Source organism: Oncorhynchus keta, chromosome 22, assembly GCF_023373465.1.
Source record: "Oncorhynchus keta strain PuntledgeMale-10-30-2019 chromosome 22, Oket_V2, whole genome shotgun sequence".
NCBI lineage: Eukaryota > Metazoa > Chordata > Actinopteri > Salmoniformes > Salmonidae > Oncorhynchus > Oncorhynchus keta.
This window is the reverse complement of record NC_068442.1, coordinates 11,275,516-11,488,922: the sequence shown is the minus strand read 5'-3', so window position 1 is coordinate 11,488,922 and position 213,407 is coordinate 11,275,516. Positions and strand designations below refer to the sequence as shown.

Genomic DNA, 213,407 nt, shown 5'->3' with positions numbered 1-213,407 from the left:
TATTACATTAAGTTTCAAACCATACAGTATGTAGAGCAGCAGTAGTAACAACCTGACATAGAGGAAGTGAGAAAAAATACTAGGAAATGAATCATACAGTAGCCGAGAAAGAGTACACAATGGTTGTTTAATTTCACAGTCACACTGGTATTGATTACAGTATGAATGGCTATGGCCCTATGAGTGGTTGGACTGTACCAGAGTAAGTGCCCTCTGCAAGACCCCCCCTTGGCCTTGTAAATTTGCCCATTTCTAAGTTAAGATTTCTCAAAAGTTGCTAGAAGTGAGGAATTTAAACCTTTTGTTTTTCGAGGGCATGCCCCTATAGCAAAATGTGCCCCCTCCCAAGGTCAGTCGCTCCTATGCCCCTGATGGAGTCCCCGGAATCTTAACTGAGGTTTAGAAACCCAAATCAGTTTAAAAAAAGGGACAGAAAGACAGCAATATACTGTATTGGGTTGTCTTGTTAATATTTCTTACTGCGCTTAAAACAGTGTAACATCTGTTTCAATAGGAAATAAAACAACTGTCTTGGACTGATATAGGACGTTTGTGCTTCGCTGAGTCTTTTTTCTTCTCAATTATGATAATGATAACCTTATGTCATCCTTCTCATAACAGTTTGCATGTCTTTGAAAAATGTCACCGTATCATTATGGCTGTTTATTAGGCTACAATCAGTAGCACAACCCTGCCCGTCTTCATTGTACAGTAGATTGTATGCAAAACACCTTCCAGGTTCTGTGCTCTATTTTTTAAATACCCGCCCGAAGCTACAATATCTTCATATTGCAATATTGATCCCTTTTAAGTTAAATTATTCTGGTTCCCTTTCTAAAGGGTATGGGGGAGAGATGTTTCCTCCAATGAGAGCAACAGTGAAACAGGGCGGGGTTTGAAACAATCTACTCCAACTCCAAGGTGATTGTACAGAGAGAGATAAGAGATAAGCTGACCGGATGATGATGTTGACCCAGAAAGGCAGAGCAGAGCGCACGCATCGCTCAATAACTTTATTGTGGCACATATCCGGGAAAATAAACCTGTCACGTGATTTTTCAATACGTTTTTTTCTTTCATTTAGCGGTGAATGATAAATAGGATTTAGGAATTCTTTGACATTGAATGGAATTTTTCTGTAATATGTTGACTGTCAGTTGCACATTTGATGTTACCGATAGAGCTGCTCGCTCTGTGAATCTTTTCGATGTTGGAAAGGTCATCGGAGGATAAGGGTATGGACGACTTCAGACGGGTCGCGTTCCGGAGGAAGTCCCGAACTTTTGACAAGTCGGACATGGAGCCCAAGAAATGGAGCCCAGTGATTTCTGGTGAGTGACTACCGAACCGGTGGCAGTGCGAAGGTGGTGTAAAGGCTGTGTCACGCAAGGGGACAAAAACTCAGATCCTTAGGTTTGGGTGCAGACAGTGTGGATTGTAATATTTTGTGTAACATGTAATAATGTGTATATAACACTATAATATTGTCCTGATACTGTGGTGAGGTCTCCTATAATGGCTTTTCCATGGTGATCACTTTTTACTGTTGTGCATGTGCACATAGCAACTAAAATAGATTGTGTCGCCTGGCTTCACAGTCCAGACTGCTGTAACAATCATATCTTGTTAGTTGTATTTGGGGACAGATCGAAATTTACTGGGGGGTTGTCATTCTTTTTGCTTTTTTTTCTCGCGGGGAGGTTTTTTTTTTGAGGGGCATAGGGGAGGGTACTGCGTTTTTCCCTGCTAGTTTTCCCTATAAACAATGGCTTTAATTACTTTTGATATTACCCTAATAAAGTTTAGAAACGTTTTTAAAGGTTTGGTATGGTGTGGCTATTAGTAAGCTTTAGCTGCTGCTGGCCTATGATATGAAGGCAGTGTGCACCGGTGCGCCAACTGACTCCTACAGTTGAACTTGAAGTGAGGAAAACTGTTTCAGGTCTACCAGAGTTACTCCTATAATCTAACAATATAACGCTTATCGTTCTACAAGGTATTTGGACAGAACATGTACGACATCTTCTGTACGTCTCTATCTGTTTAGTAGGACGCAGTAGCCATCTGACATAAAGAGATGAACGTCAGTGTCATGCCACCTGCATATCTCTATCTCTCTGGAGTCTAAGTTTCTCTTCCTTTGCAAACCACTGTTCCCCGGTCGCCGATGACATGGATGTTGATTAAGGCAGCCCCTCCCCACCTCTCTGATTCAGAGGGGCTGGGTTGAATGCGGAAGGCACATTTCAGTTGAAGGCATTCAGTTGTCGATGTGACGTCTTATCAAGGTGGGTGGAATCAGGCGCAGAGAGCAGATAGCGATATAAAGTTTATTCACCGGTGAACAAAATATACACGGTCAACCCAAATACACACAGGGTGAAATTATCCAACACAGGATAACAGACTAACCGGAGAATAAGAAACACAATAACACCGATAGACGAAATGAATGACAAAATAAACAATCCCGCACAAAACAACGGCGGGACAACCTACATTATATACAGACACTAATTAACTAAACAACACACAGGTGAAACCAATCAGACAAAACCAACAGATACACGAAAAGGGATCGATAGTGGCTAGTAGGACGGTGACGACGACCGCCGAGCACCGCCCGAACGGGCAGGAGAGCCAACCTCGGCGGAAGTCGTGACAGTACCCCCCCCTGACGCGCGGCTCCCGCAGCGCGCCGCCACCGTCCTCGAGGACGACCCGGGGGACGAGGTGCTGGGCGATCCGGGTGGAGGCGGTGGAATTCTATCAGGAGAGAAGGGTCCAAAATGTCCCTCACCGGAACCCAGCATCTCTCCTCCGGGCCGTACCCCTCCCAGTCCACGAGGTACTGTAGGCCCCCCACCCGGCGTCTCGAATCCAGAATGCCTCGGACTGTATATGCCGGGGGCCCATCGATGTCCAGAGGGGGCGGCGGGACCTCAGACACCTCACCTTCTTGCAGGGGACCAGCCACCACCGGCCTGTGGAGAGACACATGAAACGAGGGGTTAATACGGTAATACCTAGGAAGTTGTAACCTATAACACACCTCGTTTATTCTCCTCAGGACTTTGAACGGCCCCACACACTGCGGCCCCAGCTTCCGACAGGGCAGGAGGAGAGACAGGTTTTGGGTCGAGAGCCAGACCCTGTCCCCCGGTGCAAACACGGGGGTCTCACTGCGGTGCTGGTCAGCGCTCCTCTTCTGCCATTCTCCCGCTAACCGTAATGAGTCCTGAACGGCTTTCCAGGTGTCCTTGGAGCGCTGTACCTATTCCTCCACCGCAGGAGCCTCGGTCTGACTCTGATGCCAGGACCGGCTGGTAACCTAACACACACTCAAAAGGAGACAAGTTAGTAGAGGAGTGGCGTAAGGAGTTCTGGGCTAGTTCGGCCCATGGAACATACCTTGCCCACTCACCAGGCCGGTCCCGACAATAGGACCGCAGAAACCTGCCCACATCCTGGTTAACGCGCTCCACCTGCCCATTACTCTCAGGGTGAAAACCTGAGGTTAAGCTAACCGAGACCCCCAGTCTCTCCATAAACGCCCTCCACACTCTGGACGTGAATTGGGGACCCCGATCAGAGACGATGTCCTCAGGCACCCCATAGTGCCGGAAGACATGGGTAAACAAAGCCTCAGCAGTCTGCAGGGACGTAGGAAGACCGGGCAACGGAATGAGACGACTGGACTTAGAAAACCGATCCACAACGACCAGGATCGTAGTACTTCCCTGGGACGGGGGAAGGTCGGTAAGAAAATCCACCGATAAATGTGTCCACGGCCGTTGTGGAACGGGGAGGGGTTGTAATTTCCCTCTAGGTAGGTACCGAGGAGCCTTGCTCTGAGCACACACTGAGCAGGAGGAGACATAAAATCTCACGTCTTTAGCCAGTGTGGGCCACCAGTATCTCCCTCTCAGACTCTGCACTGTCCTCTTAATACCAGGATGACCCGAGGAGGGAAGAGTATGAGCCCACCTAATCAGCTTGTCCCGGACCACCCTCGGCACGTACTTGGTCCCTACTGGACAGTTAGGAGGAGCCGGCTCTGACCGTGAGGCCCTCTCTATCTCAGCATCCACCTCCCATACCACCGGTGCCACGAGACATGATGGTGGAATGATGGGAGTTGGCTCTACTGACCGTTCCTTGGTATCATAGAGGCGAGACAGTGCGTCAGCTTTGGTGTTTTGGGAGCCTGGCCGATATGTGAGGGTAAACTGGAACCTAGTAAAAAACATGGCCCATCTAGCCTGACGTGGATTTAGTCTCTTAGCTGCCCGGATGTACTCGAGATTACGATGGTCAGTCCAGATGAGAAAAGGGTATTTAGCCCCCTCAAGCCAATGTCTCCTCACCTTCAGAGCCTTGACTACAGCTAACAACTCCCGGTCCCCCACATCATAGTTTCGCTCCGCTGGGCTGAGCTTGCTCGAAAAGAAAGCACACGGGCGGAGTTTGGATGGCACGCCCGAGCGTTGGGACAGCACGGCTCCAACCCCAGCCTCGGACGCATCCACCTCCACTATGAACGCTAAAGAGGGGTCCGGATGCGCCAACACGGGCGCATTGGTGAACAGCTCCTTCAGACGACTGAAAGCTCTGCCCGCCTCTGCCCTTCAGCAGTGAGGTGATGGGAGCAGCCACCTGACCAAAACCCCGGATAAACCTCCGGTAGTAATTGGCAAACCCTAAAAACCGCTGCACTTCTTTCACCGTGGTCGGAGTCGGCCAATTACGCACGGCTGTAACGCGATCATCCTCCATCACCACCCCGGAGGTGGAAATACGATACCCCAGGAAGGAAACGGACTGTTTGAAAAACTCACATTTCTCCGCCTTGCAATACAGGTCATGCTCCAGTAGTCGCCCAAGTACCTTACGCACCAGAGACACATGCTCCGCGCGTGTGGCAGAATAGATCACGATGTCATCAATGTACACTACCACTCCCTGCCCGAGCAGGTCTCGGAGAATCTCATCTACGAAGGATTGGAAAACGGCTGGAGCATTCTTCAACCCGTATGGCATGATGCAGTACTCATAATGACCAGAAATAGTACTAAATGCGGTTTTCCACTCATCTCCTCCCCGGATACGTACCAGATTATACGCGCTCCTCAGGTCCAGTTTTGTGAAGAATCGCACCCCGTGAAATGATTCCATTGCCGTAGCGATGAGAGGTAGTGGGTAACTAAACCTCACTGTGATGGAATTTAGACCTCTATAATCAATACACGGACGCAGACCTCCATCCTTCTTCTTCACAAAAAAGAAGCTTGAGGAGATGGGTGATATGGAGGGCTGAATGTACCCCTGTCCCAGCGATTCGGAAACATATGTTTCCATCGCAACTGTCTCCTCCTGGGACAATGGATACACGTGACTCCTAGGAAGTGCAGCGTTTTCCAGAAGGTTTATCACGCAGTCCTCTCGACGATGAGGTGGTAATTGGGTCGCCTTCCCTTTACTGAAGGTGATAGCCAAATCGGCATATTCAGAGGGAATGCGCACGGTGGAAACTTGGTCTGGACTCTCCACCGTAGTCACACCAACGGCAACTCCTATACACCTACCTGAACACTCCTCTGACCACCCCTTAAGAGCCCCCTGTTGCCAGAAAATCACCGGGTTGTGTTGAGCTAACCAGGGAACCCCCAACACCACTGGAAACGCAGGTGAATCTATAAGGAACAGGCTAATCTGCTCCTTATGATCACCCTGTGTTACCATGTCCAGCGGCACCGTAGCCTCCCTAATTACTCCTGACCCTAATGGTCGGCTATCTAAGGAGTGCACGGGGAAAGGTCGATCTAACGACACCAGGGGAATCCCTAGCCTTAACGCAAGCCCACGATCCATAAACTTCCCAGCTGCGCCTGAATCGACTAGCGCCTTATGCTGTAGAGAGGGGGAAAACCCAGGGAAAGAAATCAATACAAACACATGACCGTCAGGAAGCTCTGAATGAGTTTGGTGCTTACTCACCTGGGGTGATCGAGCAGTGTTCCGCCTGTCCTCCCGACTCCTAGACGAGTTCCTCCAGCACCGGTCGGACGTGTGCCCTCGTCGACCACAACTGGTGCAGGAGGACACTCCTCCTCCGGTCCCCCTCGAAGCCGTACCTCCTAATTCCATAGGGATAGGAACAGGGGGGCTGGGGATTGGAAACGACAGGACCTGATCCGAACACCCGCGAGCGGGTGTCGGATAGCCAGATTGATAAGTCCATCCAGTGTGAATGTGGTGTCCCGACATGCCAGCTCCCTGCGGACGTCCTCCCTGAGACTACATCTAAAATGATCAATCAAGGCCCTGTCGTTCCATCCTGCTCCTGCTGCCAAAGTCCTAGTCACAGCCGTTCACCCGCCGCCCGACCCTCGGGTGGATGGTCAAAAACAGCTCGGAATCGGCGGGTGAACTCTGGGTAATTATCCTTAGCCGAGTCCGGACCATTCCACACTGCGTTGGCCCACTCGAGGGCTCGCCCAGTCAAGCAGGAGACGAGGGCGCATACGCTCTCCTCTCCAGAGGGAGCAGGACGCACGGTAGCCAGTATAGTTCCAGCTGAAGGAGGAAACCCTGGCACCCAGCCGCCGATCCGTCAAACTCCCATGGGAGTGTCAGCCGAAGAGCCCCAGAGCCAGATGTGGTCGCAGAAACAGGAGGTGCTGGAGAAGGGGTTGCTAGAGATGAGGTGGGGAGGCCACTGCTCTCCCATCGATCCATTCTCTCCATCATTTGGTCCATATCAGAACCAATCCGGTGAAGCACGCTGGTGTGATGGAGGACCCTCTCTTCCATCGATGGGAGAGGAGACGCTGCTGCTCCTGCTGATTCCATGGTGGTGCGGGATTCTGTCACGTCTAATCAAGGTGGGTGGAATCAGGCGCAGAGAGCAGATAGCGATATAAAGTTTATTCACCGGTGAACAAAATATACGCGGTCAACCCAAATACACACAGGGTGAAATTATCCAACACAGGATAACAGACTAACTGGAGAATAAGAAACACAATAACACCGACAGACGAAATTAATGACAAAATAAACAATCCCGCACAAAACAAGGGTGGGACAACCTACATTATATACAGACACTAATTAACTAAACAACACACAGGTGAAACCAATCAGACAAAACCAACAGATACACGAAAAGGGATCGGTAGTGGCTAGTAGGACGGTGACGACGACCACCGAGCACCGCCCGAACGGGCAGGAGAGCCAACCTCGGCGGAAGTCGTGACAGTAGATCTAACTAGGTATCCTTTTTTGCCCTATTGCTTTTGGAGTTGAAAACACAAACCATGATATTGAAGTGCCCGAAGTTGGTATGCTTTGTGTATTGGTTGTGTGGTGCATTGGCACAGAAACCTGTTGGTGGAAAATTCATTGCATGTGTTTTATGTAATTATAAATATGGCATCAAAATGTTGAAAATCTTAATTCCTCCCAGCTGATCATTGTCTGCAGCCAGCTCTGATCGTAGTGTAATGAAACAGGCAGGGAGAGTGAGCTCGTCTGTGGTGGTCGGCGAAGACTCAACATTCTGGCCCGTAGCCCTGAGTGGTGTTGACTGTGCCACAAAAGCATGCTGAAGTGGCAAAGTCGATATCCATGTTTATAAGCACAGGGTCGCTACAGTTATCTGTGGTCGTAAACATTATTTTTAGTTAATTCTATGAGGGGAGAGGTTGTTACATTTATTTTACTGTAGAAAGGGAGGGACATGTGAAAATAGTTTGGGGGGTTCACATCATTTTGTTATGACATCTTGAGTTGGACCAGCCCCGCCCCCTGCCCCCCAGTACATTTTGATCTGTCCCTTACTGCTTCACATACCTTTTTTTGTCATTGGGTGAACATGATCTATTGAGCCATTGTGAAAGTATGTAATGGCCAACACACCTGTGGTATGTGTTTACATAGTGAAGATTGCATTGCACTAGACTGCCGAACAGTCAGGTAGGAAGTGGAAGGTTGCAGACAAGCCCTAACCTGTTGTGTAATTACCTCAATGCCTCAAGGGACATAATATTTTTCTACTTCAATACAGAACAAAATGCCCACTTTTCACTTGATATGTCAATTCATAGCACATATACAAAAGTTGGTTGCCTATCTAATACCCTGTCCCCTCTTCCACTTCTTTCTTCTTGATCTCTCCCCCTCCGCTTCCTTTTCAACTGTTGACTAATGTTCCTTCTTTCTGTTGCTGGGAGTCCTGGTCAGGGCAGGTAGAGCTGGGGTCTTACAGCTGTGACTGAGGGGTTCTGGGCTTTGCCTTGAACTGAGGGAATAGAAAGGAATCCCCCAGTGACTGACTGTGAGGAACCATGTTGTAAACACACAATACAGTGTTGTGCCTGGGCATGCTACAGGGAGAGAGAGGTGGAACACTGACATGGCCCAGTCTTATCTCTTCCAACCTGGGGAGATTAACTGTGGTTTTGCAAACGACATGGAGCACAGCAAATATTTTATTAAAAGCAGAGGCAAGTATAACCTTCCTACCTGCGGATTAAGGAAAACGTTGCCTTTGGGCAATGTCACCTCCAGGATAGAGAAGTGAGGTGACCGTTTAAGATAGTGTCTGTACTAACAGAAATAGCCAAATCAGAAAAGTATTTAGTCAGCCACCAATTGTGCAAGTATTTTTAAGTGGGAGATGAAAATTACAGGCCTCTCTCATCTTTTTAAGTGGGAGAACTTGCACAATTGGTGGCTGACTAAATACTTTTTTGCCCCACTGTATATATATATATACAATATATATATACAAAAGTATGTGGACACCCCTTCAAATTAGTTGATTTGGCTATTTCAGCCACACCTGTTGCTGACAGGTGTATAAAATTGAACACACAGACATGCAATATCCATAGACTATACATAGGTTGCAACACCCACTACTGAGTTCCAAACTGCCTCAGGAAGGAACGTCAGCACAATAACTGTTCGTTGGGAGCTTCATGAAATGGGTTTCCATGGACGAGCAGCCGCACACAAGCCTAAGATCACCATGCACAATGTCAAGCGTTGGCTGGAGTGGTATAAAGTTAGCCGCCATTGGACTCCGGAGCAGTGGAAACGTGTTCTCTGGAGGGATGAATCACGCTTCACAATCTGGCAGTCCGACGGATGAATCTGGGTTTGGCGGATGCCAGGAGAACACTACCTGCCCGAATGCATAGTGCCAATTGTAAAGTTTGGTGGAGGAATAATGGTCTGGGGCTGTTTTTCATGGTTTGGGCTCCTTAGTTCCAGTGAAGGGAAATCTTAACGCTACAGCATACAATGACATTTTAGACGATTCTGTGCTTCTAACTTTGTGGCAACAGTTTGGGGAAGGCCCTTTCCTGTTTCAGCATGACAATGCCCCCATGCACAAAGCGAGGTCCATACAGAAGTGGATTCTCGAGATCGGTGTGGAAGAACTTGACTGGCCTGCACAGAGCCCTGACCTCAACCCCATCGTACACCTTTGGGATGAATTAAAACGCCGACTGCGAGCCAAGCCTAATCGCCCAACATCAGCTCACTAATGCTCTTGTGGCTGAATGGAATGGAAGTCCCCGTAGCAATGTTCCAACATCTAGTGGAATGCTTTCCCAGATGAGTGGAGGCTGTTGTAGCAGCAAAGGAGGGACCAACTCCATATTAATTACCATGACTTTGGAATGAGATGTTCGACGAGCAGGTGTCCACATACCTTTGGACATGTATTGTAACCTTATTACTGATAAGACTGACTTATTACACTATTTTATCCCTGTAAAATCTGTCATGCAATTTTTCTAGATATAAACCTGAGCTTGAGCTGAACCACAGTTGTTTGTCTAAGAGGAGAGCATTTGAATTGACTATACTTCATAATTACACATTCTTAACTAGATATTCCTTCCACTTGACATGATACATTGTTGCTCAGCGATTGAGCATTTTGATTATTGCCTGAATATCTGGCTGCAGATGCGTAGGTTGAGCTTCTCATACTGAGCAAGATAATATTTTTGGAGCAGTGGAGCCTCTTTAACTGTAGCTAAGGCCCACTGTTTCCCTTTTCAGTCGTGAATTTGCTGGGTGCTTGTTAGCTCCACAAGAGACCACGACTCACTAGGGCGGAATGGAAGGATTATTTTTGCTGCATTTGAATTATTTTGTCCTCCTTGTAGAAGAAGGTTCTGGAACGTCATTAAATGTTATCGTCAGACTGTATAGACCAGTGTTTCCCAAAACTCTCCTCGAGTACCCCCAGACAGTCCACTTGTTTGATGTGTTCCATCACTAACACAGCTGATTCCAGGGGTGAAAGTAAGCCGGTGTGGTCCGGTACAGCGCCCCGGGAAAATAAAATAGTGGGGGTACACCGTACCATTCAACTGTGAGCCAATCACAATAATTAACACTAATTGCAGAGAAAACTATAGACAGTTACACCATTATTTATCATTAGCGCATGTCAGAGGCATGAAAATGAGCCAACTGACTTGAAAACGGGCAGTGTACTTTACACTCAGAATTGCGGTGTGGTTCGAAAACTGTACACACAGTTTTTGCCAAGGCGGAGATAAGTGGCCAAGACCGAGACATGCCTTTACTGCAGTGAACCTATTCATTCAAGCTACTTCAAGAGTGTTGGGCCTAATGACAGCTGCCCAGCTGGAGAGAATTTATTTAGCACAGAATTTATTTGGCAAACGTAACTGGGAAACGAGTACCGGTAAGCTTCACAACGAAAAATAATCTAAAAGGCAAAATGATGAATGCGATCTGCTTTATCTATTACCTAGTGCGAAAGTTGACTGCAGGTATTTATTTAAACAGTACAAATATATATATATTTTTTTAACGGTGTTGACGGTATTGGAAAATCATACCGAGGGTACTTCGAAATACCGCTGGATACAGTATATACGGTATACCGACCAACCCTAGTCTGCACCATATGATGCTGTAGCCCTCTGTGGTTGAAATCACCTTTAACCACTCTGATAGGTGTATTTCCTTAACATGGTCTCTGTAAACACACTCTTACACTCCTCCGCATTCGGTCCAAAGTCTGCTTTTGTTGGTATGTCCATCAAAGATATCCCCAGCCTTCACACTATAATATGTAAGTTTAACTCACATGTAAGTTCAACTCTTGTGTGTTGGCATTTGAGGCATTTTTGTTCTGAGGGAAAACATCTTCAACCACACCAAGTAGGCCGGGTCTGAAAGTTTTGCCTGGTGGCCTGGTGTTAGTATGAGCCTTCCTCTGAGGCCATAACAAAGGATCTGTTTATGTTCTCTCTGCCCTGGGAAGGAGCGGGGCACCCTGGGATAGCATAGCGGAGCTGGATGAATCAGTGGCTCTGTGTTGTGTTGTTATTGTGGTGGTTGTACTGAGCTGAGTCCTCTGTCTCTCTCACTGACTAACTGGCTTTAATTCACTCTCAACCCCTTGTGTTGTGCAACTCACGCAGTTCATTATAACTATTGAGAGCTTTATTAGTCTGTTCAATTTGCATGTAATAAACATGGGTTATTACCACCTCGTGAATTGTAAGCCATGAATTACAGTGACAGCATTCCTGCAGCTGCATCTCTCTCATAATGGACTAATGTATGAATGGTGTTGTGTCAGAATGAGGAACCCATCTTTAAGTTTCCCACAGAGGCCCTACTGAACAGGCTACATAATAGGCCCCTCTTCTGTACACGATTCACTGACATCATTTTTGGGTGCAGAAAGACCCCCATCGCCATGATTTATATAGTTATTACATAACAAGATATTATCATATGCTTTCAATGTTGTATTAAATTGTGGTTTAATAATTTTGTATTATTATTATTTTTAGGGTTTAGATCAGCTTTAATATTGCAGATAGATTGTAGCTTCAATCAATGTAATTGTCTGCATAATTTCAAATCCCCTTAAAATAATTTTTGTAAATATATACAGTACCAGTCAAAAGTTTGGACACACCTACTCATTCAAGGGTTTTTCTTAATTTTAACAATGTTTTACATTGTAGAATAATACTGAAGACATCAACATTATGAAATAACACATATGAAATCATGTAGTAACCAAAAAAGTGTTAAATAAATCTAAATATAGTTTATATTTGAGATTATTCAAAGTAGCAACCCTTTGCTTTGATGACAGCTTTGCACACTCTTGGCATTCTCTCAACCAGCTTTAATTATTTCATATTTAATCATTTATGCCCCCCCAAATTCATATCTAACTTCTTATGGCTTGGGGGCAGTATTTTGACGTCTGGATGACAAGCGTTCCCATAGTAAACTGCCTGTTACTGAGGCCCAGAAGCTAGATTATCCATATAATTGGTAGATTTCGATAGAAAACACTCTAACGTTTCTACAGCTGTTACAATAATGTCTGTGAGTATAACAGAACTGATATGGCAGGTGAAAACCTGAGGAAAATCCATCCAGGAAGTGAGATTTTTTTGATGTGGGTAGTTTTCAATTGACTGCCTCTAGAGTATCTAATGGGTTAGGACCCAGATTGCAGTTCCTATGGCTTCCACTAGATGTCAACAGTCTTTAGACAGTGTTTCAGGCTTGTTTTCTGAAAAATTAGGAAGAATGAAAACTTTCTGTCAGTGGACTATAGAATCATGCAGTGCTGGTTTGCGCGCATGACCGAGTGCGCGCCCTTCGTTGTTTTTCCTTTCTATTGAATATGCTATTGTCCGGTTGAAATATTATCGATTATTTAGACAATTGACAACCTGAGGATTAACTATGAACATCGTTTGACATGTTTCAATTAACTTTACTGATACTATTAGGATGTATTCGTCTGCATGTTTTGACCATCTTTGAGCCAGTGGATTAGTGAACGAAACGCGCCAACAAAATAGAGTTTTTGGAGGGGCTTTATCGAACAAAACAAACATTTATTATGTAGCTGGCTGGGACTCTTGTGACTGCAACCATATGAAGATCTTCAAAGGTAAGTGATTAATTTTGTCGCTATTTCTGACTTTTGTAATTTCTTGGTATGGTATACTTTCGCCATAGAGCCTTTTTGAAATCTGACAAAGCGGCTGGATTAACAAGAAGTTCATCTTTAAGACGATGTATAACACTTGTATTTTTCATGAATGTTTATTATGACTATTTCTGTATTTTGAATTTTGAATCTCCAAAATGTAAATATTCCAGGCATTCATATTACTATAAACTTCAGTCATACTTTATCAAAGGCCTTTTCAAAGTTAGCTACGAATACCAGGCCTGGTTTCCCAGATTTTTCATATGGATCTTTGTATTTACCACTTGGATCCTGTATCTGAAATGATGAAATCAGACCTTCTTGTTGAGTGTCTGATAATCTACCATTTATATAGGAGTGGTTAAAACATGCTAATAACGGTCTTCTGAATTATATCAAAAAAGGTTTGCTATACCTCCACTGGTATGTCATCCAGCTCCGGAAATCTTCCCGAACATAAAGGCTTTAATCGCATCAATAAGTTCCTCCTCTGTAATTTGGCCTTCACATAAGCCTTTCTGTACTTCTGTTTATTTTACATTATTGATAGAAAAAAAATCCACACAACTAACTTCGGTAAGTGGAGATGGAGGAGACTGAAACGAAAATATATGCTTAAAGTACTTTACTTCCTCTTTCAAAATATTGTTTGGTTGAATCATGGTTGACTTTCATAAATACTTTTTGGTTTCTATGTTGAATTTATGAAATAATATATTACACTTGATCTTTCTTGAATAAGTTCCTCCATTTCTTTTAGTTTTTCCTCTAACTTATTCTGAGCCTCAATGGTACAGTTTTTTATTGCTATCTATCTGTACTGTTAGTCCTTCCATTTTTACCTAAATTGCTTAAGTAAGTAAGTACTGAATTTCATGGCCTCTAACGGAACATTTAAACGGTCCCATACAATACGCTTGCAATGTTGCTTTGATTATTGCTTGAACATTCGCTAAGATTATATTTGGTTATGATATTTCTAAAATACCTGTTTTGGATACAGCTCATTGAAAGAGACTGGGAGCAAAGCTAGCCAAAGGTCCATTTTACTGGTTGAAGTTGAAGTGTTTTTTAAAAAGTATAATGCAGTTGATTTGTGACGATGACACAAGCATTATATTAAGCAGGACGTTCCTATGAGAATTAAAATCAATCAAATCAAATTTTATTTATATAGCCCTTCGTACATCAGCTGATATCTCAAAGTGCTGTACAGAAACCCAGCCTAAAACCCCAAACAGCAAGCAATGCAGGTGTAGAAGCACGGTGGCTAGGAAAAACTCCCTAGAAAGGCCAAAACCTAGGAAGAAACCTAGAGAGGAACCAGGCTATGTGGGGTGGCCAGTCCTCTTCTGGCTGTGCCGGGTGGAGATTATAACAGAACATGGCCAAGATGTTCAAATGTTCATAAATGACCAGCATGGTCGAATAATAACAAGGCAGAACAGTTGAAACTGGAGCAGCAGCACAGTCAGGTGGACTGGGGACAGCAAGGAGTCATCATGTCAGGTCGTCCTGGGGCACGGTCCTTGGGCTCAGGTCCTCAGAGAGAGAGAAAGAAAGAGAGAATTAGAGAGAGCATATGTGGGGTGGCCAGTCCTCTTCTGGCTGTGCCGGGTGGAGATTATAACAGAACATGGCCAAGATGTTCAAATGTTCATAAATGACCAGCATGGTCAAATAATAGTAAGGCAGAACAGTTGAAACTGGAGCAGCAGCATGGCCAGGTGGACTGGGGACAGCAAGGAGTCATCATGTCAGGTAGTCCTGGGGCATGGTCCTAGGGCTCAGGTCAGTTGGAACTGGAGCAGCAGCATGGCCAGGTGGACTGGGGACAGCAAGGAGTCATCATGTCAGGTAGTCCTGGGGCATGGTCCTAGGGCTCAGGTCCTCCGAGAGAGAAAAAGAAAGAAGGAGAGAATTAAAGAACGCACACTTAGATTCACACAGGACACCGAATAGGACAGGAGAAGTACTCCAGATATAACAAACTGACCCTAGCCCCCCGACACAAACTACTGCAGCATAAATACTGGAGGCTGAGACAGGAGGGGTCAGGAGACACTGTGGCCCCATCCGAGGACACCCCCAGACAGGACCAAACAGGAAGGATCCACTCATAATCCAAAAGTAGTGTGTAATGCATTCATAAGCAATGTGAAAAACAATGTTGCTTGTGGTCTATGAGAACTCTTGTGTTCTGCAACCAAATTGTGTACATCGCCCTCAAGCGGCAATGTTTGCAAAAACAGAAAGGGGTCTAATACTAATACACTGTCACTGGTGGCTTATCCATTACCTAGGTATTTGGCTGGATGACAAGTTGTCCTTTAAAGTTCATGTGGATAATCTTGTGACAAAGCTTAAATTGAAATTGGGTTTTTATTTTCAAAATAAGGCTTGCTTCCCGCTTATGGCTAGAAAGAAGCTTGTTCAGGACACTTTTCTCTCTGTAAATGATTATGGTGACTTGTTGTATATGCATGCAACCTCCTCCATCTTACAGAGACTGGACTCTGTTTATCATGCATCATTGCACTTTATTATAAATGCCAAGTCACTCACCCACCATTGCACATTGTACCAAATGGTGGGTTGGACCTCACTTTATATGCGCAGAAAGATACTTTTGTAAGTGTTCATTTACAAAGCCCTTTTTGGTTAGCTCGCTCTTTACCTCTGTAGTCTGGTCTCCTTCACCACCAGCAGTTACCATACCCGGTCTGCTAGGTGGTTGCTACTTAAAGTCCCCAGGACATTCACAGTATTAGGCAAGACTGCCTTCTCTTCTTGTGCACCAGACGCATGGAATAATCTACGATCCATGCTTCATCTAGATGTGTTAGTGCCACTGAATGAATTTAATATATTGATGGGAGACTCTGTTACGAAGGAGTGTAAATCCTTTTTTTAGGCTGGATCATGTTATTGTATTGTATGTTTTAATTATGTCATATATTGATTGTTGCTGCCTTCTTGGCCAGGCCTCCCTTGAAAAAGAGACTCTGGGTTTCAATGGGCTTTTCCTGGTTAAATAAAGGTTAAATAAAAAATAAAAATTTAAAAACGAATGTACACTCTGTGATCTCTGTGCTTTCTGTTTTGGTGTTATCTCTCTGCACTCCTGCTTTTGTATAAGCATGTGACTGTACATAAACACCTGATAGCCCACACCATGAGCTTAGAGTCAAAGCGAGACTACATTGATCTTCATCGTTTTCTTCGTCAGGCCTTGCAAGCTTGTTCAAAATATTCACCCAAAGGTCAAATGTTTTTACCCTCCACAAAGTCAATTCAGGTTTTATGGGAGTGTTCTCTTATTAATAATATGCAGAAAAGTACCTCATACCAACTGTAAAATATGGTGGTGGATCTTTGATGTTATGGGGCTATTTGCTTCCACTGCTCCTGGGCTCTTGTTAAAGGAAAACACGACTCAAAACTATCTTTTGATATTTTTTTCATTAGTCCACTGTTGATACAGTCCCAACATATTTTGAGTGTCAGCAGTCAAGTTTTCAAGATATTGGACTTTCAGTAAGCAAAGCGTCACTTGTCACATCATCATTATGATGCAAAATGCAGCTTGTTTTGATCTATATATAATAATATATAATAATAATATAATAATAATATATATTTTTGAAACAGGAAAATATTCACATCTACAGCACTTTTATGAGCATTTCAGACATAATCCATGAATTATATTATTGTTACCAATCACAAGTGGTCGCTGCCCCTAACGCCCTAATGGGTGGGCGGCCGCTGGCGAAGATTAAGTATATCTAGGATCTGGAAAGATTATATTTGGAGGAAGGGTCTAAGATCCTCCCAATGTGTTCTCCAATCCCATAAAACATTTTAGAAATTGGTTCATTGCTGTTATCTTCGCATGGGTAGGGTGCCGGAGTTTTGAAAACAAGGGTGCAAATAATTGTTACCGCTACCTTCCTTTAGATTGTTTTAAATGACTTGTTAAACAAAATATTTTTATATGGACAATTGTATTAGTATAAACTAATATACTTAATTATTTTTGCATTTAAAGAAATGTTTTAGTTTTTATTTAACCTTTATTAGCCAGGAAGGGCTCATTGAGATCTCTTTTTCAAGAGCGTCCTAACCAAGACAGACAGCACCAAGTCATTACACAATTATAGATAGACAACATGAAAAACGACAAGTAATCTAGTAAAAACCATAGAATTCACAAGAGTATAACAAAATCATAAAACAGCAAATTAAAAACAGACAGGTCAGGGAATCAGCCTCAAAATCCTTCATCGGTGATTTAAAAACACCAATATGGACAAGTTCTTCCAGTTTAAAAGTATTTTGTAAGGCATTCCAAGCCGATGGTGCAGAGTACATAAATGCCCTTTTACCAAATTCAATTCGGATATTTGGAACAGTTCGTCCTGCGAACGAAGAGAGTACCCACCACATTTCGGAACAATAAAAATGCCCAAATGAAATGGTAGTAAACCCCAAATGGCTTTGTAAATAAAGGTATACCAGTGACTGAACCTTGAGGGACTAGAGAAGGCCAGCCAACCCTGGTATATAAAGTGTAGTGGTGCGTAGGGGTTTTGCAGTTTAAAATAAATCTCAATGCTCAATGGTAAAGGGTGTCAATTGATCTCAAACACTGAGCGGAAGCATTCATATATAAAATATCCCCATAGTCTAGTAAAGGCATAGATGTAGTTGATACTTGCCTCCTTCTAGCTTCAAAAGAAAAGCAGAAAAGCCTTGTTCCTAAAATAAAATCCCAACTTCAGCTTCAATTGTTTCGTAAGTTGTTGAATTTGCAATTTAAAAGAGAGGCCGTCATCAATTAAAATTCCAAGTTATTTATATGAGGTTACAGTCTCAATCTCATTGCCCTGTCAGGTAGTAATAGGTGAAAGGTTCAGAGGTCTATTTATTTCATTAGAAAACAGCATTAGTTTAGTTTTGTCAGTGTTGGGGATAATCTTAAATTGACACAAGGTATGTTGAACAGTATAAAAGCAGTTTACAAGTTCTGGAAAGCTTTTGTGAGAGACGATGCACAACAATAAATAACAGTATCATCAGCATAAAAGTGAAGCTGTGCATTCTGCACATTTTTGCCTAAATTATTTATATAAATAGCGAATAAGAGAGGACCAAGTACAGTGCCCTGGGGCACACCATTACAGACAGACAATTTAACAGACATGAGCCCATGAAATTGAGTGCACTGAGTTCTATCAAAACAGATAGTTAGCAAACCATGCAACTGCATGCTCTGAAAGACCTACACTCGAAAATCTCTGCCACAGTATAGCATGATCAACTGTATCAAAAGCCATAGAGAGATCAATAAAAAGTGAGAAACAGTGCTGTTTTTTGACAAGGGCTTCAGTGATATCATTTAAAACCTTCATGGCTGCTGTAATTGTTCTATGCTTCTTCCTGGAGCCCGAAATTGATACATTGATGGTACATTGATACCACTAATGTATCAATGTACCATCAATGTATATACAATTGAAGTCGGAATTTTACATACACCTAAGCCAACTACATTTAAACTCAGTTTTTCACAATTCCTGACATTTAATCCCAGTAACAATTCCCTGTTTTAGGTCAGTTAGGATCACCACTTTATTTTAAGAATGTGAAATGTCAGAATAATAGTAGAGAGAATGATTTATTTCAGCTTTTATTTCTTTCATCAAATTCCCAATGGGTCAGAATTTTACATACACTCAATTAGTATTTTGTAACATTGCCTTTAAATTGTTTAACTTGGGTCAAATGTTTCTGGTAGCCTTCCACAAGCTTCCCACAATAAGTTGTGACAGACAGAGCTGGTTATCAGCTGATGACAGAGCTGGTTTAACTGAGTCAGGTTTGTAAGGCTCCTTGCTTGCACACACTTTTTCAGTTCTATCCACAAATGTTCTATAGGATTGAGGTCAGGGCTTTGTAATGGCCACTCCAATACCTTGACTTTGTCGTCCTTAAGCCATTTTGCCACAATTTTGGAAGTATGCTTGGGGTCATTGTCCATTTGGAAGACCCATTTGCGACCAAGCTTTAACTTCCTGGCTGATGTCTTGAGACGTTACTTCAATATATCCACATCAATTTCCTTCTCATGATACCATCAATTTTGTGAAGTGCACCAGTCCCTCCTGCAGCAAAGCATCTATTTTGTGAAGTGCACCAGTCCCTCCTGCAGCAAAGCACTCCCACAACGTGTTGCTGCCACCCCCGTGCTTCACGGTTGGGATGGTGTTCTTCGGCTTGCAAGCCTCCCCCTTTTTCCTCCTATGGTCATTATGGCCAAACAGTTCTATTTTTGTTTCATCAGAGGACATTTCTCCAAAAAGTATGATCTTTGTCCCCATGTGCAGTTGCAAACCGTAGTCTGGCTTTTTTATGGTGGTTTTGGAGCAGTGGCTTCTTCCGTGCTGAGCGGCCTTTTAGGATATGTCGATATAGGACTTGTTTTACTGTGGATATAGATACTTTAGTACCTGTTTCCTCCAGCATCTTCACAAGGTACCTTTGTTGTTGTTCTGGGATTGATTTGCACTTTTCGCACCAAAGTACATTCATTTCTAGGAGACAGAACGCGTCTCCTTCCGGAGCAGTATGACGGCTGCGTGGTCCCATGGTGTTTATACTTGGGTACTATTGTTTGTACCGATGAACGTTATACCTTCAGGGGTTTGGAAATTGCTCCCAAGGATGAACCAGACTTTTTTTATTTTCTGAGGTCTTGTCTCATTTCTTTTGATTTTCCCATGATGTCAAGCAAAGAGGCACGGAGTTTGAAGGTAGGCCTTGAAATACATCCACAGTTACACCTCCGATTGACTCAAATGTTGTCAATTAGCCTATCAGAAGCTTCTAAAGCCACGCAATACTTTTCTGGAACTTTCCAAGCTGTTTAAAGGCACAGTCAACTTAGTGTATGTACACTTCTGAGCTACTGGAGTTGTGATACAGTGAATTATAAAAGAAATAATCTGTCTGTAAACAATTGTTGGAAAAATGACTTGTGTCATGCACAAAGTAGATGTCCTAACCGACTTGTCAAAATTATAGTTTGTTAACAAGAAATTTGTGGAGTGGTTGAAAAACAAGTTTTAATGACTTCAACCCATGTGTATGTAAACTTCCGACTTCAACTGTAAAACATATTTTAGCTGTTCACTCACAAGGGTCTCAAGTATTTTCACCAAGGGTGACAGCTTTGAGATTGGCCTATAATTATTTAAAAGAGTTGAATCTCCCCCTTTTAAAAGGGGTAGGACAAATGCTGATTTCCAGATCTTTGGAATTTCATTACATTCCAGGGTTAGATTGAACAGATATGTAAGTGGCTCAGCTATGAAATCAGCTGCCAGATTTAAAAAGCAGGGATCAAGAAGATCAGGACCTACAGGCTTTCTCTGATCTAAGGATTTAATTTTTTATGTACCTCCTGTGCTGAGATTATTCTAACTCTCGGAATGTAACAGTGCATTTCTATGGAAGATACAACAGGTATGTGACAGCCTTGCTTTAACCTTTGAATATGAACAATTCCAGTTCCCAACAACTCCACTAGATGGCACTGAAAGCTCACAAAAATGTCTGAGATGAAATGCCTTTGATAAAAAGCAGTTGTGGGGAGTCTGCAACCACTGGTGTTTCATGGCCAATTTCTGGCACTGTAATAAAGCAAATTATATAATACAATTGAATATATTTTGTTTCCCCCTGTTTGTTCTAATAGTAGATGTAGAAAAGGAAACGTTCCTATGGTTTCCCTTATTTTCCCATGACATTATCTTAACATTTACATTTGACATTTTAGTCATTTACAAGACGCTCTTATCCAGTGCAACTTACAGTAGTGCGTGTGCATACATTTTCTGTCCTTGCATTATATCCACTCATCTGACTTCATCTGGCCAACGACTTGTTTTCTACAGATAATGTGAAGTTGGCAGTGCAGCCTCAGCGTTGTTTTCCTTTATCCAGGATGTGAATGGTCAATTTGATATAATAGGTTTTTGTCTCACATTATCAGACATGTTTGTCTGTAAGTGTTTTTCTCGAGCCTAATGGGTAATACGGTTAGGGAAATGTCAAGGCCACTCACTCTTTTGTTATGGTACAGTTATTTTTCCGTCTGTAAGGGAGTGCACCACCACACACACACACTGCCGTCCTCATTCTGGGAAGACGGGGCATTCCTTTCTCAGGCCTATGGGGAAAACAATGAGGAGGTGGAGGGAAACAGCTAATTTTAGTGTGTTTGTACAGAAACGTGTGTATGAGTTTGTCTGGACCGGAGGGAAGGGAAAGGGTCCGATGACACACTTCCTGCAGTATTCCCCCCACCTGCCCAAAGAGCTCTCTGTCTGTTTCAGTCCTCACACCCACGTGAACATTCAAGGCCACTGTGTTTTCCAACTCAATGGGGTTGTTTCTTTCAACCAAAAAGCTTACAGACCCCTCATACAATTAAGCCGTCAAATCCACTAAGTTGAGGTAAGGGAAATCTCTGATACGAGAGACTTTACTTTCCAAAAGTCCACTGATCCGAGACCAGCCCAAACCCATGCCTGCCCATGCCTGCATAGCTGGCTCAGTCACAATGCCTGTTTTTTATTTCCGTGCAACGGCCGGTGCTTCCAGAATTTAGTGTGTCGTTTCACACATGGCTGACTGCGTGCTGCCAGACTCTCCAGTCCAGTCCACAGTGGACCTAAAGAAACATAAAGGGAAACGGAGACCACCCCATCCTTCCTGTATAGGCCTACTACTGCTGTCCCCCCAGCTCTCTCTCCAGCTCACCCCAGCACAGAGAGCTCCTTAGGCCCATCCATTGTTCAGCTGGTGGAGAGAGAAGGAGGAGGGGGAAAGCGAGGGAGGAAGGTGTATTTCAGGCCACCGTTCATGTGCAGGAAGTGTGGCCTCAGCCCCAGTGTCAGATGTACTTTTCCTGCCTCTCTGGTTCCCTGGCTCTGCATGCCTCATTCTCTCTTTCTCTGACTGCCTGTTCGCCCACCGAACTGTCCCAGTGGTCAGCCCTACCGACCGGACAGGGAGACAGGATGGACTGCCTGGCCAGCGGCTACCGCAGGTCTCAATCGCTGCGCCGCCGTGTCTCCTCTGGTAGGTGACCGTTAGGAGGGGACCTGGTAGTTACAGGAGTAGAACACACCATGCTGTGACACAGTGACACTCACCAAAAGATACAGGGGACCACCAAGGCCATGCGATGACCTTAGTCTCGAACCTTCCGAGGATGAAATTGAATGATTTTGAATAGTGTTCTCTAAAGATAAGGCGTTGACTTTGGATGTTGAAAATGAACCGACGTCGCAAGTATTGGTTTTGGAGACGGAAAGGTAAAGCTGTTTCTGATGTTAAGATGTGGAGAATTTGACTGTGTTACTGTAGGATTGGCGTCGATGGTTGCAGTTAGGCAAATGACCACAGTGGCAGAGGGATGTAGCCTTATCTGTGTATCTGTTTAAGCTGGCCCCATACTGTAGAGTAGACTATATACAATCGAACAGAGTACAGGTATGACATAAGTCAATAAGTGAACGTGTGTGAGAGAACAAGGGAAGGTGTGCAAATTGTGAATTGAATGTAACAATTTCAACCCTCTTCGTGATCCAGTCGAAACCTCAGCCTCAAGCCCTCTAGTGTCTCTCCTAAGCCTGGGATCCACACAAACCCTGCCACCCACACAGCCGTCTTAGGAGCATGCCAACCCCTCTCCCCCAGCCCCAATGCCCTCTATCATGCCCCCCATTAACTGAGATGACATGCAGCTAATCTGTATTCTCTACCAGTAAGAGCTCCATTTTATGAATGTTATCTTTGGCTGTGCTCCCAGACGTCAGCTGCTCGGTTTATATTACAGCTCAATGACCATATATTTTGTTAAAAGTGACATATTGTGTACCATAAACAGGAGCAAATCATAAGAGGTGACTGAGGGACAGAGAAAGTGATTAGGAGATGTATGCTGCCTCCGGTGTACTAGACATCTAGCCCTGTGTGATTTCATCTCATAAGTGAAGGGATGTGTATGATTATTTATGCAACTAACAAGTATTTCATCCAATATTACATGACCTTTATATATATATATATAATGCAATAGACAACAGCTATGAGACCACAGCTATAGAAGATTCAGTCTCATGGTTGGGATACATAGCATTGCTGTCAAGGACCAGGACTGGTGTTGTAGAGAGTGAGTGCACTTATAGTTACCAGCCTGGGAAAAAAGTATGTTTTGTTCTCTGAGTCCTGGGAACCGTCCCCTCTCTCAAGTCCCTGTAACAACCACTCTGTCCTTTTGGCAAAATCCCCGATGGCCCATTACCCAATTGTGTGTGTGTGTGTGTGTGTGTGTGTGTGTGTGTGTGTGTGTGTGTGTGTGTGTGTGTGTGTGTGTGTGTGTGTGTGTGTGTGTGTGTGTGTGTGTGTGTGTGTGTGTGTGTGTGTGTGTGTGTGTGTGTGTGTGTGCGCGTGCGTGTGCGCGCGTGTGTGTGCGCGTGTAACTCTCCCTCTGTTCATAGTAGAAGAGAGGAAAGTGTGAAGCATGCTTTCTTTCTGTGGGCCAGCAGGAAGGAAAAGGCTGGGAGAAGCAGGACTCGCTCCTTTCACCACACTCATTGTTACAATGTGGGGAGGGTCACATGAGAAAGAACGGGGAACACTAAACACAGCCTAGATATATGGTTACTAGGATGTGCTATAGGAGGACGGTCTCATTATAATGGATGGAAATGAATAAATGGAACGGAATTAAACATGGTTAAATAAAGGTTCAATTTAAAAAATAAAAAGTGGTTTCCATGTGTTTGATACCGTTCCATTTAGTCCATTCCAGCCATTAAAATGAGCCCGTCCTCCTTTACTTCCTCCCACCAGCCTAGATCCTATCTGAAGCTTTGTTGTGTGCACTCGTGTTGTTTTGAGCCTATAGCTGCAAAACCTCAGCTTGTCTACCTGTGGCAGAACAAGTCTAGTGAGATACTGTAGCGTTACCAATAAAGGTCAATGTTTAGCACTGCAGTCTCTCTGAGAGCGGTTGTTATTGTATCTCTGTTGTTCCTTCTCTCTCTCTCTCTCTCTCTCTCTCTCTCTCTCTCTCTCTCTCTCTCTCTCTCTCTCTCTCTCTCTCTCTCTCTCTCTCTCTCTCTCTCTCTCTCTCTCTCTCTCTCCATTGATCCACAGCATTCCTCCCAGTGTGCCTGAGCACTGACATCATCCTTCGATCACATTACTGAGCACACTGACAGGAGTTGCATGCTCTCACAAACACAACATTATGGAAATGCACATCTTTTTTCAAACACACACCTGCCGCGGTGGGATTAGTGTGTTTCACTGCTGTTTGTGTGGTTTGTGTGTGTGTGGAGTGGTGTCCGTCAGATGGTGTGTGAAACTGTGAGAAGAGGGAAGGTTGTCATCGCCCTGCAGCAAGGTTTGATTTATTGAGTGTGATGTGGTCTCATGAAAGAGTTGATTGAGGAGTAAGGTTATATGTTTTCTGCATAGAACAGCATTGCAATCAATACTCAGGTCAACCACCAGGTGGTGGGAGTTTGACAACACCTGAACATCTATTTACTCTTAAGGGGTCGACACAGAATACAGCAAACGGAGCTGACGGAGCGTAGCCCAGTGTCACAATTGTCTTTTTCTGTCTGTTTTCTGCTTTGTTGACAACTGCAACCAACTCGCACCCCAGGTGTTCAGCCAGTCAATCCAAGCTTCTACAGTGGTTTCAAATGCTCTCAGACACTTTCATTGTTTAATCAATTGTGTTTTGGAGATGAGTGCTGTTGTCTGGCAGATTATTATCTTGCCGTTCTTTTGTGGCTTGCTCTTCTCTTTTCTGTGTGACTGGATTGATTTTGACGGGGCTAAATTCTGCCTGCAGAGCAGATTTGGGGCGAGTCGTTCACAGCAGGTCATGCCAACCGGACTATGTGAGATTAGAAGAGCCAATCAATGTGGTCTGGTGCTGTGTCATGTGGCAGATGCCAATCATGCCATACCCTAGTGACAGATGTGCCCTTCTGTCCATTATGGGGGCAGCAACCATCAGCCATGCTGTGTCTGGATATGTGGGTGTGTGCGTGTTCAACTAAGCGCATATGTGTGTGTGCTGCACCGTACTGTGTGTATGTGTGTGTGTGTGTATGTGTGTGTGTGTGCATGCATGCTCACGTGTGTTTGTGTGTGTGTGCGTGTGCGTGTGCATGCTCACATGTGTGTGTGCTTCCCTGTACTGTGTGTGTGTGTGCGCATGTCTGTATTCTGCAATATTTCCTACTGTGACCTTCATCAAGTGGGAGGCAGAGGAAGTGAGAGAGATTACAGGAGAGACCGCCAGGCTGAGATGAGAGAGTGGGAATCTGCATGCAGCCAGGGTGTGTGTACAGTAAGTGATGTGTGTTTAATTAATGGTGTGCGAGTGTGTACGTGTGTGTGTGTGTGTCACGTATCCTCCACTCTTAGAGATGTGGTGGGTAGTGGCTATGCACAAGACTCTGAGACTGTGCTACACAGCTGGAGGAGAGCCCAGGGGCTGGGGCAGATGGGGGGCAGACTGGGGGGATCATTCACTGAATCAGCCATATATCAAAGCCCCAGAAGTTTTTGGTCACGAATGATAAGTAACCACAAGGAGACTTTTCAGTGACGTTCTCGTTGACTGCACTATTCTATAAGCAGTGTTTTACTTATACCAGCAGTATACGGGAAGATGACTGCAAGGACTCCGTAGTCACAGAGCAGGAATTGAAATGACCTGTTTCATTCACTGAATTTGAACAACATAATGGCAGCTGGTAAAGAGTTGTGCTTGAGTGTGTGCATGCTTGCGTGTATGTGTTTCGGAGATACAGTGAGGATCTAGCCTAGTCTGAGGGCAGTCGAAAAAACGACTGGCGATGTGGCATTTGCCGCAGCACTTTTCAGTCAGGTGTGGTAGCGCCACATTACATTTGATTTAGTTTAATAAAACACATCGACTCAAAGTGTTAAAAAGAGGGGCGTGATTTGTCAACTCGCGCACAATTTCTCAGTCCTTCACATCGGATTGCTGCTGTAGGCTCTTTGGGTGTCTTGACCAATCAAAATCACGTAAATCGCAGGTCGTGCCCGGGCACAACACACATTGCTTAATTAAGGTGCATTCTCCATTTTCTACCGGTATTTATTTAAAAGGCGTGATAACACATCACTCCCGACAGACACAAGCAAACATAACTTCTTATGGCTGGGGGGCAGTATTGAGTAGCTTGGATGAATAAGGTGCCCAGAGTAAACTGCCTGCTACTCAGGCCCAGAAGCTAAGATATGCATATTATTAGTAGATTTGGATAGAAAACACTCTGAAGTTTCTAAAAATGTCTGTGATGTCTGTGAGAATAACATAACTCATATGGCAAGAAAAAACCTGAGAAAAAATCCAACCAGGAAGTGGTTGGAGGTAATCTGAGGTTTGTAGTTTTTTAATCCAAGATACAGTGTACATTTGGTCTGATTGCACTTCCTAAGGCTTCCAACTAGATGTCAACAGTCTTTCGAACCTTGTTTCAGGCTTCTATTGTGAAGGGGGGAGCGAATGAGTGTCAGGCCATGAGTTGGTCACGCGCGTGGCCGTGAGAGCGAGCTGCGTTCCATTGCATTTCTAAAGACCGGTTGGAACATTATTGAAGATTTATGTTAAAAACATCCTAAAGATTGATTCTATACATCGTTTGACATGTTTCTACGAACTGTAATATAACTTTAAAACGTTTTGTCTGGACCTAGTGCTCACGCCTCATGAATTTGGATTTGTGAACTAAACGTGAGAACAAAAAGGGAGTATTTGGACATAAATGTTGGACTTTATCGAACAAAACAAACATTTATTGTGGAACTGGGATTCCTGGGAGTGCATTCTGATGTAGATCATCAAAGGTAAGTGAATATTTATAATGCTATTTCTGACTTCTGTTCACTCCACAACATGTCAGTTATCTGTATGTCTTGTTCCGGTGCCTGAGCACTGTACTCAGATTATTGCATGGTGTGCTTTTTCCGTAAAGCTTTTTTGAAATCTGACACAGCGGTTGCATTAAGGAGTAGTTTATCTATAATTCCATGCATAACACTTGTATCTTTTATCAATGTTTATTATCAGTTTTTCTGTAAATTGAAGTGGATCTCTGCAAAATCACCGGATGTTTTGGAAGCAAAACTGAACATAACGCGCCAATGTAAACTGAGATTTTTGGATATACATATGAACTTTATCGAACTAAACATACATGTATTGTGTAACATGAAGTCCTATGAGTGTCATCTGATGAAGATCATCAAAGGTCAGTGATTCATTTTATCTCTATTTCTGCTTTTTGTGACTCCTCTCTTTGGCTCGAAAAATGGCTGTGTTTTTCTGTGACTAACCCTAACATAAACGCATAATCGTCATAAAGCCTTTTTGAAATCGGACACCGTGGTGGGATTTACAACAAGTTTATCTTTTAAATGGTGTATAATACTTGTATGTTTGAGTAATTTTAATTATGAGATAACTGTTGTTTGAATTTGGCGCCCTGCGCTTTCACTGGCTGTTGTCGTATCGATCCCGTTGACGGGATTTGAGCCGTAAGAAGCTTTAAATCAAATAAAATCAATGTTTGTCACGTGTGCCGAATGTTGCTCTCGATGTTGTAGCTGTAGAACCTTTTGAGGATCTCAGGACCCATGCCAAATCTTTTTAGTTTCCTGAGGGGGAATAGGCGTTTGTCGTGCCCTCTTCACGACTGACTTGGTGTGCTTGGACCATTCTAGTTTGTTGGTGATGTGGACACCAAGGAACTTGAAGCTCTCAACCTGCTCCACTACAGCCCCGTCAAAGAGAATACTCGGTCCTCCTTTTCCAGTAGTCATCTCCTTAGTCTTGGTTACGTTGAGGGATAGGTTGTTATTCTGGCACAAACCCGGCCAGGTCTCTGACCTCCTCCCTATAGGCTGTCTCGTCATTGTCGGTGATCAGGTCTGCCAGTGTTGTGTCGTCTGCAAAATTAATGATGATGTAAGAGTTGTGCCTGGCCATGCAGTCGTGGGTCAACAAGGAGTACAGGAGGGGACTAAGCTCGCACCCCTGGGGGGCTCCGGTGTTGAGGATCAGCGTGCAGATGTGTTGCTACCTACCCTCACGACCTGGGGGTGGCCGGTCAGGAAGTCCAGGATCCAGTTGCAGAGGGAGGTGTTTAGTCCCGAAGGTCCTTAGCTTAGTGATGAGCTTTGAGGGTACTATGGTGTTGAACGCTGAGCTGTAGTCAATGAATAGCATTCTCACGTAGGTGTTCCTTTTGTCCAGGTGGGAAAGGGCAGTGTGGAGTGCAATAGAGATGGCATCATCTGTGGATCTGTTTGGGCAGTATGCAAATTGGAGTGGGTCTAGGGTTTCTGGGATAATGGTGTTGATGTAAGCCATGACCAGCCTATCAAATGTAGCAGCCTATACACCTAAACATTAGCGATCTGACATGAAGTATTGCATGGAAACAAGAGCCTTTTTCAGTCTGATCAATTGTAGGCTACTAACAACAGCAGCTGCATAGTCTAGCCTACTATGCTCTCTGTCCCTCTGTCCAGGGTAAACAATGCAGTAACCTTGTGTATTTACAGCCCATTTGTTTGTGGGAATATGTGAATAGGATCAAATTTGGTTTGGCTGACTAGGCTACCTCGACTTTATCAATCAGCCCTATTATGTGGGAGGAGGGGAAGGGCCAGAGAGTGGGGAGGAAATGATTAACTGGAATTAATCAGTAAACACAACAGCTGACATAGACTGTGAGTTATCTTTTCACTAGGCCTACAGTTACATAGGGCAGGGGTACACAATGCAAACCAGAGAGAGCTCAGACCTGTAAGGTTTACTGTCCAATCATGTTGCTTTCTCTGTGTCTGTGTATAGGAAACTCCCCTAGTCCTTTTAAAAATAGAATTCATGTGAAAAGTACAATGTTGCTGCAGTTTGACATGGGTTTCATCCTCCCCAAGGTCCCATCATAGCCCACCTTTTTACAACAGATGAATTGCGTCATACCGTGTAAGGTCTGGAGTTTTACCTTGTCAGGTTACCAGATCAGGAAAAACTATGGGCCCCAGAATTTCTCTTCCGCCACACCACTCTGGGACCTGTGGCGCCAACTGCAAACAGGAAGGATGATCTTATTTACAAGCAAGCAGTGAGTGTGTGAGTACTGTATGTGCTTGTGTGTATGTGAGTGAGTGCCTGTGTTTGCGTGTCAGTGTGTGTGTTTGCATGCCTGTGTGTGCCAGTGTGTGCGTTTAATTGAATTTCATGCCTGTACTATACGGTGTGTGTACGTGCACTACAATTCAGAACAGCTATTGAGAGTGAATGTTAAAGCAAACCCATCACTCACTGTCCGAATATCAATAGTGCTGTGAAATGCCACCGTGGCGACTAAGCGCCACCTTGACAATAATCAATGAAAATGTTGACTCAGGGGAACCATTCGGTTGGTTGACATAATAGTTAAATAGGAAGCCAGATGCTTGTCTTTTATCTGAAAGTAATTTCCATGTGAAACGATGAACTCCCCAGGTGTACTTCTAGAGTCTGCTGGTCCACTCTGGCTTCGGTGAAATGCCAGACTCAATGTGTTATTACTACGTAACTTCAACAACTTGATGTTTCAGCCGCACTGAAATTAAGTCCACCTTCAACTGAAACGGTAGAAACGGAACGGAAAGTGAAATTGGCTCACTGGTTATTTTTATGCATTGCTAACATAGTGCCGTATTTCATCCATTCCACCCTTGAATTCAGAGAGCTGGAAATCCCGTTGTTTTACATACAAATGCTGCCAGATCCTATGTGAGTCCATTGAGCCGTGAGGCAGCATGAGCAGAAAAGGCTGGTCCCTCCAATCTACCCCAGTCTCTTTAATGACTCCCATCTCTATTAGACACACTCCTAATGTCTGTAATAGAGGGGTGTTTTATGGCCTCCACACACACACTAAGCCAGGCACATGGTCCCTCTTGTCTCTGTGACTGCAGGCCTGTGACCCTTAGAGCAGTGACCTGGAGGCAATCATGGCTCTGTAGTAAAACCAGTAAGACTGTAACAGAGTAGCTGTCCACTCTCAGTTCTGGCATATGTACACACACACACACATGCTCACAAATTCAGACTCACACGTCACACACACACATTTCTTTGTGTGAGGCAGTGGGGATGTTGGCGTCACGACGTGGTTACTGGTCTCTGAGGTTTGATGGGACCCTTCCTGTCACTAATGGCACTGTGCCTTAACGAGGTGTGATGCCTGGCCGGGAGGGAGGCATGGTGGCTTGGCCCTGAGGGTGCCCGTGGATAGTGACTGCTCTGTTGTCTGGTTCTCTCTCTGTCAGTCAGGAAGCATGGTGACCGGAGCTCTGGAGAGAGAGGTTAACAATGATGGGACTATGAGGAGAGAGGGCTACGAGCCCCAGGCTCACTGTCTGACTGGGGGAAGTAGACTGGAGGGGAGATGGAGAAGGGATGCAGAGAGAGGGATGAGATGAAAGAGAGGAGCAGAGGAAGAAGGAGCCCATTGGGCAAAAACGAGTTGAATCAACATTGTTTCCACGTCATTTCAACCTAAAAATGTAAAATGATGAAAACGGATTGGATTTGAAAAAGTGATCAACGTAAGGGAAGGGAATTGTTTCTTTTTTTCACCCAACTTTTAACCTAAATCCAATGACATGGTGACATTTGTTGTTCATTTCGCGTAGAATATAGGTTAGTTGACAAAAGCCCGGTGGAGGTCAGCTCAGGAGTGTCGAGCGTGCCACGCTGAATTAGAGCAGACATGATCAGAATGATTCCCCTAAATGGCCATTGTGTGTGCAAGCATTCCTGTGTGTGTGTGTGTGTCTGTCGTGAAAACTGAGTAACACTTGGCCGTCCTACAGCTCATGTTCTCAGGCCAGTGTGAGTTCACAACAGAGCACGTATGACAACACTTTCCCCCTACCTCTTACTCACCATATCAAACCAGTGGCTCTCTGTTCAACCACAAACATACCTCTCTATACTCTGCTGGTAAATGGGGGTGTGACCTTATTCAGTGTATGGTTGTCACATAGGAGCGGCAGGGTAGCCTAGTGTTTAGAGTGTTGGACTAGTAACCGAAAGGTTGCAAGTTCGAATCCCCGAGCTGACAAGGTACAAATCTGTTGTTCTGCCCCTGAACCCACTATTCCTAGGCTGTCATTAAAAATATGAATTTGTAGTTAAATAAAGGTCAAATAAAAAAAAGGAGCATTTGGCTCTAATGCCATAGGAATGGAGTAGGTGGAATTTAATCTCCTCATCGCACACTGCCCCCACGCACACCACTCTGACTCAACTGCATTCAAAGGGTGGTGGGGGCACTGGAGTTGTTAACCCACCCCTGAGCCTACTGTCACATGACCACTGCATTGGTGGGAATGCCATAAAAACACAGACAATTGACTGAGACACGTGGAATGTCTTTTTAAACAAAATCTTAACGATTGCTAGAAAATCTGATTCGCCTTCATTGACTGATCTATTTTTTTCAGTCATCACCCACCTCATCCATCTATCCCTCGCCCGGCCTCTCTCTCTTTCTCTACCTCTCTCTGGCTCCCCTCTCTCATCCTCTCTATCACTGTCACTCTCCCTCTCTCCTTGGAGGGGGAGTAATTGTGTGAGGGTCAGCACCTGACAGCCGCGGCCAGTAGCAGCAGCAGCGACAGCAGATGAGAGCCATTGGCTTCCTCCTCACTCTCTGGCCCTTCCCCTCCTCCCACACAATAGGGCTGATTGTCTGCGCGACACACACACACACACACAGAAGGGGTCTTACTGTGTGGGTAACGTTCCCCCGCCATATGCCCCGTCACCGTTGGAATGTGATTATCTTCACAAGCTACGGATTGGAAACACACAGAGAGGAGAAAGGAGGAAGAGGTACGTTGAAGTTATACTAAGTAAGAGAGCGTGTGAGAGAGAGAAAAGCAGGACGAGAGAGAGAGAGAGAGAGAGAGGGAGGGGAGGGTGTGAAGGCGATGTAGACGGAGAGAGAGGGAGGGGAGGGTGAAAAGGCGGTGTAGACGGAGAGAAGGGAGGATGGGGCGAAAGCAGCAAGGCAGTAGTTTAGCGCGAACCCTGACCCTGCCTGTGTGCCTCTGAGAGCGAGAGGAACGGAGAGAGGGAGAGGTCGATTTTTCCTCATCATTCTGGCTTAAGTGTAACAAGGAGAAGGATATCCTATCTCGGTGGATGGTAGCTGTTGACTCTGACACACAGACCCATGCTGGACTAACGGAAGCCTTGTCTCAGGTCAGTGGGTTTTTCTCTGGTAGACGGACTGGACTTAAGCTCTCTGGTACACTGTAGCCACCGAGGGCACAACGCTGTGTTCACAGCTGTATTATACAGACAGGGGTGTTTATCACTGGTCCCAGAGCAGCGAGAGGAGCAGTCTACTGCTACTGAATACTGAATACTGGGGTAAAATGTGGGGTTGTAGTTAGTCTGGTGACACACAGAGCTGATGTTCAGTATTCCGAGTAGACTGTCGGTTACACAAAGGGAGGAACACCTCACAAACGAGGGACCTTACACCACAGGATGTGCCTAAGATAGCATGATAAGTATAGCGGGGAATGTGAGGGGTGTGTGTGTGTGTGTGTGTGTGTGTGTGTGTGTGTGTGTGTGTGTGTGTGTGTGTGTGTGTGTGTGTGTGTGTGTGTGTGTGTGTGTGTGTGTGTGTGTGTGTGTGTGTGTGTGGCTGTGCCTGGGGGTAGGAGGGGTATTAAGATGCAAGCAGGCTTTGTTTGTTGGCTGAGCCCCAGAGCTGCAGCCTCTCTCAGTAGTACACATGCAAAACACACACACACTTGCAAAACACACACATGTGATTTCATACACACACTGACACATGTGGAGGACTACTGCAGTTTGCCTTCTTGGCCACTGCTACAGCCCTTATCTGTCCCCGGGGTGTGCTCTAGCAGAGATGTTAGCCACACCAGCTGCATGTAAGCGTTGCCATAGCCTACCCTGCTGTAGCTGAAGCAGCTATTTCACCTTGCTGTTAGAGCTGCAACAGTATCTGTTGATATTCCCAATGGTGTTTATCTTCAACTGTTAGCTTTCCTTTGCCATATCTGAAGTCATCAATTCTTGTTGCTGTGTAGCTCAATCTGATAGTGATAGATACCCTCGTAGTTAAACCATTAGCTTCACCTGCTACAAAATGTTAGCTGTAGCCAAGGGGTCTTGCTGAGACTGGACTGTAACTGTTAGTGGTCCCAGCGTTCCCTGCTGTGTTGTTGAAACAGGCATGCAGGGCGACTCTAATGGCGCAATTCCACTAGAGGAACCAAGCCGGAACGTGCCGGAACCAGCCTGAACTAGGCTTGTTGGTTGTTGGTTGTTTTCCATTTGTTGTGGAACTAGAAACAGGACTAGGTTTAATTTGCGGGAAAAACTGCTAATGAACGATGACGCATTTTGACAGAGATATTGTTGTGATCCTCGGTGACTGGCATTTTGACAGAGATATTGTTGTGATCCTCGGTGACTGGCATTTTGACAGAGATATTGTTGTGATCCTCGGTGACTGGCATTTTTAAGTTTGGAGGAGGGAGGTGGAGGAGATAACCAGGAGTTTTGTTCCATCGTTTTCATTTCTGTTCGTGGGCAATAATGGAGACATACAATGTAAGTTTTCATCATGCGAGGAGAGAATCGCTTCAGCTGGTTGAAAGACCAGATAGCACCTTTTTTTCTAAGAGTGTAGTGACATGTCTGCTACTGGTGTCTGACTTCATTTTATTGCTTGGACAAACTGTCCAAAATTGTTAATCGAGGCGGTCAGGGCCATCTCAGCCGCCCTGGCTGTCCTGTCTGCTGCCCTGGCTGTCCTGTCTGCTGCCCTGGCTGTCCTGTCTGCTACCCTGGCTGTCCTGTCTGCTGCCCTGGCTGTCCTGTCTGCTGCCCTGGCTGTCCTGTCTGCTGCCCTGGCTGTCCTGTCTGCTGCCCTGGCTGTCCTGTCTGCTGCCCTGGCTGTCCTGTCTGCTGCCCTGGCTGTCCTGTCTGCTGCCCTGGCTGTCCTGTCTGCTGCCCTGGCTGTCCTGTCTGCTGCCCTGGCTGTCCTGTCTGCTGCCCTGGCTGTCCTGTCTGCTGCCCTGGCTGTCCTGTCTGCTGCCCTGGCTGTCCTGTCTGCTGCCCTGGCTGTCCTGTCTGCTGCCCTGGCTGTCCTGTCTGCTGCCCTGGCTGTCCTGTCTGCTGCCCTGGCTGTCCTGTCTGCTGCCCTGGCTGTCCTGTCTGCTGCCCTGGCTGTCCTGTCTGCTGCCCTGGCTGTCCTGTTTGCTGCCCTGGCTGTCCTGTCTGCTGCCATGGCTACTTCCTCATCTTCACACAGCTGATTGAAGTGCTGATTCTGCTGCTGACGCTGGGCCTCAAGTGTCTCCAGGTATGAGGCCTTGGCCTCCCTCATGAAATTCAGGTATTTGCTGGCTGTGCTTGCAGTGTGTTTTCTCTTCCCTGGGGAAATATTTAGGCAGAATTAATGACAGGTACAGTTCAGGAATAAGGCACAGACTCCAAAGCAAACCTGAGGGCAGCCTGTGTGAGTGCAGTGTTGTTCTCCAACCATGTATTGTCTCATCAAATGTATTCAATATTATCCAGCAAATGCCAGTTTGGGGCAAACCAGATATACCAACCAGATACACCAATGATGCAAATAATAAAGTTCTATGATTAATTGAATCATTGTGACAGTTTTATATGTAAAATCCTAGATCCACACTGTCTCCATTAATAATGTTTAGGAACATAACCATGCCATGACAAAAGCCCTCCGTGGACGAGATTGCCCACCCCTGTTGAAGACAGCTAAATTGTGTGATTAGGGCTAAACAAGTGAACATTGACATTGAACTGTTTACCAGACCCTTGGCGCCTGGGGGTGCAGGGCTCAGGGGTTGCAGGAGCATTGATTGTGTTGATGGACCCTGGGAGTGTAGGGTTCTGAGGTTGTGGCTTCACTATTTGAGCACACATTGGTAGCTAGCTATATAGTAATTTGGCTAAAAACAATGTATTACCGTGCTGATCATCGCTGCACTGAGTCATCATGGCTTCAAATATTGCTTTCTGGTCCACTTTTGTTGTTGTGGTCTTTTATCTTTTTATAATCTTGTTTGAATTTGTAAATGTTTTTTCCTGCACTGTTTTATTGACCGATGGATTCCGATCTCGGGTAATGTATTCAATATTTGATCAAAACCTCTTGGACATCTCCAACTGACCAATTTGCTGCTTCTATTATTCGTTTTTTACTTTAGAGAGTTTGGGGCTCCTATCTGAATCCTATGGTTCTCCCCTGTGGCCCTGTCCTAGACTCCTAGGACTAAGACTGTTACGGTGACCGTATTACCGCCACACCGGCGCTCACGAGTCATGAAGGCAGTCAAATTCCATATGTCCGTTTAGTCACGGTAATTAGTCTTCTCCAAGCTCTGATGCTGCTGATGGTCATTAGTAGCCTACCAAACTTGCTAACTGCCTGGTACTCAGCACTGTATTGTCCCTCTTATTTTAATTTTTTTTTTAAATATATATATATATTTAACTAGGCAAGTCAGTTAAGAACATATTCTTCTTTTCAATGACGGCCAAGGAAAAGTGGGTTAACGGCCTGTTCAGGGGCAGAACGACAGATTTGTAACTTGTCAGCTCAAGGATTTGAACTTGCAACCTTTTGGTTACTAGTCCAACGCTCGAACCATTAGGCTACCCTGTCACCCCAATCTCTCTGACATCAATGCAAATGTAATCGAAAATGTAATCAAACACTTCATGAGAGCCTATGAGCTCCTGTTGCACTACATTTCTATAGGCTATGCAATTGTGTGAGAAAACAGTGGTGGCCTCTATTAAAAAGTGGAGGACCCCATCACCTTTCTATAGGCTAGGCCTACTATATTTATTCCTCAACATTCTTAATATTAAGCACATTGCTTCTCTTTCCGACAATTGCTTCTCTTTACGAAAGCGTCTTCCATTTGCTATTTAAAGTGCATAGATGACATGTATTTTTACACTACCCCTGTTTTTAGACAGGCATAATGATATGGTCCATTCTAAATCAAAATAAATGTCATCCATATATGATTTCGAGATGAAATCAAGAACAGTCTGATGGGTGACAATATTAGCCTACCACTTGTGTATTATATATTATCACTTGTGAATGATGCCCAGAGTAAGGCAAGAAACAATGGTTGTTTTTTGCTACTTTTTCTAATCATAGTCACACACCTTATGTAGCCTAGCCCATAGGTCTGTCTATATGTTTTGATAAGGTTTGTATCACAACTAAAGTGGCCAAATAACTTCATAAAATGAAGCACATAATCCGCTTTACAAGGGGTGTAGAGCCTAACTGCTATACATACATAAGCAGCCCGTGAGTTTCAAGTTTGGGGAAGATCATTTTCACCATAAAAATGCACCTTTTATAATAAAAGCATTACATGCATAATCACATTTGTGGTCACTTTTGATAATGGTGTTTTCCCGCAAAGGCTACATTCACGCTTATAGCCTACTACCGCGTGTGCATTGCTGCACTTATAATATGAAGAAATAGGCTAATAGTTTAGCTAAACGTTCTCATCTGTTGCGTCAGCCACATTGCGTAAAACAGGTTTTTTGATGCTGGTGGTTGTATTCATTTGGGATCTATCGCATCCCACAACTGTCCCAGACTATAGAATAGGTCAACTTTTACACTATGGGGGATGTAGATTGGCATAGGCTAGTACTTTTGCTGTTCGTTAGGCCTACTCATCTTGTTGGCTGGCGAAAAGTAAATGTGGACAGTTCTTCCAATAACTTCAATATGCACCCCGGAATTGGATAAGAACGTGTCTGTCTTCACTTGTAGCCTTTGAAAAAGACCCAATCATGTGATTGAGAGCCATGTGAGTGAGGCTTCGGAGCATGCAACACTCAAGGAAAAAGGAATTATCATTATTATATTCAGCCCAAGGGCACAACAGCCACTGGCCGCAAAAGGCATGGATTTGTTTTTTAACAGTAGCACCAGAGTCATCCGGTTCTTAGGGGGAGGTTGTCATTGACTTCTCTGTGGAGCTTTGTCTTTCACTGTGTCAGGGAGAGTGAGAGAGTGTGTGTGAGAGAGAGAGAGTGATGATGATGCTGATGATACTAACGCAATGGCACTCTCCTACATTTCGTGACCGCCACAACCCTACGTAGGACTCAGGGCTGAAGGCTGAGGGTTCAGGCTGGGAGGGGTGGGGATGTGTGGGGGGAGGGAGGCTTCTGTCACAAAAGGCTGTTGGGGCAGGATGGAGGCCCACCGTGACCAGAAATGAGATTACATGGAGAGAGCAGCACATCAAAAGAGAAGCAGAGAGTGCTAAGTGCTAAGATCTTCATCAGACAACACAATGAATGAAAACTAAGCTCAGACACGTACATACACACAGGGAGGGACACACACACACATACACTAGACAGCACTGTCTCATATTCAATGCCCCTGCGAGTATTTTGTTTTAGTGTTTTCATTCGATGTGTGTGTGTGTGTGTGTGTGTGTGTGTGTGTGTGTGTGTGTGTGTGTGTGTGTGTGTGTGTGTGTGTGTGTGTGTGTGTGTGTGCCGTTTGCCCCAGCATGCTGTCTCAGCAGTGGTTGTCAGGGGTTCAGCAGTGTTAAGTTTGATCCCCACCTCTTCTCTCTTTCTCATGTTCACACTTTTTATCCCCGTCTGATCCTTTTTAACTAGAGGGCCTGTACTGCGCCGCCAGAATGCACAGTCAGTGCCTCCATTAACAGTAACACCAGAGTCATCCGGTTCTTAGGGGGAGGTTGTCATTGACTTCTCTGTGGAGCTTTGTCTTTCACTGTGTCAGAGAGAGTGTGAGAGAGATGATGCTGATGAATCTGACACTATGGCACTCTCATACGCTCTTAGAAGAAAAGGTGCTATCTAGAACCTAAAATGGTTGATTAGGCTGTCCCCATAGGATAACCCTTTGAAGAATCCTTTTGGTTCCAGGGAGAACCCTTTTGGGACCCATGAATAACCCCTTCCACAGAGGGTTTTCCATTAACCCAAAAGGGTTCTACCTGAAACCAAAAAAAGTGTTGTACCTGGAACCAAAAAGGTTATCCTATGGGGTCAGCCGAAGAACCCTTTTATAGAACCCTTTTTTTCTAAGAGAGTAGGAAGTGCCCAATCAAACTTAGTTAGCTGAGTGGCTCGGATCAATGAGAATATTATTCTGTAATTTATTTATTTAGAAAATATTTCAGTTGGCTTTCAGTTGTATAAGGGAACAAGACAGCTATCATGAGAGTAAATATATAAGTGTGAAAGAGGAACTTCCGATGTGGTGAAATGTTTGCACATCATAAAAAGTCAACCATATTCTAGCTCTGTGTTAAAAAATCCATTTTTAAAAATCTAAATAAAATTGTATTTGTCTCATGTGCCTAATGCCGTGAAATGCTTACTTATGAGCCCTTAACCAACAATGCAGTTTTTAAAAGGTAAGAACATTTTTAACAAATTAAATAAGAATAATGGGGCTATATACAAGGGGTACCAGTACTGAGTAAATGTGCAGGGGTACTGGTTAGTCGAGGTAATTGAGGTAATATGTACATATTGGTCAGTGGAGGCTCCTCGGAGGAGGAAGGGGAGGCCCATCCTCCTCAGTGAATTTCAGAAGGGAAAAAGTATAAAACTATACTAAATATTTTCACGTCACCACCAAATAATGGATTAAAACACACTGTTTTGCAATGCTAGTCTACAGTAGCCTCAACAGTACTCTGTAGGGTAGCACTATGGTCTAGCCGGAGGACATCTAGCTTCTGTCCTCCTCTGGGTACATTGACTTCAATACAAACCTAGGAGGCTTATGGTTCTCACCCCCTCCCATAGACTTACACAGAAATTATGACAACTTATGACAACTTGATAGGTCTTCCAACCTATCAGAGCTTTTGCAGCATGAACTGACATGTTGTCCACCCAATCAAAGGATCATAGAATTAATCTAGTAGTGAAAGCATAAGCCACAGCTAGCAAGCACTGCGGTGCATACAATTTGGTGAATAGTTGACTCAAAGAGAGAGAAAGACAGTAGTTTTGAATAAATTAATTTCTTCCAAAATTAAGGAGAGGCAAGAGAGCGAGAGCAATTTGTTTTCACATTCACATTCATTTACTTAGCTAACATCAAATGTAGCTTGATAGTTTAGCCTACTCAAACCACCAGCTAAAACAGAGAGGGATGCTATGTTAGCTAGCTGGCTATGGCTATCCAACACTGGAACTCTTCCAAGTCAAGGTAAGCTTTTGGTTGTAATCATTTATTGCCACCGGGGCCCGGCGGTGTATCTGCTAAATTGCTTGCTGTTGACTGTACACTGTACTGCATGACTGTAGTGGGTTTACTAACAAGTTAGTTATAGAAGCTATGTTGACTATAAACTGACAATGATGTGTATAGCGGTTAGCGGTTAGCGGTCATGATATTAAGTTTTTGTTTGGAAAGTTGTTTTGCCTGGTCCGACAGCTGATGTGTAGTGCACTGAAGTCCAGGGAAAAGGTAAGAGGAGGAGAGAGCATAGATACTGTAGATGTGAGAAGGAATGATATATACAACGAGCGGTTTATATGTGGCTACTATTAAAGTGAACTGTGTTTGCATGTGTTCAGCAGTGTATTCATTGCACCGATTCTGTCAAAAAAACGTTCCTTAAACTGAAGCAAACGGAATGAAACGGGGATAAGCAAACCTGAATTTCTCCAATAGAAACGCTTGTTTGCATCTGTTGGACTAATGATTACACCATAGATCAGCTAGATGCAGGCGAGAGTAGCCTAAACTTATCGATGTTACATTGAGCTGGGTGAGTGGAATATGAATAACAATCATCCAATAATATGCTGTAATAGAAATAAGGACCTTTTCATGAAAAAATGACCGTCCTCACTCATCTTAAACGGCACTGCCTGCCACTGGTGTAGGTAGGGGTAAAGTGACCATGCTTAGATACTAAACAGAGATATGTGCAGCATATGTGAAGAGTGTGAAGGAATGTGAGTGTACAGTATGTGTTTGTGTGTGTGTGCGGATGTCTATGCGTGTGTGTTTAATTAATGGTGTGTGTGTGTGTGTGTGTGTGCGCGTGTTTGCACGTGTGGCGTCAATATGCATGTGTGTGTGTGTGTGTGTTTTGTGTGTCCGTGTGTGTGTGTTGGAGTGTCAGTGTAGTATGTGTGAGTGTGTGGTTAGAGTCCAGTGAGTAAACATCGAGTCTGTGCAAGAGAGTCAATGCAAAAATAATAATAAAATAAGGGGGTCAATGTAAATAGTCCTGGTAGCCATTTGATTAACTGCTCAACGGTCTTATGGCTTGGGGTTAGAAGCTGTTCAGGAGCCTTTTAGTCCCAGACTTGGCGCTCTGATACCGCTTTCCGTTCGGTAGTGAACAGTCTATGACTTGGGTGGCTGGAGTCTTTTACCATTTTTTAGGGCCTTCCTCTGACACCGCCTGGATGGCAGGAAGCTTGGCCCCAGTGACGTACTCGTCCTTTTATGAGTGATCAGCACATAATATGGAACTCTCTCTTTCTACCCCCCATCTCTCATTAGCAACCTACCCTCTAGGCCTGCTTCAAGGGTTTCTGTAGATTTCTGGAACTTTCAGTGCCTGCATTCTTCCATCAGAGAGAGGATTGCTATAGGGTTTAATGCCTCCAGTCATTCATGTTGAAATCAATCATTTCACTAGTCACTCATGCTCTCAAACATATTTTATTATGTTCATCCATTCATCTGTATTCACTGGAGATCCATCTGGAGATTCATGTGTGTGTGTGCGTGTGTGTGTGTGTGTGTGTGTGTGTGTGTGTGTGTGTGTGTGTGTGTGTGTGTGTGTGTGTGTGTGTGTGTGTGTGTGTGTGTGTGTGTGTGTGTGTGTGTGTGTGTGTGTGTGTGTGTGTGTGTGTGTGTGTGTGTGTGTGCGCGCGTGTGTGTGTGTGTGAAATAAATATTTTAGCTATTTTCACAGTCATAATTATGACCATAATAGCTGTCGGTGACGTGGAAGGGCTGGGTTTTGATGAATAAACAAGTTGTAGGTGTGACGAGGGCTTGGCCACTCCCTGGCCAACCAAAGCATTCCGTGGCTTAATACTGCATGTGTTTGTCTCAAGTTCTATAGGTTATTGACGCTCTTTGCATTGTCATCATTTCCAATTCGGCTGGGGGCATGAAATATTCTTGTCTTGGTCCATTGTGGATTGACACTACAGTTTATTAAATAGCGTAGGCAACAGTAACGAGTAATAGCAACAGTAAAATATTGTCTATTTTTTAAATGTTGGCAGTCAACATTGTCAATATTGAATTGTATGTATGGGGCACGTTCTCAATAAGCAAAATATAAACTATGCCTACCATTGATATTGCATTATAGGACTGAATCATTTAAATGAGTTTGGAGGAGCGCGTTTTTGGTAACCGGATGAGAGGCGCTCTTTGGAGATGGATATTGGATACTTGAACAAGGCATATATGTGCATATTTTAGAATGTGCAGTGTATTTTCAATTCAAGACACTCTGACGAATATCAAATGTAAACATTTTATGGATAGGCTACTTTACAAGGCCAGGATAAAAAAGACACAACGCATTGGTGTTGAACCAGACTTAGTAGCCTAGACCTAGGGTAAGGGTTGCCTATGGAAGGCTTGATACACTCTTGGAAAAAAGGTTATTTAGGGTTCTATATAGAACCTTTTGTAGACTAAAGAGCCTTTATTAACAAAGGTTATATATACAATGAGTATACCAAACATTAGGAAAAGCATCCTAATATTGAGTTGCCATCACAACAGCCTCCATTCGACAGGGCATGGACTCTACAAGGTTCCACAGAGATGCTGACCAATGTTGACTCCAATGCTTCCCAACATTGTGTCAAGTTGGCTAGATATCCTTTGGGCGGTGGATCATTCTTGATACACATCGGAAACTGTTGAGCGTGAAAAACCCAGCAGCATTGCAATTCTTGACACAAACTGGTGCGCCCGGCACCTACTACCATACCTCATTCAAAGGCACTTTTTGGCTTGCTCATTCACCCTCTGAATGGCACACATACACAATGCTTGTCTCAAGGCTTACAAAACCTTCTTTAACCTGTCTCCTCCCCTTCATCTACACTGATTTGAAGTGGATTTAACAAGTGACATCAATAAGGGATCATAGCGTTCTCCTGGATTCACCTGGTCAGTCTAAGTCAGGGAAATAGCAGGTGTTGTTAATGGTTTGTTTACTCAGTTTATATACTGAGTGAGGGCAAATAACCTTGAGGTTATATCCATACCCCAGAGTGTAATGGGGATTTTAGAAAACAACAGATAACAAAAGTGATCAAACTCTAAAATGACAGCTATTTAGCTCCCTTTTCATTTGTTTTCGCTGTTTTTCATTGACATTTATATCCATATTAATGATGCTGCTGCATGATTTCGCTTGGTCAGAAAAATGGCTAGCTGACGTCCAACACAGTAAGCTCTCTGTGCTAGGGGGAGATGGAATTCATATTTTGCAACATTGTTGCTGAGGTCTGAGTGGCAAAGAGCAAGGTTCATACAAACCTATCCTGTTGTAAACTAAATGCTAGCTAGATGCAAGAGGAAGTAATGTGTTTAATAAAAGCATGTAAAAGGGCTTCTATATAGAACCTTTCGGTCAATTCAAAATGTAACTGCCATTCCGATTTAAAAAGAAGCAGCTACCATTCCAGCATAAACACGCAAGAGGATGATGGTTGAACCAACTTGCAAGTAGCCTACCAATAAGCACATTCTTCTTCAATGCATTAAGGTAAGCAAAGTTGATTATGTTCATTCAAATATATGAAGCCAAAGTCATAGGATAAACTACACTCTGAGAAAAAAAGAACCTAAAAGACTTCTTCGGCTGTCCCCATAAGAGAAACCTTTGATTAACTATTTCTGGTTCCAGGTAGAACCTTTTTGGTTCTAGGTAGAACTCTTTTGGTCTCCAGGTAGAACCCTTTCTACAGAGGGTTCTACATCAAACCCAATAGGGTTCTAATTGGAACCAAAAAAGGGTTCTACCTGGAACCAAAAAAGGGTTATCCTATGGGGACAGCCTAAGAAACCTTTTTGAACCCTTTTTACTGAGTGTATAAGTTGAAACATTATTAGAATTTGTGCACGTCTGTAAGCTAAGGTTAGCTAGCTAACCAGAAAAGGCTACTTTAATTCGTCACTTTACAAGCTAGCCAACTAACTCTTTCAAATAAACATGATTTGTTATTATGGGATATGCCAAATAAAGCTACAGACCCAGCCTAGTAATTAGATAATTGTTACTTTTATTTCAGTATTTCAGTAAGAATCAATTCAGTAAGAGGGACAATGTTTCATGAAGCCATTAGAACACTGTTGCTGATTAAGAGGAGGTACAGTTGAAGTCGGACGTTTACATACACTTAGGATGGAGTCATTAAACCTCGTTTTTCAACCACTCCACAAATGTCTTGTTAACAAACTATTGTTTTGGCAAGTCGGTTAGGACATCTACTTTGTGCATGACACAAGTCATTTTTCCAACAATTGTTGACAGACAGATGTTTTTACTTATAATTCACTGTATCACAATTCTAGTGAGTCAGAAGTTTACAGACACTAAGTTGACTGTGCCTTTAAACAGCTTGGAACATTCCAGAAAATTATGTCATGGCTTTAGAAGCTTCTGATAGGCTAATTGACATCATTTGAGGCAATTGGAGGTGTACCTGTGGATGTATTTCAAGGCCTACCTTCAAACTCAGTGCCTCTTTGCTTGACATCATGGGAAAATCAAAAGAAATCAGCCAAGACCTCAGAAAATAAATTCTAGACCTCCACAAGTCTGGTTCATCATTGGGAGCAATTTCCAAACCCCTGAAGGTACCACGTTCATCTGTACAAACAATAGTACGCAAGTATAAACACCATGGGACCACGCAGCTGTCATACCGCTCAGGAAGGAGACAAGTTCTGTTTCCTAGAGATGAATGTACTTTGGTGCGAAAAGTGCAAATCAATCCCAGAACAACAGCAAAGGACCTTGTGAAGATGCTGGAGGAAACAGGTACAAAAGTATCTATATTCACAGTAAAACAGGTCCTATATCGACATAACCTGAAAGGCCGCTCAGCAAGGAAGAAGCCACTGCTCCAAAACCGCAATAAAAAAGCCAGACTACGGTTTGCAACTGCACATGGGGACAAAGATCGTACTTTTTGGAGAAATGTCCTCTGGTCTGATGAAACAAATATAGAACTGTTTGGCCATAATGACCATTGTTATGTTTGGAGGAGAAAGGGGGAGGATTGCAAGCCGAAGAACACCATCCCAACCGTGAAGCACGAGGTTGGCCGCATCATGTTGTGGGGGTGCTTTGCTGCAGGAGAGACTGGTGCACTTCACAAAATATATGGCATCATGAGGGAGGAAAATTATATGTATATATTGAAGCAACATCTCAAGACATCAGTCAGGAATTTAAAGCTTGGTCGCAAATGGTTCTTCCAAATGGACAAAATGGCTTAAGGACAACAAAGTCAAGGTATTGGAGTGGCCATCACAAAGCCCTGACCTCAATCCAATAGAAGAGTTGTGGTCAGAACTGAAAAAGCGTGTGCGAGTAAGGAGGCCTACAAACCTGACTCAGTTAAACCAGCTCTGTCAGGAGGAATGGGCCAAAATTCCCCCAACTTATTGTGGGAAGCTTATGGAAGGCTACCCGAAATGTTTGACCCAAATAAAACAATTTAAAGGCAATGCTACCAAATACCAATTTAGTGTATGTAAACTTCTGACTCACTGGGAATGTGATGAAAGAAATAAAAGCTGAAATAAATCATTCTCTACTATTATTCTGACATTTCACATTCTTCAAATAAAGTGGTGATCCTAACTGACCTAAGACAGGGAATATTTACTAGGATTAAATGTCAAGAATTGTGAAAAACTGAGTTTAAATGTATTTGGCTAAGGTGTATGTAAACTTCCGACTTCAACTGTATGTATAAATGATTATTCAATAGCCTTAATCAGTATCTATATTGTTCTCAGTCTGGCAGTAACCCAGAACTATCAGAGGCAGAGGATCTCTCTGTCAGCTGCTGTTGGCAACAGCTGGAAGTAAGTTGTTTTTCTCGATCATAACAATGATATGTCTGCATAGCATTTTGTCTTCATTAATTCATGCTAATTTCTGAAGATGAACTCATGTATTTGCTCCTTTTTCTTCTTGTCTAGAACCAGTCAGGCAACAACCCATACAGTACTGGCTGTAGGTAGTCCAGTGACTTTGTGGCCGAAAGGTAGCCGGTTCAAATCCTGGGCCTGGCGTTAGAAAAACAGGTGGAATTGATCTGACAACTAGAGGGCTGCTGGGTTCACATCCTCAAAATATTCCCCTACCATTGGGCCCTTGACCAAGGCCATTTACTCTTCAACATGTTCTCCATCCAGGGGCACTGCAGCTTGAACCTGTGCTCGTCTCAACTCTGTGTGAGGTCTGCTGTTTTGCGGGGTTAAGAACGGAGCAGAAAACACATTTTTGTTGTTCGTTGCAACTAATGGACAAAGTTTTATTGTATTGTATAGAAGTCAGCCAGAGTTGACATGGGCCATCATTCAAACAAAGAGATGCCTCCCTGGCCACCAGTGCATATTTGCAAACTATGTTTGCATAAAATGACAATACATTCTAAAAACTATGCTGGTATTCTTTTGTTCATTATTTAATTGTTTATTAAATTATATTCTTAGCAAAAAAATAATCCTATTTAATAGTAATAGCCATAATTCATAAAAGGCACCATGCATGTGTAACAGTATAACTTTAGTCCATCCACTCGCCCCTACCCGGGCTCGAACCAGAGACCCTCTGCACACAACCAGTGATCCGGGTCAACAGCATCAATGTAACAGTATAGCTTCCTTCCCTCTCCTCGCCCCAACCTGGGCTCGAACCAGGGACCCTTTGCACACATCTACCACAGTCACTCACCGCACCACAAAAGCCACGGTGCTTACAGAGCAAGGGGAACCACTACTTCAGGGTCTCAGAGCGAGTGACGTCACCGGTTGAAACGCTATTAGCGCGCACCACCGCTAACTAGCTAGCCATTTCACATCGGTTACACATGGCTCTATATGGAACCATTTTGGTTCAGTGACGAAGAACCTCTCAGGTTCTGATCAAAGACCCCTATAAAAGAGTTCTATATGAAGTAAGTGATAGAACCATTTTTGGTTCTATAAGGAACCTGTTTTTCTAAGAGTGTATGAAACGGACAACAGGCAATCTTACAATAGGATGGGGTCAGAATAGAAGGGCACAAGGCGAGACCCAAATGCAGACACAGGAGGCAGATGTTTGAGCTCCGATATTTATTATAGCAAGAGGCAGGTCGGGGACAGGCGAAAGTTAATAAACCAGGTCAGAGTCCAAACAGTACAAGGTTATAGGCAGGCTTGAGGTCAGGACAGGCAGGGGTTCAGTACTCAGGTCCAAGTCCAAACAGTACCAGGCGATAGGTAGGCTTGAGGTCAGGACAGGCAGGGGTTCAGTATTCAGGTCCAAGTCTAAACAGTACAAGGGGATAGGCAGGCTCGAGGTAAGAACAGGCAGAGTGGTCAAGCAGGCGGTTTCGGTGTCAGGACAGGCATGGCTCAAAATCAGGAGGGCTATGAAATAAACAGAGACTGGGGGAAAAGGATCTAGGAAAAACTGCTGGTTGACTTGGCAAAACAGGATGAACTGGCACAGAGAGACAGGAAACACAGGGATAAATACACCCGGGATAATAAGGGACACCTGGAGGGGGGTGGAGACAAGCACAAGGACAGGTGAAACAGATCAGGGCATGACACAGAAGCCTAATATAATTCATCACTTCTCTCGTTCCATGGCACTGTGTGCACACGTACGTCTAATTGTCTTTGCACAAAAAAAATGTGCATGTCTATACAAAATACTAGGCTCCTGTCAATTGTATTGTTTCTCATGTACAAAGAAGATTCCCCAAAAAATCTGCTGTTGATATGGCATTATAGGAGGACTGAATAGTTTGGAGCACGGGTGGAACTTTGGTTTTAGAAGTAGGGGGGGACGTAATTATTATTATAAATGTTTTTATCCAGTCAGATAAACACACCAAACCACCTACCTGACCGCTCAGAGGCATCCACATGATCCTAATGCACACTATTGCATCTTTTTGTGTCACATCCCAATGATAAAACTGGGGGGAGGCACAAAATGTTGCGCCCCTGGTTTGGAAGTTTGTGTCTTTGGTAATCGGACGAAGGGGCGCTCTTTGAAAATGGTGATGGACTTGAACAAGCGAAATGCAGGTTTGTGAATAATGAAAAGGCCTCCAAAATAACCATTTAAAATCCCTATATTCATAGGATTATTTTGGCTAATGGACTAAATAAAAAGATGTACCTATGTGATGTTGCTAAACCAGCCATGATGAGGGGAGGGTAGGCTATGCTTGTTTTTTAATTGAACTAAATGGCGGGAAACCAATAGTTTTAAAAAATGTTTCTAAATAAAAGATTCACCGACACAAAAGGAACATCTCTCCTTCCATGGGTACTGTGCGCCATGGCTCGATAGGCTGTGATTCAGCTCTCAAAATCCATGCCATTACCCACTGCATTACCGCGAAGACCGTTTTTTTTGTAGGTCTTAAAACTTCCCATTAGTGCAGCATGAAATTGTCATTTATTCACGTGTTTTTAAGGACACCTCAAATATTGCCACCCCAGGGCAAGCATGCTTATATTAGACAGGTGAATTGCTGAAATCTAGCATTATGGCTGGAAAATTAATATATATAATAATATAAATCCAGTGCAACCGTTTATACATGACGAAATTGCTTAATAATGTGCGTTTGACACTTGCTCTTCCTTAGCGCCAGCCAAAAATAGAGTCCAGAGAGCGAAAAGGACTGAATAGGCCATTTCAGTTTTCACATAGAAATAAGTTGCATTTGCAAAGTATTTTAAGAAACTGGACAAAATATCAAGCTAGTATTCTTATATTCTACACGTATTATCAGATTAACTGTTTGGTACAAATACTTATCAGACTGAAGATACAAATGCTGGTAAACACTCAAATACGTTTAGTTTTTTTTTGGTGCACTGGGCCTTTACTAGTCATGTATTAGAGAACCTATATAGATGTTTTCAGAGTGGGCAACATAAATTATTCTGCCCCCAATACTACTCGGACCATATTATATTTCAAAACTCGAGATTTGATAATGAAATAGATCACTTGGTATAGCACTTGCCAGACACAGTTTAAATAATTTACAAATAATTTGCTTTTTTATTTTACTGGAAGGATGGTACCTGCATCTGATCGTCATGGTGCTTTCCAGACAACTGGGAGTTAGGGAACAAAACAAGGTCATATCATGACATCCGTGATCTTCATGTTTGAAACTCAGAGCTCTAGAAAGATGCCAGAGTTTCTGACTTGGAATTCAGAGTCGTTTTTTCAGAGTTCCCAGTTATCATGAACGCACTGAAGTCGGACAGTTCCGAGTTGTTTTGAACACGGTATTAGTCTCAGTAGAGGGTCCGCATCTCACGGTGCCTGCTCTCTCCTTCTTTTCCTATGGTGAGACCAACCAGAAAGAGTAGATACTGTCTTCCACTTGATGGCAAAATTCAAGTCACACTGGGTCTGTCTTGTGCACAAATTAATGTTGTTCCTATGACCAGAGAAAGTTAAATATTCCTCGATATTAAAGTAGACACGATGAGCTGCTAATCATTTAAAAAATGCACAGCTTTCGATACAGTTGGCCATGGACACAACTTTCACTGGGGACTGGGGGGGACAGTTTTATAATTGTAATGCAAAACGAGGCAACGGTGTGCTTAAGGACCATGCGGACGCCTTCGTGTGGCCAGGTAGGCCGATTGCAATGTGTATTCGACTGGATAAAAATAATAATTTAATATGTTCCCCCCAGGTAGATTGTCGGATTCTGGACAGCAGCTACAATGCGAGAGAGCGAAAGAGAGAGTGATATATGATGGCTGCCTGTCGATTTTATCACACACACTCAGAGTTCCTATATTGATCCCTTCTCCCAGAGTTCAGAGGGCCTTCATTCCTGTGTGTCTGGTTAAATCTTCATTATTGTCTCTGACTGTCTCACCACTCAATTTCACACCTGAATAGATAATAGCCTGGAGATCTCTCTGATATGGACTCCTTCTGTGTTCTCTCACTCTCTCCCTCCCTCATGCTCTTTCTCTCAATTCAATTCAATGTAAGGGCTTTATTGGCATGGGAAACATATGTTAACATTGCCAAAGCAAGTGAAGTAGATAATAAACAAAAGTGAAATAAACAATACAAATTAACAGTAGACATTACAAAAGTTCCAAAATAATAAAGACATTTTAAATCTTATTTTATGTGCAAATAGTTATAGTAGAAAAGGGAAAATAAATAAACATAAATATGGGTTGTATTTACAATGGTGTTTGTTCTTCACTGGTTGCCCTTTTCCTGTGGAAACAGGTCACAAATCGTGCTGCTGTGATGGTATTTCACACTGGTATTTCCCCCAGTAGATATGGGAGTTTATCCAAATTGGCTTTGTTTTCAAATTCTTTGTGGATTTCTGTAATCTGAGGGAAATATGTGTCTCTAATATGGTCATACATTTGGCAGGAGGTTAGGAGTTGCAGCTCAGTTTCCACCTCATTTTGTGGGCAGTGTGCACATAACCTGTCTTCTCTTGAGAGCCAGGTCTGCCTACAGCTGCCTTTCTCAATAGCAAGGCTATTCTCACTGAGTCTATACATAGTAAAAGCTTTCCTTAAGTTTGGATCTGTCACAGTGGTCAGGTTTTCTGCCACTGAGTACTCTCTGTTAAAGGACCAAATAGCATTCTAGTTAGCTCTGTTTTTTTGTTAATTTTTTCAAATCAAATCAAATGTATTTGTCACATACACATGGTTAGCAGATGTTAATGCAAGTGTAGTGAAATGCTTGTGCTTCTAGTTCCAACAATGCAGTAAAAACCAACAAGTAATCTTACCTAACAATTCCAAAACTACTACCTTATACACACAAGTGTAAAGGGATAAAGAATACAGTATGTACATAAAGATATATGAATAAGTGATGGTACAGAACGGCATAGGCAAGATGCAGTAGATTGTATCGAGTACAGTATATACAGTGGGGCAAAAATGTATTTAGTCAGCCACCAATTGTGCAAGTTCTCCCACTTAAAAAGATGAGACAGGCCTGTAATTGTCATCATAGGTACACTTTAACTATGACAGGCAAAATGATGGAGAAAAATCCAGAAAATCACATTGTAGGATTTTTTATGAATTTATTTGCAAATTATGATGGAAAATAAGTATTTGGTCACCTACAAACAAGCAAGATTTCTGGCTCTCATAGTACATTTGCCCCACTGTACATATGAGATGAGTAATGTAGGGTATGTAAACAAAGTGGCATAAATAAATAAATAAATAAATATATTTTTGTTTTCTAATGATTTGGTTGGGTCTAATAGTGTTGCTGCCCTGGGGCTCTGTAGAGTCTGTTTGTGAACAGAGCCCCAGGACCAGCTTGCTTAGGTGACTTCTCCAGATTCATCTCTGTAGGTGATAGCTTTGTTATGGAAGGTTTGGGAATCGCTTCCTTTTAGGTGGTTGTAGAATTGAATGGCTCTTTTCTGGATTTTGATAATTAACAGGTGTTTGCCTAATTCTTCTCAGCATGCATTATTTGGTGTTTTACATGGAACACGGAGGATAGTTTTGCAGAATTCTGCATGCAGAGTCTCAATTTGGTGTTTGTCCTATTTTGTGAATTCTTGGTTGGTGAGCAAACCACAGACCTCACAACCATTAAGGGCAATGGGTTCAAGTATTTTTAGCCAGATCCTAATTGGTATGTCACATGTTATGTTCCTTTTGATGGCATAGAAGGCCCTTCTTGCCTTGTCTCTCAGCTCGTTCACAGCTTTGTGGAAGTTACCTGTGGCGCTGATGTTTAGACCGAGGTATGTATACTATTTTGTGTGCTCTAGGGCAATGGTGTCTAGATGTATATGTGGCCCTGGTGCACAACCAAGCAAGAGGCAAGTACATTAGTGTCTAGTTTGAGAAACCGGCGCCTCACAAGTCCTCAACTGGCAGCTTCATTAAAATGGTAACCGCAAAACACCAGTGTTTCGATCAATTAGTATAGCAGACCCTCATGCCAAATTGAGTCAAAAGCGTTTTTGAAATCAACAAAGAGTGAGAAGAATTTGCCATTGTTTTGGTATGTCTGTTAGTCTATTAGGGTGTGCAGGGTGAATACGTTGTCTGTCATAGGGTCATTTGGTTAAAAAAAAAACGATTTGATATTTGCTCAGTACATTGTTTTCATTGAGGAAATGTATGTGTCTGCTGTTAATGATAGTGCAGAGGATTTTCCCAAGGCAAACAGGCAAAGTGTCAATACAGGGCTAAGATCGCAAAGCATCAATACAGGACATAGATCAAATCTTACTACACTGGCTCTGACGCTCGTCCGATGTGGCAGGGCTTGCAAACTATTAAAGACTACAAAGGGAAGCACAGCCGAGAGCTGTCCAGTGACACGAGCATACGAGACGAGCTAAATAACTTCTATGCTCGCTTTGAGGCAAGTAACACTGCAACATGCATGAGAGCATCAGCTGTTCCGGACAACTGTGTTATCACGCTCTCCGCAGCCCATGTGAGTACACATTACCAGGATGTGTACTCCAAGCATGCGCTGACCAACTGGCAAGTGTCTTCACTGACATTTCAACCTTTCCCAGTCTGAGTCTGTAATACCAACATGTTTCAAGCAGACCAACATAGTCCCTGTGCCCAAAAACAGGTAACCTGCCTATATGACTACCGAACGTAGCACTCACATCTGTAGCCATGAAATGCTTTGAAAGGCTGGTCATGGCTCACATCATCACCATTATCCCAGAAACCCTAGACCCACTCCAATTTGCTTACTGCCCCAACAGATCCACAGATGATGCCATCTGTATTGCACTCCACACTGCCCTTTCACACCTGGGCAAAAGGAATACCTATGTGAGAATGCTTTTCATTGACTACAGTTCAGCGTTCAACACCATAGTACCCTCAAAGCGTATCACTAAGCTAAGGACCCTGGAACTAAACACCTCCCTCTGCAACTGGATCCTGGACTTCCTGACGAGCTGCCCCCGGTAACAACACATCCACCACGCTGATCATCAGCACAGGTGCTCAGTCCCCTACTGTACTCCCTGTTCACTCATGACTGCATGGCCAGGCATGACTCCAACGCCATCATTAAGTTTGCTGATGACACAACAGTGGTTGGCCTGATCACCGACAACGATGAGACAGCCTGTAGGGAGGAGGTCAGAGACCTGACTGTGTGGTGCAAGGACAACAACCTCTCCCTCAACATGATCAAGACAAAGGAGATTGTGGACTACAACAAAAGGAGGACCGAGCACGCCCCCATTCTCATCGACGGGGCTGTAGTGGAGCAGGTTGAGAGCTTCAAGTTCCTTGCCGTCCACATCACCAACAAACTAACATGGTCCAAGCACACCAAGACTACACCAAGAGTACAAGAGGGCACGACAAAACCTATTCCCCCTAAGGACACTGAAAAGATTTGGCATTGGTCCTCAGATCCTCAAAAGGTTTTACAGCTGCACCATCGAGATCATCCTGCCTGGTATAGCAACTGCTCGGCCTCCGACCGCAAGGCACTACAGAGGGTACTGCATATGGCCCAGTACATCACAGGGGCCAAGCTTCCTGCCATCCAGGACCAGGTGGTGTCAGAGGAAGGCCCTAAAAATTGTCAAAGACTCCAGCCACCCTAGTCATAGACTGTTCTCTCTGCTACCACACGGCAAGTGGTACCGGAGCACAGAGTCTAGGTCCAAGAGGCTTCCTAACAGCTTCTACCCCCAAGACTCCTGAACAGATAATCAAATGGCTACCCAGACTATCTGCTAGTCTCTGTTATTATCTATGCATAGTCACTTTAATACTCTACATGCATGTACATATTACCTCAATTATCTCGAAACCGGTGCCCCTGTACATTGACTCTGTACCCCCTGTATATAGTCCCACTATCGTTATTTTACTCCTGCTCTTTAATTATTTGTTCCTTTTATCTCTTACTTTTTCTGGTATTTACTCATAACTGCATTGTTGGTTAAGGGCTTGTAAGTAAGCATTTCACTGTAAGGACTGTTGTATTCGGCGCATGTGACAAATACAATTTGATTTGATTTAAGGTTGCTGTTGAATATCCCACGGTAGTTATTGGGGTTAAATTTGTCTCCACTTTTTGTGGATTGGGGTGATCAGTCCTTGGTTCCAAATATTGGGTAAGATGCCAGAGCTAAGGATTATGTTAAAGAGTTTAAGTATAGCAATATTTTATAATTTCATTGAGGATACCATCAACCCCACAGGCCTTTTTTGGTTGGAGGGTTTATATTTTGTCCTGTAGTTCATTCAATGTATTTAGAGAATGCAGTGGGTTCTGGTAGTCTTTAATAGTTGAAAAGAGAAGCGGTTTACCTATACATCTCCGTTTTGGATAACTCTTTGTGTTGTTTGTTTAGTATTTTCTCAGAAGTGGTTAGTCTATGGATTCTTCAATTACATTGAGCTGATTTCTGACGTGCTGTTCCATCTTTTCCTTAGTGTATTTCTGTATTGTTTCAGTGATTCACCATAGTGAAAGCGTAGGCTCAGGTTTTCTGGGTCTTTACGTTTTTGGTTGGATAGGTTTCTCAATTTCTTTCTTATATTTTTGCATTCTTCATCAAACCATTTGTCATTGTTATTCATTTTTTCTCTCTACCTCTCCCTCTTGCTACCTCTCCCTCTCTCTGCCCCTCTGTCTCTTTTTCTCTTTTTGTGATGCTAATCTCTGTAATGTTAAACCAGACACAACTTCTCCCTCTGATGATTTAACAGGAAGTGTTTAGCAGGGGGAGCGTTCAGGTTCACCTCTCCAGGTCGCTGTGTTCCCTAATTAGAGCTGCGTTCAAGACCCTGCAGAGACTGAGTTTGTTGTTGTACCAGACTGTGGTTCGTTGAGTACCTTGTAATGTTAGTGTGTGCGTGACTAAGCCTATCACCGCTCTGACAAGACAAAGGGGCTCATCTGTTCCCTATCTCCCCCGACCAGCATGCATACTCTGATTGGAGGGATGTGCCTGGGCATATTAACTATCTGGTCATAACTGTGTTTGTGCAGAGAAGTGATGCAAATGAGGCCTAACTTACTGTTAATTTGCATTTCCTTACTGTGGATGGGCACTGTATTATCTGTCTTATGGTTAAGTTAGAGCTGGTTTTAATGGCATTCATGTTTCATTTGAATGGAGGAGAATGACTGCAAGTTCTCCTCTGCGTTGTTGATTCTATCATGTTTATAATGCCATAGTCAACTGTTAGATTTGTGCCTGATTGCGATGATACTAGATCTCATGCCTTTGATCACCTGGCCTGAGAGGGATAGTGTGACACACACACACCAGTGTTGGACAGTGACGTTTAAGAATAGGAGGACAATTATTGAATGACTCTCATTCATATTCCATTCACCCAGCTCAATGTAACATTGATAGGTTTAGGATACTACATGATACCTGAATTTGCCCTATAGCCATCATGAGGTTGCTACAACCTAGCCTAAAAATGTTCATTTTCATAGCAACCACACACAGCATCATCACTTTGCTCGTTGTATAATTCCTTCTTGCATCAACGCACTCTCCTCCTCTGACCTTTTCCCTTCAGTGCACAACACAACAGCTGCCTGTAACCATATCAACAACCTCTCCAAGCCAAAAGTTCATACTAGCCTACATCGTTGTCCATAGCCACGGGAAGTAGGGGTGCTGAGGGTGCTGCAGCACCCTCTGAAAAATCTGAATAAAAGAATATTAATAAAAAAAGTATATATTTTTTTTCAATATAATTTTTCACAAAAAAATTAGGTAAATAAGTGAAAGGTTAACTAAAAAACTACAATGAAATATGCAGTACCACTCAAAGATTTGGACACACCGACTCATTCCAGGGTTTTCTTTCTTTAACATTTTCTACATTGTAGAATAATAATAGTGAAGTCATCAAAACTATGAAATAACACATGGATTAATGTAGTAACCAAAAAAGTGTTAAACAAATCAAAACATATTTGAGATTCTTCAAAGTAGCTACCCTTTGCCTTGATGACAGCTTTGCACACTCTTGCCATTCTCTCAACCAGCTTCATGAAGTATTCACCTGGAATGCATTTCAATTAACAGGTGTGCCTTGTTAAAAGTTCATTTGTGGAATTTCTTTCCTTCTTAAAACTTCTTATGGGCAGGTGGAACGGTAGCGTCCCACCTGGCCAACATCCGGTGAAAATGCAGAGCGCAAAATTCAAAAATACCAAATTCAAATATTTAACATTCTTGAAAATATATCTGTTATACGTCAAAATAAAGCTTAAATTCTTGTTAATCCAGCCGCTGTGTCAGATTTCAAGAAGGCTTTACGGCGAAAGCAAACCCTGTGATTATCTGAGGACAGTGCCCCACATACAAACACATGAAAATCATATTTCAACCAGGCAGGTGTTCCACAAAAGTCAGAAATAGCGATATAATTAATGACTTACCTTTGAAGATCTTCTTCTGTTGGCACTCCAAAATGTCCCAGATGTCTCGCACATGGTCCTTTTGTTCGATAATGTTCTTCTTTATGTCCCAAAAATGTCCATTTATTTGGCGCGTTTGATTCAGAAATACACCAGTTTCAACTCGCCCAACAAGCCTACAAAGTATCTAATAAGTTACCTGTAAACTTGGTCCAAACATTTCAAACAATATTTCTAAGGTACCCTAAAACGTAAATAATCAATAAAGTTTAAGACTGAATAAACTGTTTATAATACAGGATAAAAACAACTTGAAGCTCGCTCCAGTTCACGCGCACCAAAACAGTAGAATCCACCTGGAGTGACACTTACAATGAATAGGACTACTTCTTTATTTCTCAAAAGAAAAACATCGAACAATTTTTAAAGACTGTTGACATCTAGTGGAAGCCATGGGAACTGTAACCAGGTTCCTATTAATAAGGGAATCCCATAGAAACCCATTGGAAAATCCAATGACCTCAATTTTTGTTTTCCCTGGATGGTTTGTCCTGTGGGTTTCGCCCGCCATATCAGTTCTGTTATACTTTAGAGTGTTTTCTATCCAAACATACCAATTATATGCATATCCTTGCTTCTGGGCCTGAGTAACAGGCAGTTTACTTTGGGCATGCTTTTCATCCGGAGCTGAAAATACTGCCCCCTACACGAGAGGTTAATTAATGTGTTTGAGCCAATCCATTGTGTTGTGACAAGGTAGGTTGGGGTGATATAAAGAAGATAGCCCTATTTGGTAAAAGACCAAGTCCATATTATTTCAAAAAACAACTCAAACAAGCAAATAGAAATGACAGTCTATCATTACTTTAAGACATGAAGGTCAGTCAATCCGGAAGATTTCAAGAACTTTGAAAGTTTCTTCAAGTGTAGTCGCAAAAACCATCAAGTGCTATGATGAAACTGGCTCTCATGAGGACCGCCACAGGAAAGGAAGACCCAGAGTTACCTCTGCTGCAGAGGAGTTCATTAGAGTTACCAGCCTCAGAAATTGCAGCCAAGAGCTCTGATAGGTTGTCCTCTGGAACTCTATGGAATGGGGTGAGAACCATGAGTCTCCTAAGTTTTGTATAGAAGTCAATGCACCCAGAGGAGAATGGAAAATAGCTGACCTCCGGCTACTCCATGGTGCTACCCTAGAGAGTGCTGTAGAGGCTACTGTAGACTTTCATTGCAAAACAGTGTATTTTAATCAGTTATTTGGTGACATGGATATATTTAGTATAGTTTATCTAAAATTGGTAACTTTTTTAATGTCATTATTTGTATTTTATGAAATTCTCTGAGTAGGATGGTTCTCCCCTTCCCCCTCTGATGAACCTCCACTGACTCTCACACACACACACACACACACACACACACACACACACACACACACACACACACACACACACACACACACACACACACACACACACATTAACTGCAGGCCCCTCCCCCTCCCGGTGACACCAGCAGCATTCTGGGAACCGGTTGTACAATGACAGACAGAGAGGGTAGAGCATTGAGGGTAAACAACACAAACACATCAACGCAGCAACAACCACCAGCTGAGGAAACCTGCGACTAACCTAACTTAATTTGATCTGCTTTTCTGGTCAAACTTGGGCTGTGAGGGATTTGTCATGGAGAGGCAGCGTACTACGGACAGGCATGGGAAAACCCAGCCACGCTGGAGAGGAGCTTACTCAGGTACTGTTCAGATATTATTGTTGAGTGTTGTTTTCTTTTTAAAACCTCAAACACCCACACATTGTCAAACATATCCAGAAATAGATGCCCTATGTTGTAAACCTGCTGAGGAAGAGTAGTTTTGTGTAGATGGGGTTTTAACTTGAGTCTTCAGACAGAATAACGTGTGTACAGTATGCTGGATGTGTTGGCCCCCACAGTACTTAATGGGGGTCCGTAGTGCATCAGCACAGCACACATTGTACAGTTCTGTAGTAGGGTTTAAGCCATGACAAGTGATCTGTTTATCATGTGTAGAATCAGCCGACCCTCTCGCTAGCGATTCTCATGAAACCAGTTTTAACCATGGCAGTGGCAAATTAAGTTAGAAAACCATGTTGCATCTGCAACAACAAACTATCATTATGAAGTTTATGGCACAGTGTCTTACTTTAAATACATTTTACATTTTTGCCCAGATTTTATTTGAATCCCCAAATTGTCATTGACAAACTGCGTCTGGATTAAATTCTTGGGTCATTTTATACAATTTTACTTAAGAAAAACCAACGTTATTTGAATTACAACCCACGACTATGTTCCTGTTGTTTGCCCATAAAGCATAACAAATGCTATACTAGTTGAAGTTTACATTGAACTATAATATTTATTACATTAAAGCACAGTGTCTGTGGACATGTTTCTCATTACCGCATCATTTTTAGGTCTGTTTCGGTAATGAGAACTTTAATTTCAATATGATAATAAGCATCAGTTATTTCATTAAAGCAGATGTTGTCAAGAAATATGAGTTTATCATTTTTTTAAATATATATATTTTTTAACTTAAAGCCACAATCTGGAGTTTGTTTTTCAGCAGAGAGCAACCCCGTTACTTAAAGGAGGAGTGTACATTTTGACATGTGTACCTGTTTTAGCAATTACCTATACTGTTGTTTGATATCCCAAGACAGTTTTTGGTCCATATCCCACATATTTAGATACTTTATATTAATATCATGTTATACCATTTGCCCACAGGATCCCATTCAATTTAGAAATACATCTGAAATACCTTGGAATGACACATATCCACCTCCTAATACAGGATGTAAAGGTCCTCCCCGGGGAAATAATGTTTAATGTTTAAGTCCACTTTTGACTTTTGAAAGTACATGCACGTAATTGCAGTACTTCTACTAACATAAGGGGTATTTTAGTCAATTCCACTAAGATCAGTGATTTGAGTATTATGCAAGTCATTTGGGATTAACAAATGACACAATAAAATGAAGTATTGGGTTACTGAATCTCGGTACCATTTTTCAATGGCAAACTATGCAACACTCATTACCGAAACATGCATTGTCATCTCTGAAAACTGCTTGTCATTACCACAATATACCAATATTTAGGAAATATTAGGAAAAACGTCATGTTTACTTTGTCATTTTGTCTTAATCTGATAATGTGCCATTTGTTCTTTTATCCATATATTTGTACATAAAAATAACATGTAGACACAAATAACAAGATTCAGAAAAGGATGTGTGAGAAATTACAAAATGCATTTGAATAATTGAATTGTAAACATATTTTCTTTCAGTGTAGTTTACTTCAGGCCTTTTCATTAGGTGAGCAATGTTAAAAAATGATTAGAAATGGATATGTTTATGACTTTTTTGGACTTTGAAAACTGTTACGGTAATGATAATTTTTTTGCTTTGCTTGTGTAAATTGTGGTAAGTTGCATAAAATCTGATGAATAAACATAACAATAATTATGAAATAGATAAATACAGATCCTAATCTTAGTGATCCAAGAGGAATTATTGTGGAAAATGTGTTTCTTTTTTGGTCAAGTGCCAATTTTGTGAGAATCACTGTGGTGTTATAGCACTGCCTGAGGAAAGAGGAGAGGAAAGGAGGAGAGGATGGAGAAATGTTCAGAGGTTGTCAATTATGCTTGTCAATGACTCAGCAGCTCTGCTCTGCTTTTTGCTGACTGCGTGTGTTTACTCTTACTAGGCTGTTTTTAAAGAGGCATTTGAAATGTTAACACTGCAGGGACATGATGAGTGTGTGGCACTAGAACTGAATGGAGTGTGTTCACACGCACGCACACACACACACACACACACACACAACCAGGGTGGTGGTGGAAGGTGCTCTATATCAAAACTTGTTATATGTGCCGAAAATACCTTACCGTGAAATGCTTACAAGCCCATAACCAACAATGCAGTTTTTAGAAAATAGAGCTAAGGAAATATTGACTAAAACAATTACGAGGCTATATACAGGGGGTACCCAGGGGGTACAATGTGTTGTGGTACAGGTTAATCGAGGTAATTTGTACATGTAGGTAGGGGTAAAGTGACATAGATAATAAACAGCAAGTAGCAGCAGTGTAAAAACAAAGGTTTATATCTATATCAGACTGTGTCAGAGGAAGGCCCGTAAAAAGACTCCAGCCACCCAAGCCATAGAATGTTCACTCTGCTACCGTCCAGTAAACGGTACTGGACCAACAGGCTCCGACACAGCTTCTACCCTTCTAAGTCATAAGACTGCGAAGTTGTTAATTAAATTGCTCTCATCATATGCTGCACTCTGTTCTTTATTTTACTCTTATTATTAAATATCCTGATGCCTAGTCACTTTCCCCTGCCTTCATGTACATATCTACCTCAAATACCTTCTACCTCTGTACATTGACCTGGTACTGGTACTCTCTGTATTTAGCTCCACATTGATCTGGTACTGGTACTCTTTGTATTTAGCTCTACATTGATCTGGTACTGGTACTCCCTGTATTTAGCTCCACATTGATCTGGTACTGGTACTCTCTGTATTTAGCTCCACATTGATCTGGTACTGGTACTCCCTGTATTTAGCTCGACATTGATCTGGTACTGGTACTCTCTGTATTTAGCTCCACATTGATCTGGTACTCTCTGTATTTAGCTCCACATTGATCTGGTACTGGTACTCTCTGTATTTAGCTCCACATTGATCTGGTACTGGTACTCCCTGTATTTAGCTCCACATTGATCTGGTACTCTCTGTATTTAGCCCCACATTGATCTGGTACTTTCTGTATTTAGCTCCACATTGATCTGGTACTGGTACTCTCTGTATTTAGCTCCACATTGATCTGGTACTCCCTGTATTTAGCTCCACATTGATCTGGTACTCTCTGTATTTAGCCCCACATTGATCTGGTACTTTCTGTATTTAGCTCCACATTGATCTGGTACTGGTACTCCCTGTATTTAGCTCCACATTGATCTGGTACTGGTACTCGCTGTATTTAGCTCCACATTGATCTGGTACTCCCTGTATTTAGCTCCACATTGATCTGGTACTGGTACTCTCTGTATTTAGCTCCACATTGATCTGGTACTGGTACTCTCTGTATTTAGCTCCACATTGATCTGGTACTCCCTGTATTTAGCTCCACATTGATCTGGTACTGGTACTCTCTGTATTTAGCTCCACATTGATCTGGTACTGGTACTCCCTGTATTTAGCTCCACATTGATCTGGTACTCTCTGTATTTAGCTCCACATTGATCTGGTACTCTCTGTATTTAGCTCCACATTGATCTGGTACTGGTACTCTCTGTATTTAGCTCCACATTGATCTGGTACTGGTACTCCCTGTATTTAGCTCCACATTGATCTGGTACTGGTACTCTCTGTATTTAGCTCCACATTGATCTGGTACTGGTACTCCCTGTATTTAGCTCCACATTGATCTGGTACTCTCTGTATTTAGCTCCACATTGATCTGGTACTGGTACTCTCTGTATTTAGCTCCACATTGACCTGGTACTGGTACTCTCTGTATTTAGCTCCACGTTGATCTGGTACTGGTACTCTCTGTATTTAGCTCCACATTGATCTGGTACTCTCTGTATTTAGCTCCAAATTGACCTGGTACTCTCTGTATTTAGCTCCACATTGATCTGGTACTGGTACTCCCTGTATTTAGCTCCACATTGATCTGGTACTCTCTGTATTTAGCTCCACATTGATCTGGTACTGGTACTCTCTGTATTTAGCTCCACATTGACCTGGTACTCTCTGTATTTAGCTCCACATTGATCTGGTACTCTGTATTTAGCTCCACATTGATCTGGTACTCTCTGTATTTAGCTCCACATTGATCTGGTACTCTCTGTATTTAGCTCCACATTTATCTGGTACTGGTACTCTCTGTATTTAGCTCCACATTGATCTGGTACTCTCTGTATTTAGCTCCACATTGATCTGTAACTGGTACTCTCTGTATTAAGCTCCACATTGATCTGGTACTGGTACTCTCTGTATTAAGCTCCACATTGATCTGGTACTGGTACTCCCTGTATTTAGCTCCACATTGATCTGGTACTGGTACTCCCTGTATTTAGCTCCACATTGATCTGGTACTGGTACTCTCTGTATTTAGCCCCACATTGATCTGGTACTGGTACTCTGTATTAAGCTCCACATTGATCTGGTACTGGTACTCTCTGTATTTAGCTCCACATTGATCTGGTACTCTCTGTATTTAGCTCCACATTGATCTAGTACTGGTACTCTCTGTATTAAGCTCCACATTGATCTGGTACTGGTACTCTCTGTATTAAGCTCCACATTGATCTGTAACTGGTACTCTCTGTATTAAGCTCCACATTGATCTGGTACTGGTACTCCCTGTATTTAGCTCCACATTGATCTGGTACTCTCTGTATTTAGCCCCACATTGATCTGGTACTGGTACTCTCTGTATTAAGCTCCACATTGATCTGGTACTGGTACTCTCTGTATTTAGCTCCACATTGATCTGGTACTCTCTGTATTTAGCTCCACATTGATCTAGTACTGGTACTCTCTGTATTTAGCTCCACATTGATCTGGTACTGGTACTCTCTGTATTTAGCTCCACATTGATCTGGTACTGGTACTCTCTGTATTTAGCTCCACATTGATCTGGTACTGGTACTCTCTGTATTTAGCTCCACATTGATCTGGTACTGGTACTCCCTGTATTTAGCTCCACATTGATCTGGTACTGGTACTCTCTGTATTTAGCTCCACATTGATCTGGTACTGGTACTCCCTGTATTTAGCCCCACATTGATCTGGTACTGGTACTCTCTGTATTAAGCTCCACATTGATCTGGTACTGGTACTCTCTGTATTTAGCTCCACATTGATCTGGTACTCTCTGTATTTAGCTCCACATTGATCTGGTACTCTCTGTATTTAGCTCCACATTGATCTGGTACTCCCTGTATTTAGCTCCACATTGATCTGGTACTCCCTGTATTTAGCTCCACATTGATCTGGTACTGGTACTCTCTGTATTTAGCTCCACATTGATCTGGTACTGGTACTCCCTGTATTTAGCTCCACATTGATCTGGTACTGGTACTCCCTGTATTTAGCTCCACATTGATCTGGTACTGGTACTCTCTGTATTTAGCTCCACATTGATCTGGTACTGGTACTCTCTGTATTTAGCTCCACGTTGATCTGGTACTCTCTGTATTTAGCTCCACATTGATCTGGTACTGGTACTCTCTGTATTTAGCTCCACATTGATCTGGTACTCCCTGTATTTAGCTCCACATTGATCTGGTACTCCCTGTATTTAGCTCCACATTGATCTGGTACTCCCTGTATTTAGCTCCACATTGATCTGGTACTCCCTGTATTTAGCTCCACATTGATCTGGTACTGGTACTCTCTGTATTTAGCTCCACATTGATCTGGTACTGGTACTCCCTGTATTTAGCTCCACATTGATCTGGTACTGGTACTCTCTGTATTTAGCTCCACATTGATCTGGTACTGGTACTCTCTGTATTTAGCTCCACATTGATCTGGTACTCTCTGTATTTAGCTCCATTCTTGTGTATTTTATTTCACTTGCATTGTTGCGAAGGGCTTGTAAGCAAGCATTTCATGGAAAAGTATCCACCTGTTATATTCGGCGCATATGACAAATAACATTTGATTCGAATTGACACACACTGCAGTAGAAGCTTAACACCACAGCTCTCAGGTGGTTGGCAGGTCATTTGCCCTGAAGGACATGATTGTTGGTATTTTTCCATACAAAACAAAACATAGCCCTGATTCAAACATCCACACTATGCTAGGCACAGTAACGGTGTCAGAGACCTTCATCAGAGCTTTGTATAGTCACTCGTTTTTTCTTTCATAACATCTCTCATCACTCCTAATCGACAATGAATATCATTGTCACCTCTGTGTCGCCTGTCGTCTGACTGAATGGCTGTCATTGACAGTGTTCGTCCCCGTGCCCCATAACTGACCTATGGCTCCCATCACTCCTCAGGCCTGTCCAATCACTGGGCTGCACTGGACTGAGTGCGCCCGATCATAGGTCTGTTGTCCTGTGTTAGAACGTGATGAAGAACGGGTTGCGCAATCAGGAACAAGGAACTGAAAAAACAAAGTGCAGTGTCTCTGTCCCCAGCCTTCCAACGGGTGTGTTTTCACGGCTGCTATGGCAACACAGGTCATGTGCTGGTGTGGGATGGAGGGGTTCATAGTTGGCTGTATCGTGCTATGGGTTGAATGTCTGGTGGGTCAATAATTGTTTGCATAAGCTGCTTGTCTGTCTGTCTGTCTGTCTGTCTGTCTGTCTGTCTGTCTGTCTGTCTGTCTGTCTGTCTGTCTGAGGTGTATGTTAACTTCCGACTTCAACTGTACGTACGGAAGTTTACATACACCTTAGCCAAATACATTTAAAGAATGGGAAATGTCAGAATAGTAGTAGAGAATTATTTATTTCAGCTTTTATTTCTTTCATCACATTCCCAGTGGCTCAGAAGTCTACATACACTCAATAAGAATTTGGTAGCATTGCCTTTAAATTGTTTAACTTGGGTCAAACATTTCAGGTAGCCTTCCACAAGCTTCGAACAATAAGTTGGGTGAATTTTGGCCCATTCCTCCTGACAGACCTGGTTTAACTGAGTTAGGTTTGTATAGGCCTCCTTGCTCGCACACGCTTTTTCAGTTCTATAGGATTGAGGTCAGGGCATTGTGATGGCCACTCCAATACCTTGACTTTGTTGTCCTTAAGCCATTTTGCAACAACTTTGGAAGTATGCTTAGGGTTATTGTCCATTTGGAATACCCATTTGCGACCAAGCTTTAACTTCCTGACTGATGTCTTGAGTTGTTGCTTCAATATATCCACATAATTTTCCTCCCTCATGATGCCATCTATTTTGTGAAGTTTACCAGACCCTCCTGCAGCAAAGCACCCCCACAACATGATGCTGCCACCCCCACAACATGATGCTGCCACCCCTATGCTTCATGGTTGGGATGGTGTTCTTTGGCTTGCAATCCTCATCCTTTTTCCTCAAAACAGAACGATGATCATTATGGCCAAACAGTTCTATTTTTGTTTCATCAGACCAGAGTACATTTCTCCATGTGCAGTTGCAAACCATATTCTGGCTTTTTTATGGTGGTTTTGGAGCAGTGGCTTCTTCCTTGCTGAGTGGCCTTTCAGGTTATGTCAATATAGGACTCGTTTCCTTTTGGATATAGATACTTGTGAAGTTGCTAGAGGAAACAGGTACACAAGGTCCTTTGCTGTTGTTCTGGGATTGATTTGCACTTTTCGCACCAAAGTATGTTCATCTCTAGGAGACAGAACGTGTCTCCTTCCTGAGCGGTATGACGGCTCTGTGGTCCCATGGTGTTTATACTTGCGTACTATTGTTTGTACAGATGAACGTGGTACCTTCAGGCGTTTGGAAATGGCTCCCAAGGATGAACTAGACTTGTGGAGGTCTACAATCTTCTGAGGTCTTGGCTCATTTCTTTTGATTTTCCCATGATGTCAAGCAAAGAGGCACTGAGTTTGAAGGTAGGCCTTGAAATACATCCACAGGTACACCTCCAATTGCCAAAACTATAGTTTGTCAACAAGAATTTTGTGGAGTGGTTGAAAAATTACTTTTAATGACTTCCGACTTCAACTGCATGAATGAACTGCTACTGTACTGCTCACTGCCTTGGATAGGAAACACGCTTTCTGCAATCTATACTAAAGTGTGTGTGTGTGTGTGTGTGTGTGTGTGTGTGTGTGTGTGTGTGTGTGTGTGTGTGTGTGTGTGTGTGTGTGTGTGTGTGTGTGTGTGTGTGTGTGTGTGTGTGTGTGTGTGTGTGTGTGAACAGCTGGAAAGCCTGGCATCAGGAGTCCAGATGGTGGGTGTAGAAAGCCCTCTTTAATCCCTGCAGCCGGATATCATACCCCCCCATGGCCCCACAGTAAGCATGTACTCTATTCCCCTAAATACTCACTTTCACTTTGGCAGTTTCCTCTGTACTGTAACATCGAGAATGTCTGGTTGATGTTAGTATTGGACTTCAGCATCCTGACTGTTACTGTCGTAATGTCAAACATTAGAATGTGGCTGCTGTTTGTGTTGAAATTTAAGAAAGATCGGAACATTTTGCGTGTGTGTGTATACAGTGCCTTCAGAAAGTATTCAGACCCCTTGACTTTTTACCTTACTCCTTATTCTAAAATGTATTACATATTTTTGATTGATTGAAATATTTTTTCTCATGGTCTGCGAGTTTTGACAAACTCCAAGCGGGATTTCATGTGCCTTTTATTGAGGAGTGGCTTCCGTCTGGCAACTCTAACATAAAGGCTTGATTGGTGGAGTGCTGCAGAGATGGTTATCCTTCTGGAAGTTTCTCTCATCTCCAAAGAGGAACTCTGGAGCTCTGTCAGAGTGACTATCGGGTTCTTGGTCACCTCGCTCAATTTTGAGTCTCATAGCAAAGGGTCTGAATACTTATGTAAATAAGCTATTTCAGTTTTTAATAAAAACCTGTTTTCCCTTTGTCATTATGGGGTTTTATGGTGTAGATTGATGTGGATTTTTATTTATTTAATCCATTTTAGAGTAAGGCTGTAACGTAACAAAATGTGGAAAAAGTCCAAGGGTCTGAATACTTTCCGAATGCACTGTATGTGTGTGGGCCTATCATGGTATTAATAGCATGGCTGTTTCCTCTTTAATGTTTTATGTGCATATGAAATGGCTCTGGTGAGTGTCTTAGCTCTCCCTAGTGAGGATGCCCTACATATCACATTCTAACTAATTAGAATTAAATCTCTGAGGGATGGAATATTATTTTATTTCCAAACAAATAAAATAATAACTCTCCCCTCATGTGAACCAGAGGATCAGAATTGCTCAAAATATGCATATAGCAGCTGTTCAGAATCCTGCAAAAGCTACACAAGAGATTCCAGAATTCGATCTTCTCTCTCTCTCCTATTCAATAAATCATTGAGCTCTATAAACTACTTCAGGCTGGTTCCTCTTGCCCCTGTTCTTTCCATGTTGGGTGAATGTTTGGGTCTTGGTGTGTCTTACAGTACGTTACAGTAAACTTGATATATTAGCATTTGGTAACATTTGGACTTGTCATTGCAGAAAAGAAAGGCAAGCCCAGCTGTTTCCATTCCAAGAACACTGATGAGGAGGCCTGTGTCGGGGTGAAGATCGAACACGCTAAAGGTCAACTTGATCCCTTTCTCACTCAATATCACAATCTCCTCTTTTAATATTGCTATCTCTTATCTCCCCTCTCTCCTACGATTAGTTTATGTTCATTAGCTACTGTAGTCTACTGTACTAAAAGAGGAGTATTTAACCTTTGTGAAATGACAGGCTCTACGGTGCTGTGTAGATGTGAGCATGGTGTACTGCTCATTGTGCTGTGCTTTCCTTTTCTAAAAGCGTTCTCCTTCCTTCCCCCAGCCCGAGGTGATAACACTGTCAATGCTTCTCAGTTTAACCAAGTGTAGTCATGTGATGTTAAGCCAATGCTGCGTTTGAGCACGGGTATGTGGGACAGAGTGTATGTCTGTTTTCTCTCTGTTTAGCGCAGAGAGAAAATGAAAGTAATAGAATGAAAGGGTGTCAACGAGGAATGTGGTCCCGTCCAGATTAGATGAGCATTGCAGAGGGAAGGGGAATGCATGCTGGACTGTAGAAATACTCCCCTTGGCAGCACACAGGTTCACAGAAAGTGTGTGTGTGTGTGTTGTGTGTGGGTGTGGCTTAAAGCAGTAATTATGTATGAGTCTCTCCCTTCTGTGCCACACTTTCTCTGTATTTTGCTTTCTACCGTCCTCCCTCTCTTCTCATCTGCCAGTCTTCTTACCCCCGTTCTCTCTATGTTCGTCTGTCCTTTCCTTCTATTTATTGTATTTCTATTTCTTCCTCTGTGTTTATCTGCTGCCCCTCCCTTGAATGCATGTCCTGTCATATGCCACCCCCCCCTTCACTCTCTTTCTCCTTCCCTCCCTCCCTCTATCCCTCTCTTCCAGTTTTCCCCATTGATCAGCCTCAGAGGGGGTAGCCTATAATCTAAAATTGGACTGTGAACTAGTGGGTGAGGGGAGTGGTCATCTGATGAAGGTCTGGGTGGTTCAACAGGCCTTACTGTAAATCCTCCTGTCGGTCGGTCGGTCGGTCGGTCGGTCATCTGGTCTCTGGGAGTTCAGTCTGGAACTGCTACTCGAACACTGGGTTTAACTCTCCTTTTCACTACAAGGTGATTCCATGCCAACATACCCAAAATATTTTCAGACTATCTCTTGATTGTTCTGGCAATTCTCACATAGTTACTTCATTTGGAGGAAGGATGTTTCAAATGCTTTTTACATTTGTATAACAAATACTTATTGAGAAAATCATGATGAAAGTGGCAATTTTAGGCCCTTTTTAGACCTGTACATGCCTCCTATAAGACCTTATGATCCGTGAACCTTACATTCCACAGACAACATCTTGGTGTCATTATACTCCTTATAATGTTCTCTCAAATATGGAGTATGTCTAGATTCTGAAATACACATGTTCACATACATTTATTCAACAGTAAAAAATATGAATATCTCAAAACTACCCTTTTGGATATTGATTATTTTTAGACATATTGTTTGGCACAATATACTCTTCAAACTGATCAAATATCCAGAGTGACAGAGTGGGCTCTCTGGTACTTTTAAAGGCCAGGTAGCAGATAATGCACATGGTTGCAGGTTTTTAGACACTCGTTTTGTTGAGGGTCTTGAGGTCCTAAACATTGTTAACCTTGTGTCTCCTTGGTAATAATATAGTAGCTACCACAGTATTAACGCTATGCATTAAGAAAGCATGCAATGAGATAGCTGCAGAGAGGAATACCTACTAGTCAGACTGGTTAATAAAGGGATGGAAGGAAATGACTGCCATTCCCCAACAGCTGATGTCACAGGGTGTGTGTGTGTGTGTGTGTGTGTGTGTGTGTGTGTGTGTGTGTGTGTGTGTGTGTGTGTGTGTGTGTGTGTGTGTGTGTGTGTGTGTGTGTGTGTGTGTGTGTGTGTGTGTGTGTGTGTGTGTGTGTGTGTGTGTGTGTGTGTGTTAGAATAGAATAGAATACTGGCTTCCTGTGTTATACAGTAGGTTCTGTCATGAGCTGACTGTTAGAATCTGAGAACCTGTACATCTGCGTTACACTGTTGCGAGAAATTCTGCAGGACACGGTGACAGACACACAGACAGATAGCCGACTATGCGGAAGCTCCACTCACAGTTCTCTGCACAGACGTCTGTGAAACGTAAGAAAGATAGTTTAGATCTATCTCAAAAAACTTTTAGATCTCTTTACTTCTGTTTATACTTTCCATTTAACATTTTACTGCAGGCTAAATCAGGGTCACACAGAGTGTTTCTTGGTAGTCTTAAATGTAACAGTACAGCTTCCATCCCTCTCCTCGCCCCTACCTGGGCTCGAACCAGGGACCCTCTGCACACATCAACTACTGCCTCCCACAAAGCATCATTACCCATCGCTCCACAAAAGCCACGGCCCTTGCAGAGCAAAGGGAACAACTACTTCAAGGTATTCAAGGTAGCATTCAGACCCCTTGGCTTTTTACAAATTTCGTTATGTTAAAACCTTATTCTGAAATGTATTAAATTGTTTTTTATCCTCATCAATCTACGAACAATAGTCCACAATGACCAAGCAAAAACAGGTTTGTAAATTGTTTTGCAAATCTATACACATTGAAATATCAAATGTACATAAGTATTCAGACCTTTTACTCAGTACTTTGTTGAAGCACCTTTGGCAGCGATCACAGCCTTGGGTCTTCTTGGGTATGAAACTACAAGCTTGGCACATCTGTATTGTTTTCTGCAGATCCTCTCAAGCTCTGTCAGGTTAGATGGGGAGTGTCGCTGCACAGCTATTTTCAGGTCTGTCCAGAGATGTTTGATCGGGTTCAAGTCCGGGCTCTTGCTGGGCCACTCGAGATTATTCAGAGACTTGTCACGAAGCCACTCTTGCGTTGTCTTGGCTGTGTGCTTAGGGTCGTTGTTCATCAAAGATTTCTCTGTATTTTCCTCCATTTATCTTTCCCACGATCCTGGCTAGTCTCCCAGTCCCTGCCGCTGAAAAACATCCCCACACCAGTCTTCACTGTAGGAATGCTGCCAGGTTTCCTCCAGACGTGACTCTTGGCATTCAGACCAAATAGTTAAATTTTGGTTTCATCCGACCAGAGAATCTTGTTTATATAAGAATATAAGAATAATAGAGGCTACTGTGTTCTTGGGGATCTTCAATGCTGCAGAATTTTTGCTGGTACCCTTCTCCAGATCTGTGCCTCGACACAATCCTGTCTCGGAGCTCTACGGACAATTCCTTCGACCTCATGGCTTGGTTTTTGCTCTGACATGCACTGTCAACTGTGGGACTTTATGTAGACAGGTGTGTTCCTTTCCGAATCATGTCCAATCAATTGAATTTAGCACAAGTAGTCTCCAATGAAGTTATAGAAACATCTCAAGGATGATCAATAGAAACAAGATGCATCTGTGCTAAATTTTGAGTCTCATAGCAAAGGATCTGAATACTTATGTGAATAAGCTATTTCCGTTTTTTGCTTTGTCATAATGGGGTATTGTGTGTAGATTGATGAGGATTTTTAAAAATGTAATCCATTTTAGAATAAAGCTGTAACGTATTCTTCCCTTTTTCTACGTGGAAAAGGGGAAGAGAATACTTTCCGAATGCACTGTATGCAACCTCACATGCACATAATTATGGCCTTAAAAACATAAGACCATGTCAGTACCATGTCAGATATAGAGTTGAAATGTATTACATTTTGAGTTTGCATCCCAATAATGCACTTCATATACATCACAGAAGACTGAAATATAACAAAACTGTTTGACATAGAAACACAATTTTTTTCTACGTTAAAAAAAAGGTTTTTATTTATTTTGAAATTAGGAAAAATATTAATAACATTCCACACCTGAGGCCACTATAGGGCGGTTTGGTCATTTGACTGCAGGAAAGTTAGTATTGTTTTTTTTTTGTTGGTTGCTCATGGGTAGTATGACACTAACATTTACTTTGGACTTCATATTGGTTTTGGCTGGGGGGAATTGCTAGTGTAGCTAAAGGAGGTGTTTGTAGATGTTTGTATGGGGAGGTGAACAGACAGAAAGCTACAGGAGGCTGTTAGAGAGTGGTTATCCAGGTGTTAAATATGGAGTGTTCAGGAGAGTAGTAGGGCAGTGGGTGGCCAGTGTTGGGGAAGTGTTGCATCTTCTTGTCTAAGAAATACTAAAGAAAACAATTGTTCTTTACAACATAAGCTTTTCTTTGTTCAAGTTAACCGGAGCCGCACAAGTATAGTGCATTGAGCTGGAATCTCCCGGTTTTAAAAACCTCTTGGCGCACCGATCCCTTTAGCGGGATCATTTTCGTCAACATCCGGTGAATTGCAGAGCGCTAAATTCAAATTAAATTACTAAAAATATTACATTTTCATGAAATCACAAGTGCAATATACCAAAACACAGTTTAGCTTGTTGTTAATCCACCTGGCGTGTCAGATTTCAAAAAGGCTTTATGGTGAAAGCAAACCATGCGATTATGTGAGGACAGCTCTCAGCAGACAAAACATTTCAAACAGCTAGCAGCAAAGTAGATTGGTCACGAAAGTCAGAAAAGCAATAAAATGTATCACTTACCTTTGATGATCTTCGTATGTTTGCACTCACGAGACTCCTAGTTATACAAAAAATGTTTGTTTTGTTCGATAAAGATTATCTTTATATCCAATAACCTCCATTTGGTTCCTAGAAACATATCAAACGTTTTTTATAATCAATCCTCAGGTTTTACAATAAATAATCGATAATATTTCAACCGGACGGTAGCCTTTTCAATAGAAGAGAGAATGAAAAGGTCTCGCTCCAGTGGCGCTCGCATACAGAAATCTGAGGACTTCTAGCTATCCACTGACACTGACATGTGATCATTCTCGCAAATTTTTCAGAATAAAAGCCTGAAACTATGTCTAAAGACTCTCCACACCTTGTGGAAGCCATAGGGAAAGGAATCTGGTTGATATCACTTTAAATGGAGGATAGACTTGCAATGGAAAAGAGGGGATTCAGAAAAACAGCACTTCCTGGATGGGTTTTCCTCAGGTTTTCACCTGCAATATCAGTTCTGTTATACTCAGACAATATTTTGACCGTTTTGGAAACTTTAGAGTGTTTTCTATCCTTATATGCATATTCTAGCTTCTGGGCCTGAGAAATAGGCAGTTTACTTTGGGCATGTTTTTCAACCAAACATCAAAATACTAGCCTCAAGAGGGCTGCACGTCCCTCAAGTGGTCACTTGGCTCCACGTTTTACCATCATGCATTTTCACTCTATCATTTGGACTGAGTGCACTGAGCATCTTGGACCTGTTTTCATAGTTCCTTTCTGTTCACCATTTTCTCTCTGTTTGTTAAAAATGACCTTGTCATCCTTCTCTGTTTCTAGGAGTACTGTCAACCTAGTTTGAGTTTCCTGTTGACCAACGGCTCTGCAGGAGACAGACCATGTTTTAGTGGCGTAGCCCTGTAGTTTAACAAAGCTAGTTACGGATCTGTCTTTGAGTCCAGAGCTTTCCTAACCGGTAGTTTCACTGTTTTGACACTGTTCTCGACTAACCCATTAGACCGTGGGAACAGTGGGCTGGATGTGACCCGCTCGAACCAGTACAATTTAGAAGAATCACTGAAAGCTGAACTGTGAGGCGTTGTCCGTACACACAATTTCTTCGACCCCATGGCGAGCAAAGAATTATCTCCTTACTAGCAGTAGTGTCCTTCAGCAAAGCTCTCTGTGTATTGAGAGTAATAGTCAGTAGAACATTGTTCTCTCCCTCCAAGAGAACAGGGATCTATTCCTACTTTGCCCCATGGTCTCAATACCTATTTTTCTTCAACCCACATTGTCTCTTTGCTCTGTATTTCTGATTGTCTGCTCTATATCAGTATTCACCTTGGGCCAAAATGACACTGCGTTTGCACGTCGTTTTGACTTCTCCATCCCTAGATGGCCCTTGTGTATTTTGATCAGCATGTTTTTCTGCAACCCACTTGGTATCACAATTCTTGAACTCTTAAACATAATTCTGCCAGGTACAGATGGCTCATCCCTGTATTGACCATAAGGGTATATCATAGCTTGTGCAGACAAGCCGTATGTTATGGCTTGAATCGCCGTTTGCAAACACTCATCTTCAGCAGTAGCATGTGAAATAACTGTCCACATTTCATCTGAGACTAGACAGCTCTTTCTGATAAGGTTTACATGTATGGTCTCGTCCTGCTCGTATATATATACCTGCTCGTATATATATATATACAATGTGTCTGCCACTAACAATTCTTTCCCTGGCCTGTACTCGAGTTGCACGTCATATTTCTGAAGTTTTAGAAACAGTCTGTACCCTTGGTGGTGTGTACACCAGATCTTTGCAAAAGTAACCAAAAGGTTTGTTTTGGCCCACACTTTTACCATAGATAAACACATGGTATATCTTATATACATATGACAGTTACATTGCCTCTTTCTCAATCTGACCATAGTTAGTTACACTCAAAGTTGCCAGAGCCATGTGAATGGGCGCCATCTAGTGGCATACTGCTGTAACACTGCACCTAAACCTGCTTTAGAGGCATCTGCTGAGATTTTAGTTTTGAGCTTTTTATCCTAGAACCTCAGTACTGGAGCATGCATGATTAATACCTTGAGCTGCTCAAACTGTTTCTGGTGATTACTGTAACAACATATCCCACTCTCCAACTGCGAGTTCCCCAAGTGGTCACGTGGCTTCCAATACAATATGCCACAGGAAGCTACTCTGAAAATATAGCCACTCTCACTAACTACTTTGTGAAAAAGTATCATATGTAAATCTGAAATGTCATTGACTATCATGGCACAAGGCGAGACCCAGATGCAGACACAGGAGGCAGATGGTTGGACTCTTAGATATTTATTGATCCAAAACAGGGTAGGACAGAGGCAAAAGGTCCAGTTCAGAGTCCAGGAGGTACAGAGTGGCAGACAGGCTCGAAGTCAAAGCAGGCAGAATGGTCAGGCAGGCGGGTACAGAGTCCAGAAACAGGCAAGGGTCAAAACCAGGAGGACTAGTAAAAAGAGAACAGAAAAGGAACGCGCATGGGGAAAAAAACCACACACTGGTTGACTTGGACATACAAGACAAACTGGCACAGAGAGACAGGAAACAAAGAAATAAATACACTGGGGAAAACGAGCAACACCTGGAGTGGGTGGAGACCATCACAAGGACAGGTGAAACAGATCAGGGTGTGACAATTGACTACAAATTGCAAGAACCGATGACTTTGGGATCGTATGTTTGTGAAATTTAGCCTATTAAACAGAAAAACAATATTTCAAGTGAAAATTACGCAGGTCTGTTGCTGAAAAAGAAAGGAAATTATTGCCTACTTCACCAATATTTTATTTGAGCAAAAAAATGTATTGTGTAGTTCCAGTAGTTAGCTACAACGCTACATGGCAAAAAAAAAAGTAATTAACTACTGAAAACACTACCTTGATTTGAACTTAGTTCAATTAAAAACTAAGCTACTACATGTAACTTAGAACTTAGTTCACTACTCCCCAACACTGTGGGTGGCTAACTTTCTGTGTCTTTCTCTTTCTAGTCTCAGTCCTTGTGCTGTGTGTGTAGACAGCCTGAGGAAGAAAGAGACTGAAAATTCTATAACATTTTATTGAATTACACATCCTTTCAGAGCCAATTTACCCTTTCCCTTATCGCTGCAACGATAGTGCTATGGTGAAGTGTGCTGGTGTGTGTTTGTGCGCTATGCACTCTCTCTGTGTCTTATATCCCTCTAGTTGTTTTGAGAGAGAAGGGGGGTGGAGGGAAGAAGTAGTCTTCCCCTTATTGGCGAGTCTCTCCGCTGAGCTGAGTCACTTAGCTCTGAGCTGCAGTGCCTGCCTGCCTGGGAAGATTGCATGTTACTGCCAGACTTTCCCTACTACTCCTACTGGAGGCTTGAGATACCTTGTCTGCCCTGTAAGGATTTCCTACTACTCTGTAAAGAGGCTTTGGGTGAGTTTATTCTCAGGTTATGTCAGTGATTCAGTTTATCCTCGCCTCTCTCTCACGTTTTTCTCTGTTTTCTTAGATGAATGTGCTATTGTGGTTGGTATACATATATTTCTGGAGTTAGACTATTCCCACAACTGTCACCCTTTGCAGTGAAATTATTAGATAATGATATCAAGTCACAGTATTTCATAATTGCAGGCAGGAGTCCAAAGACAATTTATGGATTGTGGGATATATTCACTCATATGTTGTGGATGTATTCACTTTAAAATCGGAATTGCTTCCATTATTCCTGTGTGCACCCTGCTCATAACTGGAAATCACTGAGAATTATCACCCATTTTGAATCCCAGGCAGATTTGATTATAAATACTGTTAGATATGCAGTGTGCTGAGAGTGGGGTGTCCCCTTGGGACACAGGGCTCTGGTTTATTTTAGGTTAGAAGTAAAAACAGTAACTTAGACCAGGGTTTGCAGCTATAGTTTGAAGCACAGGCACTCCCCTCTCTGGGTGGTGGCTGGGTGCAGAAAGACAGGTGTGCCTATTGTTTTTACTCACAGCTCTGACTTGAGTTTCGGGACACGCATGTTGTCTCAGGATTAGTGAGAGAGGGATTAGAGAGCGAGAGAGAGCAGTATCAATGGGGTTTTGTAACAAAGGCATTATGCTCTTATGTGACACTCCAAACCGATCTAGATCTAGCATGCAATCGGGCAGAAAATGGATTAAAACGTTACGAATTGCCGGTTCACCATTTTTTTTGTGTTATGGATCCGCTTAGTTGTCTACATACACCCTAGACTTATACATCAATTACACACACACAAAGAGTCAGCTCAGACAGATCTAGCTCAGATGCCCAGCTCATGAGCTCCATCAGCAGCAGATTTGAATTTAAAATAGAAAATGAACGTGTTTATGCAACCTATGTTAGTGCATCGAATCACATCGCACTGAATTGCATCGATTCGTTCCTCTAATCAAATCGAATCGTTTCAAACTAAAACGTATCTTTCCTGTGTCGTATTGTAGCCCATGTATTTAGACAGATATCGAATCATCTTGAAATGGAAAGATGCGCATCCCTAATTATACCACAAATTAGATAGCTTTTTCAAACGTCCGCTTCACAACAAGATCTATTCCTAGAGGCATCGTGGTTGGTCGATCCTGTTATTTTCTCTCTCTCGGTGAGGTAAAGGATGTGGATACGCTGCTCTTATCTCTGATTAGAGGGATAGTGGTTTTGTTAGATTGATACATTCCTTCATCCTCTCTGAGCCCGGTTGTATCGGTAAACATGCATTCTTGTGTATCTGTGTCGGCAAGGACAGGGAGGCGTCGTCTCAACGGAGATATCTTTAGTAACACCAGCAGCACACTGGAGGCTTTAAAAGACCCTGACCTGAGGTAAACTTGTTTCCCTTGAACGGATCTTCTTCACTCTTCCTCTCTCCGGATGTCATGAAAGATTAAGAGGACCGAGTATTTTGGCCTATTTTCAGCTCTCTGCGCCATGGCAAGACTCCTCAGCCTTCCCATATGGTGATAAAGTTCAGTACTGGGGATTAATATTTTTCATGTGTCATTATAATTGTTTTTGTTAGATGCTAGATACATGTCTTTGATAATTTTCATTGGATCATTCTTGAGGATTAATTTATGACTGTCTTGAGTGAAATGAATGCCATGATTTCCACTAGAGTTGGTCTAAAATCTTTTGGAAACAAGCGAATGCCCACGAGCTTGTTCTCCCTGCCTGCTCAATAGTAAAATATTTTGTAGTGTTGAGAAGGTTCGGGCCAGTTGCCATGGTAGCAGGTCTCCTACAGTGTAAATCAAGGACAGAGCCTCAGGTGGGATTGTGTTTATCGGAGTTCTGCATTCACTATTAACTATTGGATTCAGCTGTGAATGTTCAATATTTGCTCACTTTCCAGTTTCTACAGAATCCTGTTTGGCCTTCTACCCCAGGCTCAGAAGCTCACCTTGCAAACATCCATATTCACGTAGTCTAACTGATGTGGTTTTAAATTGGAATCAGAAGACAGACTTCCATATAAAAGAGAAGAGTAAAGGATTTTAATTATTGGAGTTGTGTGATTTGGAAATTGCAAAAACTTTGGCTTGGTTTGGTCTTGTGCCGTCCTGTTGTGGTGTGTGTGTGTGTCCGGTTTGGGGTCAATTTAGTTTCAATTCAGGAAATTAGATTCTACATTAAACGTTTACTGTAGTCAATCTATTAAACAATAATTGAGAATGGATGCTCTATTCTAAAATATTGAATTGCAATTTAAATTTACTTTCTGAATTGACTGAATTGTGTGTGTGAGTGTGCGCACGTGCATGTGTGTGTCTTCTTAGAGAGAACATACTCAGACTTGTTAAATAAAGGCTGTTTGAATGGGCCCATCTCCCACGAGGCTGTCATACCATAACCTGACCATGTTTACATCAGCAACAGACAACTAAGCCCCCTCCTCCTTGGTGGAATGAAATGGCTCGAATGCTCAAACCCTAGCACTCCGTTCTGCCACCTCTGGTCTCTTCACCATCCCACCCCTGTCAGCTCGGTCCAGTTAAAGATCTTCTCTGTCCTGGCACCCCCCTCCGAGTCCCTTCCCATCTTCCATAAATGTCTGAGGCCTACTTTTTCAAAGAGTGTCTTAAATTAACCAGGGATGTCCTCTTGATAAGTGTGTGAATTGGACCATTTTCTGTCCTGCTAAGCATTCAAAATGTAACGACTACTTTTGGGTGTCAGGGAAAATGTATGAAGTAAAAAGTACGGATTTTTATTTTTAGGAATGTAGTAAAGTAAAAGTAGTCAAAAATATAAATACTAATGTACAGACACCCCCAAAAATTACTTAAGTAGTACTTTCAAATATTTTTACTTGGGTACTTTACACCACCTGAAAAAATGTATCTCTGAATTAACCCAGAAAGGGGCCCTTTGTGCTGCCTAACATCTTAATATCCACATGCTTTGGCTTAGCAGGGCGCTTGCTGCTAATTTGCATGGGTATCTGTGGCGGGCCACTTTTAACGATAGGGTGTGTGTGTGAACGAGGAGTAGCTGACCCAGAGACAACAGCGCGAAGTAGCTATGCTGGAAAATGTGAGGGCCTGCGGTCCATACACACCACTCCATTGATGTTTACTTGGTGATTTACAGCAGAATGACTGGGTGTTTAACATCTTATTAACAACATTCATTATTTACAATAGAGGGTTTTCCTGACTCTCTCTACAATCACTAACATGGCAACTTGACGTGGAGACTTGATTGTAACCAAAAATGGGTCATATGGTGCAAAAGTTGTTTGAAATGTCCCCTGTTAAAGGGATTGCAGATGAGGTCAAGCATGTAAGCAGCCGAGTTCTTAAGGCCAGCTCTAAAATGATCCACGAAACTTGGGCCGTGCTTAGAAAGTCACCCCAGCAGACCGTGGGGCTTTCCTAGTCAAATCAGTACTAGACCATTTGTTGTAAAAGCCTTGTTGTCTGTACCTGAAGCAGAGCTATAAAAAGCGTGTAGCCTTTCCTGCAGTGGAATGTTACTCATTTGTTTTCTCTCAGCATTTCACAATTAATCAACACAATTTATTATTTTTACACAAAATCTGCTGTTTCTATCGCTTTTGTTATATGTCAGTCTTCTGTGATGTACGTAAAGTGTAATTTTTGGGAGATTGCGTGTACTACCGCATTTCAATGTTCCGTCGAACTAGGACAGAATTTCACTTCCATGATCTTTCGGTGAACTCGTTGTCGTTTTCTCTGTAGATTACCATGGAGAAGAAATAGCTTGCATCGAAAATGTCTTGCATCATCACGTGCAGTAATGCAGGCTCTGCAGCACTAGGAATAGACAGCCTCTCAGAGACAATGGACAATGTTACACATTGATTACACTGTATAGCTGCTGAGTGAAGGGTCGTGTGAGTGCTCACTCGACCGACACATGTGAGTTCTTCTTATACCTCAGTGGAGTTAAGTCATGTTTTTACATGACTGCCCTTAATGGAGACTTCCCAGAATGATGAAGCTCTTTGTGGAAACTCTCTATAAACTAACAATACCACCTGCTTGGCCTCAGCAGCAACACAGTGCCATGTAGTGTTACCTTAATGGGGATGGCTGTGCAATTGTAGAGACTTGACTGTGGAGTGTTTCTGACTATAGACTTGGTGTAAACAGTCTGACAGAATTGGTTAAACACACTGGAGTGAAGATGGACCTTCTGTCACCCTGATCTGTTTCACCTGTCTTTGTGCTTGTCTCCACCCCCTCCAGGTGTCGCCCAGCTTCCCCTTTATCCCCTGTGCATTTATACCTGTCTTCTCTGTTTGTCTGTGGCCAGTTCCACTTGTCTCGTTAAGCCTACCAGCGTGTTTTTTTTTGTACTCCTATTTCCTTAAGTGCCTGTTTTCTAGTTTTCCCAGTTTTGATCATTCTGCCTGCACGGGGCCTGTCTGCCGTTCTCTACCTTACGGACTCTGCCCTGGACTACCTACCTCTGCCTGCCCTTTCCTTTGCCTGCCCCCTGTTTATATAGTAAACATCCGTTATTCGAGCTGTCTGCATCTGGGTCTTCTCCTGAGCCGTGATACCATCTGTTACCAGATGGTTAGACCAGGCTCAGTGCTGTTGACAATAATCTGGATCATTAGCATGATAATGAACTACGTGGAGACTTTAATGTTCAGCCATGGGCAGGGGTGAAAGTAGATTTAATTTCTTCCCAGTACAGGACCTCATTTGCTTGCGTGTACACCAACATGTTTTTTTATGGGTCTAATCATAGAATGACATAGAATCCCTATGGATTCAATAAGGATATCTGTGGGCCTAGTCGGGAAAGATTTATCATGTAACTTTTTAAAATGTATGACCTTTTTTATTGTGGCATTAACACATCATCTGATTGTCAAACAATCACTTCTTTCCTGGGCTACCTGCTCCCGTTCATCTACTGGCAACATGTTCCAGCCTCCGAACACAGTGGTGAATGCTAAGAGACATCTGCTATACAAAACACCACACAGTGTAATTAGGCCAGGATTTATGCCTCCACTGCTGTTTGCGCGCGTCTGTGTCAGCCACTCGTCTCGGCCATGGCAGTGTTCTCCTTGAACCACATCGCATTGTTTTCAAGGTCATTCGCACATTTTCCATGCCTCTGACATGCGCTAATGATAAATAGTGGTGTAGTAGCCTACACTTTTCTTTACATTTTGTTTTAATTATTGTGATAGGCTGATGATTTACTGGTACGGCGTACCCCCACTATTTATTTTTCCCGGGACGGTGTACCGGACCGGCTTACTTTCCCCCCTGGCCTTTGGCCAAATGAATAGTAGAAGATGGAGTGTATTACACTCGCTTCAAGCCAGTGGCTGTGGGTGGGTGATATTCTGTGAGTGGTATATGTTCTGTCTGTGGTGCAACATGGATGTGAATCACAAAAAAACAGGATATATGGTATGGAAGTGAGGAGGTCCTCTTTCAAAATAAGTACAACAGAGGCATGGTAAACGTCATATGATCCCAGCTCTATCACTACCGCAGCCAACTGAGTGTTGTCGAGAATCTCACCATTCCTCTTTGCTCTCTCTCTCTTTCAGCTCTAAGCAGCAGCCCCCACAGTGCAAGGGTCAGTCGGACAGGTCTATGTGGAAAGAGTCCAAGTGAGAAGAGCAGGGGGGGTGTCAATGGAAGAAGTTCGGACAGCAGGCCCTCACTGCAGCCCAAACCACAAGGTACAGATAATATTGCTGTCTAATATTACTGGTCATCTCTACCGCCTCTGATCTGACGGACTCACTAGACACATGCTTAATTTGTAAATTATGTCTGAGTGTTGGAGTGCGCTATCCATAAGTTTTTTTTTTAAATCAAAAATTGTGCCATCTGCTTTGCTTAATATAAGGAATTTGAAATGATTTATACTTTCACTTTTGATAGTTAAGAATATTTTAAAGCAAATACTTTTAGACTTTTACTCAAGTAGTATTTTACTGTGTGACTTTCACTTTTACTTGAGTCATTTTCTATTAAGGTGTCTTTACTTTTACTCAAGTATGACAATTGGTTACTTTTTCCACCACTGCTGAAAACATGTATGACAAAACAACTCATGCCACAAGGAAGAGACAGTTATGTAACCAGACAGTGTGTGACACAGTGGTGAAACCTTGCCTTTAGTGGTGTTGCATTCCTGTTTTATTTGAACACAGTGAATCATTCTCCAGAGATAAAAAGGAAGCTCCTAACCCTCTACATTACAACAGCCCATTGACCATCCCCTCTATGGGTTATAGAATAGTTCATGCCATAAGAGGATACTGCTAGTCCACAGAATGGCTATATTTCAATCTAATTCTGGGTGATTAATGTTGTGCCTAAAGTAGCCGTGTTTTGCAGGCTTATAGGTATGGGTCGCAGACACTCTGGGAATGAGACTAGCTTTTAGTAACCTGTGCTGCCACCTTGTGTTTCAAGAACACCAAACTCCACAAAACACAGTCAACATTCCGTAAAATGCTGGTAGAGGCTCATGTAGTCACAGAAAGCCTCCTAGAGTGGCCATGCCAACATTGACCTCTGACCTCTCTAGCCCTGACAACTGACCTTTTCAAATCATCCCTTCAGTGCCTCCGAAGCCAGCCCACCTCCAGAGCCCGGTGACAAAGTCCGCCGCCCACCCGCTGGGGCGTGTGGAGAGAGCACTCCTCAGAGCCACTATGGAGGAGAGAAGAGGAGGGGCGATGATGGCGAAGAGCCGGGAGAAACCCTCCAAAGTCTTGAACCTCATCAACCACTTCGAGGAGAACAGGTAGAGCAGCGGGGAAAAGTCGAGTACAAACTGAGAAAATTATAAATTAGACCCAATCTGAGATACAGCGCTTACTCAAATGTGTGTGCAAATATTGCTCGTGTGTGTTCTTGCTTTTGTGAATTTTGAGAGATTGTACTAACTGCTGCGAGAGCGAGAGATTCAACATGGGTACTTCCATTTGCTAAAATAAGTACCTTGATCAGACAGACATGAGTGCAGTAATCAAGTGTGACGTTAATAAACCTTGCATGCAAAAGTTTCCTAATATCTCCTACTATTTAGAAGATGAAATAAAAAACTGAAGTCACTTTCAGCCCGGTTCATTGATATCTCTTCAGAGGAACGCTTTAGACAGAGAGCACTAGAGATCAGCGTGTGTATCACAAGCCAAAGCATTAGTGGAGGATGAAAAGAGATTTGGACAAAGTGGAAAATCTGCTCCCTCAGTTGCGCGAGAGAGCGCACTGCTGTAGGATGAAGTCTGGACGAAAGAGGTAGGATTTTATTACACCAAGTTTCTCATGTTTTGATTCCTGTCTCAGATGATGTTATATTGTGTCCTCAATCAAAAGGTTTGGCTGTGTGTATCAGCCTGTTTTGTCAGAGATTAATAAGTTACCACAAGGCCAAGGCTGAGCATTTTCTCTATTGCAACACAAGTATTTTAGTTATCTATTGTGCCATCGGTTCACCTCTGTCTTCATCTGTTTTCCTATGACTTTAATATGTTTCTGTGGTCATTCCCGCTTGGTTACAAGTCTGAGTGGTGATTTTAGCAACATGCGAGGAGGCCCATTGGCGAGAGACTGAGAGGGAGAAACAATGGTGCCCTTGTGTGAAATACTCATACAGTGGAGTCCAACAGCATTACCCGCTCAGTCCATTATTGCCAGCCCAGGCCTCTACAGACCAACTCAGGTCTCTGGAGCTACAGACTCACCCTCCGAGTGCATTTGGTTTAGTTTGGCAGAAGAAGGGCAGCCTCTAAGGAACAGAATTAGCCTAGTAATAATCTGCTTCACATGCTGTGTTTGTTAGTAGAGGGAACCTGGAAACCCAACAGATGATGATAATAATGTAGCAATAAAGCCTACCTTTAAATGCTATTATTATACGACTGTATGCATTTTTTTTCATACTGAGGCGCATTAAGGTGATTCAGCCTTTCTGTAAACTTCTTGGAAAGGTAACTGAACATTTCTATCTATCAAAGATTAAAGCCAAGTTTATGAGGAGGATTTGTGAAACGTATTGCCTCAGTGTTTTGCTCAAGTGTTTCCATGGCCTACACTAACCAACCACAACATTTACATTTACATTTAAGTCATTTAGCAGACGCTTTATCCAGAGCGACTGGTGCATACACCTTATGACATCCAGTGGAACAGCCACTTACAATAGTGCATCTAAATCTTTTAGGGGGTGAGAAGGATTACTTACCCTATCCTAGGTATTCCTTGAAGAGGTGGGGTTTCAGGTGTCTCCGGAAGGTGGTGATTGACTCCGCTGTCCTGGCGTCGTGGGGAGTTTGTTCCACCATTGGGGGCCAGAGCAGCGAACAGTTTTGACTGGGCTGAGCGGGAACTGTACTTCCTCAGTGGTAGGGAGGCGAGCAGGCCAGAGGTGGATGAACGCAGTGCCCTTGTTTGGGTGTAGGGCCTGATCAGAGCCTGGAGGTACTGAGGTGCCGTTCCCCTCACAGCTCCGTAGGCAAGCACCATGGTCTTGTAGCGGATGCGAGCTAACTGGAAGCCAGTGGAGAGAGCGGAGGAGCGGGGTGACGTGAGAGAACTTGGGAAGGTTGAACACCAGACGGGCTGCGGCGTTCTGGACAACAGTCCTCTGTGCTTTGTATAGACTAGTGGGGCAGCTGTTTGTTCACCCGCACCCGCCTGCGAACGCTATAACCAATCCGCAACCTCACGACTATATGTGACAAAGTGAAAATCTGAGTCTCGCACCTGACCCTAACCTGCTAATATAGAAAATGTGCTATAAGCTACAGTCAGAGACGGCGTACAGATTTTTTGACAGGGGGTGCAGGATTTTTTTGTTGCCTGATTTAGATATTTCTGATAAGATTTTAGTTCGGCTTGGATGCATATTTTATGTGGTTGAACTACTATCAGTTTTTATGATGCTGATAAAGACAGCACCTCTACAGATGGTATGAAACTACGCATTGGCATTCTCTCAAGATGCTGAAAGAAATAAATCATATTTCTCCACTCCTGTTACAAAGTCACATTTATTCATACATTTGATGTATAATTTCACTGCAAGAAATGCTTAAGTCTGCAGGAGTTAATATTACTGCTATGTGAGATGTTATAGACCTACAGTCAGTGTCCAGATTTCACTTTCCATTTGAAGTCCCCATCCTGTGACTGTCATACTTGTATCACCTCACAAAAGTGTTGTGTTCGAGGCCACCTAAAGTGAGACTGATTTAAGACCAAGACCGGGAGGCGGACAGTGGGTCCGTGACCGAGTCAAGACCGGGAGGCGGACAGTGGGTCCGTGACCGAGTCAAGACCGGGAGGCGGACAGTGGGTCCGTGACCGAGTCAAGACCGGGAGGCGGACAGTGGGTCCGTGACCGAGTCAAGACCGGGAGGCGGACAGTGGGTCCGTGACCGAGTCAAGACCGGGAGGCGGACAGTGGGTCCGTGACCGAGTCAAGACCGGGAGGCGGACAGTGGGTCCGTGACCGAGTCAAGACCATGACTGTAATTTTGTCAAATCACCATCATAATAAGAGTTCAAAATGTCCAGTATTTCTGTGTTTATATTTTAGAACAACATATGGATTCTTCAGGCATTCAGAATGGTAAAAAAAATGCATGCTGAGGTAAAATAGAGCCACTTTACAAATTATTACTAACATAGTGGGGAACAATGAGGAACTTCTACAATTATTTTATTATGTTCAATGATGTTCTGATTTAATCTTTTCAGTTTTGTTGGAAATGAAATGGTTAACACTGAAGAGAAAAAAATGATCAAATTAGGATTTTTCTTTGGTTGTCTCTGGGGAGATAAATAATTTAGCTAGCTAAATCGGCCATTGGCTAGGCCATCAGAAGCTAGATAGAAGGCATATGCTATTTCACTGTATTAGGGGAACGTTTTGGAGTGACAGTGGAATCAACCAATCGCATTTTGACTTGTAATGGTTTATTCCACTGTCATTACAAAACTGTTTTTACAAAAAAAACATATGGAAACTGCCTTCTCAAAGGCCAACAAGTCACTGCGCAATCGGGAGCAGTGGTTTTCCCACGTTCTAGCAAGCTATCTTTTTTTGGAGGCTGGTTTGCAACAGCTGTAGCAGGTGTTATCGAAGGGGATGTTGTTGCTAATTTGTTAGCTTCTCCCTTTTCAAGAAGTTAACATTTTACTGCAGTGGCCTAAATCTGGGTCACACAGAGTGATTCTTGGTAGTTTTAGACAAATCTACTTTGAAAAAAAAGTTTACTCCTCACAATTTAAAAAAAGACACCTACCTGTACCATGTCAGATATAGAGTTGAAATACACTGCTCAAAAAAAATAATGGAATACTAAAATAACACATCCTAGATCTGGATGAATGAAATATTCTTATTAAATACTTTTTTCTTTACATAGTTGAATGTGCTGACAACAAAATCGCACAAATTATCAATGGAAATCAAATTTATCAACCCATGGAGGTCTGGATTTGGCTGATCCAACTTTGATGTAATGTCATTAAAACAAGTCAAAATTAGGCTCAGTCGTGTGTGTGGCCTCCACGTGCCTGTATGACCTCCCTACAACGCCTGGGCATGCTCGTGATGAGGTGACTGATGGTCTCCTGAGGGATCTCCTCCCAAACCTGGACTAAAGCATCCACCAACTCCTGGACAGTCTGTGTTGCAATGTGGCGTTGGTGGATGGAGTGAGACATGATGTCCCAGATGTGCTCAATTGGATTCCGGTCTGGGGTACGGGCAGGACAGTCCATAGCATCAATGCCTTCCTCTTGCAGGAACTGCTGACACACTCCAGCCATATGAGGTCTAGCATTGTCTTGCATTAGGAGGAACCCAGGGCCAACCGCACCAGCATATGGTCTTACAAGTCAGGCTACCTCTGGCGAGCACATGGAGGGCTGTGCAGCCCCCCAAAGAAATGCCACCCCACACCATGACTGACCCACCGCCAAACCGGTCATGCTGGAGGATGTTGCAGGCAGCAGAACGTTCTCCACGGCGTCTCCAGACTGTCACATGTGCTCAGTGTGAACCTGCTTTCATCTGTGAAGAGGCGCCAGTGGCGAATTTGCCAATCTTGGTGTTCTCTGGTAAATGAAAAACGTCCTGCACGGTGTTGGGCTGTAAGCACAACCCCCACCTGTGGACGTCGGGCCCTCATACCACCCTCATGGAGTCTGTTTCTGACTGTTTGAGCAGACACATGCACATTTTTGGCCTGCTGGGGGTCATTTTGCAGGGCTCTGGCAGTGCTCCTCCTTGCACAAAGGCGGAGGTGGCGGAGGTAGCGGTCCTGCTGCTGGGTTGTTGCCCTCCTACGGCCTCCTCCACGTCTCCTGATGTACTGGCCTGTCTCCTGGTAGCGCCTCCATGCTCTGGACACTACGCTGACAGACACAGCAAACCTTCTTGCCACAGCTCGCATTGATGTGCCATCCTGGATGAGCTGCACTACCTGAGCCACTTGTGTGGGTTGTAGACTCCGTGTCATGCTACCACTAGAGTGAAAGCACCGCCAGCATTCAAAAGTGACCAAAACATCAGCCAGGAAGCATAGGAACTGAGAACTGGTCTGTGGTCCCCACCTGCAGAACCACTCCTTTATTGGGGGTGTCTTGCTAATTGCCTATCATTTCCACCTGTTGTCTATTCCATTTGCACAACAGCATGTGAAATTTATTGTCAATCAGTGTTGCTTCCTAAGTGGACAGTTTGATTTCACAAAAGTGTGATTGACTTGGAGTTACATTGTGTTGTTTAAGTGTTCCCTTTATTTTTTTGAGCAGTGTATATTACATTTTTTGTTTGCATCCCAATATTATACTTTATATGCATAACAGAAGACTTAAATATAACAAAACTGTTTGATATAGAAACCGGATTTTCATTGGGTTTTTTTAAATAATATTTTCTATTAATAACATTCCACCCATTGAATTGTCCTTGTTGCTTTGCTGGAACAATGTTACCTTTTTAAGCCCGTTCCCAAATGCTTTTTGCGATTTGCGTGTCTATTTGGTGCGCATACAGTTAGGCCATAAAGTTTAGGTTGTTGCACTAATGCCAGATATCCTCAAATAATGAATGAAATACCTCAATGTAGCCTATAGATATAAATTGCATCATAATTATACATTTGTGAATTCTTAAAGGTACTGTTTTCTCTTTAGTCAGCCCACTTTATTCAACCACAATATGTCATATATTGCGGGGACTGACTAGTATAGACACAGTTAGGGTGTGACATTGTATTAAAGCTTAGAGATTGACTCATCTGTACATCAACCTCTGTTGTTCCTCTATTCATACACACTTCCTGTTTCTACTGACACTGACATTGTACCCTCTGTGTGTGTGTGTGTGTGTGTGTGTGTGTACAGGGTTCAGACATGTGCAGTAGGCTTGTGACACATACTTCCTGTAGTAGGTGTGTGTTGTTCCTGTCTTCGTGCAGTGGAATCAGATGGTTTAGCTAGACTAGTGCACCCATTGAAACATGGTTTAGTCTCACTGATCTACCACAGGAAAGAACATGGGTACGGTTCCAAATGGGGTTTAAAGTGTTTTTAAAGTAGTTCTGGACCTGTACTGTTTGATCATTAGTCCATGTCCCTGCTGGACAGTGAAGACTAAGGGGACTGGAAGGGAAGTGCTGTTTGAGGGCAGGTGGGTCATAGACAGGGAAACAGCTGGACAAGCTGCAGGATACAGTACTGCTGGATGGAGGTGTGTGTGTGTGTGTGTGTGCGTGTATACGTATAGACGCGTGTACTGGTGATGCATGGGTTGACTCATGAAGAGAAAACAAAACCTTTTAAAAAATCCATAAATGTATCATTCTTGTGCAATTTATATGTATAGGCTGCATTGAGGTTTTTCTTTCATTTATTTTAGGCTATCTGGCATTAGTGTAAGCCTAAACTTTGGAGCATAGTCCACGCACCAAATGCTTTTGGGACTGGGCATAAAGTTACAATATTAAGAAGAAAGAGGAAAGAGGGCCAGAAAAGTAATGTTTTGGAAAGATTCGGTGAAGTGGTTAAAGAGGATGATGGTTGTGAGGCTATACGAATTCAACAGTCACAAGACGGGGACTTAAAAAGGAAACTGAAATCTGAACACTGACTGTAGCCTCACACAGAGTGTTTCTTGGTAGTCTTAAACAATTCTTTGAAAACAAAAGTATACACCTCACACACATGGTTATGGGCTTAGAAAAATAAGACACCTCTACCATGTCAGTTAAAGAGTTGAAACTTTATATACATCACAGAAGACTGAACATTTGTTTTTTTCAAAATGTTTGACATAGAAAAAGCAGATTTTTGGTGTAAAACATAAAAAGGTGATTATGAAAAGTATGAATAACATTCCATCTATGAGGCCACAAGGTCATTTGGTTACAGGAAAGGGCTACTATTAACTCCTGCAGAATAAAACATGTCTTGCAGTAAAATAATACACCAAATGTAGGCTACATTTTTACTCGGGAACAGGAGTGGAGAAATGGGACTTGTTTTTTTCAGTATCTTGGGAGAATGTGAATGTGCAGTTAGATACCGTCTGTAGAGGTGCTATCTTTGATCAGCATCAGAAATATAGTATAGTATTTCAACCACATAAGATATGCACCCAAGCCGAACTGAAATCTTATCAGGAACATTTTGGGTTGTTTTCACAGCTTTCTATTTCCTTAAACTGATGTCACTTGAAAAATCTTTCCAGTTTTTTGGGGTTATTGGATTTTATCCCCGGTCCCTAAACGTCTTTGCGGGGTGAAAGAAGCCGAGATGACAGAGAACTTGACCGATGTCAACTAGATTGAAGCTTTCATTCTACCGATTTTATGACATTTTTCTGGCGAGCAAGGGTTTATTTAGTCTTTAGGGCAACATATAATGACAGAAGAGAAGCTGCATGTATCTAATTATAGACAAGTTGAAAACCAAAATGTCGGAAATTATAAGCAGAAGCACATCTAAAACAGGCAAAAACTGATCCTGCACCCCCTGTCAAAATATAGTTTAGCCATCTCTGACTGTAGCCTACTGCACATTGTTTATATTGGGGTCGGGTACGGGCCTCAGATTTTCACTTTATCACATATAGTCGGTTACAGAAGGGTTATTAGCAAATGCGGTGAACAAAAAGCTCACCCGCGCACCACTAATGTGTGTGCATGTGTATTCAGAAGTAGGGCAGCAGGCTATCTCTAGGGAGTGTGGCTCTACCTCTCCAGTCTTCTTCTCCACTCCACTATACTCCTCCTCCCCCTCTTTTCCTCCCCTCCTCCTCTGCCCTACGCACTCACACTTCCTCTGCACAGCTCACAGCAGCCCCAGAAGACAAGAGGAAGTTTTTGCATCTCAACTGTTTTATTTTTTACCCTTGCACATACTCCGGTGCTGTCTTGCAGCCTCAGTCACTCTCACAGCACTCACTAGTTAGTGTAGTGCAGGCTTAACAGCCACTGAACGTGCTCTCCCGCTCACTCTTTTATTCTCATCTCCTGTCTTCTTTGGCTTTAAGTCTTTATCAGCGGTGGTCTCTGACTTCCTCCTGTTCTCTTCCTCTGCTCTCACAGCCAGTCAGAAACCAAGGAGGGCTCACCACTCAAGCAGCTCAGCAAGTCGCCCCTCTGCAGTCCGGCTCACCGGGTCAACCAGAGACAGTCAGAGTCCGAGCAGCAGGACAACAACTCGGTGGATTCAGGCTCTGTCCCGAGAACGCAGCGGGATGCCCACAAACAGGCAACTAACGGGATGCTAACCCAAATGGACAGAGACGGGGACAGGGAGAGTGGGTCCCCCCTGAGAAAAGACACTGCCCTGGAGAATGGGGACATGGGGGACGGGAGCATGGGCGTCACTCCCCTCCTTCACACACAAAGACCCATACTGGGGAGGACAGTGGACCTACAGGAGGAGACCCCCAACGTAAACAAAGGAAGCAAGGAGGAGGGCATTGTGGAGGAGAAGGTACCGGTAAGTGTCTGTGGGGAGGGGGGGGGGCACATGCGTGTCTCCCTAACTCTGTTACTATAAAGCTCTTACACCGAGCGACCATAGAGTTCATGTGAGTAGTGTTGGTTTTAATGCAAGTGTTTAACCTGGCATCACAGTGTCACGTTAATTTATATCCCTGTGTCAGATGTCTCAGGGCCTATTAGAGCCATGTGCTCTCTCTGACTGACTTCACAGTCTACTGGAACCTCACAGCTCCTTTACTGTGCGACACATCACACCAGATATAGCCACTTCTGCCATGCCAGAGTAGCCTGCTAGCCTTTGTCTCAGCAGTGTGTCTGGTTTCTATTGACTGAGTCTGCTGGTCATTTCCATCTAGAAGGATCCGTAAGCACCGACATGTGAAGTTTATAGGAGCATGTCAAATCTGGTGTCAAATGAATATACATATTTCAACTTTTATTTCCTAAATATTAGGAATAAACAAAGGCTTTGATTTCTGGTCAAACAGTTGGAAAGGGGTCTTAGAAAATATCTACCTGAAATTACATCAAAACACCATAATGTTGAAGTTAATGCCAACACATACAGTACCAGTCAAAAGTTTGGACACACCTACTCATTCAAGGGTTTTTCTTTATTTGTACTATTCTATACATTGTAGAATAATAGGGAAGACATCAAAACTATGAAATAACACACATGGAATCAAGTAGAAACCAATCAAAATATTTAGTTATATTTGAGATTCTTCAAAGCAGCCACCCTTTGCCTTAATGACAGCTTTGTACACACTCTTGGCATTCTCTCAACCAGCTTCACGAATAATGCTTTTCCAACAGTTTTGAAAGAGTTCCCACATATAATGAGCACTTGTTGGCTGCTTTTCCTTTACTCTGCAGTCCAACTCATCCCAAACCATCTCAATTGGGTTGAGGTCGGGTGATTGTGGAGGCCAGGTCATCTGATGCAGCACTCAGTCACTCTCCTTTGTGAAATAGCCCTTACACAGAGTCAAGTACACCATAATGTACTGTATTGGGCGGCAGGTATCCTAGTGGTTAGAGCGTTGGACTTGAAACCGAAAGGTTGCAAGATCGAATCCCCGAGCTGACAAGGTAAAAATCTGTCATTCTGCTCCTGAACAAAGCAGTTAACCCACAGTTCCTAGGCAGTCATTTAAAATAAGAATGTGTTCTTAACTGACTTGCCTAGTTAAATAAAAAATACAAATTGTACTGTACCATAAGGAACTATTCTCTACTGTACTTAACTAGAATGTTCTGTGCTGTACTTTGATGTCTGAACTTGTAGGACATAGACATCTATGATTGGTTCAGATTTGGTCCGGACCAACTGAATTCGGTCTTGTTTGGGGGAGAAGCTCATTACAATAATAGCCAGTGTGTAAAATTAATAAATACACAAATATTCAAAGGAGGATATTGCATAATTCTACCTTTGTATCCTAAATAGGTACACATCACCAGGAATAGAATGAAATTCATACCCATAATTATGTATTTCTGTGTAGTACAGATCAGAGACCCTTGGTGAAATTCTGTTAACGCAATTCTGTTACCAGGTGTAAATCCACTTCAAACTGTAGTTCAATAGCCAAAATGTTTTTTTCCCCCAAAGTCAATGTGTCATGTCATAGCTGACATCCCAATCTTTCTGCAGACATCTTTGAATCTTCATTTTGATCATCTATTTTAACAAGAGTTCTTGGCAAAAGTTGTCACATAAAACACTGAGGAAGATTTTACTGAAATTCTGTTATCAAAATTTGCATCTGCACAGTTCTTCCAGTAAATGTGTTTTTGTAAAATGTGCAGTGTAAATTGTTAAAAGTAATCTTTGTTTATAGGGTTGTATGGATTGCTAAACTTTGAAATCAATGTTTTTTTGTTTTGCATATAGTCAAAAACAAGTCTCAACATAATTCCGTTGCCCTCCTTCTACTGGGGGTTATTTTCGGGACTGGACTGAACAGATGTCAAATGCTTCAGCAGCTGAAGAATTGAGTTTGCGCCACAGTAGCCCTGTGGGAGGCCTTGCTGCTGCCTGGCCGGCTGGTATTTCTAATTATCTGGCTCTCAGATTAGTGTGTTCACTCAGCAGTGAATGAAACCCCCAATCTCTACATGGCACTGTATGAGAGGTGGAGGGCTCTAGCTAGAGTGGCTCCTATATACAATGCTTCATGGCTTATCAGTTTACTGCATCTCTGTTAGTTACTTTACATACATAGCTGGCAGAGAGCGAATAAGGTCATGGACGGTAGCAATTTTGTATATCTTTGACGACCATTACATATTGTAGACAGAGCTAGGGGGACAGTGTGTTTTGTCAGTTTCAGACTGAGACAGACAAAGCTTTGCATGTGTTTTTTCAAGGTGTGGAATTGAGTGTGTTTGGTTATGCTGCTAGTTAGAGTTGACTAGTAACCACATTAACAATCGGTCCATTCGTTAGAATTTTGGGTAGAGAGTTCAAGGAATGACTGCTTTGGGGTAGAATAGTTGTTGTACTCTTGGCATCAAATACAGTAGATGGCTTGAATGTTAAAGTAACTGTCCGATGAAAATCTCACTTTTAAAATGTTCTGTTAACTCATACCCAAATAATGTTGTTGACTCATCCTATGCTCATATTTGTGGCCAAAGCATACATTTGAGAAGAGAAAAAAAAAACTGAAGACAGTTTCAAAGTAATGCATATGAGAATAAATATTTGTACAGGAAGTAACAGAGTAAGAGAACTTGAAAAATACTTGTGGGATACACACAATCCATCCAAATCAATGAATAGAGGAAGCGAACATTCTTTCATTCTCTGTCCAGCTCTAACAATCAGTTGGGAACATATTCCCTAGTTTCCTGCAGAATCTTGATTTCTGAGTACACTGTATATCCAAAAGTATGTGGACACTCATTCAAATTTGTGGCTTCGGATACAGCCACACCCAGTGTACGAAATCGAGCACACCGCCATGCAATCTCCATAGACAAACATTGGCAGTAGAATGGACTTACTGAAGAGCTCACTGACTTTCAACGTGGCACCGTCACAAGATGCCACCTTTCCAACAAGTCTGTTCATCAAATTTCTGCCCCTCTAGAGCTGCCGGTTCAACTGTAAGTGCTGTTATAAAGTGAAAATGTCTAGGAGCAACAACGGCTCGCGGCGAAGTGGTAGGCCACACAAGCTCACAGAATGGTACCGCTGAAGTGCGTAGCGCATAAAAATAGTCTTTCCTGGGTAGCAACACTCACTACCGAGTTCCAAACTGCCTCTGGAAGCAACGTCAGCACAATAACTGTTTGTCTGGAGCTTAATGAAATGGTTTTCTATAGCCGAGCAGCCACACACAAGCCTAAGCTCACCATGTGAAATGCCAAGCATTGGCTGGAGTAATGTAAAGCTCGCCGCCATTGGACTCACCATCTGACAGTCCGAAGGGTGAATCTGGGTTTGGCGGATGCCAGGAGAACGCTACCTGACCGAATGCATAGTGCCAACTGTAAAGTTTAGTGGAGGAGGAATAATGGTTTGGGGCTGTTTTTCATGGTTCGGTCTAGGCCCCTTAGTTCCAGTGAAGGGAACTTCTGGCAACAGTTTGGGGAAAGCCCTTTCCTGTTTCGGCATGACAATACCCCTGTGCACAAAGTTCCATGCATAAATAGTTTGTTGAGATCGGTGTGGAAGAACTTGACTGGCCTGCATAGAGCCCTGACCTCAACCCCATCCAACACCTTTGGGATTAATTGGAACGCCGACTGCGAGGCAGGCCTAATCATCCAACATCAGTGCCCGACCTCACTAATGCTCTTGTGGCTGAATGAAAGCAAGTCCCTGCAGCAATGTCCCAACATCTAGTGGAAAGCCTTCCCAGAAGAATGGAGGCTGTTATAGCAGCAAAGGGGGGCCGACTCCATATTAATACACATGGTTTTGGAATGAGATGTTCGACGAGCAGTTGTCCATATACTTTTGGTCATGTAGTATTAGTGTGTTTTATAAACTGTACTGTATTGAGTGGTTTCTCTCACACAAAGCACTCAGAGACTGTCAACAGTAGTTCTCTCTTTGTTGATTGGTGTCATTTCCCTTCTAGCTTTTCATTTCCTCTCCTGATAGGCTCCCCCACAGTCACACACACACACGCACACACACACACATACTCCACAATGTCCCCGTACACATCCTTAAGATCCCAATACACACAGGCACACATACTACAGTATGCCCAGACATCACTCCTCAATCAAAAGGAATGAATGAGTCCTTAATTAAAATGAACATAGAACATAGTTGAAGCACAAACATTTGATTAAAGCGATACGGTTGTAGATCACTATGGGGAAGTGTGTGTTGACCAGTAAGGCCTGGTCAGTGTTCACACTCAGTAGTGCTTTGTCAGGGTCTCCTTACACCACTATGACCACAATAGTGCTTGTGTGTGTGAGTGTGGTAAGCTCATGGTTATACTCAAATCAAATCAAATTGTATTTGTCACATGTGCCGAATACAAAAGGTGTATATGTAGGTAGGGGTAGCAGCAGTGTAAAAACAAAGGGTGGCATTTGATTAATTGTTCAGCAGTCTTATAGCTTGAGGGTGGAAGCTTACCATGAAATTCTTACTTAGAATTAGAGTTACGAAAAAGTTTTAGTTAATAAACTAAAGTAAAACACAATAGAATAACAATAACGAGGCTATATACAGGGTACAGGGGGTACCGGTACCGAGTCAATGTGCGGGGTTACAGGTTAGTCAAGGTCATTTGTACATGTAGGTAGGGGTAAAGTGACTATGCATAGATAATAAACAGCGAGTAGCAGCAGTGTAAAAACAAAGGGGGCATTTGATTAATTGTTCAGCAGTCTTATAGCTTGAGGGTGGAAGCTGTTAAGGAGCCTTTTGGACCTAAACTTAGCTCTCCGGTACCGCTTGCCTATGACTTGGGTGATTTTTTTTTGGGGGGGCCTTCCTCCGACACTGGCTAGTATATAGGTCCTGGGTGGCAGGAAGCTTGGCTCCAGTGATGTACTGGGCCATACGCACTACCCTCTGTAGTGCCTTACGGCCGGATGCCGAGCAGTTGCCATACCAGGCGGTGATACAACCGGTCAGGATGCTCTCAATGGTGCAGCTGTAGAACATTTGAGGATCTGGGGACCAATGCCAAATCTTTTCAGAATGGGGCAGCCTGTTCTATTTCTAAGGCAGTAGGCAGAGGCTGCGGTTATTTGGCTGGCCATTTACCATCATCCAAAATTCCATGACTGTCACAGCCCTGACGGGAACCTAGCGCAGCATGGGAATCAAGCACATGAGGACAATGTGGGAGGGAAAGCTGAATTACACTATGGGCATGACCTCAGAGTTCAACTTCTTCTTCACTATACTCCCAATTGTCTAACCTGTCTTTGAGCTGTCTTTGTCCATTAGTCTTTGGCGAGAGGCCCTTAAGATCTCCTCTAGTTATAGGAACATCATCTATGTACATACTGTATGCATTTCCCCAAATCATCCCACAGCCACAGCTCTCTCTTCTGTGTTTCAGGAGACCAATGAACAAAAGCTGTACAAGATCGCTACTGAGCTCCTGAAGACAGAGAGGGCCTACGTCACGCGGCTCAACTTGCTGGACCAGGTGAGTGTGTTCAGCTGTCCGTCCAGGGCCCTGTCACTTTAGGGTCCTGTTCAGTATGTAGCAGTGGTGGAAAAAGTACCCAATTGTCATACTTGAGTAAAAGTAAAGAAAATGAAAGTCACCCAGTGAAATCCTACTTGAGTAAAAGTATAAAAGTATTATACTTAAGTGATACTTACCATTCCAGTGTTTTACTTGCTATATTGTATTTACTTTGCCACCATGGCCTTTTTTTGCCTTTACCTCTCTTATCTCACCTCATTTGCTCACTTCGTATATAGACTTGTTTATACTGTATTATTGACTGTATGTTTGTTTTACTCCATGTGTAACTCTGTGTCAAACTGCTTTGCTTTATCTTGGCCAGGTCGCAATTGTAAATGAGAACTTGTTCTCAACTTGCCTACCTGGTTAAGTAAAGGTGAAATAAATTAAATTAAATAAAGTATCAAAAGTAAAAGTAGAGTTTTTAAATCATTTCAAATTCCTTATATTAAGAAAACCAGATGGCACCATTTTCTTATTTACGGATAGCCAGGGGCACGCTCCAACACTCATTTACAAACAAAGCATGTCTTTAGTGAGTCCACCAGATCAGAGGCAGTAGGGATGACCAGGAATGTTCTCTTGATAAGTGTGTGAATTAGACCATTTTCCTGTCCTGCTAAGCATTTTAAATGTAACAAGTACTTTTGGGTGTCAGATATAATGTATGGAGTAGAAAGAAAGTAAATTATTTTCTTTAGGAATGTAGTGAAGTAAAAGTTGTCAAACATATACTCTACAGTTCAAAAGTGTGGGGTCATTTAGACATTTCCTTGTTTTTGAAAGAAAAGCACTTTTTTGTCCATTAAAATAACATCAAATTGATCAGAATTACAGAGTAGACATTGTTGTAAATGACTATTGTAGCTGGAAACGGCAGATTTACCTTTTAATGGAATATCTACATAGGCGTAGAGGCCTATTATCAGCAACCATCAATCCTATGTTCCAATGGCACGTTGTGTTAGCTAATCCAAGTTTATCATTTTAAAAGGCTAATTGAGCATTAGAAAACCATTTGGCAATTATGTTAGCACAGCTGAAAACTGTTGTTCTGATTAAATAAGCAATAAAACTGGCCTTCTTTAGACTAGTTGAGTATCTGGAGCATCAGCATTTGTGGGTTCGATTACAGGCTCAAAATGGGCAGAAACAAAGTAATGTATTCTGAAACTCGTCAGTTTATTCTTGTTCTGAGAAATGAAGGCTATTCCATGCGAGAAATTGCCAAGAAACTGAAGAGCTCATACAGCACTGTGTACTACTCCCTTCACAGAACAGTGCAAACTTGCTCTAACCAGAATAGAAAAAGGAGTGGGAGGCCCCGGTGCACAACTGAGCAGGAGGACAAGTACATTAGTGTCTAGTTTGAGAAACAGACGCCTCACAAGTCCTCAACTGGCAGCTTCATTAAATAGTACCCGCAAAACACCAGTCTCAACATCAACAGTGAAGAGGCGAGTCTGGGATGCTGGCCTTGCTGATAATGGGCCTCTGTATGCCTATGTAGATATTCCATAAAAAATCTGCAGTTTCCAGCTACAATTTACAACATTAACAATGTCTACACTGTATTTCTGATCAATTTGATGTTATTTTAATGGACAAAAATGTGCTTTTCTTTCAAAAACAGGGACATTTCTAAGTGACCCCAAACTTTTGAACAGTAGTGTCAATAGAGAAGTAAAGTACAGATACCCCCAAGAAATACTTAACTCGTACTTGTATTTTTACTTAAGTACTTTACACAACTGGTAGGTAGAAAACGTTTTGTAACTGTGAGAAACAGGGAGGCATTACCTACACTTGTCCAATAACAGAATGTGTTGATACGGTGTGTCCAACTGAACACTGGCCTAGGTCTACCTCAGAATGAAAAGAAAGCCGTGTTCATTATTATGATCTATTCAGTGTGGTTTAACTCACCTGGCCATGTTGTTGTGCCACCATGCAGGTGTTCTGTGCCAAGCTGACGGAGGAAGCTCTAAAGGGCACATTCCCAGTGGACGTGGTGAAGAACATCTTCTCCAACATCTCCTCCATCAACACCTTCCACAACCAGTTCCTCCTGCCTGACCTGGAGAAACGCATGGGAGAATGGTGAGCTTCACATGACTGGCCAGTGGCCACAGATTCAAACTCACAGATCTCACCTTTTGAGAATGCAATAAAATGCAATAGCTAAATCCCGCTTCTGACTCATTCAGAATCAGACTCACTCAGACACAGTTACAGTATTTGTGTAATCTAGATGAAGTAAGAACACCATTTATCATCAAATAGAGAAGTTGTGGTCTGTCCCTACCGGCCAAACCCTCCCTAACCCGGACGACGCTAGGCCAATTGTGCGTCGCCCCACGGACCTCCCGGTCGCGGCCGGTTATGACAGAGCCTGGGCGCGAACCCAGAGTCTCTGACGGCACTGCAGTACAGCGCCCTTAACCACTGCGCCACCCGGGAGGCCCCCTATGCTTGCTTCCTTTGTCACAAACTGAAATTAGAATTTTAGTAAACAGGAAATGGCTGAGCGATTTCTGCATATTGCATCTTTAACCTACTGTATTTCATTTTAAAGTGGAGATCTCTCAACAATAATTCTCAAGATAGGACATTGGTAATAGTCAGTGACGTACCATAGCTCAACAGGGCTGGGCTTGGTTAAAACCCTGGATGGGAGAGCAATGGGTTAGCTGTAGATAGATCAATTCTCCAGTAGGAGGAACTGTCCACCCTATTATTTTTTTCTGAAAGTGGATATAACTTTGTATCTTTAAAACAATGTCAGATCTTCATATTCAATATGTTTTACACAAGCTTTGTCTATGTTGAAATTTGGTTCACCCTCTAAACAACGGTTTACACTGACTGACCTTTTTCAAATCCAATATATTTTCCAAGTAAATTCCACGTCGCAATATGTTGACAAATTACGTTGAAGCAGCGTTCATTCAACCACTTTGTGCCCAGTGGGTCTCTAGTTGGAGTTCCAGGGCTGAGAGATGGTTACCTTATGGTTCCTATCTAACTGGCACCTCTCCCTCCCTCCCTACAGGGAGTCTACCCCTCGCTTAGGAGACATCCTGCAGAATCTCACACCCTTCCTGAAGATGTACGCTGAGTATGTGAAGAACTTTGACAATGCAATGGAGCTGCTGAAACAGTGGACGGACCGCTCGCCACAGTTCAAAGCCATCATCCAGGACATACAGGTACTAGCGTAGATTCTAAACACTGGCCTAATTCAGAAGTGCACAGGTCTGCAGTTGTGGATTAACAAATGAGTTGTATAGGAATTACATTGTCATGACATGGCCCTTTCTGGGTGTAGATCGTGGCTTCCCCCTCTCTCACTCTCTCCTACACCCAGGTTCTGTTATCTCAGGTCGTAAATTCCTGGTGGAGATGCTCTCCCCCTTTTCATACAGAGAGAGAGACCACAGAGTGTACAAAGGATTTCAAGTGTCCGGACTCCTAAATCCCCGAAATGGGAAAAGTAAACTATATGTCCACTTGTGGGAAGGATCCATGGACACTTAAGGGACAATTATGTTGTGTGTTTCATTTGGTGACCTCACGAAGGACAGGAAACGCATAACTATATCTCTGAATGTGTACATTTCTCAATTATGGTGTTTGCATTAGAGGTCGACCGATTAATCAGCATGGCCGATTAATTAGGGCCGATTTCAAGTTTTCATAACAATCGGTAATCAGCATTTTTGGACGCTGATCATGACCGATTACATTGCATTCCACGAGGAAAGTGCGTGGCAGGCTGACCACCTGTTACGCGAATGCAGCAAGGAGCCAAGGTAAGTTGCTAGCTAGCATTAAACTTATCATAGAAAAAACAATCAATCTTCACATAATCACTAGTTAACTACACATGGTTGATATTACTAGGTTGACTACCTTGCCCTGCGTTGCATATAATCAATGCGGTGCCTGTTAATTTATCATCGAATCACAGCCTTCTTCGCCAAACGGGGGATGATTTAACAAAAGCGCATTCGTGAAAAAAGCACAATCGTTGCACGAATGTACCTAACCATAAACATCAATGCCTTTCTTTAAATCAATACACAGAAGTATATATTTTTAAACCTGCATATTTAGTTAGACTTAGGGTTGCTGCCCATATGATAAAATACGTAACACTTCCGTATTTCACTGAAAGAATAAACATTTTGTTTTCGAAATGATAGTTTCTGGATTTAACCATATTAATGACCAACGGTTTGTATTTCTGTGTTTATTATATTATAATTACGTCTATGATTTGATAGAGAAGTCTGACTGAGCAGTGGTTGCCAGAAGCTCTTAGCAATGCTTGCTTCACAGCACTGTTTATGACTTCAAGCCTATCAACTCCCGAGATTAGGCTGGCAATACTAAAGTGTCTATAAGAACATCCAATAGACAAAGGTATATGAAATACAAATGGTATAGAGAGAAATAGTTGATGCGTCATAATTCCAAAAACTACAACCTAAAGTTCTCATGTTCTGAGCAAGGAATTTAAACGTTAGCTTTTTTACAATGCACCTATTGCACTTTTACTTCTCCAACACTCTGTTTTTGCATTATTTAAACCAAATTGAACATGTTTCATTATTTATTTGAGACTAAATAGATTTTATTTATGTATTATATTAAGCTAAAAGTACAAGTTTAGTATTGTTGTAATTGTCATTATTACAAATATATATATAAAGCAGATACCGATTAATCGGCCTAATTCACAAGTGCACAGGTCTGCAGTTGTGGATTAACAAATGAGTTGTATAGGAATTACATTGTCATGACATGGCCCTTTCTGGGTGTAGATCGTGGCTTCCCCCTCTCTCACTCTCTCCTACACCCAGGTTCTGTTATCTCAGGTCGTAAATTCCTGGTGGAGATGCTCTCCCCCTTTTCATACAGAGAGAGAGACCACAGAGTGTACAAAGGATTTCAAGTGTCCGGACTCCTAAATCCCCGAAATGGGAAAAGTAAACTATATGTCCACTTGTGGGAAGGATCCATGGACACTTAAGGGACAATTATGTTGTGTGTTTCATTTGGTGACCTCACGAAGGACAGGAAACGCATAACTATATCTCTGAATGTGTACATTTCTCAATTATGGTGTTTGCATTAGAGGTCGACCGATTAATCAGCATGGCCGATTAATTAGGGCCGATTTCAAGTTTTCATAACAATCGGTAATCAGCATTTTTGGACGCTGATCATGACCGATTACATTGCATTCCACGAGGAAAGTGCGTGGCAGGCTGACCACCTGTTACGCGAATGCAGCAAGGAGCCAAGGTAAGTTGCTAGCTAGCATTAAACTTATCATAGAAAAAACAATCAATCTTCACATAATCACTAGTTAACTACACATGGTTGATGATATTACTAGATTAACTACCTTGCCCTGCGTTGCATATAATCAATGCGGTGCCTGTTAATTTATCATCGAATCACAGCCTTCTTCGCCAAACGGGGATGATTTAACAAAAGCGCATTCGTGAAAAAAGCACAATCGTTGCACGAATGTACCTAACCATAAACATCAATGCCTTTCTTTAAATCAATACACAGAAGTATATATTTTTAAACCTGCATATTTAGTTAGACTTAGGGTTGCTGCCCATATGATAAAATACGTAACACTTCCGTATTTCACTGAAAGAATAAACATTTTGTTTTCGAAATGATAGTTTCTGGATTTAACCATATTAATGACCAACGGTTTGTATTTCTGTGTTTATTATATTATAATTACGTCTATGATTTGATAGAGAAGTCTGACTGAGCAGTGGTTGCCAGAAGCTCTTAGCAATGCTTGCTTCACAGCACTGTTTATGACTTCAAGCCTATCAACTCCCGAGATTAGGCTGGCAATACTAAAGTGTCTATAAGAACATCCAATAGACAAAGGTATATGAAATACAAATGGTATAGAGAGAAATAGTTGATGCGTCATAATTCCAAAAACTACAACCTAAAGTTCTCATGTTCTGAGCAAGGAATTTAAACGTTAGCTTTTTTACAATGCACCTATTGCACTTTTACTTCTCCAACACTCTGTTTTTGCATTATTTAAACCAAATTGAACATGTTTCATTATTTATTTGAGACTAAATAGATTTTATTTATGTATTATATTAAGCTAAAAGTACAAGTTTAGTATTGTTGTAATTGTCATTATTACAAATATATATATAAAGCAGATACCGATTAATCGGCCTATTTTATTTTTATTTATTAAAATATATATATAAAAATCGTCCGATTTAATCGGTATCTGCTTTTTTTGGTCCTCCAATCGGTATCGGTGTTGAAAAATCATAATCAGTCGACCTCTAGTTTGCATCTAATTCTTGTATAAAATGAATGAGTAAAGATGAAACTATTTATGAAATGATGTAATGTGATGTTAACCTTAAACTTTACAGACAATACAATTCTCTCAAAATTAAACTTGTCAGCGGCCCCTCCTAAAATCCCCCCCAAAAATATTCAGACTAAGCAAACCCACAGCGTGAGCTGTGATTGCGAATAGTTAAGACCACGCATACTTCGGTGTAAGCTGAGGTGGCACAGGTTTGATTACCAAAACTAGAAAACTATACCACGTGAAGCTACACAGCTAATCTTAGATACTAATTACTAGTCTGCAGCTACAAATGATGTAATCCTGGGATGCGAATACCGACAACCGCCGACGTATCCATTACAACAGACATTATCAGGAGCCGCCGATAGAGCAACCACCATGAGTAACCAGAGACTCTAATAAACTGACTCTCCCGCCGACTGTCCGAAGATTCCAACAGAGAAGACAACGACATATGGGCGTAACTATATTAATTGCAATTATTCCAGAATGAGCGAGCGTTCATGTGCAAAGGATTAGCATTTCAATTAATATAATTATCCACTGTGTGTAGTGATCCATTTTGTCTTTCCCACTCTCTCAGTCCACACCCCCTTCCCTTTGTATACCAAACCGTTATATTGGTTTAGCCCACTAGGAGATCATCCCTATTTTATTTTTTTATTTCACCTTTATTTAACCAGGTAGGCTAGTTGAGAACAAGTTCTCATTTGCAACTGCGACCTGGCCAAGATAAAGCATAGCAGTGTGAACAGACAACACAGAGTTACACATGGAGTAAACTATTAGCAAGTCAATAACACAGTAGAAAAAAAATGGGCAGTCTATATACAATGTGTGCAAAAGGCATGAGGAGGTAGGCGAATAATACAATTTTGCAGATTAACACTGGAGTGATAAATGATCAGATGGGCATGTACAGGTAGAGATATTTTTGTGCAAAAGAGCAGGAAAGTAAATAAATAAAAACAGTATAAAAACAGTATGGGAATGAGGTAGGTGAAGATGGGTGAGCTATTTACCTATAGACTATGTACAGCTGCAGCGATCGGTTAGCTGCTCGGATAGCTGATGTTTGAAGTTGGTGAGGGAGATAAAAGTCTCCAACTTCAGCGATTTTTGCAATTCGTTCCAGTCACAGGCAGCAGAGTACTGGAACGAAAGGCGGCCAAATGAGGTGTTGGCTTTAGGGATGATCAGTGAGATACACCTGCTGGAGCGCGTGCTATGGATGGGTGTTGCCATCGTGACCAGTGAGCTGAGATAAGGCGGAGCTTTACCTAGCATGGACTTGTAGATGACCTGGAGCCAGTGGGTCTGGCGACGGATATGTAGTGAGGGCCAGCCGACTAGAGCATACAAGTCGTAGTGGTGGGTGGTATAAGGTGCTTTAGTGACAAAACGGATGGCACTGTGATAGACTGCATCCAGTTTGCTGAGTAGAGTGTTGGAAGCCATTTTGTAGATGACATCGCCGAAGTCGAGGATCGGTAGGATAGTCAGTTTTACTAGGGTAAGCTTGGCAGCGTGAGTGAAGGAAGCTTTGTTGCGGAATAGAAAGCCGACTCTTGATTTGATTTTTGATTGGAGATGTTTGATGTGAGTCTGGAAGGAGAGTTTGCAGTCTAGCCAGACACCTAGGTACTTATAGATGTCCACATATTCAAGGTCGGAACCATCCAGGGTGGTGATGCTAGTCGGGCATGCGGGTGCAGGCAGCGATCGGTTGGAAAGCATGCATTTGGTTTTACTCGTGTTTAAGAGCAGTTGGAGGCCACGGAAGGAGTGCTGTATGGCATTGAAGCTCATTTGGAGATTTGATAGCACAGTGTCCAATGACGGGCCGAAAGTATATAGAATGGTGTCGTCTGCGTAGAGGTGGATCAGGGAATCGCCCGCAGCAAGAGCAACATCATTGATATATACAGAGAAAAGAGTCGGCCCGAGAATTGAACCCTGTGGCACCCCCATAGAGACTGCCAGAGGACCGGACAGCATGCCCTCCGATTTGACACACTGAACTCTGTCTGCAAAGTAATTGGTGAACCAGGCAAGGCAGTCATCCGAAAAACCGAGGCTGTTGAGTCTGCCGATAAGAATATGGTGATTGACAGAGTCGAAAGCCTTGGCAAGGTCGATGAAGACGGCTGCACAGTACTGTCTTTTATCGATGGCGGTTATGATATCGTTTAGTACCTTGAGTGTGGCTGAGGTGCACCCGTGACCGGCTCGGAAACCAGATTGCACAGCGGAGAAGGTACGGTGGGATTCGAGATGGTCAGTGACCTGTTTGTTGACTTGGCTTTCGAAGACCTTAGATAGGCAGGGCAGGATGGATATAGGTCTATAGCAGTTTGGGTCCAGGGTGTCTCCCCCTTTGAAGAGGGGGATGACTGCGGCAGCTTTCCAATCCTTGGGGATCTCAGATTGTTAGTAACCAATATCTACTGTTTGTTATGCATTTCTGTGATTATTTAGTTAGTTAGTAAATACATGATTAATCCAATTGGTGTATGGACGATTCATGGTTTAGGCTGGGTTTGTGCAGATAACCATGACGTTTGAACAGAGACTGACGTAAGGTAAAGAATAATTAATTGAAGACTAGTTGATCAGATATTAAAATATCTGAAGTTGTATTCGGAAAATTATAATTTTGTAATCTGAAGATTTTCCGTGGTGCCCCGACTTCCTAGTTAATTAAATGTAAATTATTAGTTTAATCACATAATAATACTTACAGAGAAATTATTTGATAAAATAAGTCTTCACCATTAATGATGCCAAAGACACGACAACATGGTCTGAGTTTTGAACTATAGCACCATAATCATTTACCTGTGGATATACATATATTTGCTGCGAGCCGAGGGCTCTCATTTGGTTTACTATGAGAAAGCCCAAAAATCACAAATACAGGCCAACTGAGGAACCTAAATGACAAGGCAACCAGGTGAACAGAGAAGGTAACTAAACACCGGTGAATCCAATAAGTAATAACTAGGGTAACCTGGAAACTAGAAAACAAGGTAAGGGTTCCCTCCAGCTGTAACCTAAAGAAACAACAATCAAATAACAGAAACTGTGACAATAAATAGTCATAGAACAATCCATTTATTGTTGTGTCCATTGATCCTGTTGAATGGATATGCCTCAAACTATTTGTGTGACTTTACTTTTAAGCCTTCAACCTTGAAGTGACAATGGACTGTTTTGCTGTGTGTTTGTCAGAGCCAGGAGGCGTGTGGCAGTCTGACGCTCCAACACCACATGTTGGAGCCGGTACAGAGAGTTCCCCGCTACGAGATGCTGCTCAAAGACTACCTGAAGAAACTGCCTCAGGACGACCCCGACCGCCGAGATGCAGAGAGTGAGTACAACACTGGAAATTCACAGGAGGGCTTTTACTATTTATAATATAACACATTAGAGCAGGACTAAATGTAACTCATTTCGACAGACTTCTTGTCATTATAATCATGTATAATTTACTTCACATTAAAAATTGAAGATATTCGAATCGTCCAATGCCCAGTGAAAACATTTGCCTTACATTGAAAAGGAACAAATCTGTTGTTCACAATTGTAGAACATTTTTTATTAGAAAGGTCAAAATGAATCATCCCTTGTTTCTCAGAGTCATTGGACATCATCGCCATGGCAGCCACACACTCCAACAGTGCCATTCGAAAATCTGTAAGTACAATCCCACTGATAGCACACCACTCTTATAATCTGAAATAAAATCAGGACCCGTATTCAAAAAGCTTTTCAGAGTAGGAGTGCTGATCTGGGATCAGTTTTTCCTTTAAGATTTGAATGAATAAGACTATATGGACGGGGGGGGCTGATACTAGATCAACACTGCTACTCTGAGAAACTTTTTTTGGCTAGTGCTTGAACCCAACCAAGCATTTTGAACCCCTTCCCTTCTCAGGAGAATCTGAAGAAGCTGCTGGAGATCTATGAGATGCTGGGGGAGGAGGAGGACATCGTCAACGCCTCCAATGAGTTCATCAAGGAGGGACACATCCTGAAGCTGGCTGCCAGGAACACCTCGGCTATGGAGAGATACCTCTTCCTGGTGAGAAACTCACACAAACATACACACATTTCACTGTATCCGTAATCTCATCCAAGTCTGAGGCAATATATTATCAAAACAAGCATTAATCACAGGTGTTTCTTTGTTTCCCCCTCAGTTCAACAACATGCTGTTGTACTGCGTGCCCAAATTCAGCCTGGGAGGGGCCAAGTACACGGTGCGCACCCGCATCGGCATCGAGGGCATGAAGGTGCTGGAGACCATCAACGAAGACTACCCTCACACCTTCCAGGTGTCTGGCAAGGAGAGGACTCTGGAGCTGCAAGCCAGGCAAGATCTCAATCCACCCCATACTACACCCTTAATACACCCTACAGAGCCATTAATGGATAACTGCTATTGTTCTCAAGATAAGTGTTCTACTCCACCTATGGCCATTTGTATGAAAACTTTACAGCCATGATTCTCAAAATAGCTGTTGACTGTATACTACAGTCCCACGGCCTATTGCTAACAATATGGATAACTGTACCACCCAAATTCTATGCAAACCCTATGGGGGCTTAGTGTATGATAAGTGCACTACTACAGCTCATGATAGACAGTAGTGTAACATAACATTCTATAGATTGGAGTCATTGTGGTTACCCCAAACCACAGCTCACTACATAAGTTACACCACAATCCCACAACTGACAAAATGGCTCACTACTGTTCTTGTTTTTCATTGTATTTTTCAGCTCCGAACAAGACAAGGACAACTGGATAAAGGTACATAATAACATTCTTATTGGTTTCCACTATAGTTATATTTTCTGTATGTTCAGTACATTTGGGCGTGTATTACTGACCTGTCTCTGTCTCTGTGGCCTGCAGGCTTTCCAGGAAACCATTGAGATCTTCCATCAGAAGAACGAGACGTTCAAGTCCGCCTCCAAAGACGTGGAGGAAGTGTCAGTGAGTGCCACCACAATGAACATGACCTCTGACCTCTTACTCCTCTATCACTAGGTCCTGTGTACTGTATCTGTACCAATGACCTTCTCGTGTCTGAGCTACATGTGTTTGTATGTGTTGTAATCTAGACGGCAGAGCTGGGGAAACGTGCTCCTCGCTGGATTCGGGACAAGGAGGTGACAATGTGTATGAAGTGTAAAGAGCCCTTCAATGCGTTGACACGACGGAGACACCACTGTCGCGCCTGCGGATATGTGAGTGAGAAGTGTCCGTTTGACCCCCCTTCTCTCTCTCCCTCAGCACCCATTATAACGTGCTTATACTAAATGCTATACTCAACCCATTTGACGGCTGGCTGTCGTTCATTCCGGATTAGACTGATGTGTCTTCTGTCCCTGTATCAGGTTGTGTGTTGGAAGTGCTCAGACAATAAAGTGGCCCTGGAGTACGACAGCAACAAGATTAACAAGGTGTGTAAGGACTGCTACTCCATCCTGACTGGAGAGGAGAAGGCAGAGGGCAAGAAGAAGGGCATTCTGGAGGTAAGGGAAACACATGCACAACTGCATATTTTATTTGACCTTTATTTAACTAGGCAAGTCAGTTAGGAACAAATTCTTACTTTCACTGACGGCCAAGGAACAGTGGGTTAACTGCCTTGTTCAGGGGCAGAACAACAGTTTTGTACCTTGTCAGCTCGGGGATTTGATCTTGCAACCTTTCGGTTACTAGTCCAATGCTCTAACCACTAGGCTACCTGCCACCCCATATCTTCTGTGTCTAAACTGCACTCCTCTGTCCACAGATCGAGGCGGCTCAGTTCTCCGGAAGCAGTATCATTTGTGGCTTCCTGCAGCACTGTGAGAAGAACAAGCCCTGGGGGAAGGTGTGGTGCGTCATCCCAGAGAAGGAGGCATTGGTTCTCTACCTCTACGGAGCCCCACAGGTCAGCCACGTCATCTGGATACTGTCAATCACAGCAACATGCTCTACCACTGTGAAGCACGGGGTGTTATGAATGGTTCCTGGAGTTTTTCCCCCCTCACTCTTTGATCTGACCAGGGAAAACTCCTGGACCAAGTTAAGATATAAATGATCTCTACCTTTTCCATCTCCTCCCCTCTCTCAGGATGTGAAGGCCCAGTCCTCTATCCCTCTGCTGGGCTACTCTGTGGAGGACAGCCCCCGGCCTGCTGACCCTCCAGCCAGCTTCCGTCTGTCCCAGTCAAAGTCTGTCCACAGCTTCGTGGCCGAAAGCGAAGAGCTGAAACAGCGCTGGCTCAAGGTGATCCGGGTGGCTGTGACTGGGGAGGTGCCAGAGTCCCAGATGCCCAACGATGCCACTGCTAACGCCACGGACACCCAAGAGACAAGCTCAGACAGCACCTAACTGTGTGGTGTGGCATTTAACAGCTGAGGGCCACCAGAGATGTATGTGCATGTATGCACACACACACACTCCCATGCTACCTTCATGGACACACAAGACAAATGTGCAAACTCAGTGCTGGATAAGCTGCCTCTCCTCCCCAGAGTGGATTCTACAAATCTTAAGCGAGGACTTGGCTTGGCTCCACCACCACCAGAGCTGTGCTGGCATGGGAAGAACACAATCCAGTCATCACTAGAGCGGAGCAGGGGGGAATGGACCTCAGAACGGTCTCTACTTCCCCCTGTTCAGGGCAACCTACCTGGGGGTATCTTGCTCTCTGAGTAGCCCAAAATAGTAAATACGATAGTTTACTCAAGCCGTTTAAAAGGTTCCTGTCTGTCATGCTCACGTCAGAGGGAACAGTTGGTTCTTGTCTACTTATTGTCCCCTCCCGCTCGCCCAACCATGACCAGAATAAATGAGTCAGTGAGATGTCTCGCCACCTCCGAAGCGGGAGGCAATAAGTAGACCAGAGTGGCCCAGCCTCGATCAGATAAAATTAGGTAGTGGGGTGTCTCTACTGTCCCTGCTCAGCCCTCACTGGGGAGGCCTGCAGGCTTAACAGACCTCCTCCAGCTTCATAGATGTGGGTCTGCCGATGTGAATCAAGAGGGACTGGTTAGAACTACACTGTCTATTATGAATTAGCCCTGTATATAGTGTTACTCCATTTTCATGTACAAAGAACCAATGCTCTCAATGTTTTGATCAAGTTTGAGCAGTGTTTTTGATCGAAAAACCTAACATACTTCTGACATACGAACAGTGGTTCAAAGTAAAGGGTCCTGTCCTAGGATACTATCACAGGGAAAGTTCAGTCCTCACTTCTCCAATCAGATAGTTTCACATCACAGTAGCCAGGAGCCATGTTCTACTGGCAAGAATAGAATCCATCAAACAGAGTTCCTCTTGTACCTGGGTCAAGATCCCAGAAAGACCTATTAGTCAGAATAGCAATCGAGAGGATCACTCTATACTTTTCAATTGCTGTAACCCCATAAACTAATGGAAAGGATGCAGAAGTACTCACCCATCCAGAACGATCAGGCTTCAATCCAAACCCGCTGAGGGATAGCCTTTCCAGCCAGGCAATGCATTATGGGTACTCTGCTGCACCTGTCCCAACCTTCCTCACCTTGGAATCCACAAACTTCTCCCAAGTCAGTGACCTCTGACCAGGATGTGGTTGCTTTAGAGTAATGTGTAGAAAAGTGTCACATTTTACTGCTGTGATTGAGAATTTGTCAGTCATTAGAGCCTTTACTCTAATCCTGTAGGCCTTTAGTATGAAGACAGACACGCTGCCATATGGCAGCATTGAGGATGAGTGAATGGTTGTACAGCTTTTATGACCTAGCCCCACAGCCCCGTTGTAGACATGTATAGATTGATCTTATCTGAATGTATAATATACATAGTTCTTTGTAGCTTACCAACAGGGATGACTAGACTACCAAGGACCCAGATCTAGTCTTACATGGGGACATCACCCCACAAAGCAGCACAATCAGAAGTAAACATGTATTTAAAAAGTAATTCACAGAATATGTGCATGATGGTTTAAGGAAAGTAGCACAAAAGTTAGCCCTCAAATTGCCATGTGTTTTGTCCCATTCAGCCATGTCAACGAACAGATTCACTAAGGTGTTGTGACTAATCTAGGACTGCAGAATTAAGTGTTGAAGGGAATAGGCTAATGTGCCTATAACTTGTGTTCATGCACGTTCTACTGTTCCAATCCCCTGTACAATGCACCTCTCCAATACCATTCTCTCCGTACTCACAGAATGCAGAAGAGCACACCAATCCTGTCTTAAGATCTGAATGTAAAACCAGATTGTTTGTTCTCTCCCGATTCCCCCGTCCCCAAGGTTTGAGAATCTACGCACTTTACCATCTTATATAAAGTGTACCTTGTAAGAAAATAAAAGATTAAGTATTACGGACATATGTCACTGGTTGCTTTGTGAATATGATCCTACTTTCACTATGACTTGTTGACCTTGACAGTTTTAGTTCTCTTTCCTACTTTCTCTGATCATGAGTCCCATTACAAAAGAGGAAACAAACCAATAATTAGTTGGTAAATCATTACATTTTAGAAAAGTATTTTAATTTCACAATAGAAAAGAAAAAAATCCATATCACCAAAAGCTATGATCAAGCCAAAAAAATCTTTCATTTAATATTTCATGAGTGTGTTTTTGTAAAGGTCTGTTATGTATGGGCCGTTGAGTGTCTCAGCTCTTGGGCTGGCGGAGCAGGCCTCGGATCCTGCGTACCAGGGCCTGGATGAAGGTGTATCGGGAGCGGACCTGGCTGTACAGCCCCTCTACCTCCAGCAGCTTCCTCTGTAGAGCCTCTCCGAAGCCTGCCCCCATGTCACTCTGCAGCTGGAGATGACAGGAGAGGAGTCAGTCTTACTGGGAACTAACTCACGAGAGACTTGCAAGTGTCTGCCACTCAAGCTGAAAACACTCACTAATTCCTATACATGCATCATCACCTGTACATATTTTTCCTAAAAATCGGTGCTCTCAATCACACATTGTTCTAGGTACTCTGTGTAGACATAGGCCCTGTCACACTCCGCCCTTTGACACGGAGGACACGTACAGATTTACAAACATGTTTCTCCCCCACTGTTAGCATAGTCCAGATAAAGTAACTCACCTGTTCCAGGTCTTGCTGGCTGACTCGGGACAGGCCCAGGGCACGTCCAAACGAGTCTGGGGAACACAGGAGAAGCACACCCGTAAGAAGGGATGTGATCAACACAACCAGGAAAAAGGCTACCCATCATTTGTCATGATATAGATGAAAGAAGGTTCAGATTGAGAGGTAAAGAAAAAATAATCCCCCCCCAAATAATCTAAACATTTCTGCTATCCCTAGGGGACCAATCTTAATCCACCCCAGAGGGTTAATTGAGCCAGTTTAGAGCTTCACCGTCAGTCAAGCGTGATCTGTAGGCGCTGGCGCCAGGCATTAGGGAGTCTTTGGGGTCAGTGGGGGTGCAGTACAACAGGTAGTACTCCAGGTGGCGCCACATCACAAACAGGCAGGTCTCAATCACATCTGAGGTGTGGTTAGGTCAAGGCATTTCTCATGCTCACCACTTATGACGGCATTTTCAAAGAAATGTTCCATTTACATGAATGCAGCTACAGCTCAGGGAATTGCATCAATAATACTTTAACAAGTGTCACATTTTTCTACCACGGGTCACATCTGGTCTTCAGAGGTCGGGAGGCCCACACTTAAAATGTTTCTAAAAAATGGTCTATCCATAACTTTTGGAATGTGATACTTTCTGACTATCTAGCTTGTGAAAAGACTAGAAATCTAGGTCCATTAGCACTTCTACAGTTTCCATTTGGTTTTAGGCATTACAATTGAGAATTTTCCCACAAAAATATAAATTAATATCTTTTTTTGTTTAACTCAAACCACCCGCGGGCCAGATTGAATGGGCTTGTTCAACACCCCTGTCTCTAAATCAAAACCACCCTGAGATTAACCATAAACCTTTAGCTCAGTCCCTTTACCTAACTCCTGCACAGCAGTCTGGTCAGGGGGGTAGCTAAATGTAATTTAATCTGGCTTAATCTGGTCTGGTTCAATTTAATATAGTAGGATACAGGAGCAGAGGGCCAGCAGCTTTGCTCTGTTGTTGATGAGCTGGACCAGGCGTCTCTTGGCCAAGAGGCTCCGCTGAACAGAGGAGATCTTCTCTACTCCACCAGTACCAGACACCAGGGCCGCGCACAGCTACACACAGGACAGAGAGACTGGTTAGGGCTGAGGCACTTTATACATCACCTTATCAAGAGGTCGAGTGTGTGTGTTACCTCCTTGAGCTCTTCTGGGGGCAGCTGCTCCAGGCTCTGCAGCTTGCCCAGGGCTTGTCTATGGCTCTGGTGGAAGCGGAAGAAGTCTGCAGCGCTGTTCTTCAGCAGGAAGAGAACCAGACCCAGGCTGGGCACACGAGAGTACAGGGCTGATGGCAGGGCCAGGTCTGAGGCAGGGCAGGAGAGGATTTTAGTCATTCACAGACGGGGGAGATTGAGAGGAACATGTGGGTGGGTGTGCGTGTGTAAGTCAAGGCTCTCCAACCCTGTTCCTGGAGCACTACCATCCTGTAGGTTGTCACTCCAACCATTATCTAGTGTGCCTGATTTGTATCATTGGCTGGTTTATAAACAGAATCAGGTTAGTTACAACTGGGGTTGGAACAAAAACCTACAGGAGGGTAGCTCTCCAGGAACAGATAGACGTGAAGCGGGTTAGGATTTATATCCCACACACATACTCTGGCAGTAGGTGTCTTAAGAGGAACGGTTGGGATAAGCAAAAAAACACAATTCCAATGAAATAGGACAAATATAACCAGCCACCAAATTATTAAGACACGCAGCGTAGCGGAAGAGAGTCTAACCTGTGTGGCCGTCTCGGCTGGCTGGTTCGTTGACCGAGGGGCTGAAGAGACAGATGCTGAACTGGGCCTGGGCTGAGCTCTGCAGTAGCAGGGTCTGGCAGTACTCCATGATGTTAGCACACACCTGGGGACAACAATAAAAACACTGTCATTGTTACAACAGGAGTTGGAAAGACGAAACAAACAGATCTGGAAACGGGCTACATTGATTTTCTTTTTACCATTCCTCTATCGTACCTGTTGCATGGCCACCTCCATCTCCTCCCGTCGCTCGGCAGGGTCCCCCGGGGCTGCAATCTCTGCCTGCTTCAGGAGTCGCTCCCTCTCGCTCCCCGCCAGACGGCCCAGCAGAGACAGACACTGACGCTAGGGGAGAGGCATGTTGTTACACATCACAAAATACCTGATTGGATTGAGTAACCTAGCAGGACTAAATGTCCAGCTACTGACGCTGTGACTGAAGGTCCTGAAAAGAGACACAGGAGCGTGAGACAGGGTGTTAGTATCGTGCCAGTATCTACCTGAAATCTGCTAATGTGACCCTGGAACTCTGGCAGAGCTGCACTGTTCACGTCCTGTCCCTCAAGAGCTCCTACACACACACACACAAAACCAGCACCATAATATCACATTAGTCCCGAACCCAGGTGTGCCCCAGCTAGGTGTTGTGACTGTCTCTGGTGTGGCTGTGTATGTACCTGGCAGGGCAGTCTTGCTGATGATGCCTGTGAGCAGGGAGAGTTCCTGCAGCGCTCCCATACTGAGCTCCTGACAGCGCAGCAGCCCTTGGATGGTGTCAGCATGGACGATCAGCCACTGGAGGACCTGTGTTGCCCCCTGCTGGTGGTGTGTGGTGGTGGACGTGAGGATGACCTGGAACAACCTGAGAGCAGGCAGTAGGATCTGTCTGTAGCGGTCCAGAGGGCTGGGGATGAACCCTGAAGGGTCCCTCTGACCAAACACCCTAGAGACACACAGGGAACGGGTCAAATATGACAACTCAGATTTATACCACGATTCAGTTAAATCAATAAGGATACACACAGGGCATTCGGAATGTATGCAGACATCTACCCTTTTTTCACTTTGTTACATTAGACTTATACATTTTTAAATCAATCTAATACCCAATAATAACAAAGCAAAAACTGTTTTAGACACGTTTGCAAATTTATATTTAAAAAAAAACTGAAATATCTCATTTAACATAAGTATTTGCTATGAGATTCAAAATTGAGCTCAGGTGCATCCTGTTTCCATTGATCATCTTTGAGATGTTTCTACAACTTGAATGGAGTCCACCTGTGGTCAATTCAATTGATTGGACATCATTTGGAAAGGCACACAACTGTCTATATAAAAAGGTCCCACAGTTGACAATGCAAGTCAGAGCTAAAACCAAGCCATGAGGTCGAAGGAATTGTCCGTAGAGCTCCAAGACAGGATTGTGTCGAGGCACAGATCTGGGGAAGGGTAGCAAAAAATGTCTGCAGCATTGAAGGTCCCCAAGAACACAGTTCTTCTTAAGACGTTTCCTAGCGCTGGACGCCCGGCCAAACTGAGCAATCGGGGGAGAAAGTCCTTGGTCAGGGAGGTGACCAAGAACCCGATGGTCACTGACAGAGCTCCTCTGTGGAGATGGGAGAACCTTCCAGAAGGACAAACATTTCTGCAGCACTCCACCAATCAGGCCTTTATGGTGGAGTGGCCAGATGGAAGCCACTCCTCAGTAAAAGGCACATGACAGGCACCTAAAGGACTCTCAGACTATGAGAAACAAGATTCTCTGGTCTGATGAAACCAAGATTGAACTCTTTGGCCTGAATGCCAAGCGTCACATCTGGAGGAAACCTGGCACCATCCCTACAGTTAAACATGGTGGTGGCAGCATCATGCTCTAGGGGTGTTTTTCAGCAGCAGGGACTGGGAGGCTAGTCAGGATCGAGACAAAGATGAACGGGAGCAAAGTACAGAGAGACTGCGAAAAAAAACCTGCTCCAGAGAGCTCAGGACCCCAGACTGGGTTGAAGGTTCACCTTCCAACAGGACAACGACCCTAAGCACACAGCCAAGACAACGCAGGAGTGGTTTCGGGACAAGTCTCTGGATGTCCTTGAGTGGCCCAGCCAGAGCCCGGACTTAAACCAGGTCGAAGAGCTCTGGAGAGGCCTGAAAATAGCTGTGAAGTGACGCTCCCCATCCAACCTGAACAGAGCTTGAGAGGATCTGCAGTGAAGAATGGGAGAGATTTCCCAAATACAGGTGTGCCAAGCTTGTAGCGTCTTATGTAAATGTGATATAAGTTTTATACATTTGCAAACATTTCTAAAATCCTGTTTTTGCTTTGTCATTATGGGGTATTGTGTGTAGATTGAGAAAAAAACAATTATACATTTTAGAATAAGGCTGTAATGTAACAAAACCTGGAAAAAGTCAAGGGGTCTGAATACTTTCGGAATGCACTGTATGTGATGGCTAAGGAAAAAAAGTTACTTTGAGAGTGACCACAAAGAACAATCTGTAACGCCCTCTTTCCAGCCGTTTCACTCTACTTCTTCATCCCCTCCTTACCTGTGTGAGTCACTGTCAGGCACCATGTCAAACACCTGACACTCCACCAGCTGAGACACCAGACCACAGCGCAGCAGCTCCACGGCCCCCTGGCCTGTCTTAGCCACTCGCGTCAACAGGGCCTAACAGACAAACAAAGAACAGTGGGTCATTTAGTGTGTGTGTGTGTGTGTGTGTGTGTGTGTGTGTGTGTGTGTGTGTGTGTACACACTCCCTTTTGAGGGTGGGGGAGTGTATGAATATAAACCCTTTCTATCTCACACATAGATGTAAACGTTTTGGAGCAGTGAGTGCTGTAACCTTTAAGGTTAGTGTTTGTGCACTCCCTTCCCTTTCTCACCATCTTGCTCTCGTAGATGTAGAGAGGTTTGAGCAGCGGGGGCTGGGGGCTGAGCAGGGTCTGCAGGGCTGTATCGTCTTGCCTCAGGCTCTCTACCAACACACGCAGGTAACCACTGTTACACACGTACAGCAGCCACTGGCTCTGACGGTCTATGGACAGGATCCGGTCCAGCACGGCCAGGGCAAGCATCTGACAAAGAGAGAAGCAGAGGAAGTCAGACAGGCAGGCTGGAGTTCAAGATACAGTATTGCATATCGGATTGATTGTTAGTGTGTGCGTGCGTCTGATTTCACACCCTGCCGATCTCATGGCCGTCGCAGGCATCCCTGCACACCACCTCCATGAGGGCTGTGCCGTAGCTCTCGATGATGGCCAGGTTCTCCCTCTGTAGCTTGGAGAAACCATCCTCAGGAGCAGTCAGACGCTCCCACATAGACTTCCCCGCTGGAGAGAGGGAGGGAAAGATGACAAAGATATGCATCTTTAGTTTGCTTGGGGTCTGAAATCTCTTCCCGCATTAACCGCACAGGTCAATCTTCTTGCTTTTATAAGTGTGAGGTAAATGCTAGCCACTGCCCTCATTCAATGTCATTTTGACTACGCTAGTAGTTGTATGTGTTGGGGGCTTATCTAAGCTTCTGAAGGGGGAGCTCCAGATAGCCCAGAATAAACTGATCAGGGTAGTATTGAAGGAGAGTCCACGTACTCACATAGGCAGGTGCTGCTTTCAGGAACTCAACAGGCTGCCTGTTGAGGCTAGGGTGTCCAGGATTATTTTTGATTCTGCGCCCAGATGTGACTGATTACTTTCCCCATGTTAGAGATGCACACAACCACAACACCAGATCAGGTGTTGCTAATGTCTGCTTATACCGGGTCAGGAGTAATGCTGGGAAAGGTACTTTCTTGTATACTGGAGCCTCCGAATGGAATGAGCGGCCTTTGCCAATAAAAACAATAGCCTCTCTAGGCAGCTTTAAAAAGAAGGAAGTCGTGATGTCATTGGCCTCCCCCGTTGATTGAGGAACAATAGAGGAGCAATAGAAAACAAGAGGGAAGGCCCACTTGTGCCATGTCATGATTTACCTGCCTTGTGTTAAGTAAATCCGGTGATAAATAACATGAAACAGATTGCTACTTTAGAAACTGTATGATCATATTATGTCCCCTTCGATATAACCTCAATAATAAACATTTGAGGTATTCTTTGATTTTGAGATATCTATCTATATCTCCCTTTGATGCCATACGGTGTACAACTGCGTTGCCGAGCCATCTTGTCACATTTTACATTGACATTTTAGCCATTTAGCAGACGCTCTTATCAAGAGAGACTTACAGGAGCTAAGTTAAGTTCCTTGCTTAAGGGCAGACAGATTTTTCACCTTGTTGGGTCAGGGATTTGAACCAGCGACCTTTCGGTAACTGGCCCAATGCTCTAACCACTAGGCTACCTGCCACAAGACAACCACAATGTAAATTCCTAGACTTTGCTGTGTTTAATCGTCAATGATTCTACTCATCTACATGAAAGTATTTTTATAGTTTTGTGTGCTTGTTTTTAAAAATGGTCAAATTAATAAACTAAACTAAGGTTTGCAAACAATGACCAGAGAAAATACACACTACTACATAGCGTCCTAAAGTTGCGTCCATAATTCTCCCAAGTTTTTTTGCGTCTTCCCAGCAATACTGTAGCTCAACAATACCTTGCTGCAGTGTATCTGGCTCCTCAGGTTTCTGGGCGATCTGTAGATAGTAGAGCAGAGCGCCGTACAGGTGTGCACGCAGACGCTGGAATCCACCACCCGTACAGAGGATGAAGTCAAGCAGCTTCCTCAGGATCAGGTGCAGAGCAGAGTTAGCGATGGAGGCGAAGCCCGACGATGAGCCTCCCTCCAGCCCCGCCCCCTGCTGCTGCTCCGACAGCACCGATTGGCTGAGGTGGGCGGTGAGGGTGAACACAGCCCCGGCTACTATGGGCATCAGCTCTCCTGCGGAGTCTTCTGACAATACCTGGTAGAGACAGGAGAACTTAGACCATTTTACAGAGTTGCCATACACACACAATCTCTCCCACACACACAGTCTTGTATAATTAACCTTGTGGGGACACAATTCAGTCCCATTCAAAATCTTATCTCCCCTAACCATAAACCTAACCCAAACACCTAACCTTAACACTAGCTCCTAACCATAAACCTAATTCTAACCCTAAACCCTTTATGTCCCCAGTTGGTCAAATTTTTTACGTTTACTATTCTTCTGGTCCCCACAAGTATAGTTAAACATGTCCACAAACACACACCTTGTCATGCAGGTCCAGCAGCAGGTCCCTGATTATGATCTGTCTGTCATCTGCAGGGATGAGGTCTGCAGGGCAGGCGGTGAGCAGGGTCTCCACCAGACCTCTCCATGACTGCAGCGCATGGCGCTTGGCACTCAGGCTCCGACGCACACGATTCCTCTCCACCACCTGCTGCAGGATGGAGTTCACCTCCTGGGGAGTGAGCGCACAAATCAAGGGTTTGTTCAGTTAGGTGAAACAGTCAGAATGTTTCTTTCTTAATGTTCTGTAACGCTTCACACGTCTCCTGAGCATCATTTTGCAAGGAAAAGAACATACTACTATACTCTGAATAAGGGGTTTTAAACTTTTTGTCCAGTGACCCCTACTATATGTTAGCAAAAATGTAATATCACATTTTATCATTGTGAATAATAGCAAATAGAAGTAGTCAAATTTTTCAAATGAATAGATTTGTTTCATTATTTTGACCACCCCACCAATTATTGGAAGTGTAAACTAACATAGTATATTAGCTAGGAAGTATCTTGGCAGCATAGAGAAAATGTTGCGGTTGTTAAACCAATTTTCTGCAATGTTATACATCTGTCCATTGAACCGAGAGAAAATGTAGCATTTTGCCATGGCTAATCCTGTGTTCCTCTGCTCAAACATATCAAAATCAATAGACTATCGTTTTTTAAATGTTATAGTTCTCTTTGTTAGTCCCCCCCTCCCCCCATCCTCCTTCCCACCTCCCCAGCCACTGTGCTTCTACATCTGCATTGCTTGCTCTTTGGTGTTTTAGGCTAGGTTTCGGTTGGTGAGAAAAGGGCTTTAAATCAATTTGATCGATTGTGCTAACGATAGTTAGCTTGTGAAACTACCTCAGACTTCCTTCATACTAGACGCAGAGACAAAAATAGTATCCACGATAATATTCTGTTGCAGCTTGTGATAATCAAATAATTTGTTTTCAGAAAAAAAAATCCTAAATATTTTTTCTAAAATAACTAAAGAACACAGACCCACTGCAGTACCGCGGACCCCGGTTCAAAATTCCCTGCTCTAACTCATACTGCCAGCACTCACCTCCATCAACAGTGGCCTCTGTCCAATGGCTGCCATCCCCTGAAGGGCGTTGACCTCCGCTACCAGGACTCGATGGAGTAACTGTGGAGATGACGACATCATTAGAAAAATGACATAGTAACAAAAATGCATTGAAAACAAGGTTGTGTTTACATACGCAAACTGAAAGCCAGGCCCACCTTGACGTTGCAGACGGTGTGTCCGTGCTCGTTGACGTGCTCGCAGTTGGCGATGACCTGCTCGATCTGAGTGCGCTCAAAAAAGTCCAGCTGCAGCAGCTCTGGCACATCCTGGCTGAAGTTAATGGCATCCAGCACACTGAGGAGCTTCCTACGCACTGATGATGTCGTCACACATGGACAGCAGATGAATACGCCATAAAATGATACGGTACAACAAGCTAAACAACCAGCTCTTGGCTTCCGCAACTTACAATACAAAAAGGGCCTATAGTGACAGATTGTATATGGTTCACAGTTAGATACGTTGGTGTGAAGAACTAGAACTAACCTTTGGAGACGGTGTCAAAGTGCAGGAATCCACTGACAGATCTGCTCTCCTCCATGCCGGTCTCCCCATCCGCTGATTAAAGAAACAGATCGACTGTCATGCCTTCTGCTTTTCCACTTTTACTCATATCCCATTTACATCAATGAACAACAACTCATCCCAAAGAATGCAAGTTCTACAGTGTGTGTGTGTCGTAGTGGTTACCTGCGTGCTGAGTGCGAGGCTGGTCATCCAGCAGCAGGTTGAGGAGGCGCTGGGTGTGTGAACGCTGGCGGTTGAGTGATGTTACTCGGAGTTCGATGGCCGCTGTCTTCATGAGCCAGGACATCTGGGACAGGGCGGAGATCTCATCACCTGGAAGGGTAGAGGGAGGGACACAGGCTAGAGAGAAGAGTGTGACACCCCGAGTAGTCGCCTTCCTCTCTGTCGGCTCAGTTAAGAAGGATGACTGAGTCTTTGTAGGTGTACAAATGCCCTGGTTGGCATCTGCCGTAATACTTCCACCTATCCTGTTTGTCAGATTCAGAGCAGATGAAGGAGAGGAGACCAGGATAGGAAGTGTATTGAGATGCCAGTGAGGAGCTCACCTGGTAGGATGAAGGGCAGGTGCTGCAGGTGGGTGAACAGGAAGTCCTGGCTGGTCCTCAGGTAGCGCATGGTGGGTCCTGACGTGTCCGAGCACACACACAGCTGGTAGATCACCTGGTAACAGAGCTCAGCCAGGTGTGGGGCCTGGCTGGTGAGCACGGGTCCCGAGCGTCTCTCACTGCCTCTCTGCAGCAGACTCAGGATGGCATGCAGGCAGCTCCGTGGGCACCCCAGCACACCTGATACACAGAGAAGATTTTACAACGGTAAGCTGGTGGAGTCATGAAAGCCGGGGTCGTACCAAACAGTAATAAACTGAAACGATGAGGGACTACCTGAACCAACTCTAGTTTAAACTGTTTGTTTTTTCGTTGCAAAAACTTTTTTTCTACGGTGTGCCCTAATGTATACAGCCCCGATGTAAAGAAAAGAGCAGCTACTGACCTGCGTCCTGCAGGTTGGTGGAGTTGATGGGCTTCTTGACCTCGTAGCCCAGCAGGTAGAGAGCCAGGTTGGGGGTCTTCAGTTCCAGGGAGGTGATCAGCAGGTTCAGGATGTGGATCTGGGTCTCGTGGCGGATCCTCGCTTCCTTCTTCGCTGGCTCAGAGTCTGGGGGGGAAGAGAGAGAGAGGAGAGGTGGTGAATTGGAGTGACTGAACGGATGTGCTGAGCAAAGTGACCGAATGGGCTTGGTCATTAAGAAATGCAGCGGCCATGACCGAGGCCAAATGTTGTCATGTTCGCACATGACAAGCGTTTGTAAATTCCCTCTGCCGAAACAGTACACAGTTAAGCCTTCCACGTTCTTCGGTTTGGCTGGCACCTAGCTAAACTCAGCTAGGTGAACCGAACAAGTGTGCGCACATACTCCCTCAAAAGACTTTCGGCAATAGTACGGTTTGTCCATCTAGAGACGCCGTAGCCAGTATACACTTCCTAAAAATAGTCCGAATTGATCTAACTCAATAAATATAAATTTGCTGAGGTGTCCTTAATCGCAAATGTTTTCACTTAGATGTAAAATTGCGCATGAACACCATTAATCTCTTGTTGAATGACAACAAGCGCTTCATTGAAGACTCCCTACTGTTGACCAATCACCGACAAAGGGGCGCAGACTTCGGCTACCAAACTTCAGCTTGCCTCGAGAGAAAAAAAAAATTGTGCACGAACAGCCGAAAAAACCAAAGACCAAAATGTCATCATAAGACACACTGTTCAATACAGTTTCGGATGGGTAGCATAAGGACGCCTTTCGTCACTCACCCTTCTAGGTGACCTGGTTAGACTAAGTTGTGTCTTGAAGTCGTCTAGGCTAGCCAACTTCTTTCACCAATTAGCTATTGTGCAACCGTGGCAAAATTGGCATTGGATAGCCTATCACTGGGGCCAGGCAATAAATTACACAATGTAAATGGAACAATATTTTCATGCTGCATCTTTCGGTTGTCACATAAAATGCTTTCAATATTTGTATATGAATTTCTATCATTTCTATAGTTTGAGGTTTAGTCATTGAAATTTGGAGCTATGGACTTTAAAAAATATATTGTCCCATGTAAATGGTGTAATTTACTGATGGTCCCCAACTATCCCCATAGGGATGTCCAATGTCAAACCAAGTTGCCAATGGGCGTTACGATTGATTCATGTGCAGCTGGGCTCCAAATTGCTGATTACTTGGGTGCTGCCAGTTGTGGGCAGGATTGAAATAAACCCAAGGAAAACGGTTACAACACCCTTCGTTCCGTGATATACAGTTTGTTCCTATAATCATCTCACAAATCTAAGTTTTGGACCAAACTGACTTTATGACCAAAATTATCCTACTTACACATTGTAGTCAATTGACATTAGAATGAATGTTTCGGACTCGTATCGATGCAACAAAGGCTGTTTTTAAAATGAGAAGGTGCTTTTCAGGGGCAGTCGGTCTTTGATGGGCAGGCTGGACATCTTTCACACTCAGAGATAAACATTGATGATAGAAGGAGAGTGTGACTCACCGTCTCCTTTCTCTAGTCCCTCCTCAGCCCCCTCGTTGTCCAGACACTCCACGAAGCCAGCCATCAACTTGTCACTCACAGTCTGGTCGTGTGTGAAGTCTCCCACCAGTCTGTTCTGGATGTTGGGGTAGCGGGCGATCCTCTGCAGGATCTTAGCACTCTGGAAGGCCGCCTCCGGGTTGGAACTGCTGTGGTACAGGTACCTGCCAGGGACAAGAGAGAGAGAGGGAATTCAACTATTGTTTTCATTTGACAGGGACAATGTACTTCAACTTCAAAGTCAACATTTCTGCGTATGTCCCAGATTTAGCACAACGTCTCCTCTTGTGTAGTCCCTGGTGAGATAAGTGTTCCAGTACCTGGCGATGTTGACGATGTGGTCAGCCCGGCGGCTCTGGGCGCTGACGCCCTGCAGGAGCTGCTCCAGGGGAGAGACGATGAGGGAGGCCTGGCTCTCCCTCAGCAGGTCCATGAACACCACCTCTTTCTGCAGGGCCAGGTCCAGAAGACACAGGCAGTGCAACACCGCAGACTCCAGCTGTTTTTTACCTGCAAGTCAGACAGTCACAGAACCAATAGTGATGAGTGGATGTAAAGAAATGTAATCTCGAGATATCGGAAATGTGAGCCACCCAACAATGTGACCTGAGAAAATACTGGAAATATGATCAGGTCTCAACTCAAACGCAAATGTCCCCCTCCTTGTACAATGCTAACAGGGAAGTCAACTGTGTAAAAACAAAAGAAAAACAGTTCTAACAGGTGTGTGTGTGTGTGTGTACTGACCAGCGAAGAGGGAGTAGGTGTCTAGCTGACGCACGCCCTCCTCCAGCAGGCTGAGGCAGAGGGTGAGGGTGGGCGAGTCGTTGAGCAGGTGGAACATGAGGCTGTGGCCGGGGGGCTTGTGGGCCAGCACCTGCTCACCCTGGAGCTCCACTGTTTCCTGGACAAAGTCTGAGGGCTGGGGCTCGTAGTCCCTCAGCAGCTTGTGGAACACCTCCAGAACAGCATCTGCTACCTCCCACTGATAGAGGGCATATGTGGTGGAGAGGTGATGGGAGAGAGGGGGTGGAGAGTGAGACAAACCTGAAGTAAGTATTAGTAGCAAAACACACTTCTATGCCATCTGAGAGCAAGTGCTGACATGGGTTGTAATGAATTTCACTAGCTAAATGTGATCCTCAACCACAGAAACCGGTCTTATGCAGTTCCCATCTAATGTCACCAACAAGGGACCTCAACTGTGGAGAGATTCCCGTACCTTCTCAGCAGCACGGCGATAGGCTCTGGTGGGGAAGGGAAGGAAAACGGCGTCACGCAGGAAGGTCAGGTAGGGCTGGAATCCTGGCGCACGGAGCCCCGCCCCCAGGTTGACGGGTAGGGCGCTCTCGACCAATGTGCTGATGAGCTGACAGAAGGCTCTGGTCAGAGGATACTCCTCACAGCTCGACTCAATCTCATTCAGCTCCACCTGAGAGGGACAAGGAGAAAGGTTGTGTACAAGCAGATACATGTGTACAAGCAAACAACGTACGCAGTGCCACACACAGACAATGCACGCAGGCAAAATCTCACCTCAATCCCAGCAGCTTGTTTCTGTCCAGGGGCCCGCACTGTCTGAAGAATCTGGATAGAAATGACCAGAACATGAGCGTTTGGCGCTTTGTAAGCGATCCTGGCAGGTCAGACAATACCAACACCTCAGATGCACTATCAATACTTATGCACGAGACATGTGTTTTTACAGATTTTCATTCCTCCTCACTATACACCGGACTTACCTGAGTGTATTCCAGTGACTGCCAGAGGGAGGCAGCTATCTCCGGAGACTTGCCAAAGGCAGCCAGGCAGAGCAGGAGCTCCCCCTTGAGGACCGGCTGCACACTGCACTGCAGCAGCCCCAGCATCACCACAGCCGGGGTCCACTGGGGGTGCTCACACAAGGCCAGGCGGGCATTCTCACTCTGAAAAACAGTGTCAAATGAGATATCACCTTGGCAAATGAAAGACTTAAGATAGCTTCATTTCAATCCCTGCTTGTGACTGTGTGACCCCCATGTTTGTTTTAACATGCTTTATGTGTTCATTGTCTGTTCAGATCAGTCTTCAGCAAACCACTTCATACCCAGGTAATGATGGTACAGAGCAGCTGCAGGAAAGAGGTCAGGCCGTCCAGCTCCCTCTGTGTGATGCCTCTTATTGGCGGGAGGCGATAGTGTGTGGCATCAGCATTAGGCAGGTCTCGGCGCAGGTTCTCATGGTACAGCATGAGGGAGTGGAAGAAGTGCTCCCAGGACACAGGGCTGCCGGTCACCTGCATGTTATCCCCTAAACAAACAACAGAGCCCAATGTATTATCTGGTGGTGTCCTTAAAAATCGTGAATGAAGGCTGCATTTATCTTTAGCTAGTGAACAAGAAAGGACCTAGTACCAAGCCCTGCGGAACTCCATTAGTGAGAACATTAGACAATTGCTTTGTATCTTTACAGATTCCTACAGGGCCTTGAAGGTGAGTGTTTAGTTACCGTGTGGGGCCCCGTTGGTCTTTAGCAGGCTGAAGCAGTAGTGGGCACACTGGGGGCCATTGGCCAGGCCCTTCAGCATGCGCAGGTAAGGGATGTACAGGGTGGGGGGCAGCAGGTCCCCCATCTGACGCACAAATTTAGACAGCACCACCTGTGGCACAGCACACAAGCTGTTATAAAAGGTCCCATTGGAGAATAAATTATCTTACTTTTTAATCTAGGGAGGAAGGTGGATGTGGAAGATGATCATACCTGTTTGTGTGGGGGCCTCTGCATGGCCATGCCCAGGTAGGAGCCCTGGAGGGAGGTGTGCTGGAGGGACTCAGTGTGGCACCAGAACTCCAGAGCCAGCTCCAGCCCAAACGGGTCCTTGCTATAGAACTCTCCGATCTACAAACACACAGAAGGAAGTCAGACAAATATGCTTAGCCAATGCTACTCTGTGAAAGCAACGGTCATGTTTGCTGTTCCTTATCCCCCTCCCTCCCCCCAGCGCGTCATGTTGCAATGTAAATTGCTAGCAAACGACTAGTCACTTTCACAGCATATAGCAATAAGAAAGCCCCATGTAATCCACTAGTGACAGTGAGTGTTTAGGGTGAAGTAATGAAGGCTGACCAGGATCATGAGGTGGTCCAGGTCTTTCCTCAGGGAGGACGGAGGCTCACTGCCCATCTGCAGAGACATGTGGACCAGTCTGGCGTCCTCGTCAGCACGGTTACGCAGCTGCTTCACCTGCAAGACGTCACACACCTTGAAACTTGCACATACACACTTCTGCGTAAAGGAAATAAATATCTTCACCCTGAAAAATTGAGGACTACACGATATTGAAATTCCTATCATACTCAAACACACCAATGCACAGCCACAAAGCAAAACTGGTGGCATTGCTAACCTTCATGGGCATGAGTGCCAGGAAGTCAGTGATGAGGGAATGGAGGCGGCGGGTGTAGAATTCATCATGAGTGAAGCCCTCACATCCCAGCATGCCCTCTGTCATGAAGAGGAAGACACCTCCTAGCAGGGCCTGGTCGGCCAGTGCCTCATCTGCCTCTGTAAACTCTGCCAGGGCTGAGCCCTGGGGCAGCTGGGAGAGGGCATGCAGGGCCAGGGCCCAGGCCAGCCGACACACAGCCTGCAGCCCAGGCAGCTTCCAGGGCCTCCCATCCACCAGACGACTGTGTACTGCAGACACGTACTGCTTCTCTGTCAGCAGGGGCAGGGCCTGGAGGAGGTCTGGTTTACACACACACACACACACAAACCATTTTGGTGTAGTATTTACATAGAAGTAGTCTACACAACTTCAGGGTCGACATTGCTGTGTTGCAGCATGTTCAGGTAACACGGCAACAGAATACATGGCAATTCTAACCTTCTCTATCTTCTGTTCCTTGCTCCAGGAAGCTGACGTCCAGACAGTACAGCAGTGCCATGACGAGAGCCAGATTCACGCTGTCCAATGAGCCATCAGCTTCCACTGTCACCGTCTCAAGGTGGGCAACAAGGGCCAAGGTGTCATCCTTACCTAGAGGTGATTGGCAGGTCCATGCAAACAGGCAATCTGCCAGTGCCTGTCGGCACTCTTTGATGAGGTCCGATACCTGGCAGAGAAAGACCATGTGTGAACATGTGAGGGAAGGAAGACAAACCTCTTCTGTACATGATACAATTCCTCTGAGAAGGGCTTCCTCACCTCTTTCCTGTGTTTTTCATTGCCCAGGCCTCGCTCCTTCTGCAGGCGCTCAAACTCCCGCGTTACATTGATCTCTGACACCAGCGTCAGTAGGCGTCTCGTCAGGCCCTGGCTCATCAGCTCATCTGTGAAGCGTGTGGTGAGGGCCACCAGCTCCCCACTGGGACAGAACACACACGACCAAATCAACAGAGAGCAGAGGAAAATAGTCATCTGTTGTTCAATCATCAAGGCGCAGACCAAAAAAATACTGGTCTGAACAATATTAAAGTAGGAAGTAAACAGGGAAATAGATCGTACCTTAATTCCAAGGTGAAGGTCTTGCCATGGCGGGACTGGATGAGCGAGCGCAAGGAGTTGGCCACGCAGAGCTTTCCATCCCAGTACAGCAGCACTGCAACCAGCCCCCGACTCAGACCTGGAAAGTGGGGCTGCTGGTTCTCACCTGAAAAAGATAAGTCATATTTAGAAACAAACATCCTGCCAGTGTTTATCTCATGGTAAGGTGCTCATCGCTGTATATATTACCTGCCAACAGCAGCTCCAGGGCTGCCAGCTCTCCAATGTCAAAGAGGTCACTCAAGATGAAGGCCTCTGTAAGCAGCTGCTCTGGGAGGAGACGTGACCCCTGCTGGCCCTGGATGGCAATGCCCTCTGTGCTGGCTTTCCGCACCTTCTCCCTCTGCTCTGCACTCTTTGGCTAAAGAACACAAAAAGAGAAAACATCAAGCAAATCAACTTTAGCAACCCCCGCTTGGCTTGCAGATGAGTAAAACTCATTGGTGTCTCTGTAACCAGGTTCCCATCCAACCTTTTATGGGAGTAAATGTCACAACAGGCCTGATGGAAACAGCAAATTTGTTGGTAAACTTTCCAAATGTCTACAAAACTAAATACGCATGTCAAGGTGGGATCTTGGTGTCAGTAAAACTAACGAAATGCGAAAAATGGCGGTGGAAACAATTATGAGAAAATATTGATATAAATAACCATCACGCGAGAAGTACATTTGGAGTCACGCGATGATATGTTGTGGTCCTCCCACTACGACTCTGGAAAGCATGCAGTTTATTAGGCTACAGATTAAATAAGTTATGATGAACATCACAGGGTGGTGAAAGTGCACTGTGATACGCTTTACGCTCCTTTCCAATAAATATCGAGGGTCTTATTCTGGTGACATGATCAAATGATGCTTGGCTGCCTTTTGACAAATAAAAATCATCTTGCTCTCTTGTCCATAATAATCTCATAATGTAGGCTATACCCGCACGGTATTTGCAAGCTGTTGGCTAGAGAGCATGTGGGCAAATTCTCTATATAATGCAAAATACGCTGTATCAAAACCATCAGTAGAGTTGAAAATGCGATGGAAAGCAATGAAGCTTCTTTTTTTTTTTGGTAAATGGGAATTTAACCACAAAGTTATTTTTATGTGCACTACTACATCATTACACACAGCCTTTTATCCACAACTTGATGGTAACGTAACAAGCATAAAAAGACATTCGAGCAGAATCCCCACATCCGGTTTTCAGGGGAAACTAAAGTTAGGTTGAAAATACTGTATCCCTGAAAACATCCGCTTTCTTCCAACCCCGCAGAGAGGGATTTGATGGAAACAGATCTTTGTTGGGGAAATGTGCATACTCTTTTTATGCAGACTTTTGAATATTTGCATAAAAATCTTGCCAATTGGATGGAAACCTAGCTTCTGACAGCATCTCACCGGGTTCTTGTAGAGTGAGAGGAAATTGGGCTTGTGTTTCTTGAGTTGAAGGTCTAGGAGGTGGACGCTCTCTGGTTGCCTCCTCCACACTGCACCCTCCACTGTGTCCCATAGCTCCTTCAGCGGCCCCCACAGACTGGCTCCTGATAGGGGGACACAAGTAAAGTCAAATCAGTCAGTGTCTTGAGTCTAGCCTATACAATGTGTTCAGAGCATTTCATAAGCCTTGTTCACATTGGCAGTTTGAAGAGACTCAAATCAATTTGCTTTTTATCCTGCAGTCTGAACAACCAAAAAGAACATGGAAGTAGGTGGTTTGAAGTCAAATACAAAATCTGATTAATGGCCATTAAACTTATTGGGGCATATCTTGTTGATGTTGCTTGCTAGCTACTCTGTCGACAGTGTGACAAGAACATGTGGTAGCTAACAAGTTAGTTCATCGTTGCAGTGATCTAGTTGACATATGTGGCTAGCCAAAAGGGCCTCGTTTTGAAAGTTCTATGATCTTATCCTTGAGGCTTTCAAAAATGTTTCTGACATTATGATTTTGAACATTCCAAACCACTGGGAAATGGCCATGGCAGGCATTGTTGTCACCTTAACTTCTGAGTGATAGAAAACACGTGCACCACCAATCATCCTACACCAATGCGCACACCCATCGTTCCTATGCCAACTAGAGTAACCATGTCAGCAAATGACTGCTGTCTGAACACACACATCTGATTTAGTCACTTGCAACTTTACTGTTTGGACAGACAGTATTCCAAAACAGATGTGAGCATTAGGGCCTGCAGTGTGAACAAGAGTTTAGTCGCACATTGTTGAGACTATGAACAAGTTAGCTAGTTAACTGGTGTGTGGTCATTTTACATTTTATTTACCTCGTTAACTACAGTAGCTAACTAACGTTAACTAACTAACGTGATACGTTAGCACGTGAAACCTTTACATTCGTTTCCTGGTGAGCGACCTCTTGAAGCTAGCAATAGGCAACTAGCTAATCAGCTCTGTATTGAACTGGTAGGACGTTTGCTTCATGTCAATGCATTTGTGTTGTTTTATCGAATTTTAAATGAAACATACCCACGCATGTTATTAACGTTACAGTGACCATGGCATAGCAGTCAGCTAACTACTAGCGCTCCTGTCCTGACTGCCTGAACTTGACACAGATTCCCCGTTATGTAATCAGACTGTATTTTATACAATTAAAATACCTCGTCAACAAACGTGTATTGTGATTAGTTGGTAAATAACCATAAGCAACCTCTCACTCCTCTATTATTTGAAATAACAGAAAAAATAAAGCCCATACCTGAATTTACCGCCATCTGCGCCGCCATGTTAAAACAAAGATATTAGAGAAGAGTGGAGATAGGAATCAAATTGCGAAAAGAATGGGGGAACATATAACGCCCCACCCAGCAGACTGTTGACAAATCGCGTTCACGTTGTCATGCTGCGTCACAAAGGTGCTAAACTAATTGTCACGCAATCCCTTCTCGAAGTCAGGGAATGAGTCGAAAAACCTTCCTATTTTCCTCGAAAGTACGTAATGTCACGATTCCAAACTGTACGATATTACAGAGAACAGGTTAATTATCTCACATCTTGGAAAATATTTGTTATATTGTACTTCTTGTTCACGAAATGTATGCTAATGTTTGTTTTTTTAAGCCAGTGCCCAAATGACCCCTATTCACTCTTTGAAGGAATGAGCACTACCGCGCGGCACTCTGATGACAAAATGGCCAACGTACATATTGGGCGGAATACATAAATTGGTAGTTTTCCATCTCCTCGGAAATATCTCTGGTTAAACTCGAATTCTGGAGATTTGGCTCTGACGCTCCTTGGCTTTAGTGCCAGAGTAAAAAAATACAATGCGGTGTATAATGTGATTATTTGCATTTGAATAATGCAGGGGAAAAGTCACAAAATACATCTATTTTTACATTACATTTATATATATTTTTTTCTTTTCAGGCGATGTCTTCTTTTTGCTTTAGACCTCAGCGGTGTATGGGAAATGTAGTTTTTATTCAATAAACTAAGCACTGAAGTTAATAAATTGTGTTCCATGCTCAATTAAAATTTATACAGTTCCTCATTTATGTTTATGCTGGTATGTGACGGGAGAAGAAAAAAAATCATAAAATGAAACTCAAAATGAAGAGGAACTTATACTAAGAGTTGTTTTGTTTCATACGACTATTAAGACAGCTGCACCCATGTGTAACATACGAAATGGTTTTGACAGCGATGGAGAAATGACCGCTGTGGTAGGATGTATTTTAGGACAGTGTTCGTGATGCTTACACAGATGACAAAAAGCGTTTTAAAAATGACAATTTGATATAGTGACGATAAGATAATGGCTCGGGTTGTGAAGGTGTTTGGGACTCTGCGGAATCATTGGAAGAAGTCCACAGTCGCGGCGTGTGCCCTGTCATACGGTGGACACTGGTTGTATGGTAAACACTGGTGTGTAGCGTTTTCTTTCAGATTGAATGCTATGGTTGTTAGATCAAGTACAGATCATCATGAATATCATTGAGCACATGCACACGAATTGGTAGCTATTGAGAAATCATCAGCCATCAAGGTCTTACGGAACGGTTCTTATGATTGAAATCCAACAACATTGAATGAGGATGTCTTGTAATCAGTTGTTTTCTTCGTCAATCATTTGTTATTGATTTATTTACAGTGATAATCTGCTGCGAAAATAAGCTTGTCTGGTGGCCAGGGTGAGACATTGATTATTCTGTAGCTACATTTTTCTGCTTTCACGGATTATGCACCTGCATTTACTGTATTCAACTCGAATGCCCCAAAATCCATTCTCAAATGCAGGAATATGGACGTCAGCAGATTTCACCACAGGAGCAGCTGAGGAAAGCCACTGTCATCCTAAACCCAGCAGCTTGTAGTGGGTAAGTAAGAGGTTACAGTCACGTTCCCTAAAGTGAAGCAAAGAGAATAAGCAAGAGGTCCAGCCATTTTCCATTTCTACTGTAATTTGTGTTTGACTAATATGTCTTGCTCTTCCCTCTGGTTATAGGAAAGCCAATACTTTATTTGAGAAGAATGCTGCCCCTATATTACACCTGGCTGGTGTGGAGGTGACACTAGTAAAGGTATCATTTTCTTTCCCTGTGCAATTGTTGTTTCCGTACATTTCTTAGCCTTTATAGTCTACAGTTATACATAGTGTAATACCATGTGTCTTCTCTCTTGCAGACAGACTATGAGGGCCAGGCGAAGAAATTGATGGAGCTGATGGAGCAAACAGACATGCTGATTGTGGCTGGAGGGGATGGCACTCTACAAGAGGTTATCACTGGTCTGCTGCGGAGGGCTGATCAAGTAAGTTGTGTATTATCATTGTATTAACCTGTAACAAGCTCCTTTATGTTGTGCAATACCATCTCAGCTTAGGTGTCTCTTACTACCCTGTGCTGTTTTTTCTCTCTAATATAGGAGTTATTCAGTAAAACTCCCATAGGATTTATCCCTCTGGGTTCCCACAATTCCCTGAGTGAGAGTCTGCACATCCTCAGTGACAATCAGGTGAAGTAAGTATCCCACTGAAACATGTCACACTCTCATTCAGGTGCAAACAAAACACATGCTATCTCTCACTGAGAATGTATACTGTGCACAATCTCCTCTTTGATTTATCTAAAATATCCTCCAATCATTTTGTCATTCATATCCCCTCTTGTTTTCAGACACATCACATCGGCGACACTGTCCATCTTGCAAGGAGAAACGGTACCCCTGGATGTGCTGCAGATCAAGGTGAGATCGGGAGGGTCTGGTGTTTAAAGATCTTTATTACATTTAATCGCCATTGAATAACCGTAACTGCATGGAGAGGAAGAGAAGAACATTGTGTTGGGTTTCTGGGTTTATGTATCAAGGGAGAGAAAGACCAGCCAGTGTTTGCCCTAATTGGTCTACGGTGGGGGGCCTTCAGAGATGTGGCTGCCACCATCAAAAAGTAAGATCCCTTCATAGCTTATGTTTCCATATTCTTATTTTCCCCAAGTCCCATGTAAAGTCATGGAAACATTTACGTGCAAAACATTATAGTAATGGAAAAGTTGTTTCTCCTTTTAAAAATAAATATCTTATACTGTTGTTTTCGCTCTTAGATATTGGTATCTTGGCCCCTTGAAGACAAAAGCAGCTCATTGGTTTAGTACATTACGGGTGAGAGCAGGACTGTTTTCATTCCGTGTCCATGGACCTCAATTGTTCCTCCATGCATTTGTGTCATGCTGTCTTGTCCCATCCCTCCCCAGGAGTGGCCCCAGGTACGTGAGGCCTCTGTGTCCTACCTGGCACCCACCCTTCGCCCCCCTGACCTGCCTGAACAGAAGCCCCAGCGCCCCCACCTAATGTACCGAATCGCCCACAGACTGAAAAATTACTGGTACCCACCTATTCCAGGTAACATTGTCTGTGTGTTGATGTGTTATTCTGTGTTTGTCAGTCTGGAAATAACACTACACTGCATCTTCTGTTTCACAAAGCATGAATGACATTGGTTTTGTGTTTATTAATTATTTATTTGCACCAACAACAAAAAAAAGTGATGAACAATAATACAGATATAAACAAATAATACAACTTTTTTTAAAGTGTTCAGGTGTGGTTGGAATGAAAACACCACACAAAAATGATATACAATACAAAAAGTACAAAATGTTTGTGCAGAGCCTCCAAAAGTGGAGGAGCCAGAGAGATGGAATGAGAGGATGTTGTCTACTTTAGAGCTGTCGATCCACACCCAGAACAAAAACCCTGTCCAGACGGTCAGTAATTTTTTTTTTTTTTTTAAACTACACTATAGCAGCTACTACAACAGACTCGGGGTGTTAAAACTGTGTTCCCTTGTTTGCCCCTCAGCGTACAGACGACTCCCTGCTGGTGTGTGTGGAGCCAGACTCCTTCAGTGTGGGAGAGTTCATCACTGTTGGGTGAGCAGTTGTGGAGATACACTTTGTCACATTATCAATGTAATACCTGACTAAAATAAACAAATTGTTATTCATGTAGCATGTGTGTCAAGGCAGATGCATTTTCTGCATTGCAGAGAGAAAAAAATGGAGGATGCAACTGCATTCACAAGAAAATCACTGAAACTGGAGGCCAGTGCATGTCAACTTAATCTGCCCGAGGTCAGCTGTCTTAGTCCTATAAACGTCATAGACAAGATGCATTACAGTCTTGTAGTTTAGATCATTATAACCCTTAAACAAATTAAATGTATTCTTGTAAAAATGTATTTTTGTTTATGTGTGCGTGCGTACGTACATATGGTCGGTCCTTCTGCTCCATGACCTCTGACCTCTCCCTCCTGTTGTATCCCCTCCCACAGGAAGGCGCTGGCTTCTACAACATTGACAATGAGGAGTACGAGGCCATGTCAGTGAAGGTGACGCTGTTGCCACGGAAACTGCACTTCTTCTGTAGCGCAGAGCGCAGAGAGCAGCTCCTCACACAGGTCCAGTGATGGAAGCACTGTGATGACAGCACATGCAGCAGACAGAGGAATAGGGAGGAGGATCAAAAGGGCCAGCACCTGGGGTGTATTCATTACGTCTTGAAACAGAAACCGTTTAAGAACCAAACGGAAGCAAACAGAATGAAATGTGGTGGAATCTACCTGAATTTGTCCAATATAAACTCTCGTTTTCGTTGCAAAATATTTTCCGTTTGAAGTAAACGGTTTCTGTTGCAAAAGGTTTTGCAACAGACTGTGTTTTGCAACAGAATCGATGTAATGAATACACCCCTGGGTCGTATTCAGTTGGCACCAAACGGACTGAAACGGGGAGGGTCTATCTTCACTTTTCCAATAAACGCTTGTTTTCAGTTGTAAAATGTTTTGCTACGGTATGCCCTAATACGACCCTGTATTGTACTTCTACCTCAACCTGGGAGTATGTCAAATCAAATCAAATGTATTTATATAGCCCTTCGTACATCAGCTGATATCTCAAAGTGCTGTACAGAAACCCAGCCTAAAACCCCAAACAGCAAACAATGCAGGTGTAAAAGCACGGTGGCTAGGAAAAACTCCCTAGAAAGGCCAAAACCTAGGAAGAAACCTAGTATGTCTGCTCTACTTGCCTCCTTACTGTCACTAAACAGCAATAAAACAGAGCCGGACCAATGTGGAACCGTCTACAGTGAGATTTCATTGTTACTGAAATAGAAATGTTCAGTTGGAATGGTTATGGCCATAATTATGGACGATGACTATGATGCAGTAACAAGGACCAAACATTTTGTTGCTATTTCTGAACTCAGCCTGTATAAGTCTGCCCTGCAGGAGTATTGGTGTAACTGACTAGTTTACTACTGTATACTCTCATTATGTGGTAACTCTATTAAATAATTCAGTTATGATGTCCACGGTGTTCTATTGCCTTTTAATACCAATTGGAATAAACAGTCTTTAGAGATGCGCAGAGAGACTGTCTGCATTGTACAGTACTCTATGATGAGATACATTGTACAGTACTTTATGATAAGATGAGATACATTGGCATGAGAATCACTCTCCATTGGCAACGCTATCACAAATACAATCCAACAAGCGTCAGAGAAAACAAACAAATGGTTTTGTTTACAATGGAAGTACTGTATAATGTCACTGGCTTGGAAACGAGGGGCTCATGCGATCAAGTTACTAAAGGGGTTATCGTCACTGAAGTCTCTGTCCATGTTTTACAGTAGCACAGGTTCTGGATATAGCTGTGTAGTTGGCTGTTGTTGGGAGTATAGGTTTACGTTACAGTTGCTGTGATCAAGGCTATGCAAGTTAACGCTCTTGTTGCATATTAGTGCGGAAGTACAACAGATTATGCTTTCTTTTGACACTCAGTGCGGTGACATACTGTACAAATACATTCCAATTAGCCAATGCTGGTACAGGGCTGTGAACAAATTCCACAAAGAAAGCGCTTGATACAATTCCGTTTGTGTTGTGTACACTCTCTACTATACACCTGTAAAACAAATGGTAGCATGCCCAGGATGTGCCGAACGGGCACAAGGTGGAACAGGTCAACACAAACAGAGCAAAGAAAATGGGCTAAGTCGTCATGGTGTGAAGAACTACATTTAATCATATCACTAGTATCAGTAGTGTCAATTAACACGTTGATACAGTAGATGCCTCTTTCCACTTCAAATAAGCCTGTGGTCTTGATTGAGTGCCTGTCCTCAACACTAAAAGATGACCCACTAATTAGGCTTTATAACAAAACTGTCCCTAGTAAAACCTCAATGAACATTTCCACTATTGCCGACACTCACTGACCAGTCGAACCCAATGAAAGCAGTGTGCAGTCTTCATCAACTCTATTTTATGAGTCATTGAGCAATGGCTTAAGCCGTTCATTTAATGAACAGTCTGTCTCCCAGCACTATTTGAACGAAATAACTTTATCTCCAGGGCCTGTATTCTAAAAGGGTCTCAGAGTAGGAGTGCTGATCTATGATCAAGTCCCCCTGTCCATGTAATCTTATTCAGTATGATCTAAAAAAGTAAAACTGATCCTATATCAGCGCTCCTGTCCATATATATTTTTATCCACACAATGTGGAACCATTGTGTGAGGGCTAAAGAAGACCCTCTGCCAAAACAGATGGGGTCTGACTGTCTGCCCAGAGAGGAGGGTAAATCCCACTAACATGCTTGGGGTTGACATCACCAGAGAACTAAGAATACAAAGGGGTCTTTGTTACAGTGATGGGGCACAGCTTGCAGCTGCCTAGCTCCACCTAGAAAAATAACACTAGAGTTCTATCTCCACTCATAGCACACCTGTGGATTTAATTCAATCTGCAACACATCTCAATTGAATCAAACTAAAACTCAAGTACACAGCTAGCTTCTCCACTTGAGAAGCACCAGCTCACTCCGAGACAGACAGACTTTGAGATCACTGACTGCACCTTTTCTCTGCTGGCAGAACATTGGAACATTAAATCAGCACACAAATAAGTTTACACATAATGATGTGGTCATCAAACACGAGTCCAGAGGTTGTGGTGTGGTGCAGCATTCATGATCAGTTGTCATAGAAAACAGGTGTGTGGGAAGACAAGACAAAACCAATGGAAAATGAAAAAAGGATCAATGATGGCTAGAAGACCGGTGACGTCGAACGCCGAGCACCGCCCGAACAAGGAGAGGCAACGACTTCGGCAGAAGTCGTGACAAGACCATTAGCTAAGATTCCCATTAAGTTATAGTTAGGGTTTTATCTAACATTCCTAGACCATTAGCTAAGATTCCCATTAAGTTATAGTTAGGGTTTTATCTAACATTAGGATGACAACATCCACATTTTTTATATATTTGTTTTAAATTAAATATGTTTTAAATTAAATATCCTTGGAATGTTCACAAACATTCACTAACATTTTGTGCACAACATCTGTAACAACCACCATAGAACATTATCCGAATGTTCTCATTAGGTTTCCAGGTTAAGAACAGACAAAATGTGTTCTGGAATGTTCTTGCAACATTTAACAAATATTTAACAAATATTCCTTTCATCTCCGCTCCATAAGAAATACCTCCTTGGACAAGGGCATGATTTCAAATAAATACATCCTGCATGATACATCTTTCCCTTTTAATGTGTATGATTAGCTGACATCATGAAAAAAAACAGTATTCCTATTTACATTTACATTTAAGTCATTTAGCAGACGCTCTTATCCAGAGCGACTTACAAATTGGTGCATTCACCTTATGACATCCAGTGGAACAGCCACTTTACAATAGTGCATCTAAATCTTTTAAGGGGGGTGAGAAGGATTACTTTATCCTATCCTAGGTATTCCTTAAAGAGGTGGGGTTTCAGGTGTCTCCGGAAGGTGGTGATTGACTCCGCTGTCCTGGCGTCGTGAGGGAGTTTGTTCCACCATTGGGGGGCCAGAGCAGCGAACAGTTTTGACTGGGCTGAGCGGGAACTGTACTTCCTCAGTGGTAGGGAGGCGAGCAGGCCAGAGGTGGATGAACGCAGTGCCCTTGTTTGGGTGTAGGGCCTGATCAGAGCCTGGAGGTACTGAGGTGCCGTTCCCCTCACAGCTCCGTAGGCAAGCACCATGGTCTTGTATCGGATGTGAGCTTCAACTGGAAGCCAGTGGAGAGAGCGGAGGAGCGGGGTGACGTGAGAGAACTTGGGAAGGTTGAACACCAGACGGGCTGCGGCGTTCTGGATGAGTTGTAGGGGTTTAATGGCACAGGCAGGGAGCCCAGCCAACAGCGAGTTGCAGTAATCCAGACGGGAGATGACAAGTGCCTGGATTAGGACCTGCGCCGCTTCCTGTGTGAGGCAGGGTCGTACTCTGCGGATGTTGTAGAGCATGAACCTACAGGAACGGGCCACCGCCTTGATGTTAGTTGAGAACGACAGGGTGTTGTCCAGGATCACGCCAAGGTTCTTAGCACTCTGGGAGGAGGACACAATGGAGTTGTCAACCGTGATGGCGAGATCATGGAATGAGATATTTGACCAAAAGAGGTTTTCATGTTTATGCGACTCAGACTCATCGGAATCAGCTTTCTTGATTATTGAAATTTGACAAGTACAAGTAAATTCACATTGCTCCTTTTTTTCATACAGAAAAAAATGATTGATCAACTTCAGCATGAAATGTTTAGAGGAAAACAGAGAGTGAAAACCACGTGATCTTTATTCTCAGTTCTAGCAGAACTGATGCAGAATTTTGGGGAGACAAAGTCATGGTAAAGTGACAATCACACTCATATTTTGTAACACAACATACATGGTTAGGCAGAATCCTCTGTAAAGATTTAAGAAAAACGGTCTTGGTGCCATGGCAGAATTGTATTTCCATGGAGTTTTAATGAAGATTCCAAGTGGGAGGAACAATGAATGATCCAACTCCACACTGGATACTTGATCCGTGGTTCTGTCAGTCAGCAGTGCTCCATAGTATTGGGAGCAGTACAAACGAGGCACATTGATCAATGGTTCCACCTCCAGTGACTAGGCCTGGTGATCCAAGCAGAGATCCAGGTGAGAAGAGAACCGATTCCAAGCGAACAGAAAAACAAGACAAGTGCATGTTGAATATGGAACGGATTGTCGCCAGATAGCACTGCAGAGTCCAGGCAGTATCTAGCATCTATCATTGCGGCCCAGTTTACTAGGTGAGCTGTCACTGAGTGATCACTGGCTATAGTCAGCTATATCCCAGAGCCGGGCTAGAGATCGAGAGAGAGAGAACTGCAGGCCTTTGACTGGGCAGGAAGCCAGGGAAGGAAGAGAAGGAGGCAGTGTCTTCAGAGGACCAAGAGAGAACAGGCCACAGCCAGAGCTCAGGGGCAGCAGGGGTTATCGATGACAAGCATAACGTCAATGCCATAGACCTGCAGCAGATCTTCCAGGAATGTGCGGTCTGCCTGGGGGTCCAGTCCCATGGCTCCCACGTGCTCTGCAGTTAGGGTGTGGTCCGCACTCGCCTCCACCTCCGATAGAGTCTGGAATTTACGGTTATTCCGCTCCATGAAAAACCTATTGGAGAGAACAGAGGACATTCTGTAAGAGTGTTTGATGAAGACTCCAGACTATTCTTAGTTAACTAGAAAAGATGCTGTTGGTTACTGTAATGTAAACACACTCACAGGATAAAGAGGTCCTCCTCATTTGATGCGCAGTCTCCATCCACCTCCTGAGTGTAAAGCAGCATTTGCCTGAAAAGACCATAACATCATCCTCATCATCATTGTCGTTGTCATCATGATCTCTTCAAAATGTCTGCCACCATTTATCAGGGTCCTGTGTACCTTTGTTCGCTCAGTTTCCTATACTTCTCCCGGTCGGCCCAGTTCAGCCAGAGCAGTGGCTGCAGACTATCTCTGTGTGTCTTCACATTCTGGTTATCAACGTATACGTCATACAGCTCCTTCTTCTCCTCAAATATCATCTCGGTGGTGCCTTAAGACACAATGAGACACAACGTTGCATTGACCTTACCATACACACACACCATGGTTCGTACATATTTACGTTTATCAATCAGAGCTTAAGGTCACACTAACAGGCCACATATGACATCTCTGTCGCCAGGGCAGCGATGTCTGCCACATTGACGTAGAAGAAGGGGCGGAACTCAGGCACAGACACACCTATCCCAGGTATAGAGGTGTTGGACAACAGTACACTATGTGAGGAGTACACGAGAATCATGGGAAACTACATCGACAAAGAGCACACAGTGACATAGACAGAAAACACAAACTGTAATGAGATCTGAAAAACAAATATGTGGGGATTTGTATTGGTGTGTGTGTGCGTGTGTTTCAGCTGCACCATATCACCCCTGTAGCACACGACACCAACAGGCGGTTGGGAAAACATGAGGATGCGTTTTCACGTTGACAGAGACCGGCTGCACTGGGCAGGATCAGTGGAAATGGTGAAGCGCAGGGCCGTCAGACAGCATCATTTCTTGGTGCTGAAACTAGGTAGAGCTGACTTGGACAACATTCTCTCCAATTCCATTAAAAGCACCGTCATCTCCACAAGCAAGTCGACCCTATCCGACCTGTCTGTCTTCACACTACTCAACACTGCAGCCGAATCAGAGCAGGTCACCACTCCAAGTGGTTTCACCTGCTCCACCCATCTCAAACCTAGAATCATGGCCATCCACTCAGCTGCATACACTGTTAACACATAATCAGTTAAGAGCTTACATTGAAATCTGGGATATACACCCCTGCCCCCCACCCTACCACTGACTGATGGTACCTTTGAACCAACAGTATATATCCTTAAAATTGAATAAAAAACGATTATCTGTATATCTCTCCACACACCGTCTTATGTCCTCACCCCATTCTCTCCTACCCTCAATCATATCAAGTTAAATCAAATGTATTTATATAGCCCTTCTTACATCAGCTGATATATCAAAGTGCTGTACAGAAACCCAGCCTAAAACCCCAAACAGCAAGCAAAGCAGGTGTAGAAGCATGGTGGCTAGGAAAAACTCTCTAGAAAGGCCAGAACTTAGGAAGAAACCCAGAGAGGAACCAGGCTATGAGGGGTGGCCAGTCCTCTTCTGGCTGTGCCAGGTGGAGACTATAACAGAACATGGCCAAGATGTTCAAATGTTCATCGATGACCAGCAGGGTCAAATAATAATAACCACAGTGGTTGGAGAGGGTGCAATAGGTCAGCACCTCAGGAGTAAATGTCAATTGACTTTTCATAGCCGATCATTAAGAGTATCTCTACCGCTCCTGCTGTCTCTAGAGAGTTGAAAACAGCAGGTCTGGAACAGGGAGCACATCTGGTGAACAGGTCAATTATATATATATCACCAGCAAAAGAACAGGGATGGGAATCGAGTCCGCCAGACGGCTGTTCTCAGGGCATCACCACGCCTGGCATAGGCTGGAGCACCAGATCTGGGGGTCTAGCAACTGTAACCGCTGTTCCCAGTTTGAACGGGAGCCATAGCCCTGACCACACTGGTCCATGGGATGTCCCCAGTCCCATCAATGGCGACACTGGAATATCTCTGAAAGAGTGAATGGGATGGGAGGAAAATGACCAAATAGTGTCTGTGTTTGTGGTAACCTTTGACACAAGATCAGGTGAGAAAGAGCAATACGCGGGCTATTTACCTTACTGGGCACAGTGGGGTACTGACTCAGGCCATGGAAGTGCGCACATGACATTGCAAGAAATGTCTACTGTTTTTTACTTCCCAGATCTGCTTATCTACACTATTCAAATATGACCCAGTATGTCGATACCCAAATCAGGTGTTGTGGCAAGCATTTGTTTACCAGTTTGCCGAATTATTTATTTTTTCTGCCATCATAAGTTTCAGCAAGCTCTGTAAATTTAGATCATGAGAGTATGTAATTAAAATGTGATAATTGAGTAATACAGTAGTCTGAGCGCAGGGGTTTCCCACTTAAATAAAACGAACTCTGCCGACCCCTTGCACTGCTCCTGTCAGGAGTGGCGCTCGGCGGTCGTCGTCACTGGCCTATTAGCTGCCACTGATTGTCTTTCCTCTCCCTCCTTGTATGTTGATTGGTAGCACCTGTTTATATATGATTAGTTTGTCTTTATTAGACAGCCGGCCCGCCTGGTTGTTGTGCGGGATTATTTCAGTGTAACCTTCGGCTCTGTTGTAGAGGTACGTGTTAATGCCTGGTCGTGACTTTTCCGTTGTACATTTTCATTCCCTGTGTTTGGGGCCGTTACTATTGTGAGCACCCTGTGGTGCGTTGGTGCTATTAAAGACGCACAGCATTGCACTCTGTCTCCTGCGTTTGACTCCACACACCTACGACACCCGCAGCATTACAGAATCCCGCACCTAAATCAAATTGAATGGAGTCAGCAGGAGCAGCAGCCAACCCTCTCCCATCGATGGAGGAACGGGTTCTCCACCACACCACCGTTCTCCATCGGATCGGATCCGCGATGGATCAAGTGATGGAGAGAATGGACCGATGGGAGAGGAGTGGTCTCCTCTCTCCACCTTCGGCACCCCCGGCTCCTGACTCCCCATCACTCGACTCCAGCACCCTCCGTCTGACGCTACCGAGGGCTTATGATGGAGCGGCGGCGGGTTGCCAGGGGTTTCTGCTTCAGCTGGAGCTATACCTGGCCACCGTTAGACCCACTCCCTCAGGAGCGGAGAGGGTGAGTGTCCTCATCTCCTGCCTCACGGGTCGTGCTCTGGAGTGGGCGAACGCAGTCTGGAATGGCCCAGACTCAGCGCGGGAGCACTACACAGAGTTTTCCCTCCGCTTCCGTGCCGTGTTTGATCACCCTCTAGACGGCCGAACGACTATTTCATCTCAGGCAGGAGAGGAGGCGCGCCCAGGATTACGCGCTGGAGTTCTGGACCTTGGCAGCCGGATCTGGGTGGAACGACAGGGCCCTTATGGACCACTACAGGTGTAGTCTCCGAGAGGACGTCCGCCGGGAGTTAGCGTGTTGGGACACCACTCTGTCACTGGATCAGCTGATTGACATGTCCATTCGACTGGACAATCTGCTGGCTGCCCGCGGGCGTTCAGAGAGGGTCCTGTGCGTTCCACCACCCAGCCCCTCCGCTCCCATTCCGATGGAGTTGGGAGGGGCTGCGCCAAGGGGTACCGGAGGAGGAGGTCTTCCCTGCACCAACTGTGGTCGGAGAGGACACACGTCTGATCGGTGCTGGGGGGGTCCGTCTGGGAGTAGAGATGGCAGGCGGAACGCTTCTCGATCATCCCAGGTGAGTCTGCATCAAACTCACCCAGAACCCCCTGTTGGCCACATGTTTGTCTTAACCTTTTTTCTTCACTTTTTTCCCTCTTCCCAGCATAGGGCGCTAGTCGATTCAGGCGCAGCTGGGAACTTTATGGATCGCGGACTCGCCCTTAAGTTAGGGGTTCCGCTGGTGTCGGTGGAGAGTCCAGACCAGGGTTCCACGGTGTGCATTCCCCCGAGTATGCCGATTTGGCAATCGCTTTCAGTAAAGTGAAAGCGACTAAATTACCACCTTATCGACCGGGAAGGGATTGTACGATAGATCTCCAGGTAGACGCTGCGCTTCCCAAGAGTCACGTGTACCCGCTGTCCCAGGAGGAGACGTTGGCAATGGAGACATATGTCACGGAGTCGCTGAGACAGGGGTACATTCGGCCCTCCATTTCACCCATCTCCTCGAGTTTCTTTTTTGTGAGGAAAAAGGAGGGAGGTTTGCGTCCGTGTATTGATTATAGAGGTCTAAACGCCATCACAGTGGGGTATAGTTACCCTCTACCTCTCATCGCTACGGCGGTGGAATCATTCCACGGAGCGCAGTTCTTCACAACTGGATCTCAGGAGCGCGTATATTCTGGTGCGTATTCGGAAGGGAGACGAGTGGAAAACCGCATTTAGTACCACATCAGGCCACTATGAGTACCTCGTCATGCCGTATGGGTTAAAAAATGCTCCAGCCGTTTTTCAATCCTTTGTAGACGAGATTCTCAGGGATTGTTTATATCGATGACATTCTGATCTACTCGGCCACTCACACCGCGCATGTGTCTCTGGTGCGCAAGGTGCTTGGTAGACTGCTGGAGCATGACCTATACGTCAAGGCTGAGAAATGCGTGTTCTCTAAACGAGCCGTCTCTTTTCTGGGATATCGCATTTCCACCTCTGGGGTAGTGATGGAGGGTGACCGCATTAGGGCCGTGCGTAATTGGCCGACTCCAACCACGGTAAAGGAGGTGCAGCGGTTTTTGGGTTTTGCCAACTACTACCGGAGGTTTACCGGGGTTTTGGCCAGATAGCGGCTCCCATTACCTCACTGCTGAAGGGGGGCCCGGTGCGGTTGCAGTGGTCAGCAGAGGCGAACGGAGCGTTCAACAAGTTGAAGGCGCTGTTCACTGATGCGCCCGTGTTGGCGCATCCGGACCCCTCTCTAGCATTCATAGTGGAGGTGGACGCGTCCGAGGCTGGGGTGGGTGCTGTGCTATCGCAGCGCTCGGGTACGCCGCCAAAACTCCGCCCCTGCGCTTTCTTCTCAAGGAAGCTCAGCCCAGCGGAGCGTAACTATGATGTGGGGGACCGGGAGTTGCTAGCGGTGGTCAGAGCTCTGAAGGTGTGGAGACACTGGCTTGAGGGGGCTAAGCACCCTTTTCTCATCTGGACCGACCACCAGAACCTGGAGTATATTCGGGCAGCTAGGAGACTTAACCCACGTCAGGCAAGGTGGGCCATATTCTTCACCCGGTTCCGGTTTACTTTGTCTTATAGACCGGGCTCCCAGAACGTAAAGGCTGACGCACTGTCCCGCCTTTACGACACGGAGGATGGGTCCACCGAACCTGCTCCCATCCTTCCCGCCTCAAAGCTGGTAGCACCAGTGGTATGGGAGGTGGACTCGGATATCGAGCGGGCGTTACGGGCTGAACCCGCGCCTCAGTGTCCAGGGGGGCGAAGGTACGTGCCGCTTGGTGTTCGGGACAAGCTGATTCGGTGGGCTCATGTCCTACCCTCCTCGGGTCACCCTGGGGTGACGAGGACAGTGGGGAGCCTTCAGGGGAGGTATTGGTGGCCTACTTTGGCGAAGGACGTTAAGGGTTATGTCTCCTCCTGTTCAGTGTGCGCTCAGAGTAAGGCTCCTAGGCACCTTCCTAGAGGGAAATTACAACCCCTCCCCGTTCCACAGCGGCCATGGTCACATCTGTCCATAGATTTCCTGACCGATCTTCCGCCGTCTCAGGGGAACACCACGGTTCTAGTGATTGTGGATCGGTTCTCTAAGTCCTGCAGTCTCCTCCCGTTGCCCGGTATCCCTACAGCCCTACAGACTGCGGAGGCGTTATTCACCCATGTCTTTCGGCACTACGGGGTGCCGGAGGACATTGTTTCTGATCGGGGCCCCCAATTCACGTCTCGGGTATGGAGAGCGTTCATGGAACTCTTGGGGGTCTCTGTCAGCCTGACCTCCGGTTATCACCCCGAGAGTAATGGGCAGGTGGAGAGAGTGAACCAGGAGGTGGGTAGGTTTCTGCGGTCGTATTGCCAGGATCGGCCAGGGGAGTGGGCACGCTACATTCCCTGGGCTGAAATGGCTCAGAACTCACTACGCCACTCCTCTACTATCGTGTCCCCTTTTCAGTGTGTGTTGGGGTACCAGCCCGTCCTGGCACCATGGCATCCGAGCCAGACCGAGGCTCCTGCGGTGGAGGAATGGGTACAGCGCTCCAAGGAGACCTGGAGGGCCGTCCAGGAATCTCTACAACAAGCGAGTGGACGGCAGAAGAGGAGTGCTGACCGCCACCGCAGTGAGGCCCCCGTGTTTGTACCGGGGGACAGGGTCTGGCTCTCGACCCGAAACCTACCTCTCCGCTTGCCCTGCCGGAAGCTGGGTCCGCAGTGTGTAGGGCCTTTTAAAGTCCTGAGGAGGATAAAAGAGGTGTGTTATCGACTACAACTCTCTTCCTATTATCGTATTAACCCCTCGTTTCATGTGTCTCTCCTCAGGCCGGTGGCAGCTGGTCCCCTGCAGGACAGTGAGGTGCTGGAGGTCCCCCCTCTGGACATCGAGGGGTCCCCGGCGTACACGATCCGGGCCATTCTGGACTCAAGACGCCGGGTGAGGGGCCTGCAGTACCTCGTGGACTGGGAGGGGTACGGCCCGGAGGAGAGGTGCTGGGTACCGGTGGGGGACATCTTGGATCCATCCATGTTGAGGGATTTCCATCGCCTCCATTCGGATCGCCCTGCACCTCGTCCTCCGGGGCGACCTCGAGGCCGGTGTCGGCACGCTGCGGGAGCCGCGCGTCAGGGGGGGGTACTGTCACGAGTGGCGCTCGGCGGTCGTCGTCACCGGCCTATTAGCTGCCACTGATTGTCTTTCCTCTCCCTCCTTGTATGTTGATTCGTAGCACCTGTTTATATATGATTAGTTTGTCTTTATTAGACAGCCGGCCCGCCTGGTTGTTGTGCGGGATTATTTCAGTGTAACCTTCGGCTCTGTTGTAGAGGTACGTGTTAGTGCCTGGTCGTGACTTTTCCGTTGTACATTTTCATTCCCTGTATTTGGGGCCGTTACTATTGTGAGCACCCTGTGGTGCGTTGGTGCTATTAAAGACGCACAGCATTGCACTCTGTCTCCTGCGTTTGACTCCACACACCTACGACACCCGCAGCATTACAGCTCCATCATTTGATCATTCAAACCCACTTGTACAGTTTGAAATATTCTGGATGTCTCAGTGGTTATAGCAACAGTGGTGGAAAAAGTTCCCTATTTTCATACTTGGGTAAAAGTAAAGATACCAGCCAGTAAAATACTACTTGAGAAAAAGTCTAAAAGTATTTGGGTTTAAATATATTTAAGTATCAAAAGTAAATGTAATTCCTAAAATATAAGTATAAAGAATTTCAAATTCATTATATTAGCCAAACCAGACTGCGCAGTTTTCTTTTTCCCCCCGGATAGCCAGGGGCACACTCCAACACTCAGACATAATTTACAAACTAAGCATTTGTTTTTAGTGAGTCTGCCAGATCAGATGCAGTAGGGATGAACCGGGATTTTTATAAGTATGTGAATTGGACAAGTTTCCTGTCCTGCTTCAAAAGTACTTTTGGTGGTCAGGGCAAATGTATGGAGTAGAAAGTACATACTTTTCTTTAGGAATGTAGTGGAGTAAAAGTAATATTTGTACAAAATATCAATAGTAAAGTACAGATACCCCCAAAAACTACTTAAGTAGTACATTCAAGTATTTTTACTGAAGTACTTTACACCACTGAATAGCAATATATATATACCATTTAGCAGACACTGTTATCCAAAGTGATTTACAGTCATGCGTACATACATTTTACATATGGGTGGTCCCAGGAATCAAACCCACTATCCTGGCACACAAGCACCATGCTCTGCCAAATGAGCCAGACAGGACCACAAACAGCAGAAATCACTTGACAAAGATCTCTGAGACGGGAAAGCTTTCTTGGAGTCTTGGGAAACCAGTATTACTGTTTACTCTCCTCAACTTCCCTTTTCTGGTTAGCTGAAATTGAATGTAAGATCAAATGTGGACGGTCAGAGATGGAGACATAATGGATGAATCTCATTCTCTCACAGTGAAGTGTACAGTTTGGAAACTCAAGTTTATGTGTTTGTGTGTGTCAATGGCAGGCAACATGGTGGAATGGTGCTTACCCCAAGATGTGAATATTGACGGAGTGGAATTCAAGTCAATGGCCAGCGGCTCACACAGAATCGGCAACGACTTCATGTAAAACTATTCCGCCACCTGAATGAACAGTGTTACTGACAGAGGACAATCAGAGCCCTATCATTCATCTTGATGATGTATCACAGGCGGCAGGTGGCATCTTAATTGGGGAGGACAGGCTCATAGTAATGGCTGGAACGGCAAATATGGAATTGTACCATTCCATTTCAGCCATTAAAATGCTCCGTTCTCCCCTCAGCAGGCTTGTGTGTTGTATACATTCACAACATCCATGTCTATTTTCTTTTTGCAGATATTTCTGTAAAGGCTGCTACTTTGGGCTGGCCTGTTTTGCTAACATGCCTGTTGAGAGCGAGTTGGAGAGAGGGGCACAGATGAAGTCTGTGGGTATTCTGTCTCCCTCTTACACCCTCTTATATCACTACATGCACTTCCTGGAGAACCAGGTTAGGTAAGTACTGTTGTCTGTCTGTCCATCCTCTATCACCCTGTTTCCTCTTTTCTCTCTCTCTCTCTCTCTCTCTCTCTCTTATCCATCCTGTTTCACATTCCTCCCCTCATTCCATTCCTCTTGTCCTTCGTCCGTATTTTCAGTCTTCTCATCTATTTAACATAAGCCTCGAGTCAGTGCCACCACCGTCACTAGAATCCATTTATATGCAGTCTTTGCATGTAATCATTGAAATGGAAGAAACCCTGAATGTCTCCCTCAGAAACGCTTGTCTTTCTGCTTGAATCTTCAGATGCTTATCTCATCTCATTGGCTATGCATAAAGAACTGACACATATCCAGCTCATGGTAGAGATACAGTATCTGCTTAAGGGATTCGGCTTGACTTTACACAGTACAAATAGACTTAGCCTATGTTGATCCAGTTCCCAGGGAGGATCCCAGTTTTAATCCAATCAAACCATGCTGTGTTGAGTCTTCGATAATAATCTCTTTCTCACCAGTGTTATGCTTGAGATGCCGACAGCAGTCAACATTTAGAAAGTGTTTAGTGTTAATTACAGGATAATATCTAGCCTAATCAGTGTGTCTCTCCATGCAGACACCAGCTGCAGTGCCCTGGCTCGTACTCTCCTCTGGAGGCTTTCTATGAGGATAAAAAAAGCTGTGCTGCACCCAGCAGGGAATGGACTGGTCACTGCCTGTCCAACCAGCTACTGGGTCCCAGCCATTAACCGCTGCATGTACCCAGAGATGAAGGTCAGGACTGATGGCCACTTGAACTTAGATCATTGATCTTACTGTTAACAAGGCAAGTCAGTTAAGAACAAATTCTTATTTACATATTTTTACCTTGTCCGCTCTGGGATTCAATGTAGCAACCTTCAGTTACTAGTCCAACGCTCTAACCTCTAGGCTACCTGCCGCCCCGTTGTTGTTGTTGATTGTGGATCATTGGCAATTCAATGATTGGTTTAGGTGCGTTTGTGCATTTTGAGATATGTCATAACTTGAGTTATGTGCATGTAAATCAGACTTCCGATGTTAAGGAGATATTTTGGGCAGAAGTTAGCATTCTGTCCATCCCTCTCTTCCCCCTCCAGATCACCCACCCGGCCGGCTGCATGTCCCAGTTCATCCGCTTCTTTGGGGAGCAGATCATGGTGCTGTGGAAGGTTGCCCTTAAGTCTTCATCAGGCATCCATATCCCAGGTGGGGGTGGAAGGTCCAATACATAGGGGCAGTACTCAGTGACATCACTTCCTGAAACAGGAGGTAAAGATATGTAACCTAGGTTCAAAATATTAACATTCAATGTACAGTTGAAGTCGGACGTTTTCATACACCTTAGCCAACTACATTTAAACTCAGTTTTTCCACAATTCCTGACATTTAATCCGAGTAACAATTCCCTGTCTTAGGTCAGTTAGGATCACCACTTTATTTTAAGAATGTGAAATGTCAGAATAATAGTAGTGAGAAGGATTTATTTCAGCTTTCATTTCATCACATTCCCAGTGGGTCAGAAGTTTACATAAACTCAATTAGTATTTGGTAGGATTGCCTTTAAATTGTTTAACTTGGGTCAAACGTTTCGGGTAGCCTTCCACAAGCTTCCCACAATAAGTTGGGTGAATTTTAGCCTATTTCTCCTGACAGAGCTGGTGTAACTGAGTCAGGTTTATAGGCCTTGCACATGCTTTTTCAGTTCTGCCCACACATTTACAATAGGATTGAGGTCAGGGCTTTGTGATGGCCACTCCAATACCTTGACTTTGCTGTCCTTAAGCCAATTTGCCACAACTTTGAAAGTACGCTTGGGGTCATTGTCCATTTGGAAGACCCATTTGCGACCAAGCTTTAACTTCCTGACTGATGTTTTGAGATGTTGCTTCAATATATCCACATAATTCTCCTCCCTCATGATGCCATCTATTTTGTGAAGTGCACCAGTCCCTCCTGCAGCAAAGCACCCCCACAACATGATGCTGCCACCCCCGTGCTTCACGGTTGGGATGGTGTTCTTCAGCTTGCAAGCATCCCCCTTTTTCCTTCAAACATAACGATGGTCATTATGGCCAAACAGTTCTATTTTTGTTTCATCAGACCAGGACATTTCTCCAAAAAGTACAATATTTTTCCCTATGTGCAGTTGCAAACCGTAGTCTGGCTTTTTTAATGGCGGTTTTGGAGCAGTGGCTTCTTCCTTGCTGAGCGGCCTTTCAGGTTATGTCGATATAGGGCTTGTGTTACTGTGGATATAGATACTTTTGTACCTGTTTCCTCCAGCATCTTCACAAGTTCCTTGCTGTTGTTCTGGGATTGATTTGCACTTTTCGCACCAAAGTATGCATCTCCTTCCTGAGCGGTATGACGGCTGCATGGTCCCTTGGTGTTTATACTTGCGTACTACTGTTTGTACAGATAAACATGGTACCTTCAGGCGTTTGGAAATTGCTACCAAGGATGAACCAGACTTGTGGAGGAATACAATTCTTTTCTGATGTCTTGACTGATTTCTTTTGATTTTCCCATGATGTCAAGCAAAGAGGCACTGAGTTTGAAGGTAGGCCTTGAAATACATCCACAGATACACCTCCAATTGACTCAAATGATGTCAATTAGCCTTTCAGAAACTTCTAAAGCCATGACATCATTTTCTGGAATTTTCCAAGCTGTTTAAAGGCACAGTCAACTTAGTGTATGTGAACTTCTGACCCACTGGAATTGTGATACAGTGAGTTATCAGTGAAATAATCTGTCTGTAAACAATTGTTGGAAAAATGACTTGTGTCATGCACAAAGTAGATGTCCTAACCGACTTGCCAAATCTATAGTTTGTTAACAAGATCTTTGTGGAGTGGTTGAAATGAGTTTTAATGACTCCAACCTAAGTGTATGTAAACGTCTGACTTCAACTGTATCAAAATATATATGATCATACACAAGGAATGGGATCAATATTTACAGCAATAAATACACACAATATTCAATTAGGATTAAAACAACAATAACTTGGACATATTGAATCTATAAAAACAGTTTCAAGTCAAACTCCTCGTTAAGGCCAAGAGGAGACAGTGTTCAGCCTGTGGATCCAGAAAGATCCCCTTTGAGGAAGTTTCCTCTCAATGTCCCCTCCCCTGCGGGACGTCTTGACCATTTCTATTCCAATGTATCTCAGAGAACTAATAGGATGTCCAGCTTGTACAAAATGAACAGCAACCAGATCTTTTGTCTCACCAATCTGTATATTGCTGCAGTGCTCACTGATCTGGGCCTTAAGGCTTCTACAGGTTTCCCAAATGTAAGACAGACCACAGGTAATCAGGTCTTTGATCTTAAATCTTGGTCCTATGTGGGGGTGGGTAAATGAGTGACATTTGTATGTGAAACTGCATTGAGCACATCGGCCACATTTGCAATTACCCTCTGGAACCTTGTCCACAAAAGTTTCCCTTTTCTCTGGTGGATAATCAGATTTGACCACAATGTCGCTCACGTTTGGGGGTCTTTTAAAGACCATACGTGGGGGATATTTAAAGATGGGTTTCAATGCCTGCCCCAATGGTGAGTATTTTGGTTGAAGGCTTTCCAACTATTGGCCCTTCACAACGATGATTGGACTGTGGATGTTACAATGACTTTTGGGGGTTGAAAATTGGAAATTGGTCGTCAATTTCTTTGCTGTTCTCAATGTACTGTGTTGATGGCATAGTAGAGGAGGCACAAGATGAGCTGTTTCCATAGCCTGAGTTGTCATCTACTTCTGCAAGTCTCCATGTGTCTGAAGTCTGTTCACAACTCTGGCCTTGTGAAGCTAGACATCACACTGTTAGAAATTTTATGAATAATGACAAAACAATATATACTTTTTTAATAGAACTATAACCAATTAAACTTTACTCTGTTTTATTATATCTGATTAACTATATTAATTCATAAGTGAGGGATTGTGTAGCATGACACAGGGGGTAATTCAATTAAATAAATACCATTCTAGCCAGGTTGGATAGGACTGGATTTGTGGGTTTTTAAGTAAGCAAAAAGGGTCGTTAACCTATGGTTGAACCGACTCAACTTAGCTCTGGGATGTTTAGATAAGGCAGTGTGTGTTTTCTTAGGTTTTCCATTAGCTGGAACTGTCTGCTGAATGGTGATGGATGAAGACTTCAGAAGTTTAATCTCGATTTAACTGTGTGTCTGGAGTGAGAGAGAGAAGGGGTGGGAGTAAACTTTTGAACTGCTGGGAGGAAGGACGTTTTATAACCTGTGACGTCATATTTTGTATATAAACTGTTGTTCGTGGTTACATGGCAGCTCGCTCCGAGAATAAATACTATTATCTAATTTTGATTAGACTGGCCTCTGTCTATTTTACGCAAGAAGTTACGCAACTTCTCATCAGTTACCACTCTCTCACCCTACTCTTGTTTTTTAGGTCATTTCTTCCTCTGTCAACTCTCTCGCGTGGGTGAAAGAGGGTGAGAGCGAGGAGGAAGAGGACAGAGGTCCATCAACAGAAGTGGTTTATAAAATCGGTAATTGTTATCTTTTCATTAACTATCCACTTATGATTTCTCTCCTAGCTTTGGTGCACGCTGAACTGCATCATGGACTTACCATCTTTGGTTTCTGTGTGATGCATCATGGACTTACCATCTGTGGTTTCTGTGTGATGTCTCTGCAGGTGACCTGGGCCATGTGATATCTGTCGTGACTTGACTTTAACATTCATCGGATGACTGTTATTTATCTAATCAACTAACTATGTGTCATTGTTACCTGACTGAATTAATCATGTAACAATGAACTCATTAGGAATTTGGGGCACATCTATAAACAGTCCATTTATTAATAATAACATAATTCGGGAACAGTCGTAACTTCCTGCATCTGCAAAAACCAGAGCCTTAATTAAGATACAATACTGAAACAAATTGGTTTAATTATGTATTTACTAGCTAACTAAATTGTGACAAAGGATAAACATACCTGCCCTCCAGGACACCTACACCACCCGATGTCACAGGAAGGCCATGAAGATCATCAAGGACAACAACCACCCGAGCCACTGTCTGTTGTTCACCCCGCTATCATCCAGAAGGCGAGGTCAGTACAGGTGCATCAAAGCAGGGACCGAGAGACTGAAAAACAACTTCTATCTCAAGGCCATCAGACTGTTAAACAGCCACCAACCACTAACATTGAGTGGCTGCTGCCATACATGTAAAAAATGTATCACTAGCCACTTTAAACAATGCCACTTAATATAATGTTTACATACCCTACATTACGCATCTCATATGTATATACTGTACTCGATACCATCTACTGCATCTTGCCTATGCCGTTCTGTACCATCGCTCATTCATATATCTTTATGTACATATTCTTCATCCCTTTACATGTGTGTGTATAAGGTAGCTGTTGTGAAATTGTTAGGTTACTCGTTACCAAGGTTACTCGTTGGTTATTACTGCATTGTCGGAACTAGAAGCACAAGCATTTCGCTACACTCGCATTAACATCTGCTAACCATGTGTATGTGACAAATAAAATAGGATTTGAATTGGTTTGGTTTGGGGACAACATAAATGAGGCAAAGAAACAGGTAGGACCCCAACATCAATTGCCTTCTTAAAGACATTAAATATAAATTCAACAATATCCTCCTGAAAATATTTATAGAATTCACTAATAAGGCCATCATTCCCTGACAATGTGTTCTTTTTTCACTTGCTGATACATTTTTTTTATTTCATTGGTAGAAATAGAATCATCGCAAGACTTTTGGAAGTCTTCATCTATGAATTTTGCATATTCTTTGACAGTCTAGAAAGGCAGATATGTCACTAGTAGGATAAGCATTACTGGTGTAAAGATTACCATAGAAACCTAAGACATATTTTGAAATATCTTTGGTGTTGTCATTTTTTTGCCATCTATATTAAGCTTATGAATATAGGAATATTCAGATGTTTTTTTTATTTTTACCTTCCTCCAACCATCTCCTTCTTGATCTTACAAATGCCCCCTTTGCTCTCTCTTCATACACACAGTCCATTTCTAGTTGTAAAGAGAATAACTGACCCTTTCTTCTTCATCAAGGTCCTCCACAGAGATTAGAGAAAGGATTTCCTTAACAAGTTTATCTTCCCTCAATCTTTTAGGTTTCTTTACCTCTCTTCATGGCTGTTTGTCTTATTTCATACTTCTCAATATTTGGAATATTTCCCATAAGACTTAAATGGTTGGGCTTTCCTCCATTTTTTTTGTATAATATCTTTGGCGTCCATCTTGAAACGAACATCTTCCAATAGTCTACTATTGCATTTACAATAACTCAATTTGCGTTTGCGTTTACAATATAACTTTATGATCAGTAAGAATTGATGGTTCAATGGATACCTCGACTACACTGTCATCTAATGAATTAGAAATCAACCAGAAGTCAATTCTTGACTGTCTGTACATGTCCTTGTTACACCAAGTGAAGTCGTTTTTATCAGGATATTTAGATCTCCAAATATCAAATACAATCATCACATTAGATACAGAATTAAAATCTCCACCTAAAAATGTTGATATCCTGAAATACACCTTTAACTCTAATCTCTTCTTCAAATTCTTAAAATAATATCCTGTTGTTTTGTTTGTTGTTGGATGCATAAATATTCCCTAATAAAAACATTTCACTGTTCAAATTAGCCAATGTCCAGAGTGATGAGTCTTACTGCTGATGACCTTCCCTTTAAATGCACCTCTTAAAACTGCTACACCTGCAGAGTGGTTGTTGCCATATGATAACCAAATATCGTTATCTCATAGATTTTTCCAAAAAGCTAGATCGGAAGAACAAGCATGAGTTTCTTGTGGAAAGTAAAAGTCTGCATTAAAGCATTTGCAATACAGGAAAATAGCCTTATGCTTGACATTAATTGAACAAAGAGATAAAAGACATCAACTTCAACCAACAACCTTGTTATGCTAATATATGATTTCCTAAGGATATTTAACTCAAAAGGATTTCCATCCCATTATTAACCTCTCCAACAACAACAAAAAACTATTCTGGTCATAAAGTTACCAAAGTATTCTTACTCCCACAAGGGGGAGACATTGTGTAGACCTTACAATAAGCAGTAATACAATAATTCACCCATAGTTAATGTTTAATTGACCAGTTTTCATGTCAGCCTTTTCTCATTCAAGTGTTCGTGTGCATTCTTTACAATAAAAGGTTGCTTTTCACCTGGAAATTAGGCAGTGTTTAGGTCTACCATTTATGTCCGAGTTAGACTCTGGCTCTTTCTCAAATGTTCTGATGTGGCCACATTTCTTTCCTACGGGCTAATGTGACGCTCCACGTACGGTTTGGCGTATCACAGATAATTTTCAACCAACCTTAACTTGGCGATACTTCCTCAATTCCCGATTTGGAAGGCAACCAGTGTCTTCTAAACGTCCATGTCTAGTTGCATATCAATCCCATCAACATGACATCTATTGTGGCCTCTTTACCACAGTGAAATAGGCTATAAATAGCGGTGCTATTACAAAATTGTTTGCCCTTATATGCAGGGATGAAATTTGGACACCCAAGCTATAGGCTTCTGTAGGGCTGAACCTGCCCAGATGATGTGTGTGCTTTACAAGGTTTTTAATTATAGCCTATGATCGGGATTTTCTCTCTTTCCTTTTTACAATTTGTATCATGTTGAATATTAGTCACTATCTGGAGCCAACATCAGTAATACTCACATACTGTACATTTATAAATGCCACGTTAGTGTCATTTTTCTTCAATTTGTAACTTACATTTCACATCATTCCATTCCGTTGACATTTCTTTCCTCTATCACTCATGTCTGTGTAGTTCCTGAGGGTCGCTAGCATTAGTGGATCATATTAGGCTAATGTTGTGCAATAATTTGGGACATGGAGCCTATTTGAATCATTATGGAACTCAGGCCACAAGTAGCAGCTTAAACCTGGAGCCTGGTACACGTTCACGACGACTGGACCGTTGTCATACAGTTCCATGATTAGTGAGAATTAGGGAAGATTTATAGGACTATTGTTCATCCCCTATTGCACACTTTTTTTCCCACCTTCCAATATGCCATGGATTGAACTTGAATATGGCAACTTTCAGGATGAATCAAACCACTGTATTTTTGATTCATCAATACATTTTGTGCATAAAGGCTCTCCAAACCTGTTTTTTATGATTCATATATACTTTTCTAACCCTAAAATGTGGCTATATAATCTACAAGATCTGAGTATGTTTAAGTCTACCAGATGGTGCTGAAACGGAGACAAAGATGCATTGATGTCATTCTTTCATTGATCGCTATTTTATGAACCCGTTCTGGTTCTTGTACCGGTTCTGACTTAGAATATGTAGACAACTACAAATACCTAGGGGTCTGGTTAGACTGTAATTTCTCCTTCCAGACTCACATTAAGCATCTTCAATCCAAAGATACATCTAGAATCGGCTTCCTATTTCGCAACAAAGCCTCCTTCACTCATGCTGCCAAACTTACCCTCGTAAAACTGACTATCCTAGATCCTTGACTTCGGCGGTGTCATTTACAAAATAGCCTCCAACACTCTACTCAAGAAACTGGATGTAGACTATCACAGTGCCATCTGTTTTGTCACCAAAGCCCCATATACTACCCACCACTGCGACCTGTATGCTCTCGTTAGCTGGCCCTCACTACATATTCGTCCTCAAACCCACTGGCTCCAGGTCATCTATAAGTCTATGCTAGGTAAAGCTCCGCCTTATCTCAGCACAATGGTCACCATAGCAACACCCACTCATAGCACACGGTCCAGCAGGTATATTTCACTGGTCACCCCCAAAGCCAACACTTCCTTTGATCACCTTTCCTTCCAGTTCTCTGCTGCCAATGACTGGAACGAATTGCAAAAATCACTGAAGCTGGAGTCTTATATCTCCCTCTCTAACTTTAAGCATCAGCTGTCAGAGCAGTTTACCAATCTCTGTACTTGTACACAGCCAATCTGTAAATAGCACACCCAACTACCTCATCCCCATATTGTTACTTATCCTCTTGCTCTTTTGCACCCCAGTATCTCTACTTGCACTTCATAATCTGCACATCTATCACTCTAGTGTTAATGCTAAATTGTAATTATTTCGCCTCCATGACCTATTTATTGCCTCACCTCCCTACTCTTCTACATTTGCACACACTGTACATAGATTTTTCTATTGTGCTATTGACTGTACGTTTGTTTATGTGTAACTCTGTGTTGTTTTTGTCGCAGTGCTTTGCTTTATCTTGGCCAGGTTGCAGTTGTAAATTAGAATTTGTTCTCAACTGGCCTACTTGGTTAAATAAAGGTGAAATACATTTTTTTAAATGAACCTATTCTCTCCATGTATTCTAGTCTGTCGACAAAATTATAATTAAAGGTACACCATATTTAAAGGGGTGGCTTAAGATAAATATACTGAAAACCCTATTGAATGAAAACTCCACAAGAAAATCTGTTGGCCAGCAAGTGAGAGGATTTTCAGTGGTTAAATGACATTTATTCAGCGTGCAAGGGAACCACGCCTGCAAAGCCCATTACACACCTTCAGGAAGTCTGAATACCAACTACTGAGAAGTAAATAGGAAAGATGTGCACAAGAAAGGCTTAATTTTATATGTTGAAATTGGGCCCTATCTGATTTAAATGCCATTAAAGTCACATTCACTTAGTTTTGACAAGTGTTCCTCATTTTGAATGACTAAACCAGTGACAGCAAGGTTTCACATTCAGTTTCAAATACACCTCGGTAAAATAGTCACATAAACATGACGGGGGAATAAATATGGGTTTGATTGACCAATACAAGTTTGTACATGGTTTAATCTGAATAAAGTAAGCACACAACAAACAGAATATAGGTAACTGGTAGGTCAAGTTGTTGGTCTATGTGTCGTTCCATGTCGTTTATGCAAGCCATGACATCCACCAACTCAGATTGTTCTGAAATTGTTTCTGTAGTTAGAAACAGGCAAGATCAGCATTCCAGCAACATTATTTTGTTGAAATATAATTTGATCTCAGATAAATTAAGCTAATTGATTGCACCCAAATGGGTCATTTTAACTTATAGGATTCATATAATATTCAATAAAAATAGTACCTAACATCTGATTTTGACCAAACTTTTTCCAACAATGAGTAAGACATGAGTAATCCAAAGAAAAGGTCAAAGGCCACCCACGGACCCCCCCAGACCCCACGCCAATTATACCCCAACAACGAGTATACAGTATCAATTCTCTCTGACAAGTAGTATGGGGCTGCGGCTCAGAGTATTGTTTCTTCATCCTATGTAATGAATTCCCAGGGAATTTGATGATGTTTCTTCCCCTGTTCAGAGACATTAGTCATTGAAGTTATTAGGTTATTGTCCCATCCTACATCCTGATATTACCAGGTTCTGAGCACAAGATGGTGCTGTTCCTGCTATTAGGTCAAACATTTTTAAAGACTAAGCCACAGCTCCATACTACTTGTCAGACAGAGAATTGATACTGTATATTTGTCGCTGGGGTTAAATTGTTAGAACAATATTTTGGATGTTAGGTACTATATTTATTGAATATTTTATGAATCCTATACATTAAAACGGGCAATTTGGGTGCAATCAATGAGCTTAATTTCTCAGAGATTAAATGTTATTTCAACAAAATAATTTTGCAGGATTAGTAACAACAAACAATTTCATAATAATCTGAGATGGTGGGAGTCAATCCTCTTTCTTACGCCTTTTTTGAAGTAAAACGACCTCTATGTGCTTAGCAAACACGGTAGCAGATCCATCCTCAGCTGGGTGCCTTAGAAAAGGGGACGTTTTTCTACTGCTGTAGCAACATCTACAGGGAAGCTTTACTATACTAGGGTGACAGGGACCTGGCACATCTGCGTTGACCCATTGTTGTGCAAGTGATTCTAAATGACACAGTGTTGACCACAGGAGGCTGCTGAAGGGAGAGCGGCTAATAATAATGTCTGGAATGGAGAACACGGAATGGTATGATACCATGCCATTCATTCCGTTCCAGCCATTACGATGAGTCCGTCCTCCCCAATTAAGGTGCCACCGGCCGCCTTTGCTGTAGACATTAAAATGTCAATACTTGACAACTGTTCATATTCAGTATGATTGAGTTCCATTCTCTTTGCCCTCCAGTGAACCCTGCAGAGGCCGAAGCCCTGAGAGACGTCACTGCTGAGTTGATTGAAATAGCTGATCAGCTTGCGTTTAGTGTGATGGCCCAAGCTGCAGAAGTATTCCATTGGGGTTATTTGTATTGCTCAGAACTACATACCTTGTTTATGTCTAGGAATGTATGTCCACGTCATAGTATGCGATTCTGTTGTTGCTGCTGTGACTTGAAACCCCAGGGGGTTATCCTACAGTGGCATCTAGTGCTGGGTTGTGGGTATAAGATCAATCCATAAGCCATTGGTTCAATGTGTGCTGTGTTTCTGTCTGTGTTCCTCAGCTGTGGAGGCAAAGTGGGTAATGAAGCAGGGCCCTGTGCAGGACCATCTACATCAGGAGAGGGTGATCATGGCCCTCACTCTGACCCTGGTGAAGGAGGTATTTGAGCACACCAGAACCAATTCAGCACTGCAGTTCATAAATCCTACCACAGCCAGGTGACTTCAGAACAGACGCCAAGCCTTAGACACTGAGCCCCATTGTTTTATTTTACCTTTATTTAACTAGGCAAGTCAGTAAAGAACAAATTCTTATTTTCAATGACGGCCTAGGAACAGTGGGTTAACTGCCTGTTCAGGGGCAGAACGACAGATTTGTACCTTGTCAGCTCGGGGATTTGAACTTGCAACCTTTCGGTTACTAGTCCAACACTCTAACCACTGCCGCACCAATCAATAGTGAGTGTCATATTATTGTTTTTTATGGGCACACTTCTTTTCTGAAGCTGCTCAGTGAATATAGAACGTTTGAATTATTTAGTGATACTAAGTATTTATGGCTGGATTATTGGACACAAGTGTTTTATCTTACCAGCTCTGAATTAACTGCAAAGGGATGTCTCATTGATTCCGACATTTTTATTAAAACTTCCTATTTTTTTGTAACACAAGGCATTCTTCTACATAAATGATTGTATTTTAATATTATTTTTGTAATAACTTGTAATAAGTTGATTTAAAAAAGTTTTGTAAAACATAGTTTCCTAAAAAGGGATACATTCTCCAACAACCCAATGCCTTTTGGTTTGTCTGTTGTATGATTCTCATTTAAAATGTATTGATCCTTGTATAACACACATGGATATAAATTGAAAAATCCCTTTTGGGTAATAAAATATCATTGTAAGTGAGAAGTTAATACTAACCCTTTTTACCAAAGTAATAGTTGAAATGATTTATTTCTGGTCTCGAACTGTACCAAGGAAACTCTGAACAAAATAGCCAAGTTGGGGCTTTTATACTGAACAAAAATAAACACCACATGCAACAATTAACAATTTTACTGAGTTACAGTTCATATAAGGGAAATAAGTCAATTGAAATAAATTCACTAGACCCTAATCTATGGATTTCACATGACTGGGCAGGGGCACAGCCATGGGTGGGCCTGGGAGGGCAGAGGTCCAATCAGAATGAGTTTTTCCTCACAAAGGGGCTTTATTACAGACTGAAATACTCAGTTTCATCAGCGGTCAGGGTGGCTGGTCTCAAGATGATCCCGCAGGTGAATAAGCCAGATTTGGAGGTCTTGGTCTGGCGTGGTTACACGTGAACTGCAGTTGTGAGGTCGGTTGGACGTACTGACAAATTGTCTAAAATTATGTTGGAGATGGCTTATGGTAGAGAAATTAACATTATATTCTCTGGCAACAGCTCTGGTGGACATTCCTGCAGTTGGTATTCCAAATGCACACTCCCTCAAAAGAATCTGTGGCATTGTGTTGTGTGACTAAACTGCACATTTTAGTGGCCTTTTATTGTTCCCAGCACAAGGTGCACCTGTGTAATGATCGTGCTATTTAATCAGCTTCTTGATATACGACAGCGGTCAGTTGGATGGATTATCTTGGCAAAGGAGAAATGCTCACTAACAGGGATTTAAAACATTTCTGTACAATGTGAGTAATATTTTTTTGTGTATGGGACATTTCTGGGATCTTTTATTTCAGCGCATGAAACCTGGGACCAACACTTTACATGTTGCATTTATATTTTTGTTCAGAATACTGTGCTTTCCAAATACTCACTGGTTCCCTTTGTTTCAGATTCATTAGCGTACCTATATGTAACAGACTTACATGAAAGCATCCTTGTACAATTATATTCAAAGTTTTTTTATGAGCATGGCCATAAAATAAATAAATAGCTCAATGTAATAACATCAATAGGTTTCGGCTAATATATGATGCTCACATTTTCCCTATACCTATCATGAGGTTGCTACATCTTAACCTATGAATGAAAGTTTACACTGTAGGTGCACAGGTCAAAAGAAAAATTAGAGGACTCAAGGTGACAGTGCACATTCAATACCGCCTTGCACACTCTTGCCTGTATCTAGCTTATCTATGGTGTAATCATTAGTCCAACAGTTGCAAATTGGAGTTTCTATTGGACAAATTCAGTTGTGTTTATCACAGTTTAACGGAATCGGTGTAATGAATACACCCCTGATCACATCCTAACAGTTCACTTCCCTAGCATCCACATACAAACTGCATGATAATTTTGCTCGTTGTACATTTTTTTTTTTGCATCTACTCCTTCTTTCCTTTCCCCTTAATTTGTGGACTTCAGCACACAACAAATCAGCGGTCTGTGACCAGGCAAAAAAAAAAGAAAATAACTTTGTAAGCCAAACCTTCATATCTTAACCGCTACACACAGCCTTCATCATTGTCACCATATTAGCTAGCGTCATAGTCAACATAGCCAAAATAATGCGTTAGTAAACCAGCTACAATCAAACAAAAACTTACCTGGACTTGAAAGAGTTCCAGTGTTGGATAGCCATAACCAGCTAGCTGACATTGCATCCTTCTCTGTTTGAGCATAGCGTGCTCACCCTCCATGTTTAAAACCTGTCTAGGACACACGTTCCGCTAATGGAACCCCCCCCAACATTCTGCTGAAAAGGCTGAAAAATGTTTTTTGAAATATTTAACATTCACACATTAGGGAAATTAATTTGTTCAAAACTGTTAAACTATTGTCTGAGTCAACTAACATTTTAAGCACTGCAGTGCTAGCTTGTCATAATTGTAAGTCTATGGAACGGGGAGAGAACCACGAGCCTCCTGGGTTTTGTATTGAAGTCAATGTGCCCAGAGGAGGGTACATTGACTACACCATGGCGCTACCCTACAGAGTGCTGTTAAGGCTACTTGTAGGCCTTCATTGCAAGACAAGGCATTTAGATCAAATATCTGGTGTGAATATATTTAGAGTTATCCAAAAATAGCTTTATAAACATTTCACTATTTTACTGACATTCACTGAGGATAGTCCTCCCCTGGTCAACAAACATTTAATTTCTCAACCATACATCTTGCTGTTGTTTACCACCACAAAACACACATGGTTGTATCTACACCTGGCTAAGCAACAGTGCAGTTAGTGTAGTAGTGAGATTTGTGTGAGTCTTTACGATACTGATATTAACCAAGTATGCTGTGCGAATTCAGAACAAAGCTGGACAACCAGTTAACTGTAGACCAATGGCCATCACTACATGATCATTCAGATCAAGTGTTCACATTTCATGCTCCCAAAGAGTGCCTAGTTATAAAAATAATTCAATTAAAAACACACACTGACTCGAGGCCAACAGCGCAGATTTTTATTTTGGATTCACATTGTACACAACAAACAGAGGAAGATATGAGGTTTCATTAGCTCTGTTGATTGTCGGTGGCAGGGCTGGCATGTGTGTTGTTCCTACTCTTCAAGTTGTGGACAGACTTCCATTTCTCAAGCCTGAGTGGAAGCTTTGCTAGTAGTGGGAAGAAGCCAGCAGACACAGTTGTTAAGCTTTGTTTAGAAGCCTCGATTGTAGAAAGGTAGGGTTACAGCGGAATGGCAAGGCAGTGCCGGGTGGGCAGTTTGGGCCAGCAGAGGGGACAAACAGCGAACCATGTAGAGGAAGAAAAACAGTCCATATGGGGTTATTTACCATTATAAACTAGGTGGGTCGAGCCCTGAATGCTGATTGGCTGACAGCCGTGGTATGTTAGACCTTATACCATGGGTATGACAAAACAGCTTTCATCTTTTAAAGGTAATAAAGGTAATAATAATATATATATTTTTTAAACCAATTTTACAATGGTAACTAGTATATAGTAGAATAAAGAATCTCGGGGGTTTGTGGTATATGGCCAATATACCACAGCTAAGGGCTGTATCCAGGCATGACGTGTTGCGTCGCGCCCAAGAACAGCCCTTAGCCGTGATATATTGGCTATATACCACACCCCCTCGTGCCCTATTTCTTAAATACACATTTGAGTTGGGAATGAGAGAATAAATTGATTCAAGACAAAACATTTCTCCCTCTGATAGATAGATTAAATCAAGTAGACGGACTATATCTTTCATGTTTAATATGTCAATCTTAAACCTTTTGAGTTGAACATACGAGTATGACATTCACCAAACAAACAGAGACAAAGTGGATCTTGGTGCAGTCCTTCCCAACCCTCCATTCCCTGTCGACAGAACACAGTGCCTGGACCAGTATTGACCATGGTGCCATCATGGTTAAACTGGCTTTAGGAGTGGTTGACATTCTCACACACACAATGACAGATCTATACATCTATTTTCATGGATGCATCTTCATGCCTGGAATGTTGAATAACACATTCACCCATTACAGTCCCCTCAAAACCAAAGAGATGGAAAGTTATAAAACACAATGGTGTATCCCACTCTGGCTGTTAGCTTCGGTAATCTTTATCCTCAGCTCGTCCCTTTTTATGACACTATTAAAAAAAATCTATTTCATTGCAATTATTATAATACTGCAATATGACCATACATTACAAAACTACCGTAATTGCAGGACTATTAAGCGCACCTGAATATAAACCGCACCCACTGAATTATTAACAAAATATGTATTTTGTACATGTCTATAAGCCGCAGGTGCCTACCGGTACATTGAAACAAATGAACTTTACACAGCCTTTAAACGAAACACTGCTTGTAACAAAAATTAAACAGTGGCCTACCAAGAAAGTCATTGGTCACCATCTTCCTCCTCCTGTGCACTGAAACCACTGAAGCCATCTCCTTCGGTGTCGGAGTTGAATAGCCTCAGAATTGCTTAATCCGATGTTGGATCGTTTTCATTGTCGCTTCTCGTCACTTTCATCCGGAGGCAAATACCCCGCTGAGCTCATGCTGCCCCTTCAACACGCAGCAGTCCAGCCTTTCGAAACCCGTTGATGATAGTGGATTTTTTGACAATGCTCCACGCTGTCAGGACCCACTGGCAGACTTGACCATAAGTTGCTCTTCGCATGCGGCCCGTTTTAGTGAAGGATTTCTCCCCACTTGTCATCCAAGCGTCCCACTGAACAAGGAGCGCCACCTTAAATGCACGATTTACACTGATGTCGAGTGGCTGCAAATACTTTGGGCCATCTGCTTTTCTTCCCTTTGAAAGCTGTTGGTCTTTTTGCACTGAGTCAGTTCCTCACGCTGCTTTCCAACGTCTTATCATCGACTCATTAAGGCCAAGCTCCCGTGCAGCAGCTCTATTTCCTTTTCCAACAGCCAGATCGATCGCCTTCAACTTGAAAGCTGCATCATATGCATTTCTCTGTGTCTTTGCAATGATGAGGGTGACAAAATGACTACCGTAATCAGAATGATGGGAAGTTTGAGCGCGCTCGATTTATGTCACATTATGTGACGGTGCTCAGTTTTTTGGCGGCATGAATCTTGTGAAAGCGGGAAAAATCCATAAATTTGCCGCGTCATTGTATAAACCGCGAGGTTCAAAGCGTGGGAATAAAGTAGCGGCTTATAGTCCGGAAATTACGGTATATAAAAGAGAAGACTCCTGTGTCAAAATATGTGTTAGCTAAATTAATTAAATTAGGTACAGTGATAATATTATATTCATGTGAAAATATATACCCTTGAGTCAAGGTATCCCATTCACATCTTAAAGTGGAATCCCTAATCCCCCCCCCAAAAAAATCTGCCCGAATAATTTACGAAATAATACATTTATCATCAGTTGATGTAGTAAGTGACTGGCAATCAGCCATTAATATAGTGGGGGAGTAGATCATAAATATATCTACTTCACATTTTAGTGTGATATTTATCATCTCAATGAAGTGCTATATATGAAGAATTTTGTCCCTTTTAAATCTGCAGATAGTTATTTTACAGGTATGTCAGGGTCTCCAGTAGTGAATCTTATATCCCAACATCACATACAATTATAAAAACAAAAAGGAGTCTAATCATGATCTGTTTAACTGCCATAAAATAAATTCTACATAACCACATTCATCTCATCCTCAACCTGCTCTTGAAGACAGGTTTGTTTTTCAGAGGACAAAAGGTAGTCAGAACATACTTTTTTCCTAATAATTCCAGATAGAAAGATCTATTGGAATAGGTGCCCTTTCCTCTACCCCTTTTTTGCAACAGAACTGGCAATTATGACTTGAGCTACACCCACTAGGCTCTGAGGACAAAGAGGTACCGAAGAGCCAGCCGAGAGGGTAACAGACACCCTGCTTGTATCGTTCACGTGCATCAAGATGGCACAGGAAAGAACCACACCCCCAGAAAACACACAATAGAGAAACCAAGATAAAAATGTAAAATATGTCCTTTCCAGTTTGCTGTCGCTGACCCATCACCTCAATGTACAACTGAAGACAAACATATCAAAATGCCAGATGAGATGAGAACGGAGGAAAATAAAAATGGAGAGAGAAAAGAAGAGTTCATTTTGCCATGGTGTGTGCACCTGGCATTGGCAGCGCAGCAGGTTACCTGCAGTGAGCTAGGCAGGGACCAGGGAGGTGGTGAGGTCTGGGGCCCGGGTCAGGAGCACCGCTAGGCTACCTTTTCCGGTGGGTCAGGACTACCCAGGCCACTGCGGCCGCTAGGGCCACCAGGGCAGCTCCACCGTAAAGCAGCACTGGAAGCTCCAACTTGGGCTCTGGGTCAATTTGCACTGGGGCCTCCTCAGCTGGGGCCACAGGGGTCTCCACAGCGGCTGGGGGTGCCTCCAGGACAGGTGCTGCTGCCAGCTCCAGCACGGTCTCTGACTGAGGTTCAGGCTGGGGCTCCTCTGGAACGGGCTCTGGCTGGGGTGGTGCAGCTGCGACTGGTATTGGGACTGGTTCTGGGACTTGCTCTGCTGGTTGGGGAGTAGGGGGCATCTTGGCGGGTGCTGCCTCAACAACAGGGGCAGGCTCAACCACAGGGGCTAGTGCAGGGGATTTGGACTCTGACATGGGAACAGTGGATGGGGCACACGGTTCTGGCTCTGACGGGACCGCCGACAGGGGAGCAGGGGTCTCGATGATGACCGGCTCCTCCAGACATCCCACCACAGGCTCTGGGGCTGCTGGGACAGGAGGCGGGGTGTCATCCCTAAACTCCGCCCTCAGCTTGGCCAGTTCACTCTCCGTCCCCAGTACGCTCAGCATTATCTCCTGCAGCTCAGGCGCCTCTGCCCCGCCCTCACCCTCCTCTGCGTCCTCTCGCTCTACATGCACGATGTCAGAGTTGGAAGAGTTGTTCTCGCTGCGCTCCTCTGAGAGGTTGCCCTCGTTGCTTTCCAGGCTCTTGATGTCTTCGGGATGGTCCATCATGCCCACCTGTGCCCAGGACTCGTGGCCTGCCAGAGACACACGTAAGCTTTCTGTCTGCCAGCTGCCCAGCTCACTGCTATCTCTGGTGCCCAGCAGCGATGTGGGAAGCTGCTCTCCAGACAGGATATAGATGTCGTTGCTGTCCTCGGCTATGATCAAGCCCTGCTGCTCCTCTTCCTCCAGGCTAAACACTGTACCCTGAGAGGGAGAGCAAGTTCTGTGGTCAGTATGGAACCACAAATAACAAGCATTGCATTTTCACATTTAATAAAGTGCTGATGTGTGGAATATAATAAAAAGCTTATGACCTTGTGGGATAAATAAACGAGACTTGACATTTCAAAATGGGCAAAACCTCTGCCACTACTGGTCCACTGCTAAGAAAGGTATGGATACTCCCAATTCTTGTGAATTTTAAAGCAATATCACAGTTTTAAAAAAGTGACTCACACCTCAGTAAAGTTCAATGTCACATCTTTCACTTATATCTCACAGGAGCTGCAATACAAAGGCGTTGATGTGGTTTGGTAAAGTGTGCAGTCACCACCCGAAACCAACATCAGCCCATCTGAGGCTACAGTACGTCATCGGTGTTATCACAGACCTTGTCTCGACTTAACTTCCTACTGACCATTCTAAAGGAAAACACTGAGGATATCACAATCCAATTAATATTTCTGTGCTTTAACGTTTGTTTAGAGTTGCTGTATGCCCCTACCCTGGTCTTGATGAAGTCGACACCATTGACAAAGGGCCATAGCCCATGGGAGTGATCGACTAGAGTAAAACTTATTTAGAACAGGTGCATCTTATTTACTGGGAAATAAAATAATTCTGATAGTGGTGACAGACTTCTAAAAAAGGTATCCTCAGAGAGCTGCCGGTCCGTAGCTGTTCTTAAGTAACTGAATATAGGGCAATGGGCACAAGCTTGAAAACAAATTAAACACAATGGTATATACTCCCAACCAGGCTATTGTGACACAGGTTTCTGTTTGTATGCGCATCTCTTCTTGTGGTATCAATATCAAATGATCAAAGTAGTGTCTACAGTAGGTCAAAATGTAACTTGTCTAACACACACAACACACACACACACAGTGTTCTGTACAAAGTTAATTCCAACGAGTGGTGTGAATGGGAACTAACAACCGGGTCAGAAGCCTGATATTTTTTTATTTTAAATTTAACTAGGCAAGTCAGTTAACAACAAATTCTTATTTACAATGACGACCTATCCCGGCCAAACCCAGACGCTGCCCTATGGGACTCCCAATCACTGCCGGATGTGATGCAGCCTGAACATAATCTAATCTAACAGTCATGTTGGCTGTAGAGCAGGGATCCTCAACTAGATTCAGCTGAGGAAGGATTATTTCTTGAGATGATGGTCGGGGGGCCGGAACATAATTACTAAATAATTTGTAGACCGCAAATTCACGGCAAGGAGCCCAAACATATAATACTTGACTAAAACAATTTCAAACCTTGCTTACATTTGTATGTGATCATGTGTCTCTCTAGGATGCGTGGGAATACCTGAACAGATTTCCCAAATTAAGATCACCTGGAGCCGATTCTGGTGTTTTCAGTTTGTTTTTTAGCTCAGAAAACAATTTGGCACACGTACCGTCAGATGGGGAACCCTGCTGGAGATTGAATCTGGGTCGGCAGGTAGCCTAGTGGTTATAGTGTTGGGCCAGTAACCGAAAGGTTGCTAGATTGAATCACCAAGCTGACAAGGTAGAAATCTGTCGTTCTGCCCCTGAACAAGGCAGTTAACCCACTGTTCCTAGTCAGTCATTGTAAATAAGACTGTTCTTAACTGACTTGCCTAGCTAAATAAATCAAAATTGCAATCTATTAGCCACAGTACTGCTCCAATAGTTCCATTTAGGCCTATACAGTGCATTTGGAAAGTATTCAGACCCCTTGACTTACGTTACAGCCTTATTCTAAAATGGATTACATTATTTATTTTCCTCAATGACAAAGCAAATAGGTTTTTAGAAAACTTTGCAAATGCATTAAGAAATACAGAAATACATTTACATAATTATTCAGACCCTTTGCTATGATACTTCAAATTGAGCTCAGGTGCATCCTGTTTCCATGAATCATCTTTGAGATGTTTCTACAACTTGACTGGAGTCCACCTGTGATAAATTAAATTGATTTGACATCATTTGGAAAGGCACACACATCTATATTAAAAAGAGCCCACAGTTTACAGTGCATGTCAGAGCAAAAACGAAGCCTTGAGGTCGAAGAAATTGTCCGTTACAGATCTGAGGACACGAACCAAAACATTTCTGCAGCCTTGAAGGTCCCCAAGAACACAGTGGCGTCCCATCATTAAATGGAAGAAGTTTGGGACCACCAAGACTCTTGGAACTGGCCACCCAGCCAAACAGCAATCGGGACAGAATGGCATTGGTCAGAGTGGTGACCAAGAACCCGATGGTAACTCTGGCAGAGCTTCAGAGTCCCTTTGTGGAAATAGGAGAACCTTCCAGAAGGTCAAATCTCTGCAGCAATCAGGTCTTTATGGTTGAGTGGCCAGACGGAAGCCATCAAATTTAAAAAAAAGGTACATGACAGCCCGCTTGGAGTTTGCCAAAAGGCACCCAAAGGACTTATCAGACCATGAGAACAAGATTCACTGGTCTGAAGAAACCAGGATTGAACTCTTGACCTGAATGCCAAGCATCACGTCTGAAAGAAATGGTGAAGTATGGTTGTGGCAGGATCATGCTGTGAGGAGAATTTTCAGAGGCAGGGACTGGGAGACTAGTCAGGATCGAGGGAAAGATGAACGGAGCAAAGTACAGAGATCCTTGATCAAAACCTGCTCAGGACCTCAGACTGGGGTGAAGGGTCACCTTCCAACAGGACAACAACCCTAAGCACACAGCCAAGACAACACAGGAGTGGCTTCGGGACAGGTCTCTGAATGTCCTTGAGTGGCCCAGCCAGAGCCCGGACCTGAACCCAATCAAACATCTCTGAAGAGACCTGAAAATAGCTGTGCAGCTATGCTCCCCATCCGATCTGCAGAGAATGCGAGAAACTCCCCAAATACAGGTGTGCCAAGCTTGTAGCGTCATACCCAAGAAGACGAGGCTTTAAAATCGCTGCCAACGGTGCTTCAACAAAGTACTAAGTAAAGGGTCTGAATACTTGTGAATGTGATTTCAGTTATTTAAATAATTTTTGCAATACCCCATAATGCTGTGTCATTATGGGGTATTGTATGTCGATTGTAGACGAGGGAAAAAAAAAACATTTTAGAATAAGCTGTAACGTAACAAATTGCAGGGGGAGGGGGAAATCAAGGGGTCTGATTACTTCCGAATGCACTGTTTTTAGATGTCAATATTTGACCAGGTAGGTAAGTGGGTAGGAGGCTATTCAGGCCCATTTAATATAAAGGGAGATCTTTGTGTAGGAAGCTTGAACATCAGCACTTTAGGTGGCTGCATCGCGTGTCAGACGGTGTGAAAATGGCTGCCTCAGAGCTCAAACTGAATTCCCACAGAGCATAGTAGGGGTAGCAGGGTGCCATGGACCTGACAGGATGGATCTGACAGCACTAACTGAGTCAGCCTAATCCACATCTCCCCCATGAAAAGATAAGGTTAAACTGTTACGGTTCATTCAGGTAGACTAAATAACGGCTCTGGTACATTTATCTTCCATTCAAACAGGCTTGCAAATGACTACTTATTTGCATCGGACTCACAGAACATTTTCCTAACTAAAATGGGGCCATATTGTATCTATGTAAAATACAGGTGTTTGAGCTAAGGACCTATAGCTGACTGAAGGTTATTCTCCTTACAAGGACATTCCCTCAGAGGCCAGGCTGCATCCCGGGAGGCCAGGCAGGGGATTAAAACTAAACGCCAACCCTTCCTAGCATGCACTGTCTGGGTGTAAGCGGATTTGCGTGTGAGAGAGTGGTTGACATCATTTTATTTAAACCCTCCTCTCTGGGCAGGGTTTTAGGTGGTTGGATAAAGAAGGGCAGCCATGTTGTGTGAGGGCCACATGAATAGGTCTCCATCTGGGAGTAACAACTGTTGGGCAAATGAAATAAATCTGCAGGAGACCTTTAACCAGTTACTAAATCCAGAAAACTACTTATTTTCCTATGTTCTCAAAAGAGCATATGGTAAAGCTCTCCCCATCAGCAGGCTAAGTAGACCACCAATTATTCAGTAGCTAGCAGCTAAAAACATATGACCAAATGTGGAAATCTGATTTTCTAGGACACAGCGTAAGCAGACAAGTGAAATAAAATCTAGATATTTTGTCTACTTCATATGAAAACAAACAAACTTGAGATGTCCACACCTGTCGTCCTTAACTTCACTCCATGTATGAAATACTAAATTAAATGCATGCTCTTCAACCGATCGCTGCCCGCACCTCCCCGCCCGCCTAGCATCACTACTCTGGACGGTTCGGACTTAGAATAGGTGGACAACTACCTAGGTGTCTGGTAGTTAAGCATCTCCAATCCAAAATTAAATCTAGAATCAGCTTCCTTTTTTGCAACAAAGCCTCCTTCACTCATGCCACCAAACATACCCTCTTAAAAATGACTATCCTACCGATCCTTGACTTCGGCGATGTCATTTACAAAATAGCCTCCAACACTCTACTCAGCAAATTGGATGCAGTCTATCACAGTGCCATCCGTTTTGTCACCAAAGCCCCATATACTACCACCACTGCGACCTGTATGCTCTCGTTGGCTGGCCCTCGCTTCATATTTGTCGCCAAACCCACTGGCTCCAGGTCATCTACAAGTCTTTGCTAGGTAAAGCCCCGCCTTATCTCAGCTCACTGGTCACCATAGCAGCACCCACCCATAGCACTCACTCCAGCAGGTATATTTCACTGGTCACCCCCAAAGACAATTCCTCATTTGGCCGCCAATCCTTCCAGGTCTCAGCTGCCAATGACTGGAATGAATTGCAAAAATCTCTGAAGCCTTACATCTCCCTCTAACTTTAAGCATCAGCTATCAGAGCAGCTTACAGATCACTGCACAATTTATATTTTTTTTTTGCTCCTTTGCACCCCATTATCTCTACTTGAACATTCATCTTCTGCACATCTATCACTCGTGTTTATTTGCGAAATTGTAATTATTTCGCCACTACAGCTTATTTATTGCCTCCCTAATCTTACTACATTTGCACACACTGTATATAGACTTTTCTATTGTGTTATTGACTGCACGTTTGTTTATTCCATATGTAAATGTGTCGTTTCTGTCGCACTGCTTTGCTTTATCTGGGCCAGGTCGCAGTTGTAAATGAGAACTTGATTTCAACTAGCCTACCACTCGGGGGGGTGTACAAAACATGAGGAACACCTTCGTAATATGTTGCACCCCCCTCTGCCCTCAGAACAGCCTCACTTAGTCAGGGCATGGACTCTACAAGGTGTTGAAAGCATCCACAGGGATGCTGTCCCATGTTGACTCCAATGCTTCCCATAGTTGTGTCAAGTTGGCTGGTTGTTCTTTGAGTGGTGGACCATTCTTGATACACAGACAACTTTTGATTTCCAAAAAATCCAGCAGCATTGCTGACACTCAAACCAGTGTACCTGGCACCTACTACCATACTGCTCGGAGGCATCTCCATGTTCCAAAAGCACACCGTTGCCTCATTTGTATCACAATCCAATGATAAAACTGGGGGGTGGCAAAAATGCAAGTAAAGTCGAATTAAAAATGTCATGACAGGCCTGATGGAAAACATTTCAGAAAACACTCCAAATGTCAACAAAAAAAACGCTAGACAAGGTGTGACCTTTTTGTGTCAGTAAAATTAATTGTGAGAAAAGGTGGAAACGCTTTTATGTGCAAATATTGATTTTACCATCATGTCAATTTAGAATCACGCGTTGACATGTGTGGTCCTCCCACTACGACTCGTCCATCGGGAAAGCATGCAGTTTTGGGCTACGGATGAAATTCACATAGCGGTGAAAGTGCAAGATGAGCTTGATGCTCCTTTCCAATAAATATCGAGGGTCTCATTCTGGTGACATGATCAACGATGCTTGGCAGCCGTTTATTTTTATATGTCAATCTCTTTTTGGTCAATAATAATCTCATCATGTAGGCTATATGCGCGCTCGAACCAACAGAGCGCGGACAAAGTACCAGAGTGGGCACACTCCCTATATAACTAAAACATTGTGAGAAAACCATCAGTACAGTTGAAAATGCGATGGAAACATTTACCTTGTACTTTTTATTTGGTATAATTTAACTTCAAAAAGTTATTTTTATGTGTACTACCTCGTCACACACAGTAAACTGCAACAAGTCAATTTGACGGAAACATCGCTGGTGGGAAAATTCACATTTTTATGAGGATTTTCATGAAAATCTGTCAACAATTGGATGGAAACCACAAGCTACATAAGAAAATCAGAAATTATTATTATTTATTAAAGAACAGCTGCATTGGACCTTTAATGCTTAGCCTACATGTATGCATTGGTGTGTACAGATTTGAAATTATGTTTATGGACACTGGTCTGGGTGTTCCGATAAATGTACATTTAATTTTTATTTAACTAGGCAAGTCAGTTAAGAACAAATTCTTATTTACAGTGACACCTGGGAACAGTGGGTTGTTCTGGGGCAGAACAACAGATTTCTACCTTGTCAGCTCGGGGATTCGATCTAGCAACCTTTTGGTTACCAGCCCAACGCTCCAACCACTAGGCTACCTGCCGCCCCAAGACTGCTTACGTAACATAACATTAACAGAGGAGTTCTTGGTAGTCAGACATTGACAGACTCATGATGACATCAGGCTCCGTGCTTAGCCAGCCAGCCCAGAGGCATCTAACCTTCCAGTATACAAATTCAGATACAAATTTTGTTTCTCAGAAACTATAATCCCATAGTAGTGAGTTGGTTTCAGCCCGAGGGACCTAACAATACCTCTCATTTAGTGTCGTGTGCTGCTATGAAGTGCCATCAAAGGGGATTGACTTCCAGGATGGGCTACTGGACACAGTAACATAATGGCCATTCAATATAGTCGCACAAGAACGTTGTCAGTGACATAAAAACATCCCCCAGTCAGGATTTCCCCATTATTACTGACCCTAATCCCATCACTCCTCCCTCATCCAATTAATCCACTAACACTAAAGAGCAACAAAGCTATTCTAACCTACCGTGTCAAACGAGTAAGACATCATGTACCCTTTTAGGAAGTAGCTTTCATTAAAAAAAATACAAGGATCCATTTGCCCCCAAGAGAGGCATGGCCTCATTTCTTGTGTTAAATTGACTGCAGCTGGGTGTAGGCCTATAACCAGGTTTATCCAGGAGGGTTTATGTGAAGCAGCTGGCCTGATGGGAACAGCCACATGGATGAATGACTACTCGTCTTCTACAAATTAACACCTCACTAAAAAAATGACCAGTTTGCCCACATTTATGAGAAGGGTTTCAACAAGAGAGCCTGGTAACAGCCAGATAACGGGACTGTTTGGCCTTGGAGCATCAGACAGAAGACCTTGAAACCAGGCGTCCAGCACAAAAGGTTGTGTTGCTCTCGCTGTGTAAGTATGTGTGACGCAGGTTGTATCAGACAGCAGCAGTAGACACTGACCTGGGTTCAGCTATTAGCATAGATGCCCTGACCATCCTAGAGTGGGGATCTGACCTAGGTTCAGCTGTTAGCAGTTGAGAGGTGGCACTGCTCTGGGAGGATAGAACTTTAAGTAAGCCAGTCTGGCTTCTGGTAATTTTTTCTCAGCAGAGCCCAACGCTGCAAAACAAAGAGACGCACTCAGCATTTCACCCCAGCAGCAGAGACATCTTACGTAACATGACAGAGGGCAGTGCAGCCTGACAGACCAGAACACCCCCCCGATTTGTCCCCGTGTCCCCAGTTTGTGGCCTTTTAGCAAGTAACTTGACTATTGTGCGCTGCAACGGAGGCTGCGCAATTTGAGAGCGCATCGTAGTAAGCACACCTGTCACAAGCAGTTTGAGGGACACCAAAATTAAACTATTACTGCATTCATTTTCTGAACATTTTAGCCTTCCTCTCCCAGATGACCTTAGACAAGGTGTCAGAGACAACATTTGTCCGGTCACTTCCGAGCGACAGGAGTTGCATCACCCATGACAAGGTCTGTAATAGGACATGGCTGAAGGTCCCTGTCAGAACACACACGAGCAGCAGTTTTCACTGTCGTGTTGAAGGACAGCAGTCAGTGCTGTCTGAAGGACAGGGCTAGAAATAGAGGGACAGGGTGTGTAGGGGTGTTCAAGGGCAAAGGTCAGATAATGACCTCTGCACCAGCCAAGTTTAATACAGACACACCCCTCACTCTTAGATTAGCCACATAGTGTTTTAGGCTCTCACACAGTTCCAGTATGTCACAGACCCAAACCCTTCATGGTGAACAGGTTCAAATGCAGTCATACCCATGCTAGTCCATTTTGTATCAGAAGCAGTCCTTATTCAAAATGTCTCTAGTGTATTGCATTCCCCTTGCTTACTCATCACCCCTCCTCCCATGGCCGGGTTGGATTTATGAGCTGCTGGTCTTGTTGTTCAATGAAGTGAACATGACATTGGGGTCATAATCCTTTTTGTTTCCTAATGTAATTAAACAAAAAGGCATGGTCATCGTCAGAGCCACCAAACATAGGAGGGACCACGGTCACGAGGATGGCACGACGTACCTGTCATCTAAATCAATCTGCCACCCATCAGATTTACAGTGATAACTACAACCAATCAAAAATCGCTCAATAAGTGATAACCCAGGAGGTAGTTCGGGAATTTCTTGTTTGTAAAAGTTGCAAGATAGATGGAGGGATAATTCAGTGCATTCTGTTCTGTTCTAAATGCTCCGTCATAGAGGACCTTAGGGATTATTGTGTTCTAGGCACTGTGTTCAAACTGTCAACTCAGATATCCACACACTTCACATCACGGTCAAACGAGCTAAAACCAGATTCGGAGACGCAAGCCCTTCCCTACGGTCTAGAGTTCTTCAATTCCCCCCCAACCGTCTCTTACTAACTACGATCAATGTTCTCCCACAGTCCTCTATAAACACGCGCCACCAAAAAGCACAAGATGAATGACCTACCTGACTGTGACCCAGCAACTATACAGTAAGTGGTTCCCTGAGCAGGTTTAGAAGCCCAGAAAGAGTCCCAACAACAACAAAAAGAGAGCCAGAGACAAAGGGAGGGAAGAGTGGAGAGAAAGGGGGACCCAGTTGTAGCGAAGTGGAGCCACACACACCGCTGTGACAGAATGACAGTAACGGAGCTTTAACTTCACACCACAGGAGGAGTTTCCACTGGCGTGTCATACCCACCCCCACACCCTCTACTCCACTCTCTCCCTCCCCCTGCGGTCCCAGCCCTAGCCTATGGACCATCCCTGACATAAGTGGGAATGTGTCAAAGTTAGTATGGCCAAGGGACTGAGCACATACAGTAAAATGGACCCAGTCATAATGTGATAGAGCAGAAGTGAGTCAGGGGGGATGCATCAGAGATGGTCATAGTATGTTATCCCTTCACTGACCGCCTGTCCTTCCAGTTCTCTGCTGCCAATGACTGGAACAAACTGCAAAAATCTCTGAAGCTGAAGACTCTTAGTTCCCTCACTAGCTTTAAGCACCAGCTGTCAGAGCAGCTCACAGATCACTGCACCTGTACATAGCTCATCTGTAAATAGCCCAGCCAATCTACCTCATCCCCATACTGAATTTACTTATCTTGCTCCTTTACACCCCGGTATCTCAACTTGCACATTCATCTTCTGCACATCCTACCATTTCAGTGTTTAATTGCTATATTGTAATTACTTTGCCACGATGGCCTATTTTCTGCCTTACCTCTTATCCTACCTCATTTGCACATGCTGTATATAGATTATTCTACTGTATTATTGATTGTATGTTTGTTTATTCCATGTGTAACTCTGTTGTGTGTCGAAGTGCTTTGCTTTATCTTGGCAGGTCACAGTTGCAAATGAGAACTTGGTTCTCAACTAGCCTAGCTAGTTAAATAAAGTTGAAATAAATTTTAAAAATAAACTGCCCCAGAGCAATTCTTATTCTCGCCACAAGACAAGGACAGCCTTGTGTTTCTTTTCCCTAGGGCTTGTTACTGTAATGAATAGGCTACACTGTATCTGTATTGATAGCAGAACCACTTCTTCTACATGTCCAGTGGTGGTAGGTGTCGTTTAAGATTAGGAAGGACAATTTGTCTTTATGAGCATGGCATTATTTTCATTAGAGCACATTGGATGACTCATTTATATTCCATCCACCCAGTTCAATGTAACATGGATTGGTTTAGGCTTCAACATGATACTCACATTTGCCCTATACCAATCATGAGGTTGCTACAAACTACCCTACAAATGAACGTTTATAACATAGGTGCACAGATTGAGACAAATTGGAATAATCAAGGTGACAGAGTGTGACAAATTCAATACTGACTTGCACACTCTTGCCTGCATCTAGCTGATCTGGAGTGTAATCATTAGTCCAAACCAGTTGCAAAATGTTCCATTCTGTAACTAAAACAAGAGTTTATTTTGGACAAATTCACTTAGGTCCCTCCCAGTTCAGTTCCGTGTGCTTCCGTTTAAGAAAAGTTTTGCAACAGAATCAGCAGAATGAATACACCCCTGATGACGCTGCTATGAAAGTGAACTGTCATCACTTTGCTCATTGTATAATTCCTTCTATGCACTCTCCTCCTCTCACCTTTTCCCTTTGCCTGTGGACTTCAGTGCACATCACAACAGCGGTCTGTGACCAGGTGCAAAAACTTCTCCAAGCCAAACTGTCATACCATAAACACGAAACAGCCTACGTTGTCACCATATTAACTTAAGTCAACAAACTAGAACTAACGCATTAGTAAACCCACAATCACACAGTAAGCACTTTAATAGTTACACCAGCAGGCCCCGGTGGCAATAAATTAATAAAACCCAAAAGCTTACCTTGATTTGGAAGAGTTGCCGTGTTGGATAGCTTTAGCCTGCTAGCTAACATAAATAACATGACACTTCGGAGTCAAGTTGATGAGTAGGCTAAATTAGCTGCATTAGCTAAGTGAGTGAAAGGTAAACTAAAGAGTTATCTCCCTCTCGTTCTTTCTCTATAGCCAGTCTCTCAACAATGACTAAATGCCCTTACAGCCAACCATGTACAGTGGATCTCTGGCACCCTCCTCTGGCTATAGTGTGTTGTGAAAAGAAACCGCAGCCAACAGGTCAAGGCTGAAACATTTATCTGCTTGAACTTTGCATAAGATATTAATAAGTGGTTCATTCTTGGCTTGTCCTCTGTCCCATCCCTCCCCTTGTCCAGTGTCCACTCACCCATCCTCCCTGCCGGATGATGTAGTCTGCCTCAGCCTCCTCCAGGAAATTGACCCCCAGAGGAAGGAGGGTGGCCAGGATCTGTCCTTCTCCCTGTAGGGCCTGCAGCAGCACTAAAGGCACCAGCACCTGGGGAAAGTGAGGGCAGAGTATTAGGCCCAGTTCAAGACACTACCCAAAAGGAACCAGGATGGGTAAAAGCAAAATGGTGGTTCCACCAGGACTTTCAACAAGGCTAAAGGGAGCTTCCACCACACATCAGATTCAGGGATGGCACAGTAATTGTATAATCATGTAACCGCTAATTATGAATGAAGACATTAGTGAAAAAAAAAAAAATCAGAACAGAAAAAAAAAAAATCCATGTTATTACTCAACTTCATATTCAAGTCGACAAACTTGACCCAAAAGCAGCGAAGTAGTTTGGCTTACATCTAACAGCAGATAAGGAGAGACCAGACAAAAGTAGCTAGTTTTAGAATGTTGTGATGTGGACTAAACAGCTGACTGAAGGCAGGACATACATTTGAGTCGGTTTGTGGTAACATGGACTCGTACGTGATGAAACTTTGTTGCTTGTTTCAGCGAGGGGTTGTAGCAAACCAGTCTTCGGTTGCCTGTGGCTTTTTTAATATTTAAATTACAAAAACGGTGACCTCAGTCAATTGGCTGACAAATACCAGTCATTCCAAAATTCCATGATCATCGCAGCCCTAATCAGATTCCTTAGGGCCGTGGTGTTTGCAGATCCTAAGAGCTAGGGAAAAAGCTTCTAGGTTGTTTCTGAACTAGGCCTAATAGGTTGTCAGGCAGTAACAGCAGGTGCAAAGTAGAGATCCCTCACCTTGGTCCAGCCGCTCTGCGTGTGGCAGGAGACGTCTTGTGCTGCTTTTCTGAAACGCTCGTAGTCCAAAGGGCTGCCAAATGAACACACACAGTGATCATTCACCAATGACCTTGTAAGTAATTTGAGAAATGCATGCGTCACAGAAAGCTGGTTTATAAATATGGTTAAGCTACATTAGAGACACATGCATTCCTAGCCTATGTGATATTTGAGTAATGTTCCTACATTTCTGTAACTTGAGAAAATTAAACGGAAGCCTATATGCTAGTTTGTCATTTATTAAACCTATATGGAGAGTTTCTTAGAAGAAGGCCTCAGAGTGGCACAAGGCACTGCATCTCAGCGCAAGAGGTGTCACTAGAGTCCCTGGTTCGAATCCAGGCTCTCACTTCCGGCTGTGATTGGGAGTCTACCCCAGCCAAACCCGGATAACGCTGAGCTAATTGTTCGCCGCACATCATTGTAAATAAGAATTTGTTCTTAACTGACTTGCCTAGTTAAAAGGTGAGAATGTATTTTTTATAAATAAATCCATATCATTAAAAGCGCAGTTAAAAATAAATAAAAAATAGACTGAAGTAGTCATATAATACAACCTCATACAAAATGTCCATGTGCTGTTCTGAACTTGCTAGACAGGAACACTTTCCCTAAGACAGTATGAAAGGCACCATCAACTCCGCCCTGACTGTAGGCCTACTGTACAGGTGAGCCAGAGACGCATGCATATTTATGCTGATGAGGCTACCCAGGCACTGCTGTGCTGTCTGTATTCAAGGACTCTTGAAGGCACTGAAACGCATGCCCTTTCCCAACCAAAAAATGGTCATCTACCAAACTAATAGGTTTCAACAACGAAAAGGGAACACCACAATACAAAGAGTTTACTAAACCTGTTCTCTTTTAAAAAGGGTGAACAGTGAACACTACAAAGGGCTACTCATGCTGCATGCACACACAATGAGAATGTTTGGCTAGATGTACACCAGGGGAGAACAACTGCCCCCTCTCATTGAAGCCACTAAGTTCAAGGCCGACTGCAGTACTGCAGGCATTGTTTTCAGAAAACAGGATCCCCATTATAGTGAACAGGGGGATGGCAATCTTCATGGATAAAAAAATAAATAAACATGGTACCAATAATTGCTTCTCTTACACCAGATGTAAGTTATGATAGGTTACACAGAATAAGTTAATGATCATTTAATAATACAACAGCTAGCGCCAAGTCTTTATACAGTTGAATTCGGAAGTTTACATACACCTTATCCAAATACATTTAAACTCAGTTTTTCACAATTCCTGACATTTAATCCTAGTAAAAATCCCCTTTCTTAGGTCAGTTAGGATCACCACTTTATTTTAAGAATGTGAAAAGTCAGAATAATATTAGTGATTTATTTCACCTATCCCTTCATCACATTCCCAGTGGGTCAGAAGTTTACATACACTCAATTGGGTCTTGGGTCAAACGTTTCGGGTAGCCTTCCACAAGCTTCCCACAATAAGTTGGGTGAATTTTGGCCCATTCCTCCTGACAGCTGGTGTAACTGAGTCAGGTTTATAGGCATCCTTGCTCGCACACGCTTTTTCATCTCTGCCCACAAAAGTATTGAGGTTGGGGCTTTGTCATAGCCACTCCAATACCTTGACCTTGTTGTTCTTAAGCCATTTTGCCACAACTTTGGAAGTATGCTTGGGGTCATTGTCCATTTGGAAGACCCATTTGCGACCAAGCTTTAACTTCCTGACTGATGTCTTGAGATGTTGCTTCAATATATACACAATTATCAGTCCCTCCTGCAGCAAAGCACCCCCACAACATGATGTTGCCTGCCACCCCCGTGCTTCACAGTTGGGATGGTGTTCTGCGGTTTGCAAGCTTCCCCCTTTTTCCTCCAAATGTAACGATGGTCATTATGGCCAAAGTTCTATTTTTGTTTCAGACCAGAGAACATTTCTCCAAAAAATACAATCTTTGTCCCCATGTGCAGTTGCAAACCGTAGTCTGGGTTTTTTAATGGCTGTTTTGGAGCAGTGGCTTCTTCCTTGCTGAGCGGCCTTTCAGGTTATGTCGATATAGGCCCCTTTTTACTGTGGATATAGATACTTTAGTACCGGTTTCCTCCAGCATCTTCACAAGGTCCTTTGCTGTCGTTCTGGAATTGATTTGCACTTTCTGCACCAAAGTACGTTCATCTCTAGGACACAAAATGCATCTCCTTCCTGAGTGGTAAGACGGCTGCGTGGTCCCATGGTGTTTATACTTGCGTACTATTGTTTGTACAGATGAGCGTAGTACCTTCAGACGTTTGGAAATTGCTCCTGGCTGATATCTTTTGATTTTCCCATGATGTCAAGCAAAAAGTCACTGAGTTTGAAGGTCGGCCTTGAAAAACACCTCCAATTGACTCAAATTATGTCAATAAGTCTATCAGAAGCTTCTAAAGCCATGGCATTTCCTGGAATCTTCCAAGCTGTTTAAAGGCACAGTCAACTTAGTGTATGTAAACTTCTGACCCACTGGAATTGTGATAGTGAATAAGTGAAATTATCTGTCTGTAAACAATTGTTGGAAAAAATACCTGTGTCATGCACAAAGTAGATGTCCTAACCGACTTGCCAAATCTATAGTTTGTTAACAAGACATTTGTGGAGTGGTTGAAAAACAAGGTTTAATGACGCCAACCTAAGTGTATGTCAACTTCCAACTTCAACTGTATATATAACAAAAACAATGTCCCCTTTTCAGGACCCTGTCTTTCAAAGATAATTCGTAAAAATCCAAATAACTTCCAAACCGGTCGTTAAGACACTAACAGCTTACAGACAGTAGGCAATTAAGGTCACAGTTGTGAAAACTTAGGCCACCAAAGAGGCCTTTCTACGGACTCTGAAAAACACCAAAAGGAAGATGCCCAGGGTCCCTGCTCATCTGCATGAACGTGCCTTAGGCATGCTGCAAAGAGGCATGCAGATGTGGCCAGGGCAATAAATGGCAATGTCCGTACGGTGAGATGTTTAAGAAAGCGCTACAGGATGGACAGCTGATCGTCCTTGCAGTGGCAGACAATGTGTAACACCTGCACATCCGAACATCACACCTGCGGATAGCAACAACAACTGCCCAAGTTACACCTGGAACGCACAATCCCTCCATCAGTGCTCAGACTGTCCGCAATAGGCTGAGAGAGGCTAGACTGAGGGCTTGTAGGCCTGTTGTAAGGCATCACTGGCAACAACGTTGCCTATGGGCACAAACCCACCGACGCTGGACCAGACTGGACTGGCAAAAAGTGCTCTCCACTGACGAGTCACAGTTGTGTCTCAGCCACCCGGGGGTGATGGTCGGATTTGCGTTTATCGTCAAAGGAATGAGCGTTACAGCGAGGCCTGTACTCTGGAGCGGGATTGATTTGGAGGTGGAGGGTCCGTCATGGTCTGGGGCGGTGTGTCATTGCAGGCAATCTCAACGCTGTGCATTACAGGGAAGAGTAGGCTCATCCTGACATGACCCTCCAGCTTGACAATGCTCCCGTCAACGCAGGGGGTCTTCTGGTAGGCCTTCATTGTAAATATGTTTGTTCTTAACTGACTTGCCTAGTTAAATAAAGGTAAAATAAATAAAAGTACCCTGATACTCAATGAAAGGGGTAACACTGAGCTAGCCTGCAAAGTCACTTCCTGGAGTAGCTCAAACTGCACGTGTTATGTCTACATAAATTGCCTATATGAGACGCCATCTTAACCAACCTCCTTGGCTTCAAATGCTCTCTCAAGTCTTCACATTGAAATGAATGGTGTCACGTGATCGATGGCTTTGTCCATTCATAGATCGTCATTGGTGTATACTGCAGAACAGACACTCACGCACTGAGGAGTGTGTGTACAGTGGAGGTCAGGTGTGTGTCCAGGTCTCTGGCCACCCGGTCGCCCAGAGCAGCAAGGCAGTCCTCGATGGAGCTCTCTGGGTTGGCAGGGCTGAACACCGGAGACATGTGGCAGTCGAAGCCTGTACTGGAGAAGTCTGCAAACACACACACACCCATTCATGTCTTTAACAGTCCCAGTTGTACAAGAGCAGTGTGATGAGAGTCGAAAGATCTAACTATTAGCATGCTCAGACGTCGGTGTTGTGAGGGCATACAATATCTGTGGGTGTGTGTGTGCACATCCTCTTACAGGCTGAGATCTCATCTTCCAGTTGCCTTAGCTCTTCCTCTATCTGTCCTTTCATCACTCTGTTCCGCTCTCTCTCCATCGCTCTGTCCACAGCATACTGGTCATCTCCTGGAAGGGAACACAGATACTCAGATACATATTTACAATCAATGACATCATCTATGTTTCCACTTTTCCAGTGATTATTTGTTGTTGTCGACATTTAGAAAGTTGTCATAGAAAACAGACAAGACAATTGCCTGCTACAGTACGTTTCCATTGAACTGTCTTGTGTTGAGAAAAACAGCTGGACGTCAGAACTAAAAAATGTAAAACACTTAAGCCAAAATCTAGTGTCGAATAAAATTAAATGTTTGGAGGTTTCCATTATCCAAATTGCGCATTAGTAAATTGGTGACAACATGGACGCCTTCCCTCCAATTTGTTTCATGTCTCAGGTACAGTGGGGAGAACAAGTATTTGATACACTGCCGATTTTGCAGGTTTTCCTACTTACAAAGCATGTAGAGGTCTGTAACTTTATCATAGGTACACTTCAACTGTGAGAGACAGAATCTAAAACAAAAATCCATAAAATCACATTGTATTATTTTTAAGTAATTCATTTGCATTTTATTGCATGATGCAAGCATTTGATCACCTACCAACCAGTAAGAATTCCAGCTCTCACAGACCTGTTAGGATGGCTTCTTAAAGAAAAACTGTTATCCACTCATTACCTGTATTAACTCCATACGGTGAAACTTGTACTCCAGTAAATTTGAAACACAGAGACCCACAAAAGTGTTTACACCCCTTCAAATCAGTGGATTCAGCCATACACATTGCTACAGGTGCATAAAAAAATAAATAATAATAATAATAAAGTACGCCCATGTCAGTCCTTTGTTGAAGCACCTTTCGCAGCGATTATAGCATAGAGTCTTCTTGGCTATGACGCTACAAGCTTGGCACACCTGTATTTGGGAAGTTTCTCCCATGCTCTACAGATCCTCTCAAGCTCAGTCAGGTTGGATGGGGAGTGTTACTGCACAGCTATTGTCAGGTCTCTCCAGAGATGTTCGATCTCTGAGGTCCTGAGCAGGTTCTCTCCAGATATGACGCTTGGAAGTCAGGCCAAAGACTTCAATCTTGGTTTCATCAGACCAGAGAATCTTTCTCATGGTCTGAGAGTCCTTTAGGTGCCTTTGGAAAACTCCAAGCGGGCTGTCATGTGCCTTTTACTGAGGAGTGGTTTCCGTCTGGCCACTCTACCATAAAGGCCTGATCGGTGGAATGCTGCAGAGATGGCTGTCCTTTTGGAAGGTTCACCCATCTTCACAGAGGAATTCTGGAGTTCTGTCAGAGAGACCATCAGGTTCTTGGTCACCTCACACGATTGCTCAGTTTTGCCGGGCGGCCAGCTCTAGGAAGAGTCCTGGTGGTTCCAAACCTCTTCTATTTAAGAATGATGGAGGCCAGTGTGTTCTTGGGGACCTTCAAAGGTGCAGAAATGTTATGGAACCCTCCCCAGACCTGCCTTGATACAATCCTGCCTCAGAGCTCTACAGAGAATTCCGTCGACCTCACGGTTTGGTTTTTGCTCCGACACGCACTGTCAACTGTGAGACCCTACATAGACAGGTGTGTGCCTTTCCAAATCAAGTCCAATCAATTTAATTTACCACAGGTGGACTCCAATCAAGTTAGTTGATGAACGGAAAAAGGATGTACCCGAGCTCAATTTCGGGTCTCGCAGCAAAGGGTCTGAATACTTCTGTAAATAGTATTAAGGTTAGTTAGTATTGTAAATAGTATAAGGTTAGTTATTACATTTGCAAAAATGTCTAGAAACCTGTTTTCACTTTGTCATTATGGGGTAGTGTGTGTAGTTGAGAATTTTTTATCCATTCTAGAATAAGGCTGTAACGTAACTAAATGTGGAAAAAGTGAAGAGGTCTGAATACTTTCCGAAAGCACTGTAGGTATGCAAGTATGCATGTGTGTATGAATCCTCCATGGCACAGTTGTCAATGTTTTGGTCCTTAAATGAAAGAAAGTATACCAGTTTCATTCATCACAGATTCTCTTTAACCAGTTTTGGCCTTTTATACAGGGCCGACAGGCACGTTTATTAACTTCTTCCACTTGCCCCTTAGATTTTTGCGGAAATGCTTCAATTAGTTGCTTGTCATTTTGGGCAGAGCAGACATTTCCATATATTTTTGTTTGCTGCATGTGTGACATAAATAGGACTGGTTGAGTTATGATTATTGTAATTTACAAAACATTTATAACCTTCCAGTAAATCTCCGGGATTTTTCAGAAAATTGTCCATGGAAAGTTAAGCCTGGGAATTTGGGGAATGTTGCTCAAAATGCATTAAATATACAAAAGTATTTCCTTATAAGTGAACCTTTTTCTGTGGGAAAACTATACCCAATTCAAACTTCTTCCATTTATAGAACAACAGCGTAAATGTTGGACACCAAGTATGCTGGCAAGAGCATCCTGTCTGGTGCAGAGATCAACAAGGCCTATGGTGTCATCACTACTGTGGCCTGGATGAGGGCAAGGTTCTTGGCAGTCTGGCAAAGTACACTTCCAAGCAAGGGCTTTGGAATGGAGATGTAATATAGCAGTCGTGCCAACAAATCTCATCAGCCACCTGGTGGAAGGGATTTCGTGGATCTGAGGCTCTTTCCCCGGTTGCCTCCATCCTCCAAATCCTGCCAACATCAGTCGCCTCAGAGCACAATTGGTCCTTGTTTAGGAACACACACACCAAAGCACACAACAGGCTGACCAATACAAGGGTTGAAATGTTTGCCCAGATGGCCACCAATTTGAGGCTTTTTGAGCTTGACAACGAGCCATCCTCAAGGTTGGAAAGTGACAGTGAAGATGAGGCCTCAGAGTCTGATGTTCAAGAGGGGGACATTGAGGGGGTCCAGGGAGAAGACATGGAAGCCTGAGAGGAAGACAATCAAAGCTTGAGATTCTAGACTATAATTTTGTAGCTGCATGTTGAAAACGTTTTTTGGGAGATGCGGTGGATCATTGGGGATCATTCTATATTCCCTTTGTTTTGTTTTTCAGTGAAATCATCCCATGAGAAGAGTCAACTCATTTAATTGAAGTTCAATTCATAACAATGGTTTCTTCTATTGGAAGGATTTAATCATTTGCAATTATGTCTACTTATGATAAGGTAAAAAAGGTTTGTTTCTCTCCATATGATATGGTAAATATCCAAAGCAAAAAACATGTAAATTAGATTTGAATCATTTGCATATATTTCCGTTAATTCCCATATATTCCCGTTAATTTCCACCTCTGAATATTCCCCAAAATGGGCAACCCTTTTTAAACCAAAATATGTATTCTGTCTTTTCTGATGGACTAAACTGAAATTGCAAACAACTTTCTATGGCTTGTTTTAAACGATAGCAATAGTGGAGAGGATTTCATTTTCAAATAACAGAAACAGAGAGGTTGTAATCTGAATAAAGGGGAAAATGCCATTTGTGAACACGGATTGAGCCATTCTTACTAATCTGCTAGTGAACCAGTTCGGACTTAAGTATAGCCTTTGTATGACTGAAGCCATTAGTGAGAGAGGTCTAATGCTTTAATAATTTCTTCCCTCCGAATTCATAAATAGGCCCGTTTCATTTTGTTTGGCTTGCCTTCCAAATAAAATATATTTCTTTGTTCATATAATACTTAATTTTTTTAATAATTACATTATTTTTTCTTTTTTAAACATCTAGTTAGGTGTAGGCAGGGCCACAAGCAAATAAGTAAACTGAGATACGACTAAAGAGTTAATTCAGGGTGTTTTTCCCACAAATAGGCAGGTGTTGTCCTTTCCATGGTCGCGAGATATTTTTACGAACCTTCTAATAACATGTATTGTAACGGAATATGAAAAACGTCAGACCATTTTATTGGTAAACTACCCGGTAATGTAAAAGTTGAATTTTTTTGTGGTCAAATACATAATATACACTTATCATAATTTGGTTGTAATACAAAAAGGTTAGAAAAATTATCTAGATCCTCTGAGGCTGTGGAGGTATCCAAATTGTGGATTTTATAAAAACCATGAACCCCTTTGATTTTAAGCCCTGATTTTTAGCCCCTTGATATTATAGTTGGATCTGATTTTAATAGCCAACATTGATGGTCATAATAAATAGTTATGCCGATAGTGTACAACTTTGTTCTACTCCGACAGTTAAATACTTTGAGAAGTAGCCATTATTTACTATTTTACACATAAGGTTACTATATATCACATACACACAACTACATTTATATATACACACACACAAAAGTATGTGGACATGCCTTCAAATGAGTGGATTCAGCCATTTCAGCAACACCCGTTGCTGACAGGTGGATAAAAATTGAGCATGCAATCTCCATAGACAAACATTGGCAGTAGAATGGTCCGTCCTGAAGAGCGCTGACTTTCAACATGGCAAAGTCATAGGATGCCACCTTTCCAAAAAGTCAGTTCGTCAAATTTCTGCCCTGCTAGAGCTGTGTACCGGTGGATCTATTTCAAGGCCTACCTTCAAACCCAGCACCTCTTTGCTTGACATCATGGAAAAATCAAAAGAAATCAGCCAAGACCTCAGAAATAAATTGTAGACCTCCACAAGTCTGGTTCATCCTTGGGAGCAATTTCCATACACCTGAAGGTACCACATTTATCTGTACAAATAATAGTACGCAAGTATAAACTAGAGGTCGATCGATTATGATTTTTCAACGCCGATACCGATTATTGGAGGACCAAAAGAAATCCAATACCGATAAATCAGCCTATTTTTTCAAATTGATTTGTAATAATGACAATTACAATACTGAATGAACACTTATTTTAACTTAATATAATACATCAATAAAATCAATTTGGCCTTGAATAAATAATGAAACATTCAATTTGGTTTAAATAATGCAAAAAAAAAAAAAGTTGGAGAAGAAAGTAAAAGTGCAATATGTGCCATGTAAAAAAGCTAACGTTTAAGTTCCTTGCTCAGAACATGAGAACATATAAAAGCTGGTGGTTCCTTAATATTCCCAGGTAAAAAGTTTTAGGTTGTAGTTATTATAGGACTATTTCTCTCTATACCATTTGTATTTCATATACCTTTGACTATTGGATGTTCTTATAGGCACTTTAGTATTGCCAGTGTAACAGTATAGCTTCCGTCCCTCTCCTCGCCCCTACCTGGGCTCGAACCAGGAACACATCCACAACAGCCACCCTCGAAGCATCGTTACCCATCACTCCACAAAAGCTGTGGCCCTTGCAGAGCAAGGGGAACAACTCCAAGTCTCAGAGCGAGTGACGTCAACGATTGAAACGCTATTAGCGCGCACCCCGCTAACTAGCCAGCCATTTCACATCGGTTACACCAGCCTAATCTCGGGAGTTGATAGGCTTGAAGTCATAAACTGCTCAATGCATTTCAAAGAGCTGCTGGCAAAACGCACAAATGTGATGTTTGAATGAATGCTTACGAGCCTGCTGCTGCCTACCACTGCTCAGTCAGATACTTGTATGCTCAGTCAGATTATATGCAACGCAGGACACGCTAGATAAACTAGTAATATCAACCATGTGTAGTTAACTAGTGATTATGATTGATTGTTTTTTGTAAGATAAGTTTAATGCTAGCTAGCAACTTACCTTGGCTTACTGCATTCGTGTAACAGGCAGTCTCCATGTGGAGTGCAAAAAGTGGCAGGTGGTTATAGCGTTGGACTAGTTAACTGTAAGGTTGCAAGATTGGACCCCCCCGAGCTGACAAGGTGAATATCTGTCGGTCTGCCCCTGAACGAGGTAGTTAACCCACCGTTCCTAGGCCTTCATTGAAAATAAGAATGTGTTCTTAACTGACTTGCCTAGTTAAATAAAGATTAAATAAAGAATAAATACAATTTTAAAATCTGCCAAATCAGCGTCCAAAAATACAGATTTCCGATTATGAAAACTTCAAATCGGCCCTTCCGATTAATTGGTCGACCTCTAGTATAAACACCATGGGCCTACGCAGCCGTCAAACGGCTCAGGAAGGAGATTCATTCTGTCTCCTAGAGATGAACGTACTTTGGTGCAAAAAGTGCAAAACAATCCCAGCAAAACAACAGCAAAGGACCTTGTGAAGATGCTGCAGGAAACACGTACACAAGTATCTATATCTACATGACTCGTTTTACTATGTTGACATAACCTGAAAGGCCACACAGCAAGGAAGAAGCCACTGCTCCAAAACCACCATAAAAAAGCCTGACTATAGTTTGCACCTGCACATGGGGACAAAAATTGTACTTTTTGGTGAAATGTCCTCTGGTCTGATGAAACAAAAATAGAATTGTTTGGCCATAATGACCATTATGTTCGGAGGAAAAGGGGAGAGGCTTGCAAGCCAAAGAACACCATCCCAACCGTGAAGCACAGGGGTGGCAGCATCATGTTGTGGGGTGCTTTGCTGCAGGAGGGACTGGTGCACTTACAGAATAGATGGCATCATGAGGTTGGAAAATTGTGTATATATTGAAGCAACATCTCACATCATCAGTCAGTTAAAACTTGGTCGCAAATGGGTCTTCCAAATGGTCAATGACACAAAGTATACTTCCAAAGTTGTGGCTAAATGCCTTAAGAACCACAACGTCAAGGTATTGGAGTGGCCATCACAAAGCCCTGACCTCAATCCGCTAGAACATTTGTGGGAAGAAATGAAAAAGTGTGTGTGAGCAAGGAGGCCTACAAACCTGACTCAGTTACACCAGCTCTATCAGGAGGAATGGGCCAAAATTCACCCAACTTATTGTGACAAGCTACCCAAAACAGTTGACCCAAGTTAAACAATTGAAAAGGCAATGCTACCAAATACTAATTGAGTGTATGTAAACTTCTGACCCACTGGGAAAGTGATGAAAGAAATAAGCTGAAATAAATCACCCTACTATTATTCTGACATTTCACATTCTTCAAATAAAGTGGTGATCCTAACTGACCTAAGACAGGGAATTTTTACTAGGATTAAATGTTAGGAGTTGTTGGCTAAGGTGTATGTAAACTTCCAACTAACTGTACACACACATTCTGCAAGGCCCCAGAGCCTGCGACATCAGTAAGCAAGGGGCACCACCAAGAAGACAATGGAGCTTTGAACATCCCACAGAGCACCATTAAATCCATTACTTAAAACAATGGAAAGAACACAGCACCACAACAAACCTGCCAAGAGAGGGCCACCCACCAAAACTCACAGACCAGGCAAGGAGGGCATTAATCAGAGAGGCAACAAAGTGAAGAATGGGCAAAAATCCTAGTGGCTACATGTGCCAAGCTTATAGAGACCTACCCCAAGAGACTTGAAGCTGTAATTGCTGCAAAAAGGTGGCTCTAGAAAGTATTGACTTGGGGGTGAATAGTTAAGCACACTTAAGTTTTGTTTGTCTTATTTCTAGTTTGTTTCACAATAAAAAATATTTTGCATCTTCAAAGTGGTAGGCATGTTGTGTAAATCAAAATCCACCAAAAATCTATTTTAATTCCAGGTTGTAAGGCAACAAAATAGTAAAAATGCCAAGTGGGGTGAATACTTTAGCAAGCCACTAATGTAGGGCTTAATGCTCCTGAAGTAATCTATTCAAAATCAAATATTCTTCTTAGCCATTATTTAGTTGTGTTAAGGGATTTTTTAAATCAATAATGACTAATTATGTATACATTTTAAATCAGAAAACTATTATGTTACTGTATAGATGTATGAATTTTCTTTAAACCCTAGTACTGAATATAATGTGTAAATATAATCAAGAATTAGAACAATGACTGTCTGTTCCTTGGTAGAAATGAATGAACTTACAGCTAGACTGGCTAGAATGCTTATCACAGGCAGACCTTGGCTCTGGTCATAAAGTATCTAAGTCTTGAGAACCATACAGCCATTGTACTGGAGCGGAGATGAGACTGGGTATTACGAACACTAATGACGTCATCTTCAGTTTATAACTTGTGGTAAACTATCATGTCCAGTACTCTCGAGAATAAACTCAGCTGGTTGATATTTGAGACTGGTCTCTGTCCATTTTATACAAATAAGAGTCTTACAAATTCTTAGGAATTGACAGGGTGTTTAATTTTAATTGGGTATTAAAACAGAGGAATATAATTCCTGTAACAAGTTGTGATGTGGTTCAGTCAGCCAGATACACAGTGCAAACATTAGTAATGTGCAAAACCTCTTACTGACTGTATGGTGTAATAACTGCAGGCCACAAACGTACACATACTGTAGGCCTATGGTTTACAGGGAGGTTAGGTTAAAAGGTACCAAAAAAATAAAAACCGTACTGTATGGAGACTATGGACACCAATCTAGAGAGCAAAGTTAAACCATTGTTCAATGCTCATCACTTTTTGACAGTGACACAAGTAGCAGCAACGCACTCCCTCTCCGTTAAGTGTATGCCCCTCAGGTGTGGATATTAAATATACACCAATTATCATACAAGCTATAGGCTATAGCGGACAAACAGCACCGAGATGTACATATCAAAACATGTAGCGAATGTACACACACCCTTTTCAAGCTGCTCTCTCCTCCCTCACCATCTCTAGCAATACACGCTCTGCTCTCATTACGGGATTACAGGCCCAGATGCACACCACTCATTCACACACACACTGGTGAATTATTCACAACATCCATTGCATGTTGCTGGAGGCAGGCAGAGACCCACATGACAGGGCACACACATCCCTCCCTCCCTGTTCTCCTCCACATCTCTTCAGCCCGCTCACTGGTTAGGAAACAAACAATGCATCCACTCAGCCAGAAAGGACCGTGGGAGGGGGCGAGTGTGATGCAGAGAGATTTCATTGGGCCGCTGTGGATGATACTCGGTCAGTTCACGCTGCCTCTGAAGCAGATTTGGTCAACTCCACTATGCTATTAACATGCCAGCTATATGACTGGGCCCAAGGCTAGCCTCCTCCTGCTCTCATTGGTTTGGAAGCAAGCAGCACAGCTAAAACAAGGCATCTGCCAACACATATGAAAAGAACACAGAAACAAGGGCATAGCACAAATTCTCCTTAGATAAAGTAAGAATGGATTGCTCAAGTCCATTATCAAGAATTAAATAGAACTGATCAACTAGCAGTACTCAATAAATACTGTACTTATTTCTAGGAAAGGGATGGGTCAAAGGGAGGCAGGACTCTTTATCCAGGTAATGCTGTCGAATGCCGAGTACATCAGCCAATTTCCACACATCAAGCGTCTCATTCACCCTTAAACCCTCAGCTGGCCGCTCAAACTCACTCAGTGAGAAGCAATGAGGCTCCCTGTTGGTTTTGCCAGCCAGGCTAGGTGCTGGTTCAGCAGTCCGGCCTGCGCCTCCCTTTTCTCTTGACCGGTGGCGTGTGAGTAATGCTATGGAGATTGCACGCAACCGGCTGTCAGAACAAGGAGTGGGCCGAGCGGAAAGCAGGGATCAGACACTCTTCTCTACATTACCCACCCCCTCTGACAAAACAGACAAGAGAAAATACGGAGGTCCAGCTCCTCCTGTCAGAGCAAAAAGGTCTTTGCCTTTCATAGGGAACAGTCACTCGTTCGTTAACCATGGCAATCACATGTGGTACATGGCAGACATCAGAGAACCCCAGACTACCGCTCCTGCATGGGCTATCACGCCATCCGTATTTAGAGCAGTTCAGGCTAGTTAATGGAGGAGGTTTTAATGGTTCCATTTAGTAGATCAAACCATTTCTCACCCTAACGCCAGTGACTGTCAACTAGGGTTGGACGATGTCAACCTCTGTCCTATCATGATTATATTCTCATAAAACATTGTGATATACCAGTATCACCCCCTATTGGCCAACCCCCTAAAAACATTTTGTGAATAAAAATTGTAATATACAAAAACTGCTAAAAACCAAAGTTGTGCTATAGCGTGAAACTGCATGCAACAACTGGACGAATCATGACGAAAGTTGACGTCGAATCTGCTCTTTTATTCTCTGTCCCCCACGCACTAGACGGCCAGTTCTTATAGCCTTTAGCCGTACCCTTATCCTACTCCGCCGTTGATGTAGAGGTTAACCCAGGCCCTGTAGCCTCAAGTTCCACTCCTATTCCCCAGGCGCTATCATTTGTTGACTTCTGTAACCGTAAAATCCTTGGTTTCATGCATGTTAACATCAGAAGCCTCCTCCCTAAATGTGTTTTATTCACTGCTTTAGCACACTCCGCCAACCCTGATGTCCTAGCCGTGTGTGAATCCTGGCTTAGGAAGGCCACAAAACCCTGAAATTTCCATCACCAACTACAACATTTTCCACCAAGATAGAACTGCCAAAGGGGGTGGAGTTGCAATCTACTGCAGAGTTATGTCATGCTATCCAGGTCTGTGCCCAAACAATTTCAGTTTCTACTTTCTACTACCTTTCCAGAAACAAGTCTCACCGTTGCCGCTTGCTATAGACCACCTTCTGCCCCCAGCTGTGCCCTGGACACCATATGTGAATTGATTGCCCCCAATGTATCTTCAGAGTTTGCACTGTTAGGGGACCTAAGCTGGGATATGCTGAACAACCCAGCCATCCTACAATCTAAGATATTTCCCTCAATCTCACAAATCATCAAGGAACCTACAAGGTACAATCCTAAATCCGTAAATACAGGCACCCTCATAGATATCATCCTGACCAACCTGTCCTCTAAATACACCTCTGCTGTCTTCAACCAAGATCGCAGCGGTCACTGCCTCATTGCCCGTGTCCATAACGGGTCCGCGGTAAAATGACCACCCCTCATCACTGTCAAACGCCCCCGAAAACACTTCAGCGAAAAGGTATTTCTAATCAACCTGACCCGGGTATCCTGGAAGGATATTGACCTCATTCTGTCAGTAGAGGGTGCCTGGTTATTCTTTAAAAGTGCTTTCCTCACAATCTTAAATAAGCATGCCCCATTAAAAATGTTTACTACTAAGAACAGATACAGCCCTTGGTTCACTCCATACTTGACTGCCCTTGACCAGCACAAAAACATCCTGTGGCGTACTGCATTAGCATCGGATAGCCCCCGCCATATGCAACTTTTATGGGAAGTTAGGAACCAATATACACAGGCAGTTAGGAAAGCAAAGATAAGCTTTTCTAAACAGAAATTTGCATCCTGTAACACAAACTCCCAAAAGTTCTGGGACACCGGAAAGTCAACAGAAAATAAAAGCACCTCCTCCCAGCTGCCCACTGCACTGATGCTAGGAAACACTGTCACCACCAATACATTTACGATAATTGAGAATTTCAATAAGAATTTTTCTACGGCTGGCATTGCTGGCTACCCCTACCCCAGTCAACAGCTCTGAACCCCCACAGCAACTTGCCCAAGCCTCCCCATTTCTCCTTCACGCAAAACCAGATAGCTGATGTTCTGAAAGTGTCACGAATCCCGCTTCCCGAGTCTGTGTTTGCCCGTGTTTCTGTCCTGGAGTGTGTTTCCGGTGTCCTGGAATGCACCCTGTCTGGTTGCCGGGCGAATTAGCTTGTTGGGAGATCGATGTTCACCCGCACCTGTATCCCATCAGTAATCTGCACACCTGTCCTGATCATCGCCTCTCCCCTTCAAAAGCTCTGACCTGACATCCATTCCCTGCCGGATCGTTAGCCATGAACAGTATGTTGTGCCATAGTATCAGTCTCAAGTTGGATAGAATTTGTTTAGTTGTTTTTTACGTATTGCTTGCCTTAAACTTACCTCCGTTTGTTCTGTCTTCAGTTACTCACCCGGATCATTTACCCCATGCCCGCCTGGTCGTCAGAGGATTCCGCTACCCCATTGGATCCACCTATTTACTCCCATCAACTCACCACTGCTTCCCGCTACGCCACCTGGATATATCTTCACATTCACTTGTAAATAAATTCTCACCTTCTTCCTACTCTCCTTGTCCTGGTCTGCTTCTGGGTCCAATTCTGGTAAACCCTGACAGAAAGAGCTGCAAAATCTGGACCCCTACAAATCAGCCGGACTAGACAATCTGAACCCTCTCTTTCTAAAATGATGTGCCGAAATTGTTGCAACCCCTAGTACAAGTCTGTTTAACCGCTCGTATCATCGGAGATCCCCCAAAGATTGGAAAGCTGCCACGGTCATCCCCCTCTTCAAAGGGGGAGACACTCCAGACCCAAACTGTTACAGACCGATTTCGATCCTACCCTGCCTTTCTAAAGTCTTCAAAAGCCAAGTTAACAAACAAATTACCAACCATTTTGAATCCCACCATACCTTCTCCGCTATGCAATCTGGTTTCCAAGCTGGTCATGGGTGCACCTCAGCCACGGTCAAGGTCCTAAACGATAGCATAACCGCCATCAATAAAAAGACAATACTGTGCAAGCGTTTTCATCGACCTGGCCAAGACATTGTCAATCACCGCATTCTTATCAGAAGACTCAACAGCCTTGGTTTCTCAAACGACTGCCTCGCCTGGTTCACCAACTACTTCTCAGACAGAGTTCAATGTGTAAAATCGGAGGGCTAGTTGTCCGGAACTCTGGCAGTCTACGGGGGTGCCACAGGGTTCAACTCTCTGGCCGACTGTTGTCTATGTATACATCAATGCTGTCACTCTTGCTGCTGTTGATTCTCTGATCCACCTCTACACAGATGACAACACTCTGTATATCTCTGGCCCTTCTTTGGACACTAAACAAACATCCAGACTAGCTTAAATGCCATACAACACTCCTTCCGTGGCCTCCAACTGCTCTTAAATGCAAGTAAAACTAAACGCATGCTCCTCAACCGATCGCTGCCCGCACACGCCCACCTAGCATCACTACTCTGGATGGTTCTGACTTAGTTTTTTGTAGTTGTCCACATATTCTATGTGTCTGGTTAGACTGTAAACTCTCCTTCCAGACTCACATTAAGCATCTCCAATCCAAAAGTAACTATTTTGCAAGAAAGCATCCTTCACTCATGCTGCCAAACATACCGATCCTTGACTTCAGCGATGTCATTTACAAAATAGCCTCCAACACTCTACTCGGCAAACTGGATGCAGTCTATCACAGTGCCATCAGTTGTCACCGAAGCCCCATATACTACCCACCACTGCGACCTGTATGCTCTTGTTTACTGGCCCTCGCTTCATATTCATCACCAAACCCACTGGCGCCAGGTCATCTACAAGTCTTTGCTAGGTAAAGCCCCACCTTAGCGCACTGGTCACCATAGCAGCACCAACCCATAGCACATACTCCAGCAGGTATATTTCACTGGTCATCCCCAAAGCCAACTCCTGCTTTGGCCACATTTCCTTCCAGTTCTCTGCTGCCAACAACTGGAACGAATTGTAAAAAAAAGAATCACTGAAGCTGGAGTCTTATACAGTTGAAGTCAGACGTGGACATACACTTAGGTTGGAGTCATTAAAACTCGTTTTTCAACCACTCCACAAATTTCTTGTTAACAAACTATTGTTTTGGCTGGTTAGGACATCTACTTTGTGCATGACACAAGTAATTTTTCCAACAATTGTTTACAGACAGATTATTTCACTATCACAATTCCAGTGGGTCAGAAGTTACCATACACTAAATTGACTGTGCCTTTAAGCAGCTTGGAAAATTATGTCATGGCTTTAGAAGCTTCTGATAGGCTAATTGACATAATTTGAGTCAATTGGAGTTGTACCTGTGGATGTATTTCAAGGCCTACCTTCAAACCCGGTGCCTCTTTGCTTGACATCATGGGAAAAGCAAAAGAAATCAGCCAAGACCTCAGAAAATAAATTGTAGATCTCCACAAGTCTGGTTCATCCTTGGGAGCAATTTCCAAATGCCTGAAGGTACCACGTTCATCTGTACAAACAATAGTACGCATGAATAAACCCCATGGAACCACGCGGCCATCATACCTCTCAGGAAGGAGACACATTCTGTCTCCTAGAGATGAATGTACTTTGGTGCAAAAAGGGCAAATCAATCACAGAACAACAGCAAAGGACCTGGTGAAGATGCTGGAGGAAACAGGTACAAAAGTATCTATATCCACAGTAAAACAAGATCTATTTTGGCATAACCTGAAAGGCTGCTCAGCAAGGAGGAAGCCACTGCTCCAAAACCGCCATAAAAAAGCCAGACTACGGTTTGCAACTGCACATGGGGACAAAGATCGTACTTTTTGGAGAAATGTTCTCTGGTCTCATAAAACAAAAATAGAACTGTTTGGCCATAATGACCATTGTTATGTTTGGAGGAAAAAGGGGGATGCTTGCAAGCCGAAGAACACCATCCCAACCGTGAAGCACGGGGGTGGCAGCATCATGTTGTGGTGGTGCTTTGCTGCAGGAGGGACTGGTGCACTTCACAAAATAGATGGCATCATGAGGGAGGAGAATTATGTGGATATATTGAAGCAACATCTCAAGACATCAGTCAAGAAGTTAAAGCTTGGTTGCAAATGGGTCTTCCAAATGGACAATGACTCCAAGCATACTTCCAAAGTTGTGGCAAAATGGCTTAAGAACAACAAAGTCAAGGTATTGGAGTGGCCATTACAATGCCCTGACCTCAATCCTATAGAAAATGTGTGGGCAGAACTGAAAAAGAGTGTGTTAGCAAGGAGGCCTAAACCTGACTCAGTTACACCAGCTCTGTCAGGAGGAATGGGCAAAAATTCACCCAACATATTGTGGGAAGCTTGTGGAAGGCTACCCGAAACGTTTGACCCAAGTTTAAACAATGTAAAGGCAATACACTCGATTAGTATTTGGTAGCATGTAAACTTCTGACCAACTGGGAATGTGATGAGACAGCTGAAATAAATCACTCCTATTATTGTGACATTTCACATTTCTTAAAATAAAGTGAAGATCAGAACTGACCAAAGACAGGGAATTTTTACTAGGATTAAATGTCAGGAATTGTGAAAAACTGAGTTTAAATTTATTTGGCTAAGGTGTACGTACGTAAACTTCCGACTTCAACTGTATATAGATTTTCCCTATTGTGTTATTGACTGTACGTTTGTTTATCCCATGTGTAACTGTTGTTTGTGTCGCACTGCTTTGCTTTGTCTTGGCCAGGTCACAGTTGTAAATGAGAACTTGCTCTCAACAGGCCTACCTGGTTAAATAAAAGTGAAATACATTTGTAAAAGTTGTTGAATGCCTGGGCAGAAGCTAAGTGCTGGCAAATATTTTCTAAAACAATTTTCTGGTGGAGATCCAGCATGGAACAGGTATGTGTGTGCCTCGCTCACAAGGAGAAAATCGACAGTCAACAGACGAGGAACATGCCTTACTGTTGTGAGTTAGCCCATGATTTTATAACCTGGATAGAAGCGAAGTCTACCATCTTCAGAACAGGATAATAATTGCTTTACCTCATCCTCCCCTCTTAATAGGCTATTGTTTATTATCTCTAATAAAGCTGTGATTGAGACCAGCCTATAAGACTCACACTTTCATTCTTGTTCTTTTTGAAATGGGCAACAGTGCCTTCTTAGGCTATTTGAATATTTGGGAAATAGGCTTCTGTTTATAAAACGTAAAGCTTTTATAGTAGGCCTAGTAAGAGGATAGGTTATTGGCCATTTGGTTTTCAACCTCACATGGATGGATTTTCCTGCCCCTCACATATCATTTCTTTCTTAATATGCTTAAACTTGTCATTCGATTTTTCTATATTGACATGGTTTGTTCTCTCATTATTAGTACCCTGGCCCTATTACGTTTTTAGGCTATTCAAACATATTTTTTTAGATGGAACTCTGTTTCAAATGCATTCATTGTTTGATCGGGAGAAAAAACATGCACGCATAAATCGATGAAAGCGTAGCCTAGCCCCAAGTCATATTGAATGGAGAAGGGAATATTGCGTAGGTTTTTGAAAACAGCTAAACAGAATATAGTTAAGGAGTGTCCATTATAAAAACAAATAGGTTTAGGCTATAAGGCCCATGCAACCAACAGAGCAAGAGAAAGACAGCGAGATTATATTTTCTGACTGGACCTTTTGCACTGCTTTGGTGGAATTCTCCACTCTGTCTAGCCTGCATTCCTCTCCTACGTTCTGTAGACCTATAGAACCGAGTGCAATTATTGAAATAGGCTATATATCGAATAGGCAGATTACTCTGAATGTCCCTTGTGTGCTGCCCTACTCCATTCTTTACTGCATGTTGCCAATCATCGTTGATAGATGATACCATTGTAATATCGCCCAACTCTACTGTCAACATTACTGGATTCTGTTCTGTCTCTACATAACTAGGGTAGAGATACCAACATGCTTGGAAGTGGTGCCAGCCCAAGCTGCCCATCCATTCTGTAAAGGCATGGTAGGACTTCAGGAAGCTTTGATTGACACATGCGTGCTGACCATGTTTGTGTGAGCTCCCATAATTAGGACAAGAAAAGACTAACAGTCCACTCGCTCAACCAAGACAGAATACAGGACAGCCTCTGTACTAAAGCTACTGGGCAGGTTTTCAAGCCAGAGACCAAGACAGCAATTACATATTTCTAATGAGAGCCAATGAAAAGGGGGATTGGCACTGGCAGGCAATCTGTATAGACGTGTCTGCACCCCAATTATTTACTCGAAATGTGCACTCGTACATGCTCTCGCATTGGTTTAAACAAAAACGCTTACACCAATTTTAAATACATGGAGAGTGTGCTAATGGTGGAGATTTGGGAACGGGAAGCAGCCAGTCCCTCCTATCTCCAGTATCTTCCCCATCCTAATTTGGTGGGAGTGTCACTTACCTCCGCCAGCAGTGGACAGTAGCTGGGAGGGGGGCAGGAGGCCCAGGTAGTTGAGGACAATGTACTTAGTCTCATAGTGGAAACCCTCAGGCACAGAAGTGGAGCACACGGCAGCCATTGAAGATATGCAGGGTCAGACTCTCAGGCACATGCAGTCAAATGTGGAAAAATATCAAAATTCTGAAAGTAGAAAAAAAAGCACACTGGTTATTACAGTCAATGTATCTAGTAAGAGCATATATGGGTGTAAGGTCAGAAACAAAGTAGGAAATCTACAAATAAAGCATTGTGCACATTTCGTCCTGTCATGAGGAACAAAAACACATGGTCAAAACTGTTTTTTGGATTGCATGTATGATGACACCGGCAGCAGAGACTAAGCCTGAGGCATCAACAACTCAACATCTGTTCATTAACAGCACAGCCTGGCCACTATCTCATCATACCATTCATATCATGGTGCAACTGCAATGATGCACTCACTGCAACTACAAACTCTTAAGGCAATTGTTTGCATGAGTGATATGATAGCTACATTTTCATTAGACAGTGTATCCAAACACAAAGCCCCTTTCACAACACATATTGGGCATGAACCATCAAGTTGTCACAGTAATATGTCAACATTTGAGTACTGTTCGATACCCGCGATAATCGTTAGCAAATTCAGCGACCTTTAGCTAATGTACTACTCACTACAGTGTTATTACACTCAGTGTGGGCTAACCTTAAAAAAACAGGGTCCGTCAAAGATCAATATGGCACTACAATTGAAGAAAAATTTAATTATCTTTAAGACATTTTCTTAGACTATGACACACGACGTACCCGTTTCCAGAGACAAATGCAGTCCTGACAAATGCACGTGTTGAGCAACAAAACTTGAAACACGTTCCACACACCAGTACCAGCAGTGGCAAAACAGTTATGGATGACACCAGGGTGTGTCGAAGTTTTTTTTATATCGGTCCTTTCCAACAAAAACTTGCCTCTCACGTCTCTAATTTAGGGGCTGGGTAGCCATCATGACTATAACATGCGCCTCAGTTTGTGGAGAGTTCAAAGGGCGTTTTCATTTATTTAAGTTAGCTGATTAATTTATTAATTGCATAAAAACACTCGTGGTATATAACAAAATACTCATATGTTTGTTGTATTTATAATATGTAAAAAATTAAAAGGTGTCATATCATGTATTTTGATTATCCACCCTGTTATCATCAAATTATCCTCAAATTAAATGTGCAAAATGTGCAAATTTCTTAATAGGAAAAAAAACTCCAATACAGTTTATATGAATATTGTACTTAACAGAAAGAAAAAATAAAACATTTAATAAAATGATTCCACGCAGACCAAAAAGAGAGTTGTAGGGTTGCCAGGTCTGCTGTTTTTGGGACCAATCAAAACAGACAACAAGGCCTGAAAACTAGCCCAACATTTTTTCGCAGCAAGAGAAGAGTTGACCCATTTATCCAATAGGTGTCTTCATAATGACAATGTAAAAACAACTGGTAAAATTGCTTTACCTTTTTCTCCGCATTGCTCTCTTTGTTATTGGTTCATCATATCAAATTATTTAATCTGAACTATGGAAAGGATTGATTGTGAATGATGAAGACGTTTTTTTATCTTCCAGAAATCAAATCAAAATCTATGTTCTTGACACTAACCTACTACCATACCACGTTCAAATGCACGTAAATATTTTTGCCTTGCCCATTCACCCTCTGAATGACACAATCCATGTTTCAATTGTGTAATGGTTTAAAAATCATTATTTAACTTGTCTCCACCCCTTCACCTACACTGATTGAAGTGGATTTTACAAGTGACATCAATAAGGGATCATATCTTTCAACTGGATTTACCTGGTCATGGATGTTTTACACACTCAATGTAAATGTATATGATGGTGTGTGTATAGACATTATGGACAGTATACCAATAGAAAAGGTGTGTACAGCAGAATTAAATATAGGATTAGCATAGACTAGAATACAATATATACCTATGAAGTGGGTAAAACATTATGTAAACATTATTAAAGTTACCTGTCTTCAATGACTATGTACAGTGCATTTGGAAAGAATTCAGACCCCTTGACTTTTTCCCCATTTTGTTACATTTCAGCCTTATTCTAAAATTGATTGAATCTTTTTTTTCTCACCATCACAATGCCCCATAATGACAAAGCAAAAACAGGTTTTTATAAATGTTTGCAAATGTATAAAAGATAAAAGACTGATATCACATTTACATAATTATTCAGAAGCAATACTCAGTACTTTGTTGAAGCACCTTTGGCAGTGATTACAGCTTAGAGTCTTCTTTGGTATGACGCTACAAGCTTGGCACACCTGCATTTGGGGAGTTTGTCCCAATCTTCTCTGCAGATCCTCTCAAGCTCTGTCAGGTTGGATGGGGAGCGTCACTGCACAGGTATTGTCAGCTCTATTCAGAATTGTTCAATCCGGGCTCTGGCTGGGGAACTCAAGGAACTTCAGAGACTTGTCCCGAAGCCACTCCTGCGTTGTCTTGGCTGTGTGCTTAGGGTCGTTGGAAAAAGACTGCGAGATTATATTATATCCTGTTGGAAGGTGAACCTTCACCCCAGTCTGAAGATCTGAGTGCTATGGAGCAGGTTTTCATCAAGGATCTCTCTGTACTTTACTCCGTTCATCTTCCCCTTGATCCTGATCAGTCTCCCAGTCCCTGCCGCTGAAAAACATCCCCACAGCATGATGCTGCCACCACCATGCTACACTGTAGTTATGGTGCCAGGTTTCTAAATGAATTTACTTACTTGAATAGGTTCCCTCGGCCATGTAGATGATTGGAGAAAGGGCAACAAAGTTTGTTTGTCACCAAAGTGGTTTAGAGCATATTACTATTTACCTGTGAGTAAATTCATTAAACAGAGAATGGATTAAACTATTACCCATTTAATAACCAGACCTTCATACAAACTTGCTATGCTGTATTCTTGACGCACAATCGAACGTGCTGCTATATGCTGCCAGCACACCCACAAGCTAGCCACTTTGGGCTGCCGGAGCGGCACGAGGCAATTAACGGAGTACTGATGTACACGAGCCTGAAGTAGTGTTCAATTATGAGTGTGCTATCTTACGAGTGTGAATATACATTAAAGTTTGCATGTTTCTGCCTAGAGGTGCTTTACATGCCAGGCGTACGCCCTGTGTTTTTATACATATTCTGGTCCTGGGGCTGATTCATTGTGTGTACTCTCTATGCCATAGTCCTAGAGGGTGGGTGGATTGGGGGGATACTGGTGACTCTTATTGTCATTTATTGGTCTTGTAATAAACACTGGCACTTTTGTTAACTCTGTAAGTTATTTGTGTTTAATTTGTACAGTTCACATATACTTCAGAGGGGCAGGTAGCCTAAATACACGTACACACGCACACACAGGCAAATAATTTCAGCTTGCAGGCAGACACTGGAATACATTTCAGAGTGACAGTGAGGCTTTACATAAGTGATTTGTTGCATGTTTTTGTGAGACTAGAAAAAATGCCTGGAATGTAAAATAATGTTCTTAACTGGTTCCCATGCTTTTAAAATAATGGTTCTATTCCAGAATAGTATGGATCACTTTCGTTCCTGTTTCTGTTCTGTTCCCTGAACTGGTTCTAACCCCTGGTTTAAATTGCACTTCGGGATGGTGCTGAAAAAAGTTAGTCTTGAGCATAGCAGACTCAACTCCGCAATGGAGTTGAGCGGCGACTGGAGCTCTGTCATGTGTAAATGTGGGCTATTCTTTGGGTGCTGAAATCAGTCGTTTTTGATAACTTATGTGATGTCGGAGCTCCAGTTGCCCACACTAGTTGCCGCTCAACTCCATTGTACATTGTGGAGTTGAGTTTAATCACCGATCTCAAGCCCTGTTCATAGCAAGCTAGCTAGCTAACATTGGCCAGAAAGTTGAAGTTGAGAGAGGGAGTGGCACGTAGTGGCACAGAGGTGAAGACAGAGAGGAACCGATTTGCTCCATTAGTCAATTTATAATAGTAGTGATTGATTTAATAGTAGAATACAACTCCCTTAATGTACTGGACTCATGATGGATCTCCTCTTTCCTTTCCATCTTGCTCCAGAGGGATGGATGACCGATTTTTATACTCTAGTTGAAAATATGATTATTTTAGAGCAATATGACTTGCATTAACACCATTTCACAATGTTTTCTGAAAGAAACATAAGTCTTAACCATTTACTATCGATCACTTATATAGTTCAGAATAAATCATTTGGTGTGATGAACCAATAACAAAGGGAGTAATGCAGAGACCAAGGTGAAGCCAATTCAGCAATTGTATTTAGATTGTCATTATGGAGACACTTATTGGATAAACGTGGCAACTCCTCTTTCTGCGAAAATAAATATCATCCTAGTTTTCAGGCCTTGTGAGAGGGTTTTGAGTGGTCACTGGGTTAGAATGTTTCGCTATAACCTGGCAACCATGTCAATGGCGCTGCCGGTCCTCTATCTCTGAGTCAACATGTTACGGAAAGTAAGACAAATATGCGCGGCACTTCAACAACGGAACCTCGTGAATGCGCTGTTTACTGTCATCCAGGCAGCTGAACTACCATGCTAGTTTTGTTGCATGTCATCAGCCCCAAGTTTGTCGTGCATGAGCAACTGAAATAACTTGTCAAACCAGCAAACGGAGTATTATTAGCTAGTTGTTAGCTAGCTATATTGATTAGTAACGTTAAGCAAAAACAACAAATGAGTAACCACACGCTCAAACGGGTAATGTTGTTAGCTAGCTGTTGTAAAATGTATTTAACTAGCTAGTTAACACACTAGTCTTATAAAGTGGAAAGGGTCCTCTTTGCTCTTAGCGAACTGTACTAATATGTTTGCTCTGTGAGCTATAACGTTAGTGCAGAGGAGGCTGGTGGGAGGAGATAGGAGGACAGGCTAAAACATGCTAAGTGCCATGACATCTAAAGTTAACAAGCTGGTTTGACATTGTTGGTGAGAGCTGACTAGTGTCTTAACTAACACAGAAGAAGCTGGTAGGAGGACATACTCGTTGTTATGACTGGAATGAAATACATGGAATGGAGTCAAACATGTAGTTTCCACGTTTGATACATTCCATTCCAGCCATTTCAATAAGCCCGTCCTCATATAGCTCTTCCACCAGCCTACTCTGCGTTAGTTATATATTTGTCAGCTCTCGCCAACAATGTCAAACCGCCTAGCTAGTTAACAGTACAATTAGTGCAACCAATAACAGTAGTGAGGGGTGTGTCATAGTTATTAGAGTGATAATGAAAAAAATTAAACATCTCAGTGATAAAGAGGATAATTTGAATAGGTTCTTGTATATCATGGTATGAGTTATGACATAGGCTAAACATTCTTTATTCATCCAGTTTCTCCTTGACAGATCAAGCATATGATGGCCTTCATTGAACAGGAAGCCAATGAGAAAGCAGAAAAAATTGATGCAATGGTAATACACTGCCTCCCCGTCTTGCTGGCAAGTTTGGTAAAGGTACTGTACAGAGTATAACAAATAAATAAAGAGTTGCACACTAAGTACAAGCTCTCAATAATTTGTACCTTCTTCAGGGTAATGCCATGACTGCTTGAACCAGGTTATGTAGACAAACAGCGACAATAATGAGGGGTGTTTCTTAGTTATTAGATTGGTGATAAAGACAAATTAAACTGTTAAAAAGGCAGTTTACAGCATGTTGAATATATTAGGCTATTGTTATCATATTGCAACAATTAAATATTGTACATAGTATTAGCATCAACATACATTATTTCATTGCATATACATATTTCATTGTTTTTATGTAATCTTTGTTACATGGTAATATTTAGGTTCAACCGCACAATAAGCATCATCAACAAAGGGAACATCTTGTCTGCACGCTGATAAACTGTGGAAGAAATATGTTAATTTAGCAGACTTGTTCATATAAACAGCCTGATGTCAGTCAATGTTCAGATCACTAGAGGTCAGTGTTTTTAGATAGGTGATCAATTACTGGGAGCCTGTATGTGGGCTATTTATTTAATTTTATTGCTTAGTTATCTGCCATTAGTCCGCACCTCTACCAACTTGTTTGGGTGTGCGCCAGCTCATGCTTTTTTATTAGGCTGTACATACAGAGTATTAACAGTCTGCTCCTACAGACAGAAGTGGAGTTTAACATTGAAGAGGGCTGTCTGGACCTCAAGATCATGGCGTATTATGAGAAAAAATAAAATTCAGATCGACCAGCAGAAGAACATGTGAGTTTATTTCCCCATTCGTCCAGCAGTTGGAGTGAATTCTAAAAGGCTGAATGGGAAATAGATCCGTGCTATCGGGCTCCTTGGGGCGACCTTACCCCGTTGAAATGTTAAAAGGTCAAGATAGAGCATGAAATACATCAAGAATCTCCCTGCCATCTCTACTTATCACAGTGGGAAACCGTTCATTATCATGCTCGAACCTATGGCTACGAACCTATGGTTTCTACTTAGAATCGCAAAGGGATTTCGGCAGGCAAGAACATGGGCTTGCCGAACACCCCGACCTTCAGATTTACTTAATTGTGTCACTAGAGTCAAATACTTTCAGTGGCACACATCAGTCACATACTTTCTATAAAACAAACTTCACTTCAAGATAGGCAACCAAAATTAATGTATGTGTTTTCAATTAAACATCGAGGAGGGAGTAAAATGTAGGCAAGCAATAAACATTTCATAACAACTACTAGTCGAATAAGACATGGGAGAGATTACTTTTTGACTAAGAGATGTATTTATAGACTAATACACTTGAAAATAGTGCCTCTCCCGTGATCAAACCGCAAATAATAAAATGAAACGCAGCCAAACGTGATAATTGACAGCTGCCTTGAAGGACACCAATTTTTTTTTAACGTTCCGCTAAGATCAGTGAAATGTAGGCTAAACTGGCACAGAATGAAGAGCAGAAATCTCATCTAGCAAGCAAGTTGCAGCAATGAAGAATTGAGTGTGTGCACGTTCACGCGAAGGAGTTTTGTTTTTCGGCACATCACCCGCACTGTTCAAAGGTGCTAAATACTGTCGGGCAGGCAAACATCTGACAAGCATACGGGTGTGTTTGAGCTTTAAGGGTGACGGTAAAAACGTCCCAATGATCCCTGGTCGCACTCACCATGGGAAATACTCTTCTTTGTGATGTGATCGTCTCTGAAGACGGATCCCAATTCAAAGGGATAGTGTGACATTTTGGCAATTGCTACCTTCTACTTACCCAGAGTCAGATGAACCCATTGATAACATGAAAAACGGTTCGTTACTAGAATTTGTTACTTTAGGTACTTCTGTCAAATGTCTCACAGCATCAACGGATTGAGAGAGGATCAAGTCTGGCTATAACTGCAGACGATGTCCCCTTATAGCGCGAGCGCACCTTGCCTGCTCCATTTACTCGAGGTTGTCCTAATGAACCACTGCATTCATTGGGAGTCTGGGCTGCATCTTCACCGTTTATGCTGCACCGAAGTTAACACACTTCAATAATGCAACAAGGCATGTAGAATTGTTTAAACTGTTAATTACTGTTCACAAAACAATGTCTATTACAGGCTAGAACACTTTACTCTGCAGAAAGATACTGGTAGCCAGTGGTGTAAAGTACTTAAGTAAAAATACCTTAAAGTACTAGTAGTTTTTTTTAGGTATCTGTACTTTATTTTACTAGTTTTATTTCAGTACATTCCTAAAGAAAATCTTGTACTTTTTACTCCATACATTTTCCCTGACAACCAAAAGTACTCATTACATTTTGAATGCTTAGCAGGACATCCCAACTGTCTCTGGGCTGGTGGACTCACTAAACACAAATGCGTCTTTCGTAAATAATGTCTGATTGTTGAGTGTGCCCATAGCTATCCGTACATTTTAAAAACAAGAAAATGGTGCCATCTGCATTGCTTAATATAAGGATTTAAAATTATTTATACTTTTACTTTTGATACTTAAGTATATTTCAGCAATTACATTTACTTTTGATACTTTTTGATACCAAATACTTTTAGACTTACTAAGTAGTGTTTTACTGGCTGACTGTCACTTTTACTTGAGTAACTTTCTATTAAGGTATCTATACGTTTACTCAAGTATGACAATTGAGTACTTTTCCCACCACTGCCAGAAGCCTACAAAGCTGAAAGTTAACTTTCTTTGCTAGCTTACAGCTGAAGCTAACATCAATTCACTACCCTAGTACTTTGTTTTGTGATAATATAACAAACCATGATGCAAAAATATTTCTGATTTCAAAGCTGATTGTTACCAGAAACGTTATTCATTCACTTTGTCTTCCCTGCCTCACACCTCCAGTCAATATCATATTTGCTTGAGCCTCGAACTGACTGTGTGTGAATGACATCATGGGTCTTAGAGACCTGAATATTTTTTTTATTGTTGTTGAATAGTATAATAAAATAAGTCCCAAATGTTGTTGAATAGTATAATAAAATAAGTGCCAAATGTTGTTGAATAGTATAATAAAATAAGTCCCAAATGGAAGGGAAAGATAGTTAAAAAAAAAAATCTGTAGTCAAATGAAATCAGCCAAAACAAGCTTAATAACTGCACGCTCACACTCCTATTGACTATGCTTTCACCTGTAGCCTTGGCCTATTCACAATACATCTTGATTTACCCGGTTTATAAATAGTTTTACCATTCAAATAAATGATTACCGTTATGTACAGTGGGGCAAAAAAGTATTTAGTCAGCCACCAATTGTGCAAGTTCTCCCACTTAAAAAGATGAGAGAGGACTGTAATTTTCATCATAGGTACACTTCATCTATGACCGACAAAATTAGAAGAAAAAAATCCAGAAAATCACATTGTAGGATTTTTAATTAATGTATTTGCAAATTATGGTGGAAAATAAGTATTTGGTCACCTACAAACAAGCAAGAGTTCTGGCTCTCACAGACCTGTAACTTCTTCTTTAAGAGACTCCTCTGTCCTCCACGTTACCTGTATTAATGGAACCTGTTTGAACTTGTTATCAGTATAAACGACACCTGTCCACAACCTCAAACAGTCACACTCCAAACTCCACTATGGCCAAGACCAAAGAGCTGTCAAAGGACACCAGAAACAAAATTATAGACCTGCACCAGGCTGGGAAGACTGAATCTGTAATAGGTAAGCAGCTTGGTTTGAAGAAATCAACTGTGGGAGCAATTATTCCTTTTGTCCAGGTGGGAAAGGGCAGTGTGGGGTGCGATTGAGTTTGCGTAGATCTGTAGAACTTTTGGGGCGGGATGTGAATGGGAGTGGTTCTAGGTTTCCTGGCATGATGGTGTTGATGTGAGCCATGACCATCCTTTCAAAGCACTTTATGGTTACCGACGTGAGTGCTACGGGTGGTAATAATTTAGGAAGGTTACCTTTGCTTTCTTGGGCACAGGCACTCTGGTGGTCTATTTGAAACATGTCGGTATTACAGACTCCAGCATACCACCCTGCTTCCCACTGCTGGCTTGCTTCTGAAGTTAAGCAGGGTTGGTCCTGGTTGGTCCCTGGATGGGAGACCAGATGCTGTTGGAAGTGGTGTGTGTGAGGGCCAGTAGGAGGCACCCTTTCCTCTGGTTTAAAAAAATTCCCAATGCCCCAGGGCAGTGATTGGGTGTTGTCTTTCGGATGGGATGTTAAATGGGTGTTCTGACTCTCTGTGGCCACTAAAAATCACATGGCACTTATTGTTTGAGTAGGGGTGTTAACCCTGATGTCCTGGCTAAATTCCCAATCTGGCCCCCATACCATCATGGTCACCTTATATCCCCAGCTTATAATTGGCTCATTCCTCCCCCTCCTCTCCTCTGTAACTATTCCCCAGGCCGTTGCTGTAAACTTACCTGGTAAAATAAGTAAATTAATAAATCTTGGCCAGGGAGGGGTTGAAAATGTCAGTGAAGACACTTGCCAGTTGGTCCAGGCATGCTTTGAGTACACGTCCTGGTAATCCGTCTGGCCCCCTGGCTTTATGAATGTTGACCTGTTTAAAGGTCTTGCTCACTTCGGCTACAGAGAGCGTGATCACACAGTTGTCTGGAACAGCTGGTGCTCTCATGCATGATTCAGTGTTGCTTGCCACGAGGCGAGCATCAAAAGCATCCATCCATGTCATCTGACCACTTCCGTACTGAGCAAGTCACTGGTACTTCCTGCTTTAATTTTTGCTAGTAAGCAGGAATCAGGAGGATATAATTATGGTCAGATTAGTCAGTTTTGTATGTATCTCTGTGTGTGGAGTAAAGGTGGTCTAGAGGTTTTTTGGTTGCCCCATGTGACATGCTGGTAAAAATTAGGGAAACAGATTTAAGTTTGCCTGCTTTAAAGTCCCCGGCCACTAGGAGCACAGCTTCTGGGTGAGCATTTCCTTGTTGAGTGTTGACTTATTATTCCACCATAATTTGCAAATAAATAAATAAAAAATCCTACAATGTGATTTTCTGGATTTGTTTTCTCATTTTGTCTGTCATAGTTGAAGTGTACCTATGATGAAAATTACAGGCCTCTCGTCTTTTTAAGTGGGAGAACTTGCACAATTGGTGGCTGACTAAATACTTTTTTGCCCCACTGTAGATGAGAACTCTCATGGTAGATAGTGTGGTCTACATCTTATCATGCCATATTCTACCTCAGGCGAGCAATACCTCGAGACGTCTTTAATATTAGACATCGCGCACCAGCAGTTATTGACAAATAGACACACACCTCCGCTCCTCGTCTTACCAGACGTAACTGCTCTGTCTTGCTGAAACACGGAGAAGCCAGCCAGCTCTATATTATCTGTGTCGTCGTTCAGCCAAGTTTCTGTGAAACATAAGATATTACAGTTTTTAATGTCCCGTTGGTACGATATTCTTGATCGTAGATCGTCCAGTTGGTTTTCCAATGATCTGTTTCACCTGTTCCTGTGATTGTCTCCACCCCCTCACTTATTTTCCCCAGTGTATTTGTCCCTGTGTTTCCGGTCTCTCTGTGCCAGTTCGTCTTGTATGTTTAGTCAAGTCAACCAGTGTGTTTTTCCCGTACTCCTTTTCTATTCTCTTTTTTCTATTCTTCCCGGTTCTGACCCCTGTCTGACTCTGGACTACTTTCCTGCCTGCCAGATCATCCTGCCTGCCCTGACCTTGATTCTGCCTACCCTTCGGGACCTATTGTACTCTGATCTGGTTTTGACCTTTTTGCCTGTCTACGACCATTCTCTTGCCTACCCCTTTGGATTAATTAACATTGTAAGACTCCAACCATCTGCCTCCTGTGTCTGCATCTGGGTCTCGCCTTGTGCCGTGATAGATTGCAAGTTAGACAATAATACTGTAGTGGGGGTTTACCTACTCGTCGCAAATTCTTACAAGACACCCCGCTCTCCTGCATGTTTTTCTCTGTCTTTTCTTCACGCTAATGACGGGGATTTGTGCCTTGTCTTGACAAAGCAGTATATCCTTCACGTCGGACTCATTAAAGAAAAATGATTTGTTTAGTTTGAGGTGAGTAATTGCTGTTCTGATCCAGAAGCCCTTTTAGGTCGTAAGAGACGGTAGCAGCAACATTATGTACAAAATTAGTTACAAACAATGAGGAAAAAACAAATGAAATAGCACAGTTGGTTAGGAGCCGGTAAAATGGCATCCCTCCCCTCCAGCGCCATTATTATGTTATTGGATTGTGTATTTGTGCCATTCAGAGAGTGAATGGGCAAGGCAAAATATTTAAGGGCCTTTGAACGGGGTATGGTGGTAGGTGCCAGGCGAACCGGTTTAAGTTCATGAAGAACTGCAACAATGCTGGGTTTTTAACTCTTCAAGAATGGTCCACCACCCAAAAGACATCCAGCCAACTTGACAGAACTATGGGAAGCATTGGAGTTATATTGTTAGGGATACTTTGTTGAGAGTGACCTCTATTTTTTTGGCTTCTGTTCACTTTTTCATGATTGATTGCGGCTTGTATTAACTCTGGAGGCATTAAGATGTGCAACGATAATGGGAAGATCAAGGTAGCCAACACCCTGGAGAGCAGGCCTGACCTCTTGCCTCAGCAGGTACTTTATTTACCTATCATGCAGATTAGGGGTTAGAAATCTCAGTACAAATACCCCAAGCACTAACCCGAGTATGTCTTGGGTACAACTCCAACTGGATGGGGTCGATTTGAAATTAAGTGATCCAGCTGATCTTAACTACCTGAATATGCCTTTGTGAGCTCTGTTGATGACTACTCTGTATCGTGAGCAGTACCGGGAGAGATGAGGTATTCACTGGGTCCTCTCTGTTTCCTCTCTGACAGATGATGCCTGAGGTTAGAGTGGCTCTTTTCTGTGCCAACCTGAACCGTAAATTTTTAGGATTAACAGATGATGCTAATGGAGACAAAGGTTAAGGTATCATTGGATGTGCTACTGTGGACAAGCCTCTGCCGGGGCGGCAGGGTAGCCTAGTGGTTAGAGTGTTGGACTAGTAACCAAAAGGTTGCAAGTTCGAAATCCCCGAGCTGACAAGGTACAAATCTGTTGTTCTGCCCCTGAACAGGCAGTTGACACTGTTCCATTGAAAATAAGAATTTGTTCTTAACTGACTTGCCTAGTAAAATAAAAAAATATTTGGACTGGATATGTGGAAAGTTGAGCAGAGCCTAAGAACACCTGGTCTCTGTGACACCCAGAATGTTTGTTTTCTGAGGGAATGGTTAAACATGGAAAAGAACACCATGGTCATCTCCATCTTCCCAACTTCAAGCACTTATCTCTTGGATCTTCCAAAGTAAGAAACTTGTTTATGGGACACGATGTGAGTGAGAATGTGTGTTGGCTGGTGTTAAGGGTAGTGTTTTATCCTACCTCCTCAGTTCACCACTGCTCCCTTCCCAGCACTGTGGGTTATCTGATTGTAACCTACACTGCAAAACATATATGAATGCAACAATTCCCAAAATTTGACTTAGTTACAGTTTATATAAGGAAATCAGTCAATTGAAATAAATTCATTCGGCACTAATTTATAGATTTCACATGACTGGACATGGGTGCAGCCATGGGTAGGCCTTGGAGGGCATAGGCCCAACCAATTGGCAGCCAGGCCCAGCCAATCATAATGAGTTTTTCCCCACAAAATGGCTTTAATACAGACACATACTCCTCAGCCCCCCAGGACCTGACATGGTTACAGGTGATCTGCAGTAGTGAGGCCGGTTGGACGTACTGCCAAATTCTCTAAAACTACATTGGATGCAGCTTATGGTAGAAAAATGAACAAATTCTCTGGCAACAGCTCTGGTGCATATTCCTCCAGTCAGCATGCTAATTGCACGTTCCCGAAAAACTTGAAACATCTGTGGCATTTACTGTCCCCAGCACAAGGTGCACCCGTGTAATCAGCTTCTTGACATGCCTC

At 43.3% G+C, this 213,407-nt stretch overlaps 3 protein-coding genes, 1 long non-coding RNA gene and 2 pseudogenes across 12 annotated transcripts; 4 read left to right on the top strand and 2 right to left on the bottom strand.

The window, feature by feature from the left end:
* Positions 1-976: 976 nt before the first annotated feature.
* Positions 977-110,709, top strand: fgd4a (FYVE, RhoGEF and PH domain containing 4a). Of its 9 annotated transcripts, none has more exons than XM_035798239.2 (18): positions 977-1,331; positions 67,162-67,245; positions 80,823-80,957; positions 81,850-82,033; positions 89,856-90,255; positions 95,810-95,899; positions 97,899-98,044; positions 98,997-99,153; positions 105,561-105,699; positions 105,967-106,025; positions 106,267-106,413; positions 106,532-106,704; positions 107,115-107,145; positions 107,251-107,331; positions 107,460-107,585; positions 107,736-107,873; positions 108,137-108,277; positions 108,461-110,709. In XM_035798239.2, the coding sequence occupies exons 1-18, from the start codon at positions 1,208-1,210 to the stop codon at positions 108,719-108,721; spliced, it is 2,616 nt and encodes an 871-aa protein (XP_035654132.1). In that variant the 5' UTR covers positions 977-1,207; the 3' UTR covers positions 108,722-110,709. The 9 variants fall into 9 exon arrangements, with proteins under 9 accessions (XP_035654132.1, XP_035654134.1, XP_035654130.2 ...); XM_035798241.2 differs by lacking the exon at positions 977-1,331 and adding an exon at positions 22,250-22,410; XM_035798237.2 differs by lacking the exon at positions 977-1,331 and adding an exon at positions 31,967-32,051.
* A 130-nt stretch (positions 110,710-110,839) lies between these two features.
* Positions 110,840-130,233, bottom strand: nup205 (nucleoporin 205). The gene is made up of 37 exons (XM_035798236.2): positions 129,874-130,233; positions 128,553-128,695; positions 127,352-127,523; positions 127,124-127,268; positions 126,824-126,983; positions 126,503-126,731; positions 126,023-126,363; positions 125,743-125,859; positions 125,377-125,514; positions 125,125-125,275; positions 124,724-124,926; positions 124,380-124,562; positions 124,174-124,224; positions 123,860-124,069; positions 123,385-123,622; positions 122,958-123,147; positions 122,599-122,801; positions 121,037-121,201; positions 120,592-120,831; positions 120,209-120,358; positions 120,005-120,076; positions 119,674-119,831; positions 119,495-119,575; positions 118,424-118,615; positions 117,825-118,131; positions 116,411-116,559; positions 116,113-116,304; positions 115,773-115,894; positions 113,900-114,165; positions 113,723-113,793; positions 113,439-113,567; positions 113,202-113,325; positions 112,615-112,781; positions 112,405-112,534; positions 111,713-111,841; positions 111,437-111,492; positions 110,840-111,156 (listed from the first exon to the last, which is right to left on the bottom strand). The coding sequence occupies exons 1-37, from the start codon at positions 129,899-129,901 to the stop codon at positions 111,004-111,006; spliced, it is 5,955 nt and encodes a 1,984-aa protein (XP_035654129.1). The 5' UTR covers positions 129,902-130,233; the 3' UTR covers positions 110,840-111,003.
* Positions 130,234-130,780: 547 nt separating this feature from the next.
* On the top strand, positions 130,781-134,985 carry LOC118401052 (acylglycerol kinase, mitochondrial-like; annotated as a pseudogene).
* A 4,994-nt stretch (positions 134,986-139,979) lies between these two features.
* Positions 139,980-149,034, top strand: LOC118400823 (DENN domain-containing protein 11-like; annotated as a pseudogene).
* A 3,064-nt stretch (positions 149,035-152,098) lies between these two features.
* Positions 152,099-160,303, top strand: LOC127910824 (uncharacterized). The gene is made up of 3 exons (XR_008076275.1): positions 152,099-152,337; positions 152,487-152,908; positions 159,346-160,303. It is a non-coding gene; the product is annotated as an uncharacterized LOC127910824 (long non-coding RNA).
* A 2,365-nt stretch (positions 160,304-162,668) lies between these two features.
* Positions 162,669-200,984, bottom strand: LOC118401051 (bcl-2-like protein 13). Its single transcript, XM_035798233.2, has 7 exons — positions 200,776-200,984; positions 199,948-200,127; positions 183,142-183,249; positions 182,830-182,986; positions 178,957-179,029; positions 178,113-178,241; positions 162,669-166,890 (listed from the first exon to the last, which is right to left on the bottom strand). The coding sequence occupies exons 2-7, from the start codon at positions 200,063-200,065 to the stop codon at positions 165,934-165,936; spliced, it is 1,542 nt and encodes a 513-aa protein (XP_035654126.1). The 5' UTR covers positions 200,066-200,127; positions 200,776-200,984; the 3' UTR covers positions 162,669-165,933.
* Positions 200,985-213,407: the final 12,423 nt, after the last annotated feature.

Bases quoted from the DNA above. Each gene is read 5' to 3' on its own strand.
- fgd4a (XM_035798239.2), top strand. From the start codon at position 1,208: ATGTTGGAAAGGTCATCGGAGGATAAGGGTATGGACGACTTCAGACGG. The intron at 67,246-80,822 runs GTCAACTTGATC...TCTCTCTTTCAG, and splicing joins GAAGATCGAACACGCTAAAG to CTCTAAGCAGCAGCCCCCAC. The intron at 90,256-95,809 runs GTAAGTGTCTGT...TCTGTGTTTCAG, and splicing joins TTGTGGAGGAGAAGGTACCG to GAGACCAATGAACAAAAGCT.
- nup205 (XM_035798236.2), bottom strand. From the start codon at position 129,901: ATGGCGGCGCAGATGGCGGTAAATTCAG. The intron at 126,984-127,123 runs GTACGATCTATT...GTTCTGTCCCAG, and splicing joins ACCTTCACCTTGGAATTAAG to TGGGGAGCTGGTGGCCCTCA. The intron at 119,576-119,673 runs GTGGGCCTGGCT...TCATCTCCACAG, and splicing joins ACACCGTCTGCAACGTCAAG to TTACTCCATCGAGTCCTGGT.
- LOC118401051 (XM_035798233.2), bottom strand. From the start codon at position 200,065: ATGGCTGCCGTGTGCTCCACTTCTGTGCCTGAGGGTTTCCACTATGAG. The intron at 182,987-183,141 runs GTAAGAGGATGT...GTGTGTTTGCAG, and splicing joins GGAAGATGAGATCTCAGCCT to ACTTCTCCAGTACAGGCTTC. The intron at 178,242-178,956 runs GTGAGGGATCTC...CACTTTCCCCAG, and splicing joins CGCAGAGCGGCTGGACCAAG to GTGCTGGTGCCTTTAGTGCT.